The 279,301-nt window shown below is 42.3% G+C and overlaps 2 protein-coding genes, 2 long non-coding RNA genes and 1 other non-coding gene across 9 annotated transcripts; 4 read left to right on the top strand and 1 right to left on the bottom strand.

Annotated features, from left to right (window-relative positions):
• Window positions 1–4,419: 4,419 nt before the first annotated feature.
• On the top strand, window positions 4,420–18,543 carry LOC125332023. The gene is made up of 3 exons (XR_007206350.1): window positions 4,420–4,726; window positions 7,881–7,887; window positions 18,534–18,543. It is a non-coding gene; the product is annotated as an uncharacterized LOC125332023 (long non-coding RNA).
• Window positions 18,544–24,229: 5,686 nt separating this feature from the next.
• TRNAT-AGU lies at window positions 24,230–24,303 on the top strand. The gene has a single exon. It is a non-coding gene; the product is annotated as a tRNA-Thr (tRNA).
• A 37,148-nt stretch (window positions 24,304–61,451) lies between these two features.
• LRP3 (LDL receptor related protein 3) lies at window positions 61,452–97,295 on the top strand. Of its 3 annotated transcripts, XM_048316512.1 has the most exons (8): window positions 61,452–61,820; window positions 63,427–63,489; window positions 66,874–66,921; window positions 80,004–80,142; window positions 89,111–89,319; window positions 89,603–90,689; window positions 91,876–92,008; window positions 92,925–97,295. In XM_048316512.1, the coding sequence occupies exons 2-8, from the start codon at window positions 63,483–63,485 to the stop codon at window positions 93,729–93,731; spliced, it is 2,430 nt and encodes an 809-aa protein (XP_048172469.1). In that variant the 5' UTR covers window positions 61,452–61,820; window positions 63,427–63,482; the 3' UTR covers window positions 93,732–97,295. The 3 variants fall into 3 exon arrangements, with proteins under 3 accessions (XP_048172469.1, XP_048172468.1, XP_048172470.1); XM_048316511.1 differs by lacking the exon at window positions 63,427–63,489; XM_048316513.1 differs by lacking the exons at window positions 61,452–61,820; window positions 63,427–63,489; window positions 66,874–66,921 and adding an exon at window positions 80,966–81,099 and having other exon boundaries at window positions 80,054–80,142.
• A 958-nt stretch (window positions 97,296–98,253) lies between these two features.
• On the bottom strand, window positions 98,254–143,220 carry SLC7A10 (solute carrier family 7 member 10). 3 transcript variants are annotated; one of them, XM_048316522.1, is made up of 11 exons: window positions 143,109–143,220; window positions 119,162–119,366; window positions 112,836–112,987; window positions 111,986–112,111; window positions 110,871–111,024; window positions 109,091–109,214; window positions 108,892–108,995; window positions 107,774–107,870; window positions 103,990–104,139; window positions 103,528–103,705; window positions 98,254–102,569 (listed from the first exon to the last, which is right to left on the bottom strand). In XM_048316522.1, exons 1-11 carry the CDS (start codon window positions 143,200–143,202, stop codon window positions 102,445–102,447), a joined length of 1,509 nt encoding a protein of 502 aa, XP_048172479.1. In that variant the 5' UTR covers window positions 143,203–143,220; the 3' UTR covers window positions 98,254–102,444. The 3 variants fall into 3 exon arrangements, with proteins under 3 accessions (XP_048172479.1, XP_048172480.1, XP_048172481.1); XM_048316523.1 differs by lacking the exon at window positions 111,986–112,111; XM_048316524.1 differs by lacking the exons at window positions 108,892–108,995; window positions 109,091–109,214.
• Window positions 143,221–143,317: 97 nt separating this feature from the next.
• LOC125332355 lies at window positions 143,318–215,189 on the top strand. Its single transcript, XR_007206456.1, has 3 exons — window positions 143,318–143,415; window positions 144,338–144,411; window positions 214,076–215,189. It is a non-coding gene; the product is annotated as an uncharacterized LOC125332355 (long non-coding RNA).
• Window positions 215,190–279,301: the final 64,112 nt, after the last annotated feature.

The raw sequence follows: 279,301 nt of genomic DNA, 5'->3' as shown, positions 1-279,301 counted from the left end.
AGCGAAATGCTATTCAGCTCTCTTACATATAAGGAAACTGAAATCAAGACCAGAAAATAAGAAGATAATCCATTAATTTTTTTCAAGTACAGTAAATCCATGAATGTTCTTTTTGCTGGAATGATAATGTGCCACTTGCCCGGAGCATCTAATTTCTGTTTAAGAAATTTTATCTTTGTAATTTTTATCTAAGGAAGTTTTCTTTAACACTTGTTGAGCAATAGTTATTTTTCAGAATCTATCTCAAAGTATTTGCCTGAATATTGGGAACTTTCTGACAGCAATGTATAGGCAAGATTATGTAAAATTTATTAAGACAAGCCTAATTTCCTCCCCTACAGGAACAGATGACGCAATTAGAATTCAGGAGAGTATGGTGGATTTGGATCATGGGGGGTTAGGCCAGCCCTGACAATTTTCACTCTGGCGTTCTCCTTTTTTCCCTTTGAAAGAGTAGATACCAAATGACTGGCTGTAGTGAGAAAGCATTTGAAGTTCTTCTTGACAACAAACAGTGTCTCTGTGAACTGACAGTCCACATACCTTTTTGAAAACAAAGATTAATAGTGCATGCAGCAGACAAAGACTGGGTAAGTCTAGAAGGGTAGTTTTGACTGCAAGATTTTTTTGGCTTGATAGAACAAGAACACGCAGTAGCTTTGATCTATTTTTTTTCTTTGATCTTAGAGACATTCCTAATCATTCTGGTGTCAGTTAGTACATTGACACACACTGAAAAAATAAGTGAAAAAGTTAAAAATAAATTTACTTTCAAGTTTTGTCTGTTATCAAGAGCTGCCAAGTTAGCAGGATAGCTCCTTGTAGTGAAAGTCCTTGTGAGGGAGCAGCTCTGGATCTGAGGCTTGATGGCAAAAAGGGCAGTTGTAGTCAGAGGTACAAGACTTTATTCTCATATTGAAGACAAATGTAAGAACACATCATGAAGGGAGTTTACATTGCCTACTTTCTAACTGATTCTAAAATATCTTTGTACTTAGGCAAACAAAAATCTGATTGAAATAATTGGGTTAATCATGGAAATGGAAGATGGTTTACCTAGGTGAAGGTATGATGACTGATCCTGTGATACTCTGAAATGTGAGTTACTCTGTGTGTCAGCAGTCCTCATGGGTTTTTGTGTTAGATGCTTACAGTCAGGTGGGCACCATGATCCATTTGTAAATCTTGATTCATGTTTTTATTTGTTTTACTATAGAACTTAATAGAAACATAGAATTGTTTGGGTTGGAAGGAGATTTAAAGATCATCCAGTTCCACCCCCCCACCATGGGCAGGACACCTTCCACTATCCCAGGTTGCTCCGAGCCCTGTCCAACTTTGCCTTGGACACTTCCAGGGATGGGGCGGCTACAGCTTCTCTGGGTAACCTGAGGGCCAAGGTCCTCAGGGCCAGGGCCTCACCACCCTCACAGCAGAGAACTTCCTCCTAATATCCAGTTGAAACCCACCATCTTTTAGTTTGAAGCCATTTTCCCTTTTCCTGTCACTTCAGGCCCTTGTAAATCTCTTTACATCTTTCTTGCAAGCTCGCTTCAGGTACTGGAAAGGCATAATTAGGTCACCCCAAAGCATCTCTTCTCCAGGCTGAACAATCCCAATTATTTCAGTCTTTCTGTGTAACAGAGCTGCTCCAGCCCTCTGAGCATCTTGGTGACCTCCCCTGGACCTGATCCAGTAGCTCTATGCCTTTTCTGTGCTGAGGACCCCAGAGCTGGAAGCAGTACTCCAGATGGGATCTCACCAGAGCAGAGTAGAGGGGCAGGATCACCTTCCTTGAGCTGCTGGCCATGCTGCTTTTGATGCGTTACTTCAAAGCTTTATTTATGGGTTAGGATTGCATTATGTTTTGAATGTCATACAGATACAACAAGAAGATAGCCGTTTTCCTGAAATCACTTAAAACTCTGTGTGTAACAGGGTAAATAGATAGGCGATGATGGGGAAGTACAATGGCCTCAGGTTTCCCCATGGGAGGCCTAATTTGCATATTTGAAAAAAATTCTTCATGGAAAGACTTGTCAAGCATTATAACAGGCTACCCAGGGCAGTGGTGGTGTAATCATACCCAGAGGGACTGGTATTGTAGATGTGGCACTAAGGGATGTGGTTCACTGGTGGACCTGGCAGCAGTAGGTAATTGGTTGAACTTCATCACCTTAGAGGTCTTTTCCAACCCAAATGATTCTATGATAAATGAGCCAGTAATTCAGTATAGGTCATTATCTCAGCACTTCAGCAATCTGTTGATTGCTCCTGTATCAAAACAAAACAGATGTTCAAGTGGGATTTTCTATTATGAGAGAGATTTCCAGATATTTATAGGTGAATCCTTCAAATCATGAAGGACAGCAAAGGGAACCCCATAAATTTTGAAAATGTAACAACTAAATGACAAAGGATGGCATCAGAGGTAAGGCAGAAGGGAGATGAATATCTGAGACTAAATCACAGAGCTTTGTATTTGAAGACAAGAGCTTGTATTTGTGACTGAGAATGAGGAATCAATGAAAAAACAGGGAAGGACATAAAATAGACATTGGAGGGGAATCTGTGTGTTGGCGGTTAAGATTTTTCCATTTTTTCCCTTTCTCTTAGGGAATTTTGTGCCATTTGTTGCTAAGAGATGATAATGACTGCTACTTAGGAGACAAAAGAAGTGGCCTAGTTGGGGGGAAGGATGCAGCTGCACTCTAGTAGCTGAGGAGTTTTCTCTTGGAAGGGCAGAGATACTTCGAGATTTTGGCTGGGGTCGAGGAGCTGGGCTTGGCTCCTCTTGCTCTCGGATCAGAGGAAACGCTTAAGCTGCTGCTACTGTGGAAGAATTCACCGCCATCGCGGAGTCCAGCCCATTACTGTTTTCTCCTACCATGAGTGAGGCTTTTGCTTGGAAAAGCAGCTGTTGAACTGGGACCTTATTAACACCGGATCTGACTGGAAAGGACCATTGAAAGGAATAAGATGAATGTGTCTTTACAAACAGACCATGCGAATCTGCTTGTAGATAGGGCTAGGAGCTTAGAGATAGGGAAGTAAGAGAAGAAAACTCTCAGTTCTAGAAGATGTTACTAATCAACCCAGACTGTTGCTCAGCCAAGGCATTCCTGAACCTAGAGAAAAAGAACAAAGACTTAATAGAATTATTAATAGGTTTTATTCTTTTATATAACAAAAAGGGGGGTGCATATCAGAGGGGGGCATAGAATAGGCGATTTGAGAAGTCTGTACCTTCTGAGTACCTCAGCCAGTGGGGAAGAGGGTGCTGCAGCCAGGAATTAGGATAAAAAGGGGGTTGCATCCCCCAACAATTCGAGAAACCCCATGGGAAATGCCCATGGCCTCTCCCTTTATTCAAATAAAGTTACAGGACTTCTCTGTCTCCTTTTTGGACATAAACCTCTGGCGTTTGTGAATTAATTTTCCTGACACCATCTACTTGGGTGCCTCAGGAGAAAAACCTGGGACCCTGAACCCCTTCCCCTTCCCGGAGGGTGCGTCTCCCTGATACAGGGGGCTTAGAATTTTAAGAGTTAACTACTGACCGTGGTATTGCTCGTATTGCTAAATTTTGCAGCTGCTTGCTCAACAATGTATATTGCTTGCTTAACACTCATTGCGTGTGCCAGGCAAAGGGAAGGGAAGGATATAAGAGAGGATAAGGGGAGGATGCAGGACCATTGGCAAGGGGAAGAAACCGTGACCGAAGATCCTGCTCGGACCCTGAAACCAGCCCAAACCAGCTCTGAAGTTTGGACTTGGGCCAGGAACTCAGAGAGCATGCTTAAGAAGGCGAGGTAAAAAAGTTCAGCCCGAGTACTTACTTCATCTGAGGAAGACCTTTATTTCATCCCAGAGACCCCAGCCTGCGACCACCAGGTGGCACTGCGCAAGCACACGATATGTTAATAACTTTAGAGCTAATTATAATATGAAGCAGGGACAGGCAATGAATATGTATAGACATATTTTGTAATTTGATGCATATGTAGTTTGTAACTGGATAAATACTAAGCCAAGAGCCACTGAACGTGCGCATGTCTTTGGAGGAGAGATTCCCCCGTGCACCTTAGCTGATTAAAACATACGTACTTTGCAACTTTTGAGTTGTGGAGTCTTTTCTGTCTATCATCCCCTACTGCGTGCAGCAGCTGCTGCAGAGAAGCCCAGCTGCCACTGCCCTGCCCTGCTGTTTTCTGCCCCTGCCTCCGGCATTTTCGTTACACTTTAACCCAACACCCCGTGTCTGCCCAACTCCCCACAGCTCCTGCTAGGGCTGCTGGGTCCCTGCTACATTTGGTTTGTCACCCTGGGTGTGCCTGCCTCTACCATTACAGCTGCCATTAACCGCGTGGTCTCCAGCCTCGCGCCACGGTGCCCCTGCAGTTGCGGGGGAGTCATCGCACAGCACCCCTGCCAGCTGTGACCGGGACTGTGCCAAAGGGGAACGTGCTTAAAGAGGGGGAAGAGAATGGTTATTGGGTTTTCTGGGGATTTTTGTTTGTTGTTGCTACCATTGTTGTTGTTTGTTTGCCTTGTCATACATATTAGTAAAGCACCGTTATTTCTTTTCCCGTATCTTTGCCTGAAAACCCCTCAATTTCAAAGTTAAAATAATTTGGAGGGAAGGGGGTCATATTTTCCACTCCAAGGGAGGTTCCCACCTTCCTTGGCAGAGACCTGTCTTTCAAACCAAGATACTGGTGGAGGAGTGTTGCACATGAATACAAGAATGGGAGGCTGCACTCATGAAGAAAATGATGTTGCAATAACTGATATAGGAATGGCAGGCCTTGAGAGCCTGAGTTTTAATTATGTGAAGGAAAATGGAAAGCCACATAATTTATGAATAAAGACTTGCTAGGATTTAGGTATGGACATGGATGTGAGAGTCTAAGGAGAACTCTTTTCAAGAAATTTCTGGTGAAAACTGCTGTGATAGGAAGGAGATAAATAGAAGTCTGTGTGTGATAGGGGAAGAACTCTATTTCAGCTGGTATTAAAAAGAAGGAATAGGGCACTACAGCCCTGTCAGTCTCACTTCAGTGACTGGTAATATCATGGAAAAGATTACTGGAAAGTATTGAAAAATACCTTGAGGACAACACAGTCATCAGTCACAGCCAGCATGGCTCCATGAGAGGAAAGTTCTGCTTGTCAAACCTGATTTCCTTCTGTGACAGGGTAACCCACCTGGGTAGATGTAATCTAGTAGATGTAATCATTTTGGATTTCAGTAAAGCTTTCAATACTGTCTCTCCCAGGATCCTTCTGGACAAAATGCCCAGTGTTCAGCTGGATGAACACACCATGGGATGGGTGAGCAGCTGGCTCACGGGTTGGGCACAAAGGGTGACACTGACTGGGGTGACATCAGACTGGGGGCCTGGGGGGTTCTGCAGGGCTCCATCCTCGGCCCTGTGCTCTTCAACATCTTCATTACAACCTGGACCCAGGGCTCAAAGAACACTAAGGAAGTTTGCTGGTCACACTAAATTGGGATGAGCTGTTGACTCCCTTGAGGGCAGAAAACCCCTACAGAGAGACCCAGACAAATGAGAGAGATGGAGAATCCCCAACCATGGGAAGTTTAACACAGGCAAGTGCTGGATTCTGCACCTGGGAGGGGGCACCCCTGGCTGCGTGGATGGACTGGGAATGAGAGGCTGGAGAGCAGCTGTGGGGAGGGACCTGGGGGTCCTGGTCGATGGCCAGTTGGATCTGAGTCAGCAGTGCCCTGGCAGCCAGGAGGGACATCCCTGTCCTGGGGGCATCAGGCCCAGCATCACCAGCCACAGCATAAGAGAGACATTAAGCCATTGGAGAGTGTGCAAAGGAGGCCATGAGGATGGGGAAGGGTCTGGAGCAGAGGCCTTATGAGGGGCAGCTGAGGGCGCTTGATGTGTTCAGCCTGGAGAAAAGGACATTGAGGGGAGACCTCACTGAGCTCTTCAACATCCTCCCCAGGGGCAGCACAGGGGCAAGTACCAATCTCTGTTCTCTGTGACCAGGGACAGGACTCTGAGCAAACAGCATGAAGCTGAATCAGGAGAGGTTTAGGTTGGCTGTCAGGAAAAGATTTCTCCCCCAATGAGTGGTCAGGCACTCGAACAGCCTTCCCAGGGTAGAGGTCACAGCTCCAAGCGTGTTCCAGTGTTGTCTTGTAACTCCCTTCCTCCATGCTCCTACTTTTCTCCATCCTTGCACAATCATTTATCCTATGCATGCTCTGCTAGCAGACTGTTTACCACCAGCTTCCTTCATCCACATGAACTACCATAAATCTCACCTTGTTCTCATCTAAAATTTATAGAGGATCTCTTAAATCATTTCTGTTTTGCATATTATGTCTGCTGAATCAAACAGGAATCTTTTTGTTGTTTTAAATGCATGTTGGAATAGTTTGATAGTTTGTAGCCTCTTTCAGGGCAAAGGACTTGTCTAAATCTGCTTCCGAGTTCCACAGGGCTGGAAGTCTCATTGCCCTATGTTCTGAAAGTTATATATAAATATATATCACTTATATAAAAGAACAACATTGAATTAGCCAACGTTCAGGGAATTGTTTGTCAGTGAGATTTATACCTTCAGAAAAGTTCTCTTTCTCTATTCCATAGCCTTTCCATTAAACCTGTCTTGTCAATTAAAGAAGAAATGTATCCTGATCCAGTGTCAATCTGTGGACATAATAATAATTAAAATAACTGCAGCATATATTAACATTTGGTTAAGTAGCCATGTAGTGCCTCCACTGATACTATTTCTGGCATATTTTATTCCTAAATCATACTTTAAATCAATTTTTATCAGATTGCAATGTTAACTGATATGTTTTTTGATCACTAAATAGTACACATGCTATGCTGTGTATTGCAATTGTGTATATTTTTTAAAATTGCTGAGCAGAAAGTAAAATACCATTGTGTACAGCTCTGTGAAACAATTTTCCAATCAAAAATGCTGCCAGTTCATAAACTTCATGTGGTCTTGTGCTTTATGTATTTCTATTTAGGAGCAGAGATTGTGTTGGTTGCAGGAATTATGCACACATGGAAAAAATAAAAAAATTTTAGTAATATAGTTGTATTTTTAGTTGTTTGTTAACAAGTCAAATTTCTCAGATGAAATATGTAAAAGTGATAGGTTATGCACTTCATAAAATAAAAAGAGAAAATGTTACTAAAATGTTTTTCACATCTAGTGACCTTCAATATAAATATTACTTTGGATATCTGGGAATATTTGAATAAAAATGCATGAGGGGAAAAATTTTGCCCCATTTAATGGAAACCTGCCACTTTTAGTAAACTTTATTGAATAGCTTTGATGTTTAATGCAGCATTTGTGGAAAAGGGTTACCCAGCAACATAACTACTGAAAATCAAAAAAACCCTACTGATGTGAACAGTTCACATTCATTAAAGAAATATTCATAATGGCTTCATATGGCTATTATTCAGTGGTTATTTATTCTTCATATTTATTCTAATGTTAGAAGTAATGAAATATATTGTGATGATGAAATGAAATTGAATTGACTGCTTGCACTGAAAGTTACATACATGACATTTTTATTCTTAGTTTATATCTGAAATATAAATAATCCCTTTTTCAACTAAGCTGTGCAATAATTTTTGCTGTAGCCATTAAGAATCTACTTTCAGTTAGTGGATGTGAGAAGGTTAAACCATTGTCAGAATTAAATGTTGAAGAATACTTGTATATATCCTTTTAAATGCATCTTGCAGAAGGTACAACTGCAAAATTTCTATTTATTGCTTTGTTATTGAGAAATAAGAAAACAAACATTCTTTGTTAGCACAATAAAATATAATTAGGGTAAGTAGGCTTGATTTCAATTCTAGTTTTGGTGTTGCTGATTGCTTGCTCTCAGGTAAGTCTGAATATGAGCATGTCTCGCTTTTTTCATATACAAATGGGTATGATAATAATAATCCATCTCAGAAGATTTATTTAAGATTGATTAAATTAACATTTTAATATTTCAACAGGGTGTCCTTGTCTAATTCTAAGTTTATTACTAATGAAAAAATAGAAGAATTTGATTTAAAGACAGCAATCAGCTTTTACCAAAACAAGGTACTAAGGATTTCTTTCCTAATCTGCTTATAGGTTATAGAAAGTCTGCCATAAAACTCTCTCAAACCCTCAAGCATTGTTATTTTCTCTTTAGTGGACAGTAGAACATGAAGATGTAATTTCATGTAATATTTCCTGTGACAAGAAGTATGGGGTATCTGGTTCAGACAAAGAAAATACCATGGATGTTTTTGATGCAATACATCCAACAATAACAGCACATATCCAAGGCAAGATTTATGACTTTTACATCTTGTTAATGCAGCTCTTGATTTTGTAAAAATGTGTTATAAAAAAAAATTGAGAAAATTAATTAATTTCATTCTGTTTGAAGATTCTTACTTAAGAAAGGCAAAAAGACTCATCTGTAAGACATTAAACCTAGGGTTCTTTAGCATATGCTTATAAAAAGGAGATAACGGGCCAAAATTACACTGAACAGTGATTGTTTTTTGAACAATAATTTTCCTTTGAAGGTAATTTTGCTACTGAGACCTCAGTTCTGTGAGGCTTTGTCTTGGAGATGGTTTATTATCTCATAATTTGGGGGGGGTTTGATCTGTTTTTGTTTTGTTTGTGCTTCGGGTGGCTTCTCTCTCCGCCTCACCCCCCCTCCTCCCTGGCTCCAGGACTATCGTGATGAATGGGAGCCAGCCCGGGGCTTCCGGAGGGAGTTTGGGGCAGGCTGAGGGGCAGGCCCTTTCTTTTTGGCACGGGCTATTCAACTGGACACACGTGGCTGGTACCGCTGACTGGGGATATTGCTGCTTTCTGTGGATTTTGCCTGCTTCTTTTTTTTTTGTTTTCCTGCGGTACTGTGACTGGGGTTGCTGCCTTGGCTTCTTTTGCTGCTCTGCTGTCAGGAAGCCCAGAGCCAGTGCGTGCTGCGCCAGTACCGGAGACCACCCTGCTTTCCCACCAGGGGCTGCCCTCCCACCCTCCACACAGCCTGGACCCTAAGGACCAGCCAGCGCTGGTGAGAAATCCCGGGGGACCCTTCCCCCGCCGTGTTCGAGAGCCAGGCTGCTGCTGCCCAATGCCTGCCGTACCCCTGCCATTGCTCCAGGTTTGTGCTCCACTGTAGCTTTTCACACCTGCCAGGAGGACCCGTGGGTCCAGCTACAGCTGCGGAGCTTCTGCTGCCTCTTGCTTGCTACCTCCGAGTAAGTCCGCCCTGTAGTTCCACCTTGCTTCTCCGGAGGTTCCTGCTACAGCTCCTTTTGCTATCCAGAGGGGGCACCAGGATCGGCTCCCGCTGTGAGTCTGTAAAGGAAGCGCCTTCTCCATCTCTATTGCCGGCTGCCTCAGCCATTGCAGATGTGGAGAAACATGGCCGGACCCCCTGCCACAGCGCCCCCTGCAGGCGCGGGGGAACCATCGCACCCGCCCTGCCCGGCCGGGAGCCACCAGCGCCCCTGGCGGCCGCGAGCGGAGCTGCACCCAGGGGAAAGGGCTGCGGCCGGGAGAGGCGGCGCTGGGCTCCTGGGCGTAAAGTTCCATCCACACTTTCAATATCTAGCATTTATTCAGGTTTTTTTCTTTCTTTTTCTGTGCCTTTATTTTTTTGTTAATAAACAGGTTTTTTTCACTTTCACCCTCTGGTATCCATTTCTCTCATTGGCAGAAGAAAAAGGAGTTACTGAAGCCCTTTTTTGGTAGAGCAAATGCTCATTCCAGGGTATTTTCTCCTGAAATTTGTCTCAAAACTGAGACAGGCTTCCACTCAGGTCAGTGAGTTTGACATTCCTTAAGAATTGTCTTCAGAATATATAAGCAGCCATACAAATGTAAAGTTAGCTCCAGTGAATCAGAGCCTGATGGTAATTCATTTAGATTTAAAAACAAAAAGTGCACCAAATGGATTGTTACAGTTAGAATTCTAGGTGACACTATCAGGAGATGTTTTTTCCATATCATTTTTCCTCATATGCTTTTGAAGAAGGTCATTCCCAGTGCCAGAAGCCTTGCTCAGCATGATCTCCTGAGTCTTCACCCAGTAAGCTCGCTTTGAAGTCAGCCACACAGGAAAACCATTATGTCAATTTAGGGCATTGTTACAATTCTAAGAAGGAAGGATGCAACAACAGAGATGTCAAATCAACTCTTAAGAATATCGACAGCATTAAATAAACTCAACCAATTTACCTTTGCATTCTTAAAGCAATAATCACAGAGAGTCTGCCTCTAGACACTATAATAAAATTGTCTTTGAAGAATTAGGAATTACTTTGGATAGGATGGGACATTCAATCTAAAACACTGCGAGGTTTCTTTTAAATTGCAGTGACTACAGCATTGTTTCCTGCAAGAGATGCTCATAATCTTTTTCCCCTCTGTAGATTTCAGGAAGCACTAGCGTTCTGGAACATCCAGATTTCTTTTCGGACTGCTTTGAAAACTGGACTTTAATCTAGATTTTTAAAATATCTTTCCTCTGAATATTTGAGTTGAAATTTATGCATAGAGGTAGATGGATGCTTTTTATTTAATGAAAAATGGGTAGCTTTTTTTTGGTTTTTGTAATGTATGTTATAAATGCATGTAATAAAATGCAGGTGTGTTGTAGCTGCTAAACAATTTGTCGTTAAACTGCTTTTAACACAGAAACTACCTGGTCATTTGTTCCTTAATAACTTGGGTTCAGTCCTGCAAAATGACCTTTCAATAAGGCTTCAAGCCTTTGCTGGATGTGAGATCGTAAGGAGCTCCAGAGAGTTCACAGAACTATTCGTGTGATTAAAATTCAGAATATGCTTCTGATGCTTTGCTGGATGGAGACAGGGATCACAAATTTGCAGGATGCTCTTTGACAGATTGCAGTGGCTACAAAAGCTCACTCTTCCTGTATTCTTCATTGTTCTTCATCTGTGTGTCAGGGGGCAGCAATGCTCTGTGAGATTGCTGTTTTGCTGCTGATAGTCATTACTTGTGCACAGCATCCTGGGACAAAAGCTTAAAAATATGGGATATAAAGACAGGAGAATTTTAATGTCATTAACCTGTTTCCTTAAACCAAGGACTTGAGGATTCTGTTAGTTCCTCTCTTTTTAGCCAAGACAGAGAGGTATATAGTGGGTGATGTATCTCAACGCCTATCTGCAGGACATCTCAGATACACCATGAGTGACCACTCTAATCATGTAGGTAATTAATTCATCATTTGCAGAAAAACACGTTTAATAATGAGAAAGTGATGGTTTGGGTTCTGTCTAAATGAGACAACTTGAACACTTGCTTAATTGATATATCCATCAAGAAGTATAGTAAGAACATAATGGAGTAAAAGCACAGCACCATGTTAGAAGATTAATGTAGCACTCACAGATATTCTCCTAACATTAGCTGGTTAGAAAAAAACTCCTTCAGTAAATATTGTACTGATCTGTAATAATTAGGAAAATGTGTATGTATTTTTTAGTACCCACAGCCCAAACCACACATGGCAGTAATACACATCTGAAAAATTTAATGGATATTCTCAGCTGCTTTGATGGAGCACATGAACTGCCATATTTGAAGCAGATGGTACTTATGATTCTATAGCAAGACAATTTGGTATCCGTAACTTGATGTCTCTGATGCTTGGATTAATAAAGAGAAATAATCAGATTGCTTCCTTTACCTGTGTCTGAGTGGAAGCAGTGGGGAGCTATTTCTTACCGCCCTAGTTTCATTACTGGATCAGAGACAACTCTTGCTCCCTCCACAATATGAAAAAAGTGTTACTGCAAACCACTGCTGTTCTGGAACAGCTCCTCTTCTCTTCACTGCAAGGGGCTCATATGAATTTCTACACTGTGATATAGCTGGCTGTTTTCTTTTGCAACTTCTGATCTGAATGCTGTACTGCAGATGACTCCTATACTGCTGCCAGCAGGTTAATCTTGGGTCACACCCTAACGGTGCCTGTTGAGTTAGGCAACTCAAGTAACTGGATAGCAGTCCTGTAGGGAAAAATGTACCTGTGGCTTGGAGACATACAACAGATAGCCTTGTGAATATTGAACCTGAAAGCATTCTTTCTGCACTGAACTCTCCTTCTTTGTTTTTATTCACAGTTGAACTAACAATTCTGAAAGTATTACCTGTATTTTAATTTTTTAAAAAGATATCTCCCTAATTTTCTAAGCCAATAAAATTATTATGTATTTTTTTCCATTTAGTTGTGTGTTGGAGGTTAGGATTTTTCCTTTTTTTTTTTTTTTTTTTTTCTTTCAGGGAATTTTCTCCCATTTGTTGCCTAAGAGATGGTAACAATGATACTTGGGAGACAAAAGATGTGGCTGGGAAGAGGAGGAGGGGGAAGGGTGCAGCTGACTGCAGTCTCTTAGCTGAGGGGCTTTCCCTTGGAAGTGCAGATACCGCAAGATTTTGGCTGGGGGGTCAGGGGGCTGGGCTCAGCTCCTCGCTCTCTTGGTCTCGGGATCAGAGTGGACAGGTGCGGTTTTGGAGCCAGACTGTTGGTGCCCAGAGAATTCGCTGCCACTGTGGAGTTTTTGTCCTTCACTGTTTCTCCTACCGTGGGTGAGCTTCTGCTCACAAGAGCAGCTGTTGAACTGGGACCTTTTCCAACACCCGAGCTCACTGGGAAGGGGACCCTGACCCACTCTCCCCTTCCCAGAGGGAGCATCTCCTGGCTGTGTGCAGCAGCTGCTTGCAGAAACCGGGCTGCCACTGCCCAGCCCCGCTGCTTTCCGCCGCTGCTTCGGGTTTTGCGCTACATTTTAACCTGACATCCGGTGCCTGCCCGGACATCCCGCGGCTCCTGGCACGGCTCTGGAGTTTTTGCTACACCTTGTTTGCCACCCTGGGTGTGCCCACCCTGCCGTTCCAGGCTGCCACTCTGAGGTTCCTGCTACAGCCCATTTCGCTCTCCGGAGGGGCACCGGGACCGGCTGCCCGCCGTGAATTTGTAGAGGAAGCCCCTTTTCCGTCTCTCCTGCCAGCTGAGCCAGCCATTAACCAGCTGCAGTGAGGCGGCCGAGCTGGCGCCACAGCGCCCCCTGCAGGCGCGGGGGAACCATCGCACCCGCCCTGCCCGGCCGGGAGCCACCAGCGCCCCTGGCGGCCGCGAGCGGAGCTGCACCCAGGGGAAAGGGCTGCGGCCGGGAGAGGCGGCGCTGGGTTCCTGGTTTTTTTCTGTTCATTGTTAGTGATGTTGTTGTTTGTTTGCCTTTTTATTTATATATATATATATATATATATATAAGTAAAGAACTGTTATTCCTTTTCCCATATCTTTACCTGAAAGCCCCTCAATTTCAAGTTATAATAATTTGGGGAGAAGGGGGTCATGTTCTCCATTCCAAGGGAATTCCCACTTCCCTGGCAGACACCTGTCTTTCAAACCAACACACTGAGTGTTTGCGAAATGTATGTGCTAATACTTACAAAATTACAAATATTATGAAGTAGCCTAAAGGAACAACTACTGTCTTGATAGGGCATGACTAATAGCTCATTATTTAGTTTTCTTTTTTTTTAATAAGTTCTTAACTTTCTGTTAGAAGGAACCTTTTTTATTAGTCTGTATGACAAAGCAAAGCTAAAATATGGTTTTCAGAGTTTACATGTCAGCATCACTTGTATCCGGCATATATGACAGAACCGTAGCTATATGGGATACAGATGCAAGTTGTAAAAAGTTAACCTTAAAGGTACTGAGCTCTTATTTGGTCATTAGTTTGATGAAGAGATGCAAAATGTATTGCTAGTTTTAAGAGCATTTCATTATCTGACAAATACCCTTGCCCATCCATTTTAGATATGGGCAGGAATATATCCTGGATTTATGTGATTTAATTTCCTAGAATAGTATGTTCTTATACAATTAGCTATAAAGATATTATCATTGTCAAGCCAGTCGTTAATAAGTTTTTACATCTCTCTTTTGATGAACAAACTCATTTAAGGATTACATTGGATGTAGTTGTACCTATGTTTTAGGAGTTTCTTCCAGCAAGTAACAAGAGCCTGGATAGCACATATATTCATTTTGAAATGCCAGACTCTTGCATATCTGTATGTTTACATGCTTACTTCTGTCCACAGAAACAGACCATTAAAAAGGAAGCATACAAAGAAAAAGTAAATACTGGTGTTGAGGTTGTCAAGCTTAGCTCAGTTCCCTAGGTTACACTAGTGCTTAAATTGGCAGGGACATGTTACAGCACTTTTTCAGGTGGACAGTTCTGTAAACGAATGTACTAGTTTGAAAACAAACCAGTGGGAGGCACCAAGTCAGAATAAAAATTTAATGGGGAAATTTAAAAAAAAAAGACAGAAAACACTGGTCCAAACTGACAGAGTCAAGATATGACCTGACACCCTGTTAGTCAGGGTGGCGGTAGCAGTCCGATAAGATGGTGGCTGCAGTCCTCCTGAAGTGGTGGATGTGGTTCTCTTGAGGCAGTGATCCTGTAGAAGGGGCTGCTCTTCCTTGGAAGGTGGCTATGTAGATCCTGTCCTCTGGAAATCCAGTGGAAAGGGTTGTCTCTGGTGTTCAGAATCTCAGACTATATCCAGGATGGAATGCTTGGTTCCTCCCTCTGGGTGGAGCATCTCACAATGGGGTAATGAGTCATGAGGCCAGGCATTGATGTGCTCATTAACAGAAGATGGTCCAGAGGGAGTTATCTGTGAGTCATGCAGCATGGCATTGATGGGCTATTAATCAGAAGATAGCCTGGAGGGAGGAGGCAAGGAAACACTTCCCCACCTGGTTTCAACAGCTCATGAGGATGGTGATAGAATGCACTGCAACCCAGGACAATGAAGTAGCTATGTTTAGTTATTCCTCCTTAGAACTGGGCCTCCTCTTTTCTTCTATAGCCATAGTAATACTACCCAGAATGTGAGGTAGTAAGTAATACTTGCATTAAAAAAAGTCAAATTCTCATTAGGGTTTTTTGTGCCATCATGACTTTATTTTTTACAAATAATTCATATTGTATTATGATACTTATAATTAATTTTTTATTTTAGTAGAAGCGATCTGCAAGACTTGAGGTAATGATCAGACTACCACAGGTAATGTGGGTCTAAGAAATGGATTAAGAGTATTTATAAAGTTACATACATGTGTTTTGCACATATTCATTTCACAGAATTCATGACCTCTTGTCTTGGCTTCCCACCCAGAGCTCAACCTGTGACAAGAGCATGTGGTGACAGGACAAGGGGAAATGCCTTCAATCTGAAAGAAAGTAGGTTTAGACTAGGTATTAGGAAAAAAAATTTTTCTATGAGGTTGGTGAGGCCCTGGCACAGGGTGACCAGAGAAGCCGTGGCTGCCCCATCTCTGGAAGTGTCCAAGGCCACGTTAGACAGGATTTGGAGCACCATGGGATAGTGGGAGGTATCCCTGTCCATGGCAGGGTCGTGGAATGGGATGAGCTTTAAGGTCCCTTCCAATCCAGGCCATTCCACGGTTTTATGAAGGGAATTACGAATTCCTGATGTGGTTTCAGGAGCTAATCTCTAAATAGATGTGAAAATTTCATCCCTAGCTTTAAGCACTTTTTTAAAATGAAATGTAGCAATGGTCAAGTGGTTCATAAAAGTACTAAGTTGTAATCAGTATTTACCCCAGGTAATTACAGAAATTTAAAAAAAGAATTTGTTAAATATGTTTATTTTTTTATTTGAATACATCTGGGCAGTTTCAGATTGCTGGTGCTTCCAAAGACATGATATGTAAATGTGAGAGTTTATCTCTCATACTGGGAGTACTCATCTAAGATTTGATCCTTATGGAAATAATGTAAACCCCTCTTTTGGTAATATGTCAATTGTACTAATGCAAACACATCAAAATAATGGCATCTTTTTCTCAGAATTCTACTTTGAAATTGTGGTATATTGAAAAGATGTATCATATTCTTTTAGCAATAGTAATGCCTTAAAGAACCTGGTAATAAAACAACACACTTTCGAGATAATATTGGTATAGGAGGTAATATAAAGGCTGGTCTTTATTGGAGGCCTCCAGGGGCAGATATGGAAAATGTCCACAAAATGCCCACCCCCCCCCCCAGGGTGAATACAGTTTTATAAGTTTAGCAAATAAGTGTAATTGACAAAAATCACCAGTTAGAGGCATAAGTGGTAAGGCAATTTCCCCCAGTTCAAGCCTCTCTGAATCCTGGCCCCCCCACTCCCCCAGCCTTTTTAGGGACTAAACACTGTTGATGCAAATGTGTCTCAAAGAGCTGGTTTGGACCTTGGTTCCCAGGGAGAACCAAGATAGCACAGGGGCCTTGTACCCCCACAGGGCTTGGAGCTCTGGAATATGTTTTGTCTTTCTGCCTAGGAAAAAGGCAGGGAAAAGTACTGGGACTACAAATACAATAATAGGCTACAAATACATGTGTAAAGAATACGGAGAATACATAAAAAAAAAAAAAGGCAAAAATCAATTTGGCATCAATAGAAATCAGAAAAGGAAGAGGCTCAATAATTTCCCTGGTCATATCACTTTGTTGTTTAACCACACATTATACGTTATTCAGTATAGAGGGATTCCTTATGGAACAGGGGCATATGATACCCCTGGAAAGACTGGGTAACCCAGGGTTGCTGAGGAAAACTGGCCCCTGGCTGCAGGCAGGCCTGCAAAGCACCTGGCTGCAGGCAGCCCTGAGAGTCCTTGGCAAAGTTATCCACTGGTCATCTCCCCCACTGATTAGAGGCTGTCTAGAGGGATTGGGCGTGAATCTTTGCAAAAGTAGATATAAGTTGGCATAGTTGAACAATAACGGGAGAATGATGCTTATTCATATTGGTGTACGTGTCATTTATCTGGCCAGCTCTCCGGACACGGTCCCTAACGCCTGGCACCCAAGCAGGGAGTCGAATGATTGTTTCGCTTAAATGTGGTTTGTTTTTGCTTAAATGCGTTTCGCTTAAACGTGGTTTGTTTCACCTAAATGTGGTTCGCCAAAACACGGCAAGACTCTGAATCATCGCACCGGAGGTGAGGAGCCTGGAGAGCTGGAGCGGGAGTGTCCCAGCAAAAAAGCTGAGTGGTGCTGGAGACCAGAGCTTGCGCGGCCGAGCGGGCCCCCACAGGTAAGACAGCTATGGAATACAAGGCTGCAACTCGTCTCCTAGCCAGTATTCTCTCTAAGAGAGGTGAGACTGTAAAAGATCGAGATCTCTATGCCCTAATTATGTGGGCCCGGGAACAAGGGTTTTTGAAATGCACTTCGCTTTTGTTTTCGACCGAAGAGTGGCGGGAAATTGGAAACAGACTGTGGCAGTCCACAATTGAGGGTGGAAAGGAAGGTAAAGAAGCTAAAGCTCTCGGATTAACATGGAGAGCTGTGACTAATACCCTTGCAGAAATGAAAGCAGAGAGGAAGGTGGCTGCGGCAGCCATGGAGGCGCTGGGGGATGGTGGCCCCAGAAAAGAAAGAGAGGGGGGTCTCATGGAGCAGCGGCCGGAGGCCAGGGCAGAGTCCAGTGTTGCGTGATTCTTTGGGCTGACCGTGGGTCGACCGATGAAGGGGACATCAGCGCCTGTACGCTCGCTGCGGGAGCTGCTGGACATGACAGGGAAGGAAGTTACCCTGCAGAAGCCTAAGGGAGAACTGTGGTAGCAAAAGTGGAAGCAGAGTCTCCTGACTCTGGGGGCAGGGCACAGGTGAGCAGAGGAGAAGCAAGCAGTCCTATCTGCCGGCCGAAAACGGCAGCGTGCCACCCCCCTCTGCCAGACAGTGGATCATCGTCCAACTGCAAAGCAGCCTCTACGACTTTGTCACCCGCAGAGCCAGAGCCAGACGGGGCTGCCAGTGGTCAGCCCCAAGAGGAGGAGAAGCACCGAGAGATGATGCATGAATTAATGAAGAAGCTTGCTGAATTGTCTACGCATCAGGACACGCTGGAGTCTAAGGCTTGTGAAACCACACCATCAGCACCGTGGCATCCTGTGGACCCACCGGTCAAGATGGCCACCAGAATTCCTCCGTTCCCATTGGGAGAACCGGGCACAGGGCTTACGGCCCTTCCCTCCCAGCAAGAGGACGTGCAGCCATTGCCTCCGTCAGCCCCAATGGCGAGGACTGATCCATTGTGAAGGAGATGGAACAGAGTTGTCCGTAACTCAATCATTGAAGGAGATTGGCAAGCCACAGATGCCCTAGCCTGCCCTGTACTGATACAGGGGGACACTGCAAGGTGGGAGCCCCATGACTGGAAGATCTTGCAACAAGCCAAGCAAATGGTCACCATGCACGGCCTCTGGTCCGAAGCTACACGGAGCATCCTGCAGTTTATCTTTACAGCAGATGTCCTGTGTCCTAATGATTGCATCAGCATCGCACAATTGTTGTTAACCCCCTCACAGTTCCTGCTCTGGGAGCGAACGTGGAAGCAGCTAGCACAAGAAGAAGCTAGCAAACACCAAGGTGACACACAAGACCCACTGTATGCACTCCAAGCTGACATGCTAACTGGGAGCAGGGCTTATGGAGCGACGGTGACACAGCTGACCATGCCCACAATCATTCATCAGTTGTCACAGACTCTTGCCCACAAAGCCTTGTTGTCAGTACCCGAAAAGAAGAAGTCTCCCCCGTATGCAGGAGTCCGACAGGGGCTGTCAGAGCCATATGGTCAGTTCATTGACCATTTGTCAGCAGCCTTAAAGGATGCAACTGAGCTCTCTGAAGAGTTCCAGGAGCAAATGTTCCGGACCCTTGCCTTTGAAAATGCTAATAGGCAAACTAAAACGATTCTTGCCACACTGCCCCAGGGAGCAGGAGTAGACGAGATGCTTGTGCGTGCTACCCGTGCGGAACAGTCGTCTCAAACAGCTGCATTTACTGCAATGCTGCAGAATGTCCTGCAACAACAGGGACAAGTCATCGCCACAGCGCTGACGGGAGGGGCGCAAAGTAAAAAGGGGGCGAGGGCTGCTGGCCCAGCTCCTGGTCCCCGGACGGGCGGAGTAGCGTGTTTCCGATGCGGTGAAGAGAAGCCTGCGTAACCTTTGGGAGACAGGCGACCCTACTGGAGATTGGCTTAAGGGTCTGGGTATCACCGGATGGCTGCGTACCTTGGTAGTAGAAGGCTGCTGTTTGCTATTTGTAGTTATATTAGGCTTAATAGTATTTGGGTGCATTTTTTCTTGCATTAAAGCGGGGCTGTGAAAGATCATCGACCAGGCCTGGGTTGCCCAAAAAGAAAATGGGGGATGTGTAGAGGGATTCCTTATGGAACAGGGGCATATGATACCCCTGGAAAGACTGGGTAACCCAGGGTTGCTGAGGAAAAGCCCCTGAACTGGCCCCTGGCTGCAGGCAGGCCTGGAAAGCACCTGGCTGCAGGCAGCCCTGAGAGTCCTTGGCAAAGTTATACACTGGCCGGCTCCCCCGCTGATTAGATGCTGTCTAGAGGGACTGGGCGTGAATTTTTGCAAAAGTAGATATAAGTTGGCATAGTTGAACAATAACGGGAGAACGATGCTTAATCGAATCGGTGTACGTGTCATTTATCCGGCCAGCTCTCCAGACTCAGTCCCTATCAATTCAGAAAAAGAATTTCGGTGTTAAAGGAAAGCTGTCACATTTCTAGGCTGAAAACACAGATTGATCATGGTTTTGTCTCTGGGAAAATTGTCAAATCCTTTTTTAGAACTGGAATGTAGTAATAATAGTACTTTGTAAATAGTGATTTTGGTAAGGACATTGATTTTCATATACAGGTGCATTTTGGTTTTTAAAAGCACAGCCATGTAAGTGTACATCTGAAAATAAACATATTTTGGTTTTCTATACCTGATGCTCCTGCAGAGTACTAGCCCATATATTGGAGCACTACTAAATCAATGTAGGTATTAGTTATATGCTCCTGGACATAAATCAACTTATAAGAATTTTGAGGAGTGTCTTTTCAAAACTGAGACTGTATGTATCCTGACTTCTAAAACTTGAATTATAAAGAGGTGTTAGGAATGAAGAACATTAAGCTTAATAGTATTGAAATATGCTTTCTATTACAGACCCTCAATTGTTTTGGATAGTGAATTCGCAAGATCTTGTGTATATTTTCCTTCTTGTCAATAATCATTAAATGAAACTGCATGAAAAAGAACTCTTTTTCTTATATTTCTATCAGATTTTTTGTTGAATAGCAGGTATTCAGAAATAATGAGCAGCTTTTTAAGCTTTTATACAAGTTTGATAAATGTGTCAGCAGTGAAAATGTGTAGATTTCAAAAAGTATACATAAACAGAAATTTGAGAATATGTTTAAAATTGGTACAGGAAATTATTTTTTGTGTGCATTTAAGTAATACTTAAAGCATAACAATTAGAAAATGTCTACTTTTTAAATAAATAGTTTCACAAGTAGTTAATTAGGAATCAATGTTATATTGACTCTGATAGAAGTGGATGGAATTTCATGAGTATTTGTCTAATCAGCAGAAAACCTTCTCTGTACTGAGTACAGTGGGTTAATATTTAATCTAATATTATTGTTGTGTATCAATTTTCCTTTTTTTTTTTTTAATTTTTCTACGTGTCTCCTTTAGTAAGATAACAGTCAGACTAAAAAAAGAAAAGTAAATATGAAAAAGCCCCAAATGACCTCGTGTTAATCACTGAGACAGAAAAGCTAAGAAATGGATACCCACCAAGCCACCGAAAAAATAAAGTATGATACTGTACTGGAAAAGATAAAATCAGAGTTCACATGGAACACAGTTTTATTCAGGAAAAAATCTGAACCATTCACCATAGGAATTAATTTAGGGCAGCACTATCTGTGTGAAGTTTACTACAGCTATATGGACTTGGGGTTTTCAAAAATCAGGCCTAGATTTGTGTGTGTATATACAGAGCTGTACCTGCATGAGTGAAATAATGCACACTTGTTACAAATGATTAACTGAAATGCCCTTTTTTTGTTACATTTACACCAGTATGAAGAATGCAAGAAACCCTTCTTATGCCTGCAACATAGCAACTCTGAATAATATACAAGTGTGCATCCTGTCATCTGGCTTCTCCAGTGAGAAAAATTTCGCCATTGGTACCTTTTGTTTCTCCTGATCTTTGAATTAATCTAGCAGTCTTGAGACTGTACATCTGTATGTAATACACAAGCTAAGACTTTCCCTTAACTACAGTATTCTGTATGAAGAATAATAAAATAATTGCACTAGCCCATTTAATACCTGTGATGTATCAGTTAAAGAATAAAATCCCCAGGAATATAAATACTACTTATTCTGCATGGCACCAGAGAATAAAATTGCTTACTTGTCCTTTGGGAAACATTAAACAATTTTAAATAAACACACTAGTCCAATCTTACTAAAGAAGTAACATTTAGATGCAAATTATTGACAGGTTTCCTTCAGTTCCCTAGAGGGCACGTTCTTCACTATGACAAACAACAATCTTTGCTGTCAGTGGCTCTCAGGAAGACTTCTGTGAGTAAAACCATGAATAAAACCATGAGCTTTTGTCTAACTTGTTGTCATACCCCTTAAAAATTTTTTGTGAAGGAGTTTTCAGGTACTGAAAGTAAGCTTATCTGGCATGATGCAGCACAAATTAATTTTGTGTAGTAAAGCCTTCCTTCAACAAGGAGTGTAGTGTTTTATCTGCCCTTTCTTAGGAGTAACTCTGAAAGGATTGTATCTATTCAGTATATGTGAGAATGTCAATTAATAAAAGAGTAACTGTTTCAAAAATTTTGGAAGCATTATTCCTAAAAATAGTGATTTCAACCTTTTCAACTGTTCCTTCTAAAAGGAACTTAAAGTGGGGAAAATATTTGGAATTGGGCATGTGACAGCCTGGAATGCAGTTAAGCTGTGGAATACAAAGAAATCTTAGTAGGTAGATTTTTTTCCCCTTGTGCAAATTATGTGAGGGTTAAATGAAAAATATTTCTATTTTTGTACAGATTTATGGCTTTGGATAAGTACTAGGTGATGAATTGTGTTATTTTCCAGCATTCTTCCCCCTCTTTACTCCTTTATTAACTATTACTGGTTTGTTACAGAGGTTAAAAGAAAATGCTATGTCTATGCTCCTCATGCTGTTTTTTTTTAAAATCAGATCACATAAAATATGCATGTTTTATAGATTAACTAATTTGGCTTTAATGTAGTTAGCAATGCAGAAGTAATTTCTGTATGTTAGAAATGATTATTCTAGAATAATTAATCTTATATCGGAATTGGAAGTGTTCTTTCTTCCCTTTCTTTCTTTTCTTTCTTTCTTTTCTTTCTTTCTTTTCTTTCTTTCTTTCTTTCTTTCTTTCTTTCTTTCTTTCTTTCTTTCTTTCTTTCTCTCTTTCTTTCTTTCTTTCTCTTTCTTTCTTTCTTTCTCTCTTTCTTTCTTTCTCTTTCTTTCTTTCTTTCTCTCTCTCTTTCTCTCCCTCTTTTTCTTTCTTTCTCTCTTTCTTCTTTCTTTCTTTCTTTCTTTCTTTCTCTCTTTCTTTCTTTTTTCTTTCTTTCTTTCTCTCTTTCTTTCTTTCTTCTTTTCAGCTAGAAAAATCAAAGCTCCATTTTTCCCATTGAAACAGGAAAAAAAGCAGTAGCTTTTTAGAGGTTTGGTTCGTTTTGAATCAGTGGTGGGACTATATTGGGAGATTTCTTTTGAATGAATTCTCTATTTTCCAAATTGAGAAAAAACAAAGAAATGTTAATTCTTACATTCTGGTTTTAATAAAAGCAGGGAGTTTTATTTATTTTTGTTTTCTGTCCACTACCATCACTGGTTTAATGCCTGGGTCCCAGCTGAGTTTCTTTCAGCCCTGCACTGGTCTCACCTGCAGCAGTGGGCTCACAACTGTGTGCAGTGTCGGTTTGCTGCAGAATGTGGTAATTATGGACAATTCATAAGATGGAGATTTATCTGCATTTTTTCTGGCTTTCGTACCACTGTAGTTTGAATAATTATCCCAGTCCCCGTTCTTAGGTACCTGATGAGAAAGCTGTAAGGCTGTTTTGGACTAAGCCAGGATGGCTGCTTTCCCTCTAGGAGTTATTTGGAGAATAACACCTATAATTTGGCTGTAGATATGCCTTGGATCCCTGTTAGATTGCCACAGCAATCTCTGTGCTTCGCAGGTTCTGATTCCACTCCAAGTGAGAAATCACAGAATTATAGAATGGCATGGGTGGGAAGGCACCTCAAAGCTCATCCCATTCCACAAGCCTGCCATGGGCGGGGACACCTCCCACTATCCCATGGTGCTCCAAACCCCGTCCAACGTGGCCTTGGACACTTCCAGAGATGGGGCAGCCACAGCTCCTCTGGGCAACCTGTGCCAGGGCCTCCCCACCCTCACAGGGAACAAGTTCTTCCTAGTATCTAACCTAAACCTACTCTCTTTCAGATTGAAGGCATTTCCCACTTATCCTGTCACTACGTGCTGTTGTAAATAGTCTTTCTCTATCGTAGGCTCCCTTCAGGTACTGGAAAGCCACAGGTCTATTTCCAACGGGATCCTTTCCCAATGCTCCTGGGTTAGGGGCTGACCTGGTACTGCTGGACACTGCTCGGAGCAGGGTTTATTTGCTCTGCACAGGTACCGCCTGTGGGCTTGGCCCCACGGAAGGGGTAACTGGGAGCAGCACCACTTCTGTGTCTACCGTTCTTACCAGCTCTCTAAGAACTACCCAAACCACTTTTTCTGGTTATTTAGCTTGTATGAACACACGTTTGGTTCGACACTGTGCCGGTGTGTGTGCACAGGTCATGAAGCACATGGCAGAGTGTGCATGTGTATATCGTGGTTTAATTTTTCATCATTATAGATGATTGCAGAGTCTAACTGAGACCCGATCTTCCCTTTGTATCCTGTGCCATGAACCTCGGCCAATCGAGGCACTGCAGGATAAGGCAGGGCTGGAGCCTGGCCGTCGGCAGTTTCGCCTAAGTGTCTGAAAGGCCGACATTCATGCATTTTATTCCGCTCCCTACGTGCGTTGTGCCAAAACCAGCTGCAGTTGGCGGTCCCGCACGGGACAGAGCCGCAGCCGCAGCTCCGGAGCCGCAGCGGCGGGGCCGGCAGGGCAGAGGAAGGCGCAGAGCACGGCCTGGGCCGCGCTTGGAGCTCTATTAATGCTGCATTGCGAAACCGCTCAACGCGCGGCGCCGTGGCTTAGTTGGTTAAAGCGCCTGTCTAGTAAACAGGAGATCCTGGGTTCGAATCCCAGCGGTGCCTGCGCCAGTGGCGTGGCTTTTTTTCTATCCCGAGCGCTGTTTTACCGCCGCCGCGCGGGGACCGGCCCGGGATGTGGCTGAGGCTCCGCTGCGGCGGGGGGGAAACAAATCCGGTGGGTGCGCGTGTGGGTGTGTACATAAATACATAAATACGTACGTACGAAAATATCTGGCAGTCGCAAATTCAGGCTGTCTCCTATGTGCTTTACGGGGGAGCTTTTCTCCAAACTTAAGAGTATTTACACAAAGTCAGGAAATGCTGACTTTGTGTAAATTTTTTTCTTCTTATTGCCACAATTTTTTCTTCTTATTGCCACATCTTCAATAGCCCCTAGGGTAAACAAAACTATTACTGCCTTTTTTTCTTCCTGCTATAGCTGGAGTGCCTGCTGACTCAGTGTTTGCTGCTGAGGTTTTTTATTGCCCATCAGCACTGAGACCTGCCTTTTACCTCTTACCTGCTACTGTCACATTAAGCCTGGCTTTTCCAAGTGAAAGTTGCAATAAGCACTCTGTGCTACCATGTCATTAGTGACACAGCAGAGGGACAAAGGGTTTTCCTAGAAATCTTGAAAAATCAAAGGCCAGACCTTGCTCTGTTAGGCTTGGGAATTAGGTTCAGTGAAAATATTCCAAATTTGTGTTACTTTAAAGAAAGGCAGAATTCATCCCCAAACCTAAAGATAAAAGGCTTAGAATCCATTAATATGACTTCCAGCCTAGCAACCATATCCTCAGGTGCTTTTTTTGCACTCACACAGCAGTGATGGGAGTAAGTGGATTGTCAGCCACATTTGGGGGTCAGGTTTTCAGGATTCAGATCAGCACCCAAATCACAGTTGTCAGTAGCCTCAAATGTAATGTATAAGGCTTAATGTCTAGGATGAACACTTTGGTTATAATGTTTACCTGCAGGAATATTTCTTTGAGTAGCACTTACTGTAAAAATGCAGGCTAGATACTATTTTATATGTCATACATATAAGTAAACCATAATTACAAACTGTGATATATTTTAAAAAAATCAGAAGTATCTTGGGATTAACCTCCCATAGATTGACATTATCTAAATGAAAACAAGAAGAACTAGACAACTGGAAAATGCAAGTTAAGGAAGATTTGGGAGATGAAGCTGCAGTGTATGCAGCCAGTGAAACAAACTTGTTCTCAGCTCTTGCACAGGAGAGCGATTAACTTAGGCATCCTTTACTTTGAATATTTGTACCTGCTGTTACTCTGCTAGTTTCCAGCTAGGTTCTGTTCTTTGGCTTGTAGATGAGAACTACCAATGTTAAGGAGTTCTAGGCATTTGTATCAAAATTGTTAATGCTCTTTTTTGATGCATCAGCAGGAATGGCATGATGACCCAGCCAAGATGGTACCGGAAGGGGCTTGTCACTTTCTGCTTTAACACAAGCACCCTAAAAAAAAGACTGAAAACTTGAACTTGACTCCCTTGAGGGAGATCTTGACAAATTACGGTAATGAGAGAGATGGAGAATCCCCAACCATGGGAAGTTTAACACAGGCAAGTGCTGGATTCTGCACCTGGGAGGGGGCACCCCTGGCTGTGTGGATGGACTGGGAATGAGAGGCTGGAGAGCAGCTGTGGGAAGGGACCTGGGGGTCCTGGTCGATGGCCAGTTGGATCTGAGTCAGCAGTGCCCTGGCAGCCAGGAGGGACATCCCTGTCCTGGGGGCATCAGGCCCAGCATCACCAGCCACAGCATAAGAGAGACATTAAGCCATTGGAGAGTGTGCAAAGGAGATTTCTCCCCCAATGGGTGGTCAGGCACTCGAACAGCCTTCCCAGGAAAATGGTCTGTCATAGATCAAGAAGTGTTTCGACAATCCCCTCAGGCACAGGGTGGGATTCTTGGGGTGTCTGTGCAGTGCCAAGAGTTGGAGTCAATGATCTTGATGGGTTCCTTCCAACTCCGCATATTCTATGATTCTATGAAAACGTTTGAGGAAGAAGGGCATGATCAGAATCTGAATTGGTTCATGAACACAGACCTGATTTGTCTGGATTTTGCAAAACTCTGTTTTTATACATTAGTCAAAAATATGGAGCCCCAGCTTCTGTAAAGCCCCACATCCTAAAATCCCCAGATTTCAAGGATGATCTGTATACTTACACAGAAAGTAATCCTATAAGACAATATTGATGCATATTGAGTGAGCTGAGGCATATTTTTTTTGCCTAGATTGAAGGATATCTAAAAACATCATACAGTTGCTTGTTTTGGCTCAACCTTGGACATTTTAAATATATATTTATGAAATCCCTTCATCTGAGCACTGAGCTTTTTCTTACTGCCCAGAGTGTGTGGTTGAAGGGCCTGCTGGGCTGGGCAATTTGCTGTATTTCTTATTTAGCTATCAACACTAATAAGAAATGTGACACTCACTTCAGTGTGCCTGTTCTGCTGACAGTAACATCTAAGTGTGTAGTTATTTCCAAGATTTGTTACCAGTCTTTTCCTTGGAGGGGAAAAGTCAACCTAAAAAGGTGTAAGTCCATCTGCTTTCTTCATTCACTTTTTCCGATGTTTTACATTACCTTTGTGCAAATTGTGAGTTGGAAGGGTAAGTGCTGCCTAACGAATGGCAAAATTCAATTGTCTCCAAAAAGGTTGGTTTGAGTATCCTGAAATGGAAAATATGGGCAGATTTCAATTTGCAAATGGAAATGGTGTTTATGGTTGTTGAACTCGGTCTTGATTTTGGCTGAGCACTACATCACTCACTTGTTTTCCTTGCCAAAGCAGGCAACTGGACTATTCAGTGAGCCCAGCCAACTTCAGTGAAACTATTCCCTGACAACTTTATTTTCCTCCCCCAGGATTAAGGCTTCTGGTGTCCTCCTTCTGTTACAGGTAATATTTAGTTCCTAAGATAAGCGTAGAGGGAAAAATCCAAGGAATATACTCACCAATGGGATTGTGTAAAGTGCTTTAATGCATATGATCAAAAAACCCTCTGTTAAAGCATCAAAATACTACTTATGCCAAAAAGATTCTGTATTATTTATCATTTGAGTTTCTACAAAGTTTTTAAAGGTAGTTTAAAACTGCTAAACAAATCACTAACTCTTAAGCTAAATGTGTATGTTGAGTGTATATGGGGATTTTTTTTCTTTTGCATTTATATGTGGGAACAGACCAGATGAAGGCTGCTTAAATCTAAAGTAGGATTGTTGTAACAAATTTGTGAATATTGTTTAAATTGCATTAAAGCTTATATGTGGTGTGCCAGCTAGCAGTCAGTAACAGCTGTCTTTGCACAAATATTTGGTTTTTTATTTTTAATGGGAGCTGAATAAGCTTCCTTCTCTCACTCCTCACCCAAATGCTATGTCATCACATCAATACCCAGTGAGGTAATTGCACTCTCTATATAATTATATTATCAACTGCTCTAAAATACAATATGTTGTGCTTATAGGCCCCCTGGCCCTTATGCTACTGGTATTTGCAAGATTATATTTGAAAATCCATATATACTCAACTGTGATCTATTTAATTTCCAATGAGCAAGAGCACCTGGTCAGAGTAGCCCTGTGCATCAAGAAACCTGTCCTTGCCCCTCAGCTGCCCTTTGGCTCTGCACACACTGCTCTTAACTTTTCATCTCTTCTGCAATCTGCAAAATTATAATAATACCTACTGCTCTCATAGAGTTGTTGGGAGAGTTAATGAATGTAGTATGAAGCACTCTGAGCTTTCAGATAAAATCAATGTTATTAAAATCATGTTTTTGTTTTTCTCCTCAGTGAGTTCAGGTCATGCTGGGACTAAGCCTTTTCAATAATGCTGGCAGTGTTCACAGATGCATTTAGACTGTTTCTGGGAAAAGGGGCCTGACTAACTTCGTCTCATTGATGAGACAGAAAATCAATTTGCAAATAAAACTTTGAGATTATTAAATAGGGGAGATCATTGGAAATTTAGCATGTAGGACTGTTTTAGCCTTCTTGTTGAAGGTGCTTATTAACCACTAAGATTATTTTATGTTTATCCACAAAAATATATGTAATACATGTTTTTACAGGCCAGTATTTTTCTGACAACATACTTGTCCTATTTTAATCTCTCAAAATATTGCAACATTTTTGGTGCAGGTGTGTGATTATGATATCAATATATGACTGGTATTACCGGAGAAGGGTTAAGTGTTATATGTAGCTTATGATGAGTATTTAAGAAACACTTTAGAATCTTTCTAATTGTAATGTTTGTTGATGCCAAATGTAAACCAAATGGCCGCAGTCTGTAAGAAAGTAGGGTGAATGCCTTAATTCTTATGACTGTTCCCATAATGACTGCCTCCTTCAAACGGAAGCTTAAAATGCTCTCCATTATCTATTGTTGGTTCTGGCTCACCAGGGAGGGCCCAGATGACTAAGCTGGCCAATGTGATGCCCATCCACAAGAAGGGATGGAAGGACGGTCTGGGTAACTCCAGGCCTGTCAGCCTGACCCCAGTGCCCAGCAAGATTATGGAACAGATCATCCTGAGTGCCATCACACAGCACCTACAGGATGGCCAGGGAATCAGAGCCAGCCAGCATGGGTTTAGGAAAGGCAAGTCCTGTCTGACTAATCTGATCTTCTTTTATGACCTAACCTACCAAATAGATGAGAGTAAGGCTGTGGATGTGTCTACTGAGACTTCAGCAAAGCCTTTGATACTGGCTCTCACCGCATTCTCCTGGAGAACCTGGCAGCTCATGGCTTGGACAGGTGCATCTTCACTTGGTTAAGAACTGGCTGATGGCCTGGCCAATGGAATGGTGCTGAATGGATTTAATCCAGTTGGCAGCTGGTCACTAGTGGAGTCCTACAGGGCTCAGTATTGGGGGCAGTGCTGTTTAATATCTTTATTGATGATCTGGATGAGGGAATCGAGTGTACCAATGGATGGCACCAAGCTGGGTCAGAGTTCAGATCTGCTGGAGGGCAGGAAGGTTGCAGAGGGACCTGGACAGGCTGGATTAATGGACTGAGACCACTGGCATGAGGTTAAACAGGACCAAGTGCCGGGTCATACACTTTGGCCACAGTAACCTTCTGCAGCTCCCAGGTGTGGAAAGAGTGGCTGGGATGCTCACTGGCAGCGGCTGAACCTGAGCCCAGGTGTGCCCAGGTGGGCAAGAAGGCCAATGGCACCTGGCCTGTATCAGCAGTACTGTAGCCATCAGGACCAGGGCAGTGATTGTCCGTCTGTGCTGGGCAGTGGTGAGGCCACACCTCGAGTGCTGTGTCCATTTCTGGGCCCCTCAATTCCAGAATGACATTGAGGTGCTGGAGTGTGTCCAGAGAAGAGAAAGGAAGTTAATTAAGGGTCCAGAGAATGTCTGATGAGAAGTGGCTGAGAGAACTCAGAGCTGGGGAGCTGGGGAAGGCTCAGTCTTGAGCAAAGGAGGCCCAGGGGGTATTGAACGAGAGCTTCAGTAGATCGATGCCGCGTTTATTCCTCTGGGTCCCTCGTGGACACGCTTAGGCGGCACTCTCCCAGCACCCACGTGTGCACTCGATCTCACCTTCGCAGCTGGTCGCGAACAGCCGCTCACACTCACAGTCTGTGCACGAACCGGAGATAAAGAGGCAAGAGGGGTTCTCTGCATGCAATTCTGAGGCGTTTAATGGTAATGCACCTGAAGGGTGGCAGAGGCAAAAAGAACACAAAACTGAAAGCCCGTGCTGGTTTTATCCTGAAAACTCCCAAAGGTGGGCAGAACATCCAAAACCAATAGTCTGAGGGCTAGGGGGCAGAGGCAAAGTTGAGTGACATAACAGGGGCCAATGGAATAAGGGATGGGAGGGAGGAGAGGGCCAGAATCTAGACAAAGGGAGAACTTTCTAGCAGTGTTGTAAGGAGAGATCACTCTTAGGGCAACTTGGAGGGGTGTAAAGTGGACTTAGCCATCGCAACAAGGGGGGACCTTGTCACTCTCTACAACTCACTGGAGGTTGTAGTAAGGTGAGGGTTGGTCTCTTCTCACAGACAGCCAGTGACAGGACAAGAGGACACAGTATTAAGCTGTGCCAGGGAGGCGTAGGTTGGACAACAGGAGGAATTTCTTCACAGAAGGGATTCTTAAACATGGGAAGGCATTGCCCAGGGAGGTGGTGGCTCTCTGAAGGTGTTCAAGGACCAACTGGACATGGCACTCAGTGCCCTGGTCTGGTTGACAAGGTGATGTTTGGTCCAAAGTTTGATGCAATGATCTCAGAGGTCTCTTACAACCTAATTGATTCTGTGATTCTTTGGATTTAACACCTGGCAAAGACAGGGAATCCTTTCAAGTTAAGTATGATAAACTATAACCTTTTGTAAAAGGATTTTATGGGAGCTCACATATTACCCTGATCAATCTATACGATAGACACAAATCCCTAGAATTGTTAATCATTCTCTGGTTTAGTGGTGGGGGGTTCCAAGCGCAGGGGAGACCGGCCAGAGTCACGATACGAACACCGATACGATTTGAGCATCGTGCTCCCTTTATTGTTTACTTACACTCACTTATATTTACTTTACAAAGCTTCACACCCTATTCCCACTGGACAGCCTCTAAGCAGCGGGGCAGCCGACCAGCGTGTAGCTTTTCCCAAGGCTGTTCAAGGCTGCCTGCTGCCAGGTGTCTTTCTGGCCTATCTGCAGCCTGAGGCCCCTTCAGGGGCTCTTCTGCAGCAGCCCTGGGGTGCCCAGACTGCCCAGACTGTCCTGGGGTATCATATGCCCCTGTTCCACGAGGAATCCCTCTACACTCTTTTTATCTACAGAGCACACAGTATTCTACAGTTTTAGAGCTATAATGAATCTTTGAAATCATATTAAGGTGGAACCAAATAATAATTTAATTGCCAGTAGCAAGAATCCTGTTAAATTATTTGAGCAGGAAGAGCATATCCACCTGAAAGTTTGTGATAAAGTTAATGGTATAAGTTCTTCAGCAGTAATTGTTTGGGTAATCTCCGGATATAACACATAGGTAATTTAACCATTATTTTCTTGAATGGTTCCTAAATCGCACTGTGTTTTCTTAATAATTGTGCATGTTTTCCTTCATTTTCTAGCTTGTGTGGGCAAGGACAAAATACACAAGATACAAATTCATGAAGAAGTCAGGAGGTTCTGGATTCTTCACACATAATCTGTGACCAAAGCCTCATGTCATACAGTGCAGTCTCAAGCTCAGCAAAAAGATTTTCAGCTTAGAAAAGCAGAGTTTTTATAATCATATATGTTACCTTCATGTATTCAGTAGTTATTTATATAATACCTACCTCTGACTTGCTCTTGCATGGTTTAAATGCAAGACACTCAAAATACATGCCAAAAGAACTTGGTCAGGTGACTCCAGCCTGAACCAGGTATACCAGTGCTCGGGCCAGAATCTGCTTATTGGTTTTCATGTGACATTCTCATGTGCTACGAGTTGGAAGTGAAGTCTTGTCTTGAATAAGTCTAATAAAACATTTTCCATCTGGAATAGAAAAGACCATAGTTCCAAGTTTTTATGAAAGCCTTACAAATTAACTTGGGATGTGTGGAGGGCTGGGAGCCCTTTGCACAAGAGCCCTCTGCACTCCCTTGGAGGAGAGAGGCCTGAAGCCAAAAAGACTTTCCCCAGAGATAAGCAACCTTCCTTTGGGTCACCTCTGGGTCTGGTGACAAAACGAACCACCCCCAGCGTGCCTTGTTTCTATATGGTAATAGCCTCTACCCAGTTGGCTAATTGGTTTCTATCCCCGCCCCCCCCCGCCTTTCCCATAAAAAGCCCCTGTTTCTGCCCCTGAGGAGTGTGGTTTTGTCCCTGGCCTTCCTTTCACAGGGGGTGCTGGACAATAAAAGCTACCTCTGTGGAACAGGCAAACGAGGCTCCTGTTTCTCTGTCCCTGAGTTTGCCTTGGGTGATTTCACAAAGCTGAATCACAAGAGCTGGAATCACTTGTAGCAGGGAAGTTCCTACACTTGCTGAAATCATGTGCTGCCCAGGGAGGCCTGCCATCACCCCTGGAAGAGTTGTTCTATGCGGGACAGTCTCTCTAGGAAGGTTGCAGCATACCGGTGCTGACCAGCGTCGGACCCCTTGCAACAGGGATGAATAAATAAAAGATCTTTTAATGTATGTAATTGGAAGAGAAATTTGTGTTCTAGCAGCTTCTCATGATTTATCCTAATGGTGGCAAATCAATTGAGATGAGAGAGAAGCAAGGAATCTGCCTGCTTGTGTATTCAAAAATAAGATATGTTTCCTCTTGTTGTCTAACAGCAGCTGCATCACTGGAAAATGTGTTCTAATGAGAATATTTATTTTTTCAATAGAAGACTAAACTGCTTCATAGAGCCCTGGATTGAGCCAAATTACTTTTTGTTGGGGTTTTAGGAGTTCTCCTAGTTTTTTTTCTCTTAAAGGAATTTTCCCCCATACTGTTGCTAGGGGAACAAATGGCCAGGTGATTAAGAAGAACAAAAGACCTGGCTGCTCTTTTTGTTTCACCTGGGGGTGTGGTCAGTCAGTCTCGGAGTTCAGAGAGAGAGAGAAGCTGCTTGTTCTTTGGCCATTTTTTTCTTTCTGCCAGAGCAGCCCCGGGATCCCAAGCCCACCTTCCCTGCCCCGCTGGAGGCCAGGCTGTGGCCGCCCTGCCCCCGCCGCTGCTTCGAGCCTTCACTGTGCTGTAGCCGTGCTCGCCCTGCCTGCCCAGACCTCCAGGGGGTTCCCCGTTTGGATACACCTCATCTGCCATCCGGGATTTGTGCTCATCCCTGCCACTCCAGCCTGCCGTTCCCAAGGGTCCGGCCAGGGGTTTGTGAAGCCTTTGTCCCATCCCTTCCCGGGATCCCAGGGCACCGGTGCCGCGTGCTCCCCGAGCTCGCTCCGGAGCGCCCCCTGCAGCCGCGGGGGAACCATCGCACCTGCCCTGCTCACCGGGAGCCGCCAGCGCCCCTGCCGGCTGCGAGCGGAACTGCACCCGAGGGGAAAGGGCCTGACAGCCGAGAAGGCTGGCACTGGGTTTGTGATTGTTTGCTGTTACTGCCATAGGTATTGCTGTTTGTTTGACTGGTTATACACATATAGATATATAATAGTAAAGAACTGTTATTCCTATTTCCCACATCTTTGCCTAAAAGCCCCCTTGATTTCAAAATTATAATAACTCGGAGGGAAGGGGGTTGCATCTGCCATTCCAAGGGAGGCTTCTGCCTTCCTTAGCAGACACCTGTCTTTCAAACCAAGACACTTTTAAAAGCCCAGAAATTAAATTTTGAAAGGTGTCAACTTAGATTCTAGCTTTGTTTTCACCTGCTGCTGCTGCAGGTTTTCTCTTTTGGTGTTTAACTGACATACTGTGTGAACACTTAATAAATAAGTTGCACATAAGGTGGTGGAAAAAAATGATATATTGCTATACGTTCTTTGACTTAATCACAGCCTATGCAGTACTTCTAAGGATCTGAAGAGTAATAAATTTACGTTATCCTGGTAGGTATATTTTTTATAAGCTTTTACCCTAGACAGTTGCCAGAATGTGATCTGTATCTGTTACTGATTAATAGCTGAATTAGGAGCACAAAACTAACCTGTTCTTGAGAATCAGCTGCTGGGATTCTATCAAGATGCTACGGAAGAATAGCATGTGAAATAATATATTAGCAGCTTAGTATTTATATAAAAATATGAAGTGGTGAAATAGAAAGTCAATCTCTTGCAATTTAAAGAATTCTGAAAGTGCCAGAATTGCTCCAGAAGATCTTTAACTCCTGTGCTGTTGTGATTAATAATTTTCTTAGGCGTTTCAGAGCCAGCTTGCTCTGTGAAATTGTATCCAGAACTTACCACAGTAACAGTTAAGTATTACTTAACATAAGAAAATATCTAGATTCAAATTGAATCAGATTGACAGTGTATCTGGCCCAGCATTCTCTCTAATAAACATGGCCAACAGCACATATCTTGGGCACAACATAAGCACAGGGCAAACAGGCAGCAGTATTTTGCCAGAATACCGTACCAGCCTCTGGTGATTTCCAGCTTAGGGTCTTGAACTTTCGAATACAGACCTGATCAAATCTAATTTTTCATTCCTCCATGTTTGTGAATAGGAAAAAGTGAAGTGACTCATGCAGGCAGATTTGCTTATTGGAGATATCTTTTATCAAAGTGGCAGTTGCCTAAAAAAGGGAAATATTAGAGGCTGCCAAATGTTTAGTGGCTATTTATTGCAGCACTGACTATAGGCTTAGGGGAAGATATCTCCAGTTTGCCTGGGAGCTGGCATTACTGCCTGCACATTATTCACAAAGATTTGGGTGAAAACATTTGATAAAAACATCAAGTGAAGCCGCATTGCCTGTTAACCCCAGTTTGTAGGACTGCTTTTTTGTCTTTCCTGACATGGTCTGCTGTGATGTGTCATTCTTCAACAGGCATGTTCAGCTACATGGTGTCATGGCTGCATAATGTGATGTATGTATCGTGAAAGGATTTGCCACAGTGTCAGCTCTGAATTTTGGGGGAGAGGGAGGGGGAGAACTGTTTGGGATACTGCAGTCTGCATATTGGAAAACAAAGACATTTCCCAGTTATTCCTTTGCTGCTTGTAGAAAATATTGATATGGATGGTTTAATTTGTAAGTAATTTGCAGAACTTACACCTATTGCTTGTAGGCTTGTTTTAAGGTTTTCATTGTCTGTTCTTACAAAGTAAGCAATGACATCAGAGTGTCTTATTGTGAAGAAAGTGACTTGCCTCCATCACCCAGCAGAGAAGTCCCTGATGCATGTCGCTATTGATATTTACAGCCTAGATGTTTACAGAGATAAAACTGGCCTGTGAACTTGGAGATAGATATGGTAGATATCCCATACTGTCACTTAAAAGACAGAAAATGCAACAGAGATCAGGAGGAGAGAGCAAGAGGACACTGAGGAATTTAGATTCTTCCTGTTTACGGCCTGTGCCGCTCCATTCTCCAGGAAGCCCAGCTCATAAGTACACCAGATCAAAAGAAAGAGTTTTTGAAAGTTTGACTGTATTTTGGTTCATAATGAAACACAAGTTTGTTCAAGCAGGGAGCGTAGCTGGCTAGTAAATTGCAAGTTGTGTGCCTTCTGGCAGCAAAATAGAATATTTTTCATCCAAAAGGCTGAAATCCATAGCCACAAAACATGGGGTTCTGTAGGACTGATGGGAGAAGTGAGGCAGTTTTGGAGGTGTTCTTTGAAAAATGTTTTTTCATTAGCTGTGCTTGGCTCATATACAGAATTTTGCCTTTGTGCAGGTGTTTTCACTTCTTATATTTTAAGTGTCTAATTGCCTGTCTTGGCAATTTGTGTTTGTATTTTTTTAGATGGTGAAGCCATCACAATTCAGTTTATTTTCAGTTTACCCTTCTTTTTCCAGTTTACTTTTTTTTCCAACAGGGAAGTACTCTGTAAAGATTCGAATAACAAGCAGGCTCCTATACATCCAGATGAAGTCCAGTGTACACAACTCATATGGCGTAAGTTTCTACGGAGTGCACCACTGTCATATGCCAAGTCATTGGCAATGATGGCACAGACAGAAAGAGAACAAACAGTGGATAATTTGGTTGCCCACCTCCAGCAAGATGAAGAAAGTTTCTCTTCTCCTATGGGCCTGCATCTCAGCTGTGAAAAGACTGTCCAAGTATGTCCAGCAGTTTAGAGAAGTGTCCCATGCCCTGCCAGTGCAGACCAGTCCCTGGTAAATGCTCCCCTGTGCCAGAGAGAGGGGACACACCATGATGTAACCTGTAGTTTTACCTGCATGATCACAGAGAGGATGTGGGGAAGTGGGATGGAAACCCTGCCTCTGCCCTGGGAGCACAGGTGAGTGGAGAGGAGGAACAACCACCACAGGAAATTCTTCAAGGATAAAAGCAGCTCCAGTTTCCAGTGGGCAAGTCCTCAGACAGAAGGGCTGATGTTACTTCTGATTAATTGGCACTGAAGCACAGCTCCTTCTGGCACCCCAACTGCCAGTGCTGGGCTGGATGTTCAGAGAAGTCCCTTCCACACATCCTGGCCTTGATGCCATGTGGAGTAATCTCACACAGCGAGCTTGAATAGGAAACCCCAATTGCCCAGGGATCTTGAAAGTTACCACGAACTGGCCTGAAGCTGAAAATTTCAGATTATCATCATAAGAGGAGGAGAGGGGACGTGCTGAGGAGGCCCCACCACATAATCAGCTACCAGAAAAGGAAAAGCGATGCCCTCTCTGAGGGGAAATGGAAACTGAAAATGGAAAGCTGCTGTATGGAGTCCTACGTGATGAGTCGCAAAAGCTCTTGAGGGACAAGGTGGATCAAATCCGGTTGCAGAGCTGAAAGTCTCCAGATGGCCCTGGATACCACTGAAACAGAGAAATTGCCAACACTACCTCTACACTGACTCGTGGGTGGTGGCAAATGCCCTGTGGGGGTGGCTGGACTGATGGGAAAAGATCAATTGGCAGCACAGAGGGAAACCCATCAGGGCTGCTGAATTGTGCCAAGACATCACTGCCTGGGTAGAGAATGTGGCTGTCAAAGTCCTTCATGGAGGGCTGCCAAAGGACATCAGCAACAGACAGGTGGATTGGGCTGCCCAGATTAAAGTGTTTCAGGTGGATCTGGACTGGCAACACAAGGCTGAGTTATTTCTGGCTTGATGAGCCCATGACACCTCGGGTCATCAGGGAAGAGATGCAACCTCCAGATGGGTTTGTGATTGAGGGCTGGATTTAACCATGGACACCATCTCCCAGGTTATCCATGACTGTGAAACGTGCACTGCCATCAAGCAGGGCCAAAGGGGTAAAGCCTCTGTGGTGTGGGGGACAATGGTGGAAATATAAATAAGGGGAGGCCTGGCAAATCGATGACACCATGCTCCTACCAAGCCTGCCAAGGCAAGCACTGTGTGCTGACAGTGGTGGAAACAACCACAGGATGGCTGGAGATTAATCCTTTGCCTCATGCTGCTGCTTGCGGCACAATCCTGGGCCTTGAAAAACAAGTCCTGCAGTGACATGGCACCCCAGGAAGAATTGAGTCAGACAGTAGGACTCACTTCTGAAATAGACTCATGGACACCTTGGCCACAGAGCACGGGACTGAGGGGGTGTTTCATATTCCCTGTCACGGACCAAGCTCTGGGAAAGTTGAACGGTGCAATGGACTGTTAAAAACCACACTGAAAGCAAGAGGTGGTGGGACCTTTAGACATCAGGATCTACATTTACTGAAGGCCACCTGGTTAGTTTTCACTAGAGGCTCTGCCAGTGGAGCTGGCTCTGGTCAGCCAAAAGCTCCACGCACCGTAGCAGGGGATAAAGTCCCTGTGGTGCATATGAGAAATGTGTTAGGGAAGGCAGTGTGGATTTATCCTGCCTCAGGCAAAGGCAAACCCATGTGTGGGATTGCTTTTGCTCAAGGACCTGGGCGCTCTTGGTGGGTGATGCAGAGGGATGGGGAAATATGATGTGCACCTCAAGGGGATTTGATTTTGGGGTGAGAACAGTTTGTAATGTTGAATTGTATAATATTGGTTGCTGAATGACACTGTCACTGTGTGCCATTACTACCATGGACAGTGAGTATGGATTGCACCACATACCAGTCATTTGTTGCAGTGCAGGGCTGGATGATAAAGTGCCACGATGTTCCCAAAAGCATCTCCAGGAGGAAGCCACTCGGCAAGGCCACCACACTTGCACAGACGTACACACACACACACAGATAGCTCCAGGAATGGATCAACGGTAAAGAGCCAAGGAAGGGTCTTCCTATGGGGTTCCATGGGAGAGGTTTAATGCAGCCACACACATGAAGGGGTCAAGAGACGAAGAGAAAGAACACGAGGGTCCAGGTTTATATGTGGGAGCAGAGGGAGCATCAGAGACCAATGATCTGAGGGCAAGGGGCAGTACACAGGCGGGAGTAGAGAATGGGAGCCAATGGGGGGAGCTCTGAAGGAGTGGCGATGGGGCAAGGGCCCATGGGGGAACAGGGAGTGGAGAACTTTCTAGGGCAGGGACATAAAAGGTAACAAGGGGGTGGGAAGGCCAACAGGCCAACCAGGGAAGCAGAACTGGGGTACATTAACATAACTGAACAATGCATCTTGGGGGAAGTCTTTTCAGTCATCCTAACCTGGAGAGGATCTCTGGATTTAGGGACGGTCCCACCAATGGACTCCTTTTGGTCTGTAAGCCCATCAGACCCCACAGTCATGAGCTCCTGCTGCAGCTTGCAACCACCAGACAGCACATATTCTCCACCTCTTTCTCCCTCTCTCTCCCACTCTCTCTCTCTCTCCTCCTCTCCCTCTCCCCCCCCCCCCCCATATATATGCATAAACGTGTACACCTACACAGACACACAGACATGTATATAGTTGGAAGGTATAGCATCTGGGCATGATGTAGATGCTGTAGAGAATGTCCTGGTTCCTGCCAGGAGGGTGTAACTTTTGCAGCAGCCAGGAGAGGCATGGCCAGGACCCTGGAGTTATCCAGTAACACCTCACACCATGTGCAGTGGTGGTGTGTCTTTCTGGTTTTCTGGAGTGTGTGGTTGGGTGGCACAAGGTTCTGTGTGGTAAGTGCGTGTGAATAGTTCATGGTTTGTACATGCTCTTGTTCTTACTGTTCATTTTCTTATTTCATTGCTCTTTCTAGTAAATAGTTCTTATTTCAACTCTTGATCTTTACATTTCTGTGCCTCCAGTTCTCCTCTCTGTCCCACTGCAGGGGGAGGGAGAAGTGAGCAAGCGGCATGTGGTCTGGGGTGTTTCATTGGGAACACTAAATTAGGGAATATCATTCCTAAACAATGACATAGGGCCTCCTCCTTGTAGCATTCCTTTTTCGCCAAAGAACCTTTCAATCCTCAAATGAGTTTAAATTTAGTATATTTTAAAGGCATTTATTAATGGCTATGGTCTCTTGGCAGTCTCTGTACATCTCTTTGATTATGATAAAGGTAGAGAGGTGCAGATGGACTTCTGGAACCTGGAGCACAATTCTTGTCAATTTAGGGCTTTTTTCTAATCCCGGAGATGTGAGATTGCACAGATTGCATGGGTGTACATGTGCTGCTAGAGTGGTTGTGGGAAACTGTTTCACATACTGTAAGGGCCAGCATGCATGTTACCATGCATTCAGCAACCATCGGAAAGCCAGCAGCTTCTCTCTGTTTTACATCATTTGAAAGATGACAACAGAGGGAGGCATCTGTCTTTTTTTTGCAACAGGACTTTACTTGCTTTCAAAAAACTGTAGTTAAGCTATAATTAAGGTTTAAATATACAAGGTTATTTTTAATATTATTTGGAGAGGTAATCAAGCAGTGACCTCACTTGACGTTGACAGCAAAGCTCCCACTGACTGTGCTGTAGTGAGGTTTTCATTCAATAAAAAGGCAATAAAGAATCTAATTCATAATGAAGGGAGGAAAAGATGAATCAATTCAAACTGTGTGGGTAGATTCTTTCCTGTGCTGTTAACTGTGCAGTGCCATTAAAACAACAAGGTCTGTCCTTATCTCCTGTAGTATTTATGGTTGTTCTTTACTTACAAATGACTAAACACAATTAGCCCTTAAATTAGCTGTTTGTTGTCTATGGAAACTATTGAGTGATGACTTTTTCTGAAAAAACCCTTGTTAATATTTTAACACAAGAAATACTTTGAAATTGTCTAATTACAACTTTTTAAAAATGATGTAAGAGTTGACTGGGTATTGTTTGTAGATGTTTTTTAAACAAATGTGGTTTTTAGTATGTATACTATATACATCAGAAATATTTCTCTCTTTTTGTCCAGCAATAAAATAATAGTTTAAAATATTATAATAGTTATAACTATCATAAGAGTAAATAATATGACCATTGATCCATATTATTTCATTCGACTTATCTTGCTGAATGAACATACTAGAAGGTCATGGCTCAAAAATAATTTATTACAGTGTCCCCAATTACTACGAGTATTGGCTTAGTATTTGAAATAAATTACTGATATAAACTATTCAATTAACTCTGCGTGTTTATTTCTGATTAATTATACTATATATAGTGCTTCTCTATTAAAATAAATAACTACTGTCAGTAACAAAAATTGTCAAATAATATGCTAACTCAGTTCTGTTTGTCCAGCTCCGAGTGGCTATTTTTCTCAGTACTAGACTTAAATTTTTTTTTAGTTAACATTTTAATTTGCATGTCATTTTCAGGCAGAACAGAATCGCTCTTTTTTTTTTCCTTCTTACGGATTACGCTCTTTAATTATGTGCTTCTCAAGGTAATTCAGGTTATCTTTATACAATAAATATGTATTGATGCACTATCTTAATTGATCAGGGTACCAATATCCTGTTATTTCCCTACTTTGAAAGAAAACCAAACCCAATCCTTATACTGTATTATCTATACTGGCTAAGTTCTTGCTCTTTTGTATTCTGTAAAAGAATGTCCTTTAAAGTGCAAGAGCTTGGTGTTCTTAACCACCATGATTGCACACGTGATGAAGATTGGGATTATGCAGACTGCCCAGGTATGATTATCTCATGACATCTTTTTCTTTTGCCTCAGAAAATGTATCCAAGCTATTTCTAGAAAATTCCTTAAATGAAACTTCAGTATGTAAGGTTTGCATATTGAATAAAAAAACCCCTCAAGACTTTTACTTCTCAACTCTAACCAGCTGAAAAGATATGCAGGTCTCTGGTGTACAGTTCTTTGACTACCCAGAAAACTTAAGTGTTGGGTGAATAGCTAACTTGGGACACCTGGTCAAAATGAGTAAACTGCCTTGGTTGCCATGGCCAGACCCTGCCGCCCTTCTAAGAACAGGGTGAACTTCATGTGCTCCTTAATATTGTTTCCCATGAGGTCAATTGTGATTTCTTCTGGTATTCTCTCTGGCTGTGGTCTGTGGAAACAAAACCTGGAAGATTAAGGGAGAATTAATGAATTAGTAGTTGCAAACACAAATTTGGAATTATTAGAGCCCAAGGTTGTTATGAGATAGCACATCTCTCAAAAAAGGTGGTAGTAAGATCCCTAACACTATTTGTTGCAGTGGGGATCCTGCAACACGCATATATCAAACCAGGAGTCCCGTGGAAAGGAAATATATACGGACAGACAGATTCTTGCTAGCTGTTTCAGAGAGATGTTTATTTCTCCAGCCGCATGGCCGGAGCTCTGCCCAGGAACTGTTCCAGTCACGGGACCAAGGGTCCTTCTCCCCGCGCAGGGAACACAAACCAACCAACGGGAACGAGGCTGAGCAGGGGCAGGAAACCCCGTGCCTGTGCCCTCAGGGCCCCTCTCCCAAGGCTACACGGCAGGGGAGAGACCCCAACACCTTACCCGTTTTATTTTAATAAAAGGAGAATGAAAACAACTGGATAAACATAACAAGAACAGTTTCAAAACAAAACAAGCCACCCTCCTGAGTCTTTAAATGTCCAAACAGATTCTCTGGAACATCTTAGGGCTGACAGAAGGGAGACAGAATTCTCTGAGCATGCTTTGTGGGGAAACTGAGGCAGGAGAGGGTTTAACTTCTTCCCTCCCCCTTTTCATCCCCCACTCGGCATTGGAAAGGGATTTTTGGGGAAACAATTGGCAAAAGCATGGTTTTGTGAGGGAAACCATGGATGAAAAAACGGATTGGGAATACACTGGGGGTAATAGGACATAGGGTAAAAGGGAAAGGTGGGATTAGGAAAGGGAAACTGTAGGGGGGGCTTACAATAGAGATACTGTCTAACATGACTACGATTTTTTGCATATATACTGCCTTTTACAGGAACACCATCAGGCCCAGTGACCTGCGATGCTTGTAACCCTTTTCTCCCTAGTACAATATTAAATTCCACCACCTCTCCATCTCCCAAGCTTGGGATGCATTTTTCAGGGTTATTCTTTTTAATAGCAGTTCTATGCACGAATATGTCTTGCTGGTTGTCACACCTTGTTATAAAACCATAATTTTGCTTAACATTATACCATTTTACTATCCCTAAGGTCTTAGTTGCTATGTTCTTTTCCTTTTTCCGAGTGGCTGCTGTTTTCTGTCTCGCTGCGTCTTTGCTCTCTCCTTCGGTCGCTCCCGTGTTGGAATTCTCGGGGCTGCTGGTGCCCACGCGCTCTTCCCGGGGTCGCGTTCGGGGCTGCGCGGGCTGGGCCGGGCCGTGCCGCTCAGTTCTCCGTGCGTCGCCTCCTCTGGTCGCAGCTTCGCTGCCGATGCCGGGCGCTGCACCCACATCTCGGCCGGGCCCCCGAGCGATGACTCCCCCGCGCCCCGCTCCAGCGCGCGTCTCGGCTGGGCGCGGCTCCGTTCCACCGCCATTGCCGCCAGCCACCGCCCGCGCGCCGCCCCTCTCGGCCGGGCGTTCACGGGGCTCGCTCCACCACGCGCTGCACGGGACCATTCGGGCACTGCCGGGTCCCGCTGCTCCTCGCTCTGCTGCGGACACTGCGGCTCGCGTGGCTCCGCCCGCGCGCGGGAACTGCCTCGCTGCTGCTCGCAGGGCGCTCGGTGCACGTGGCCTGGGCCGCACGGTCCCTGCGCCACGCTTCCCTTCACCAGGACACAGCTGACATTGCTCAACAGTCTCAGTAACTAAATAATATTCACGAAAATATTCTTCCATCGGCATATATTTTGACTCCAATATTAACTGTGTCCAAACGGTTTTCCAAAAGCCCTTGGTAAGAATTAAATCCCAAGAAACATAGAAAAAGTTCTTAAACAACCATGCCAGGAAGTGTTTCAGTTCTTTTTGAGCTTGAATCAAGCTAAAATTTACAAATCGTTGTTCAAGAATCATTTTAAGTTTAAGATAAATGTCCATATGCGGCTCTGAGAGCCAAGAGTCTTCCCACGGTTCCTCCATAGTTTAGATATGGAATAGCAAAGCAAAACCAAGAAGAGGAATCCAAAGTTTCCAGGGTTTACTCACACAAATCAGTCGCTTAGGGATCGGGGATCGTTCTGCTCACAAATCTCCACCATTTGTTGCAGTGGGGATCCTGCAACACGCATATATCAAACCAGGAGTCCCGTGGAAAGGAAATATATACGGACAGACAGATTCTTGATAGCTGTTTCAGAGATGTTTATTTCTCCAGCCGCATGGCCGGAGCTCTGCCCAGGAACTGTTCCAGTCACGGGACCAAGGGTCCTTCTCCCCGCGCAGGGAACACAAACCAACCAACGGGAACGAGGCTGAGCAGGGGCAGGAAACCCCGTGTCTGTGCCCTCAGGGCCCCTCTCCCAGGGCTACACGGCAGGGGAGGGACCCCAACAACTATTGTTTAGCTGTTGTGGTCCAAATTCAGTGTCACATGACTAGAAATAAGAGAAGGATTTAGTCACTTCTTTTGATACTGTCTTGTTGAATCTCTGACTTAATAGTTTCCAAATGTTTTTACATAAATTGATTATGCAGCTGCTGCTGGTTTCTGTATTTCAGGAGCTCTAAATGTGGGACCCTCAGGAGAGCACAAAAATAGATTTGGGGCTGCCTTGGCACTATTGGTTTTAGGCCTGCCTGACAGTGATCATGGCTAATGCGGCTGCAGAGCTCTTGGTTGGTACTGTACTGTACTGAAATTGATCCACATATTTGCTCTGCATCTGCTCTTCCCTGTGAAGAACTTCAGGAAGAATATTAGTAATAACCTTGGGAGTGAAAATTGCCCGTAAGGAGGAAGAGCATACTTTATGCAGTAAATACAAATATTTCTGAAACAAAGTTACAGTGTGGGAATATTAAGATGGTGAATGCTTGCACATCAAGATTTACATATCACTGATGGGTTTTGTGTTAACTTCTTGTGCTCTTGACTCTGGATAGAGCTTTGCAGAAATCTTACTGAGCCCTTCTGTGCTGGGATGCGTCAAGTAAATTACCAGCAAAAACAGTGAGACTAGTACCAAACTAAATGAGGACACTGCAATGAATATTTGTAATTGTTTCCAACTGGAATTAATGTACTTTCAGTAGATGTATAGACACCGAATGAAATATTTAAAATTGTGTGACAGTTAAATATTTGCTAGTGTGGCTTGCTTTTGAGAAATAGGAAGCCTTTGTGATTCTTCCTTCTGTGTCACTGTAATCAATGGACACTGCTTTGCCATTAAGTTCAGCAAATGTAGGATTGACAACAAATTAACTCATCACTATACACCAGTTCTTCGCAGTAGGGGAGGCAAGAGGAGTTGAATTTGAGATTGCTGCACCTGTGGCCGTGGAAATGGATCAATGCCATATTGTCTAATGAAACAATGGTATTACATATTATCTCTTTGAATCACTACCTTTGTTCAAGCTAGTACAACGCCATTTTTATGGATATAACTACTACTATTTTTTCGTAGTTAGAGCAGAAGAGCATGGAATAAGTAAGATAAAAAAAAAAGAATTCTTGTAATTACTGTCATTTATGAAAGCTGGCAAATTACTATAGTAAAGGAATATTTTAAAAGGAGTAGGTTTTCCTAAGTTACGTGACAATTATATGTGAGCTGCCATATTTCTGGCACTCAACAACACAAATGCATACACATATTTTTGTTCATTTGTTCCAAGAGTGTCTGTGAATAATGATAGATTCATAAAAGCTAATTACAATTAACTTCCAGAACAACTGGTTGGGTGAGATAGTAACTGAAAAATATATAAACATCTGAAAAGTTTATAAGTGAGTCTGACAACTTGAATGAATACAAATTAATAAATGAATACTTGGGTATTTTATTCAAATATGGTTTAAAACTGGTTTAATCTTCACAGCACCTCCCCTGATATGGACAAAACAAATATTATGCTACCATGGGAAAAAAATGCTCTGATGAAGGGTATTTGAACCATGATCGCTGTAGATGTATACACAAATCTGGGATCATGGGATTTTCTGTGCCATGTATACTGTGTTACCCTGGAGTCCTCAAATCTGTACAAGATCAAAGAACTTTTCTGTTTTCTTAGCTACTTTTAATTTAGAATATGTGACCCCACTAGTTCTATCAGTTTGATTGCTTTCTGTTTAAAAGAAAACATGCAAAATATAAATATAAAGCAACATATGGAGCAATATATGTATAAATTGTTTTTTATTATTGTTGCCTGCTGCAGGATTCTCCCCTATGCCCTCTGGAGTATGATTGGTTCTGAGATTTCCCAGAGCAAGAACTCTGTACAGAAATTATTTATTTAGAAAAGTTATAGTTACCTTCTTGTAATTCTGATTTTAAGTAGATACTATTTTGCAACATTCCTGTTCATTTGCCACTACAGGTACTGGTGGATACTATCCTAAGTGGTTTTACTGCAGTTTTCTTCGATTTTATTTCCTAATTTTTATTAAAATATTATTTTTCATTAATTTAGTTGGCTTCTTTATCTGGCACCTTTATCTTCAACTGAGGAAACAACTGGAATGTTTTGACAGCCACATGGATATTCTGGGAGGGGTTGCCCTCTTGGCAAGTAATGCATGCAGCCATGCTACTGCTGCCCTCAAGGATAAATAAATGAATGTCAGCTCAGAGGAGCACCATTGATCCTGTGTGAGAGGCTGATGCATATGAAAGAGGATCTCAGATGACTCAACCTTCAAAAACATGGAAGCGCAAGGGCAGAAATCTTCTCAATTTTGTCTTTCAGTTTTTGACACATATCTTACTGCTCAGGCATCAGGTTTACATATCACATTGTATCCTAACAATATGTATGGTTAAAGCCTTGCGAAAACAATTACCAGTGTTCTCTTGAAACAGTTGTGATCCTCTAAATCACTGATTATCCTTATAGTCACTGCCTATTCTTTTTTTTTCTTTCTTATTCCTAGGCATACTTCCAGCCTCTGTGTGTATGAATCCCCAGGGCTGCCAGTCTTGTTCACTCACTGTTCAGTTGTTGAAATGATTTTCCCTTCTCATTCTTCAACCCATTTACCACAGGCTCTCCTTTTTTTTTCATGCTTTGGTTAGAACATAGAACTAGGATCCACAGCTCTGCTGCACAGACTGTGTCTTAGTTAAAGGGTGTATTGGATTACAGGGTTTTCTTCATGCAAAGGAAAATCTGACTTTTCATGGTTTTAAGCTCCATTGAAGATTGAAGCAGCTTTGATTATTCTACAAATCTCTGACAGTAGTTTTGTTCCATCATTTATGTTTATCCTTTTATTTTTTTTCTCTTCTCTGTAATGTGGTCTGAATTAGCATGTTTATTTGTGAAAACATTACTGGGTTTTATATTAATCAGATTTCACTTGCACAGATTTTACTTTTTAGAAATTTTGTACAATGTGCAATAATAAAACCAGCCTGAGCAGCATGGAACAGAGATGAAAACATTACACCTTCGGGGCAGGTATAATTTCCTATCCCTAGCTGTAAGCCCACCATCCTTGATGACATGCTACCAGTTTTTTACCATTCTGTTACTGTCAATAGTTGGCAGAATCAATGAGGATCCAGAAAGACAGTGTTTGTTTATCCAGTGTGACAAACCAAAGAGAGCAGAGCATTTTGTGTCATGGAAATCCACCTCATGACTTAGTAGCGATGGACTTGACATGTTCTGTGTCCTTTTCCTGGTAGGTGTTGACTCACAGCCTGTGTAAAGATCTGACATCCACAATTGAGCACAGGTTGGCATTTTTCCTTTCCTAGTGCTTTAAACTTGTTTTGTGTTTTAGTAAAATTAGCTGAACAGATTATTGTCCTGATGCACCAATACATTGTCATTGCTATGTCCTTTTTAATACAATACTAAGAGTCTGGCTGTGAAAAGTAGGTAGATTTTTACGTGAGCTCATGTGTTCATTTATATCCTTTTTCACTCTTTCTGTGGAACAGCTTCACTGAGGCACAGTTCCAAATTCTTGCTGTGTTATCAGTCTACTCATGTTAAGAAGAGCTTTGGGAAATAAGCTGTAATTTGCTCTTTTATGAACCCAAAAATCACTGTACTATGAATATGTATTGAAAACATCAAGAAGAAAATTTAGAAGAATTGTCAGTAATAATGATTTTAGTTGATTCCAAGGATACTCTCATACTGTAAAATCATTAGGACTTTTAAAACTATGTGGGGTATTGGAGTGAATAAGAAGTGCAACGTTTCACACAGAATGGGTTTAAGAAAAAATTATACTCAAAAGCATACTACTGGAACTTTAAAAACATAACTACAGTAGCCAAATAAAGAAAACAAAGCCATACATCAGTCTTAGTGACACCCCCTAAGACAGGTGAAACACAAATTGCATTTTCTAGGACCAAATAAAACCTTTAAGGAAGTATTTGGGGCAAATTTTAATGAAGAGTAGCCAGAGGCACTAAGTTTTAGTTATTGGTAACATGAGCAGTAGGGAAAAAAAAAAATTAATTGTCAATGAAACAGGAGAAGCCTGGTTATCCTTACCCTCTATTGTGCTTTTCCTGCTGAACTGGTAATTGGATGCAAGTAAAATGGCAGTCTATAATAAGTATACTGTGTACTATAGACTTTAACTATTATTCAGTTTACAGTGGAATTGCTGCAGTGCAGGGAGTCTGGTTCAGAACTGTACTGTCAGAATTGCTGTGATTTTTAACCCAGTGCTTGTTTAACCCAGCACCAGCTCTGAGTTACTCGCTGCACCATTCCTCAGACATCGGCTTGCTGAATGGCATGCTCTGGCTAACTTATAAGTCTTTGTACAAGTTTCCCAGTCATAAGAACAGATGGAAGACAGCTCTAAAAATTATTAGTGTTCACAACTAAGGGGTAACATTACACCAGAGAACATTTTCTGGGCTGGTAGTGGGAACATTACAGGGTGGTGTGACAGGGGAGTTACTCTGCAGCCTCTGCATCTGCACTGCAGTGGTTTACAGCCCTTCTCCACAGTACAAAAACCAGTCACTGAACTCATTTGAAGATGTCTGTTCAGTCCTAATGATACGGTTTGCTTTTCAGTGCATGCTCCATTTTAGATAAGTCTGATTGTATGTAATGCTTTAATTAATTTCTATTTTTTTTTCTTTCTTTATAACAGAATTGGAGGCTGGAAGCACATTGCTGAGCAACCTCAGGTGGCTATTTTCATCTGCTCTGATAACAATACACATTCTGAGCAAAGATATTTGTTCTCTCCCTAGGAGATAGCTTTAATGCGCATTCACTGTGTTCATTCTGTGACTTAGAGGAGCTTTCATGCTTCTGATTCCAATCTCTTTGATCTCCTACTTAAATTCTAAAATAAGTTTAGTAATTTATGCAGCTAGTATATCTTGACTAAGAACATATTGATAGTTTGTTCCATTTCCTTCTGTAGAAAAGAAGTAAAGTAATAAAGTAATAAAGACAACCTCAGGCCCCACTGAGCCTGCTACTCCTCTGAAATTCTGTAGGTGAAGGGGAATCTGAAAACACATTAATTCACCTGAAATGCAATTCAGCCTTATTTTGGTACTGCCCTTCCATCATTTACAAAAAAAAAAGATGTCTTGAGTTACTTTAGCCCTCATTTACCAAACATTTTGTATGTCAAGGGGAATAGTAAATTCTTTGAGACTCCAGCTACCAGAGAGAGTAAGCCCCTAATATAAGCACAAAGTGATTTATCATAAACTAAATTAAATCATCCAAACTCATCAATGGATATGAAGGAACAAGCAGAAGAGAGAAATCAGTTTAGCATCTTAGTAGATATGGGGTCTCACTGTTGTCTTGCAATGCTTTTTTATTATGTAGATAATAAGACCCAGCATCACTGCAGTTTAAATCAATCCAGATACAGTTATTAAAAGATAAAGTCACCGGGGAGGTAGGAGATGTGGTGTAATGTTGAAATAGCCTTTCACTGTGGCATCAAAAAGTGAAATAAATGTGTAGGAACTCACTGTCCTTGTGTAAACTGCAGAATCTCTGTGCTGTGCAGTGGGACTGGGAAGGTGCTCAGAAGATTCCAGTGTGCTGCAGGGAACGAGTGTGTGTGTTGGCCTGCCTCCTGAAACAGTTAACGTAACTGCTGATAAAGCAGCAACGTGGGGTTATACTTTAAAAACTGAATCACACTGAAAATACTTAAAGCCAAAAAGAAGAGAGAAATAAAACAGTGCTGGTTGTGGCCTGGCTTTTTCTTTCAGGTGTCTGGAATGACTTGCTGTCCAGTGAAGCTTTTTGATAAAGTGCAGCTTAAAAACTTTTTTAAGAAACCCTGATAAACTTCCTCCAATTATTTCTGTAAGAATTTGAAATGCAGACAATTCTATCCCTCTTCTGTCACTATGCTGCATGTTTCAAGAATCTGATCTCAATAACACAATTAAACAAAAACGAGATATAATTTACTTAATGGAGCAGGTCGCGTGGACCTTCAGTTTTGTTAAGAGAGCTACGTTACAAGTATAAAAAAATCTAATATGCAATTAATGATGCTTTGATAGTAGTTACAAAGACAACTGAACCCTTTCAAGAGAGAATAATTTTATTTTGCTTTTCAAGCAATTACCCTAATGTAATTGCTGCTCATAATCTGGTCTGCTTGATACAAACTCAGGATTTCATTGAACGTTCAGAGTGCCATAGAGGAATATCACAGCTTTGCACTCTCTTTGGAAAAGTGCCTATACATTGGTGACATTCTTATAGTATTTCTCCATCAAACAGTTTGGATTTGCCTTCCTGTGATACCAAATTGCTCCTATTTATTCCCATCACATTTCATAAAATGAATGTGAATTACAACAGGGTTTTTTCAGATCTACACAGAATTCATGAATAACAAATTCCTAAAGAAGAGGAAGGAAAATAGATCACTGTGAAGTTTAGTAATGATTTATAATGGATCAAGGCAAGAATAGTGTTAAAGTTGGTGCAGCAAAGTACCCTTGAGAATTTTCTTCTCTTTCAAGGAGGGTATAGTTACCACTAAATGTAAACCTTATTAAATGCAGCCAGATAGTGCTGTGCAGTGATGCAATAAAACTAGAGATGAACAGTGTGAGGCTGAGTCAAATAATGTATGTTACCACACCTAATGTTCTCTAACCAATTTTTCTTTAATGCCAGCTGTCAAAAGAGAACAATGGTGATTATATGGGACCGCAGTCTTGCTGATCTGCACAAATCTGTACATGCATTGAAACTGATGTATGCTAAAAAAGAGATAAATGCATATAAATTACTTGTGGAACTGGTAAAATTATGGTCTTAGTTTAAAGAAATCTCAACCAAATTAATCCATAGATAGAGATGCTTGTAAAAGAAGCATAAGCCTTTACTAGTTACAAAAACTAGATGCAAGGAGAACTGATGTGAATAATGTAATGAAATTACATGTAATCAGAGTAAATCAGGTATTACAAACATGGATAAGGTTCCAAGTTATTTTAACAATTTTAGTACTAATACTGATGGAACCCATAATCTTTTTCAATATTGCTGTATCATTCTATGTCTTCATCTTTCTACTGCATATTTTAAAAAATTGTACTATCTTTTGATTACACTCAGTAAAACTTTATCAAAACTTTATTTTGGTGGTGTTACATGACTTTTTTGTGATCGAGTTCTGTCAAAAGCATTAAAATTAATGAACATACATATAGCTCCAGGATACATAATGGATAACGTCTACAAATGAGATTTCTAGAGCCATCATATGTTTTGAAATGGGATATGAAGGCTTGACATTAGGCCTGAGCAATGATTTAGTTTGCTGCAACTCTTTTAAAGTGATTTTAAAATAATCTGCAGATCACCCTGAAGTAGAACACCTAGGATGGGTTCTGCTGGTTATGTTTTCAGGGTGGATGTTGTGATGTGATAATTAATTCCCCTAGGCCAGCAGATGCTGGAGCATACACGTATGTACCTTCACATATAGTTTTCTAATATATACATATATTTATGTGAACACCAAAGTGTGTCACTGAAAATCAAGTCTCAAAATTTTAAATTAGTCCTACGTGAACGTCAAAGTGTAAAATAGCCAGAGATCTGCCGGGATGAACCACACTTCTCACAGAGATATGATGGAACTCCGTTTATTCTATTGTCAGTCCCGTAGTTATACCCTAATTCCCCAAGCATGCGTAAGCAAGCTCCATGCTATTGGATCACAGCTGCTATTCACACGACCCTTAATAGCAAGTGATTGGTTACAAACAAATATGCACGTGACTATTGCTAACACAACTTTTCCTCTTTCTGCAGTCAGCACCTCCTTCTTAACATCCTGTCGACTTGCCACATCAGCATTGTTCTTCTCCTTTTTCCTTACTCAAGGACAGTTCACGAACATAGCTTGGGTTGTGCACGTATACATGTCCCTGTTCACCCAGTCATTCCTCTACAATTCCCTCTTTTTCTCTTTGCACAAGCCAAGCCCGATTAACAACTTTCTCTAAAGCCTTCCGTATGCACCCAAAACCACAACAAAATATCCTGAGCATGATGGACACACACTGCCTTAAACTTCTTGTCTCAGGCACCCGATAACATTCTCGGCATAAACTACCTCGCTCGTCTATGTTCCAACTACCCCTTGTAAGCTCCTCCCCACAGCCCCCACAGCACAAGCGCAAGCACAAGCTATTATAACAGCATAAACAATTTCTGCGGCGATTAGCATGCACACTTGGCGACTGCGCCCAGACTCCGAGTGGTTGTCCAGATGTGAGGTTGTCAGTCACCAAGCAAAGATTCACTTCCCAAAGGTTGGAACATCTGCTTTACGTGTCACATCCTGGCTCAATGGCTCACGCACTCGCTGGAGCCTTTCGTGTTGACAGCAGGACTGGGAGTGGGCTTGGTCCATCTGCTAGGAACCCATATTGGTCCGGTATCTGAAGAGACACAACTATAACCTCGACCGTTAAATAACAATGGAGCTGGCCCCCCCCATTGTCCCGTCCGTGGGTCTTTATAACAAATTTGTACCCCTGGGGTAGCTTATAGCTTAACATGGCTGTTATGTGTGACTATGGGGGGCTGTACAGCATCTCCTGCCAAACTCAAAAAATTTAGAGTGAACAGTACTTGCTGCAGCCTAATTACAGGATCTGTTTGCTCAATATCCTTCTGTTTAGCTAAATACTCCTTGATTGTCTGATGGGCCCGTTCTACAATAGCCTGTCCTGTAGACACATGGGGAATGCCGGTATTATGCTTAACACCTCATAGTTGTAAAAACTTCTGCACTTGACCCCCCACGTAAGCTGGCCCATTATCAGTCTTTAAGGAGTCTGGTACACCCATAATGGCAAAACACACAGTTAGGTGGCGAATCACATGGATTGCCTTCTCTCCTGACTGTGCGGTAGCCCATTATCATTTTAGAAAAGGTGTCTACAGTGACATGCACGTATTTTAAATGCCCAAATTCAGGCACATGTGTAACATCCATTTGCCACAGTTCGCATGCCTGCAGCCCTCTTGGGTTCACTCTGAGGCCTAAACTTGAGCCGTGCTGGCTGCACTGTGGGCAGGCCCTCACAGTCCCGTGTGCATCAGTGTTGGTAATGCGGAACTGTCTTTGCAAGGCCTTTGCAGATTGGTGGAACATAGCATGACTGTTATGGGCTGCTGCAAAAGAGTCCTGAGGTGCCTTCAATAGCGAGCTAACCAAGGCATCGGCTTGGGCATTGCCTTCGCCTAATCCTCGGTTGGAGAGGTGACTTCTGATGTGCAGTATGCTGCATGGCTCAGTCTGATCATGGATCGCTTGCAGCACTTTAAAGAACAACTGTCCAAGCCGTGGGTTGCTGGGTGGTTTAATCAAAGCGTCCTCGATTCTCATCACTACACTCACCATGTATAGTGAATCGGATACTACATTCAATAGTTCTGTTCTCCACTGTATTAGTGCCCACACTACTGCGGCTAATTCAAGTGTCTGTAACGAGTCCTGATCAGTTCCATACAGCAGGTGATGCTTCCATGTGGTCCCCTCTAGCCACGTGCAGGCAGCTTTTCTACTTTGTTTGCCTGCATCAGTAAATACCGTACGTCCCTCTACAGGACGCTTGGACACTTTTGCAGTCTCAAGCCACAGTTGTTTCCCTAACATTTGGAGTCGTGCATCCTTTGGGTACCGATCAATAACATCTCTGGGGTAGGCCAGGAACGCCACTTGTAGCGGTTCAGAGTGTTGTAACATCCCTTCTTTCGACTCTGCTTTCAGAGGTAAAGCTATGAATGCAGGCAGGTTCCATAGCACCAATTTCAAGAGTCCTAGTCCTGGCTTTTTGAATCAAGTGGGCAATTGCCGCTGTTCTGGCCCAAATGCTCATTGGAGGCGTGTGCCTCCAATAGGGCAAATTTGTCGTCTGGAGTTTTCAGTCGCTTTGTTGTCGCTTTGTCGGGTGCTTGTGTTTGTTGTTGTTGTCACTGCAGCCTGGGACTACAGATTGTGTTATCAACAGGGTCGTTTCCCCCCTTTTCTTTTTGCCAGGCTGGCCATTGACAGAGCATTGCAAAAGGGGAAACCTCTTGGTTAAATACAAGCACCCCTATGGGTTCGTCTGGGAAGCAGTGATCAGCAAAGGCACCTGTTATCTTGTTCCCAAGATGCTGCAAACAGCGACGCTGGTCGTCGCTAAGCTGGACAGGGCATTGAGGAGAGGTACCGTGTAATAGGGGCATTAGTGGAGCTATTTCATCATTCCGGAGCCCTGTTATGTTGCGTACCCATTGTAAGTCACCAATTAAAGTGAGCATCGTGTAGGCTGGTGACATTAGTGGCAAGACTCACTTTTTGAGGGTGTACGGAGCTAGAGGTAAGCACCCATCCCAAATACTTCCAGGGGCTTGATTGTTTCACTTTTTCTAGTGCCACTACAAGATCTCTGTTCTGTAGCAATCGAGTGATGTAAGAAACGTCTTCATCAGTAAATGTTGCCGACAAAACAGAATATCGTCCATGTAATGGTAGATGATGGTGGCAGAAAAGTGCTCTCGAACTGGTTCCAACGCCCAATGCACGTATAACTGACACATAGTGGGAGAGTTTTTCATGCCTTGAGGCAGGATGATCCATTCATATCTTTCTGTTGGGGCGCTTTTATTGACAGAGGGCACTGTGAAAGCAAAGCGCACAGTATCTTCGGATTGCAAGGTAACAGTGAAAAAACAGTCCTTAAGATCAATAACCAAAATTTCCCAATCTCGAGGCAACATAGTAGGAGATGGCATGCCAGGCTGGAGGGCGCCCATAGGCCACATTTGTTCATTTACCACTCGTAGATCATGCAAAAGGCGCCACCTTCCGGATTTTTTGGGAATTACAAAGATCGGTGTATTCCATGGACTGATAGAGGGCTTTATGTGGCCTGCTTGCAATTGTTCATGTATCAGGTGCTTAGCAATCTGGAGCTGCTCTTTGTTTAGAGGCCACTGCTCTACCCACACAGGTTCATCAGTTTTCCATGGATTCTTGGGGTAGGCAGCTGTTCTGCAGTGACTGCACCTAAAAAGGTGTTGGCACATTTAATGTGGCCCCTATCTGGCTGAGGATGTCTCGTCCGATGAGACCTCCCAAGTTCCCTGGAAGGGTCATGACATATGGGCAAAGAGTAACTTCTTGCCCTTCTGGCAACTTTATTTTTCTCGTTTGCAAACCGCGCATGGGGGTGGTTCCTCCCCCTATGCCTTGTACCACGCCAATTGCAGGGCACAGAGGCCACCTCGTAACATCAGCGCCTGTATCCATGATTGCAGTAATTTGATGCGCCTCGGTGTCATTTAACATGGTAATAGTGACCATGGGCCGAAGTTTCATTTGCTGTATGAGATTGACCACTGTTTCCCCAGTGGACCCAAAGCCACGGTCTTTGCGATAAGGACGAGTATGAATTTCTTCTCCTGCGGGCTTGTCTATAAACATGAGCTGAGCAATTCGTTGTCCCGCTTTAATGGTAAGAGGGGGAAACAAAGTATAAGCACAAATCATAATTTCTCTGGTGTAATCAGCATCAATGACCCCTGGTAAGACTATTAGTACAGCAAGTCCTGTTGATGATCTCCCTAATAGCAATGCTCTAAATGAACTGTCCACGTCTACCACGGGGCCAAAAACACCCGGGGGAATTTTGTGGACAGTGCTGTCCTTTAAGGTGATATTCACTGCTGCTGCCAAATCGACTCCCAGGCTTCCCCTGGTGGTGGGGGGGGAAAGGTCTTGGACACTGATGCCTGGCCGACTACTTGTGTCTGGGCGTGGTGAGGCCTCGCGCTGGATTTCCCGTTTTTTGACCTCTTGTATACAGTTGTAGAATGGGTATCCTTTTGGCATTGGTCACACCATGCAGCCACCTTGCAAATGTGATGAAAATGTCCTTTTTGGCCACAGCAAAAGCAAATTCCTGGCTCTTCTCCTTGTGATTTAACCCCCATCCTTGTAACTGTGGTGGCCAGGAGCTTCGTAGCAGGTTTTACAGCCTCTGCTACCATACTGGCCATAACTTGTCCTTGTTGTTGTTGTACTGCTCAACTGGCTAGCTCGCGCATATCACTTACTTCCACGCCCCTTGGAAGGGTGGTGAGGACACGTTTTGTGTTTGGATTGGCTCCTTCAAACGCCAACAACTTAAACATACTCTGCTTCGCGTCTTCTGTCACATCTGATTGGCTGGCCAGAGCTTCCCAAAGCCTCTCGATGAAATGCGAGTATCCTTCAGAATGGCCTTGTTGCATGGTGGCAAAGCTGGGTTGAGGCCGGGAATCCGGTACCGCGTTGAAGGCTTGGCGGGCAAGCTGCGCTGACAGATGATGCACGGGCAGCGGGTATTGAAGCTGCACTTGTAAATGTCCATATACTCCAGACCCGGTCAACCTGTCTGGGTTAATATTGTATAGAGGTTCATTCTGCTGTCGTGGACGATTGGCCTCCATCTGTGCTAGTCTTTTCCACTCTCGTTCCCAGTGAAGAAGCTGGGAGGGTGTCAACAGGAGCCTTGCCAGGTTAATGCTGTCTATAGGAGAGTTGGTATCTGCTGTAAAAATCCAATCTAAGGCCATGCAGGCAGCCTCAGATTTTATTCCATGATCTGTTACAGACTTCTTGGCTTGTTGTAAAATGCTGCTCATATCGTCGTTCACCATTCTGGAATATGATGGGACATGCAATTTGCCCTGCCGCTTGCCAGTCTCCCTCCAGGATAGCATCTTTTATAATTCCAGACTACCTCTGCCCCAATCGAGAGGTAGTGGGAACGCCCGTGGCGTAGGGTGGAGGTGGTACGTTATCAAAGTCAGGAGGTGGAGGGGAGGGGAGGGCTCGACTTGAGCCCATTCTTGTAGTTGCAGGGCCGTCTGGGCCATGCCCTTTGGGGGCCCATAGGGCCTGGTTCAGGTTCTTGTTTCCAATTAAGCTTTTCCTCCATAAAGGACAGAGCGCGATCAAGACGATGTTCCATCCAGTGCATGGCCTCTTCAATCTGATGGGCCCATTTCCCCAAGGCCTGCTGATCCCCTCCAGGCCCTGGGGACGGGGGAAGTTCATTGACCACCTCCGGCATTGGGACATCATTGTCTGGCAGCGGAATGGTCTGTGGTTCAGGGCGAGGTCCGGCCAGCAGAGGAGGTGGAGGGGGTGGGCAAGCAGGGTAGAGGCGCAGTTGACAAGAAGGACCGCCCGTTGCTCCGCCCATTGCTTGGTCAACTGTAACTTCTGCCTTTGCCTCCAGTTTGCTTTGAGGTGCTGTGGCGGTAACTTCCTCTTTTGGCTCTGATTGCAAGAGCTCTTTCTCCTGCTCCTGTAGGAGCTCACTGACAGTCTCAAAGTGTTTCTCTGCTTTCTGCCCTTTTATTGCGCTCAGGCCTTTAAACAGTCCACTCAGCCCTCCGCATTGCGTAGTTCAGGCAGGAGCGACAATCCCAGCTGGTGTTGCTATCGCCTCTACCACAGCCACGGCTACTTTTGATTCGGCTTGCATATTTTTCAAGGCATTTATAGCAGTTCTCCAGGTGGGCCCTAAGTTTGTCATTTCTTTCCCTTTTCCCTGGATAGTACAGTCCCACAGGTGATCCCCTACTTCCCTCCACTCAGCTGCATTGAAGGGGAGAGGGGGTACCTGCAAATGTCCATGCTCCCACGCCCATAAAACAAGCTTGTTCAGATCCTTTTCCCTGACTTCCTCCCCTCACTTAGCGAGGATACTGAGGAGCAATTTTTGCGCTGCTGCAAACTCTAAATCCATGCTAGCAGGGTATCACAGAGGGAAGGTAGTGACCCTTCTTACCGGCCGGACCGACATCCTTTGACTCGCGGTCGACACTCTCCGCCCGCAGTATCTCCGTCACTCGTCATCATCAGCCTTCTTTCAGTGATCAGCGAGCGTATCTTCCTCTGAGGAACTGTCCCTATTTGGGCGCCAGAAATAGCCAGAGATCTGCCGGGATGAACCACACTTCTCACAGAGATATGATGGAACTCCGTTTATTCTATTGTCAGTCCCGTAGTTATACCCTAATTCCCCAAGCATGCGTAAGCAAGCTCCATGCTATTGGATCACAGCTGCTATTCACACGACCCTTAATAGCAAGTGATTGGTTACAAACAAATATGCACGTGACTATTGCTAACACAACTTTTCCTCTTTCTGCGGCCAGCGCCTCCTTCTTAACATCCTGTCGACTTGCCACATCAGCATTGTTCTTCTCCTTTTTCCTTACTCAAGGACAGTTCACGAACATAGCTTGGGTTGTGCACGTATACATGTCCCTGTTCACCCAGTCATTCCTCTACAGTGTAACTCTAAACTGAGTGGAATTTATCTTAACAACAAGTTAGTGGCATGGACAGAATCTATTAAAAAAGAGTTTGCATTCATAATTTTGCTTTCAATCCTATACAGTCTACTGTTTTGGTGAGATGCAAGGGTATTATTTAATGAAAATGAGAGATGCCCTTTACTCATAATTATAATAAAAAGCGTTAATGCAGAATGTAGAGATGACTGGATAAATTTTTGAAATTACAATAATACACTCACTGAGGAAAAATTCTTTTATGAAACATTCCATTATTGCTCTTACAGACCCATAATTTGAGGATTACTGCTCAAAAATTCAGATGAAATGATTTTACAATCCTGGGTCCATTAAAGGTTTAAGAATTGTCTGGTTAGATTAGGAAGAACATAGTTGTGAAAAAATGTTGTGTGATTTATTATGCTATTTAAAATTGCAAGACACGTGAAATAGGCTCTATCTGCAGAACAGGCAGGTCACTGCTGTGCTGAATGTGGGACCTTCTCACCTACAGGTAAACTTTGTTTGTACTGACCCACTTATTATTTCTGCATCTTTAGCCCAGTAGAAGTATTTATTATGACATCCATTTCTCTCATCTTAGGTACATCTGACATGATACTATTGATTCTCAGGCCAATCATCCATTAGGAGCCAGAGTGATACGCAAATGTGAATTATAATTATAATAATTCCAACAAAGGAATTGATAAGGAAATGACAAGGCTCAGGTCTGTAGCTCAGCGAGGGTAAGGATCTCCTCAACCCCTGATACTACTAGAGCCACACTGTATTGTTGAAATAAAAAGGCCTAAAGCAGTATCTCTGTGTGCTGCGAGGTGTCCTTTGGTGAACTGTGGTGTTTCCAAGCATTCAGTAAAGCATTCTGTTTCACCACTCTGCCAGACTTTCTCACTATCAAGTGAAAATCAGCAAAAGGGAACCTGGACCTTTCCTTTCTACATCCAGTGTGATCTGCTTCCTGTAGATGCTCCAGAAAGCAACTGTCATCACCATTGCCCTTAAGTAGCTTCAGCCTGGCCTGCTATTTTCTTAAACATTTCTGCCTTTTCTTTCTTATTTGGTGTTTCCTTTCCCATATTATAATTTGGTCTCTTTTTCCATTTTCCTGGCTAAATCTGACTCTGAAACTTTCTGCTAATTTAAAACAAGATATGGTTCCATAAGCGTAACAGTGTGCAATGGTTTTATTGTAGACATGTTTGAAAGTATTTGTTTAACTGAGCTGTGTGTTTAATATTACATGCATGAACTTATGGGCAAATGACAATCACAGTTTAATTAATATTTTTAAATTGCATATCACCCCATGCAAATTAGGTATGCTTTCCTCATTATTTTTAACCAAACTGACATTTAGAATTGCACAGCTCTTTTCTTTGATGGGGCACACATAACTAATAAATATCTGAAATATCTGTCTGAATATGCACCTGGATGTGCATTAAATGGGCCTTTGGTATGGGAGGCCTCACACTGTAAACAGTTATATGTCATGGGCTCAAGAAACCTAGCTCCCCCCCCAGCCACTCATTTCCCTTCCTGCATCCACTTTTGTTATTACAACAGCTTATGAGCATTCTTGGATGTACTATTTAACCTGGCTTTGGGCAGTACCTGATCTAAACCTGACTCTTAGATGACAACCCAAACCAGCATACCTTCAATGTGGTATAGAAACTGTAATTTATATTGTTGCATCTTTTTAGTGAGAATCCTAACTCATGCTGCTAAAAGGTCAGCAAATGCCTCACCTTTACCTCAGCATTCCAGTTCCTCTCACTGCTGTCTTTTGCTTTTCTTATTCTTTCTCCAATATGATCACTCCACCAGGTCCAGTCAGAGTGAAGAGCTGAACCTGGGCCTGTTGATGACAGAATACTCTTAACTGGATCACACCTCACCCTGGAGGCCATGCCAGCAAGTGTTTGTGAGTATGCATGCATGTCATTAGCACAGTTAGACCTTAATGTTGGATGGAAACCCCTTAAGTATGAATTCTACTTGGGGATTACATCCCTTTCATGGGAAACTGAGTACAATAATGTGATTGTTTCATGATGTTGATTTTACCAATCAGTGTTTAATTTGGTGATCGAAGAGTTTCTGACTGCATGTCTCTGTGATATGGCTACAGAATGCGAAGATACAAATTTTTTAAAGCATGTAGGGAAAAATTTCTGTGTTTATAGTGAAATGTAGCAAAACCTCATCTTTGCCCTGAAGGATTAAACTATGCCCTGTAGCACAGGCCTCATTCGTGTAGTTTAAGCACTGGTGCTGTTACTGAGTTTTCTATCATTGTTGGTATTTGTAGCTGAATTAAAGTGCTGCTCAGTGGGTTGCAGCAATCGCGTTAAAGATCTGTGGCAGTGCCGTCGAGGCTCTCTCTGTTCCTTGAAAGAGAGAAGCTGTGCTAATGACAGTGGAGCTGGTACTGGTTCTCAGGGGCAGTATGTGAGCATTTGCAAATGAGAAAACAAGGAAAAGTTCAGCAAACGTCAGGTAGAGCTGGTTCATTGTAGCTGTTTAGGGCAATCTGAGCAGGGGTACCTGTCACCTCGCACTGTTTTGCAATTCTTTTCATGAAGTTCCCAGTTAACTTTTGTCGTCTTGCTGCTTGTAAACACATTAAGCTTTGTCCATTTACAGTGGGACAGGATAGGTTTAAGTCATTTATACTAATCCAAATTGGCTGCCTTGCTGTGGATACGGTACCTGTTTGATGACCAGACGACTTGTTTCACGTTCGGCAGGGCCTGGAAGGGTCCGGGCCTGGGTCCCAGCCCTTGGTACGGGTGAAGGGACTTTGACAGCCGGGTTCCTGGGGAGGCTCTTCTCCCTGCGCCCGTCACGGACCACAGCGTTCACTCCCGGGAGCTGCAGCGGAGCCAACTCCAGTAGCCGCTTCCCGCGCCTCCGCTGCCGCCCGGGGTCCGCAGCGTGGCTCCGGAGGGAACCCTACTGGGAAAAGGCATCCGGGTGACCCGCTGGGCCGAGACAGCTCCCGGCAGGGGGGGCCAGCGGCGGCGGCACTGGGCGCGGCCTCCCGGCATGGGACCGCAGCTCCCCGCACCCGTCCGGCACAGACGCGGCCCCCGCGGGGCGCTGCGCTGGCGCTGGGCCTGGCCTGGCCCGCCCGGCGCGAGGGCTGGCTGCGCCATGGCTACGGGGGCCGGGGCGCCGCGAGAGCGGGGCGATCTGTGCCTGACAGGAAGCCCGGCGGCCGGCGCTGCGCGGGCGCGCTCGGCCCTCGCCTTCCCTTCCGCCCCGGGCCGCACTCCGCCCGTGCCGCCCGCTCGCTGGCGGCGGCCCCTCAGGTGTGCGCGGAGCAGAGCGGGGCGGCGCTGCGCTCCCCTCGCTCTCTGGCCCGGCCGCCGCAGCCGCTCGGCGGGCCTGTCACGTGGGGCAGCGGCGGCGGCGCTGCCGTCTGTCTTCTGCCACCTGCCCCGGAGTGGGAGCGTGGGCCGGACATGGGGACGCCGCTGCGGCGGGCGCCCGCGCCACTCCCGGCCCCCCGGCGGGCGGGGGCACCGTGGGCCGGAGGCGCCGCCAGCTCCTGCGGCTCGGCGTAGCGGCTTGGTGGGTGCGGAGCCGCCGCGGTTCCCCCCGCGCTGAAGGGCAGGCGACAGCGACCCGCCATGGAGAAGGCAGCAGCCGCGGAGCTTCGTCAGGGCGCGCTGGGGCCGCTCACTGCCTTCTGCCTGGGTGAGTGCAGCCCGGCCGCTCCCTGGCGGCGGGGCATGTCCGGGCACGGCGGGCATCGGCTGTGGGGACTGCTGGGCCCCCTCCTTCCCACTTCCCTACCGTGGGTGGGGGGCTCAGGATGGGACGAGGCTGCAACACACCGAATCGTGCCGGCGGAGCCCCCTCCCGTCACCCCGCTTCCGAACGGGGCGAGGGGCGGCGCGGCCGCGGGTCCCTCAGGCACCCACTCGGGCTGCCATGTCCGGCCGCTGCCCGGCGGTGGGGGGCCGCGCAGAGCGCTGCCTGATCCAGCGGAGCCCATCGCCTTGCCCTTGGCTCTGGAACCGCTGCCATAACCTCGCATAGCCCTGAGAAAAAAGTTCAGGAGGCATCGCCGGTTCTTCCCCGGGCTGTGAGCTCGTGCAGGGCGGGCAGCGGCGCCGGGGCTCGGTTAGGGAACTGCCCGGCGCTCGGCCCCGCTGCGTGCCTGCCCGGCCCTTCTCTTGAGTGCCAGCGGGAAAAAACATTTTCTCTCCCTCCGTGTCTCTGCCATATTCTGCTCTCCTCCCTCCCTTTTGCTTGAAGCCGTTGCTCTCCGCTCTGCTTCTCAGCAGGTGTTAAGTTATGGCTGCGTGATGAAGCGTATTACTGGTTTCCAGTCTGTCAGCCCGTTCTGTCAGCGGAGATGTTTTTTGTTAGGCAGAAACGTTGGCGCCTGTGACTAGAACGAGCGAACGATAGGCCCCGCGTATTTAACAGGGACACGTGAAATTAGGAGTTACTAGAGCTGACTGCTCCGTTCCTGCGCCCTGCCAGAGGGTTCTGGTGGGGCAGCGTAGTCAGGCGCACTGGATGCAGCTGGGCAGTGCTGGGGCTGCACTGAGCCCACCAGACACTTGGTAAACTGTCACAGCTCCTTGATCCAGAATGTGTTAACCTCACATCTCTTTGCTAATGCAGTGGATTAGAGTTAATTTTTAATAATCCTAAGTGACAGTTACTATTTGTTATGTAAACGATCAGAAAGGGATATCTGTGGCCAGAGTGCTTGTTCTGTTTTTGTAAAAGTGCTTCCTTAACATCAGTGCTTGTAGGAAGTTGAAGTTTAAAGCTTACTCTGGCTATTTCAAATGTATCTATTTTAATTAACATAAGTACAATGTCAAAAGCTAACTAAACTACAAAACAGTTTGAACATCCAGGTAGTACAACTCTTGTTTTTTCAGAGTCTTAATGGGTTTTCAGAGATGTGCACAGCATGAGGATAATGTCTGCTCCATTGTTTATTTAAAGTTAGAGAAAGATACAAATTTTCAATGTGTCTCTCTCTGAATTTGTTATTGTTTTGGGAGGGGATGTTTTTGGGTTTTTTTTTTTCATTTTGTTTAGAGGTGTTTTGGGGGTTTTTTTGTGGCCCAGTCAGGCCTTTGTTAAACCTTTTGTTATATGACAGAAATAGCATGATTATTGTTGAAATGACTAATGAGATAATAACAGATTATGTAAACTCCAGAGCTGAAGTGAGAACACTTCTTGTATTTAGGTGTGGGTGAGGTCAGGTTGAAAGTTTAGTAGATTTCTGCTTTCTATGACTTCTAGAATTTCACTGTCTGGCTCTTCTTTTCAGCTGGAATGTTTTATTCCTATTCCTTGCACAACTGACAGTAGTGGAAGTTGAGAAACATGAGAGGTGGGAAGCTTGTAAGGTATTTTGCTTCAGTGAACCCATAAGAATACAATGCTGCTACTTTAACTATTTTTGTATTTTATTTCCTGCTTGTCCATCCTTTCCTTTCATCCTTGTTTTTGATTCTTGTTTCTTGCCATTGTTTTCTTGTTTTCCCATGGCCTGTGTGTGGGTGTTTGGTGTCTGTATCAATGCACTGCCAGTGACCATTGCTGTGTGACCTCATCTGTAAACTACTGCTCCAAAGACTGGAACTGGGTTTGTTTCAACTGTTCTTCTGTGAAGCCATTTTGTTTATCATTCTTGAGAAGTTCTGGAGGACATAGAAAGTTATCAAATAAGAAGGAATCAGTGAAGCTGATGTCTCTCCTGGGTGTGGAAAAAGCCTGGTAGCTGTCAGTTGGTTTGGAGGTGCCAAGATGTAAATTTCCCTTTTGATCCAAATAGCTGCTTTCCCAGATGAAAACCTCACCCTGAGAATTATTTAGCAATCCAGATGAATGGCACAGTAAGTTTCCTGCATGGAGTTCAAGCCAACTGAACCACTTCTGGGGTTTTTTTCTGGCTTTCCCATAATTGCTCAATAGTTAAGAAAAAGAGCATCTAGAAAACTTTCGAATACTCTAGTCTCTCACCTGTTTTTATTTTGACAAGGTTTTGTTTTGACAAGAGACAAGAAAATCAGCAGGGAATAGCTGTTCTTTCTTACGGGCCTCTGACAGTTTTGAGAGCTGAGTACTGGTTTACAGTGCTCTTGTGGTTTGATTTGATGGTCTTGAGTGAGCAAAATGGATATTGGACACTGTAAGCTTGTTCAGTTGATTGGGAAAGTATCTGATGTGAGACTTAGATTTTATTTTGAAGAACTGTTTTTGCTTATTTCTTGGTATAAAAGGGTTTGAAAATGAGAGCAAAGAACTCGCAACTGCAGCCAATAAAAGTTTTTTGCAGAGATAAATGAGTATTTTTCAGGGTTCTCTTTCTTAGGTATCTTCCAGGTGTGATGCGTAAGGCTGCCTATAACTGTATTTCTGGTAGTAAACTAGGGCTCTCTGTTTAACAGTCTTCAGTAATGTAGCTCTGAGTTGGCTAGTTCCACTCTATTATGCCCCATGTCTTTATCCTACTTATAAGGGGCCCCTATGCCCACTTAAAGGGCATAGGGGCCCCTTTTAAGCCATGTGAGGAAACCTCTGCTTCAGAGCTTGTGTTCTCTTATGGCTGTTGGGAGTATTCAGGTAGGAAACATGAAGAAAGATTATAGAATGGTAGACCCAGACTTTTCCATACAATGTATCTTCAAACACTGCTTTCAGTTGTACTGATAATAGTTACGCAGAGTATATTCATGTACTTTCTTTGGAGCAAAACCAAGTCTTTTAATTCTCATGAATATAAATTTGTGACATAATCATGGATTAATTTCATCTCAGTCTTTATGACTATATTACTATGGTTACAGAAATAGTGGCACTTTAATATTGTGTGAGGAAATGTTGTGTTGCTGTTACTGCTGTGATCCAGAGTTTGTCACAAATGGATGTGCTGCTTTGCCAGAGTTAACAGAGCTGTGTTGTTTCCTGGTACAGGATGATATTGTTGCTCCTAGGTAGGCTTACTCACCTAACGGAGCAAGCTAGCATAGTGAAAGAAGAAATAATTATATGGCACATTGTTATTATCATATAACAAATGTTACTGTACACTAATTATGTAATAAAATGCTGTTAAAGTCCTTTGAACATTATATTAATGCTTATTAACACAAATCTGTGGTTCAGGTGTGTTTCTCCTCAAACTGTAGCATTACATACACTGCCATTTAGTTCCCCTCCTTCTTTTGTGTGTTCCTAAAAGCTCAGTCCCAAGACCACTTACGAGGGAGAAGTCACTGCCCTTGTCCCTGTGGTAGTGCCCTGAAGTCTGTGATGAGTGATGCCAGGAGCAGTCTTTGTCTCTGTTTTGCAGGGCCTGGCCTCGGCCTGAGGTCTGTAGCAGTCCTTCCAAAATCACTGTCTGCAAAAAGTTCTGGCTTCAGGAAGGAGAAAATCCAAATTGTGGATAGCCAGACATAAGTTGGGAGGGACAGCTGTAGGTGCCTGGGCTGCTGCACTGTCGTGACTGAAAAACGTGACTGGGCCTGAACTGGAAAGCTAAGGGATTGTTTTTTATTTCCACCCCTTTAGTGTCTGGTACTTTTTGTACCTCTTGTGCTGGTTTGAGTTATACCAGAAGGTAGTCAGGGCAAGGGTCATTGTTTTGTGATGTGTTTAGACAGTGTAGAAGACAATGGGGGCCCACACTGAGACATAAATAGTGTTGTCAGCTGCTTCCTAAGTGACTGTTGGGAACGGGGACGGTTTCTCTTCCTCTCTTCTCCTATTGTTGATTGTTTAATGATGTTTTTAACTAAATTCTTGCCAAGAGATTACCTATTAAAAGATTTAGGACTTACCACATGCAAAACAAAGCCAGAGTGAGTGCTTGGGCTGGGATGTTGTAAGTTAAGTTTTTGATAACGTTTTAAACCTTTCTAATTCTTTTAAGCATTTGTCATTTTACTAATAGTCTATTTTTGTAGATTACAGATTACAGTTGAAATGAGAGCAGTCAGTGAAACATGCTGTAATTTTTAGAGAAGTGGCTTAAAGAATGTATGGGGAAACTAATATGGAATTACACGTTAATGCTGACTTCTGGAGCAACAATGACACATGACAAATTTTTTTTGGCAATAACTACTCTTTCCAGATCACTTTAGTGGTATACACTGTGAGAGGAGATTTTTCAGAAAGTGAAGAGTCTTCGGAACTTAATTTGCAAGTCTGATATGTACTGCAAGTATTGCCTCATCCTGTTTTGATTGTATTAGTGGACCTTGTTGAAAACTTCATTGCTTTTGCTTAGTCAAGGCAATCATGTTAGCTTTAGCAGTTGATTTTCAAGGTGACATTTACCTGAGGAGTAAATGTCACCTTGCTTTATTCAGAAGAGATGTATTTAAGTAATAATTGCATTAGTTATCCAGCATTTAAGCAGGTGAAGTCACTAGCTGTGATGATAAATGTTTTAGTGTGATTGTTCTTCTGTGTTCCTCAATTAAAATAAATCCTGTGGAAGATAATTTAGAATAGATTGTCAGTTGTTTCTTTTGGTAGCATGTTTCACAGATACTAAACTTGGATTGCTGGTGACTTGTTTTAGTTCACTGTAGTGAAGGATAATAATTGATTACATGACTTGCCTGTGCCGATAAGCAAAGTTCTTGTTGGAAAACTGCAATACATTTATGCTAACACCCCAGCAAACACCTAGGAATGGTTAACTGCTGACTGCCACCCAGTACCAGTAGAACTTCTGTGAACATTATTTTCTGTCTTTACACAGTGAATCTCTTCCTGACTGGGAAAATAGAAAGCGCTGTTACGTCATTAGGTAAGACATACTTTTCTTATTTGTATTTACTGTTCATTTGAGCTGTTACTGTTTCTTCCCCATACAAAGAGATATTCTAATGAAAGAGAGACTTTTTAAATGATGTTTGTTTAAGACAGACTACCAATGACATCTTTAGAAGTTTGGGACTTTTAAGTCTTCCTGGGCTTTTTCCTGGTGCCAGCCAAGGCCAGGGATCCTTGTCCCAGTGTCAGCCAAGGCCAGGGATCCTTGTCCCACTGTCAGCCAAGGCCAGGGGTCACTGTCCCGGTGTCAGCCAAGGCCAGGGGTCACTGTCCCGGTGTCAGCCAAGGCCAGGGATCCTTGTCCCAGTGTCAGCCAAGGCCAGGGATCGCTGTTGTGGTGTCACCAAGGCCAGGGATCCTTGTCCCAGTGTCAGCCAAGGCCAGGGATCGCTGTCCCGGTGTCAGCCAAGGCCAGGGGTCACTGTCCCAGTGTCACCAAGGCCAGGGATTGCTGTTGCGGTGTCAGCCAAGGCCAGGGATCCTTGTCCCAGTGTCAGCCAAGGCCAGGGATCCTTGTCCCAGTGTCAGCCAAGGCCAGGGATCGCTGTCCCGGTGTCAGCCAAGGCCAGGGATCGCTGTCCCGGTGTCAGCCAAGGCCAGGGATTGCTGTCCCGGTGTCAGCCAAGGCCAGGGATCGCTGTCCCCGTGCCGGGAGGGGGGGCGGCTGGAGCCGTGCGGGCGCGGCTGCGGGTACAAGACAAAGGTGCTGTGTGGAGGCTGCGCCGCCATTTCTGTCGTTTCTGTTCCTGTCCCGGGGCAGGAGCGGCGAAAGGAGCGAGGGCCGCTCGCGTTGGGCTTGGTGAGCGCTTTGCGCGGCATCGCCCTCTCTTACACGCTGTTGTCATTAGTGTTGTTGCCATCACTGTTTGTTTTCTTATCTGGTTGCTGTTTCCAGTAAATTGTTATCTCAACCCGTAATCTGCAGTTTGTCTCTCACCTGAGGGGGTGGGGAGACGAGAGTGGCTGCGTGGGGCTCATTCTCCACTTGGGCTTAAACCACAGCGGGGTTATAGACTGCATCATTGTCACTGTGGTAGATAAAAATTATAAGCTTGAGGCTAAGGTCGTAGTGCATGCTGATATGTTTAGGGGAAAACTGTGTGTTTAGGAAATGTGCCTGGGAGTATCAAGTCAGGGAGAGTGGCTCATTCTTGAAGAAGTTAAAACAAGAATATTAAAAATGTCTCATGAATGTCTGCGTGGAAATTCAACCAGAATCACAGCACCTTGTGTAATTTCCTTCTCTCTAGCAGTGCTGTGACTTACTGACATTATGGGAATATTGTAGTCAGGGTCCTCTTAGTGATTAAGGGCCCTCTTGTGATTGTCAATCCACTGTCATATGTGTAGATGTACTTTATGTCCAAAGAAGCTGCAACTTACATTAAAACATAAAATCGCAAACAAGGGAGATGGGAGGAAAGGATATGGGAAAACAGAAAAGTAATTCTAGGACAGTAGGTCGATTAATATGGGAGCTTGAGTGTTCAAGTCAAAACTAGGGGTTGAGACAAGGTTTAAATCAGGAGAAGGTAGTAATTTTATGATTAGGTAACCTGCTTAAATTAAGCTTGGAGGAAGTGTGGATAAGACATGCAAGACGTGATGTTTGCAACACAGTGTCAGGAAAATTAATCCACAAACACCAGAGGTTTATGTCTGAAAAGGAGACAGAGGGGTTCTGTTACTTTATTCGAATAAAGGGAGAGGCCATGGGGCATTTCCCCTGGGGTCTCTCAAATTTTTGGAGGGCACAGCCTCCTATTTATCCTAATTTCCCGGCTGCATTTCCCTCTCTCTTTCCTCATTGGCTGAGGTACTTGAGAGGTGCAGACTTCCCGAAACGTCTAATACCTAAGACTCCCTTCTAATGTATAAACCCCCCTTTATTTTAATTCTTATGGAATTTATGGTTCTTCTCATTGTTTCTTTCATCTCTCAATATCCAATTTCATTTATCAGCAGAGCTATAGTTTATTTGTAAAGACAAATCTCTTTCTTTCCATTCATCAATCAGTGGAATCCTTCCCATTGTTTCTTTTATCTCTCAGTACTAGTTTTATCTTCCAGCAGGTCCACAGCTTGTTTGTAAAGGCAAGTCCTTCATTCCTTTCAACAGTATTTTCCATTCTTTCATTGGAAAAAGTACAGAGTGTCATTTATGTCCTAGTATGTTCTGCCTGGATGGTTGTTTAGCTTTTGATGGAGTTTGGCATCTGTTGAGTGTATGATACATGAGTTTACAAAGTGTAAACTAAGTAATTACACAGTGGCTTACTTAGACTGGTGATACTGCCTCAGCCTAAAATATGTAGAGCTTCTTCCAGTTGGCTCTGCTGGTTTCTAACACTTTTTTTTTTTTGCTAGAAAGAGAGTTCTAACATCTGGCTTTTTTTCTTCCAAGTATGCTGAAAACTTCAGGGTATTTGTAGTCTTCAGGTTTTCTTGTCTTCATACAGTTTTGAGTTACCTTGTTTCCTGATGGTGTAACTGGAGCTGGGGATAAAAATGATCATCGAAGACTGATCCATGTGTAGCTTCTCTTACCTGTGCTCGCAGAAAGCTAGGTCAGCCTGTTGATAGAGCAGTGTGAGCTCAGATTTTGTCACATCTGTGAGGTGAACCCTCACAGCTGAAGGACTGTGCCTTCGCCATTTCTGGTCAGGGGCAGAAGCAGCCAGCTGGAGACTGGATAAAGTGAAGGGGAGCCTTCAGTCTTCATTTTCCACAGGCGTAAGGGATCTGCATTAAACCATGTGTGCAAGCCCTCCTTGAGGGAGCATTGTGAGAACGTGGGGAGAGTTTCCTGCTGACTCTGAGACAGCTACTTGAGGAAATGTATATTTCAAAGCATTTGGTTTTGAGAGGAGGTTGCAATTTTTCAAGTGCAAAACATCTTTTATCCTGGAGCAGATGGCTGGGATGTGTTCTTTGTGACTGGGGCAGGCCCTAGTGCAGGAGAGTGTAAAGCTGCAGGATTTATTTTCATCTGGGGTTGTCTGAAAATTTATTCCGGCAGAGCGTAGTACCCTCAGTGCTGTCCTTTGGTGAAGCTCAATGTCTGTTTTATTGCAGTTGCTCTCGCAAAAATAGGAGTAATATTATTAATGTAAACTTTTTGGAAACTTCATTGTCATTATTTGTGGCATATTTAACTGGCAGAGGGAATCTACTGCTGTTTACAGTAGAAGAAATCCATTTGATTATTACAGAGAGAACCTCATTAAGATTTATGCCCTCTTGATAGAAACTCTGAACTCCAGTATCTTCTGGCATTTGTTTGAAGTTTGGGGTTTTCTTTTTCTTTGTTTGTTTTTTTGTTGTTGTTTGGGGTTTTTTTTAACTGTGGAAGATGTATTATTTTCTGTCTTTAGAATTTATTTTTTCTTCATCTCAGTAAGATTTTTGGTGGGTTGGTTTGCCAATCCAGGAACTGGTAGTTTTATATTTCTTCAGTAACGCTAAATGTGGGAAGTTTAAGCAGTTTGGAGTTTTTAGTTAATTGGAATTACACTTTTCTTCTAGGTTTGTGCAGAAAGGCTGTGGAAAGACAGAAGAATTGTTGTAAAAGTGTTATCACTGCTATTCTTCTGTGTTGTCACTGATAAGGCCTTCAGAATCCAGGACTGCACCTTTCTATTTAGGAACTTCTCTTTCCTTTAGATATTTTGGCAATTTGAACAGGCCCTTGTTTATTTTCCTTAAGGAATCACAATGTCAAGCTGAAGCCCAGCTTAATAACACAGGACTTAGGTATGTGTGTGATTTTGCAGACTTCATGGCCAGGAGCTGAGGAGGGAAGTGGGACCCTTTTATTGATACTGAAGCCACAACAGTATAAAATTCTGCCTTTGTGTGTGTCTTGGTTTTGAAAGACAGGTGTCTGCTAAGGAAGGCAGAAGCCTCCCTTGAAGTGGCAGATGTAACCCCCTTCCCTCCGAATTATTATAATTTTGAAATCAAGGGCTTTTAGGCAAAGATGTGGGAAATAGGAATAACAGTTCTTTACTGTTATATATCTATATGTGTATAACCAGTCAAACAAACAGCAATAACCATGGCAGTAACAGCAAACAATCACAAACCCAGTGCCAGCCTTCTCGGCTGTCAGGCCCTTTCCCCTCGGGTGCAGTTCCGCTCGCAGCCGGCAGGGGCGCTGGCGGCTCCCGGTGAGCAGGGCAGGTGCGATGGTTCCCCCGCGGCTGCAGGGGGCGCTCCGGAGCGAGCTGGGGGAGCACGCGGCACCGGTGCCCTGGGATCCCGGGAAGGGATGGGACAAAGGCTTCACAAACCCCTGGCCGGACCCTTGGGAACGGCAGGCTGGAGCGGCAGGCTGGAGGGGCAGGCTGGAGTGGCAGGCTTGAACAGCAGGGACGAGCACAAATCCCGGGTGGCAGAAGTGATATATCCAAGTGGGGAACCCCCCGGAGATCTGGGCAGGCAGGGTGAGCAGGGCTACAACGTAGCGAAGGCTTGAAGCAAGGGCAGGGCAGGGCGGCCACGGCCCAGCCTCCAGCGGAGCAGGGAAGGCGGCTTTGGGATCCTGGTGTTGTTTCCAGCAGAAAAAAAAGTGGCTGAAAAAAGAAGCAGCAGCCTCTCTCTCCTCGAGAGTGAACTGACCACACACCCAGGTGAAACAAAAGGAGTAGCCAGGTCTTTTGTTTTCTCTTAAGCACGCAGCGATTTATCGTCTTAGTAACAGAATGGAGGAAAATTCCTTTAACAGAAAAAAAACTAGACCTCTTAAAACCCCAACATTATCCACCCCGAATTTTTTCCCATACTAACATGTTACATGAAACTTAACCCTTTTAACCATATAAATACATGCATCACCCGAATTATATACATATATACATGCTGATACTGATACAAGTACAGAGCCATGGGTAGTTCACCCTAAAACAAGGTCCCCTTGAGGTAAGCATCGGGTCTCTCCATCCCTTTGCATCACCCACCAGGTGCAACCTGGTCCCTGAGCAAAAACAACCCCACGGATGGGTTTGTCTTTGCTCAAGGCAGACTAACCCAAACAGTTTTTCCAAGCATACCTCTCATATGCACCACTGGAACCTTATCCCCGTCTGTTGTTTGTAGGGGTTTGGATTGGGCAGGGCCTGCTCGGCTGGTGGAGCCTCGGGTGTTAACTAACCAGGTGGCTCTTGCTAAATGCATCTCCCAGTTTTTGAAAGTCCCCCCACCCAGTGCCTTCAAGGTGGTTTTAAGCAGTCCATTACACCGTTCAACTTTCCCAGCTGCTGGTGCATGGTAAGGGATGTGGTACACCCACTCGATGCCATGTTCTCTAGCCCAGGTGTTTATAAGGCCGTTCTTGAAATGAGTCCCATTGTCAGACTCGATTCTCTCAGGGGTACCATGCCTCCAAAGGACTTGCTTTTCCAGGCCCAGGATGGTGTTCCGGGCAGTAGCATGAGGCACAGGATAGGTCTCCAGCCATCCAGTGGTGGCTTCTACCATTGTGAGCACATAGCGCTTGCCTTGGCGTGTTTGAGGCAGTGTGATGTAATCAATCTGCCAGGCCTCCCCATACTTGTATTTGGACCATCGCCCACCATACCACAGAGGCTTCACCCGCTTGGCCTGCTTGATCGCAGCGCATGTCTCACAATCATGGATAACCTGGGAGATACTGTCCATGGTTAGATCCACCCCTCAATCTCATGCCCACTTATAGGTGGCATCTCTGCCCTGATGGCCTGAGGCATCATGGGCCCATCGAGCTAGGAACAACTCTCCTTTATGTTGCCAATCCAAGTCTATCTGGGACACCTCTATTTTCGCAGCCTGATCTACCTGTTTGTTGTTACGATGTTCTTCGTTAGCCCGGCTCTTGGGAATGTGAGCATCTACATGACGGACTTTCACGGATAGCTTCTCTACCCGAGTGGCAATGCCTTTCCACTCCTCAGCAGCCCAGATTGGTTTTCCTCTGCGCTGCCAGTTTGCCTTATTCCACCTTTCCAGCCAACCCCACAGAGCATTGGCTACCACCCATGAATCATTGTAGAGGTAGAGCTTTGGCCACTTCTCTCTTTCAGCTATGTCCAGAGCTAATTGGACAGCTTTGAGCTCAGGAAATTGGCTCGATCCACCTTCTCCTTCAGTAGCCTGTGCAACTTGTCGTATGGGGCTCCATACAGCGGCTTTCCATTTCCGGCTAGCGCCTACAATTCAGCAGGAAGCATCAGTGAAGAGGGCGTATTGTCTTTCACTCTCTGGTAGCTCGTTATATGGTGGGGCTTCTTCGGCACGTGTCACCTGCTCCTCTTCTTCTTCAGAAGATAACCCAAAAGTCCCACCTTCCAGCCAGTTCGTAATTATTTCCAAGATCCCAGGGCGACTTGGGTTTCCAATTCGGGCGCGCTGCGTGATGAGGGCAATCCATTTGCTCCAAGTAGCGTCGGTGGCGTGATGCATGGAGGGAACCTTTCCTTTGAACATCCACCCCAGCACCGGTAGTCAGGGTGCCAGGAGGAGTTGTGCCTCTGTGCCGATTACTTCTGAGGCAGCTTGGACTCCTTCATGAGCTGCCAAGATTTCCTTCTCTGTTGGAGTGTAGTTGGCTTCGGACCCTCTGTAGCTTCAGCTCCAGAATCCCAGTGGTCGGCCCCGAGTCTCACCAGGCACCTTCTGCCAGAGGCTCCAGGACAGACCATTGTTCCCGGCTGCAGAGTAGAGCACGTTCTTCACCTCTGGTCCTGTCCTGACTGGGCCAAGGGCTACGGCGTGAGCGATTTCCTGCTTGATCTGGGCGAAGGCTTGTTGCTGTTCAGGGCCCCAGTGGAAATCATTCTTCTTGCGGGTAACCAGGTAGAGAGGGCTCACGATCTGGCTGTACTCGGGAATGTGCATCCTCCAGAAACCTATAGCGCCTAGGAAAGCTTGTGTTTCCTTCTTGTTGGTCGGTGGAGACATTGCTGTGATCTTATTGATGACCTCAGTGGGAATCTGACGTCGTCCATCTTGCCACTTTACTCCCAGGAATTGGTTCTCCCAGGCAGATCCCTTGACTTTACTCTTCTTGATGGCAAAGCCAGCTTCCAGGAGAATTTGGATAATTTTCTCTCCCTTCTCAAATACCTCTGTTGCCGTGTTCCCCCACACAATGATGTCATCAATGTACTGCAGACGTTCTGGGGCCTCACCCTTTTCCAGTGCAGCCTGGATCAGTCCATGGCAGATGGTGGGACTGTGCTTCCACCCCCAGGGCAGTCGGTTCCAGGTGTATTGCACAAGCCTCCAGGCAAACTGGGGCCTGCGCTCTGGTGCCAGAGGAATGGAGAAGAATGCATTAGCAATGTCAATAGTGGCGTACCACTTTGCTGCCTTGGACTCCAGCTCGTACTGGAGCTCCAGCATGTCTGGCACGGCAGCACTCAGCGGTGGAGTCACTTCATTTAAGCCATGATAGTCCACAGTCAATCTCCATTCCCCATCAGACTTGCGTACAGGCTAAATGGGGCTGTTGAAGGGTGAGTGGGTCTTGCTGACCACCCCTTGGCTCTCTAGCTCACGGATCATCTTGTGGATGGGGATCACAGCATCTCGATTTGTCTGATACTGCTGATGGTGCACTGTCAAGGTAGCAATTGGGACACATTGCTCTTCCACCTTCAGAAGCCCAACTGCAGAAGGATTTTCTGATAGTCCAGGCAAGGTGCTCAATTGCCTAATGCCTTCTGCCTCCACAACAGCTATTCCAAACACCCACTTGAGTCCTTTTGGGTCTTTGTAATAGCCGTTCCAGAGGAAGTCTATGCCCAGAATACATGGGGCCTCTGGGCCAGTCACAGTCAGATGCTTTTGCCAGTCAGGCTCACCTCAGCTTCCTACAGGGTCAACTGCTGTGATCCCTCTGTCACCCCAGCCATGCATGTCCCGATGGCATTAAAGTACACTGTGCCCCAGTATCAACCAACGCATCATATTTTTGTGGCTCTGATGTGCCAGGCCATCGAATCCACACTGTCCAGAAAACCCAGTTCTCCCGTGCCTCTTCCTGGCTAGAGGCAGGGCCCCTCTAGCCCTGGTTATCATTCTTTCCCTGGGCGTACATCCTCGAGGTACCTTCAAGGGGATCCGACATATCATCCTCCCATCTGTAACACCTGGCAGCTCGGTCACGGGAGGCTGAGGCTACCTTCACCTTAGCGGAACCCCCTCGGTTAGTGCAGCCCTCCTTGAGTTCACGCACCCGCGCTGCCAGGACAGAGGTGGGTTTCCCATCCCACCTTCTCATGTCTTCCCCATGCTCACACAGGAAAAACCACAGCTCAGCTCGTGGGGTGTACCCTCTCTCTCTCTAGCTGGGGGACAGCGGGCTCTGACTTGGGGGCCTGTGACTTGCACTGGTGCCGCACTGACCTTCCTCATCTCCTCCCTCATCCCCCGATCTCTTCTTTAAATTACTCTTTGAGGTCCTTAACCACGGCAGAGACATGAGCTTTCAGTGGGCCACTGACCATACTGTCATAATTTCTGAGCTTGTTGGCGACGTAACCCACTGTTTCTCGGTTGTCCTTGGCATTAATTGTTGCAGTGAAGGTGGTGTATTGCGGTGGCCCTAGCTTTGCCAAGTTCCACATCATCTGTCCTGTACACCTGACCTTATCGGGGTCATTATCATGCTGTCCATCTTTCCCAAAGAGTACCTCTAATACTGCCACCTCTCTTAGCTGTTGGATCCATTCCTCGAGTGTCTTCCACTGCATTCTATGATGGTACTCCTGCATTCTTTCTTTTTGAATGAACCTTTCTCTCACACTCATTAAGAGCTGCTCCCAGAGAGAAAGGGGCCCTGGCTCCCTCACAAATATCTGGTCCACACCTGGGTCCTGGGTCAGCAATCCCAGATACCTTGCCTCACCACTATCCAGTTGCACACCTGTGCCCATAAGGTCCCAAACCCGAAGCAGCCAGGTTGTATAGGGCTCACACCCCCTTCGCAGAATGTCTTTTCGCATACCACGGAGACTGTCGTACAACAGGGCCTCAGTGATGTTTTTTGGCTCTGGCTCTCCTGCTGGTTGTGAGGGCCCTGGTTCCCCACCATCATTAACTGGTCATACTGATTTGGTCTTATACTTCCTCCTTTGCACAGGGGCGACTGCTGCTGGATGGTTGTAGCATCCATGGGTTCCACTGCTGCACCATCGGACTCTCCCCCTTTGGCGCAGGGAGAGGGTTTCCCACTAGCTGAGGAGGTGTATTCCCTTAGCACCTGGCGCATCTTGTGCACCTCCTTCACCAGTGCCCCCACTAAATCTGGGTGGTTCATTTCTGGGGTGGGCTGTTGGGCAGTATCAGGCTGTGGGGCAGGGTCTCTAGTGTCTGGGGCTGTGTTAAGCTCTGGGGCCGTATCTCTAGTCTCTGGGGCCGTGTCAGGTTCTGGGGCAGGATCAGGCTCTGGGGCTGGATCTCTAGTCTCTGGGACTGGTGTCTGTGTCCAAGTCAATCTCAACTTATCAATGAGTGCTAAATAGAGTAGGCCTATCAGCACCAGTTGGTTAGTATCCAGAGGAAATCTAAACCCTTCAAAAGTTGGTGGGGTGGGCCCAAAGAACTGGTTGAGGAGTTGGGAGAAAACTTCCCCTGGTGTCATTTCCTCACAGAAGGTACCATTTTTAACATAACCCCAAAAACATGCACTTAGTGTGTGACAGCTCTTTATCCATGTGCCCTTTATCCATTCTGGAGGAAGTTAAAAGCCCATGAATTCCTCATCTTCTCAACCCGTAGTGCAAACTGGATAACAGCAATGGTAGCCTTAGTCAGAGGACCCATGTTTAGGTAAGGAGCTGCAAAGGGGAAGAATATAGCCACAACCACCTGCCACCCGAACCAGGGTAAACTAGACCACATAGTGCTGCCTAGCAAGATTCCTATATCCAGCACACAAAATTAAGTTATCCAGGAACTGTTATTCCTTTTTCACCTCTCTCTCTTAATGCCCTCAGGCCCCACGGTTGAGTGCCAAGATCTGTCTTGGTTTGAAAGACAGGTGTCTGCCAAGGAAGGCAGGAGTCTCCCTTGAAACAGAAGAAAAAAATATTGCAACCCCCTTCCCTCCGAATTATTATAATTTTGAAATTAAGGGGCTTTCAGGCAAAGATATGAGGAATAGGAATAACAGTTCTTTACTGTTATATATAAAACAAGGCAAACAAACAGCAATAACTATGGCAGTAACAGCAAACAATCACAAACCCAGTCCCAGCCTTCTTGGCTGTCAGGCCCTTTCCCCTCGGGTGCAGTTCGGGGCACTCCGGAGCGAGCTCGGGGAGCACGCGGCCCTGGTGCCCTGGGATCCCGGGAAGGGATGGGACAAAGGCTTCACAAACCCCTGGGCAGCTGATCCCGGACTCTCAGGAACAGCAGGCTGGAACGGCAGGGATGAGCACAAATCCCAGGTGTCAGACGAGATGTATCCAAACTCCGGAGCTGCAGTGGAACCCCCCGGAGGTCTCGGCAGGCAGGACGTGCGGGGCTACAGAGTAGTGAGGGCTCAAAGCAACGGTGGGGGCAGGGCGGCTGCAGCCCGGTTCCCAGCGGGGCAGGGAAGGCGAGCTTGGGATCCCGGGGTTTCTCTGGTAGAAGGAAGGAAGGCAGCCAAAAAAGCAGAGGTCTCCAGAGCTGACGAATTCCTTCCAGCCTCTCTCTACGTCCAAATGCCAGGAACTCACAGCCCACAAGCCCAGGTAAAAGAGAGTAGCCAGATGCACCCCTGCTCCTGTGGCCAGGTCTTTTGTTTTTCTTAAGCACCCAGTAATTTGTCCCCCTGGCAACATGTATGGGGAAAATTCTTTAAGAGAAAAAGAAAACAGAAGGAGAACTCCTAAAACCCCAACAGATGTTACAGCTGATCGTGTACATTAGGAAACTGTACATTATTCCAGAAGAAAAAATGCAGTGATATTACTTCAAAAAAGCTGGGATACTTAAGTAACTATTGCTCAAAGTCTTTGTAATTACTTCCTAAAACTGAGAAACAAGTACTTGGGAGAAAAATAGCTCCACTAACTACACTGGTGAATGTGTGAATGGAAGTCATCATGCAGAGCCATCAGCCTGTCAATGGGACTTCCTCAGAATGGAACTAAATAAGTTTTGCGTAATTTTGATTCTGTTCTATTGCAAGCACTATGAATAAGGGATATTAATCCAGAACATTATTTGCTACAAGGGCAGCAGAAATATTTGCACAGGTGTTACTGGAAGCCTCTGGATAGTGCTGTCTGGTGTATTTGTTCTTTCACTTTGTGCATTCTGTTTCCTTCCCATTTTGAAGTGTTACTAACCTGGCAGTTAAGAAATGCAGCCTTTCCAGCTCCTTTTTGTGTTTGCTAGCTCTTGGTCCTCTTTTGCTGCTGTGATACGTTGATGCAGTAACAAGTATATGAAGGATCACATTTATAGACCTAAAGAAACTGAGAACTAGAGTTGGAATGTCTTGTGGATCTTAAATTTGCTTTTATAATTCTGTAATTGCAACTGGATCTCAGTATTTTCCAGCATCTAGCATGGAGCCGCTCTGGTTTTAGAAATGTGATAACGAAAGTGTTCCTGTTTTTGTAACTGCATTACTGCAAAATATTTGTTTGGAAACAGATGTTTTCATGTATTTAAGTATTCTGTATGTTTTTGTGGCCTTTGAAACTAGTAGGAGTTATATGCATGTATTTCAGTGGAATGCTGTACCTGGAGAGTAAAAATAATAGCATTTTTATGTTTTGCCTCAGGTAAGTTACTCGCCTCATGCTTTTTGTATTCCTGTGGCTCTCACTTCAAAAGTGCTTACTGTGAACAAACAGAATAGTGCCAGGCCTAGGTTTCCTGGAGGGGACGTGCTGCAGCCCAGCCCCAACCAGGAGCTCTGCAGGCAGCCATGCCACCTGACTTGACTGCAGCCAAGTAGCTTTGCTGGTGCTCCTTCCTTCCATCCCTCCAGTGCAGCTAAATCTGATCTTGACTGGGAATTGAAAATGATGTATTTATGTGGCTTGTTTTCAAGCAATATCATAAATATCTCATTTATGTATTTGGATGCATATGTGTATGAGGCGACAAGGTACAGGCAACTTTTTCTTTCCCTTGCTGCGTTTTTCAGCTACAAGAATGTAAGCTTCTGTCAGAAACTGGGATAATCAGCTGCAGTCCACAAGTCATGCTCTAGATAGTAATTTGTTTTGAAAATAGTTTAAATAATATTTTTGGAGAATGTTTAGAATAGCTATTGCATTACAGAGAATCTTCCCTCTTGTAGTCTGCTAAGAGTACATTTTCCTATCAGAACAGCTTTTCAACTTGTCCTTGGAACATTTAATTTTCATTTTTGAATTGTTTAATTACGAATTAGTAGTATTTGGTTTAGCCCGCTGTTTTCCATAGGAAGAACTAAATGTGCTTTGAAAATGCTGAGCTTTATTTGGCCTTGTTTGCTCCTTTCTCTCTCTTGAAAATTTTTCCCATCTATGTGAGTTCAGAAGGAATTTACTAATGTTCAATGAAAATATTTAACATTGGACTCCAGTTTACATTTTTGTGGGAGGGGCGGGAGTGTGGTGGGTGGTGGTATTTTTTTAAGCCTTAAAAACTCTTCAGGTCTGTCATATGGTTAAGAGAATAAACAACGTGTCCAGGAACATGTTACAACAATATGAACTACTAGCTACTTTACAGTTAATATGGATCTTCTTTACTTGCTGGGTGACCTACCTAGGCTTTGGGAAGCTGGTAAGAAGGATTTCTGTCTTACATTCTCTTGGCAGATCCATGCAGTAATATTGATTGTGGCCTGTGGTAGATTCATACAAGATTATCGATTGGTCCTGCATTGAAATGCAGGTTATGCTTACCTACACTTGGTGTGGGTGTCCTGATTAAAAAAACAGGGCAGGGAAGAAACCGGTAAGAGGATAAAACTGTTGACTCTCATATGTCTGCAGTCTCCAGAAACTGATGAAATCTCTTGAAGCTAATATGAATTGTTGATTAGGCAAAGCATTAACAATATTATTTTTCTCCCCTTATTAACAGCTGCTTGCAGTGGAGAACTGGAACAGCACACAGAGAGACGGGGAGTCATCTATAGTCCTTCTTGGCCATCGAACTATCCTCCAGCTGTAAACTGCAGCTGGTACATTCAAGGAGATCATGGAGACATGATAACAATTAGGTATGGTTTGATATTTGTGGAGCTAAAGGATTGCTGTGCTGAAATAAAACAAAACATGAGTTCTTACATGATACACCAATGTGAGGCTCTCTTCAGAGCTACTGGATGATTGAAGAAAACTGAAATTGGTTGCACTGGAACATGGCTGCAGGTTGGGCACCTCTCTCTTTTTAAAAATGCTTCACTGTGTCTTGTTTCTGTAGGCTACTTCTGACATCCATTATTATACAAGTCACTTGCAGTCTTTTAATGTATTTATCTTCACAGTGCCTGTGTGAGATGTCATATACCTCTGACAGATGAGAGAGTGGGAAACAGCAATATATTTACTCACATTAAATAGTCCCATTTTCCTTCATTGCTTATAAATAGGATTAGGTGAAGGTTATAAAACCTGCAACAGCCTCAGTGGTATGTAAAATTCTTAGAGAAAAAATGGTATTTTCACTAACATCTTGAAATGGTGCTATGTTTAATAGACAGTTGAAGATAATTATTGCTTATTGTTACTTGTTTGCCAAAAGACACATGCTTTTCTGCTTAATAATTTTTTCCAACAAATCAAACAATAGTTAGCATTTGTGGTACAATTTCAGCTCGATTCTAGAAAAATGCTGTTCAATAAAGACTAAAATATATTGCAAATGGTTTGTTAAGAATGTTTAGGGTTTAATATGAGCATACTTTGAACGTGCTTAATTTCTCTGGGCTAATGGTAGAATCCTTCATGAACCAAGAATTTCTTACTTAAAAATAAAACCTAAGAGAAGTTTTTTGGGAGGGTTTAGTACTATTTGACACCATCTGTTCATTCTTTGCTCAGCTGCTTAAAAGGACTGCAAAACCTCTTCAACTGCAGATGCTCAGAAATTGAAAACAAATCTGCCACAGATAGAACAAGAGGAAGGCTTCACCATCTGTAGTTCAAAACAGGAACTACTCACCAAAAGTAATGAAGTAAATACCTGCCAGCATTTGAAATTCATAAATAGAAACACGCTTTTAAACCCCATTACATTACATGAGACTTGGGGAATTTGTTTCAAAGCAGAGATTGTTGGAAACTGAGAAGGCATGCAAATGAGACACAGGACTTGACTCTAGAGAATAATGCTGCTATGAAATAATTATGCTATGAAAATGTCTCAGAGCTCCAGTTAGAATTAGGACTCTCCTCTGCAAGTATGAGTGTAACAGAGGCTAAAGAAGTAAAGGAATGTGAGGTGTGGAAACTGGTAATAATGTGTGTACAGTTTAGATGTATGCACAGCAATATGACTTGAAAAATTTCTTCTTAATGGGTTTGTTTTCTATCACTGAATACACAGCCATATCCTGCCCTCCTCTGCACATGCAAACAATAGAAACTATGTGTTTACATCCCAGGGACTAGTGTTGTGGTGTTATGTTTCTGACTATAAATGTACTTGGAATGACTCACTCCAGTGTATGAAATCCAAAATGTTACAGCATCTGGGGATTTCTTTACAAGGCTGTTGCCCTTGTAATGCAAAGGATGTAAAAGAAGGAGCTGACTTGCCTAGGCTAAGAGGTTTCAAATGCAAACCCGTTTTCTGCTTACCAGTTGGATATGCTTCTTATTCTAACAGTGTGTTGGTAAGGGTATAAGAGTACCTTTTAAAATTTTCCTAGGAAATTCTAACAGTTCTTGTGCTAACATCTGGATTTTTAAAGGTTTCAAAAAAGCCCATCTCCTTTGTGTTGTTTTACACAGTGTGCGCTTCCTTTGATCTTGAATTCTCATTGACAATAAGACAGCAGCGTTATGTGAGAGATATATATAATGAGATACAGCAGGAGTCATTAAGGGATAAAATTGCAATTGAAAGTATTTTTTATTTCTAAACTGTTTGCACTTGGTCGTTATTTTTTATAAACCTGTTTTTCATCAGCTTTCAGTAGAACAGTGACCCGATCTACATGTGGATGTAAGATGCTGGCTTCTATGGCCGTGTCCTTTAGAAGCTATGTCTTAATGTCTGTCTTTCATGTGTATATTGATTTTCTTCATATCCTCACATTTCCATGCTTATTGTTTTGCTTTATAGTTTACTTTTTAGAAATCCTTGCGGGAGCTTTCCCGTGAACAGGAAGTGTATGTTCTTTGTGCTTATACCACTCTATATGCGCACTTCAATACTTTCTTTCAAGTTAGCGTGTCTGATGGAATGTTCTGGGAGCAAGTCTGTAGCCACTGTTTTCCAGGAGTATGTTATGTCTCTTTAAATTCAGGTAATTCAGGAAATTCAGTTGCTAGTTATTGTTTTGGAAACTACCTGATTTTTCCACCCATTTTCTCCATTTTTATGCTTTTTTTCCACGGAGGATTACATAAAATCATGTAAGATCAGATAAAGATGTCATATGCAGTAACTGCCTTTGTACCATCGTTTACAGGCTTTATAGGTTTATGTTTCCTCATATCTGAGAAAAAGACGAAAAAATTTTTGTTTAGCAGTTGCTAAAAAAACTGCATCAGCAACTGCTGATGGTTGTAATTAACCCTGGTGTAGTGTAGGTTACGGGGGTTCTGGGGTCCAGTCGGGACGGCCGGACGTAGACGGTGACGGATGGAGACGAGAGATCTCTATAGGCAGGTCTTGGGACACAGTCGGTTTATTGTAAAGGGCGTGGGTATTGGGGCACTGCTCAGAGCTGGTAGACTCAGCTCTGAGCAGGCCCAAGAGAGCAAGAGAGTGAACGGGTGAGAGAGAGAGTGTAAGAGCAAGAGTGGAAGAGAGAGCAGGAGAATAGAATGGAAGAGAGAATGAGAATGTCTGAAGTCCTGGTTACAATACAATAAATCATCTTCTGCACTGAATATTCTAATTGTCACTAACCAATCTAATACAAGATACAAATCCTATAGCATTTACATACAGCCTATAAGAGTTCTTATATTACCATAGTGTGTTACATCTTAACTTCTAAAAACTACTCTTTGGACCCCTTCTGCTGAGCTAGTAGGGTCTGCTCTGACCCTTGGACCTGTTTGCAAGCAGAGGGTATTGTTCCATCAAGAGGGGATTACTTCAGTCGGCCATACCATTGTTTTCTAGTTGTTCAGTAACTAAGACCTGGTATTTCAAAAGTGGCTTTCATTTCGATGTTGCCTGTAGTTTTCATATTCCCAAAATCTTTTGTCAGGCAATCATATTGCCAAGGCTTTCCTGTTTCATCTTCCCCAACAGTGTAGGTAGAGTATAAATTTATTATTTTATTATTGGAATTTAGGGGATTGAGAGTAAGATGTTCTCCATATTCAGAATTCAAGATAGGAGTATTGAAAAGCAATCTACTTAGTGACCCACTCAAGCTGTCTCTTACTAATTGAGGTGAGGGGATCACCTTCATTGGCTTTTACTTCAGTGATTCATGACACTGGCTTTGGAAAAAGAAGTTGTCAGGTACCATTTGAGTTTCAATTTCTGCATAAAATTGAGGTCTGTTCATGTATGCTTGCTGGTCTGTAATTGTGTGAAGAGTTAAAGGGACTGCTTCATAGTCTATTTACCAAACTCGTAGTGTTTCAGAATTTGACATTAATTGGAAAAAGCCTCATAATAGCCATTTACTTGCTCAGCTTTTGAAGAAACAGTCTCAGTGTCTCTTGCCTAAGTTTATGCAGTTAGCTGGTGCTTGGGAGCTGGGAGGAGAATAGGGCTTTCCTGACTTAGATCCTTTTGCTTCAATGGTTAAGCAGAAGTTTTTAATGAGCCAGTTAAGTCACCAGTTGTTCAGTCTACACTTCCTGTGAAGCTGGCAAATAGAAGTAACTTTTCTTACTTAATTGGCTGGTTGATTTTATTTTGGGACTGTGCTCTACTGACCTATCCATAATATTTATTTCCAATTTTTAAAATGAGTTTAGAGGGCCAAATTGGACATTTACTTTTTTATTTATTTACTAATTGCTTTCATTCAGATTTTGCATCCCATGCGTGTCCTTTTCCAGTTACTAAGAAAGCTTTCTTTTTCTTTAATCTGTAGTCCCTCGTGCCTAAATTACTGAAAGGGTTGTAGAGAATTCCCTACATTATTTATAGAAGTACTTTTTTTCCTAGCTGCTGCTGTTCCTTTCAGTGCAGATGGAAAAAACCTAAGCTCTGCTAAGCATTAGTTTTGCAGGAAGCACATTTTTCTCATACATATAGACTGTTAATGTGTGTTTATGATAATCTGGCTTAATGAAGTACTTTCCAGCAACATAAAAATACTTGTCAGTTAACAGGAAGATACCATTGTAGGCTGTTATTTCATGTGAGTACATAGGCGAGAACTGATATATATGACCAACCCTGTAATTTTCTGTAAACTCCTGGAGTTCTGCTCACTGTTGGAGGTAACCTCTTTTTCAGTATCATGCCACTGAAAAAATAATCAGATTCATTTACTGATTTCTGCAGAATTCAGTAAAAACAAGATTTAGTGCTGCATTTCTCAGTTCACACTGAGTTGTTCTGATCCTCAGATTCTGAATACTTTCAATGTTTAATAGGCTATTGTTGTACTTTTCTATAAAAATATGGAAGAGGCATTCCAAGAACAAGACAATAGCATCTTTCAGGAGAGACAAAACCTGCAAAATTTGGTCCAATAATTTTGATACTGTACACCAGTCTCCTTCTATACTCCTGTATTGTTTTGGAGATCCACAGGTAGCAGTGAGAACAGCCTAAGGGCCAGACCATTTTAAAGGATGTTCTGTGGTGGGTGTTGTATTTTGTTAACACTGTAGTTCTAGTACTTGAAATACCAATGTTTGACTGCTTTTCCTTTCCTTGCCCTGTGAACTAGGCTGTGTGCTCTGGTTCTGGAGAGGAAAAAAAACCTGGAGGAAAGCCAGGTTCTCCTTCCCTTTATCACCAAGTGCCAAGATACCAAAGCAGGGGAGCATTGCCCTAGAAGTGAAGCTCTTGGGTGGAGGGAGATGTGTGGAGCAGGTGGGGTACAGGGGGGAAGGCTGTAGTTGAGGAGTGCCAGGGCTGGAGTTTAGCGCCACTGTGCACTACAGCTTGCATGGTAGGATGGACCTTTGGGTCCATGTTCCTGTGCTTCAGAACTGTTGGAGGGCTTTTCTGGAGAAGATCAGTGACTGAGCAGACCTGTCTTCTGGTTTTCCTCTCAAATCCTGTGCTTCCCTGCCCAAGATGTTTAAAAATACTGCAGTACTGACTGGTGCTGCATGAGATATGGGTGATGTTATACATAAGTACTCTCTGTTTCTGTATGGCTCCTGTTTTTTTGTTTAAGTCACAAAAAATGATGTAGCTTTTTGATACAAAGGGTCTGAGACTTCCCTCAAGAACAGTAACTACAGACTTCAGTACTTCTCCAAAGACCATACAATGTCTGTATAGTCCTACAAGCAGTACAAGCACAAGTCTTTGTCCTGTATTTCCACTGTATACCAATACACATTCAACCACTGGACTAATCCTTTTGATAGAAAAATTTGCATTCCAGTTTGAGAAAGCTCAGCTGAATAAATAAATGTTTTGTGGGTAGCAGGATTAAATTATTCTTCAGAGGACTGTAACAGAGCAGCTCTAGATCTAATTACAGATGAAGAAAGAAGTGAAGTAGTAGAGGCTGAGTGCAGTATTCGGGACTCTTGGCTAAAATAAATCAGTTGGCTACTTGTTGTCAGAGTAGTGTGGCAGAAACTTCTGACACAAAACCTTGTTGTCATAAATGCCTTATAAAGTGAAGCCAAATTTTATATACTTTAAAGTGCAAACATATGTATTCCATATTGTTTTCATATTTCTTTGCAAGGTACTGTTTTTTATGGTGAGGGCTTGTTCAAGTATATAATGGTTTTGGTCTTGTGTAAAATCACCATCAACGTAAATGAGGAAAAATTTGCTTCTAGTAGAGGCAATATAACTTAAAAGGGTTCTGAAATAGACTGGCAATGCCTTAATCAAAGGAAAATTTGTTGAAAATACATCTGTTGATTAATTTGCATAAGGTGGAACATAATTGCTTTGACTTTGCTTTGGCCCTTAGCAGAAGAAACTTTGTAACTGCTGTGGTATATCTATTACATATAAAATTTCATGTTGGAACTAGAACATATTTGAGAGAAATTGTGTTTGAAACTCCTAGGCACTTGGGATTAAGATGTTTGTTTTTGTAAAAGAGTTTGCTCTTGTGAATGTTCTGTATTGCCCTTTTTGAATACCAAGGCATTTTTTTCAGTAGCTTGTGTATCTCCGAGAGGCACGGTGCTCTCAGGGAGTCTGTTGAATGAGGTGCTTCCTTGCAAGTCTGTTCTGCCTCATGACCCTTGTACTCTGTGGCCAAAGTTTGGATTTGTTAGTGGGGAAGTGTGGGATTCTGCTCTGAATCTGAGATCCACAACTGACACTCAGGAAAATCAGTTATCTTCTGTATGCCTGGTCTTCTGCATTGGAAGCTGAAACTAAAGGTTATTCCTCTTCCACAACCAAAAAAAGCTGTTTATTAGCAATGTACAATACCAGATCTTCAAGGTTCAAGTAAAAGATATTAATTATACATGAATGCAGGCTCTTGAGATGTATTGCTGTCATCTGCAAAGGAGTTTGTAAACAAGGTATGTGCATGTAGCTGACTTTTCTGTACTCTTCCTTTGTGTGAATCTTTAAAAGTGTTAAATATTTTTCTTTTCTTTCTAGAAAGAAATGCATTTTAAAGTAGGTTATAGGCAGCTTATTGCATAGGCAAATTCTCTCCTGGATTTGTGCAGTCTGTCTTGTGTAACCACACTATGGCTGAATCATTTACTTGATAGACAAAAGTAGCTCTTTTCACCAGAGGGGGGAAAACGAGCGGCTGTGGGACCCAGTTGGCGTGGTGGGAACTGGGTGAGATAGGAGAACAATTTGTTTTCCTCTTTAAGGTTGATCCTGGTACATCTAAAATAATTACGTAAGTAAACGATCAAAAGATTTAGTAAATGAACTTGTTTGTATCACACAAACAGAAGTTTTTCTAGTAATTTCTACCCCCCCATCCTTCCCAGTTTTGTGTTTCCATTTCTTGATTTAGTGACTTAGATTTTCTTAAAAACTTTTGTTGTTGGGAAGATAGGTATTTCTAACACTTAGTCCAAAAGGTTTCATTAAAAAAATCCTATTAACAATCCTCCAAGTAGATGATAGAAACTCTACATGATGTGTGGTGCCAAAATGAGTTAAAGAGAACAATGATGTGGTAGCCATATGTGATGCTCACATCTCATGTAACAAACAAACTTTATGTGAGTACCTATAGCTTCCCTGATGCTTTGGATAATTCCTCTTCACGATGCAGTGGCTGTTCGCTTTCTTGGTCATTAAAACATTTTATGCGTAACACCTGTAACAGAAATACTCTAGTTTATCTTTGAATGACTGAGTACTTAAATATTTTTATTTTGGCTGCACAGTTACCTAAAACTTCCTTGCAAAATATGCTGGTTTCAGAAGCTTGGTGAGATTGCTTATAGTGAAGAATTAAGTGCTGTGGGAATATTTCTTCACAACTGGGAAGACACACAGAGGTTGGTGGGAGAGGAAGAGTTAGAAGAGGAAGGAGATATTTCTGGGTGGATTGTCCTTGCACATATGTTGTTTGTCATCTCTAAATTTCTATTTTAACTTAGCACTTTCAGTGCTCTCTTACTTCTCATGCTCTTGCTGATAAATTTTTTTTTTCAGAGTTATTAAGCCAATGTGTTTGGCAGAACCTACAGCTGTGGCTAGGCTAAGTCTCCTGCTTAAATGAATTAGCAAGTTTACATAGTTACTGTTCTTTCCCTTTCAGCTTCAAAGGTCAAGATCTGGCAGGCATTGACAGCCTTTTGTAAATTCACATTGATATCAGAAAATTATCTTTCCATTTATCTTTTTCAAAGAATTTGTTTATGAAAAAGCCTTTATGGAAGGAGATCTGTATCTCACAGCAGCTTTTCTGCCTTTCTGAAAATTCTGTCTAGATATCTGCATGGAGCATGCACAAACTTCTACCACATCAATTTGGTGTAGCTGAGTTACATAAAAGAGGACGAAAATTCATTTCTAAGTGTGCTTTTTTCCTAATGAGTATGCTTTTCTGTGCAGTCTGCAATCTGCTATTGTCATTGCAGATTGCTGAATACAAATGCTATCTGTTTCATCAGAGAACAAATACCACATATGGTTTCTGAGCCACAGGTTAGGGAGTATAATCTGGTTGTGTTCAGTGTTCTGCAAACAGTCAGGGCACCTCTTTGTACCAGATAAGCTACTATTGAATCATCACTGGGCTTGTGTCAGCAGAAGGGCTAGAAATTTGACTGTAAAAGGTTATAGTCTTATTTGCTCTGCATTTGCACTCCCAGAAGGGGAATATTTTAATCTTTGAATTAAAAGATAATGGTGTTAGATTTTAGGTTCCATTTCCACCCTTATTCTCTTGTTCTCTCCTTGCCCATCCATGGCTCGAAGAGTGGATTTCTGTCTCTCATACTTAGTCCTTTAGGGTACTTTGTACTGCTTCCTATTGTTCTTTTGCCAAGACACTAGTCACCCCTGACATCCCTAGTTTCATAGCTTTTACGGTTGGAACTGACTGCTGAAATTAATCTACCTTCTGTAAAATGTATTCTGGAATTTTGCTTTTCCTCATATATGTATTTTAGGAAGCAGTTTTATTTAAGGAGTGAGTAAAAGAGGAATCATTCTTTCGCTTTTGGAGCTATTTTGATGTGATGTTTGTGCTTGTGAGATGGGTGCTTTTCCAAATTGGGGGATGTGCTTTGTTTCTGTATACTCAAAGTAGTATATAGAAGGTAGATGTTTCATTATCTTTGAATGTGATATCTTTATGTCAGCACTGCTTGGTGCAGAAAGTCAGCTGTTAGAGTCTGTTCTTTCTCTGTTAGGCTTTGTTCCAGATACATGTCCTCTTTGTAACTTGTGCTTTCTTTTGTTCTTAACAGTTTTAAGAACTTTGATTTGGAAGACTCTCAGAAGTGTGCAGTAGACTGGTTGATGATTGGCCCATCTTCCAAGAGGGAGGAGTACAAAGTGTGTGGATCTTCCATACCTCCATCTTTCATCTCTGCAAGGGACCATGTGTGGATATTTTTTCACTCAGATGCATCAAGCTCAGGACAGGCTCAGGGATTTCGCCTTTCTTATATTAGAGGTAAAATCTTACGGTTTTGTTGGCTTCACTTTATACTCACTCTGGCAAAACTTGGAAGACAGTAGTACTTTTTTTTTGACAGGTGTCTTGGGCCATTGATGACTATAAAGTATTGGTGTGGTAACACTGATATTATTTGCATGTGGGTTTTTAACAGTCTTCCTGAAGTGTACTGACCTGACTGATTGACTTATGACATGCAGGCTAGTAGATGTGGAAAAGTTATATCAGATAGTTCTGAAAATTTTGATACTGATTTTTTTCTCCTTGTTCTCTTTCGCAGGAAAGATAGGTCAGTCTGTGTGCCAGTCAGATGAATTCCATTGTGCAAATGGGAAGTGTATTCCCAGTACTTGGAAGTGTAATTCCATGGATGAGTGTGGGGATAACTCAGATGAGAAAAATTGCACTGTCCCTCCAACAGACCCTCCATCCAGCATCTGTCCCTCAGGAATGTTTCAGTGCAGCGCAGCCCACTCCACCAAATGTTTGATGAACGAGCTGAGATGTAATTCAGTTAAAGACTGTGGTGATGGTTCAGATGAAGATAATTGTCCTGACCTTTCCTGTGGCAAAAGGCTGGGTAATTTTTACGGATCTTTTGCTTCCCCAGACTTATTCCGTGCTGATCACAGCAGATCAGACCTTCGTTGCACATGGTATGTGGACACACAAGATAATCGGCATGTTCTGTTGCAGCTCGATTTGCAGTTAGGCTACAATGACTATGTAAAGGTGTATGATGGCATTGGAGAGAGAGGTGATAAATTAATGCAGACGTTTTCGCACCACAACAATAGGCATTCAGTGAGCGTGGAGTCATCAAAGGGCCAACTCACTGTCTCGTATCATGCCCGCTCCAAGAGCACTGGCCATGGATTCAATGCAACGTATCAGGTGAAAGGCTATTGCCTTCCTTGGGAACACCCTTGTGGAAGTGATGAGGAGTGTTTCACGGATAAGCAGCATTGTGATGGCTGGTGGCATTGTCCAAATGGCAAGGATGAGGAGAATTGTCCCGCTTGCCAGAAGAACGAATACCCATGTGAAGGAAACAGTGGGCTTTGTTACTCAATACTTGACCGCTGTAATAACCAGAAGAACTGTCCAGATGGCTCAGATGAAAAAAACTGCTTTACTTGCCAGCCAGGAAACTTCCATTGTGGGACAAATCTGTGCATCTTTGAGACTTGGCGCTGTGATGGCCAAGAAGACTGCCAGGATGGAAGTGATGAACATAACTGCCTGGTGATCGTTCCCAGGAAGGTCATCACAGCTGCTCTGATTGGGAGTCTCGTGTGTGGCTTGCTGCTAGTGATAGCACTGGGTTGTGCGTTTAAATTATATTCTCTGAGGACCAGGGAATACAGGTTAAGTGTCTTGCTTTGTTGATGTTTTCATAGCTGTGGTGATTTTTTCTTTTTTGTTTAAAGGAAGAAAAAGTTGATTCTTAACCAGAGAATTTGCAAAATACTGTGAAATCGAATCCAAGGACTTGATGACAGCTAAATAGTAGTCACTGCATTAGGCTTAGAGAAGATTTCTGGGAGTAGTGAGGGGAATATCTGTGATGTGTGAGAAATACATGTTTATTGTGCGGCATGGCAGAATCTGTATCTAACCTAATCTGTCTTGAGCAGTTTCCTTTTCCTTCTCCTCCCCTTGCTACAAACCCCTTGCCCCTGCCAAAAACTGAATGCTGAACTGCTACAGTGAAGTCTTCACTGAATCTGAATTGAATAACCTTTCACCCCTCCCCAAATATGCTAGTTCTTAGTTCTGCTAAAAGCGATGTCCTGCTATGGTGGGGCCTCTTCTGAGTGGGAGCTGTCCATGGTATAGCCTGTGCTCCTTTACCCTGGTCCTATAAGCCTCATTTTAGGTGTAGCGTGTGTGTTTCTTTGCCTGTGTGTTACATGTATGTGCAAGTGGGGTTCTGCTTTGTAGGAGACAGTCATAAGGGACTTTCTGGTTCCCATCTCTTGTCATGTGCACCAGCTCTGTGCTATGCTGCTGACACTGTTTTAAACAGTGTGCTTTACATTCTCTCCTGATCAAATCTGCATGATTAAGAACCTGCAAAAGAACTGCTGTTGCTAAGGTGTGAATCTCAGTGCCTCTGTTCTGTCAGGACTGCCAAACCTCTCTGCAACTGCAAGCTGCCCCTGTTGTGTGATTGTTTCCAATTCTTAATGGAGTCTTAAAAGTCTTTTCAAAAAAAAAAACCTTTGGGCCCTTGCTGAAGAAGTTACTGCTGTTACTGGCACAACAGCTACTGGCTGGTTGAAAAAACTTCGGTTGCCACAGTGTCCAGCCTGAGACTGCACTAGAGAGTTTGCTGGTTTGATTCATTCATATTTATACCCTGTACTCTTAGTCCTTTTGTTTGTTTTAGCATCCTGGTAAGATTTTCATGGAGCTTAGTGGAAGGTTTGTGGTTTTACTCCTAGTGCGAGCTCATTGGCAGTGCTCATTAATGGCAGTGCTCATTAATGTCAGGGAGGCAGGATAAACTGTTCCTTCTCTTCCATGTTTTCTCTCTGGTTCTGTTTCCAGAGCATTTGAGACTCAGATGACGCGACTGGAAGCAGAGTTTGTGCGGCGGGAAGCTCCACCTTCCTATGGACAGCTGATTGCACAAGGACTTATTCCCCCAGTTGAAGACTTCCCCGTATACAATGCATCACAAGTATGCAGACACAAGTGCTAATGAATATTTCAGCTGCCAAACTACTATAAATTAGATAAAATCTATCTGGAACTGTATTTCCGTGGCTGTGCTAATTATATTGAAGTAATGTAAAAATGTGTATACCCACAGTTCCTCAGGTGCTGTGGGTAGTTTTGAATGCATTAAATGTATTTGTTGGGGAACAGCAGTGAGATAAGCACTTTTGCTGTATGTCAAGACAGAATGAATAAAGTCAGAGAGAAAGGTCAGAAAGTAAATAGAAAAAGAAAGGCTTTTCAAGCTGAAACTGTAAATGCACCTGAAATGATAAGAAAGTCTCTAGCAGTATTTTTGGAAAATTCTTGATTTTCCAAAATGATTGTTTTTCATTTACAGATAAATTACAGTGGCAAGCCATTATGTCATTCTATTTCATTGCTGAGTACTCAAAAGCTCTTGTACCCTGTCAGAAGTATTCAGCTGAGGTATAGTTCCTAGTGTGATAATGCACTTGTAGTTTGCTACTCCAGTGGAAAATTAACTTCCTGGGTAGACAAGTAGAGTTTAAACTCATAAAGGAAACACTGTAAGGGACAGAAGTTGTGGCTGCCCTTCCCTGGCAGTGTTCAAGGCCAGGTTGAATGGGGCATTGACCAACCTGATCTAGTGGGAGGTGTTCACAGCAGGGAATTTGGAATTAGATGATCTTTAAGATCCCTTGCAAGCCAAACCATTCTATGAATCTGTGAGAGTCTTCTGGTACAGGCAGAGCTGTCTTTGGTGTTCTCAAATATTTTGTTAGAAAATACGCATTTAACAAGGAAGCACAGGGATCAAGTCTGAGTATTGTGGTAAAGTGGAGATATTCTTGGGGAGAACGGGGTTTAGAAGTCTTTTGAGTATGTGTGAAATGCTAGTAACCTCTGTGTTACAGGCTTCTGTGCTGCAGAACATTCGAACAGCCATGAGGAGGCAGATGAGACGACACTCGTCAAGACGGAGCTCATCTCGGCGGCGCTTGGGCAGGCTCTGGAACAGACTCTTTCACAGACCTCGGGTGAGAGGACAGATCCCACTCCTGACTCCTGCCCGCACCTCACAGACTACACTGGGTGATGGAATCATCAGCAGTGCTGATGGGACTGTTCGGAGTCCTGCACCTTCCCCAGAAGGACCTAGTTTAGAGGCAAATGGCCAAGCCAGGGGCCCACAGGAAGCTGGATGTAGCAGCGTGCAGCCAGAGACTGAAATTACAGAGCCATCGCCTTCCAACATCTTACACCCAAATACTTGCACAGCAGCACATGCAGAGCCTGAGGCTGGATACACTGATAAATCCTTAAATGCTGACTCTGACAGAGAGCTTAAGCAGTCCAGTAAAGTAGATACAGGAAAGGCTTTCAGAGATCCTTTATCTGAAAGTGTTACAGAAACGATCCATGGTGGGTCAGTATCCAGGAGGACCGTCCCAGAGGACAATAGTTTAAGTGGAAGTCATCCACTGAGTGAAGATCCATGTAGATTACCCTTAAAAAAGTGGGAGTCTGGTTATCCAGACAGCCCTATGAATGTTCATATCCAAGTGGATGGACAAAACCACTGTTGCCCTAACTCATACCAGGAGGAGCCTTTGGATGTTCATGCGGCTTGTTGCCATTCTGTGGAAGTGCCAATGTTACAGTCATCTACTTCCCTCTCCGAAAACAATACCAGTGATGATGAATCTTTACTTGTTTGCTAATAAAAATTTCTGGTTTGTCCATGTAAATTTTATAACTTCATTGTTACTTCAATGCACTTTGATGATAGGTGGTATGTTTGTGCTCCCAACTTTCTCTCTTCAAACAAGTGTGCTTTAATTCCACAGTGAGTGCAGTACAAGACTAAATAGGACAAGTTTATGTCACCGTTGCTATTCCTGAAACTCCAGTGGGGCAGAAGTAGGCCACTATGTGATGTCAGGGGCTAGGAGAACAGGAATGTGTCACTGCAGTTTGGAGGCATCTCCATCCTCTGGTAGTTTTTCTGTACTTTTTACTCACTCTGCATTCAGTGTTTCTTTGCCTTTCATTGGTCTTCCTGAACTAGAGAACTAACTCTGTTGGAACCTGGGGCAGACACCGGTCATTGTAATTCTGAGTACTAACTGACAACAAGTAACACTGTTGTCTTTTTAGGCATAATAATTTAAATAAAATTTAATAATTTTAATTACAAATATGTAGGAGGAATTAAAATCCCCTGTAGCTTCCCCTTTATAGAAACTGCTCACTTCTTTTGATCCCTTCAGAAATGTTTTGATGGCCACGTGTACCTTGAAGCATCCACTAAATCCGAAGTTTCTGTATTGTATACTCAGAATGAAACCAGGTGTCTTAGCTACTAAAGCTTTGTAATGAGAGTATAGCAGTGTTCAGTGTAAGTGGAGTGCATTGAATTCTAGTTGCAGCAATATTTCTTTTTTACATTGTCATGTGTTGCATTTTCTTCATAGTGATGTTGTGAGTGTTGCAGAATTATTTCCTCCTTCTCTACCCTCTTTTTCCTCTCCTCGTGTTTCCAGGGACTCTATGCTGATACCACTTTGAGGGTGCCTGAAGGACACTGAGGCTTTACAGCTCCTGGGGGCTGCACTGGGAAGCACTGAGCACTTGGTCAGGATCAGACTTCGGTTTTATTTTGAAATAAAATCTGTCTCACAAGTTTGCTTGTAAATCTGCTACGTAAGTGCAGATGTATAAGCCAGGAATTTTATTTATCTTTTATTTTTAGAGGATGTTATTTTGATTTTTTTATTTTTATTTGCTTTTTTTTCTTTGAAGAGCTGAAATAGATCAGTGCCGTTTTCAAAGCTGACACTGTGTGGATTGTACACACTTAAATGTAAACTGGTGCCTTTTTGGTTTTTTAGAGTGTAAGTAAAAGTAGGCAAGTTATTTACCTTTAAGAAGGTGGCATTGCAGAAGAGGAGTTCCTGCAGAATGACAGAACTCTGCTGTGTGATAGCTTGGTCCTGTTGTGATGGCTGGGGTGGTGGCCAGACTCTTGCTACTCTAACAAGAGCTCTGCTTCAATTCCCCCATGACACAGTGACAAATAAAAATGCTTTATAAAGGAGTTAACAAGGAAATTGATGCTGCTGCTCTGTAAACATTCGAGTGCTCCAAAACCTGTTTGTTGTTGTAGGAATTCAAGTTGTCCAGAGTTATTAACTGAACTTGTGAAATTGGAGTCTTTGACATCTGCAGGCCTGAGCTCTGCTGCCCACAGGACTTTCCTGGCTGTAAAGGCAAACAGGCTTCTGCAGTGAACAGTTAAGTTTACATCAAAGTGTCAAAGATTTTTTCCTTTAAATGGGTTATATTTAGCCCTGGATCTTTCACTAGGACTCCCTTTGGGGGAGTGCCTTGAAAAGAACAAGGAACTTTGGCCTACTAAAATGTAATATGGAAGAATTAAATAGAAGTGATTTTTTTTTCCTTTTCTGTTGCAAATTGGTTTCATACTGTGCATTCCAGGGTTAGAAGATTCAAATTCTTTAAGGGCATTAATACCAGGAAGGGCTTGTTGCAAAATGCATAACAAGAGTTGTAGTTGCGTTAAATAAATACTGCTCAGTCATTTTTTCCAAGTTCTTCTGTGATCAGAACTCATTTCATCAAAGAAAATGTAGTTTTGAAAGAGATCTTCCTTTCATAGCATTTGTAAACATTTTGGGTACATTCCACCTTTGCAAGGCCATGTACTGTAGTCATTGCACTCCAGAGTAGTTGTTTGCATCAAAGGCTACAGGTTTTAGTGTCTTTTTTTTTTTTTTTTTTTTTTTTTTGTCTAAAGGTAATTTAAAATACATAGACTTGTATGTGTAAGATAGTTACGTATAGTTAGGAGAAAGATTAAAGGTTTGTATTGTGTGGATATGGAAGGACCTTAGAAATACATGTGTATTTATTTCTGTTACAGAAAAATATTTCTGTAATAAAATAATGCTAATCATGCCATGCCTTAAACCATCACCATTATAAGGCTCATAAAGTTGAAATATGTACTCTGGAGTACTGCTATATTTTGGGAACAACCCTGAACAGCTAACACTACTTTAAGATGTGTAACTTCACATAATTTCTTACATGTATCATACATATTTTGTATACTGATGCATTTGGTAACTCAGTGAAAATTTCACTGGGAAAGTTTTACTTTGAGAAACTTTAAAACAAGTCCAGGTTAATGAAAATTTGATGTTGAAGCATACAGAAGTGTTCACAACCCTCATGACTGGACTATACAGCACTGCATCAATGAGAAATACAAGCCTGGTGCTCTTTGTAAGCACTAACTTCTGTATTCTGCAGGGCAGTTTTCTCTCCTAGCTCACCCCCTGCAAGGGAAGAGCCGTAAGTTCACTGTTAGTTTTACAAAAGAAATCTCTATGTTTGCACTCTGAGCACAAAGAGGTGCAGTGCAGTGCCCTGGAATGTCAATACCTGGATAAATCATAAAGTCTGCTTTAGTGTAATGTCTGCCCTTCCTCCATCTCTTGTAAGCATTAAACAGGGAATCAATCATCCTTGAAGGTACCTTGGTTCTGATTCATATAAACTGCCTCCTTGTATTCAGAACTTCTTAAAATTAGAAAAAAGGAAGAAAGTGGAAATGCAACACTTTAAAGACTATACAACCTTAAGTTAATCAGCTAGTAAATTTGTTAAATATTTTGTTACTTTAATAATGCTTTTCTGCACTCTAAAGATTTTTGTAGACCGGAAGCAAATTGTTTGTTTGTTTGGCTTTGGTTTTTTAAGATACACAGCTCCTCTGTCCAAACAAGCAAAAAAAAAAACTCCTTCCAAAAAACCTCCCTTCCAAAAATCTCTCTGAATAGAGAAGAATACTTACTGGTTTAAAAAGAATGCAAGCTCATAGGCAGCATAAAGGGGAAAAGTGATTCCCTTAATATTTTTCTCTGCTGCTATTAAAGCAGGGAATATTTCTGTTAGGAATTCTGGTACCTTCCAACTTGTCTATTACTCTGCAACATCCCCTAAACGTACTTGTTCTCTATTTCTGTTCTCTGCTTTGTGACTTTTTTGTTTGTTTTTAATTTGTTGTATATATTAATTTAGTTACAACATTTTACCATAGTGTGTGTACAGGCATATGGTTCAGGTATGGTGTTGTGTTTACCAGTATCTACTACTGCTTCCTGGACTGAGCAAGACACTAAGCAAGAAAGATGCTGGCATCATCGTACCTTGCCTTGCTTTGGATCTCTTAATTTTTAATAAAATTTCATGTGCCCAGAGCCTGTGGGTTTCTGACCATCACTCTTAACACCAAAGCTCGAGGATTCCTAAATTGTACTCCCACAGTCTTTGTTTGACTCTGACTCTTACGTGCCAACCCGTGACTCCATGTGTTGACATGAATGTGAAGGGGAGGGGGTGTGTTTTGGTTTGGTTTTGTACCTTTGGGGGTTTTTTATCATCTGCTATCTTTTCTGGCTGAAGCTAGTGGAAAGGATATCACTTTGTAAATAGTACATGTGAAATCTTGGCACTAGCAATTCACTGTTGTATACAGCTGCCTTTAAAATGTATGTATGCGTATATCCCAACGGAAAAAAAAGAAGCCCTGAAGTGTATGACTATTAGGGTAGTTAAAAACACAGTTTCTGAAGTACTGCCTCTGCCATTCCTGAGGCCAGTGCTTGTTTTGCTGATGCTGATGGTGATGCTTCTCCTTCCCTGTCTCTTTGAGGTACTGCTGGCTCTGTCTTGCTCTTTTTCAGAAGAAGGTGAAGGCTGAGTTACTTTGTGTTGACAGTGTTCTGCAGACTTGGAAGTCTTTATTTGTATTGAAGAGAACTGGACAGACTTCATGGTGATCCCAGATTTATCTGTAGCCATGAAGGATGGAAGGACACAGCTGGATGCAGAGGGATAATACCTTCTAGCCTAGCAGGAAATGTTTGCTTTGGTTTGCTTTGCTTCGCTTTGCTTTGTCATGAAATGCTCATTCAGCTACAGTGGCAGTGGCAGGAGCACTAATGTTTCAAACCATACCCTGAGGTGAGGCTGAAATGAGAATAACCCATGAAATGGAAATAGAGTAATAAATGATACCTGAGTGTTTGCAAGTCTTTTGACAGCCTATGCAGTACAATAGATATGTCTTACAACAAACCAAGGGGCAAGCCTGGAGGGAATTTGGTACTTTTTAATCAGACCCTTTCTTTGAGAGGAAAAACTGCTTTTGCTTATTTAAGATTTTTGGACTTGGCCAAAAATTGAGTTTTAATCTCCCAGGCAGGTGCTAGGATTTAAAATCCAGTACAAATATCTGTCTGAACCTGAACCTTGCAGGCAGCACACCTCGTGTCCTGTCCTTTGTCAGTTTGTCACCCTAGCAAACAGTTCAGTGAGCCATTTTTCCCTTTTCAGATTCTGTTTCTTGTGATCTTGGCTACAGGGATTAAATGGTTACCAAGACTGAGGTGAGTGGTGGTGATTTACATTTTATCCTATGTGTTTTTTTATTTCATTCTATGTGTTCCCTGCTTTATGATGCCTTCTGGATCTTCCTTCTATCGCTATGTCTTACTGTAAGACTCTAAGACAAATTTGGTTTTGGCCTCTCAGCATCTTCTCACTTTCTAATCCTTTTTCTTGGATTTTCCTTTTCCATTTGTCCAAGCGCAGAAGTTTCTATTTGAAGATAGAGCACTGTTGAGAGGTGTCAAGGACCAAGGAGAGGAGGTTTAAAAACCAGAGTTTGGTTTGCAACTGTCTGAACTCTAAAGCTTTAGGAAAAGACAAATTCTAAGCAAAGTTTACCCTTTATTTTTCTTTCAATATCTCTCATAGAACTCCTCAGCAGCTGAGTAACTGCTAACAATTTCTGATTTGGTTCTTGGTACAAAGGGGCTGGAAACCAAATTTTTTTTCCCAAGGTTTAACAAATTAACAATAAGTGAAACGTGAGAAGTACCTTGACAAAGGCTTCTGAATATGAAGTGTGGGACAGCATGTCTGCTGGGGGCTGGTTGGTTGGTTGGTTGGTGTCTTTCCTTTGAAGATGAATTATTTTGTTTAACTTCAGCTCTCCAGCACGTTTCTCTCACAGCATTAGCTTGTTTGGAGGTGGGCTGTGGCAGAGGCTCTGTCCTGGGCTCCCAACCCACCACAGCACCTCGCCAGACAAATGTGCTGCTCCCCTGGGGCCTCCAGCCCCTGTCTCAAGGTCGATGGCTGCATCAGGGCTTGTGCTTTCAGAAGTGATGGAGCATGGCTAATGAAATCTTTTCTGCGTATTTTTGGATACATGTTTTGTAAAGATGCTTCCAAGTCAAATGTATTATTAAATACACAGGGACTCATCTGTCCTTCTTGAGTTGGAGGAAAGCTTTGAACTGAAACAGCATGGTGCTGAACCCAAGGTTCAGTCCCCATATGGGTCAATTTCTTAAGAGCTGGATTCGATGTTCCTTGTGGGTCCCTTCCAACTCAAAATATTCTGTGATTCTGTGAGTCTCTTCCCTTGACCCTTCTGAGATCAAACTTTTCTGGTTTATGTACTAATGTGAATGGAAAAAATTGATTCCTTTATCAAGTTTTTGAAAATGCTTGAGGGTAGCCAAGCCAGCAGAAGTACCTCTGCCTCATTCTCCTGCTTCCCAACAGTGCCCACTCGACTCCTGGAATTTTATCTTCTCTGCTTCTGTCTTGCAAAGCATTTAGCAGTGATGACATAACTGTTGCTGCTTTTTCAATACTGTGAAAATCAGATAAGAATAATCCAATCCTTTTTTTATTGACTTTTCTGTAGGCTGACTTACAGGTGATACTCCCCGGAGTATTTTTCTGCATTACAGCCTCTAATATTTTATGCTACATAAATATAATAGCACATAATTTATAGGCTTATATGGTACTGTGCTGCTATTCAAGTTTTATTTAAACTCCTTTCTGTTGGAAACAACTTGCTTCTCTGTATCAAGTATCACAATATTCTCAACATGCTGATATTGTCAGCTGTTTCAAGGTTTTTCTTTTGTTCAGTGGGCTTTAAAATACTAGTAATTATGTCTCCTTTGAAGCTAGTTGCTTTGTCTTTAGGAAAAATCTCTCTTATATGGATTGTGTGCTGCTAAATTTCATTTAGCATATGAATTTATCTTTCTAATTTTGTACATTGATTTCTATGGGTAGAAATTTTACACGTTAGGCACTAACATTTGCAAAGCCTTTATTGTATGTGACACTGTGAGCAGAGATGAAGCTGTTCCTAAAAATGAAACATTGTGGAACACTTTTTGGGGATTGGTATCTAATTCAAAGATGAAGTCTAGTAAATAATGCTGTTCTAAATTGAGCCTTCTGATTTAAGGCCAAATGTTATTAATTTTAAAGCGTGTGAGTATAATCAGGGAAAATTTGAGCCAAACTCAATTGACAATTAAGAGGAATTTGTTCTTTAATTTTGCTTTTGATTTCCTTATACAACAGCCAGGAAAAGCCTTGGTAGCTGTTGCAGCATTACTACTATTACTATTATTACTACCTTTCTCATTACCATACAGACTTGTCTCAAGAGCTGCAAATTTTCCATGCTAGCTCATTTCCTTACCTTAATTTTTTAAACAAACAAAAATAAATCCACGCCAAAACTTAGCAGTTCTGAAAGCAATCAGTATTGCTGATGCTGTAATACATTTAGTTTTCCCACTAGCTAATAAAGGTATTGAAGGAGTTAATCTGTTGGAATTATACCACAGAAAGTGGATTTTGAGCTATGGAAAAGGAGACTTAGCCATGAGAGCCTCTGACATTATTTAAAGTTCAGGTGCTGCTTAGCCACAGAGATTTTTGCTCTGATTTTTTTTTTTGTTAAAGCAAGCTGAATATTTATGATTTCCATTAGCAGACTGTATGTTCATACTGTTATTTCAAATGTGGTATCTTTCTTTACATGTGTGCATATATACACATAAAACCACACCTTTTTTTCTAGCTAAATATATATTTTGATCTCTTATAGTTAACAGCTTTATACAAAGAGAAGAATGTAAGCTGTGTTCCTTTTTAGTGTCTACCATCTGAAATTTTGGAGAGAGATGAATAGAATTTTAATATATAGATATTACTATTATTATTATTATTATTTAAAAACAAAAGTATTTCTGAATAATTAACTAAGAGATAATGAATCCGTAATTTTTGTGCCAGGACCATAGAAAGATATTTTTAAATTACACTCAGATGGCTGTTACCAAGGCTACTGAATGTCATAGTTTTTGTTTTCAAAAACCGTGAAAGAATAGTAGCTCAGAGCTGTTCTCAGATTTTGCATTTTCAGAAGATTCCCTGTTGTAAAAGTGGCCATATTGCTACAGCAGCAAATCTCCATATATTAATTAAGTGCACAAATGAGATTTTTTTCCTAGTGCATGGCACAAATAAAATATGCAAAACACTTTCTAAGGAGCATCTGATGTGTGAGTAATTTAGGCTCGTTACTTGGTTGAGCACAGCTGAAATGGGGAATTGGTCTCTGAAGCAACGTGGCACCACCTGACACCTCAATAGACAGGAGGAACATCAGGCTCCTTTCCCATGTTTCCTTTGAGTTCCCACTGCTGATCCCACTGCAAACCTCTCCATGTCTCCATCCTCCCCAGCTGGCACCTGGATCCTGCTGAGCTTCACGCAGGAGTTCCTGGGTGCTGCAGTGAGCCCTGTCCCATCTGGGATGCAGGAACCCCCCTCCACCTTTACAACAATGCTTCAAAACTGAGATACTTGAGATTTAGATCACTACTTCTGTATCTTTTTTCTGTGTCACAAAATGATGCTGGAACTGTCCAGATGATTGTTGGTGCTGTAGGTTTTACTCTGCGGTCCGTGCTCAGTGCAGTCACCCTGCCCCAGCTGCGCTGGTCTTTGGAGCTGGGATGGAGATGCTGTGCTCCTCCAGCTCTGTGAAGGGGTGATCCCTTGGATTGTAACTTTGATGCCTCATGTTATGTGGGCATTCACCCCACCCAGGGGCAGCAAGAAGTCTCCTTGCTTTCTCTTGATTTCTGTACTTTGATTTTGTGTTGGGAACTGCCCTAGTTTTGAAATGCCTAAATTTGTATGTCTCTGGTGGACCCTCGTGGTGACTAAAATCAATATTCCAGAGCTGTGTCTGTGCTGCTTTCCCCTGCTGAGCAAGAATGCTGCCAGAAAAAAACCCCAACCAGCACCTTATTTTACACTTTATTTCTTTTCTTTTTTTTCTTTTTTTTTTTTTTTTCTTAGGGAATAACTAAAAGCTACAGAGGCCATAAAGGGTGTAGCTCATTTTATGGGCTTCACTATTGGAGCTCTAAAACCATTTTTTTTTTCCAGAAAAACTTTTTTCAAAAATCAGCATGTAAACAAGAAGCCACTTCAGCCTCAAAGGCCACGCTGTTATTTCCTCACTGCTGTCCCGCTCACCGGCTGCCAAGAGTGGGCCGAGGAGGCCTCCTCCTCGGCACTTCCACACTGAGGGTACACCACAAAACACAGCTTCTGCCCCCAGCACGTCATGGACTCTGCAAGGAGCAAATGGCCAGTGGTTAATGGGTGGTTAATGGGGATGCTTGAGCTCTTCTAAACAAATATGTGATGCTGGAGCGGTGCCACATGGGAAGGAGGCTGCACAGCCCTGCTGCCCCACTGACTGCCCCTTCCAACCCTTCTCAGCTCCAGCTCAGTGATCAAAGAGTGTTTGTGAAGCAGGGGCAGGTTAAGATTGAACAGCTTTAGGAATACCTTTCCCCAGCCCCTCACAGAGCTGCCAGTGCTGCCCATGGCAGGCTGTCAGGATTGGGATGGGATGGGATGGGATGGGATGGGATGACTGCCAGCCCTCCTGGCACTGTGTCAGCCCAGCTGCAGTGACCACTGGCCTTAGGGAGCTGCTGGCAGCAGAGCCCACTGCAGCTGATGGAAACCCTCCAGTCAGAGCAGAGGGCTGCAGTGTGCTTGTTTGAAAGTCCTCACTTTGGAGCAAAGTGATTAAAAATCAAACACAACCAAAACATAAAAGACGTATTTGCAGTTTTAATTTTATATGAGGGATAATGTAAGGCTTTGTAAGAAACTTTTGAGTATGAGATAGTTCATCATGTCACACAGGGCTTGTGTGACATGACGTGCTGGTGGAACAGAGGGAGAAGGCAGGGCAAGGGTGAGAAACTCCTCGGTCCCTTTGTGATTGCTCATTTGGTCTCCATGTGCATCAAGTGACACCCTGGTGTATTTGCCACAGGACAGGCTGCTGTGAGCAAGCTGAGTGGATGGGCACAGAGGCATGAGAGGAGGCAAACATACCCAGCAGTGAACAAAACATTTGCCCAAAGGAAAGCACTGCCTGGCAACTTCATGCCCAGGCGCTGCCAGTGGCTGAGAGTGGTGGCTGGTCTCATACAGGCAGTTTCCTGGCTGTTTTGGTGCCAGTGTGTCAGAGTTTAAGCAGGGAGGGCAGCAAGGCACATAGTGCTGGCTTACCTATCAGCCTATTTACACACTTTGGTTTATTTCTCCAGTAGACTCCAAGGAAAAACACTGGCACTCCGGTTAAAATGATAATTAGTCCAACCCCACAGACGATCGGCTCAGAGTATAAGCTGAAGATCAGCAGAAATGCCCAAAACGCCAGATAAGTGATGGGGATGAGGAGGTTCACCTACCAGGAGAAAGCAGAGCAGAGCACGGCTGTGCAGAGCAAGAGCAGTGGCTGACTGGTTGTGGTGGGCTGCAGGCAGTGCAGGCTTCAGGCCCCCCATAAGTTGTGTCCCCCTTCCCTCTACTGCTGTTGTCCTCTCTGCCCATCCCAACAAGTTCACAAGGGATCTGCCTGTGTATCCCTCTTTTGCACTAATGGCACTTTGGGACATGGTTTGGGAGGTGTTCCCATCCCACCCTTTGCATCACTATTGCAACCAAGAAATTTAGCTTTAACAGTGTCACCTTGATAGGTCTGAAGATTTTGGGTTTCTTCCAGCGTAAAACAATCAGGCCTATAATTGTCACTCCATAGCAGAGGTAGTTAATAAATGACACGTAGTTGATTAGCGTGTATGTGTCTCCAACAAGCATGATGATAAGTGTGGCCAAACACTGCAAAGAGAGGAGCATAGCCTTCTTGAGCCATTACTAGAAAAGATAGCTTAAAAAAAACAAAACCAAGCAAAATTCCCATTAAAGCATTAAAAACCCTTTTGTTTATGGCACCTGCTGGGATTGTGCTGCCTCCTGTGGCTCTGTGCCTTATCCCCAAGCTGTGCCACCAGGGCTGGGGCTAAATGGGTATTTTGGGTGATTTGGGGCATGCTGAAGTCAGAGACTAGAGGGTCTGTTTATAAATACCCTGGGGTGCTGGCATAGGTATCTCTGCTGCCCGTGGCTAGGCAGGCAGGGCTGGGAAGGTTGGCAAAGTTCCCACTCCACCTATTTCTGTTAAGTGTTTTAAAAGCTATTGAATGTTATGGTGAGGACTCCAGGTGAAAGGATTTCTTAGACATAACATGTTGTGTTTCAGGCACTATGTTGTTGCAGGTGCTCTGTATATTATAAAGAATTAGAGGTTTGTCCTTTCTGCTGCTGGCTCATGTCACAGCTGATCAGTATCATCAATCTTTTGAGCATTACTAATGTTTGGAAACTGGCAGATGGATGGTGGAAATTCCCAAGCTTTTGCTTGCTTTTTTGAACTCTACATCTGCCTAATACTGATACCGAATTGATTTTCACCTTTTTTGCTTTTATATATTCTCTATATTCTTTACACATACATTTGTAGCGCTGCAGCCTATTACAGTATTTGTAGCTAGCTTTTTACCTACTCTATTAGACAGAAAGACAAAATAAATTCCCAGTGGCTCCAAGGTGGGGTCCAAGGTTAGATTATCTGGAAGCCACGGTTGAAACTAGCTCTCCAAGACACATTTTAATTAAAAAGTTTAGTTCCTATCTAAGTGGGGGGGGGGAGGAGGAGGGGGGGCAGAGGTGGGAGATTCAGAATGGGTTGAACTGAGGGGGAATTACCTCATTGTTTATGTCTCTAATTGGGGATTCTTGTCAATTATGCTAATTTGCTAAACATATAAAAATTGTATGCATTTTATATTATGTGTGCATCTTCAGCGCTTTCCACCTAGCCAGTTGTGCACCTAAGGATCCTTATAAAGGTAACCCTTTTTATCACCTAAGTGTGTCTATCTTGTGATTTTACGACCAGCAAAAAGCCATCAATACTGTAGAGCCAGGAGAGCTGACTTGGGGGCCAGGGTGCTGCTCCTCAAGCCCCCCACCCTGCTCTTTGGTACCACAGGAGCTCAGCACTCACCTGCACCAAATAGCAGTCCAGTGAACACTCTGTTGGGGCCCAGAGCCGGAGGGAAACTAAATATCCAAATTCCTCCAGAGAGTGCTTAAGATTTTGGTCTGTGTTTATCTGGGCTCCCTTTTTGCTTTTGTCCCTTTTTTCTTAATCAGCCATTTCGATAGTAAATTCCTTCCAGGAGGGAAGGTTTCTGCACCTCCAGCACCAGGAATTAAGCACCACCACAACCGAATGCCCCATTAGTCCCTCTGTTCCCCTATTCAAAGCCTTGCAGGCTTGGCAGGGGGATTTCAACACCTTGAACAGTTTCACCACAAAATGGGTTTAAAATTGGACACCATCTCATATCGCTGATATATAACATGGTTGCTGCTCTCCCCTGAAGTGTGCACTGTGTCATATGTGTGTACACCTCTCTACTGCCACTGGTGGGCTTTGCAGTGATGTCGCTCAGAGTGGCAAGATTCCATGTGTAGGTGACACTGATGTGTCAGATCTGCTCACAGTGCGGGTGTCATCCCCAGTGGCTCATGGCTGAAGAGGGGGTGCTGCCCTCCCGATGGCCTGGCCATAGCCACATGGCTGGCAGGAGGGCCAGCTACTCCCCACCGTCTTGCAAAAAAACCCAAGTCTGTTTATTTTACATTTAGCTTGGCCTTTTGATTTTTGGAAGTAAAATAGTAAATCAGTAAAAATAAAGGTCTCACTGGTAGTGTTGAAATAGCTGTTCTCCATGAACAAACAAACCTCTCCATGCAGAGATCTAGGTGTGATTCAATGGAAGAGAAAAAGAATCTGATGTATCAATTAGGTTTGCCTAACGTGTAGCCCTGTTTGCTGTTGTAGCTGCCTACACTATACTATTATTATCTTTCTTAAGAGATAAATATTTCCGAGCTGCATTTGATGTGCACTGAGCTGGATTAAAACACCTTCAAATGATGAATTGATATGCCATGCTTGTTCTGTGATTTGCACTGTGATTCAAGGGGGATGGCGTGGCGTGGATCAGTCAGCTCGACAGGCAGCTTGCTCTTGTTGGTGCTGTTCCACAGAGAAACAGCCTCTGAGACTCAGTGTGTTGTTTCAGCTGATGTGTTTTTAAGGACCAAGGAGTTCTGCCTCATGGGCCCCAGCGGAACACAAGATTCCATGATGGGTGCCCAGGGCAGTTTACCCCAAACCTTCAGTGGGCAGTAGGCAAGATGTTTGTGATGGGGCACTAAGCCCCAGGAATGCTGTAAAACCTAAGCAAGATGCGTATTTTGTCATAAAAGGGGAATGAGGAGGAGGCTTATTCAGTGAAGTTTGTATGGGTATATTGTGCCAGGGTTGCTGTTAGAGCTGGGAGACATGTAAACATGCATCTTTCTAGTGCATCTGGGGTCAACCCCTCGTGGTTTTGATATCAATGGCAAATCTGCAGTTGGCAGCCATTGATACAGCCAAGATTTCAAGCAAATGCCCTTTGGGGAATTCCTTTGCTTGGGCCCTACAGCCTTGTACAGCAGCAGTGCGAATCATTTTCTTCTTAATCATCCTCTATGCTGCTGTAAAACCCATCACACATTCTAGTTTCACTGTCGATAAAAGCATATGAAGCTCTTTGTTTCAAATAATAACTTCCCTAAGTCATTACTACTGTGGAAATTTGTCTAAAAAGTGAGGGGAATCTTTTTCCCATGGGAGCACATCAGCAACTGGACCAGCCCCTGACACTCCTAACAGCTGGCCCGTTGGTGTCTGATCTTTGCAGGTGACCTGTTGTCTGCCTGATGTACCATTCAGCAGACACATTACTCAGGGCCATTGTAATCATTGTCCCTACTTAATTTTTTGGCCTGTGAAAGAAATACCTGTGGCCCTCAGAGAACTGCGTGATCACCCCTCACAAGATGTCTTGGTTGTTGAAAGTAATTATAGGAGCATTTTGTCCTTTCCCTGGGACCCACCATAACTCTGGCTTTGGTGGCAGGACCTAAAGCAGCCTTGCCTGAGTGGGATTAGCAGTGACCATGGAGATTTCCAAATGCTTGTGGGAAGCAGGCAAAATTGGTCTAAGGAGCTCGTCTTTTCTTAAATGAAGTATCTCTGTTTCAAAAGCCAGTCCCTACCTCTTGCTGCAGGACAAGAGTTAATGAGCTTACACTGCAACGCAGGTTATGAGGGAAACCCTTCAGGTGTCAGGGGATTGGGAGAAGGAGGAATTATTTCTGAGGCTGAAGGCTGCTTCTCTCTGGGGCACTAGGAGCTGCTCAGCTGGCACCTACCAGCTGCAATTCAGGCTGACCCACTGCTCCTCTTCTGGGGTAAAACCACCACTCAAGTGTTTTCCCAGCTCTTTTCTCTGTGATTTAGTGTTTCTAAAAGCAGGTTACATGGTGACAGAGGAGGGATAGTAGCACTTACGCAGACAAGAAGGGCAGGAATGGGTGTGCAGTGCTTGACGTGGATCATGGCAAGCAAACTTGGCAAATGGCCTTCTCGAGCACCAGAGAAACATAACCTGGAAATAAGAAGAGTAATGATGAATCCACTGGGTATACAACAGCCTCTCCAGTCCCTAGTCATATAACACCTCTTATCTCAACCACCTGCTTTGGTCTTCTCATGGAAGGGAGCTGTGGCTGCCACTACAGAGACAACTAGAGACTGTGAACCCTGGGGAAAGGTATTTAAACTAAACCCTTCAGTATACAAGGCCTTCAACAGCTAAAGTCACCTGGGAAAAACCTGCTCTGAGATGCCGAAATACCTCTGACGACTCTCTGCTGGCCAGCGTTGTCTCTTTACCCAGTGAGGGATGAATACTCTGCAGGTTGTGTGGGTATTTACAGTGTCAAAAGGTTTTGGATAAGGTTTAACATGCCTTAGCATTTCACTTTTAAGTGTATACCCTGTTACATATGCTCTTCGATTTGTTGCATATCATACCCATGAAAGTGCTGTGATAAATAACTTTCCCAAGGTACTTGAGCAGTTTCCTCAAAAAAACTTTATAACTTTTAAATTAAATTCAGACAGGTCAATTATTATAAACAGGCTTTATTGATTGCAATCTTACAGACTTTACAGATGCTGGCCCAACTATCAGCAGTTTCCATGCAACGTATCTTGCTTGAAAGGTGATTTTCCAGCATGGGCATGAAAATGCCTGTGACTGAGTACAGCACCAGGCCCCAAAACTGAGCAAAGCACAGTTTAGCTGGGAGCTACTGGAACTTTATTGATAAAAAATTACTTTGGTTTTATGCGAAAGCTGTGTTTGGATCTTACTGCGAGTTATTCCACATCTGCAAACACTTTCAATAACTCATGAGGATTAATTTGCAAGAAATTTCATGATTTAATATTACTTTTGCTAATTTGAAACAGAATAATTCATAACTGATTGTATCCAACAAACCCAACAACAACCTCATGCTCTACAACATCCAAAATGTCTAGCTAGCATTTCTTTAGCAAATGCAATTAAAACAGCCCCTCCCCAAATTAGATAATGTTCATAAAATTGTACTCCATCTAACCTTGATGAGGTAAAAAGGTATCCATTTATTCCTCCAAATGTAGATAGAGCCACTGAGACTGGCATAACCCAGGAAAAATAGCCCAGTAACTTTTCACCAAATGTCTAAAGCAACAGAAGGCAGAGAAACTGAAATACACTGCAAAGCACAGTACTGAAATCAAAGTGTATTTTAGACATGCAGGGAATGGTTTACTTACTACCGCCACAGCGTTGGAGGACAAGAGCTCTTGGGGTGACATGGCAGTGAAATATGCAATGTTGGTGAACGTATACACAAATGTCACCAATGGGATGGATATGAATATGGCACGAGGTAGGTTCCTAATAAAAGAATTAGGAGGGTAGACAAGAAATTACAATCATGCACAGTGAGGTCACAACAGCTGTGTACGGCCTGGGGATGGTCACCCAGCTGGGTGGGTTCATTGGCTGTTTCTTTGGAGGGAAGCAGTGCTTCCATCAGCTCTCTGACTCACTGCACATTGGAGAAGGCTAAAAGTGCTATGAAATGCTGTGTCTGCAGGGAGTTTCCCGGTACAAAGGTACCACGAGCTCCGTTTGGGCTCTTTACTGGGATTGGGACAGACTGTTACTGAAAAATGAAACATCCGTTTCCCAAAAGCCCTATGTGGAGGCACCGTGGTGGGATAAAATGTCTTGCTTTGCTTTACCTTCGCCTGCTCTGAAAAGGAAGGGGATCCTGTTGTTCAGCTGCTGCCTTGGGCCATTGTGTACCATAAACCTGGTCTGGTCATACAATACCGTGGCAACTTACAGTAGTACAGATGTACTTGATCTCGAATCCAGAGACCTTCTTAGAGGTGGATATCTGAACTGTTCTGTATCTAACATAATGCATTTTTCTCTGTGTGTCAGATTTGGAAAAAAGATTTTAGAAAGCATGTTTAACCTTGTGAATTTGAACAGATTTAGGAAAAGTAGGAAGTGGTTTTGGTTATCCAATTCTTTTTATACTTTAATTTCTCCTCTAAGGCTGCAACAATATGTAAAAATAAAAAAGCACCATTCACTCCATTCTCTCTTTATTTCTCAACTAAGGCCATATTTACCTTATTTAAATAATAAATTTTTTATTATTATCGTTGAAATTGTGGTCATCCATTAAAATATTGTTGTTTATTAAGGAAACACATTACCACACTTTCTTTATTCCTGACAAGATTTCTGGACATACACTTTGCCACTCACTGGTGTGCAGAGATGCTCACAAGGCTTTAGCTTTAAGTCATTCCCATCCAAGCTGTAATAGCTTAAATTTCTTCTTGCTTAATTGCTGTGTGCATTGGGTGCCCAGAAATAACTCATGCTCCAAGAGCTGCTCTTGACATTTGTCATTCCACTTTATTAACTCAGAAATGTTGAAACATTTGAACTTTGCTAAACTAAAATTACCTTTCCCTCCAGCCTTCTCAGGCTGCTTGTGATAAATCATTTCCAAGCCCCTTTGTGTACCCTGGATCTGCAGTGACCCAATGTAAGTTGCCTTGGCAGGCTGGTGCCCACAGCTGTGCTGGGGCAGAGAGTGCCACTTTCACTGCACAACTAATCTTCTCCTTCAGGTGTTTGTGGGAGACCTTTGGGTGAAAAAGCAAAGCAACTTCCAGGATAATTCATCTTTTTATGACAAAGAAGATTCTCCCTGTAGATACTTGTGTGGTATCTCATTTATGGTCAATCTTCTGCTATGGAAAATTGACTATGATTGAATAGTAACATAAAGATACTGCCTTGTCTGTAGGCTGCTTTGATTCAGTTAATACCTTGTGCAATATTTTTTTAATTTCAGTGTTTCTGTAACTTGCCTGCTGTCTGTTCTAAAGAAAAATCTTTCTCCTTTAGAAAGACCAGTCCCACAGACATGGAATGACATTGCAGCATCTTATGAAATGAGTAGTACTATCAGACAGCTCCACTGTCTTAGCCTCTTCAAGAAGTGTCATGGAAATGGATACTTGCCTGCGGGGATCAACCAGCTCTTCTGTTACATAGTTCAAGAAGTTCCAGCCACTGAATGCAAAGGACCCTTGAAGAAAAGCTAATGCTAAATGCCCCACAGATGGAGTCATCCAAAAATTGAATGCGTTGCTTGGTGTCAACTCTTTGTAGTTTCCTGCATAGAGAGCGCAAGCAAGATGTTAAGCCACGCCTACCTTCCTCACACACTTTAAAATAGGTAAGCTTTCACTTTTTAGTCTTTATTCTTTATTGGAACTGAGACTTCATGCTCTTCATGTCACCATGGGCTGACATAGCAATTGCAGTGCTTTCTGCAGGACCGTGTCCTGGTGGGGCAGCTCGTGCTGTACAGGCACCCTTCACCACCATCTGTGCCACAGCAACTCATGAGACCCTTTGTCAACCTGCACTGTCTGAGGGTGGATCCTTGGCAGTATAAATTCCTACCTGTTCTTAATGCAATTTTCTTTTAAACAGTTTGGTGTTGTTTAGTAGAAATCCTTGAAAATAAAATGCCTATGGGACTGAAAGATTTGTCAAGACTATAGGACTATTACCACTGAGAAAAGGTTTTCTGCTCCCTGTAAATGTGATATTTCTTCATCCTTTATAAGACTCATCATATGCATGATAAAAATATCAGTCTTTTGTGCTTTCTGCTTTCCAATAACTGGTGAATCAGTGAGACATTTTTTGCCTGTGTTTAATCTTGTAAGTCACTTTTTGTAGGAAATTGGACTAGTGCCTGAAATGAAGCAAATATCTTCCTGCCCTAGGCAAAGTATTGCTTATTCGTTTTACACCCAGAGCATTTCAAATTCAAGGAATGCACAGTGGATTAAAAATTTTAAGTAACTATTCTGAAACACTGTGAGCTGCTCTCCTTTATTCTATCAAATCCTACAAGGTAAGCTCGAAAGAGACTTTTTTAAGGGGATACAGCTGATTTCTCCCTTGTGTTATACTTTCCACAGCTGTGTCAGTATGCAACTCCACAGCTCAGCAAAACCCAGCACACCTTCAGGTCAGTTTGTAAGGAGGAAACAGTGCAGTAAGTGGGAAAAATAAGTGTATCAACAGTACCATACCAATGTTAGAGCTGTCTCACAGAGTACCTTTAAAGATCTGTATGAAGCCCACAATAATGATAAGGGTCAGGGCTAAGAGTTTTCCTGCTGTAAATATATCCTGAATGCGCGTTGCCCATCGCACACTGGAGCTGTTCACCCAGGTCAGGAGGACTGGAGAGCAAAAGACTGAATTCAGTGAAATGAAATTATGTTTATTTAAGAAAATACAGTCAAAATACTGAAAAACACACACATGTTCCTGCAGGGAGCTCTAGCGTGGCCAGGAACGAGGGTGAAGAGGACAATCGCCTTTCCCAAGGATGCTCCCAGCTGCAGGGGCATCCCTGGCAGCCATCAGCCTTCACCCCTTGGCTGCTGCCTTGGGGCTCTCCCCAGCTCCAATAACTGTGCCTGAGTAGTGCTCAGCGTGCAGGGATCATTGCCTCCTCACAGAAACAGTGAATGTCTTCAGTCCTGGAGCTTGGGTTGGCTTTCGCTGGCTCCAGAAGTAATTAATGCAGAGCTGGCTGCACGCTGCCTTCTGCACACTCAAGTTTGTAAATGTGAAAGAAGACTAGGAAGGGGAAAGGCTCAAATGGTGGTGGGTCACAGGCGCCTATGCCTCTGTGTCCCCTCCCACATGCTCACCTGCCTCTACTTTCCCTGGACCCACAGGGATTCAGGTGCCTTTCTGCCTCACTCCAGGCCACTAGATTTGCTGCAGGCAAGTGGAAAGGGACAGAATATCCCACACTGGTCACAGTGCCTCTCCTGGGGCCTCCCCACCAGCCTTTGGAGTTGTGGCCCTGACTCCAGCCTGGCTGGAGCGGCCCCTCAAGTAGTCCCTTGTAAAACCAGGGCAAGATCTGTGTGTGTGCAAGAAGCAAATACTCACGTAAACACACCATGGAGAGGATCCTAGAGGCATTATAGGGGGGAATACAGTTAGGGAAGACAGGTTGCAGGACATAGTTTGAGAAGGTCAGTGCAATGACAGCCAGACTAGTTGGGTACATGATAAGCACTGCGCTCCACAGCAGCAGAAACCTGGAAAGACAAGGAAAAGCACAAGAAAGCAGTGCTGGTGCTGTGCTGGAGGAGATAACACACGCTCAGCTGTGCATGACGCATCAGAGCTGAGCAACTTCGTCCTGGTCACAGGACAAGTGACATAACAGTCACTTACTTGTGACTCTCCTTATCCCTTTTCCCATGTTCTTAGCACAATCTAGATTTTAAATGAAACAAGCATGGTTTAGGAATGTGTGGAAGAGCAAGGATTATGAGCAGCAGGCATGTTTTGATTTAACTGTGTGTCCAGATGAAAGGATCTCTGTTGCTCCTGGACTGACACATTACCACAGCAGACAGGAACTGTGGTACCGTGGACAGGACTGACATGTACCACAGAGGAGCAGTCCCTCCACTGAAGGCACCTCTAAAGGCTTTTGGCAGGGCTACAGGCAGTGGCTGCACTCTTAGGGCTGCTACCAGTTCCCTGCTGGTCAGCAGGGGGGTTTCTTGTCACTGCTAGTGTTGGCTCTCTGACCCGGGCCAGGGCAGATAAGTGCTGCAGTATTTTGTGATGGATCACACAGCTGGGGTCCACTGGGCTGGCTGGTTGCCTCCAGCTGTGGCTTAAGGTGATTGCACCCAACAAGGTATCTGTGCAAATAGGAAGTGTGAGATATTTTGGTTTCTCATTCTGTGCAAAGAAAAAAAAAGTTAAAAAGGCAGCAGTTGATCTGGTTAGTCTTTAAAAATATTTGAAGTATTATTATTTCTATAGTGAGAAGTAGTCATTGCAAGAATGTGAAATTTTTCTTGCCATCTGTATGCACACACAGATACACACACAGTCATTTGTTCACATACATGCACAAATGTAATGCGCAGGGATGCCCGACACAAATGAGGATTGGAAAAGATATTTCCAAATAAGACAGTATAATTTCCATATTACGTGGGTTGCTCTTTAAGGGGCTGCACCCACCCACTGTGTTCCCTGCTTGCAGGCCTGTAGATCTGGCACAGCTGAGGGAGCCCCTCTCTGTGCCATTAACCTGGAGGGAGTACTGCTTGCTGGGTGCTCCTCAGCTGAGGTGGTAAATGTCTCTCAGTCTCATCCTTCACTTTGCCTTCTTATTTCTGAGAAGCATGGGGCAATTATTAGCTATCAGAGTTAATTTGGCAAACCAAACTGATGCAAGAACTGGGTGCCTTCCTAACTGGCACTGTAGATTTTTACAATAAACTCAGCAGGTTTTTTTTCTTTCTCTTTATTTTGTTGTGTGACTCCGCCCCCTCCGCCCCCCCCCCAACTTCTAATGTTTTTCATTGTGGTTCAGAGCAGTTTTCTCCAGCGATTGCTTTGTGATATTTGGTGGTGTTGATGATGCACCCAGCTTGGGACAGCTCTGCAGATCCTGCTTGCTGAGTTAACTCAGCTGGTCCACACTGAAGAATAAATAGGACCTAAAGGCTGCAATAACAATTTGCTGAATATGATTAGGATACTGATGGTTCTGACTGAGGTCAAGTTGGTTTGTACGGCTGTCAACTGGCAGGGTCTTTGCAGAGGCTACAGGTTTTTCCCTGTTATGTTCACCTTCACCCATACAAATTATGTAGGCCAAGAACTGTGTAAAACATTCAGTGGGGAGAATGACTCTGAAAACATTATTTCAGGCAAAATTGGCCCTTGTTTCTGTGTTGTAATATGGAGTGTGGTATAGCTGGTATTGGGTAGAATATGATTTAATGGGAATGGATTATTTATGACAGTCATGGAATTGAAATGCAGGATTGATAGTGCAAATTAAAGCAAGTGCATAATTTTAGCACTGTCAAATGTGAAGCTCAAGAGAGATGGCAGTAAAACAAGAAGGAAGATTGCCTAAGGTGTAAGCCCACTTTTATCTTGTTTCTACAGGTAAGTTTTAATCAAAACCCACTTCTGAGAAAAAGATCTTCACACTGGTCACTCAGATCACATTCATATCCCCAGACAACCAGCTGTGGGGGCCAGGGTGCATCGCTGGCATGCACCTTGTTCTCATAGTGCCAGCGGCTGCCAGGGCAGGATGAGGACCTGAAGGCCCAGCTGGCTGGGAATGGCTGTTCCTGAGTAAAATGGCTTGTGGAGAGGGGGTGTTTGCTCGAGGCAGGGAGACCACAGCAAGGCATACCTGGAATTACTTTGTTCCTCAGATGGAAAGTGGTGGAATTATTGTCCTGAGGGCTGAGCTATGGCACTGAGAATGTTAGGAGGTGGAACTCCACCCTACAGCCTTGCAAAGTTTCTCTGTAACTGTGATTACAAGAATACCAGAAGTTAAATCTTCTTTTGTTGCTGTCTGAGAAGTGATGAGATCTTTATAACAGGCTTGAGACAGCTGAATGTAAAGAAAAAGGATGTTTGGTTGGTTTTGGGGTTTTGGTTGTTTGGTTGGGTTTTTTTTTCTGAACATCGGAGTTTGCATGAGAAATCTGAGCTCCTACACGTGCTGGTGGTGAAAGAGCTGGTAAAATAACCTCCCTGCCTGTATTCCTGCCTGTATTCTAGCTACTGGCTGGATGGCCTCCCCTGTGTTTGGTTTTGAGTCTGATCCAAAGTTCATTGAAGTTAATGGCACACACTCCCATCAGTGTGTACATGAATGAGACAATGTCTAATTAGAGCCCATCCCCCCATTTTAGAAACAGGCTGGAGTATGTGGTGCCATGTGCTACTCTTGGGAAGGTATGGCATTTGTGTGAAGTACCAGTCATCGCTGGACTAAAACTGAATTTTTTTGCAGATATCTCTGCATACAAATTTCCTCACCTTTGGAAAGAAATAAACAACATGGTTTGATCTGGGACTTAAAGAGTCTAGTGGACTTGGTGAAATCAGTTCTCAAACATCTATTTGGGATGTGCATGTACTCCCACAAGGATCTCACATAGATATTAAATGTTATGGATTCAAAGCAGCCTGTGAAAATACAAAATTCCATTGTACCCTACTTGTGCATCATTAGCAAAAGAAAACAGTTTGAAGCAGCTGCTATAGTACAACTCACCTTAGTACAGTTCAGGAAAAACTGAACTGGTTGAAGTAAGTTGGAGCCTGTTTGAATACTAGTAATGCTATCCTACATTGCTGAAACACTGCCTTTGGAAGATTCAGATTTTTGCAATAACAAAAAAGAAACATAGAAGTATATTTGAAGCATATTATACTTGCAGTTTAGAGTGACACTTATCAAAGCTTTGGCCGAAAACTCTCTGCTGACTGATTTTAATAAGGACATATGTCCAGTCACTGGTCTCTGCTGGTGAAGCAGCTGTGTTAGCTGCAGCATTATTGCTGAGCATTCAGAAGAAGTTGTACTGATCAGAAATGCACTGGAGGGTTTTTCATGAAGCTGAATTTATTCATTATCTTCTGCAAGAATACATATTAAGCCTTTTATTTACTATTTGGGGTAATGTTCTTTTTATGACCCGTACAGATTTGCAAGCCCATATGCATGTAAGAATAGCTGTGCTCAGATGGCTCCTACAGCACAGGCTGTGACACATTCCCTGCAGTTTGTGTGCTTGCACACAGATGCTATTTAAGACCAAAATGATTTCTAAATGGAGATGAAATCAGGAGTCTTTCTCTGGTACCAGACCAGAGCCTAGTAATACTGGAACCCTTCCTCACCTCGTCCTTCTCCCCTGGCCAGAGGAACTGGGGAGTGTCTCTGCTCAGGGTTGTCTCCAACCAAGGTTTGCCATCACCACCACTGTTCAGCAGTGTTTCATGCTGTCCTTGACCTGGACTCAGAGCAGGGCTCCTGCCAGCTCAGGAGATGGCCCTGCCCTGCCTCCGTTATTCCATTCACCTACTTGAATCACACCAGCAATGTGGCTTTTTAAATTAAAAGTTATGCAACCAGCTATCGATACTGTCAGACACAGAAGCTGGGGCATGTAGTACTCCAACGGCTGTTATAATCAAATAGTATTTCTTTGTGCCTTATATCCATGGAGTAAAACATAATAAATGGGAGGATTTTGGGAGACAGGGACAAGACTACAGAAGTGGAGCTGTTGTGGTCTGGGTAGGTACAGCATGTGCTCTTATAACAAACATCTTTGTGTGAATAGACCAAACCATCCAATTGGTCACTGGGAAAATGAGATGCACTTGAAAGGCAGACGCACTAAAGCTTTGTGTGCTGAGTTTGATGTACTTTGCTGTAGAAGGATTAAATCAAAAGAGAGAAACAGTGGTTTTTATCTCAGGGAGGCACAGTGCAGACCCCTTTAAGCTCGGACCCTGTGTGCAACTGCCAGTGGTGAATGGGCACTTCCCAAGCAGGGAGCTGAAGGTGCTTTTAAGAGTTCCCCAAAGCTGCAGGCTTTAGGTGGTGGCTCAGCAAAGTGCAGCAGGGCATAATCCAAGTTTGGCTTTACTGGAAAATATGACCGAATCCCCCCTTTTTACACCAAAACCTACCTGAAGGCTTTTGCCTAATGCAACACTTTGTCATCCTAGTGGGACTACTTCTTTTCTTGAGAGAAGAGCTAAAGTCTATACACAGCAAGAACGGGAGCACTGCTTCCCTTCAGGGGACAGGTTGTGCTTTTTTGATACTGCTTGTGCATTAGAAGCCTGGACACCAAGTAAGTGCTGCCCAAGCAGAACTTCCCACCTTGGAAGGTGAGACTGTCCCCAGGTACATGCTGGGCAGTGATCAATCAACTGGTGTGTGGTTTGTTACAGCAGTAGCATAGCTTGGTGTTTGCAGGAACCAGGCAAGTTCTCTGAATGTGGAATAGTGAGCTGAGGAACAATTTAAAGCTGGGTTTAGTTGTACTTGATTTCTAAGTAGTTTCATTTTCTGCCCTAGAAAGCACAATTCTTTTGGTTTTGTGGAACTCTGATGTTTCTGGCCTCCTTCAAAGTGATGTTCCAGGGATGGGACTTGTGACTGTTTGTGGGGCTCTATACTCTCATTTCCCTGGTCCCTGCTTGCAGACACTGTTCCCGTGAGTAGGCAGTGGGGAAGCTGCTGCCTGCCTGCTGCAGTGCCCTGGGGAAGCAGGAACTTTGCTGTGCAGCTCCTGCCCTCATGAAAGAAAAAACCTCAGTGGAGTTGAGATTTGGTTAACCAAGCCAATGTTGTTTTTATCTCAATCTGTTCTGTGGTGTCAATGTAATTTTCTGTGCAAAGCAGGACAGCAGTCAGAGAAGAGATTCCATCAGCTGAAGAAACACAGACTTCATGAACCAGCATAAGGCAATGGCTTAAGTCTAAAAAGCATCAGAAATGTACCTTGTGACCAAGGATGTCTGTAATGCTGTGCCCAGTGCCTGTGTGGCACTGAGCTGAGGCAGGCATGAGAGGACAGCCTTTGGGATAGGGTGACAGACTGCCTGTGTTATGCCTGTTCTGATTTGTCCTTGCTCAGCAGCCAGCTCAACTGTTATGAGCTAATTTTCCATCTCACATGAGAAGGAATACTCTGGTTTGGTGGTTTTTTTATTTTCCTTACTCTTTCTCTAGTTTTCTCTACTGATGCTAATTTCTTAACTAAACCACCAGTACATGGTATGGCCTCTCTACTTCCAATAAGAGAGCTGGTCAGAACATTCTGCTGCTTCTCTAGTAGCCTGTAGGCTGACAGCTTAATTTATTGTGTTGAATACATGAAAAAGTGTACACTCAAATAAAAAAGATAACCTCCTCTCACTTGTCCCTTCCTCCCTTAGCCACACTACCCCATTAGTAGTCTTTTCAAAGAGAAATCACTTCCTGAGTTAGCATTCCTCCCCCCTCTGTATTTACAGCACTTGGTTATTCTGTACAGCTGCAGTAAGTGAAGCAGCTCTGCTTTGTTTCTGGTAAGTAGCTCCAGCCTGGCCTCCCTGATGGGTAAAGCTCTTCAACACAAGGCACTGATCATTCATGATTGGCACACAGGAATTATCACCCGGACACAGCATCACTCTTTTCTGTCATGGACTTGACTGAGTCAGTGAGGGAAGTGAAAGCATCTGTCACCTTTCCTTGCAAAGCAGCACCGAGAGGTCTGTGTAGGGGCAATTTGTTATTTCTAACAGAGAACAGAAAGATTGATTTTGCTAAAGTATTTTTATTGATAAATGTTGTCAGATGGCTTTCCCACACCAAATACATAATATAAATGTGTTTTCAAATTAGTTTATAGAGATAGGGTACTTACCCGGCTAACCCACCAAAAATCTCTGTGACATAGGAATAATCCCCTCCTGACTTGGGGATGGTGACTCCCAGTTCAGCGTAACACAGCGAGCCAAGGGCAGCCACACCGCCGCCAAGCACCCAAATAATGAGAGCAAGTCCCACCGAGCCGGCGTGCTCCAAAACTCCTTTCGGTGAAATAAAGATCCCAGAACCAATTATATTACCTGGAAAGAAAAATAGGTTAGCAGTGAGGTAAAAGAAAGTAAATATTTTTCTTCTATTTATTCAAAAAAAGGCAAACAAGCCCAAAGCCCCCACTCAACCAAAAAAGACAGCTGTGCCACCCCCTTTTCAGATTTTCCATGACTGCACTTTTTCTGATTACAGCCTGGCAAAAGTGTTGCCATTTATCAGCAATCAAGGACGGTAAGTGTGTGCTCAGCTCTGCTGAAGCACGGTAAGTCTCAGCTGAGGATCCGTGAGTTTTCTGGCATGAACTTGCTCAGCTTGCACAACTGTCTGCTCTCACCTGCCATGCATAAGTGTATTATTGAAAGGAGTTAGAAATGACTTTGTAATGAAAATTTTTTATCCACTCCTAAGAGGAATTTGAACAAGGCCCATTTCCAGGGAGGTTAGGAGGTCAAGAAACAAGAGAGTAGCACTGTCTATAATGATGGGCCCAAAAGGTGTGCTTGTCCACCAAGGATGGATTTAAGATTATGCTTGAAAAGCCAATCTCAAAGTCTGAAATACTAGAAATCCATTAACATTTTGTACTTGCAATACCTGTGCTACTTAGTCATCAGCCATACATTTTAAAGTTGTAATGTGGTATGACTAAAATATTAGACAATATAAGACAATTGAGATGATGTGAGTTGAGGCAGTGCTGGGTATAGAAAAGGAGTGCTGGATACCACAGGTGCTCTTTTTTCATGTGGGGCCAGGGTGTGTTACATGATGGGTGAGCAACGAGCTCACAGGTTGGGCACAAAGAGTTGTAGTGAATGGGGTGACATCAGGATTGTGACCTGTCACTAGTGGGGTTCCACAGGGCTCCATCCTCAGCCCTGTGCTCTTCAGTATCTTCATTAATGACTTGGACCCAGGTCAAAACGAACACTAAGGAGCTTTGCTGATGACACTAAATTAGGAGCAGTTGTTGACTCCCTTGAGGGCAGAGAGGCCCTGCAGAGAGACCCAGACAAATGAGAGAGATGGACAATCCCCAACCATGGGAAGTTTGAACACAGGCAAATGCTGGACTCTGCACCTGGGAGGGGGCACCCCTGGCTGCATGGATGGACTGGGAATGAGAGGCTGGAGAGCAGCTGTGGGAAGGGACCTGGGGGTCCTGGTCGATGGCCAGTTGGATCTGAATCAGCAGTGCCCTGGCAGCCAGGAGGGACATCCCTGTCCTGGGGGCATCAGGCCCAGCACTGCCAGCCAGGCCAGGAAAGGGGATTGTCCTGCTCCACTCTGGGCTGGGGTGGCCTCACCTCGAGTGCTGGGGGCAGTTTTGGGCACCACAGGATAAAAAAGACATGATGCTATTAGAAAGAATCCAAAGGAGACCACGAGGATGGAGAAGAGTCTGGAGGAAAAGCCTTATGAGTCTTTGGTACTGCTGTGTTCTAAGGGTTGTACTCGCACATATGGAGAAAGGCCTTAAGTTAAAAAAGCCCCTTAAAAATGATCTGCTACCTGCCAGCATACATAGCTGTGTATCTCCATTTTTCACAGGTCAATGTACCTGAAAACACTACACTTTTGGGAGGAGCTGGTGGTACTTTGGGGAGCACGCTAAAGTTTAGACACAGTGTTTTTTACCAAGATAGATCTGTAGGTTTCCACTGCCTCTTTGGGATGGAACCATACTCCTTTCTGGCCATTCCAGTACTGAACAAATGCCCAAAGACAGAATAACTGCTAAGGGGTCCTCTGACTCCTTTCATGCCACCTCCTCCTGCTCACTACCCTTGTTCACGTTAGCTCAGGCTTGCTGGTATTTTTGGCAGCAAAGACCAGATGAAAATGCCCATCCTTCAGCAGGCTGCCAGTTTCCATCCCTATCCCTTGGGTCACCTTTCCATTTTGTCAGTACATGAAGAAAGGATACAATCCAAACACAGCATGGCATCCCTCAGACTGATAATGGACAGGAAATCCAATGTTACAGCGTGTCTCTGCAGACCTGTGCTGCGTGGTGCTGGCAGGGTGCTTCCCTGATCTCCACTGTGGCTTTGTGCTGGCGAGGGGGTGAGCTGATGGCACACCTGGTTTTCTGTACCCACTCAACTGCTGAGGTGTGACGGACAGACCTGCCGTGGAGTGGGAAGGGTGAGGAAGTGGAGAGAGAAGCTTCAGCAGCACCATGGGAAGCAGCATGATCTGGCCATTTTGTGAGGAACCCAGGGAAGAGAGAGCTAAGTCCTGGTGAGGTGTAACTGCAGAGAGAAGGTGGCAGCAGTGATCTGGCACAGCAGTGCCCTAGTGCAGTCTAAATAAACAGTCGCTGATGTGTTTTTTAAATGCTTGCACTTGGCATTGTCAAAGCTCTGAAGCTCTCTGTGCTTCATCTTTCTGCCTCCAGGAAGGGGCATGGCTCATCTCTGGCAGCCTGGATGATGGGCAGTGAGGGGCATTGGCAGTGGGGCTCTTTCTTAAATCCAAATGGCTGCAGGGAGAAGGTGTCCGTGGCTTAGAATGATGGCCTCCTGTTATGGTAAGACTGCCAAAGCAGTCCTCCTCGTCCACAACTCTGTCTGAGCTGGAAAAAGCCAGAACTTTCTTTGTCTAAGGAGAATACTTTCTGGGTGCAACTATCTTGAAGGAGCAGGACAAGGACCAGACAGCCTTCTGGATGATACTTTCATACAAACAGTCACAGGATTTTTTTTGTAAATTAAGTAGCTAATCATATTTTTAAAAATGTAATTAATTTTAAATTAATGAATGAATTAAAAAAAAGGACAAAATTATCTTCCAAGTTCATTACGGATTTCCTATTATTTTGCACTCACAACAGGTGCAAAAGCCATATCCGTAGGAATGGAAGTGCTACACCCCTTCTGACAATAGAATGTTTTTAGGGAAACCTGCCTATGTGCCTATGAATATGGTAAATGTGCCCCAAAAAGTACCTTCACTTCACTTGGCATAGGATATGTTTAAAAATAGATATGGTGGAGATACTGAAATGCTCCAGAAAATGAGCTGTCAGAAACTGCCTGATGAGAAGCAGTTTTCAGGAGGTCTTGGTCAGCAGGAACTGGAGGGAATTTGGTGAGCAGCTCTGGGGTGAGAAAATGCAATATGCACTATTTCATAGCATGATGCACATTTTCATAGCATGATATTTTGTCATCTCTTGTTTCTTGGTGTTTGTTGCCTTTTTTTCTCCTTTTCACAATAATATGGAATAGCTGGTATGACAATCCCATGACAATCTCAGCTTTTGTTTAAAAATTGTTACTAACCCCTATGAGTCATTTTAGAAAATTACAAAACACAGAAGGCAAGTAAAATATCCTGAAATATATATATATCACTTCTGAGATCTTATCCAGTGTCATGATTATTTTTTTTTTTTTTGGACAATGTTGAGAGCAGTTTCCACATCCTAGAAAAATAGGAAACAGGGCAGGAGAATAAAAAAACCAAAGGAAGAAATGTCTGTGTCTTTTTATTTCTCCAGTCAAGTAACACATCCGGCAGTGCTGCTAGTAAAAGCAGTAGAATGTTTGTATGAAAGAACCATCCAGAAGGCTGTCGGGTCCTTGTCCTTCAGATAGTTGCACCCAGAAAGTATTCTCCTTAAACAAACAGCTCAGAGCTGCAGACGAGGAGCCCAGCCTGTCCTCTGTGAGCACATGCTCAACCCAAGCGGCCACACTTGCCGGGCCCCGGGTTGGGTGAACCCAAACCAGCTGTTGCAACATGAGTGTGAAGTGGGTCCAGCCTCTCCTTTCAGCCATGCTCCATCTCTGACTTAGTGGAAGTGGGTCCCAAACATGGTTTTCTGTGAAGAGAATGCCAACCCCCTCATCCTTTCAAATCTCCGGTTGTTTTTCTAATTATATTTAGGATCTTTTGTGACCTAGCCCTGGAATGGGTTTCCCAGGCACACACACGCATGTAGTTTTGCTCTGAGGTCAGCACCTCATGTAGGGCTAAACCATTTGGGAACTGTGGTAAGGATGTGAAAATTAGGACATGGGGCTTATTGAAAAATCCAATATTTTCACTTTGCCTCAGGCTTTTGAACTATGGGAGTTCATTTGGGGTCAGATATGGGGTTTTGATGTTTTTTAATATAACTATGAGAACTGAAACTCACCTCTTAAATGAAAGCTGAATTCTCACCAAAACACTTCAAGAACTGCACTTTGAAGGAAAACAGTATCACTGTGCTTGTGAGAAAATAAAGGAACTTGGTAATACTTGGTGTATCCACTTAGTATGCAAAATCCTGTTGGGGTTTTAAGAGTTCTAGTTTTTTTCTGTTAAAGGAATTTTCCCCCATACTGTTGCTAATCGCTGAGTACTTAAGGAAGACAAAGAGCTACCCACTGGGGGTGGGGTGCGCCTGGCTACTCTTTTGTTTCACCTGGGTGTGGGGGCATCCAGAGAAAGAGGAAGCTGTTTTTTCCTATGGCCACTTTTCTTTCTGCTGGAGAAAACACTGGGATCCCAAGCCCACCTTCCCTGCCCTGCTCGGAGCCGCGCTGTGGCCGCCCTGCCCCGCCGCTGCTTCGAGCCTTCACTGTGCTGTAGCCGTGCTCGCCCTGCCTGCCCAGACCTCCGGGGGATTCCCCGTTTGGATACATCCCATCTGCCATCTGGGATTTGTGCTCATCCCTGCCGTTCCAGCCTGCTGTTCCCGAGAGTCCGGGATCGGCTGCCCAGGGGTTTGTGAAGCCTTTGTCCCATCCTTCCCCGGGATCCCAGGGCACCAGAGCCGCGTGCTCCCCCAGCTCGCTCCGGAGCGCCCCCTGCAGCCGCGGGGGAACCATCGCACCTGCCCTGCTCACCGGGAGCCGCCAGCGCCCCTGCCGGCTGCGAGCGGAACTGCACCCGAGGGGAAAGGGCCTGACAGCCGAGAAGGCTGGCACTGGGTTTGTGATTGTTTGCTGTTACTGCCATAGGTATTGCTGTTTGTTTGACTGGTTATACACATATAGATATATAACAGTAAAGAACTGTTATTCCTATTTCCCACATCTTTGCCTAAAAGCCCCCCTTGATTTCAAAATTATAATAACTCGGAGGGAAGGGGGTTGCATCTGCCATTCCAAGGGAGGCTTCTGCCTTCCTTAGCAGACACCTGTCTTTCAAACCAAGACAAATCCCTAGGGCATCTTTTATTTATCTGCAGCACACAATCCACATAGATTATAAAAAGAATGGATCTTGCAGCCTGTTGAAAGTATCCATCAGTTCTGTAAGAATGGACTTACTTATTATATGTAGAGACCATATTTGGTCTTGCTTGGAGAAAACCAAGCAATTTCCTGTGTAGTTAGCAAAGAAAAATATAACTCATGCCTTTTTATTGCATGCACATTTCTTTAAAGATCTGTTGTACATCTGAAATTCAGAACGGGTCAGTAATTTGTCTAAACAGCCCTTTCCCCTACAAAATAAAGTATTAACAACAAAAATTCGGTGCTCCTTTGGTGTTTTTTGGCCACAGTCAGGTAATTCAGTTTGTGACTAGTTGTTTAGTGAAGTATTATAGCAGGCAATAATGCTAAAAAAACTGTGCATGGTTCACGAATATGAATCCTGCCAGACTCCTGCTTTCACGGAATGCCATTTGCTGTCCTCAGAAGATGGCACTCCACACTCAAGGTGGGTCATGCAGCACTCAGCGCACATTGCAGGTAATGAGGTGGGGAGGTGTGATGTTCAAAGGCAGGCAGAGCAAATGCCTGTGTTAACTGGGTGTCCTGCTTCCTTCAGCATTGTTGTGGAGGTGCATCCCATGTTTATTGAATCAGAATAGGAATTAGTAAAACAGTAGTCAATCACAGTAGTAAGCATCACCAAAGATTATAATCCCAACTGTATAGTGGGTGTTTCATCACTACAGTTGTGACAGATGGTCTGTGTCTGGGTATATTGACAATGAAGGGCAAGTCTGGAACCCTCTTCTCAGTGTGCGGAAGCTGTAGAAAATAGGATTTTTTTTTCTTTTAAATTAAATGTTTGAGACCAACCTGATTTCAGGTACAGCTCTCTCTTGATATATTGGTATCAACAGCAGATATAGGCAGTTTTCACTTAGAATAGAATAATAATCAAAAAGTTCTCCCATCCTCTCAGGACTTCCACATCTATGTTGACATTGCTCTGGCCAACAGGATGACAGTCTGTGTCACTGCTTAAAACAGTTCTCTTATAAACAAATGCTGAAGCTTTGCATCCTGCCTAGGAATTATAAACAAATATATCTTTTTTCCGTAGAAAATATTGTAAAGAATTGAGAATCCTGTTTGGCAACAACAGCAAAAAAGCTTAATCAAAAGGAATTGTGCTTTGCAAACTGTTTAAATCCAAATTAAATATGAAGTGGATTATGACAATAATGGTGATGACATAACTCATCATGGATATTTATTTATAAATGAAGCAGCCTGGTGCAGCTAATTGTCAGTTAATTGGCTCCCAGGAGTTAAACACTCTCAACTGAGGATGTTAGTGACTGTCACTGCCTGTTTGTGAACTCAGGGCATGACACAGCTACAAAACCAGTCAAGAAGTAAAATATACAGCTCATAATTTTGATGTAAACTGGAAATTTTGTGGCAGCACAGAAGTCCCGATGACTCTATTCACAGTAAATAAACTGGCTGCTCTCTGCCCTGGCTGAACTCAAGCTCCAGCTTAGCCACGTGCTGGCAGTGCTGGGAGAGGTGGCTGCCATGCATCACAGCTGTGCTGTGGCTCCCAACGACACGGCCAGGCACAGGGTGCTGCTCAGGCTTTGCCCTGCTCCTCTCCAGCTTATTAACACAAGTGTAGCATCTAATGCAAAAGATTGTAAGTGTCCCCTCCTTCCCCCATTAAAATACAAAGACTGAATGAAATTCTGAATCAAGAAAACAGGTCAAAAAAATTACTAGGCTGTAGGGACTCAACAGAATTAAAACTAGCAAAAAAATGCACTTCAAGTGCATTTTCTTAACCTCTAGACAAACACGAATTTAGGCTATGTGGCAGTTAAGGTATTTAATGCAATTTCCTGGAGTTTTTTGCTTTTAAATAGCATTCAGAAAACTCTTAATGAAGAACGGATGAAGAATAAAAGGATCTATAAAGCCTGGCATTAAAATAATAGCCATTTAACTTCATATGCAAGTAAAAAAATGGAACTTCTGTATAGTAGAAAATGAATTATGGCTGCTCTGCTAATATGCTTGCAAAAAAACCCCCCTCAAAAATGGCTATAAAAATAACATAGATAATTTAATGTCTACAGGGATTAGTATTTAACAAAATTAAACAATCTTAAAACCTGACTTGAGTTCAAATATTTATGTTAAAATTCCTAGCAAGCAAGAACATGACCGGCCATTATAAACTGCTATTCCAGCATTCCAACTGGATTTTACTGGGTTAAGAATTTATAATCTGATTAAACTACACCCAACTTTAAAGATTTTAAAAATAGGGCTGCTTCAAATACTGACAGAAGTGTTTTCCTTGACTTCCGATAGATGTATAAAGAAGATTATTTGCCTTCTGAGCACTAATATGCAGGTGTAGTCCCTGAGGACTTAAAGAACCAAAGTTTTCTAACTATGAAGGTGTGGATAGAACAGAAAAATAAGTTAAGGAAAGTAAATATTTCAGGCATAGCTTCACTAATAATACCTGATGCAGCCTTACAGGGTGTGCAACAGTCAGTTTCAGTGATAAGGGTTAGATTTTGGTACTGCACGAGGTACTGTGGAGATCCGTAAATAATTTTAATTGATATATATTAAAAATCAATACCTGCTCAGCAGGGCACAGCTGTGCCCTGCCCAGCTGCATAAAGGGCAGGGAAAAGGCTGACCTGCCCATCTGGTGGAAAACAGGCTGGAAGTGGTGTCTGTTATCTGGTGAACTTGAAGAGCTGCGGCAAGGATTGAATATCATTCCTATCCTGAATTTTAGGGAATGTTACTGTGGGTGCCAAATTTTTGGGTTGCTGTTCTCCCCAGTAACCAACCAGTCTGCAGGATGATGGCATGTATCCTTCCCCAGAGAGAGAATAACCTCTGCCTTCTTAGCTGTTATTTTAAGAAAATGTAAGACTGATTAAATTGCAAAGACCACTGATGAACAGAACTTGCAAGTGGGTAAAACTTGTATGTGCCAGCTGCATTGTGGTGATTTTGGGAGTGTGTTAGGCAGCTGTGTTTCAATTAGATGAAAAAATCACAATCTAGAGAAGAGCAATCAAGGCAAATTTGTGCTAACCTCAGTCTTCACAGGACCTTTAATAAATCTGGGGCCATTTGAATAGTTCTTTAAAAGTAGTAAGCTGTACATTTGGCTCTGGCTTAAGGTATATAAACTGCTTAATGATGATGGTTTGTTTGGAATCCCTTTCCACCAGTTGTGGAAGGCAGCCTTAAAGGAAAGCAGTACTCAAATCCTGCAAGACGCATTTATGGGACTGCAGTGCTTTGCTATACATCTGAAACCTGCTGCTTGCCACAGGAGACTGGCCATGTGCAGGCTATTAGTACTACAACCTCTGCCAAAGTACCCAACAGCTTAAACCCACAAAAACATGGTGGTTTAAAATTTCTACCTTTTTGTAAAATAAGTGATAATTTGTCAATACTTTTCTTCTGCAGGAGCAGGTTAACCAAGAGAAACTTCATCAAGAAAGCTTTTAAGCCTCTGTTTCAGTAACACAGTGGTCACAAAATAATCTGCTGCTTCAAAAGCATTTAAAGGAGGGTCCATTGGCATGTGCTGACTACTTATAAGAAGGGCACATCTGTACCGTAAAGACCTCACTACAAGAGATACAATGTGGGAATATTCTCATTATAGTACTTGAGTCAATGCAAATGTTCCATTAACCAAAAACAGCACTGGAACCTCGGACCCAGTTCTCTGGCTTGCAAGCATCATGCTCTCTTGAGTATGTATGTGGGTATACAATAGGTATGATAGATGAATTTACAAATCATTTTGTCCAAAATTGCAGGGCCTAATTGAGAAGGTGTGCCAGTTTGAGACAAATTTGGAGGAAAATATCCTCTGACAGAAGGCAGGTTACGACCATCCCTCCCCCACCCAGGTTCACGAAAAAAGAAATTTTCCTCAGAGGAAAGTGAAAGAGATAAAAAACCTATTTATTTAACAAACACACAGGAAGAGAATAATAATGCTGAATAATAAAACCTCTTGCTGTGGAGAGAAACCTGGGAAGATTTCAGAGTCCTTCTGTAGGTGTGGTCTCTCTCCTCCTCCGAGCTGGGTCAGTGTGGGCAACCTGGTTGTCCCTATCACATCAGCCCTGACCTGCTGGAGACCAAACATTTGGATGATGCATGCAGAGGACAGATCTGCACTAAGGCAGATAAATGGCCAGGAGGTGCTGGGGATCAGGCCTCTTAGGAGCATGTGAAATAATAAAGAAGATGGCAGATGTCTGCAAGTACCTGGTTTGATTCAGTTTTATTTGAGTAACAGTGTTACAGTGCGTTTATTTCAAAGGAGAAGTTAAAGCCTGTGTGATAGGATTTTGTTGTTCTAAATTGAAACTCCTTTTATTCTGTTAATCTTTTCACAGGCTGCAGGCTCTGTCTGCTCTTTTCAGGCACACAGTCCACTGCTTTATTTCCTGCTCCTCTGTTCTGACTCTTGTACTTGGTCTGACTTCTCTACTTCCTTAACTTCTGACTTGCTCTCCTCTTCTCTTGCCAGCGTTGGGATATGTGGGCTGCATTTCATTACCATGAAGAGGAAACCTCAGCCTCCCATGCCCTTCTCTGTACGCTGCAACGATAAGGCAGAAATATCAGGAAAAGCCTTCTCCTAGGGACTAGGTGACATTTTCAGTGGGATACTCTCAAAGTGAGCTCCCACGCACTGCCACACTCAAAGCAGCCTATGCAGCAGTACAGCTGTGTCCAGGAGGGGATTACAACCAGCCACTTTTGCTGAGCTTCATATTTGCACCTTCCTCTTCTGCCTTATTCCCTGACATCAGGGACCTTGAACAGGGTTTATTGCAGGGCAGTGCTGCCAGGTGAGGATGAGGGAAGCCCACAGAGAGCTGTAGAGCAGATTTTTGGTGGTCCCCACTGCATCCCCACTGGCAGCAATGCATGGGTCTATGGGGAACAGAGGCTCGAACTTCCCCCTTGACTATGGGACTTCAGCACATAAAAGAGCTACTATGACCCTTGAGGCAAAGGAGAGAGTGCTTCAACCCTCCTACTAATTTCCAAAGAGAAACTGAATGCCAAACCTACCCTGATGCTGTGAGAGGGATGTGGAGGAAAGCCCTGTGATGTTCCTAAAATGCCTGGATTGCCCTGGTACGAAAGTGCAGCACTGCACACTGACTGCTCTCTATAAATAGTGCAGCTTTATGTCGTATTGGCCCCTGTTATCTGTCCAACATCTGGTTTCTGCTCTCTGGATCTCAATATCCTAACTTGGAATTTTACCTGCAAATGGCAGAAACCTGTCATTAAATCCCCTGATGTAGAAATGGGCAGTGTGTAAAGCTCTGCCCTGCAAGCATGCTGGAAGACATGGGGGTCTTCTCTAGGACATTGTGTGACTGATTACTAACAGATAAATTCTGATTTTAAGGAAAGCAACTGATAGTGGAGATTGGTCCATCTGTAGCAGCTCAAGGGGCAGATGCCAGCCCATTCAGCTGATCTAATGTTTGTCCCTCAGCTGAGAAACCCCTCAAGTGATAGCTGCACTTCTGGGAGCACTCTCACAGGGCCCTCTATACCTGCAATGATTTTCAGTCTTTACCAAGAAGAAAAGCAGTTACAAAATGCTGCTGTAAAGCTCACCAACTCAGCTATAAAAACAGCCAGAGAGTTCAGCTATGCTGGGGAGTGCTGTGGGTCAGACAAGGACAGTATGACAGATACAGCTTTTTGGCAGCCCACTCTTCAGCCCTACTCATGCCAATGGTAAAGACCCCTGCACCAGCCTTGAAGTATAATTTGTTTAATGGAAAATGCTGGAGTTTTTCCCTTTTTTCTTCCCCTAACTCTATTCTTTTTGCTCATTGTGATTGATCATGGTGAACAGATTATTCAGTCTGGAAAATTCATCAGCAACTGCTGCCCAGTGGGAAAGCCTCCTGCCGTCCATTCCTTAAAGCTGTCAGTCCTCATGGATGTGTCATTGCCCAAATCGAAATAAAACATCAGTATGCAATTTCTAGAGTTACACAGAAGGATTTTTTTGTTACACAACTCTGGGCTCTAGCAGAAGAAACCAGCCTGGAAGTTGGCACCATCTCTCTGACTCCCGCACTGCTCCACACTCCCTGCTTACCTCGCACAGCATCTCTGCAGCTTTTTGCTGTGAAAAATGTTCCTCCTTGCAAATTAAAAACTTTGTTTACACGTATTGGTGTCCTTGCAACCCTTAGCTGTGGCTACCAAAAACCCATGTGTGCTCTGCACTAGCCAAGGGACAGTGTGGGGACTTATGGGGCAGCACTACAGGAATGAGCAGGTCTGGAGAAAAGGCACAGCTTGAACTTGATTGCTCAATTACAAAATAAAGCAAAACCTAAATCCCACTCTTGCCTCCAATCTTCTTTCAAATTACTGGGTTTTATGCCTTCCGCTCTGGTCCCACAAAGATGAGCCCTGCAAAAGTGTCCTCAGACTCAGGTCAGTTGGTGAATTTTGGACTGTGCTTACACACCTTCTGCAAACTTGGGAACCATTAAGAGCATCTCTAAACTAGGCATCACTTAATCCTTGACTTCTGAAGGGGTATAATGGGAACTTCAGTATACTAAACTTTTAAGGTAAGGTTTATTCTTCAATATTACCCTGAATAGTAAAAGGCTAAAGTGTTCAAAGGGCCTTCCTGAATTGAAGTTCCAGGCAATACATATTTAAAACAAAGTTATATGAAAATGGCAGTAACAAATCATCCAAATACATCAGCTGTTGTGTTATAGCTCAGGTCATGTTATTGAGAAGAAAGATTGATTTAGAATCTCCTATAAGGTCTACAGCCATTGCCTAGGATTTTACACAACCTTATTCTGGATGTAAACAAGACATGAACTTCTTAGTTTGTGGTTATTGCTGGTTTCACACCTCCTTGATCAGAAATCATTCAATCTCTCAAATTTACATTCTTCTGGCTGTAAATCTGTGTTAGCATATTCTGTGTAGTTAGTTTTACCTCTCAGCATGGTAATCTCAGCATTTACATCTCTCATTCACATCTCTAAGTGGCTTTATCTCTGTTTTATCAAAGAATACAAAGATAGGCTATGGTCAATGAACTGAGGTGGAATTTAAAAGAAAAAAAATTGTATTTATGCTTCCTGGGGTATGTACCACTATTGCACAATGATATTTGACTTAAAGCTTGCACTTAACTCAAAGTGCAGTTTGGTTACTAGCTCAACGTGAGTTTAAATGAGATTTACAAACACCTGTCAGCTCAGTATACACTTTGACAGACACCACTTATGATGCTGTGTTGCTGTCCTCATGTATTTAGAAACCAGTGCTGACTTGTATCTTGACCTTATTTTTAAATACGTAATTTATTTTTAAAGAACATGTTTACACAATTTTACTGAGGAGAACTAGAAACTCCTGCATTTCCAAAAGAAATGGCAGCTTTTCTTGCAGTTCTTAAATATCCATGATCTGGGAATTTAAGTACCTGTTGTAATATGATCTCAAGAGTTAGCAATATTACTCTATAACATTCTTATGCATGTATGTATCTTGTATTTGCAAATATCACAACTGTCTTTTGAAATTAAGTATCTTCAGAATTATGAGACTTCATGTTCTCACTGATGTCTCTATATATCAAGTTTATCTAAGCAGTTGACCAGCTGTATAAAAAAATTCATCAAAAGAATGTTGCTCCTGCCCCTGAATAGAAAAACTTGTTCATGGAATGGTTGGAGTACACAGAAATATAGAATTAAATTAGCTAATCCTGCAAAATACATGTTAACACAGACTTGAACACCCCTGCCATAGCAGGGTATAGGACCCTGGTTATAATACATACTTTCTGTTCCACTGGGTAGCAGTTTTGCAAGAGATCAGAGATCTGTCTTGTTCTTCTTTCCTAGTTTCCTAAAGTAAGAGACTTATGTTTGAAGCATGTTCTTAATAAATGTCACTTTACAGAAGTTTTCTCCTTGGTTTGGGGTTTTTTCAGTTCTGGTGCTTCTGAGCAGCTAATCTCAGCCAAAAATTCCTCAGACTATTTCGGAAGGCCTCAAAGGGAAACAAATGGATTTCAATATGGTATATTCATAGACCTGTCTTCAGGGAGGTTCTGTGAGTTGATGGCTAGACGCGAATTTGCTCCTTTCGGCCTTTGTGTGCCACTTTCCCTGTCTGAAATACAGAGGATGATCCCTACCTGCTGCAAAGGGCAGCCAGGATGCTGCTCACATTCCCTGACTGTGTTTGGTCAATGACAAGTGTGTTCATTTTCAGATCTGTGGTAAAATGAGTGAATGGGACTGGCCCCCAGTAACTTCAATTAATGAGAACAGATTACATTTGTTGGCATTACTCTCTGCTGTGCAACCTGAACACAGTAAGGTTCATTCTCACCTGTTTCACTGCCAACTGCCAATGTCGCTCAGGTATGTGGGCAATAAAGAATTAAAGTGTTTTGTACCTAGCTGCTTTAATTTAATTTAAAGCCTGATCCTATGAGGCAATGAAGTCCTCTGCTCTTGTTGCCTTCAGGAGGATTTGAGGGACTTGGGACTAGTTAAGGAAAGGGTCTTTCATTTTCTGTCAGGAGCACGAGCATGTGAAGGAGAGCTATTTCTTCTGTATGCACTCGTAATATGTACAGGATTGGGCACCTTTTGTATTAGTCTGCTTAAATCTTACTGTGTTGCTAGGGAACTGGCCGTGTCCACAACCAAAAAACATGGAGACATTGTGTCCTACTGGTTTCTGGCAGAGTTACCATAAGAAATGCCTTTATTGCAACAAGATCTACTAGCAGGAGTACAAAAAAGGTAATTTGTCAGCATTTTTTTTTTTTAATTACAAATATTTTAATTCTATCACACACATGGAAATTCCTTTCAAGCTGAAGGCTAGGCATGTGAGGACACCACCAGAATCAAACACTTCTTTCCTTTATTCTTTAAAATACTGATTCAGCTATTTTTAAATTTACTTGAGTCTAAGTACAGTGTTTGGAAGCTTAACAAGCTTGCATATTCTCTGCTCTTTTGTACTAACTAAGGCTATTACTGTTTTCAAGACACTTATAAAAAGAATTGATTATGTATGTTTCCAAAATGTATGGCTTTTCAAGTTTTCAGACTGCATTTTAAAGTACCAGAAAAAAGAAACTTGTATTTATGGAGATTTAGAATGACATTTCTGATACAGTTTCTTATCCCTTTCAGGACATCAGAACTGTCTGCGTTGTTTTAAATTAGAGATAAAACAAGGCTTGACACCCCAGATACCAAAGAATAAGTCTGCTATCAAAACAGGACAAAATCTGGGCAGAGAAAAAAATAAGCCATGGGGAAATAAGCCAAAGGAAATATAGTCTGAGGTGACCTCCCTTAAAACAAGCAAGTAAATCCTGTCTTACTAAGCTGTCAGGAGAGATGCTAAAGAATTTTGAAAAAATCCAGACAAGGAACTCAACCCGACAATTTCATTCTTGTCAGTCCTTTTCTAGCAACTCCCTAAGAAAAAATGATCCCTTGGGTGTTTTGTACAAAAGGATGAATTTTTATGATATAAAAGCACACACTTAAAAGCTGTAAGTCCTCATTCCTTGGCAGTCATTACCTTCAGGTTTATGGAGAAGAACATATTGATCCTTTCCAAGGCACAGGTGGGCAGGGAGGCAAGAAACATTCTTCTGGATTCATCAGCCTTCTTTGTGGGGCCTGACCAGGAGCAACCTCACAGCTATTAAACCTCAATACTATTAAACCTCAATACTATTAAAAACCTATCATATATGGCACCTGTTCATAGTTTTTTCTCCTTCTCTCAGGATGGTTGCACAATTTTAACAGCAAAAAGATGGAAGACACTAAGGAACTGGGAGACTAGCCAAGTAAGGATGTTTTTTCTTGTCAGACCTGTACTGTCTAATGTCATGCACATGTACACAAGTGCAACGGCCTTTTCACAGAACTCCTTGTGTTACAGAGAAGGCATTTCAATATTAAGACCTCAACTTTTGTACTCCACTGTCTGAAATGCACCTCTATAAGAGAGCAACTTTTTATACTGACTGCTGCTCATCCCTGTGTGATTTTCTAACCCAGAGTTAATGTACAATAATTAACGTGCCTATGCGCTGACCAGTGATTTAGAAATTTTGTGATGGGCAGCCTTGTGACATTCACTGCCATAGATTACATTAATATTGTGGATTTTAGCTCTCTGACCCAGTGTATTCAAAAGAATGAGATTCTTCCTTAATTTGATTTCTCCTGGTATTTGTGGATGTAAATAAGGTCCTTATATTGTTCAAACATAATTTTTTGTAGTATACTATATTAAGATGTTCGGCCTGATCTAGATTAAGTGGCTTCATGTAACTGATGAAAGAGCTATTGTTTTTCACAGCAGAAAAACTGCCACGCATCCAGATCACTGACCTATTTCTTGGAGTTAGAAGTAACCTTTCTAAAGTTTTACTGATTTTAAATGGTATGTTTTACACTATTGATATTCTAGTCCCACATTTGAAGTGTTATTACAGCATTATTTAAGGATCAGATAAAAAAAAATTCAACTTAATTTTTAGATGAAAAAAATTTTAGTTTTCTGTAAGTTGGTACTATTCTAAAGAAAGTGTTAAATGAATCAGAGCAATTCAGCTCTGGGGGTTATTCCATTACCCAATGATACAGAAATTCCTCAGGCTTAACCATCACTTTTCTTGCTCTGAAATCCAATGGAATTTGTCTCTATTGCCTGAAAGAGATGATGAACCATGCCTAGGAGCAAGAATTTAAACAGCTCACCCTATGATTGGTTCATATATTACTCTGCAATCAGAAAAACAGAATCTGCAAGTTCCTGAAGATGGGAACAATTTGTAGACAATCACTCTTCCAATCTTGCTTTTCAACCCTGACTTGCAAAGGCCAGTGCTGGAAGAAAACATGAGGAGAATAAACTAATACTGCATAAAGAGATTTTGCGGAGGCTGACGTGAATAAATGTATTTACCACTATACATGTTCTTCCTCTGCAGGACAACAGGGCTTGCATATTCTCTATGCTTTCTCACTATACAGAGGGGGATACAAGCATTTAAAAAGGAATTAGGGTGTTGAGATGCTCAGTCAATGTTGGATTGCTAGCTCCCTTCTCTTTGCCAAGGAACATCTGCTGAAGAACTCTTTGGAAGACTTCTGGGTTTTTCAGGACCAGCAGAAAAAACCAACACCGTTAGGATGTTTTATATTTGGGACACTTCAGTACTGACAAATGCCTTCTCATTTTATCATGTTGCAATCAAGATGACAAAAAAGTGTGGCAGCTAGTAGAAAGCCCCCCACAGTACAACAAAAAACAAGGTCTCAAAAGGAAAAGTTTGGCACATGAAAAGCTGCAAACAAAAAAAGCTAAACCTCCACCAAACCACTTCTGCTTGTTGTAAGCCTGCCAAAGCAGAACAGACTTTCTCAACAGAAAAGGCTACATTATGCTAGAAGGAAATGAGCTGCAAGGCACAGGAAAAGGGAACACGAGTGGAGATTTATGGCACTGCTGAAAGCAGGCACTGTACTGCCAGATGAGGAGTGAGACACTTACCAAAGGATGCTACCTTTGTTAGCTCATCTATCAAGGAAGCAGTTTCTGTTGTAGGGTATCTAAACTATTGGCATTCATGGTAGAGAGCTCATACAAGCCTTGTGATCACTGTGTCCCAATCAGAATTTTCTACTTTTTTAGATGGTAGGAGGGTAAAAACCCCCCAAAAACGACCAAAACTCACCCAAAGTAAACCCACTCAAACCAAAACCATCAGTCAATGAATACTTGATAGCTAATGACTTGGAAACAGAATTGTGTGGCAATTGTTGCAGAAAAGTACAAATTTAGCTTTTTTTTTTTTCCTCTTCATGTTGTACATGTGGGACTTCACATGCTGAATTCTCCTTGATATAGGCTGCAGCAGAAAGGCACATCTGTGGACATATAAAACCCTTTTCTTTGTCCAGAAGTATTCAGTAGAGAAAAATATAAAGTTAAGGCTTTTAAGACCCTTTTTTTCCCCCCCCTTCTCCACCAGGAATTTCTAATTACAGCTCCTTTTTAGACTTCCTCTGTAAGTAAGTTTAGTCTCAGAAGTAAGCTGCTACCCTGGAGAAGCTGCAGAATCTCCCTGAATTTTTACCAAGCTTAATTTGAATTTAGCCATGGTTTTTACTATCAAGTGAAACTGCAGCTTGTTTTCAGCTCCCTAAACTCAAGTGAAAGGCTACCCCAAACAATTCTCATGGAGAACTGTATATTGGAACAGTCTTGAAGAATGTGGGAACATGGTATCACCCCTAAAATATCATGCCATAAATATAACTTGCATTTTGGATGGGCATCTCTAGCTTCCATTTTTTTCCAAATGCAGGATCGGATCTTTCTCAGTAGTATGAATCTTTTTTCCTATTGAGTACCATACCAAATTATGGATACCTATCAGCTTAAATGCACATATGGAACCTGGACATGTAATTTTCAATAGTTTTGAATCTGAGCCTAAGCCTCTGGGCTATATGGAAAAAACATTCACAAGTTCCTCAAAAGTGTCTTTGTGGTTTCTCACTAATAAGGAATATGTGCCACTTATCTTGAACAAAAATTGACTGCTGACTTTACTAAACCATAATTTGCATTTATGAGAGGACAAGATACTGAATTACACTTCTCTGCAGTCCAGAGCTTGATCATGAAAAAAAAACCAGTTATGCATTTCTAAGTACTTTGTGTGTTACGTCAGTAAGTGCCATGTGGAACTAAATGCTCAAAATATTAGTTAGCAAGGTGTGTGACAGATAAGGAAGGCTGACTTCTTTCTAAAGTGTTTAGAAACACGTTTTTTTTTTTGAGAGAGAGAGAACCATTGAATTGTAATCTGTATTACTCTCACAAGTCAGTGAACAAAAGCGTGTCCTGAAACTTCAGTTAGCTATAAAAGTGAAATGCTCTCACACAGATTCAGAGGGAGAAAATTCTTGTTGCAACACCACTGTTTTCTATGAGCCCAGGTAGGATCACAGAAATTAGGAAAAATCATCCAGTGATGTGTGTGGGGATTTTTTCTGTTCTTTTCATACATCTTTCTTTCTGCTGCAGTCCTGTAACTTGGGTACTACTCCAGTGAAGTCCATTGGGTCTGACTAGGAATGATCTCCTAATGATTTGATATGTTACTTGATAAACAGATGGATCGGATTCAATGACCAAAACCCAGTCCACTTAAGCAATGGCAGCACATGAAACATGCTCAGAGAGGATACGCAAGCACTGGGCATTAATACCTAGCCATTTCCACTTACAAAAGGTGAATATGAAGGCTATTCCCTGTTCCATGTGTTCCCTTTCCCCAGTGTTAAGCCAGCAGCTTGCTGAATCCTGTGCTAGGTTTCTGCCGATAAAGACTACCTGTGGGATTTTAAGGGATGTTAGAATGGCAAAAGGCACAGCAGTAAGGAGACAGCTAATTGACACACAGAAAGGCTGGCAAATAGTCCTCTGTTAATGATAAGGAGGAAAAATCACATTGGAGTCCTGCACTTGGAAGTGATATTTACGCAAATAAAAACTTCCCAGTCTACACACATGCAATTATTTGTATGTAAATACGATGCCAGGCAGATATAATGACAACCAAGGCAACTCAGTTGTTCCCTTGACAGATTATCATGGTGTGGGCAGTATCTTGCACTACATACTGGGACAACCCTGACATAAGGAAGCATCTCTGATGTAAGGAGGCTTTTCAGCTTGTAGGCATTCTGCTGAGACCATCCACTGGGTGGCTGACTGATGTCAGCTATGGGTGAAAGTAAGCGTGTGCTGTTGTCTGGGCAATGCAGACAGATAAATTCCAGAAAGTTACTTTCAGAACTAGCAATAACTGAACATACTGCTCAGCTGAACATAGTTTTGTTATTATCATTGGACCTTAATCAGGAACCAGTTTATAAGGGATCTTACATCAAATTTGTGTGTGAGTAGAATAAGTACTGCAAGCATTTTTCAATCAATGCCAAGTCAGCTGATGCAGATAACTTGACTACCTGTGCTCAGCAAAACAAGATGTATTTAGTTTTAGCTGGCATATTTTACTGTAGCTGAATTTATAAGTCTTCTAGCAGGTTTTATATAGCCTGATATTAAATCATTCATGAGTATACAACAGATTTCATGATAATGCAAGTATTACCCTATGGCTACTTTCATGCAGTTTTGCAACCACATAAATAAAGGTTTTAAGAGATATTTAAGTGTTTGTATTATATAACATTACTTGATCTGTATTAAACAGTCGAACAACCCTTTTTGCATGTGTTACATATGCAATTTGTGTATACAGTTAAATATACATTTCTAATGTAAGAATGGTGTATTTTGTTTTTCCAACCCAAAGAACCAGGCTGGTATTGGACATTAATCAGTCTGCACTTTCTAGTTCTTGTACTTTTCTACAGAACAGCGGAATGTGGTAGAAATTACACAGAGACAAGTCATGGAGCTTCTTACTTAGCTTCTCATCTACACAGGCAAAACTCCAAGGAAGGCACTGTATAGCTAATATTCCTGTGCTCAAAGAAAACACACATGCAATAATCTTAATTACATACACAGTTCTACAAACGAGACGTAAAGCTAGCTATGTGTATGTGCATGAAAGAACTGTTCAATTAAATACAGCATTGATTTCTGTGTCTGCTAAATAAAATCTAGTGTGGATTTCAAACAATTATACAGTATCTACGAGTTATTATCTAGGAGATAGTAATGCATGTATGTCACTACTTTTTAAGCTGTATCACTCCATCTAAGTATTGGCAAGCTTGATTTGTGGTGTATTAGAGTGCATTAGAAGATTATTAATGTCTGGAGCCCATGAGAGATTTGTTTTCACTGTATGTAACCATGTTCGAGACAGAGCAGTTTGGGTGCTTCTACAGCAAGTCTCAAGCACTTTGCAAAAGCGCTCTTTCTGTGGCAGAGGTGAATTGCCAGAAAGATTTGTTACTACTACTAAACACTGTTCAGTTTTACAGTCATTAACTACCAGTCTCTTTTTAGAGTTAAAAGGTTTTGTATTCAGTACCTGCATTTGCATTAAGATGCTCAGAAGAGGTGTCTTATGCCTCAGCATGAAATAAAATTTGGAAACAGCCTTCTCTGTAATCAGGCTTGTTTGTAAGCAAGTTAAAAACTATAAATTAATTACTGAAGGATAGACTTAAGTTGTACGAAAGCTAGGCTGCTGGAAGAGATCAGGAGACTGTTCTATGGGATGGATATAGAACAGACATATTCCTAATTTGATGTAGTTTATTACGCTGTTTTTTGTGAATATTTTTTGTTAGATGAACTGGTATTTCTTATGGCAAAATCTTTCAAATCTCTATAAAAGGAGGGTAAAAATTTCAAAGGATGAGTTTTGGGAGTGCATTAAGACAGCATAGCAATTTACTGTGTTGACAAATACCTTGGTTGTAAAAGTAGTAAGAAAATTGCCCTATAATTCAAAACATGTCAAGAAGATTAAAAAGGAAGACCAGTTTTCCAGGGAATTAGCACAGAGTATGGGAGCTTCAGGACAACTATCAAGATAACAGGCTGGCTGTGCCCTCCTTGCTCCCTGAACCAGTAGGTGCCCCGTATTCACAGGGGAGGCTGAGCCCCTCCTCAGCTCTAACAGGTAGAGGCATGGCATGTTTAACCTGGATGACGTGATGTACTTGTAAAGGTTGTTTTTATTCTCTTGGTTGCAACTGTGATGGGCTACTAACAGACTACAAAGTATCGAGAGATCCTGCCATTACTGGAATACTCTCAAATACAGTTATAATGGTGATAAAGGTGCTCCCACCCCCAAGCCTTCTCTTTCACTTCATGTTGTGTCTTTCTGAGTGCTCCCTGGCACAATCTGACTCCCCAGCTATGCAGCTCACATAATGCCTTATTTTAAACAAGCAGAATTAGTGTATAGAAGGCAACCACATATTTATAAGATCATATTTGCAGTATTTTTCAAATACTCCCTCGTGTTTCCTCTTCTTAATTACTAGAAGATTATAATTCTCTATATCCATGCTGCAGCTGATCAGAATTGTAGAACAGTCAGCTAAACCAGAACATTTGGTGTAATGTTGGCAGATCACAGCATCAAACTTCTATTTGATAATATAAAAATATGCTCATATGTTTTCTGTATCTGCAGCATTTTCATATGCTGTTTGAATAAAGATAACCTGCAAGAACATTTAAAGAAAAATAAGAAAGCATAATCTTTATGTCTGTACAGAGCAAGAAGAGGTTTTTTCAAAAGCAATTTCTGTTTTTCTTGGTGTTGTCAAGCAGTATGACTTTGCTGTGGGATGCATCAGAATCTGATGTCTAAACCCTTGAAATGGGTTTCCCTCCTCCACTCAAAAGCAGGAAATCCAATATGATGACTGACATTAAAGTCCTGGTCTGTCCTTTGGTCTGTTCCAAAGGCTCTGACACACTGACTGCATCCATTTTTTCCCTGCCATTCAGTCACTTGGAAATAAGTCTTCCGCCTATGTTAAATTCTATCAAACAGAAAATTTGTGAGTTAACTGTTTGCCTATCAATTCGGATCAACTAGTAATTTTTTTTTCCTGAAGGAGTCTTAAATAAGATTTCACTCAGTTAATTCCAGTAATGGCTTGCAAGCTGATCTGATGTAATTATTGTCCTCTGATTTGAGACTGTCATGTTTTATGCAGTGACACCTACAAAGCTAGACTAAACCCTTACTACATACCACTTTGTCACAGAAGACTTTGATGCGTGATGTAATTTCATGCATCTGCACACAAACAAATCAAACAAAAAACCAGGATCCTATGGTTGTTTTTCAAATGCCTTCTATGAAAATATGGGGGAATTTGCAGAAGAATTTTTAGGCTTTATGTGGCAAAGCAGATTACCTTCTCTAATACTTAAACCACTTGAGAATATACAGTTTATAATAAATGTCAGTGCTTTTCCCTGCTCAAATGTCCTTGATTAGATGAGAGGCTACTTCACAAGATTTATTTTGGACAAGCATGACATGTATGAATTCTGCTTGCAAGATATTGCATATAAGGTTGATGAAAGGTTGACTGGGAGAGAAGGGTAGCAGTCTCAAGATATCATTCTCTAATACCTAACAAATGATAGAGATGCCATAAATCTTCCCTATGGCCAATAGCAACTCAGGGAACATCTAACCCTGGAAGTGCCTTACCTACAGCTCTGTACAGCACTCAATACTTCACTCTAACACAAGGTCATCTGTGCTCCACTGAGATCCAGAACCTAGATTTTCCCCCTTAAGTGTGCTGAGGGATTCAAAATAAATGTATGTTCGTATATGTAGAACACATCTTCCCACAAACTGCAGATACAGATTTTAGTGTTTCACTATGGGAATGGAATTAAGTATTTTCCTTTCATATAACAGCCTTGGTCACAATATCCACCTACATCGGACATAAAGGCATACATGACTAAGAGCATAACATTGCACTAGGGCATTATAATCACCTACAGGAAGCATGCAGTGATTCTTCCTCAAGCTTGGTGACATCAATCACAGAGACACATCGGGGTGTCCCAGCCAATTCTGCTACTGAAGAGTGTATTCCCATGGACGCAGCAGATCCTGCTGTGCCTGCTGTTACCGCTCCGTGCTGCCATGGACCTTGACTCAACTGTAACTGCGAGTCTTTTCCACAGGTCTTGGTGAAGGTAATGGCTGGGTCTTCCTACGGGGTTTTGAGGCTCACTGGCTTAGTACAGGCTGCTTGTATTCACCTGGGCAAATTTTCCTTCCCCACGCTTGCCCCCACATGTCCAGCCCAAACGCCACAGTGATGGAGCACACCGAGGGACGGTGCTGAGCACACCCTGCCCCAATTTCCCAGTTTTGACTCTATTATGGGAGCAGCAAAGTCAGCCCCGCTGTCTGACTGCTCTGCAGCGATGGCTGCTGCGGGGCGCGGAGAGCATCGCTGCCCGCTGCCGCAGCACACACTGCGGGTCCCGGGACACTCGGGAAGCGCCTTCTGAAAGCCCACGCTGCCACTTTGAAGAACCCCGATCTCAGATAAACGAATCAATCTGGTTTAGCCTTAGAAGTAAGCGCCGCAGAAGCCTCAACAGCTCATCCGTCATCAGGAAAAAGACTTTACGAAACCTCACGATTTTGCGTTCAGCTGAACAACTGGGCAGAGGGGGCTTACTCCAGACGTACAGACCGTGTGTTACAGCGACAGCGACTCGCCGCCCAGCTCGCCACCGGACGAGCCGCGCCGCACCATGCAAGAGCACGCTGTCACCTCCCCGGTACCGCGCACCTGCCCGCGGAGCCGTGCATCGCCACACCGCCGCCTCTCCCCGCGCCGGCCGGTCCCGAGCCCCCGCCCCAGCAGCACTACAGTCGAGTGAAACAGGCTGTCAGCACTGCCGCGGGCGCGCAGAGGCGGGACGCGATGCCCTTACCGATGATGATGGCACAGGCGCTCACCAGCCCGATCTCCTTCTTCAGCGCCACCCGCTCGGGGCCGCCGGGCACGCGCCGCTCGCCGCCGGCCATCGCTGCCCGCGCTGCTCTGCCCCGCGGCCCCGCGCGCATGCGCCGCCCCGCAGGCCGGTGGACGGGGGGCCGCGCCGGGGGGGCGGGAGGTGTCCCGGAGCCCTCACGGGTGGCGGTGCCCGAGGGTCGCGCGTCACTCGGGGCGCGGCCGCCCCCAGACACCTGCAGGTGTGGCCGCAGGAGCCGCAGGGACAGCGGAGCCAGCGCTGTGCGGTGAGGGCTAAACGCCGAGCGGTGGGCTCGGACATTTGGTGTGTCGGGCAGCGGGTCCTGCCCTGCGCCACGACTCCTGACAGAGCCGGCCCCGCACGGGCTCCGCGGCGGCCGCCTCCTGTTGGGCCCTATTAATTGAGCTAGTGCGATAACGTAAAGAACAAACGTTTTATTGCTTGTCATCAGTGCTGCCAGTTTAGCGCAGTTAAAACCAGCCCAAGGTTGGCTGGTTTCTGTACTCTTCCCACGGTGTTTCACGCTTCCGAAGGGATCCAGCCGCAGCCCGTGGCTGCACCGGCTCCTTCGCACCCGCCGGGGCTGAGGGGGCTGCCGGGGCTGCCTCCTGTGTCCCCCACAGCCCCCCGGGGCTCGCTGGGCAGGCAGCGGCTGCTGACGAGCTACAGCTGGGGTTATCTGCCGGGGAGCTTAAGGAAATAAATGTTTCCTTTCCTCGCACGGGATGGAGCTTAAATGTTGGGATCTGCGTTCGCAAATCTTTTGCTCTGTGAACAAGCTGCCTTCACAAGAATGTCAGTGAGTGAGGTCTCCTCTGCTCTCATATGACATCAAAAAGCTAAATCGTAGTTTGGGAACCTGGGCTCTTCCATCAGGTTGTAACAGCCAAGGGTTTAGTGATGGAAATCCCCAGTTTGTTACTTGTTTATGAGATGAACACCTTTCTGAGAGCATTTCTATGTTCAGAGAAGACCCCTGTGTGAATGACTATTCTGAAAATGCATAGGTTAGAAAATTTTCATAAGAAGATTGTGTGGTAACTGACAACGTGCATCAGTGGGGCAAACAGCGAGACAGTGGAAATTGGTTGTGGTGGGGTGAAACAAGGAATGTCTGGTTCTTCACCTCAGTGAAGGAAGTTAGGAAGTTTCTGTGGTGACATCACCCTGATTTTCTTTGACTTTAGAATGAAAAGTGTGACCTGACAGCTGGTGGGTCTTTTGAGAAAATCTGTGGACTGTTCTTAGAAAGATGAAAATTGTAAGTGATTTTACTTTATAAAGCTGCTTTATACTGCTGCTGTTATAGAAAGGCTTACTGATTTTCAGAGGCCGAGGCTTGTTTCCTAAGCTGATCTACTGCTATGTTTCAGTACGAACTGCCTCACTAACCACTTCTAAAATGTCCTTTTATTGAATTACTATGTGATTTTTATAAGAAACTTTACAGGAAGAGTTACTTTTTGAACTATGTAAACCGTACTACTGTTCTCCTTTTAAAGACTAGGAAATATGTGCAAAGACTGGAAACAAAGTTTCAGGTGTTCAAAAGTAACTTGATGTATTAGGTGTTTCTTCTAGGTGGCTTAATTGTCTGCTTCATAGCTATGTTTTTTACTGGTAGCAACTCACGTATATTCTAGTAGATACCTCTGAAAGTCTCTACATGTTAGCCTTATACAGACATTATAATTTATTTTGGGGAAGTTTTCTATGATGGTCTATTTCTTTAGTAAAAACTCAAAAAATTATTTTGAATGTCATTTAAAAAGTAGAAAAGTCAAGAAATATGTGAATGAATGGTGTTTCTAACTCTACTGAGTTTCAAGAACCTAATGAAATTTAGGCTCAATTAACCTTTGCAGAACAACCACACAATCTGTTAAAGGAATGACACTTAGAAGGGTAACACTGAACTTGTTTTCTTTGGCTGTGGTAAAAATGATTGTTTTCTCTGAAATATGTGTATAATTTTTGTGGTACTGTGAGGAAGAGAGAAATCCCAGTCAGCCCTCTTCTGCAGATTAGTGAGAAACAGAGCATGCTGGCTATGGGATGATGAAAATGAACAGTAGAATTCAATTAACTCTAATAATCTTCTTCAACTCAGCTGATCAGTAGCTGCAGGATTTTTTTTGTAAACATTCTGGCCAGTTTAGAGGGCTTTGCCAGGGAAAATGGTAGTTATTCATACCTGCCTGCTGATACAAATATTTTGTTCTGTAATTGTTCCTCCTTACTGAAAGCCAAGAGGAACTACTAAGTGACTATACCGATTTCACTGGTAATAAGAAAGGAAAAACCTAACAGAAAAGCACCAGAAATATCTCCTTAGGAGAGGCAGTCAACAAACCGGTAAAGCTGTGAAAAGCAGAGGAACCTTAAAGCATTTTGTCTTGGTATCCAGTTTCACATTGGGTGCATGTTGAACAAGGCTTTTAAAAGAGCTGGCACTGGAGAACCATGGGGTGAAATCTCAGCTGCGCCACAGTAAAACCTTTTGCAGCAAAAACATGAATGTACTGCCACATCTCATTGTAGCTTAGAATGGCAGGATATTATCTATTACACCTTACAGTTTCAGCACCAGATGCTGGTTTGTGAGTTTGATCCTTGAGGGCAGCATTGTGCCCTTGTCTTTGTGTGGGGCTGTTCCCAGAAGGAATAGGCAGCCTTTGTGGCTGGGCAGGGTGTGTCCAGTTATATATTTAGACAGCAGAAGTTATGTTTAGATGGCTGTGCTTCCATGGGCTTCTGACACAGCAGACCCCAACGCTCAGCTGCCTGCAGGGATCTTAAAATGTCCTTTTGATGGGACCTGTACCCCTGCTCTGAGAGGTGGAATTAAAGGTATACACTTACCTTTTTCTCAAGATGCTTAGCATTACTTTCATAGGTGCTTCTTTGTGGTATCTCTGCTAGAGTGTTCTTTCTAATGCAAGTCATAAGCTTGGGAGCAGTTTTGCCTGGTTACTTGGTGGGCAAATGGAGTTTTGGCTGCAGCTGTGTTGGTGATGGAGGATGGTGGCTGTGCAGCAGCAGCACAGTCCCTTCCTGCCACATGAGATTGACTTCATACCATATGGATTAAAGGTTATGGGCAAGGCTGTGCAGCCAAGAAGTCTGTACTACTAACTTAATTTAGGATTGTAGTCCTGGACCCCTGTAGAGAACTTAATTTTTCTTGTTTGTCCCAGGACAAATTCTTTCCCTAAATCCATATAAAGAACACTGATTTACTGATTATTTTCCCAATGTGTGCATAACAATTTACTTTCCTTTTCAAAGTTTTAAGTGTTTTACTATTGCTGAAGGATTAAGCAGGTGACTGTTTACAACACAAGCTTTCAATATGCCCACATCCATAGCAGAACACTGGAGTGTAAAACAGCAGTGAGCCAGAAACCTGTTGGAAAAGACAGCAGTGACAAAGGTTGTCCACATTAACTGCCAAAAAACGCTCTTGCTTTATTTTCTTTTTTTTTTTTTTTTTTTTTTTTTTCAGGCTGAGTGCCTGCCTGCTTCACTGTGGTTTTTGCATGAGGGTGAAGAGAGGACTTTTCTCTGTTTGTGGTAGTGTTGGCTTATTTAGGTTGTGTATTTTGTCCTATTGTTAATATAATTTCAAAATGAGCAAATCAGAGGGCATGTACGTTCTAATTAATAGTTATCTGAGGCAACACTCAGAGCAAAAATCTCCTTTAAATTGTTTTGGATCTGAACATACTGTATCTACTTGAGTGACGAAACGTTAGAAAGCAAAAAAGCCAAAGTTCTTTGTCGGAAGGCAATTGCTGCATAGCAACTGCATAGAGAGGATGCAGTGAAGCTTGCATGTGTTCTCTTTTGTTGCTATTTTTGTCCTTATTTTCTTCATGTTCTGAAATGTACAGAAATTGTTGAAGTTGTTGGAATGAGTTATTTCATTCATTGCTACTTATGCTTTAAAAAAAAAAGAAGCAAATAATACAGTTTGAGTTTTGCATTTTGGGAAGAAAAAAGGAAATTTAATATGCTATTTGTGAAGGGATGCTGTGACTGAGTTTTCAAATGAATGTGTTCTTTGATATATGGAAAGGGAGCAAGGTTAAAGAAATATAAAGATTCTCCATGATAACAGATATGCGTCCCAGTCTCACTCCATTTTTGTAGCCATCTAAACAAATTTCTGCTGGCTAAATATATAGCCAACCCTACAAAACCAAAATATACAATAGTTATTAAAACATAATTCAACTTTGAATTTAATGGGATCCATGAACAGCAGCTGGGAAATAGTTACTTGGAAGAATAACTTATCTTGTTGTGTATTGTTAAATAAAGCAGTGGGCTGGCTGGTTTAGCAAAAGGAAATTTGGAGAGTAATGGGATTGTGAAGTGTTTCTTAATTGCTAATAAACTTGTGAATAAGGTTTTCCATATCGTGTAATGTCTGCGGAAAGCTCATACAAAATACGGGAGACTGATCTTAACTGTCCTTTGGATGTGCGCCGCACAAGTACATGTTAGAGGGGTTTGGCCACCCACCCCTACAGCTGATGACTGATTTGGGCCACCCATTAGTGGGAAGTGACATCAGTGGGAGGGACTCATAGGAAGCCTTTCCATTTTAATATGGATGAGTCCCAACAGGTAACTCTAAATCAAGCCCAGGTGCAGGTGGATCAGTTACTTGTTGAAAGCATCCTACTCTCCATCACCTTTCTCTATTGTGTTCAGTCTATAAGACAAACGTGGAAAATGCTGTCCTTTGAATTTCTAATACTATTTTCTCTTGTACATCTGTTTTCAGAAAGCTGTAGTAGAGGAAGACGCATAAGTATGTGACTCCTGTGTGACTCCCCTGTACCTACACAAGAAAATGGGGGATGTACATTTGAAAAGGAAAGGCAGAATCTTTTTCTCTAATTCAATAAAGTAGGAAAATGTCCAGAGTAGCTTTTTTTGTGGGTAGCTACTCTTCTCTTGTAATACGGGCAACAAGAGAGATGTTCCCTGAAGTGTAGAACTGTTCTGCAGTTGTTTTAAAGGGGCTCATGGAATCATAGACTATCCTGAGTTGGAAGGGACTCAAAAGGATCATTGGAGTCCAACTCCTGGCCTTGCACAGAACACCTCCAAGAATCACACCATGTGCCTGAGAGCATTGTCCAATTGCTTCTTGGGCTCTGGAAGGCAATGGTGTGTATCTTCTGAATTCTATTATGTATTGCATTTGTTGGGCATTGGGAAGAGCCATAGGAAAGGTTGACTGTTTGGGCTGACTGATGCCACAATTCCATGACCTTCTGCAGGATCTGGGAACTTTAATTCCAGAGTTTAGGAATCTCAGGAGATTCTTTAGGCAGTGTCACTCTGTTTTCTGCTCCTCTAGCAGAAATGTGGGTCTTATACACAGCAGAGGCTTGCCTAGTGTTGATAACTCCATAGCTTCTATAAAGGACAGTATCTTGACAGTGTACAGAAAATTCAGGGCCAGCTGCTTCACTGCCTTTGAACAGCACGCTTTTATCTGTATATTCTGGTGACTGAAGTGTTTGCTGTCTTTTAGGTAGGTAATTCATCAGGTATGAACTGCTAGACTCTTAGATACCATTAGACACATAGATATCTGTGCTCTAAATTTCCATCTACATGAAATGGGTCATATAATGTTCAAATTCTATCATTCCTTCAAAGACTTTTCATGACAACTCATAAGTAGATGAGTGTAAATAAATTACGTAAAAAGCTATTTGTAGGTTGTTGATCAATGAGGTTTCTGGAGGCAGACTTACTGAAATAACCTAGTTTGAGTTGAGCATTGGTACATTTGGTGTGTTATCAGAGTACCTTGAAGTGCAGGGCAAAAGGGAATGAAAGGATGATCAATTTCAGAATAAGCACTTGTTTTATGCATCTTTTTAAAGCTCTCTGACAACACTGTAGTATTTCAACGTTTCACCATTATAAAAAGCAAAAAGATTTTCTTATATCACCAATCTAAATTGTGCCTGTTGACTCAGGCATTGAGCTTGAGCTTCACTGAAATTTTTCATATCCTTTACAGAAGGAGGAGAACCACCAGGTCCTTTTCCTTTTTATTGCTACCTACCCTGTCCTTCCCTATTCTGCATATGTATGCTAGATCCTTTCTTTCTTGCACTACTTTTTCAGCTGAACATCAGCATCCTAACTTTACACCATTTCACCAGTCAGCTGAGATTGTCCTAAATTGTATCCTTCACTTCTTCATTTGGTGAACCCATGCATTTTTAGTCTCTGTTTGGTCACTGAAAGTGAATTATATTGGTCCCTGGATAGATTCCAGGGGAATAATTTAGAAATTTCTTTCTGGCTTGCCAGTGCATTTTGAATAATTACATCAAGAGGGACAGGATTTTTTATTACTATTTTTTAAAACTAGTTACACTGGTAACATTGCAATTAAAACTTGGCTCTTATTTCATATCTTCTTGCTTATGAACATAACACATTTGGCAGAGTTAAAAGCTCTAGTTTAAAGGAAGCTAGTTCATCTCTACCACTTCCTGTTTATCTACTGCAAGAGGTTCCCTATCAGACATGAAAACCACAACTCGCATCATGCCCTCTTTCTGCGAACTCTTGTCAGAGAAGCGCACTAGATGGCACTCTGGATCTGTAACTCAGTATTTTACAGTAAATGCAATCTCAATTGCCTGCTCTCATGATTATTGTAAGTACTTACTTTATGAAGTTTGGCATCTAAGTTTAAGATTAAAATTACTGTAGCGGTAAAAGTCTTGTGTAAGTGGGTTTGGGTTCATGTTGTCATTAACTCCCTCCCCTCCGCCCAATAATCCTTCAGCATGCATTTGTAAAGCACAATTTTAGGTATGCCATTGAGGGAGTAATCCAGCTCTGTGAGGGCAGCTGGGACGTGTTCCAGTGTTGGCAGTGTGATGCACTTGTGTATCCATGTTTGATGCATGAAGAAGCAAAACAGGAGGAGCAGAGGATGGCGATCATTCTGCCATGTGTTCGCCCACTCTGAGTGTGGCTCAGATGTAATTTGAATGAAGGCGCAAAGGTTGACGAGACCAGCCATTATTACCATGATCCATAGGTCCATAGAAGAGGTATAGTCTGTGCTAAAGACTTCAAGTAACATTAGTTTTGCTAATGGCATTAGCTCTGGAATTCTGTTTCTGATGGTATTTAAGTTGCCTGAAACCATACCTACTAATTCATTTTGATAGCATCATGTGACCACAGCTTGGATCTACTGACTCTGCTCGTGCTGGGTGCTCTGTAGGCTCCTGCAGTAGTTTGGGAAGTGGAGTCTGGATGCTGCTTTCTGTGGGGCCCAAGGCATGTCTGTGTGGCTGTGTTGTGGGCCTGTACTCAAGGTGCTGGGCAGGGCAGCTTTCTGCATGTAGGGGGCAAGTCAGCTGCCAGAGGAAATCTCCAGACTGCTGGTTCAATGATTTACCACTGAGACATGATGGGGGGTGCACTGCTGCCTCCTGCCTTTTTGGATACTGTCTTCCTGATAGTTGATTGTGTTAAGGCCAAGTCAGTGGTGCTTAACTTACCCTGTCTTGGCTTTGCCTTCAAAGGGCAATGCTTAGGATGCCAGTTACCTTCATTCATCTAAGATTTTAGAGCTCCCTCTCAACTCTTCCTGACCTGTGAACACTCCTGTGTCTTCCAGGACAAAATAAAACAAGTTAGCTGAGCCACCTGGCAGTGGTTTGAACCAACTTGTTTGATTTTGCCCTAGAACTGACTAGAAGTGCTTACGCAGCCAGTTACTGGGACTGAGCTGTAAGGTGTTAACAGCAGAGAAACAGAAAGGAACAACTTTTTAAAAGGCCTGTGAACTGTGTGCCCTGGGTGAGAGGCTTTATATTAGGCTGTTTGCTTTCCCTGGAAGAGATAAGATACGCTTCTATGGCCTGTTCCACCAGAGGAATTCAATAACAAGCTGTCATGTCTCAGCTATACTTTTCCTGCAAAGGTGTGCTCCTTACCTGTGCAGCACAGATGAGATTCCTGTGCCTAAGGTGTCCAGTGGAACCACACAATGTGCTTTACAGGGCTGCTTGGGGTGGGGGCTCCATTGTAGAGCCTTATTTTGTTGTGTACTTCAGAGAACGGGGAAGGCAGTTTGGCACACTAGCTTTTCTAACAGCCTCTGAAATACGAAAGTGCTTTTTGTTCTCACATCTGTTAATAAGCTGGTGCATCTATTGGCTCATGGAATAGTAAGGAAATTATAACACTTTTTATCTGTACAACATTTTAATTTTTGAGAAGAATAACAAAGTTAGAACATGTATCATGCTCTTCACCTAATGTATTGATGAATATTTGCACAAAGAACCAAAAGTAAAGCAGATTCCCCTGTTGTCCAGAACCAAATCTGTCTGCAAGATGAAGAGTTGTCTTACAGACAGAAATCTGTATTTGGTTTAAGTGCATTGTGCTTAGAGTTCACACATATCCCCTCCAGTACTTACTTATTAAATGAGTTCACAGAAACTACACTGCAAACCTGCTGGAATAATTTTTATGAAATAATTTTCTCTGGTAAACAGGGAAAACAGAGCTGCAAGGAAGTTAAAACCTGGGCTTGGCTTCCCCACTAATGACAAACTCAGGCCCCAAAATTTGCTGAGACAGAGATGACAGGCTCTCGCAAGTACATTGGATCATCCACCTACCCCTCCTTTCTGGTTGCTGCAGGGTATGGGTGCACTCAGACAAAAAAGACTGGGTTGCTTTTGAGCTTTTTTTTCCTTTTTTTGCTCACACATAAAGCAGAGCAGGAGTGAGATGTAGATAATGGTATACACCTGTCCCATTCAAGTGCACTAGACCAGCACCACCAGACCTTTCTTTCCTCACACTGCTTGAAGAGTATGGACTGCAAGAATACTGCAGCACTCTTGGTTTTCTGTCACTTCTGGGTGGCCATTTTTAAGCTGTCAGTCTTGAGTGCGAGTGCTTCCCAGTAAGAATGATCTGTGTTTAAGGGAAATCTGCATGGGAGCAGGGATGCTATGGGTAGGTAGGATTGCCAGTGAGCTGATTCACTCACATCTGCTATGTACACCAGCCCAGAAAATAGTGAATGAACCTCAGATACTGGTACATAATGTGATCTAGGACAAATGTCTTACCTCTCTGGACTTGGTTGCCTACCTCTAAACCAGATGTTTCCTTCTTGTTGCAATCTGGCTGGAGACTTGTATGTATTACATTATCCTTTGGTATTATCAGTGGTGGACGTTTTCAAGAAGAGGAATCACAGGACACCTTTTCTTTGTGTTAGGCTTTGACAGTATCATCACAGGGGTACAGGATTTGCTGTGGAGTGCATTGTAACAAACATTTTTGATGATAGCATCAGATTTTTCTCCTGCTTGCCCTTTTCCCTTGAAAGGAGTTAGGCTCTTTGGGTGTTGCCTGAAGAAACTCAGGAGGTGGGTGGGTGCAATGAGATTTTCTGGCTGCACCTCTCTGTAGGATTACTGAGAGTGCAGAGGGCCCTCAATCCAGATAGGGAGCAGTCTGCACAAATGCAAGTAGAAGCAGAAGATTCTCCAAGGCAGCACATTTCTTCTTTCTGGAGCAACTCACCAATAGAGAAGATGATTATGTTGGAAGCAGCTGGGCTATTCTGTGTGTGTGCATTTGGCTAATGATCCTTCATGTGATCACTTCAACTTCATAGAAATATGCAGTTTCGGCTGGGTGTTGGTATTCACATGCTGTCTGCATATCACCCTAAGGAAATGGAAGGGGAGTTTGTAAACTATGAAAGGTTATGTCCCTAACAGAAAGGACGACCAGAATCTAGAGATCATCCTTTGCTGGTAATCTCACTGATCTGTCTTCCAGTAGTATTCTGTATGTTAACAGAGCAAAGGCTGCTGCTTTTTCACCCTAATTCCAGCAGCTTCTTTCTGCCTCTCTTCAGTATTCTGCCTTTAGTACTCCTTTCTTCATACCCTGCATATATGCTTCCATGCCTCCTGACCATCTTCATACTCCTTTCAAACTTAGAAGATGTAGACAGACAGGCATACACATAGCACGACTGCAAATTCTCATTTTCTTGGGAAATCTTGCTCAAAAGTGTTCAAGAGCAGCTAGTCCTAAAGTACTGACGTGCAGAAATCTGGCACTACATGGTGCATAGTGTTGGAAATATTGGTGATTTAGACCTTGTATCACCTGTGGAACTATAGAATAACAGGCTGTTCAGTAAGCGCTGTTAATGAAATGTGCTTAAGTGCTTTGTTGAACTGGAACCATGGTCCATACTGTGGCATATGGAACCTTTTCAGCTGGAAAGTCTCAAATTGTTGAGTCAAGTCCTGTAGTGTTTTAGGAATATCTCAGGAAGCTTCTGACAACTCAGACAAAATGGTGTTTTTCTACCTGAGTTGTTGGCCATTCAAGCCGAGCTCAAAGCAAACCTTTGGGGCTTTGGGGAAGCCAGTGACAAATCAAAGAATCTTGTTTAAATTGGTAGTGGCTGAATGCTGCTTGAGGCTTGCTTCTGAGGCTTGATATATTCCTTTTAATGCACAAACAACATCTGCTTCTTTTCACTGACAGTTCCTAAGATGACCTCTTGAAGGAAAGGGAGCAAGCATAATTTTCTGCTATGCTGGTGATTCTTGGTGGAGCAATCACAGGTGTGTGCAGAAGGCCAGAGCCAATATGAACACCTGCATGCTGCCATGGCTGCATGCTTTACCTACTTCTCTTTGGTCACCCAGCAGTGATGGCATCGTGTGGTGGAGGATTTCAGGGTGCTCAGCTCCTAAAATCTAAAGGGCATGGTTAAATACTTCGCAAGGTCTAAGAACCAACATGTATCTAGGTGTTTTTTCTAGTACCTGATGTTAAGTGCTACTAACACTTAACAGCATCTAAAGACTAGTGCTTTCATTTCTGCTAGTCTCTAGTCACTCTATTTTCTATCTTCATATACATATCTTCTGTCTGTTCCTCCCAGTATACCCACCATGCCTTATGTGCATTTTATCTTACATGGACAAAGTGTAAGTGGACCTGGGATGTAGTTTTGTTTGACTAGAGGCTTCCTGTAAATGACAACCAGAGGGCCTAGCCCACCCCTGTGGCACTAGCTTTTAAAGTCCCATTATTGCTCTGAATCACACCTTCATCTCCACACCCTGAGTCATATATTAAAATAAAACTGTGGGAAATAATAAAACCCAGTTATATGAATGCATTTTTTATTATAAGAGCACTTTTTTTTTTTATTACTGCTTTGAGGCCAACTCATCGTCTTTTGTTATGTTCATTACAAAAGGGTTTGCTCCAGTCCCTATTAACTTGAAGGGAAAGGAATAGAGTACACAGACAGAAGAACAGTTCCTTGCTGGCATCCATTCCCTTGCCCTCAGTATTCCTCAGTCTTTACCACAGCTGCTGTACAAGAGCCTTCTGGAGCAAGCTGGGTTACAAGGAGAATTGACAAGTTTGCAGAAGAGGAGGGCAGATCAAGTCCTCTTTAAGTCCCATATCTAGCTTCTGGCCTGTTTTTCCAGGTACTCCTGATACAGCTACTGTCCTTGTCAAGCAAAGAAGTTTTCAGCTTTGCCCCAGCAAAGTGAGACGTTTTCCTCAGTCACAAAGAGGTAGAAGATGAGATTGGATGGGGGAAAGAAAAAGAAAGTAAAAGGCAGAAGGCTTGTTTATATTTACTAATTAGAAAAGTAGATTGTTTCCATTTAAAAAGGAATACAAGACCATGTTTTTGTTAAGTATTTAGGCTCTGTAGATTGGGGAAAGGGGAGGAGCCCTTTTCTTTCTCAGGCTTTGTAAATTAAAGTGTTTGTATCTTGACTGAAGCTTGAGAAATTCCTTTTAATCTTCAATTTTAGATCATACTTGTGGATTACACCAGTACCAGGACTCCTTGCTCAAAATACAGCACATAATCCGTGCCATTTTATCTCACCCTAAAAAGTAGCTGAATGTACAGAAACTGAGTCCTGAACCAATACAGCCCTGGAGCTTGGCATCATACCAAAAGAATTCCTTTGTGCACCTCTGGCTACAGTTTCCAACTTCCCCCCCCCCCCCAACCCCCATCGCCTTTTGTTTCTTTCCATGTGTCTCTGCTTTCTCAGATAATAGCGCAAGCCTTTGCCTGTGCTCTAGGAATAGTCTGATATTCAAGATCTGCCTCTGTTGCAGGACTTTCTGCTATTCCTGTCACACATTTATCTAGGTCATCTTAATTTCTTTTGGCTTTTCAAAGAGCAGGTGCTTCAGAGACTACAGCCTGAAGATCTGATGGAGCAGGTGAGTCAGAACGTGGCTTCCTATTTGCTCAATGGGGAGAGGATGCTAAAATCTTTATTTGCTGTAGCTTTTTTTCTGAATTTTCTCATAGAAGCACTACTCAAAAAGATATTTTTATCGTGGGCTTCTGTTACTCTAAAATTCTACTGCCAGAAAACTTTCTATTCACAGGGCACCCAACAACTCCGTGGTGGTGGATGACTTCCCAGTAGATTTTTTATATATCTACTTCTGCTGTTTCTGAACATGGATTAAATAATGCTCCATCATCAGAAATGCGTTAAATGTTCCCTGACGGACCATCCACAAATCATTTAAATAGCATTCTTCTGGTTTATTGAATGTCTTTTGAGACATGTATTATTCTCTGCTTAATAAACCACGCAGGATCTTAAACCGTGGCAAGTCTACTTGATCTCCAAGGATGGCAAATATTTATAAATTATTTTACCCATAGACTCATTAAATCATGAGATATTTTCTGCTTCACTGCTAGGAAATAAATAGAAGTTCCTGTCAGGTAATAAAAAACCCAACAGACCAAAGAACTGGCTCTTGAAAGACACAATAGATCAACAGGATACCCCCATGTGGACCAAATGCTTGGAAAATGAGAGTCATCTGAAAATAATGTACACGATAGTTTAAATCCCTGGACACAGCTGTGAAATCCCTGTGGGTATTTTATTCCCTGTTTTTCAGTAATTCAGGTGAATTTTCTAAGGCTAATGTCTGGAGAGCTCCTTTGGAAACAAAACCTAATCATAGGTAGAAATAGAGCTGAGGGAAGCACATTACAAAGACTTCATAAAAACTCCTAATCCATGAGATCTAGCATATTCTGTTCAGGATATTGAATAATGGATTTGCTCACTGTACAAACATAAGGCTTGTTACAGGCCCCTTCTACTTACTGGCATTCTGAAAATGTTCATTCAAGCTCCAATGCCCACCCTTTTTTGGTACTGAGTTATTGTAAGATATATTATGAAACTGAAATACTGGCTGCTTCATTCTTTCTGTTTCTGTGGTTTGTCAGAGCTTCTGCCTTTCTGAAAAGAAGTGTATTAAGGGAAGTGTTTTAAGGGAAGAAAATGATAGCTTTGAATCTGGGAACAGGGAAGCTGTTCCTGGTCCTTTTCTTTATGTGAGTAATTGGTCCTGGTCCTGGGCACTCAGTAGCTAACATTTTGCATACAGTGAATGGGTGAATGACTTATATCTATGACAGTGGGGCCTGTGGGAAGATAGAACTACTGGGAAATTCAGTTCTTATAAATCTATAAAAATAGCTGAAAGGTGTAATGTACTGTAAAACTGCCACATTAACACACACTGGGCTGTCTTTTCATTGTTTTGATATGTAGCAACAGCTTTAAAGCTGTTTCAAAAGCTTTGTTTCAACATGGAGGATATTCCAAATCCAAATTTTGTTTCATTTTTATGTGGTTTCAGAAAACTAAAATTAACTAGAATACATTTGCATTTACCCTGCTTGTCACAATTACAAGGCAGGTGCAGAAATAATGAAAGTTAGTTTCATTTAATAGCAAAGATTCAGCAATGTTTGTGCTATCCAACTGTCTATTTTTTCCCTTGTAAGTGAATTGAGAACCGGAGCTTGTGATGCACAATCACTGTCTTCAGTTGCCTGGTCTTTCTTTGCTTCTCTTTCCCCATGTCTCCACAGGGTATCTCAGCAGAGCCTAGTGTGTAAGTCAAGTAACACTGAGAATCACACATGCAAAAGAGTGTCAGTGCCCGAAGCAAATGGAAGCAAGGTAGCCAAGTGTGTATTGTAAGGTGACAAACACCAGTGCTGTTTTATTCCTGAGACAGCACCTCAAAGAGGCATTTGATTGTCAGTGGTATCTGTGCGCTGACTCTCCCCGTTTAGTTCACCCTTCTTCCTCTGCAAACAAGCTCTGGACTGCTCCTTGCACCCCCAGGGTGCTCTTCCTCCTCCTCCTTCCCTTTCAATGGAAAAGGCTCTCTTGCTGTCTTTGTGACTTACATTCATTATTCTCTTCTTCATAATTTCCATCCTCTTCCTGACTAGGAAGGGAGGAGGAGGTGGTAAAACCCTGAGGGGACTAGCACCATGATAAATCAGGTTGCATGTGAAGAGATGCCCAGTGTTTCTCCTCCTGAAGTCCACACAGTAGGACAACTGTCAGGGCCTTTCTTGTGTTACTCCACTATCCTCCTGTACAGCAACAAGCATTTTTTTGCAACAGTTCCCGGGGAAGAGGTAGCACAGAACCAAGCAGAGAAGCTCTGTGGTGTGACAGATTCTTATCTGGACCTGTTGCTCATCTGCGTGATGCCTAGACTAGGGGGAAAAGCAGTCCTAAAAGGGGACCAAGAGCAGAACAGTGTCCACCCTAATAATGACTTATTTTACTGTTTGCTCTCTGAAAAGCGAAGGAAGCTTCGAGTGGTAAACTTACCTCACTGTGTTCCCCTGAGAAAGCACCCTGACCTTTCCTCCTGTGTGTTTTTTGGTGGCCTATGTATTCTGCTGTGTTCATAAGAGTGCATTTCTGTTCTGTGACCAGAAAGCCTGACTAGAGCAGTGTCCGATGCCTACCTGGCAGTTTTTGTGCTTTTGTGCTACTTATGTGTGAAGTTGCTCGGCTTAGGCTGACTTCTTGCCTATCTCCATGCTAGCACCTGTATGCCATCCTCAGCATATCACAAGTGATATCACTTAAAGGGGTGGGGCTTCAATCCTTTCCTGAATTTTTAGTTGCTTGAAACTGAAATCAACGAAGAGGGAGTTTGGTTTATTTTAGTGTGTGTAACTGAGAACTGATGACAAGATGCAGCTCATGCTCTTTATGAAGCTGTCAAGGGAGGACAGCTAGAACAAATGTTTCCACTTAGAATTACTGCTATACATTCTGAAAATACCAAATACATATCATTCCTTAGTGGTTTAGGCTTGTGTCTGTCCAGCTGATTCTGGCTGATCCTGTCCTGGGGCTCAGACCCGCAAAGCAGTGAACAGTCAGGTTATTGTGGAGAACTCAAACTCCGTAACGCAGAGGTTAAGGAAATAAAGGTTTCAACAGACAGTTGACTTACCGTTATGCATGTATTTCCTGTCTTCATGTACTCTGTTTAGTGTCAAATGTACTTCTGGTGTTTAAAATAATAGTAAGTTTACCTTTCAGGTAAGAAATGCCTTCTGAGGGTAAAGTTTTCTTATTACTGAGGTTGTATGAGAAACAAATAAATTCAATGTCCAAAGCAAATCATGCTTAATGTTTTAGTTCCAAAGATGGCAAACATGTACATGCATTTAGCCTGTACTTCACCTTGTTAGAGAAATAAAACTGAGGAGGTTTGGATCTACATTTGGCTGTTAAAGGGAATTGTTTTAATGGTAGTAATGTAGTCTAGGAACTTCGCCCAATTTCTCTTTGTTCTCTTTCTGGTCACTGGAAATATTCTCAGATCTCTTTCTCAGCATTAAAATAGGGATCATATGTCATTATTTTTTGTGTAAAATTTGACATCTGTGTCAAGGTGATCCTAGAAAGATTGCTAAAAATGAGCAAACCACCTTGGAAATGATGACATGCAGGTGATGCAGGCTGCTGTGATGTCAGTAATGGCTATTTTTGCAACTCTTCTGTGAGAGCTTGTTACACTAGAAATATCAAAATACTTCTGAGATTGGCCAAGAAAACAATATAATCTCATATCTTTTAACTGACTGTGCTTTATGTTGGTACAGTGTATATATAGCTGATAATTTTTCTTTTACATTATGCCAGTTACAGACAGTAACTCTAGCTGAAAAGTATCATCAAAACAGTGTTGATGAGGAGAAGAAGGATGAGTAATGAACAGAGATTCTAAGTGGTGGGTGTTAGAAATTAGTCCTAAGTTCTTTTACAGTATAGGTAGTCCTAGTTAATACCCACATTTTAATTTTAGTGGTAGTAACAATTAGATCACCCTGATTATCTTGTGTGATAATGCACAAAGAGGCATGTTTTGCCAGAACTCTGCAATTGTGATGACAGGAACCATAAAAAATGGGCCGAATTTAAGTCTGTATGTTGGGTTCTGCTCCTTACTATGTCTCTCTGCATCTCTTCCTGTGCTGGTAAGAGAAGGGCTGGCCTATTCCTCTCTTCTGACAAGAGAGACACTGCACACATTCTTTTCCCTCTGCTCAGAAGTGAGCTGGAGTCAGTACTTTGCTATGTGAGACAGCTTGCATTTTTTTCCTGCACTCTTCCATGCTTGTCTTTCAAACAAACAAACCAACCAACCTGAAACAAAAAACCAACCCTTTCCCCTACAAAACCCCACATTTTCCTAAAGCAAGCCTATTTCTGGTTTTGTGGTGTATAAAACAGTGATTTCACTGTTGATAAGGCAGCTGAATAATGTCTACCTGCTTTCCATTAGGGTAATACAGTATTTATTCCTTCCTGGTAAGCCAGAGTCATAGTGGGATTTCATCTGCTTTTGCACCACTCTTTGCCAGAATCAGCCTCTCTCCTGTATTTTCCTTGGATAGGGGATAATATGGGGAAAGCATATTTGACATTAGTATTTTCTATCTTTTTTTTCTTCAAACTTTGTTTTTACTCTGATTCCCATACAGGAGCCCACAGTAGTCAGAAAATCTGTTTTACTTAATGGCAAATGCAGATAAAGCTTGCTTACAGGAGAGCCATTTTAACTTTCTTAGTATTGGCCCTATTGTAAGATTTGCAGAGGAGAGTATAGACCTCCAGTGCCTTAATTTTTCAAAGTTCTAGTGTTGTAAGGGTTGCAGAAGTTTTCATCACAGCTTGCTTGGATTTACTTTCACTTTTGGGATTCCTCAGTTACTGTGGATCACATGTACTAAATGAAGGGGTTTGGGTTTGTTCTTTCCTTGTCAGCAGCACCTCGGAGGGACAGTTCAGCACTTAAAAAGTTTTAAATGCTAGAAGTAATTCCAGGGAAGAATTGAAAGATGAATGTAAACATTAATGTCTAGAATTTTGAAGTATAACACTCCTGATGTGATTTCTGATATGAAACTGTTTTGAGACCAATGAATGCCACTGGAGGATCTGAGTTGGTAAGTGGAGAGTAATGCCATGAGATGCTGGCAAACCAAGTGTTAAACTCAGTAAGATATATTTGGAGGATTTGGGCCCCAAATGTGATTCTCTGGTTTCATCTTGAGCTGTGGGTGAGTAGGTGTGTGCTGTATGACAGCAGGGTTGCTGTAGTAATTATTCATTAGCTTTAAATAACAGGGTAATTATGAAGTTAAAATTCATATACCCCAACACACCCTTTTTTCCTAGCTCTTCAATTTCTGAAGAATGCCTACAGCCGTCTGCTTTGTGTTGTAAAACAGGGCACTAGCCCTAGTTGTACATGGTTGTTTCTTTGATTTTTGCATGCTCCTTGCAATAAGAATGTTAACTGGGGTGAAAAGGTAACATGAATCAGGGAGGCCAGCACTAGAAGAAAATAAAAACTCATTTTCTTCTATGCCTCCAAGGATAAAGAAGATCACTCTGGTACTCATAAACACATGTATACTCCACACAGGACTGGTTTCTCTCTGAAATTCTCAAGTTACCTGGTTTTGTTTAAATTTCTGTTCACTTCTATTCTGGGGCAAAAAAGCAGAACTAGCAGAACAGAGATGAGGAAGGCAAGTGGCAATGTTTGGGAATGACAGGATCCATTCTGGTATTCTATATCCTAGATATTTAACCAACAGCTGCTTTTGGGTGATGAGGCATGACCAATGAACTTTTATTATATAGACAGAACAGACAAAGTTGGAATGCTTCTGAATAAAAGTTCAGATCCAGGAGTTTTATCTCACATGGGTTGAACCTAATTCAATGTTTTCAGAGTCCAGAAAAATTACTCTGTCTTTATATGTGTAACTGAGGACCATTGCCCATGATGTGCTGTGGTTATGCTCCACAGGTTCTGCATGGCAGCTCTGATTTACTGCACTCATGAAGGGCTGCTGCAGTGCGTGGGGCAGGGTGCCTGGCCTGTGATGTGATGTACAACCTGTATGGACAGCAGGTGGAAGGCCCTCTGCACACCTGTGCTCCTGTGCATAGCCATAAACTAAGACAGCCTCCTCCTGCACTGCCTGTGCTGGAAACCCCATAACCCTGCCTTACACATCAAGGCCTTCACCCTATGAAAAGGGCGGATGATTCAGCAAGGACAATGTGCTCAGCAGTGCTCTCCTGGCTGGCTTGGCAAGGACACACTGTTACTGCCAGTTTCTTTTATTGAACTTGTTCAGTTTGCTGTTCTTGAAAATTTAATGCTGCAACCACTGGCTAAGGGTTCATTCTTTATTTCTTGAGCATCATATTGTGAGCATGATATTTTGAATGTCCAGTGGAATGTAATGGTGCTTATGCCTTTAAAGGTATATCTAGCTCAGGCCCTCACACAGGCTAGGATACATGTGCCGGATGTCTTACATTGCAGATAAATTTTTGGTGCACTGGACTCATGGGATAGAAGGGTCAGCAACAGTACCATATTTGTTTGTTTTAAGATGTGGCTTCTTCAAGGTCCAGTCTGGTAAGTCTCCTCTAGCATCTGAGAATGAGCTTTCTGAATGAGATCTACAAGATGGTTCTGAGTTTGTAATCCCAGATGTATCTTAAATGTGAAACTAAGCTTAATGCTTAGTGCTCTTGCAATTCTTTTCTTGCCCCTTGATAATATTTGCAACTTGGTATCAGTAAAATGCTAATAAATTCTAAGTGAGTCACCTGATGAGTTAGGCAAGAACTTATGATCTCGTGTAGAAATTGTGTATAACATTTTTTCTGTTCTGGTGGAGAGGATGTGGGTGAAGATGGGAGTCTAAGAAGACCCGCATAGACCATGGATTCTGGTGTGTTCTGAACTCCAGAGCTGAAATAGTTCTAGCGGGGTAAGAGTCTGGTGCATTTTCTAAGGTGAAACGCTGACAAGACTGGAGAGTTGGACAGACTTGTGGTAAGGGAAGAAATAAATTGTCAGAAACTTGAACTTTCTGAAGACAACTGTTGCTATGCTGGGAAGTACAGAAAGCAGATCTCTGAGACCAACCATTTGAAAACAAAATGGTAATATTAGTTAGCTAATTCTTGTAATCTAATAGAGGCTTTTCAACAGTGAGTGCTTTGTTGCTGCAGTGTCTGGGTGCTCTAACCCTGCACTAGGGTTCGTGTTATTTATTCTGAGATATCCTATTATGTTGCAAAATCTGGTTTTAAGAAAAGCTGAAAAAGAAACAAGCTGTTGGATATCTTCATGGGCAACAAATGGTTTTCATGTTAAAAAAGCTCAAAAACAAATCTATTTCCACTAATTCAACTCCTGCAAAAAGTCTTTTTGAATCTTCACTGAATTTTAAAAAATGACAGTAAGAGTCTGGGCCTGCAAACAAGAAGAGCTTCTATCCAAGCAGACTGGGCAGGGTGATTCTTTTTTTCAAATCTTGAGCATTTTGTTAGTGGAGGTTTATCTTTGCCTAATTCTGTTCATCCCCTTGCTTTTTGTCCTCAAAGCAGTGCTGTTATTTTTAAACACCTTGGTGGCTTGGACAAAAAGTCTTGTTAGGATCTTTCAGTAACTATCTCTTTCTATTCACCTGCTCCACTGCGCCCTCCAGCAGAAATGGGACACACTTGGCCATGCTGCATATAGGTGTGTGGAGGGCTGGGCAACAGCTCAGTGTTTGATACTACAAGAGTATTTGAGACCTTATTGAACTAAGGTTAGTATATCTGTTAGAAATACACTAAACAGTGTTTTACACAATAGAAAAGTGGAAACTGGTACAAAAGCAAATTGGTAACAAATGATCTGTGGTTGTTTGCAAAATGCTAAGAGTTAAAATAGAAGGTTGTTGTGGTTTAACCCCAGCCAGCAACCAAGCCCCATGCAGCCAGTTGCTCATTCTCCTACCAGTGGGATCTGAGAGAGTATTGGAGCTGTGGAAACTAGAAAACTTATGGGTTAAGACAGTTTAATAGGGAAAGCGAAAACTGCACAAAAAAGCAAAGCGAAACAAGGGATTGACTGTTTCCCATGGGCAGGCAGGTGTTCAGCCATCTCCAGAAGAGCAGGGCCCCATCCTGCATAATGGTGACTTGGGAAGAAAAACGCCATCTTCCAAACATCCCCCTTTCCTCCTCCTTTCCCCCACTTTATACACTGAGCACGGTGTCTCATGGTCTGGAATATCCCTTTGGTCAGTTTGGGTCACCTGTCCCAGCTGTGTCTCCCCCCAGCCGCAATGTCCCTGCTAGTGTGGCAGTACAAAAATCAGAAAAGGCCTTGGCTCTGTGTAAGCCCTGCTCAGCAATAACAAAAACATCTCTATATTGTCAACTGTGTGTTCAGCACAAAACTAAAACACAGACCCACACTATCCGTTGGGAAGAAAATTAACTCTACCCCAGCCCAAACCAGCACAAAGATCAAAACCTCCTGGATAGTTTTCTTGCACAATATTGTAAGCTGCACATGTGTGATATATATATATAAATATATATAAATATATACCTGTAGAATCTGTAAATGCCTATTGTAGTGAGCCTTTGGTTATTTTTATTTCATAACACTATCATGTTGTTTTGTTGGGGTTTTTTTTTTTTTATTTGAAAGAATCTGAGAGCCAAGTAGGTCTTTATAGGAAACATGTTTACCCTTATTGCTGGATTACTTAGCCAATGGCCTCTGATCCTATCACACATTTTGCATCCTAGCATCACAGTGACATCAACTTGAGAGTCATGTAAACATTTCAAACACAACTTTTGAGTCCTAAAGACTGAGGCCTTTATATTTGCAAAGTAATTTCAAATTCTTGAAAATTTGAATGCCTAGCTTTGGATGATAATGATGACCATGGTGGACAATCAGGAACACTGTATTCTTCAAAGGAGCTATTGGTGCTCAGCATCTCTCCGAGTTTAGATGTCTTGGGCAGGATGCCATGAACTAACACTTCTGTGGATCTTAGCCTCACACTGATGACATTTACCTGTGATTCTTACAGACTGTTGATGTATCAGGCATGAACAGGAACTTTTCTCTTTGCCTTTCAGTGCTCTGTGCTAACCATAGAGTCATTCTTCTCGTGTTGCTCCAGTTAAATGATTGACATGCCAATCCATTACTTCAGAGGTTAATGGCTACATGGAAAGTAATAGAGCAGGCCCTTGTGGCAAAACAGAAGTCTATCACATGGTTTCCTTTCTGATCCCCTCAGTTTTTGACATTGAAAAGAAAAAAAAAAGCTTTTTGTATCTTGATTTCTCTCAGAAACATTGGTCAGTAAAACTAGGATTTTTCAAGTGGAATGAATTGAGTTTTGTGCTTCTTTTTCCTTGTCTCTCTATCAAAAAAACTCAAACTAAACCAAACCAAAAACCAGTGTGTGGAAGTTTCAATTATTTTGTAGGTTGAAGTGAATAAAAATTGGATTATAGACTCTGAGAAACTGAGGATTGTAAAAGCAGAACTCTCATAAAATGAGTGTCTGCTTATTAAATAGGATTAGCTCTGTCATGCAAGTGTTCAGGTGTAGCAAGCACAAGCGGCAAACAAGCAATTTTGTTGCCTTTGTAGAATTGTATCCTATCCTACTCCTTATGTACCATCATAACACTACCATTTCAGTTAAAAACTCTACACTTAAAAAAATAAATTTATCCCCACCCCTTTCCCCCTTGATGTAAAGACTCAGCAAAATTGCAAAATATATTTTAAATGGGAGATGTTGCTGGTAGAGTAAAAGAAAGAGGAAGGTTTTATTGCTAAATTAGGAAGTAGAAATTCATCTGAAAGATGTTTTCCTCAGGAAAAGATTGGTAGATGTGATCTGCTACTGCAGTATAGCAGCTTTCATCTCTCACCTCCCCCCCATCCCAACACAGAGTTCTTTCAGGATCACAGTTTTTCCGTGTACCTTATGTACCTAGAACCCAAACAATAACAGCAAAGAATGACGTTCTATATGATGGTCTGGGTAGTAACTGAGGATTCTGTAGCCACAGGGTATTTGATATTAGTGACCTCTTATTGGTGCAGTACTTTGCCATCTGGTTGTTTTGTGCATTAGTTTACTTGTTCATTCTGGAATGCATGCTAGGGTTTTTCTGTTGGTGATTCCAGCTATTCAGTTTAATTGATTACAGTTTCCTCATAAGCCACATGAAATACCTAGTCTTCAGCTCAAAAAAACTTAGGAAGAAAGAAAAAACCAAACGGCCTTACTTTTGTGGGTTATATGGGCAAGATCCAGGAGTTCAGAAACCAAACACTAGTCATGTCATTGTGCAAAAGGAGGCTCGGTAAGGAATTGTTTAATACTTCTCCATTCTTTCTACTCAGAGGCATGCAACAAAACAGAAGGTCAGTGGTCACATGTTGTAACGAGGTGTTTCAACCAGATATGAGAATTTTTTTTTTTTCACTAGGGTGGTGGTCCAACGCTAGAACAGGCCACCCAAAGAGATGGCAGTCACTACTCTTGGCGTGTTCAAAAACTGAGCCTTGACCAATCTGCTGCAGCTAGCTTTGTGCTGAGCAAGGGGGTTGGACTAGGGGTCTCCAGAAGTCCCTTCCAGCCTCAGCTATTCTGTGATCTGAATCTCATTCTGCATATCTTAGTTCCAGTAATGACTTATGGACCAGATTTTTAAATACTGTGATACAAAAGCAATAGATGGGTTTCTCCGCACCAGAATATGTAATTTTTCTATGAAAAAAATGGGTAAATTCAGCACACTTTTAAATAGACTTAATCCTGTGTTATGTATTTTAATAATTTTAAGCATAATGGTTTGTCCTGTCTATTGTAATTTCCTTGATCTCATACTTTTATGGGTGGTTACAATCAGATTTGTAATTTTCTATCCTGCTTTCCTTCATGTAGAAAGGACCAATAGTGTTAAAGTGCATGTAAACGCTGTCAGCTTCAGTTGTTTGGCAAGTGGGAATTATGGAGGATATAGGACCATGAAAATTGAATTTTCTTTGGGAGTTAGTAATAGTTTTCTCTCCATTTCCCAAGTGTCCACATTAGGTATCATATTTTTAATGAAAATCAATGACATTTTGAATTACATTGATGAAACCCAGCATCCAGAATAGTTGGTTCTTGTAGATGAAATCTCTTCCTTGATGACCTGCCAATAATTGCTATGATTATTAAGTTTGCTGATATTTTTCAAATAATAGATTTGAGGGATATTTGACAAGATTCACCAGTTGAAAAAGGCACTTTTTTCCTACGTTATAGTTTAAATAACTATAAGCTAAGAAAAAAGACAAAAAAATCTTCTCTTTCACAGATGTTAAATTTCTTGTAATGTGAAATGTTATTCTAATGCTTTAGAAAGTGTTTATCTTTAGTCTAAGCAATTATCTGATCAGCACCTTCTTTCTTTTTCATCTCCCACTATCTTTTCTCTTGTCTGTATTCTACAGTTTCCCTCTTCCTTTCCTGAAACTGAATAATAATTAAAAGAAAAAGTCTCACTAAAATACAGTTAGTTAAATATGTATGTTTTAACAAGTATTTCTAATGGAAAGCACTGCTTGTGATGGCTGCTGCTATGATATGTATTTTGAAAATTTTCTAGATTTGGAAAATGCATCTTGTGTGGACAGACAAAACCTTTCCCTTCCGGAGGTAATTTCTGTCCTCACAGTGCTTGATTCAACATGCTTAGACTACGTATGAGATGAGAAACTGGGGAATGGAGGAGCATATATAGAGCCTGAAGAAAATAGTCAGTTATTAAAACAATTTAGCTCGTCATTAAATCTCACAATTTTGGAATATGAATAGTTTGCTCTTCCCTTTGCCTCATCTGCCATTTTACTATAGCAGAAAATCTGGTGCTGGACAACAGAGGAAGGGTAGCCTAGCAGTTAAAATACAACTTGAAGCCCCGATCTTGATTTTTGTTCTGACTGCATCAGTGAAAAACTGTATCATCCTGTGCAACTTACCAAACCTCTGAGTCTCACCTCCCACTCTGTAAATGTCATACAACTACATAGGATGCTGTGAGGTTTAATTAGAATTAATTTTACTCCTTCAAGCACCTTGTGTTTCTCAGATGAAACAAGCTATTCAAATGCAAAGGATAATTATTATGTTGCATCTGTGTTTTTCTGATACATTATTACTATTTTATTAACCATGTTTTGGGGGGAAAAAAAACTAAACCCAAACTGTGGTACTTGCTGCTTTTCAGTTTTGTTTGTATGGTATAAAGTTAGTCCCTATGAGCACAGTAAATAATTAAACTAGTATTGGCATTGAGATGTGAGGTGGTTTTATTTGAGAATGTTAATGACTGTTAGCAGATTGTCACAAAATATCTGGCTGTTTGGATACTTTGAGCACCTTAAATCATTCACTTAGGTGTAAGATGGTCATATTGCTTCTAAATGTAGTTAATTAGCCCAGTGATAACAGCCTGCAAAGTCTCTGTTGATAGCTTCCTTGTAGCTGGTCAGGCTTGACCCAGACAACATTGTGGAGAAATTGTTCAGAAAATTGTTCTAGCAATCAGTGCCTGGTGCCACTTTAACGTTTGCCAGTCTTGTGGGGAGCTGAGCATACCTTATGCAACAGGCCACTACTGTTTCTCCTTTTTTTTTTTTTCAGCTGTAGCACTGAAGTCCAGGGAAAGCCAAGGTACCAGAGGATGACACCTAACGCATGGAAGCTCGCTGTCTTGGTGGATACGAAGTAACTTGTGTTGTTTCCAGATGAAATCATGGCTACATGAGAAATAAAAATAACTGACTGTAGCAGTAACTCCATATCCCAAGGACATAATAATTCAGAAAGTGTTGAGTTATAAACTGTTCTTGTACTTTAACATGGATTTAAGCATGTGATTGGGCTTTTCTTGTAGCTGAGCTTTCAGAAGCCTGAAATAGAAAGGCAGTATTAACAAATAAGATCAGATCATTTGGGGATAATGAACTTCTTTCAATAAGGTTATTGTTTTATCAGCAGGTCACGTTCTTTTTGTCCTCACTTGCCATGAGCTATAAAGTATGACTGTGTAACACACAGGACTTCTGTGTTAATTGAGATTAGATGCATGTGTCTGGAGAGACAGCCTCTGCCAGTCAAGGCCACTGATGTAACTAACTTACCTTGCTCTTACACACTCTTACTGGAAAACTGCTTGAGCTGCTTTGGTGCCATCCTATTCTAAAGTAAGTTAAAGCATAAAAATGAAATTAATAGGTTTATGCTGTTTGACACTTTCTAGGTACAGCATGCAAATGCATACCACAATACTACCTAAGCCAAATGTAGATCCAACTCATCCACTGAGGCTGCATATTTGTTCTGCTTTAATAAAGCCACTTTGGAGCAAAGTCCTTCAGAGTGGCAGTCTTACTTGTGTCATTGTCTCCACTGTCCTAAGTATAAAGTAGCTTTTGATAATCCTGACAGATGTAGAGTAGTATTGGCCAATGTGAGCTTGGTCAACTTTATGCAGGAGTTCTTTGCCAGCATAGACCAGGTAGTAACTTCAAGATTCCAAGGTTCCACAAAAAGTGTATCTTAAATGCTAATCCAGCCCTGATTAAGGTACATTAACATGGGAATTCCAGGCTATTCTTTTGCAAGTAGGCATCTTGTCTTTGGTTTACCTGGCAACTTGTATATGTAGGATAGGATGCTAAGTGGAAAGGCATATGGATTTTGTAGGACTTGTTAGATAAAAAATGTCATTTGACATACTTTGCTATTATCAGGAGTGATACGGTACTGAAATGTTCTCAGAGCGGGGATTAGGCACAGGTACATCTGATGACTCCAGCAGTTCCTTGTTTCTCCCTTCCTGTATGTATCAGCCTGTGATGCCTATATTAACACATGGGATTTGAGACTTGAAGTCATGTAACCAACTAAATGCTGATTGTGCTGTAATGCCTGGTGACCACTTGGATGCCTGGGGTCTGATGGGTCTGGCACCATATTGGGCAGACAGCAGTTTGCTGTCTGGCACATCTCTGTTGCCCTTTGAGGAGTAACTGGTCAAGGACATGAACTTAGCTGAGGCATTAACAAAGAGACTACCAGGTCTGTGAAGACACTGAGAGAATGAAAGGAAATGCAGATGGGTACTATGCATTTGCAAGTGCTTATTGTTTAAAATCGGTTACTGGGAAATATATAAATGAAAGGGTCAGAGTAAGACATTGTGCCTTGTTGACTTTGCCTTTTAGATTGTAGGAGATCAAAAAGAAAAAAGGAGGAATATGTCATATTGCAGGTAATTAAGGATTCATCAGGAAATAAGGAACACTTGGTCCTTCTCATAGCTTTGAGGACAAAAGGTGAAGGGTAGCTGGTATAATATCTTCCATATGTGGCATGCTAATTGGAAGAATAGAAATGAGGTATTTGGAAAGCTGAATCTGAGCTCTTATAAATGGAAATTGCTTTTGTGTAATGAGTTTGCCGGTAGGCTCAATGCTTTACACTTGGAAAATAAGAAAAGATTTTTGATTATATGTTTGTAAATTAGGGTTATCCTACTAATTGAGTTAGTTCTAAGGATTTAATAACCTATAAGTGAAGAATTGTATTTTTTTTTTCCCTATAAGTACTTGGGATTTGATGATGATTTGCAAGCACTGCAGTATCTTCTTACCAGTGCCTTAGTGTAGGCTTTGGGTATTTTAGTTTAAGTCCTTCCAGAGTTTTGAAAACCTCACATTGGGAGTGACATACAGGAATAGCTTGTTTTCTCAGACCTCAGGGAAGTGTGAGGCTTATTCTGATTAGGTATAGCTTTGTCTTTGAGGACAAAAGGGCATCACCACCACTTTGTTTTGATAGACATCCCCTGGCCCAGAAAAAATGGTTCTCTGTCCAGGTGAGTCGAGCCAGTGAAAACACCTTCTGGGTAGTTATGTCCCGCAAATATACAAGTTCTTCTGGGATGGAGAGGGCAGGACTTCTCTGTGAAAGGCTGTAACAAGAGAAAAGTCGAGAGACGGAGTTGCACATTATTCCCGCTAGATGGCAATTAAACCCCATTGGATAAAACGGCTGGTAACGCCAGCGCTTTCGAGTCTTGTAGCTTACTTCAAAGTGCTAAAAGCTGGACTTTGGAGTAAGACTTTGGGATATCTCTATTTTCCTTGGACTAGAACATGCAATAATTTCCATATGACAAAGGAAATAGTTAAAGCTGAACCGAATTTTGGATTGCACATTTGGATTCATACATGTTTTGGCAGTTTAGTAAAGGATGTATTTGGTTTCTGTGCTGTAGAACCCCCACCTCCTTGGGGAGAGGGAGTAGTAGAGTCAGCAGCAAGTAGGAGAGCTCTTGGCAGGGTGGCCAGTTGGAAATTCACTGCCAGGAAGCCAGAAGAGCCCCAATTAGGCAGACAAGTAGAGCCTGATCCAAAGCCTGCTGAAATTAATGGGAGTATCTTTGGTTAGTGCATTTTTTCCTATTTCCAGGTAAACTAACCAAATGAGTCTCTACTCTTAGCATTCTGCTTTATATATATTACATCATCTACTGCAATTGCTAGTATATTAGGAATAAATGCATGTCTGTACTATTTTTAATGAAGATACAGCATTCATGTGCTCTGTATGAGTAACTTACAGGAGTACTTTTGAGGTAATTGAATTGTTTTTCTATTTTTTCCTAATTAGAATTTGCAACAATATAATTTTCTCACATGTGTGTTGGAGAGTATAATGCCTTTTGAATGAAGTGGAGGGAGACCTTTTATCCTGACTATTGTATCAATATATTTCAGCTAAAGTTCAAATTAAATGTAAAATATCAAAAGTTGTGCTGCCCTAGCATGCACCCAGGGACCTTAATAACAGCTGGTTCTGGACTTCTAAAATGTTACAGTTAGCAGAATTCAGGCAAAAGCTGCTATAGTCTTGCTTCTCTGTTTAAAGTTGCTCCAGTACTGGCAATACTCATCTCAGAGATAACTAATATAAAATACTGGAAATTACTCTGTGCTCTATAATCAGGAAAAAAATCCCCATAGATTCAGTGGGAATACTGCCTGGGTAAACCCACAGGTATTGTGTGCATTGTGAGATTGCATGCAAAGAAAGATCATCCCTATAAACTAACTTTATGGCCTATTTTTAAAAAAATCTAAATAAAGATTAATGGAAATAGCTTCTCTGATTACAACACTGCTTTATGCTTATTTGAGCAACTTTAAATAGATAAGGAAATATGAGTTTATATCTGTGCCTGGTGCCCCAGAGTAATTGAAACTCCCCTTTGTTGCAGAAGTGCTGGCTATAACCACTGTAAAACTGTAAAATGTCTGCCAGTTTTACTTGCAGAATTCTGGCTTTGTCTAAGTGTTTTCACCCTATTCACACAATGTTAGTGTAAATTTTATGCTTATTTTAAAAGATACACCTAATCTTTTCATTACAGAAGCACAGCATATGAAAAAAATGAAAGCACTGTCAGGTTTTCCTATTGGTCAGTCACAGCTGGATTCAGGTAGCTTTGCACTAGATTTTGTACAGAATTGATTTGTGATTGCAAAAGGCCACTAGTTTCCTAATAGCTGACAATGACTGCTACACATCACACACACAGAAAGGTTTTCATGTTTTTCAGTCTAGTTGAGTTGATGTTGCATCCCTGAAAGGCTCAGTTTTCTTCTACAAGATGCTGCACTCCAGCTCTGAGGAAGTAAAGAAGTTCCCCGTTTGTATGGATGGGTGATGTAGCTGTCTTTGACCTTAAAGACAGATGAGTTTGTCCCCATCTCCTCTCAGCCAACTCAAGATACAGGTCTACTTCAGGTAGACACTTTCATATTCTAGGCTTGGATTCCCTCCTTATCCTTTCAGTTCTTACATGTTCTAATTGAAATTCTGCCATGCCATCTTTTTCAGCATAGAGGACAGAATCAAGGAATTGATCAGTTTACAAAGGATCATGGCTAGATCAGTTTGGAAGGGAAATGCAAGATTTGGTGTTCATGTGGGTACTTAGTAACTGTTGATTCGTGTCCTTTGTCTAGAGCTTTTAGACTTGGAGGGTAGATCCAGGTAGGAGTGTAGTTCCTAAGCAGTGATGACTTCTTAAACCCTGTGTGGAGCAGCGCAGGGCTGTACACTAACACCAAGGCAACTGCTGCACAAGCTAGGTTGGATATGGAAAATAGTGTAATAACCTTCAGGAAGAGTGCAGGGTACTGAATCTTTAGCTGGGGATATGTAGGCAAGTGGTTCAGTGCGCTCATATAAGGCAGGAGCTGTGGATTCATAGCTTAGACAACCTTTCCAAGCCAGATAGATGCTGGCTTCATTCTTTCTAAAAATTAAATAGAAATAATATGGTTTAAAAGTGATTTTAGCTACTTTCATATATAATAGTCCAACAGTTTAATGAGGAAGACAATATTCAGTGCCTCCTCAGGCAGGAGAGTCTTCAGTCATCTTTCTTCTCCCAGGAGAGCTGTGTCAACTGCTTCTAAGGAATACAACGCAGTATGAGAGAGTGAGTGCAAGGAAGGGAATGAATCCGTCAGTTAGTGACTAAGGAATACACCAGAAGTCAGGGTTTAGTCCCAATTCAAAACAGTTCCCAGGTGAGCTCTTTGGCCACCTGGCTAGGGACGTAGGTTCCTGTTGGCTTCTCTCTCTTTCTTTTCTGGTCCAGTGAATTCTGAATTCCTTCTTGCACACCAGCACTTTAACAGAGTGTTCTCTGTGACTGCATTTTAAAAGAATGGGGTCTTCTGATTGCTGTCGGGCATGAGACCATCTGTCAGGTCAAGACACTTTGATGGGCAGGCACTGAATTCTTGCATCCTGATTCATGTTAGCAGTTGTATACATGCAGAGCAGAACTCAAGGAACAAGACAATATTGTTGTAAAATTAAGGGTTCCTCTGGAATTAGGGCGTATCACAGAATTACAGAATATGCTGAGTTGTAAGGGGTCCACAAGGATCATCAAGTCCAAATCCTGTCCCTGCAGAGGACCATCCCCAAGAGGCACACCAGGTGCCCAAGAGTATTGTCCAAATGCTCCTTGAGCTCTGTCAGGCTTGGTGCTGTGACCATTGACCTGGGGAGCCTGTTCCAGTGCCCAACCACCCACTGGGGGCAGAATGTTTATCTAATATCCAACCTAACACTCCCCTGACACAACTTCAGGCTGTTCCTTCAGGTCCTGTCACTGGTCACCAGAGAGAAGAGATCAGTGTCTACACCTCCTCTCCCCGTCATGAGCAAGTTGTATATTGCAATGAGGTGTCCCCTCAGTCTCCTCCAGGCTGAACACATCAAGTGACCTCAGCCGCTCCTCATATCGCTTCCCCTCAAGGCCCTTCACCATCTTCGTTGCCCTCTTTTGATGCTCTCTAATTGTTTAATATCTCTTTTATATTGCACTGACCTAAACTACACACAGTGTTCAAGGTGAGGCTGCCCAAGCCCAGAGCAGAGCTGGACAAACCCCACCCTTGTCTGGCTGGCAATGCTGGGCCTGATGCCCCCAGGACAGGGATGTCCCTCCTGGCTGCCAGGGCACTGCTGACTCAGATCCAACTGGCCACTGACCAGGACCCCCAGGTCCCTTTCTGTGGCACTTCTTTCCAGTATCTCATTCCCCAGTCTGTCTGTATGTCCCTGGCTTCCCTGTCCCAGGTGCAGAATCGGGCACTTCCCTTGTTGTACTTCATATGGTTGGTGATTGCCCAGTCCTCTAATTTGTTGAGGTCTCTCTGCAGCGCTTTCCTGCCTTTGAGTGAGTTGACAGCTCCCCTCAGTTTTGTATGTCTGCACACTTGCTTAGTATCTAGTTGAGGTATCAGGTTTTTGTATCACAATTTTGTATTAAGGCACCTTCCTCCTAAATGATACTGTGAAATGCCTGCCTGCATCTTTCATGTGAGTTAATCCTTAGATCCCTACATATTTTTGTAAACTAAAGTGGCATCTTCTTTGGAATGCTTGTATCTACTGCTTTAATTTACTTCCGTTCCATTAGAATATAGACAGGTCACAAAATACCTTTAACTTAGTTATTGCAAAGCCTTGAGTGAAAGGTTCTTGGTAGAGTTGTACCATGACAAAAAGGAAGTGTGAAAAAATACAAGATGATGATGGTACAGTCCCTGAACACTGACTGTCAGAAACTGAGAAAAGCATGTGTTCAATTACAGTACCTGACAGCATTTTAACATTGTTCCACTGGTGCTTAAGGATAAATTTTGTAGGATTTCTTTAGTGTCTGAACTAATTTGAGCCTTTACAGGACTGAAACATGCAGAGTAAGTTAATGCGAGACTTCTTTACCCTGAATGAGGTGTTATGACAGATCCTACAAATAAAACATGGAAGCTTTCATTTTGTTGGCAATGGAAAATCTGAGCAGAGCAAAGGCCTTACAAAATAGTGTGATAACCATTGGAAGATCCTTGGTCAGAGAGGACCGATGTGCTGATTCATGCTCTGGCACTCGGAATGATTGTGCTGCTTGTTGGAAATCACTTCATTGTATCAGTAGAACTGAGGTGGGAAAAGGCTAGGAATTCATTCTGGCTCTTCATTAGACTTCATGACTCCTGGCTGTATTCTGCATTTCAGTATCTTCCTGCTGCCAGAGAAGGTTTGAAAGAACCACGTGGCAATGCTCCCTGCCAGCAGTGAGCCTGATATTAGATTGCCTGTGGGCCTCTAGCCCATCTCCTCAAAAACACAGGTGACCTTCAGTTCCCCTTTCTTTAGTAATTCCAGGCAAGTTAATGGTTGCTACTGAGGTTATTGAAAAGGTGGAAAGATGCCCAGAGAATGGAAGGAATATAGTCCCAGTGAGTAAGTCATGGAACAGGAAATGTGAGAAGACCAGGGTTTCAGTACCAGTACTTCTGCAGAGTTGGTACTTGTTTGCTCTCTTTTCCCTTGTCTGGGAAATAAAGCTAGACATTTTTCCCCTGCTTTGAGGCAAAAAATTTGTGGATGAAAAGGTCTACATAACTGCTAAGGAAATCTTATAAATTGCTGTTCATACTGTGGGACCATCTCACTTCAGATATAAGCTCTGAAAATACACCCAAAAAATCTTCACTGTTCAGGTGAATTTATTTCAGATGCAGTGAAGTTATAACAATATTATAGTGCTGTAGTGTTTCAGTTTCTCCATCATTGTATGAAGAGAGGACTTAGTTTTGAAAATTGCCAGAGGTTGCCAGACAGCAGAAACAAATGAAAACATTATTACATGTAATGGAAGTAACATTATTAAAAGTAATGGGCAATATGATTGTACAACTAGTACTTATGTATTTATCGTAAGCTGTGTTGCTTTTTTGCTGAGGGATGGTGAGGGAAGGTGTAATGGCTCACCTGCTTGTTAGAAAGGTGCTTTTCTGAGAGTTTTGTCTGATAGTGGAAGCAGAAGTCACCTACAACACTCAGTGCGTTAGAGGATGAGTTCCAAGCTTATCTGCTGTATTGTTGTGTTCCAGCAGCAGTTTTAATGGCTATCTGCTATAGTTCTGCTAGGAAAGGCTTCCAACTGTTCAAATTATATATATAGCATGAAGATATGTTTTACCAAGTACATCTTCTGTATATTATCCTCAGTGATATGGGTTACTTGTTCTTGACAGTCAGCTGTTAGCTATCTTTGCTGACATGGGTTATCCCATTTGAGATGTTTGGGTTTTTTCATGGTTTAGTTTGTTAGCTTTAAAGTCTTTTATTCTCAAGTTACCTTAAGGAAAGCCTTAAGGCAGCAAGTAAATACATCCCACATTATATGTATTCTGTGACGTATGCTCCAAATCCCTGTTGGGAATGTGTCAGGAGGAAAGAGATCAGCCGTGAGTGTTTGTATATGAGCATTCAAACATACAAACTTGCGTCTCCTTACTGTCAACTTTGTTGTCTTGCAGTTACAAGTTTTCTGGTTGGTATCCTGGAGCAGATAAGGGGCTAAGTATGACAAAGAGAGCAGTTCTTTCTCAGCAGCCTGTGTCACATCAGTCCTGTGACTGCTGGTGCCAAGGAGGTTCTTGAGCTTTGATGTTAGCATGTACCATACCAGCTGAGTGCTGTTTATCTTCCTCTGTCCATGATGATTTTCTATCACTTCCAACAGGGCATGGACCTGTTGAAGTTCCAGTTGAGGACTGATCTTAGACAAAGATCCTTTGAGAACTACACTACTGGACCCCTGTTGATCTCAATCTGCACTGCTGATTTTCCTTTGTCGCAGTGAAAAGAATCCATGCCAGCTCAGTCTGACTCGTCTTGAACTAAGTTTCCTAGGGCAGTTGCAATTGAGTATTACTTTTTGGCATTTTTCACATTCAACTTGAAAAGAGTGTCTCCCGTGTTTAGATTTTTTTTTAAATTTAATTTTTTTTTTTTAATTTTTAAGCTTTTAATTCTTGCCTAGATTAAAAGATTATAGTAACTAAGTGTCATTGAGGCAATTTTCATGGTTTTAAATAGTCAATTTCCTTTCATGGCAAACCTCTGGAAGTTCAGTTTAACAATAGAGTGAAGAAACACATTAAAAATCAGTAGTTTAATAGTAGATGCAATAAATAATTCAGACATACCTCTGAATTTCTTGTGCAAACATTGTGTGACAGAATCAGGTACAGTATGTATGTTTGTATACTTGTCTATGCAAGTACCTTTATGGTACCTGTCCCTGCAGGTAATCTTATCCATATGCGGTATTTGCATATGCCAATTTGTTCTTTGCACAGACAGCATTCTTCACTGCCTGAAAAAATTGCATTATGCTCTTATTTTTAATGTTTTCATTGAAGGTTGTAGAAGAGTAAAAGGTAAAGAATTGCTTCAGGAATTAATATTCAGAAAATGCATTAAGATATGGACAAAACTTGAATTTCTGTGATGTGTTAGGAGAAAAGAAAAATCTCAGCAGAGAAATTCTGAAGTCAAGAAGTACGTGTATTCAGGAGGATAATGCTGGTCTGTTGTGGAAGACATACATGTAGCCAGCTGGAGAATGAAACTGTAGCCAGTGCCAGTAGTGTGAGGACAGGGGACATACCTCAGCTAGCAGAGCTGTACTGTTCCAACATGTTCAGTGTGTCTGCACCTCCTCCAGTAACACAGCACTTGCCTTTGCTGGCTTCCTTCTCAGTTTGTACGATACCCTCCAGGCCAGTCCCTGACAGATGTACAGCCAGACTGGACGGGACTGTCAGCTGCAGAAATGGTCAACAACAAGGATTTGATCCTGCAGAGCAGACAACAGCAGTTGTTATGTTGCAGAAGGTGACCCAAATCTGTTTCATGACTTCTCCGTTCGTGAGATTTATCTGCCTTAGTGATAAAATCCCAAAAGGGAGGATGACAAAAATCTGATGACTGGTGTTCTTGCAGAGGTGATGTATAGATCTACTTGTATAGAACATGTATTGCTTATGCCAGCATGATGACTGAGTTCAGTGGTACAGGCAATGGTTAATGTCACCCTTTGGCAATGGTGTGATTCGTAAATCCCACATAAGATCCATTTAGAGTTTCAGTGAGACTTTAGCAGTGTGAGATCTGCCAAGAGTTTTTGCGCTGGAGGAGTGCGGGTTGACAAGATCAGCCCTAACACGTTAAGTGCTGTTTATGGTATTATTATTGCTTTGTGAATTCATTTCCCATAGAGACAGACTGGAGATGAAATGTTCAGATTCAAACTTCCCCTCTGCTCTGGGGTGTCAGCTCCATGGCTTAGATTTGCACCCATGTCATTCTAGTTATTAACAGCAATAGTCAGTATTGTGATTATAGACTATAAACTGTATGAGGAATGCAAACAATCAATTTTCATTAAAAGGCTAGGAAGACAGTATTTTCAAGAATAAAAGGAACATAATCACCATTCATAGGTAAGATCTGTTATTTACACTATGGGGATTCATGTCACTACATTTTAAGTAAGTTGCTTGGCTGAACTTGTTATCTAGCTGCCAAGAACGGAAGTGAGAGAGAAGAGCCAGAGAGAATTATTGGACTCTACACTCCAAACTTACATCATGTAAACATTTATAACATGACTTTTATTTTCAGCACTGACCATTCTGGAGGGGGCCTCTTCGTTACTTTATTTCTGGCAGACTGCTTTTGAGGGCACCTTTTGGCTTGTGATGATGCAGCAAGCCAACAGACCTGGACCTACATGGTACTTGCAACATGTACAATGAAAATTCTCGTCATCCTTTTCTCTCTCCAGGTTCCCAGCCACAGCCAGCTGCTTGGAATTAAGCACTTCCTTATGCCCCTGCTGTTAATGGTCACTTCCAGTGATCAATGGTCCCACCCTGCTTTCTCAGCATATTGTGGTGAAATCAATAATCATGCATGAGAAAAAGAGGATGACGTTTCCATTTCTCCTTATTCTCACAGTTACAAAAAAGAGTCTAAATTTGAAATATGTTATTTTTCCATTGAAGAATAGTAACAGATTTGCAGTATACCTGGCAACATTTACCTTGGCACAGAAAACAATCTTCTACTGCAGTCCAGTGTTCCTGCTGGTATCAATAGTGCTTTTCTCTTTCATAGTTCCAAGTTATGTTCTTCCCAAATCAGTTCACATTAAGAATGAAATGCATAATTCAACAAGGTGCCTGTTTCTTTGGGATGAGTCTTGTCTGTAAAAGAGCAGAACAGCAGGGAAGAGGAGAATAATTCAGTTTTTTTCCTGCACACAGATTTCAGATTTCTGATGATGCTACAAGTATCTGACCGAGTGCAATTATGTGGGTAAACTCCATAAGTTTTTCTTAGCATTTTATTGCAGTTCATCAGTTTGTACTATTTAGGCTGTAACCACAGCTGAGTTTATACAGGAGTTTTGTTTGTTGTTGTTGTTTTCAGAGCCCCTTAATGCTCCTTACTGACCCTTTTATGAGCTATAACTTTTGCTCACACTCCATAAGTCAAGGAGTCTTTAGTAAAAGAGCCTATCAAGAAAAAAATCTGGGATGCTTTCCAGGGAAATGCATGTATAATAGAGAATTCTGGCAGTTTTTTATCTGGCACTAATTTATTACTTCAAGCTGGCTTGCTCTTTAGACTATAATAAACAGTATTTTACATCTAACAAATCACTTTTAATATGCCTGACCTTGACAATGGGTATCTAGTATGGGTTTAGAAGAAAAAATTGTAACCAGAAATGCAATGTGTCACGAACAGATGCAGTCATGGTTCTTTGTGAAGTTTCAGAATTTCTGGTGAAATGAAAGATGTATGGAAGAATAGTTTGTTTTAATAGAGACATCTACTATCTCCAGCTATGCCATGTATGCTGAGTTTTGGAGTCTTTATGTTTAGTCTAAATGAATTTAAATTATGTAGTTGTGGAAGGAGACATTGAATTCAATGACGTAAAGGCAGCATTTTGCTGAAGTCAGGAGGCTGCTGTTTGTGTACCCTTAAGAATTCAAAGAAATACTGTATCAACACACTCAAATGTGTTTAGATGGAAGTTTCATTCGTTCACAAGTTCCTTACTATCTCAAAGTGAAGAAGATTGCTCTTACTTTTGTTAAGAATCACGTGTGAACTCCCAAAAGTGTCAAAAAGTTCTCTATACCCCTGGGACATGCTGTCTTTCTCTTTTAAGACAACTGATAGCTAGGGAGTTGCTTCTCAGGTCCCTGGACGGGAGAAATAATGAGAAGTTGAAATATATCATGATTAAAGAGCAGCAGAAGGTTGCTTGCTTCATGATCCCAACAACAATTTGATTCTTCAACTCCTTCCTCTTTCTTAATAATGAGTGTACCCCTTGAATGCCTCATATATGTATTGAAACATGATACTGGTCATTAGGCAAAGGTTTTTCATCTTTTTCCAGTTTACGTCATCTTCCTTTTATAGTTGTAGACCAATTAGGGTAACACAGGTAGATGTTTTGCATAATTCATAAGCAGTTGCTACACACGCATAGACACACGTACGGGAGACACTGTACAGAGTCGTACACAAAGTGTGTCAGTTTACGTTGCTGTTGGGATTGTCTTAATCACTTTATTGATAAAAGAAAGCTGTAAACCCTAGCTTGTTATGACCACTCAAGATGTAAAGAAATTACTTCTTACTTGTGTAATACTATTAGTAAGCCTGCTCACAGAAATGCTAACATGCTGTTTTTCTTAATAGCCTGCAACTGACTTCAAGGCTCGCTGAAATTAAGTTTATTCGTTCTACTCATGTTGTTATTATGCAGACACCTGTGCAATGATAGCTCTTGTACTTTTCTCTCTCACACCCTTTTTTTCCCCTTTTCTTTCTTCCTTCCCTGCCTCAGCCTTTAAGATGAAACTTGGTGCTGGTGTGTACACTTTTCATTTCAAAAGTAAGGATGGCTAGTTCTCTTTCTGTCCTCCGCTGCTAGTATTTTTCTAGGGCATGAAGATGGGCAGTGGTTCCCAAAACAAATGATAAGTGTTTAAAGACGGAATAGTAGGCAGCCCTTTCTATGATGTTAATGTGTTAGTGATTAGATTAGTTTGGTATTGCTTCTCCTTAGCGTTTCCCTCCACCAAGCTAAATGTGTGCATGTGTATTTAAAATATCTTTGCAAAGATGTTTTTGATTCAAAACCTGAATAAGGTATCCTTCCTTTATTATTCTAGAAGTTAAATAGAGCTTTCTAGCAGTGTAAATTTAAGGTTTTCTGGATATGCTATTATGAGATTTTAAGAAGACTGGAAGAAAGAAGTTGTGACAGTTGGTAAGAGCTTTCCAGCTATTAGCTGTTTTCTGCTTAACCTGTGTAACAGAGGGAAACTAGCTGGCTTTTTCAAACTCTGATCATAGGGGCCCAAAACTTTTGCTTCAGCATCTCTGTGGTCAGGATGTGTGCACAGTATGAGCACACTCAAAGAATTTAAAGAGCAATCTATTATGGTTTTTAAAAGGGGATGTTGGATAAATCCTGTGTGTCTTGTTCAAGCACACACCCTTCTGAAGCCAGGAGATTGATTGTATGAGCAGAAAATGGTTAAATGTATATAAATGTCAGGTAAGGTTACAATGCTAAATAGAGGAATTAGAATAACTCTAAAATATGCTGACCTCCAGTCATTTTTGGGCAGCCCAAGTCTAGTCATTGCAGCAGAGATATTAGCTTTCGTCTCAGCTGTTGAGCTAAAGTTAGTCAAATGCTTGTAGTATGTGAATGCACTGAAAAAAAAAAAAGGCAGTTTTTTTAAGAAACAATTTAGCTAGAAATGTGCCAGATGTTCAGACTAAAATACCAGTTATCCAATTTTCTTGTCAAAAGCTAATCTCCTCTTACATTTAAACCATGCTGTGTTATGTGAGGTTGTACTGGAGTAAAACATGAAGGGGTGGAGAATGCCATATTGTCAGCAATACAATGGGATAGCTTATATTTGAATGGAGAAACACATATTCAGATTTGTGCCAGGAGGATTTGCACATTTTATGTTTCATTGGGAAAGTCGACCAGATTTCAAAAGCTGTGCTCTTGAAGAATGAATTAACATTGACTGGGGCCAGTGCCGTAATATCTTTCCTCAAAGTACAGCCTACATATTAATTAACATTTGTGAAGCACTTTGAGGTGCTGGATGAAAGGCAGCATAGAATACAAAGTTGTTGCTGTGATTAATTAGTTATCACATTGGACATGTGAAGGGTTATGTTAAAGTGTTGCAAACTATTATTTATTAATTGTTGCTTTTGCCAGTGGCCACCTTTGTTCTGTCCTTTACAAACTGTGTTACTGCCCTCATTAATCACATTCTTTGGGCTGGAAGGGAATGCTTTGACCTGTATGGCAAAGGCCAAGACTTTCATCAAACAATACCTGCAGGAAACCAGTATCCTATTAAAAATGCATGGCATGTATTTTGCCTGTCTAAAACATATGCTGTCTTTGCATCCTATTATTTGTCTGTAGTGCTTACTGTAATATCCAGTGGAAATACACGAATCAAATTTTCCAGTTTTTCAAGTGGATCCTCATGTGAATGCAACTGGTCATCAAGAAACATAATAATCTGCTTTGTGCATAGAAATTGGATCTCATTGCTAACAGGGCGCATATTCAATAAAATACAGCACATGCCTGTGACCTTTGATTTCCACACAAGAAAACATCTCAGTAACTCAGTTCAGCATGTTTTCTTAGCTTTTCAGGACGCTAGATTATGGTGAGAAAAGCCTAGTCCATGGTCCCCCTACCTTTTCTGTAAAGAACTCTGGGAGAAGCCAAATCCAGAGTGTGGCTTGGTGTTTTCAGGGCTATGAAGCAAATACTGCTACTTGTTTTGTTCAGTGTCATTGGAAGCTGAAAGTGGGCCTTTGCTTCTCTTTCTCTCTTTTTCTGTGCTTTCAATAATGAGAGTAGAAAACCTGTACACACTAAGATCGTTATTACATGGGGGAAGAAACAAAGGAAAGGCAAGGACCTTTTTTTTTTTTATTTCTCCTCCTTTCAGACAGAGAGCTCTGTAAATTGTCCCAAAGGAGCTCCAGTGCCTGCAGGTCACTCCATTCCACTCCTATTCTGCATTAGAGAGCACTATCTAATAGTGAGCTGCAAAATTTCTTGATACTTTTCCAAGCAGGAATCTTTTATGGACCTGAAAATTCCTTACCTAGTACTTGATTTTCTGTTATTTGGAGACAGCTCTAGTTCTTTCATTTTGTCTGCACAAATCACAGTTTCTAGCTCCCTGAATGTTACAGTTGTTGAATTCCTGCCTTGCTCCCCATCTGAGCAGAGAGCCGTAGCACAGAGTACCAGTAGCCCTGGCGGGGGTCGGTGGAGGGGAAAGTAAATTTCTTTTCTTTGCATAATGTTTCTTCTGGCTTCTCAACCTGATGATTGCTCACTTTACAACAGCAGACCACTGTTCAGATTCCCTTTCATCCTGTCACTTGCCAGGCTTTCTTTTCTGTGTCTAACAGTCATTGTCACATGTCAACCATCTTCTCCTTCTGGAGTTCATGGCAATAGCAAAATAATAAAGATGCTGTGTAACAGTAAGTCTCTCTTTGGAATAACAGCTTCATTTTCTCGTGTTTTCATCCAACAGAAACCCAGATAGAAAAAATTTCCTTGTGGTATTGAGTACCTAGCAGACTGTGGCAGCAACGGGTATAAAAAAAATTACATAGCATTGTTTTTGTATTAAGCAATTTATTATTACTGTATTGGGTCATTTGACTTCTACATTTATTTAGACTTAAAGCAACTTTAGCAGTATTATTTTTATTAAAAGGGGATCCATAAACTAGATTTCTATAAGAATGGCAATCTCGTTGCCTTTGCCTGTGCCAGTTGCTGACAGTTGACAGAAAAGGTAGGATTTTCATTTTCTTCCATTGATAAATTAGACTGGAGCATTTTATGTGGCATTAATATTTCCTAATGGCTGAAAGAACCTTTTCTGATCCATTTTGGAAATACAGTTGTCTCTTTAATTTTGGCATTGTGTTATTGCTCCATAATAATTCCATGGGCCAGGTCCTAATCTTTTGAAAATTATGAACTCCTAGTTCATCATTAGGATGAGCTCCTGATTTTTGCAGTTCTTGGTTATTAACCTGGTACCACATGGCTCAGCGTCTTAGGACTTCTAGACATAGGATTTTTAGTGTACCTATTCTGTGACTTGAGAAAGTAAAATGGAAAAAGATATCAGCTCTCAAAGAAGAGTTGTCTGAGACATGAATACCATATCACTTATTATGCTCCATGTTTCTAGAAAGGACTAGAATACATTTCGTTGTCTCACATGTGCCAGGCAATAAATACACTACACTGAATTTAAAAAAATGTTTCTTTAAAAGTAATTTGTCTTGTTTGCAAATTATCGTGGCCTCTTTTGAACACATTGATCTTCATAGTTGAAAGCTACTTACCTAACCTGTAATTCTTGGACAAGCTATGTCTTGTATGTATAGATCAATAAGGAAGCTCGAGATAGAATACAGAATAATGATAGAGAGTATAATCAGGGAGACTATGAGAGGGAGGGGAGTAGTACAAAGATTTTTTACTGGTATGATCCCATAATATCTGGTAATTACCATGTCTACACCAGATACTATAAATACAGGCAGAGAAGAGAGAAGAGAGAAGAGAGAAAAGAGAAAGGAAGGGGAGAGAAGAGAAGAGAAGAGAAGAGAATGCAGTGCTAAAAGATTAAGCAATGGTATAATTCATTAATTGCAATTGATGAATTTGATCATGCTTACAAACACCTTTAATTCCTTAAAGGTTATTACACAGACAGATGGAAAAGCTCAACCTGTGGAAATGGAGAAAATTCTTGTATTGCCTCACCCTTGCATATATCTTCAAAAGCTATTTCTAATCTTGTACAGGCTGTTAATGTGGAGATAGTAGCAGTTATGAAACCTGGGCTAGATTCCAGATATGTGGTATCCAAGTGTAGAATGAAAAGGAAATCAATAGTCGCTCTTTAAGGAAAGTTATGCCAGAAGTGTCCAGTATGGTCTATATTAATCAAAGCCATAACAGCTTTTTTTCATTAGTAGAGCATTAACAAGTAAACAACATTCCTGTTTTGTTATTTAGTTATGCTAACCTTTTTCAACAGCTAGGCCTAGTGATAAGTTTGGATTTTCTCTGTTTATAGAAAACTGGTACATCAGCAGATTGAGTACAACTCAATATTTATGGAGTGCTGGCTTTTTGGAAATGGAGGAAACTGTTATTACTAGAAGAGTTCTTTAAAATGTAAACAAGAGTGAAGAGACAGCAATGACAATATTTATTTATATATTTATGTATATATTTATTTTTGCTCCTGTCTGATTATGCTACAGTGTCATGGCTATGACTTGAAAGTGGGAGTTGTTTTGGGCAGTTTTCTGCTGACTGCCTGGAAGGAGGTGAATGCTAGCAGTGTAACATCTCTGATTCACTGATACATCACTATACAGATCGGCTTGAGCAGGACCTGTCTTCTGATTATATGTCGTGTATTAAAATTAGAACCATTCTATTCTAGTGGTATCTATTGTGGTATTTTAAAGTTATTACAATGGTGAGGCTGAACAAAAGGTTTTGTAAATGGCTGGGTGAGTTCCTATCAAGTTGAGCACTTATAAGTTACTTTGATTTAATTGACTAATAGTTGGTGTTTTCTGAATACCAAATAGATATGTATACTTTAGCTGTTACACAGGCCTAAAAATACATTTATTACAAGATGACAAACTACTTGGCCCATTGCAGTAAAAACAAAAAGGAACAAAACTTGTTCTACAATTTATCATCTGGGGAAGTGAGAGAGATCTTATTCATAAGTAGATAGTGAGCCACATAAATTTTACCTGTTGTTTTTAGTGTTGCTCAAGCCTTTGTGAGGAAGGATCTGAATGAACAAAAGATGGCAGAACAGCATGGATAAGAGAGACAGGGAAAATAAAACTACTCTTAGCATAAAGGAGGCAGTATGGAAGTGGCATGGCAAAAACTGGGAAAGGTGTGCAACTAATTTAGTTAAGAAGTTTGTGTGTTCTTAAACCAAATTTAGGCATGAAATGAGATGTCTGTCATTCTGTATGAAAAATGTTTGTAGGATATCTCAATATTAGATTCTTCCAAGTAAGACAAATGCAAAAGTTTCAGTTTTCTCAATGTTAAAGTAGAGCTTCTGTCTGCTTCTCTAAGAATTTCAAACAGCCTGTGGTACTTTCCCTCTGTGGCAGGGCTTGTCTTGATGCAAGTGGCTGAGGGCTTTTATTCCAATCTGCGGAATGTTTCCTGTGACAGGGAGCTGTTGCCTCAGGATTCTAGAGCTTTCATTGATTTTCTTTGTATACAGCTTTCAAAGTGCTCATGGATGAAAAGTACTATGGAAGTGCAAAAGATTAATAATTAAGATTATGTTTATGTGCAGTGATTGTGCATAATGCTGTGTACCACAGGAATCCCTCTTTTCAGCTGACTCATCCATCTATCCATCCATCTATCTATCTATCTATCCATCTATCTATCTATCTATCTATCCATCTATCTATCCATCCATCTATCTATCTATCTATCTATCCATCTATCTATCCATCCATCTATCTATCTATCTATCTATCCATCTATCTATCTTTTCAAGTTACAGGTTAATTATGCAATTCATGAGCATAACTATAACTGCGCAATTATCACAGGATAAGCAATCCTATTGACATGCAAAATGAACTTAATTTTATTTTAATTTAAATTTAAGGAATCACAATGACTTTTGGCTTATTTAAGCTATCCTGAAAACTCAACACAAATGCCGTGTTTCCTAAGTGGTTACCATGGAAGGAACATGAATATAGGGTACTGCAAAGGGCTCAAAGCAATCCTCAGCTGTGTGGTTGTTACTGATCACACCAACAGTACGCTGTTAAACCACTCTGGGATGTGTTTCAAGGGAGGACATTAAAATGTATTAAGGATAAATAACTAGAAAAATACCTATTTTCTGCTGGTGGTGTAAAAGAAGCAAGAGATGATTTAGAGCAATACATAATATCATCTGTATTTGCTATATTCAGGAGGAGAGGTGTCTTTAAGTCCTGAAGACATTTTACATTGCACACAGAAGCTTCACAGTATTAAAGATGTAAAGATCCACACTCTCACCCAGCTAGCCCTCTTGAACTACCTGGGCTGCTCATGTGCATAAGGCTGAATGGAGTTGGGTCCTCAGCATGTTCATCTGTCCCTTAGTTGAAGTGTTCTTGATTATTGGATGGAGAACCTTACTTTCACACTGAGAGTCATGACTAGCTCAATAGAACATTTGAGTACATTTCAGATAAACTCAACAGAACTTCTGTAAGTCAGTGTGGCTCAAGACTGAATTGTGTTTAGAAATATTGATGTTGTCTTAACCACATTAGAAACTAAAAAATATGAAGAAGATCCTAAAGTTAGCAACTGAAGTATTTTCTGAATGATACTTCACTGCAGTCTCTGAATGGTTTTACTGTTACAGTTACTTAGACTGAATGATATTGAGCTTATGTATGGATGAAGACTGAGATGAATGAATGAAATCATGCTTGCATCTACCTAGTTCGTTTGGTTTTATTTTGTAAGAGAAATACATATTTTTATACACAGTTGTGAGGGAGTAACTGAGCAATGCTGAAGAACCTGCTTAGCCTAAGGGCATGCTCACAGCTTGAACAGTCCTTGTGCAGATATCTTCAGATCTGGTTAGGGATCAAAGCAAACCCTGGTAAACCCAGCACATTCAGAGTGAAATGAGGGAGGGACAAGAGAATGTTGCCAAAAGAGAAAATCGGAATTCTGGCAATTCTGAATCTTAAATGTAGGTGGAAGATGGTAGATAAGAAGCAGGTGTGGTAGAAATCAAGTGAATCCTCCTACTCCCATAACAGAGTGGAAGAAATCATGTGTCATGGACTCTGGATGCCTGTGGTGCCAGAAGGAAGAAGGTGGGGTTAGGTCCTCCTCTTTGTATCTCATTCTTCCTTATTTTCAGCTTTCTTGCCTTTGATTTTGACTGCTCTTTTCTGATGCCCAAATTTTTCATGGACTTCCAGTATCTCACAGCTGAAAGACCACTGTTTGTGTTCCTGTCTCTTTTTTTGCATCTGTACAAGAAATCAATTTTTGGTTTATTCACCAACTAGACAATAAAAATTATAATGATGGTTATAATAACAAAAATTCCTGAAAATTATTACAGTTTTTCTTTATCAACGTGAATTGTTGCCATTTGTCAGGTGATACTCTCCTTTTGTTCCAAACATTTCAAACAGTTTTTATGTAAGCATTTTTTTATCCGGTGACCCCGTAGTTAGGTAAATTGCTCTGGATTACAGAAGTTTGTTTCCCACTCTGCCTAATGGAAAACAGCATCTTCTAAGAGAGCATGCAGCTGCCCTCACTGGGATGCAGTCTGGGCTCCCTTGATTGTCCTTAGTCTATCCTTTTGTTGCTCTGTCACTTTGCAGAAGTTCTTAAATACCTACTCTTCAGCAACTTCAATATCTGCCTTGTCAACAACCCGGTAATGGAGTAATTTTCTCCTTACTCCCTCATCTTTCACACATGCTGAATGAATGTATATCTTACAGAGTGAAATAGCATTAACGTGAGAGGCTGCTGCATCCCTCCCTCCCTCCCTCCCTGCTCAGTACACCCCCCTGAATGCTTTAGGGCAAGGCACTTCCAGAAATGTTGGTTCAGATGTCATCAGCCAGAAAAGGCAACTGATCCCACACAACCAGAGTCAGTATGCTGACAGCCAAGTTTTTGGCAATAGGGGATTGACACTACCACTTCCTCAGGCCGTTTTGTGAATCTGCTCACCCTGTGCCCCTGCTAATTCTCTCTGGATGAAACCAGTGGACCACTTAACAGTTTCAGGATGACTAAAGCAGCATTTCCCAGTCACCTTCGTCCACTCTACTGCTGAGCTAACTCCTTTGTGCATCTTGTTTCTTTATCATGTCTCTCCATTCTTTCTTCCTCCTCTGTATATTCCATTTTCCTGGCTACATTCTTCCACATTGATGTGCTCTTTTGAGTTGCCTGTACACCCCTTCTTTCCAATGTGACTCTACTCTTTTCTTTGAAGTTCCATTTCTATGGTCCAAGTCACTAGGACACACAGCTCTTCGTGGTTGTGTCATTGTACCTGAGAGGTCACCAAATGAATGACTTCAGTGATAGGAAACATGCTGTGTAGGCCACTTAGTTAAATTCAGCTTGGAAGAGCATTTTCCTGTCAAGACTGCACTGTTTTGCATTTAGCTAGCATCATATCTGCCTGGCTCTGTGATGATAGCGTAGTAATTGTGCACTCAGTGGCTCTCTAGTGTTCTACTTAGACATGGAATCTGTGGGGAAGATGCAGCATGGCATATAATTCCTTCGCTTGTCTTTTCCAGAGTGGTCCTTGGGGAATGCGGTCACACAATTTCAGTGTACTAGTAAGAACAAGTCAAAGATACCACAAGGTTATCCCATTCAACTCTAGGTGTTCAGGTTGCCCAAACCTATCTCTGCTTCAGGTGTTTTGTAGTATTGTCTGAACTTACACAGTGTATGCAGAGCATCTTGTGACATTGCAGTGAATGAAGGATGTACACATAGTACCTAAATAGCTTTAAAAGTTACGTTCTCTATTCTGCCTGCTCATTCCCTACACACACGCTGAGAAACACGCAACTCAGCAGTCACTCTGCATGTGTTCAGGTGCTGCACTCACGAACAATGAGATACTTACCACCAGTTGGCAATACAAAGTTGGCATCAAAATTATATGAGACTTTCCAATAATTTTCTGAATTGTCTTTAAAATGTTGTGTTAAAATTGGTTCTAAATTTGGGCTTGGGAGATCACAGGTAAAACATCTATTTGAGCTCACAGTTACTATGTGGTTTTGGAAAACAAAACAAAGGATCTATTTGAAAATATTCTCCTTTAATCTGTGTCAGCAGTAAGGGATCAATACCAAGTTGTACAAGCAGAACCATTATCTTGCTGTGGATGTATAAACCAATCTTGCAGTGACACTCTCCCTTCTAGAGCATATATTAAGGATGTTAAAGGTGAGCAAGCAGAGCTCAAGTCTGCTAGACTTTCTCTATTCATTTCGTTAATTAGCTCCTCTAAGCTGAGATTATTTTTCTTTTTTATTTGAACAGAACCAAAACTATAGGGTATATTTTATAGTATGTGCTATAAGAATGAATGAATCGAATTAAAAATTTGTTTCACTTTCTTAGCTTTCTAGGTACCCTAACCACCAATCTATTTTAAAGGAGATTACCAAGCTCGAGGTGAGAATTTTACTGAATAATGCAGATTTCCTTTATTCCCTTGGTGTTAAGTGTCCAGGGCTTCTTAGTCTTTTGGATTTGAAAGCTTTAGTTTTACTGGCTGGAGGAATACAGTTTGATTTAACAGGTTTTACACAGCCTCACTTCTATATGGCATTGAGAGGATTGGAGTCTTAAATTTATAAATGTGCACCATTTCTGTGGGAAGCAGATTTGGGATGCACTTTTTTTCTGGCAAAAGTATGCCTGTCCGCTTTTCACATACCTCATGTATAAACTGTGGATATGCCTTAAATGGGGTAAAAAAAAAAGGACAGATTTTTAAATACAAGAACAAAACACATAGAAGGAGCTTTAGACTTCATTTGGTATTTCCCTTATTTGTTGTACAACTCAAATAATGACATGAAATCATTTAGCAGTCTGCGATTACTGCAAACAATGGAAAGAAATTGTTTATCTGCTTTTTTTTCACAATGAAATGTGAATTCTGTGCAGTTGACTACTCTGATGTTAACAGCCATGAAATCACTTCTCCCTTAGTTTGTTCAAGGGAAAATTTTCTGGTTTAAAATTTCAGCTTTTTTCCCCCAGTTTAAAAATAATATATATTTGATAAATTTATAACCAGTTAACAGTTTTTAATTCAACAGGAACAAAACCAACAGAAATAATTTGCGTGATATTTAATGATTGCTGCTGTGCCTGAAGATTCTGCCTCAGTCTCTTTCCTCATCTCCCTCTTTCCTGTGCCCTGTCTCTGTTAAAGGCCAGAAGCAGATGCTGAGGGAAGAGAGAAAATGCAGGCAAGCACAGGTGTTATTTACCCCCACAGATTCCCTCCTGCCTCTGCTGCTTGCTGTTTTCACCATTCTCCCCTTTGGGAGCTCCCTTGCAGAATTAATGCTGCACACTGCAATCTCTCTCCCTCTCCTTCAAAATGCAGTCACCTATGAATTCTCTTCCATAATTAGACAATTTTAGTGGCCCCAAATGAGACAAGTGTAGTTTTACGAGGTTGATCTGGTTAGCACTCATGAATTTACTCCTGGGATGTTTCTAGTATCTTGATAGGATCTGATGACCATTAGGAGGAGTATTTGTTGCTTGGACAGATTTGCCAGGCATGGTAGTGACGCAGATCCTAGCTAGATGCTCTGAATGCTCATCTCTCTTTTGTTTAAAGTATTTAGCCAACTCGATTCTACTACTGAAGAAAATTGAAAATGCACCAATTCCCTGTTATCAAATGAAGATGAATGCATTTGCTTGTCATGAGGCAAAAAACTGCAAGCAGGGTGTTACTGTAAGCCAGTGCTGGTAGCGGACCACAGGAAAGCCTTCTTCCTCTATCATTTTTATCTCTTTCTCTATGTTAGTTCCACTTATGAAAGAGACAGTGAAAGAAAATGGGGTTGGGGAAGGTGGTGGTGGTGGTGGTGAGCATTTCAGTGGATGCACCATAGGCCTTGCTGCAGTAACCAATATGTGTGATCCTTCAGAGTGGGAGTTGCACTCTGGCCAAAGGTACGTCAGGGTGAACAGAGCTCCTTGTTAGACTCTTTTTGTTACATTCAGACTTAGAGCTCCCGCTCTATGTCTGAATGTCAGTGTATGTAGATCTGAGGCACACCTGAGGCCCAGAATCTGCACGGAGACTTGGAACTAGCAGATACGATCTCCAGTTCACTGCAATGGAATTTGCAAGGGAAGTAGCAAAGGGTGGCTTAGACTCATCTTGTACTAAGTATGTACTGCCAAGGGAGGAATGGAGGGCAAGCATTTCTGTCTTTAAGCCAAGAGATTATGTCCTGGCTAACTGCATTTAATCTAAGTTCAGCATTGCTTAAAATGGCAAAAGTCCCTTTGTACCAGGGAGATGGTATTGTATCTCCTGGTACATATCTAATCATACTGCTAGGTCCCTTGTTTTTTGTTTCAAATTGCTAATGAAATCAAAGCATATGCTGGGCCTATCCAGGGAGTGGCTTAGTTTGTGTAGCTGAAGAACAATCACAAGACAATTTTCTAAAAACAATAGGAGATGAAAAAGGAAGTTTAAACCACTTCCCAGTTGAGAAAACACAATTGTGCTGATTCACATCTGTACAGAATGATAGGGTTTTTTTCTTTTGCCCAGTTGTTCTCAGATTGCCAAGACTGTATTAATATGAGAGTGCAATAGGACACTCCCAGATGTAAACCAGTAATAAAACACAAATTCTTTAACTATAATTATCTCTTCAAGTTTCGTCTTAGGTTTCAGTTTTTAGCTTCCCTTCCTGCCATTATACAAATACACTGGTGTTATTCAATGATGCCTGGGCAGAAATACCACATTTACTGGTGCACCACAAATTCTGAAAGGGTATATCAACAATAGCGTAGATACCATTCATAGTTCAGAAATTCACCCTGTGCAGGATGTGAATGTTTTACTGAGATCACCTGTTAGCTAGGTAAATTGAAAACTGCAACTGTGAACAAAGAGTTCATTATGGTCATTATGGTCTTCGTAAGTTAGCTCTTGAGTCCTTCGTAAAAGCAACTGCTGGACAGCCCTTGCCCTTTTAACCTACGGAGATATGTCACAAAAAGAGAGTTCAAGATATAATAAAAGTAGCACTTTCTGTATGAGATATACCCTCCATAAAAGAGGAACTTCAGACATTTTTCCCATGCAATTTCATAATGTTGAATAAGATGAAAAAAATATTCAAATACATCTGACTATATAAAGTAACTGAGATGATATATGAGCTTTTAAGAAGAATTAATTGACTGCTTAGGATTCAATGTGTTAGGAAGGAAATGCAGTGACCTACATTGTGATTTGCCTTTGTTGAAATAAAAAGTAAATCTCCTGTTCACTCTACAGGGCACTATTATTTAGTTTGATTGAAGCACTTGCTGAGCTCCTGGTATTCCTGGCGCAGTACTGAGAAACAGTAAAGAACAAGAATGCAAAGTGTGTCCTGTTTGCCAGAAATGGCAAGACTCTGACAGGAGTCCTGAGGAACAGCTGAGTTACTTCAGCAATGGTGATTGTCTCCATGGAGGACAAAGTATCTCTTGAATATCCTCCGAGTAAGAGAGTCTCTTCTTCTATAGACACTCTCTTGATCAGCTCCCATGTTTTGCACACTCATTTAAGTAGGAATTAAGCCACTCTTCCCTAGCTAACAGAACATAATCTCATAATAATGGCTGTTACTCTGCACAGGTCTCAGAGAGTCTAGGATTAATACTGTAGTGCAGTTTACTGAGTCACTGCATAGTCCTTTGACTTTTGAGCAACCATTTTGGGATGTAAGAATGGACGCCGACCAGTGTGATCCTGTCCCTAAACGAGTCCTCTCTGTCTGCTATGTGCTTTCACGGTAGGACAGGTGCATTTGGCTTTCTCTCAGTACAGTGGGAATGTGGGAAGAAGAGTGGCAGAACATACTGAAGTGTGCAGGACAACATTAAGGGAATCTGCTTCCAGTCAAAAAGACCAGAAAAAATAGACTGTCATGTAAACAGGCTCAGTGTGTAAAGCTTTAAAGTGGTTACTGGCTGTCATTAATATTCTAACTTTAGCTTAATGGTTCCTTATTTTTCACTGAAAGTCAGGATTATTTTCACAGATGGATCATGGAAGTAATTATTTGTAAAAAAACAGCTCTTGGACTTCTCATTCCTTACTGGGAATTCAAGTTCTTAAAGATGTAATTTTGGGATGGGAGTTTCTGATTTTATTCAAATTACCAAGAAAATTAGAAAAAATCTGAATTATTTGTTCATCTCTTTCTGAAAAAATCAGGTTTTATAGCTTACTACTCTACTATTTCTACAGCTGTGAGTTTTTAAATAGCCTTACATGCTTTGTGCTTGACTTGCACCTCATTGCATGTGCTAGCAATCTGCATGGATGCTAATTAAAAGAAATACAAACTGTGACCTCTCCATTTAGATCTTTGTTTGCATGTGTGTATATGCCTCTGATTTTTTTTTTAAAGATAGATGTTAATTATTTTAAATTGGTTAAAAATTAAAATTTCTTCATGTGAAGAAAATTTCTTCATCAGGCTTTTAAAATGAGTTTTCTCACCTCTTATTGTTTACTTTTTCCATTATACCATGACTGCAGAGATGTGGAAGCAAAAGGGAGTAGGAGAGCTCAGAAATTAAGCAACAAAAAGTCAAGAGTACCAAAATGATTGAGTTTAAGTATTTAAATTGTAAATAATTCTATTGTAACTTTAAGTAAAATATTCAATTTAAATTTTAAATTAAATAATAATTTCTTGACACTTTTTGACAAGTTCTTAATAATGTGCATATAGTATTTAAAAGGATTATTTTAAAATAGCACTGTTTTGACACTTATTTGAATTGTATCACTGAGCATCAGAACATCTGAGCAATTAGTGAAAATCTACAGAGACTGGAAGATGTCTGGAATAGTCCTTCCTAAGAAACAGATTTGAAAGCCATTGTGTTGGTTTCCATGGGGAATAGCAACAAAAATACTGGCAGTGAACCTATTGGGGGAGTTTATGGCAAACATAACTCCCCTGTCTTTTTTTTCAGGTTTTAAAAAATCTATTTTAGAGTAATTTCAAAAGCCAAGCATAAAAATACACATTTCGTGTGTGCATAAATAAAAGAAACACTTTGCATTTAATTTAAGCTACCTAAAAAGAGTTCAACAGTCACTGCAGGAAATTCAGAGTTTGTAAAGCTGCTACTTTTTTTTGTAGGTGTTTGAGGGTGAACATGAATCAGATTATGCAGCAGAAAATAAAAGTCTTCAGTAACTTGCAGTATTTCATTCAGAAAATGAGGTTTTTTGTTCATGTCAATAGGAATTACAGTAAATCTACAAGATGTGTAACATTAAAACCCTGCAATATTATACAAACTTGTATATTATTATACCAAATACTCAGAATAAAAGATCAGGTGTATTGTTAGTTATGGCTCTTCACTCAGCACACGCTATTTGTGTTTAAATGCTGCCAGACTGTACAATCCTGAGGCATAAATAGGGCCAAATTTAAGATACAGCTATTGCAAAATGAAGATTTGGGAATATTTTATTTTTCCAGGAGTTCTGTAGAATTTGGAGGAGCCAGAATATCCTCTGGCAACTTAGGTTCCTCCTGACATGGAAATGACGTCATTGGCTTGGGTCCTCAGAGAGATTCAGTACTCCAAGCTCTACTACTCCTGAGATTCCTTTACAGATACCAGCTGTGCAGAGAGCCGGGAAAACAGTCTAGGACAACTTGAGTCCTTCTTTTGCTTGGAAATACATGTCTGTCTGGGAAGATACATACATATTACAGATGTTAATCAAGGTTTTAAGTGCAAAAGGCTATTTGCTGGACCCTTTGAAGGTTTGCAATATGTGTGTTTTTTATGTATCTCTGTGCTTCATCGTGTGGGCAATCTTCTTCCTTTCTGGACCGAATTCCTTCAAAATGAACAGAGCTGTCACTAGCCTTACTTCCCCTTTTCTTCCCCAGTGTTTATTCAACCTAACAAGTCCGGTACAATTTGAGTTGAAAGTTGGGGAGTGTTCTTGTGAGTCACTTGGTCTCTGGTCACAGACAAACTTCATCTAGACCCCAGGAGTGAAAATCAACAGTTGTTGATCTTTTCAGGAGTCAGAAAGTTCTGCACCTTTTCCTGGGTAAAATGGGTGTTCTGTATGTGATGTTGTGCTATTTCAAAGAGAACATGTTTTTGTAATCTCATATAATTGTAGTATTGGCCAGCTAGCCCATATCTAGCTGTTAATTTGTGTGGTATTAGGGTAGAATGTTTTTTGAGGGTCTTTCAATATGGTAGCCTGAAAAAAATTGCTGAAATGTATAGTTAATAAAATTATATGGTTTTGTGTGTTGTGTGCTTATTGTAGAAGAAGCTTTTTTTTTACTAAATAGGAAGATATAATTTTGCCAGTGAAATTCTCTGGTTTAAAATAGGATTTTTAATTACCATTATTAAAACTGCTGGCATACATTTGGCTCTTATGAAGGTCGTCCAAACAAACAGTTCTGTAGAGCAGGGCAGTGCAGGTATTGTCCATGGCACTACCCATCCTATTTGTACCTCACCCTTGCTGGGAAAAGCTGTCAGTCAGTAAGGGACTCTCGCAAACATTGAAACCTCAGAGTAATGGAGCTTATTCAAACAGCCCCCAAAATTTGCAACTGAATAGTAGCTTTGAGGGAGATGCTAAGGAGGCTCCAGCTCAGCAACAGAGAGGTTCACAATTTTTTAGGGAGTTCATCCTATCTAAGCAACAGAACTAGAGTAACGTAAGCTCACTCATTGTTTACGCAGGACCAACATCCCTGGAGACAACTGTGTGTGTATGTATGAACACGCACTTATAATGGTAGTATCAAGTCCAAACCTTTTGAGTTTGGATAACAAGATTGTTTTTCTTACCCAGCTAGTGTGATACACTAGTGAATAACCTCTCCTATTATAGCATAGATTCCCATGCTTGCTCTAAAACTCCTTGACAATATTGCTCTTAAAAGCCTCCAACTACCCAGTTGGAGTGTCTGAGCGGGAAGGCAGTTGACTCCTCAGTAGAAAGAGCAAGCCTCTTTCAGGAGGTGATTCCAACTTCAAGGAGGTTGAATTGCCCATAGATAAGTCTCTCTCTTGTCACTGCTTTTTAAAAGTTTCCCTTTTCGAATGACTCTTTTTGTAGTAAAAACAGAAATAGAGCAATTGAACAGTCTGAGCTTTAATCATAATGGTTTTCTGTTTGGACAAATGTTGGGCTGTAGGTACAAAAATGCTGTTAGCGAGGATTTTCTTGCTATTTTCTAAGTCCGTGAGAGACTTTTCTCTCTCGCAGAAGAGGTAGCAGCGAATGTAAACAACCAAGCCACCTGCAACCTTGAAAAGTTTTGTTTATGGTATAGTAGAAAAATATTTTGACAATGGATGTCTTGGGATTTTGGCCAGTCACCCCCAAGGGGTGGCTGGTCCTTTGTCCAATTAGACTATGAAGAAAAAAGTCTATAAAAGAGTTTGTAAAATAATTAAATAAATCAATCTTGCTGCACAATTCCTGCCTGCTGAATCTTCTCCTCCTCCTCCCTATGGCTGCGGGACACGGTGATATACCCTAGGGCCCAGGCCTGCGGTAATATTGGGGTTTTAGGAACTCTCCTGGGTTTTTTTTCCTGTTAAAGCAGTTTTCCCCATACATGTTGCTAGGGGAACAAATGGCTGGGTATTTAAGAAAAACAAAAGAGCTGGCTACTCTTTTGTTTCACCTGGGTGTGTGGGCAGTTGGTCTCCGGCGTTTGGACAGAGAGGGAGGCTGCTTTCTTTGGCTGCTTCTCCTTCTGCTGGAGAAGCCCCGGGATCCCAAGCCCGCTTTCCCTGCCCCGCTCGAAGCCGCGCTGTGGCCGCCCTGCCCCGCCGCTGCTTCAAGCCTTCACTGCGTTGTAGCCATGCTCGCCCTGCCTGCCCAGACCTCCGGGGGGTTCCCTGTTTGGATACATCTCGTCTGCCACCCGAGATTTGTGCTTGTCCCTGCCGTTCCAGCCTGCCATTCCCGAGGGTCCGGCCGGACACCAGGATCGGCTGCCCAGGGGTTTGTGAAGCCTTTGTCCCATCCCTTCCCGGGATCCCGGGGCACCGGTGCCGCGTGCTCCCCGAGCTCGCTCCGGAGCGCCCCCTGCAGCCGCGGGGGAACCATCGCACCTGCCCTGCTCACCGGGAGCCGCCAGCGCCCCTGCCGGCTGCGAGCGGAACTGCACCCGAGGGGAAAGGGCCTGACAGCCGAGAAGGCTGGCACTGGGTTTGTGATTGTTTGCTGTTACTGCCATGGTTATTGCTGTTTGTTTGACTGGTTATACACATATAGATATATAACAGTAAAGAACTGTTATTCCTATTTCCCACATCTTTGCCTAAAAGCCCCCTTGATTTCAAAATTATAATAACTCGGAGGGAAGGGGGTTGCATCTGCCATTCCAAGGGAGGCTTCTGCCTTTCTTAGCAGACACCTGTCTTTCAAACCAAGACAACAAATCACTTGTCATGTGTGCATTTCATTTTACTTTTTGTTTTTCTGCCGTGTTTTCTTATTTATAAGTAATGCGTGATGTTCTCAAAAGGGTAATGTTCAAAGTGTGAAGAAATTTCAGTTTCTTGGATGAAAGATCTTATATAATAGTAAAGGATTGTATTTAGCAGTTAATAAAATCTACAGTTAGACAGGAAAACAACTTTATTTAACCTTTTGTTTGTGCAGTTTCATATAGCTATTTTAAAGGGAGCTTCTTCGCCATTGATTATATCTGAATCTGATCAAATCCCAAGTGGTGACCAAGCTATGAACACCTATGTTTTCATTCTTTTCCTAGTTGCATCTTAGCTTTCCAAACTTCTGTGATCTGAAAACTGAAGGTGTAATTCTCTAAGTAAAAGAACTTTGAGTTCCCATGTGGTCTGGAAACTGTGCAGTATTTCAGCCTATTCGCAAGACACTTAGAAAAATATTCAAAACCCCAGTAAAATTTATTTTTATGATCTGCTCACTGTCTTCACATCAGCCTTAGTTCTCAAATTCTCAGCTCATGCAGTAAGTCCTGCTGTCCTTACATTCACTCTGTCCAAATTGGCCAAATTGCTACTCACAGCAATGATCCTTCTGCTTGCGGAAAGGCTGAGGGACAGTGTCAAAGCCATGAGAGAGGTCTGGTTTGCAATGACGTTTTTATGGACTGTGTCACTTTATGACAGTAAGTCACATTGCTTGGGCTCTCCAGGTGTGTGCAGATGTGTATTCTGCATTCTTGCATATATTTGTATGGCAATTTAACTGGGTTGCAGTAAGTTTGTAGTGAGATTGTTGTCATTGTTGCTTAGGTGATATACTGTATCTCTCTGCAAACCCCAGTACTTCAGGAAGCCTAGATTTCCCTTGACTGAGGTTCTAGGACTAGGGAAAAAAAGAATAATAGTACCGAGGAATGCCTGAGTACTGGTTTAGATCAGTGCAATGTACTTTAATTTTCTGGTCTAATCCAGGAGAGGGAGCTAACTTTCTAGCCATTACATCTGGCACACTGCACTGGAGTAGTTTTTTTCATAGCTGATATCCCATGTCCGAATGATTATTCACATATGCTGTCCCTGAAGGAGAGTCATCTTGGGAGTGCAAAACCACCCTCTCAAAACATTGGTTAGCTCTGTTCAGTGCAGTAAATATAATTACATGACATATTCTTGACAGGGGAGTATTTATTGTTAATGTATTTTACTATAATTTAAACACTGTTGCACATTGTTTGCTCTCTTCGCCCACTCTTCTGCCTTTCGCCTATTAAGGAATATTAAGAGGATCTGAATTTCATAGTTTCTCCACTGCAGCAAATGTTGCTTTCTATGGCACTGTGGGAAAGCAGGGCAGCAAACACTTCTCAGCACTGCAAGCACGTGTGTTTGCAATCTCCTGTGCTTGTAGCCTGCTGCCAGCCTTGGTTGGTGTCCCAGGCACAGAGTGAATTGTGCATGAAACAAGGAGCAATCACACCGGTTCCTTCCAGTGAAGGAAGCTGGGAAGCAGCTTATGGAGCCCAGCTAAAGGAGCACGTCCGTTCCACTGGGCACCCGTGCCCTGCGCCTCTTCACAAACTCCTGCCTGCAAAGCTGCTGTCTTGGTCGGCTGTAACTGCAGCACTAAGACTGGGCTGACACAGGACAAAAACAATTCCTATTTGTTGAAATAAGTTAATGAGTTAGAGAGGAGCACAAAAGAAAGAAGGGAGATAGGCCTGGGTATTTTATGGGTCCACAGAGGGGAAATACCCAGGCAGTTGTGGAGAACATCTGCCTGTGGGCTGTCCTGGGGAGTCCTTGGCCCCAGGCATGTGCCTGTGCTCATGAACCTCCCACAGCCACATGTCCCAAAAAAATGGGAATGCAGGAGGCTGACCTTGCTGTTTGGGTGCGTCGGGGCACTCTGCCGGGTGCTGGCCCAGGCACTTATCTCTGGCCTTGGTACCACAGTTCCCTCCTGGGCCAGGAATACCCGCTGAGTCAGCAATCCCGTGGTTGTCTTTCTCTCTCTTCTCTTTCTCCCTCTTCTCTTTCTCCCTTACTGCTCTCCTTGTTCTTCCCCCGATTCCTGTCTCTCACACACAAGTTTTAAGCTTTAATTGTTAAACAGAAGACTTTGAAAATCCACTATGTATTTAATAGAAAAGTTCAGAGAGTAGAAAGAAAATGAAAAGAAAGCTAAAGCACTGGGGGTTTTTTTGGTGTGTTTCTGGGTCACTTGGTGAGTTTTATAACTTTGTGATTTTGGGTGCTTGAGGTTGGAGAAAATTTGAACTGAGAGGAGCAGCTCTGAAACACTCTCTTTTCTCTCTGCACAGAGCCCAGCATCTCTGAAGGCATAAGCAACTGAGTGCAGAGCAGATGGAATCATTTTTCTCTGTTAGTTATTTTAATACAAAGGAACATGGGGAAATTAATATGGAAAATTAAAAAAAAAATCATCAATTTACCACATATTTAAATTGAACAGATCATAACAGTTCCAGTGAAAGGGAAAGAACTTACTAAGCCTTTGAACATTTTTCATGTTTGTTTCACAATAGGCTGATGTTAGTGAACAAGTAAAACCAAAGACAAGAGAAATTCTCCATGTCATGTTATCTAGCAATAAATTTTGATCCAGTTAATGAGGAATAAGATAACACTTAAATAAGTAGGTAAAAGCAAGCCAGTTTCTCAACTGGGGGCTTGAATATGGCAGTGTAGTATATTGGCACAGATGTGTGCATAAATTACATTGATAGTGTAAGCTTGAGATATCTATGGTGAGAAAATAAAAAGGAGAGATATCAGTGATGTCCATATCTTGAAATGATCCACCTTGTGACAGTAGCCAGGTCAAAAACACATCCCGTGTCACTGGAAAATACTCAGTAATGCTGTAATAGTCCTCTTGAAAAGTGTAGCCATGAAGATTGGCCTTTTAAAACTTAGTGGACATAATTGCAGCAAACAGTTTATTGAGCTATGTAGACCACTTTTTCTATTATCCATGAAGATTGAGCATTTTTTGGAATTATTTATTTGGAATTAATGAATAGGGTGTGCAAGTGTATTTCCACCTTGGGAACTATCTGCCATGGTTATTACTTTAGAATTCACCTTTCACACTCTGTAATTAGCTAAATAACTCCAGTGGGTTTTTTTAGCTGCAAGTGGATGTCTCCCATATTTATGGTTTTCAAGAAGGCTGGACATATACTGAAGTGAACACATTTTGCCTGAGTGATCATGCAAATTTCAGAGTAACATATATTTAAATTAGAAGAGCAGACTAAAGAAACCAGCCTCTTGTGTTTACTGCTGTGACTTTTCATGTACAACTATAGATAGGGGATGTTTGCTGATCGTCAGTGCAGGTGTTCTTTATGATACAAACCAGAACAATTCCTCCTCCAGTTAGAATTTCACAATTTGCAAATACTTTATCATCTGTTACTGCATCTGTTTTGTGAAGCCAACATTATTACCCAGTTAATTGTTGGTCATGTTATGTTGAAGTTTGCGATAGACATTCTTTGCTGTGGAGCTTTTTTTCCAAGTGATTAAGAGTAACAAAAATTGTTTATTAATAGAGCATAACTGTCTGAACTGTCGAATACTGGAAATGCATGACCACCAGTGCCATTGCATGGCATACTGACTGGTTTGAGCAAGGTAGCAGAGCCTGGCCCAGGTTTGTGAGTGTCATTGCCTCAGTATTCTGCCCACTACAGCACAGCCATAAGGCTAAATGGATATTTTCTCGACTATTCGCAGTCACATAACTGGCCCTTTAAATTAGGCAATAGGATTCCAGACACCAGTTATGGCAAAAACGCACAATATTCATCTCCATTATCTCTGTTATTTAAGGCTTTCAGAAAACCACTAACCTTCACTCCTACACTCAAACAAGCACACACTAGCACACAGAGTTAAGCCAACTTTTTAACTCCCAGTCATTAAGGATGTCAAAACATTCTGATATACGATATAAACTTATTATGACTGGATTTTATTTTTATTAATGTAAGGGCTAGGTTGTGAAGAAGAGAAGATTTTTTAAGCCTCTTACTCCTTGGAGACAATGTGATTTGGTGGTTTAACATTGTAACATTTTAAAGGGCTTGTTAAGCCCTAATCGGAGCACATTAAGCACTAACATTTTTAAAGTGCATAATAAGACAGAAACATTTTAATAGCATATTAACCTGTAACATAAACCCAAAACAGTCACAGTGTTGTCTTTTTCCTTGTGTTTTTCCTATAACAAGTTCTAACGTGTAACTGATACTTTTAACAGCTATTAGAAAGTTGAGGGTTTCTTGGTGTTCTTCCTGTTTAAAAAAGAAAAAAAAAAGTCAGGACATTTCTGTATAAGAAATTTCATTTAGAGTGAAATTTTAAAATTAATGCAGAAAAATTTGCTTTAAGAGTTGCCATAGCTAAATGCTAACAAATAAAGTATACTGCTAGGGAAAAGGTTTGGTTTCAGTAAAACAATGTTTTGTACTGGTAAAATGTTTTTGCTTGAGAAGTTTTACTCAGATCTGATAATTTTGGAGTTTTTTGTCAACAAGAATTGTGGAATGGGCTCTTGCCAGTGGAAAAAGTTCACTGAACATCTGTGGGGGGATTTTTTTATTTATTTAGTTCGTTTTCTGTATAATTTTGTGCATGTGATTCCAGAAAAGAGGTAGGAGTTCATTGATACTGGGGCCCAGCAATTTCCTTTAAGAAAAATTTTCTTAAAAGGAAAATACAGTGTAGCCTGTGAGCATCTCTTCTTAATTGGTTTGGAACCTCTTGATGAGTGATTCCAGGCTCACCTTCCCTCCAGGGAGTTGAGTGCACCACTTCTGCACTTCCCAGCCCCTCCCAGGTTATGGTAAGGCATCTGAGCCACCTTTTGGACACCTGTCTTTGCTGTGGTATTTGGGGGAAGTTGTGGCTCAGTCATTTCATCTTAGGTTTGATTGCAGCTGCTCCTGCTTTCCTATAGTGGCTGTGACCCCGACACCTTCCACAGTGGTGGCAGGAAGAATGCCTGTGGAAAAGGGTTTATAAAATTACTTTGGAGACAGCTGAGTGAAGCTGAGTCAGAGCTATCCATGTAGTACTTGACTGAGAGGGAGCTATAGGTTCCCTTGATGTGGACAGTCACAATAATGTTGAAATACACTTGGAGTTTTGGTCCATAAGCTGTTGTATCTGTGCAATTGCCTCTGCATTGCACACCTGTTACCATGAGAGGCCAAGGCACCTCAATTCAGTGGCCTGAAGCTGAACACCTCTTCGAAGTTGTCGATTACTGTGCTGTTGCTGCAGTGCAGTACTGCCTCTCCATGGCTGCCTGGATGGCGGGCAGTGAGCAGGCTTTGGACATCGGCTCCAGGCTGGCTCTGGACAGGTAAAGAGTCCTACAGTAGCTCTATCTGGAGAACTGGCAAATGTTTGCTCTTCATAGAAAATGCTCCCACTCTGACAGGGCAGCTTCTGGAGTAAAATGTTTTTTGGTGTGAGGAGGGCTGCCTCAGGGACCTTCAAAGCGAGCACAGGGCCCCACAGTATGTGCACAGCAGGGCCTTGACTTCCATGTGGATTTTTCTCCAGCAGCTGGGGAAAAGCTGTGCAATGCAAGAGCAGCAAGGGCCTTGTCTGCAAGTGGACCATGTTCAGATCGAATTAATTGTAAAAAAAACCCTAAGGGACAAGTATGGATTTTGCCTTGTGTCTGGGCACTGTTACTCTGATACAAAAATGACTTTTTGTTTGTTTCCTTGTCTGTTTGTTTATTTATCCCATGCAGTAGTTGGAAGTAGTTAAAATAAAACATAAAACCCCATGCTTGTTCTGGAATAAGAGTGATTACAGAGAGAAAGAAATAATTCTAATGTAACTACAGAGGTTTAACTACACCAGTGTAATTGTACCATGTAGCTAGGAGAGCATTTCTGTGGAGGCAAGCTCCAGTCACAGAGACAAAATCTTAAAACATTGTAGACCTCATCCATAGAAATAACTCTGTGTAGTCTCAGGCCAATGATTCTTTACTTTCAGTAAATAACTTGAGTCAATAAAAGGACAAGGTTTCATATTTGCATGAACTGTATTCTGGCATCAACATGACTTATGGCCTGCAAAACATGGGATATCTGAGGTGGATGAAGCAGGGCTGAGGATGGGTTGCTATACTGATGCTGTTGTAGCCATGATTTGGGGAATGATGCACAGGATGTTCTTCAGGTCTTTACTTCTATGACAAGCAGAGGAACAGAGGGGGAAACAGTACAAAACACCTGCCCAGAGAGTTACACCTGAGACTATGTCTAGGAAGGTCAGGCTCTCCATTCTGTTTCTCCCCAAAACCTTTCCTCAAACCTGTCAGTTTTGTCTATATTTAAAAAACAAACCAAAACAGAAAAAAACAAGCAAACAAACAAACACCCAACACATCTTTGTCTTACTTTGTCTATGGCTTCCTTGTGAGATTCAAATATTGAAGTTTAGAATAATCTGGCTGGGAACTACCAGCCTCATGTTCCCTGGTGCAAGGTAGGTCTTTGGTTGCACAGATTAATCTATGTATCTATGTTCTGCTGCTCATGCTATCCTGCCAGGGGAGAAGGAAGATTGGTGTGTCATAAGAGACTCTCTTCTCCACTGAGTCTTGTTTGGCACAGGTTCACCTATGTTAGTGGCATCTCAAGAAAATGCCAAATAGGCAACTTGTCTCAGCAAGGATCAGCACTGACAGATGGCTAAAGGGAACTGATGAGGGAGTGGCATGCTGACTTCCTAAGTGGCACTTCTAAAATGTGAAAAAAATCTGCACTACAGATTCTCCCTCTGTCCTTATAATTTGTTCGTTTTTGCTTTGAAGTAGTGTCAGTGTTCAGCAGTGGATATTATCTTCATGTCTCTGGAAAGGAGCCATGTCATTCCAGAATCACAGAATGGTTGCAGTAGGAAGGGAACTGTGAAGGTCATCTTGTACAAGCACTCTACTCAAGCAGGGTCACCTAGAAGAGGTTTCCCCGGTATATGTCTAGACATCTGTTGAATATCTCCGAGGATGGAGATTCCACAACCTCACTGGGTAGCCTGTTACATTTTATGAATATCTGATCCTATCCTGTCTTCTGACAGCAGCTTAGTGCACAATTTGTTTTCACACCAGCAGCCACAGTTCATCTAATTGCTGTGACCTGGTGGCCAGAAGGATGGCGTTCTTCATATTGGCATTAACCAATGGCAGCATTACACTGCTGCTACTCACCTTTCCTCATGTGAGCATGCTTTTTAAAGCACATGTGTTTTTCCCCATTACCTTCTATTTTTAGGGAAAATATCTCACCTATTCTAGGATGGCATTAGTAGACTAATTCTGGAGGTCACCAAATACTTGTAGACCATATTTGTCTGGTGGTAGGACTGCTTTAGTGGCTTACTCTGTAGCCAAAACCTCAAAGGATGAAGCATACAGATTCTAGATTCTCTGGCATCTTAATTTAGCATGTTATATGTGTGAATACCAAGCAATTTACCTTACTTCATGGTTCCTGAGAAATTGCATTTTTGGTGTAGAAGAAGACTTGGGATAGTCTAGGCAAAGATGATAATCTATAGACTATGTGAAGTGTACTTATTTTAAAGGTGGAAGATTTGGTTGCCTGACACAGGGGAGAATCAGTTGTGAAAAAGTAATTGGGAGTTCCTGGGGAAAAAAAGCTAAAATAGGCAGAATATGAAATATTAGGAGAACCTGTTGGAAACCCCAGCTGCTTTCTATATGGTGTATACCACACTGAGATCATAAAATTTCTGAGCTGCTAAGTTGAGTGGAGTACCTGGAGCTCTTTCAAAGGCCATAAAACCCCTGTAAGAAAATGCTGCAAGTGAACTCTGTAGGGACTGTGAAATAGCATTGCACATGGTGTGTGTTACCTGGATTAACTGTACTCTTGAAGATAAGCTAATCTTATTTTCTCATAGCACTTCTTATTTCAATAGGAGTATTTGTGGATGCTAAATGTTCAGTCTGTTTTGACAGGTATTGCTTCTATGTCACTACATAGTTACCTGCAGGTTACAGGTGCTGTTTTTATAGAATGCAATGGATATGTCTACCAGAGAAAAAAGCTCACACGTTTCTCTGCTTATGCACTGAACTGACTGGATATGAGTATAAACACAGTAGCACAGTACTAAGCCCATGCTTATATACCTGCCTCATCAGCAAGATTTATCATCTCAGATTCATGACTGGTGAAATGGCTTCTAAAGTTCAGGTAATGTCTGACTAGCAAGGATAACCAGCAGAAAATTCTCATGCATGTTGATCTATGAAGACATCTCCTGTGGATACAACACATTAGGAGGTTGGAGTAGTGTTACAGAGACAATATTTAGAGGCTTTTTTGTTTAAACACCAATTATTTTATTTAAAATATGAGAATGTGTTTTAGGGTATTTAATCAACTTGACTGCAAGAACTGATGAAAAAGGAAGACGTAATTAGAGAAGTTTTGCCAGATGTTTGTAAATTCTAAATTTTGAAAGTATACGTAAAATTGCCTTACAGAAATTTCTTCTGGAACCCAGTAGTTTTACTTAGCTTGGCACAGGCTTGAAAACTTTAAGTGGTGGAAATAAAATGAGATATGATTACTTTTTAACAACATGTATATTTGCAACTTATTAGTATAAATAAAAAACACCCTTGGATAGTTCTTAAATTTGGCAAATGAATCAAACTTTTACAGGCATCATTTACAGAGATGAAAGCATGTGGTCCAGGATAAAAAGCAAGGAGAGTGTGGCATGATGTTAAATGGTGAAACTTACACACTAACTTACAAGCATATTTCACCAGGTTAAAGGGCAGGTTTGAATCTCTTCCTGTAGGCTAAAATATATTAAGGCCTTTGACAAAAAGAGCTGATGGGTAGAAATGGAAGCTCCTGATTTGTGTCAATACACATTTTATAAAATGCGAGGAGTTTAGGTGAAGTATGCTCCTTTTCAAGCAGCATATACAATTGTAACAGCTTTTAAATAGAGTGCAAGTTCTCTTTTTTCTTGGAAAAAAAAGTTGATGTGAAATTGAAACCTACTTTCAGAGGCCTGCTGGGCTGGCAGGATGTCAAATTGTTTGGCTTGACTGTCTCTCTTTCACTCCCTTCACATTGTTTACAGACAACACCCTCAGCTCCAACTGACTTTATTTAAACACCAGCTAATTATGGGCCAGAGGATTTGGAAAAGGGCACCTTACTAAAGAATCTCCATGTCCTAGACTGGTCAGGAATATACCTTGCTGCAGGAAAATCACAAAGTGCTGTCCTGAGCAAAGGGTGTGGGATGAGACAGAGAGAAAGGAGGTAGAAAGAGACCAAAAATGTTTTCAGACAAGTGCTTTCTGGCATCTGATTATGACTGGGAAAGTGGGTGATTCCCAGCGTTTCCTCAGGTTGTATACGCTGGTGTGAAAGGTCTTCTGGATAGAGGATATTTGCCAAACTCAAGGAGGAGGGAGTACTTCCCACAAGGCACTTCATAGTCAGAGTACATCAAAGCTGCACTGCCAACATGGATCTTAGTTGGATTCATAACTCTGGTATCCCTCTAAGAGTTTCTTGATTTAGGTATCAGAGTGGTTTAGACCAAATTTTGCTAAAGTGTGTTCCTGTGTTAGACCAGATTTGCCTGTAATGTGTACTGGAACTTGTGTACCTTACAGTGAGACTAAATCGCTCAAGGGCCATTAGTCCTGCAATGACTTTGCCATGGTGTTCTTGGAAGACAGGCAAGTTCTCCTGCAGCTGGACCAGCTGTCTGGAAAGGAGTCCTAGAGCCTCCCAGCCCAGAATTCTATAAGATAGGACACAGGTAACTATGAAATCCAAAGGATATTTGTATGGTTTTGGAGGGGAGGGGCTCCCATCGATGCTAAAGAGTGTGATGGAGCGTGGAAGCTTGTGGGAGATTCTTGCGATTTACAGATTAAGAGTTATTGGGTCATATTTGGGGTTTGGACAAGACAATCTCCAGAGGTCCCTTCCAACCCTACCATTCTGTGATTCTGTGAAATTTGACAATGCAGCCACCACGGAGGAGGCTAACCCAGGTGGAGGCTTTGTTTTGGTGTTAGCCAAAGAATTCTTGATATTCCTGAATTTCTAAAAAATATAATGCTTTCTCTAATTTTATAGCCTTCTCTTTGTTTTGGTTACATACCCTTTCTTGTCAAATGTAGTTGAAATAAATAATGTGATACAAAAGGTAACTGGGAGTCTGTCAGGCTTTTATCCTCTATTATCTATGTGATGTGGAGTTTTGCATATACAAAGATGATTAGTGACCAAGTGACCTGGATTTTGTACTTTATCCAGTACATTCACTCATCTTTGCACAGATTCATATGAGATTCTCTAATTTTGGGGGGAAAAAACCCCCACAAGACATTAAAAATTTATGCCAGGTAGTTCATCTGCTTAAAAAAATTACATGGAGGGAAAATAGAAGAGTTGGATCCTGTTCTGACTAAGCGAGTTTTCTTTGGGAACCTTATCTACCAAATGTACTTATCTGTTCTCAGGAATTACAATGTGGTTAGTTTACAGCCTATTATGCAAAGTTGCATGCAATGTGTTAATGATATTGGTAATTTAGTAACTATGTTCTGCACTAATTAGTAAAACTGAATATCATATTGCTCATCCTGGATCCCTTCCAATGCTGCTGCATATTTTTAAAGTGTGTTTTAGCTCTTCTCATTAAAGCATGTATGTACAAGCCAACATACCTTGTGAACTTTGGAAAGAAACTCAAAGCCCCCAGTGTTTTATTGTATCTGTCATATTAAGCAAGAAAATAATCTGGTGGTTTGATAAAGAGATTACTGTGGCAGGACATCTTCTGTGAGTTAGGGAATAGAACTGACTAGAATCCTTTTCCATCACCTGTCTTAAATGTAGGGTAAAGGACAATGCTCTGTATTGGGAATACAGCTGAGAGAGAAGGTTTTGGCACAGTGAATCTAATTATACCCTCACATTTAAATGTTTTGGTTAGAGGTAGGCAAAATTGAAGGTTACACGCTGTAAAATCCCTGTCATGTTTATTCTCAGTGTTGTAATTTGCAACAAATTTTTTAAAATTAAGCATGCTTGTCTTCTGTGAAGTGATTGAATGGGAAAGATTTAATACTACAGTAAGAAAAAGCAGCTATTTGGAAATGGTCTTACCTCAGTATTAGATATACAAATGTGTGTCAAATATGTATTGTGGTGAGTTCTCTCAAGGCCACTGTGAAATGCAGATGTGTTAGCACTTGAACATCTTTTGGGAAATGGATGGATGCTTCACTTAAAGAGCTAAGAAGAGACCTGTTGCTTTTCCCACAGCTTGAATATTAATTTAGACTCCCCACACTTCTATAAAGTACATAGTACAATCTAATGTAAGGATTGAACAGCCCTCTGGGAGGAGCCCTAGAAGCTGAGAGAAGACTTGAATTGATGTTTGAGATTAACAAACCCAACTGGATCACACAGAGACCTTGAAATACTTACAAGTATCTGATGCCAGATCTTCATGTGATACATTCTGTACTCCAGTATACTAGCAGAGCCTTTGTGACCTCAGTGTGTAGTGATAGGCATAGGAAACCTACATCAGCTTCATTGGTTCTGAGCTAGTGACTAGCACTCAGGTAGAGATTTGGAGGTGATATTAATTAATTCTGTAACAGTTTTGACTTCAGAGTTCAGGAGCACTTAAAAAATGAAATGTAATGCTCAAATTAGGTGGAGAGAAATAGAGAAAAAAAATCTGTGGAACAGCTAAGAGACCCATCAGGAAAAGGAAATAATGAAGAGAATAAGGCCACAGAGTAGTCTGTCACTGAGCCCTAAGCAAGGCCATTCAGTGGGAACTTCACTGGGATGTTTCCTAGTGAAATCTGTGGCAGTTTTTCAGACAGTTTAGTAAATCCTTCCCCACCAATACTGGTATAACTCAGTCATGATTTGCTCTTGAAGAGAAAAGCAAGCAGCTTTGTTGGAACTGATGCTGTTTTCACAGCAATCTTCTCATTGAGCTTTCATGGTACAAAAAATAGGAGTGGGACCATACTCAGCAGGCTCAACCACTACCCTGAAAATAATAGGATCTAGCTGTTGTGTGAGGCATGAAGGTTCTGGGTTAATTCACCAGCTGAAATGCTTGGCATCCTCATCTGAAAAGCTCTCAGCCCACCCTCCAGTGCCCAGTTAGTACTACCCTCAGAGGGCTGGCCTGAAAGGAAGAGATACAGTTTACCCTTTGTCCTGCTCTCCACGACTCAGGGATGATCAACGCAGCCTCCATACATATCTTCTTGGTCCTACAGTGTCTTTTCCATGACTGGAGCAGTGCTGAGATGATCTATATTCTGTTGAAACCTTTGGCATCATCTCTTTGTACTCCTGCACTGGCTGCTACACAGTGAATCCTGCAGAGCACTTTGAAATTTGCAGTGGATATTTTTCCCTCTTTCACTTGACAAATACTTCTCCCCTGTTGCAGAATAGGTCTGTCTTGTATTTGCTAATGGGGTCCTTCAAAGAGGATAAGTATCATGCTTTTACCCATTTTTAAAATGAGTGAATAAACCCAGATTCTGGCAGATTCTAAATATCCAGAAGTGATTTTTCTGTATCAGAGTTGTTCCTGAATTTTGGGATTTTTTTTTTTTTTTTTCTCTTCATACAGATATATCTGTTCCTGTAAAACGTGTCATCAGATCCAGGGTGGGGTAAAGAAAGAGGAAGAGCTCCACCCAAGCTTAGTGGTTAGGACACTCATCTGAGATGTGGGAGATCCATATTCAAGTCAGTGTTTTCCTGGTTCAAAGTAGGGACTTGAACCTGCTGACTATTGAGTTGAGGATGCAGGGCTTGGTCTCCCAGCATATTTGAGAGGTTTTGGTTTTCTTTTGTATTATGTTGAAGACAAATTTCTAACACTGAAATTATTTTGCTTGAAATGGAATATCTCTTTTCAAGCCAGCCCTAATTCCCTACATGGCAAACTCAGCCAGGGTCTGAGAAGCAGACTTTGCCATGGCTTTGGACATGAACATTTGGAGGCAGAGCCATAACTGAGTGTCCCTTGGGCTCTGTGGATGGGTGTGCAGCAGTTAGCTGCTTGTCTGCTGCACATGGACATCAACCACACACCAGAGCACTTCACATGTGGATAAATATAGAAGAACTAGGGCAGTTTTTCTACACTGTAAATAATCTTAAGGTACTATTTTCTTGTGTCTTCCTGCTTGTCATCTTTCACTGCATTGGCTTCATTCATAGGGATTTAGACTATCTGCAGCATGTTGGGACACACTTAAAGAGCCATTTAAGTAGCTTTGCTTGAAGCTTTCAGTCCAGCCAACAAATAAAGGAAGGAGCTGATAGTGAGGTTAGCTGTACACAGAAAGTAAAAGTGAGCTCATTGAACAAATACTACCGCTTCTGTGAAAATCTGATTGTGTTTAATGTTTGACAATATGGTTTGTTCTTTAAAAAAAAAAATTGTCATTCATCCTGATGTATCCATGCATTTTGGTATATTTAGCTGACCTATCATCACTTCAGACAAGCTTTCTCACAACAAGTGACTACTGAATTTTTCTCAATGAAGGAAAATTCTACATTGCCTTTACTGAAAAAAAAAAAAACTTGCATGAGTGTGTAATTACACCTAGAGTATTTTCTGATGAAAAACTTTCTGGTTTGGAATTAAGTTAATTTTGTTGCACTAACACTCCACAGTTTAATGCATGTATTTTCATTACTTGGCTAGTATTTAGTAAGAAACTGTTTTGGTTTCTGAAAAACTACAAGGGATTCCAGGTAAAGAGAAATTATAATGTGATGAGAGACATTGAGAAAGAACATACAGTTTATGTTTATAAAGCTGAACTATAGAAGCTGGGTGACTACTTACGTAATAGATCAGACTCAGCTGGGGAATGGTGATTCATGCCTATTTATCTTAAAGATCTATCACTTTTAATGGAGGATAATAACACTCAAAACAGCCACATACATGCCTGGAAAAAGCCCATGTGTGTAGGTGCAAAAATTTGCCTTGCCTCAGGCACATACACTTGAAAAATTGAATGCTGTGATTATAGGTTGGTTTTGGCAGAATCATGAAGAAAAAACCCACACCACACAATACTAATATCTCGTCAATTGTAATGCTGTATCTCTTTAACCCTTCAATTTGTTTTTTCATAAATTTTTATTGTGCACATCACAGTAATTTTGGAGTTACATGTTGGAATTACCACAAATTTTAGCAACTAAGACCATCTCCTGGTACTAGTTTGGTTTTTGGCTGCTAAAATTGAGTCTATGCTTGTGCCAGAAACTGTTTGTCATTTACATTATTGGAGGTAGCACCTGAAACCACACTGTGCTGGGGGCTGGACAGAGGATGTGCAAAACGTTTGTGTAGGATGTGAGTGTGGCTGGAGAGCTGTGCTGTCCTTCCTTGCTGAGAGTGCTGGCACTAAGCCTCATGGTGGCTGGAGCTAACAGCCTTGAGAAAAGAAAAGGAGAGACAGACACGTGTCAGCAGCAACCAACCTAAGGAGTCTCTGGTGCGGGATACCTCCTCCCATTGCAGTTCCACCTTTGAGCACATGTGTGGCTGTTCAGCCCCTCCCTCAGAAGCAGAGTGCATAGGAGTGTACTTTCCTGATGAGATGCTAAGATATTAATAGAGACACGAGACTTATGATGAGCATGAGGTTATGACTTTCCTGCAAATGTCTAGCATACTGATTGTTGAAGCCTCCAACACTGAGGTTTTACAAGGGGATGCAGCTAGGTCATTTTCTTCATCACACCTTTTTGTGGAATGGAGACAGGGAGAGCTGACTGCTCTGTGCACTAAAACTCTCTAGCCCTGATCTTGCAAAGAGATTGTTTCTTTTACTGGCTTCAGTGGCAGTCAAGTCATTGCAGATCTCCTTGTAGGACTGGGGTCCTCATTGATCCTGATGAGCAGCTATTCAAAATAACTGTTGTTACTGACTGCAGGTTTAGCAAGATGGTGTTCTAGCATTGCATCACTAGGGATCACACTCGTAAGTTGCAGCCAGTTTTGCTGCTGATTTTAACTGAAATATCTCTCGTCTCAGTTTTCTACATTGACTATCTGTTACTGGTTAATTCTTAATTCAGACCAGAGAGGCCTCTCGTGTGGTGTACAAGGTGCTGTGAATGTCTGTCCTGCACTAGACCTGTCTCTCACTCACTGCAGTGTCCTTGATCCAGTAGCTCATGTGCAGGATGCAGCATGTGGCTCTGCAAATCACTGACTAGCTGCACCTGACCTCCAAGGTGACAGCAGCAAGCATGGCCACTGCACTGTACTGCGGCTGCTGGTGACACCCCAGAGGGTGGGCACTTGTAGGATTCTGTCTTGTCCTACTTCAGCCTCCACAGTCACGTCACACAGCAGACAAGTCCTGCTGCTGTGGGCCAGAAGGTGTTTAGGTGCTTAAGGTTTGTTTGCCTTGTATGTGTCAGTTTTCTTCCACAGAGATTTCCTCTGGCTGTAGCTACATTGCACTAATATCCAGAAAAACTTTTTCTTCTTTCACAAAAGCTTTTTCTTTTTCCACAGCTATCTTCTATACCCATCTGAAAAGCAAGTGGTTTTTGTGCTTCCTAAACCCAAAAGTCTTCTAAAGCCCCAGATCAAGACTGTTTTAACAGCAGGAATTGAAGAAGAGGCTCTTGCGAGCACATCTGTGGCAAGAGGACAATGTCCCCAGCCAGGCTATTTCACGTCTGACATCCTGCAGCAAGGGTTTCCCGTGACCAAATTTTCATCCATGCAGAGAGGAGAGACATAGGTACTTGATGGGAGATGTAACCTATCCGGGACATTTGCCTATGTTTGAGACATGTTTAACCAGATTTCCAGATTGAGTTTCTCATTTTCAGTTGAACATATTTTGCTTTTCAACCTTCTTGGTTTTGTCCCAGTTACTGTACTTTTCTATGGACAGACCAAATAGAGAGATCATACTTGTTCTTAATATACCCTTTTCAGGACAAAAACCCCAGGCATTTTATGGGGGTTGCTTCTTATTTCTTCCATTAGAGGCATCTCTGAAAACATCTATATTTTTCCATTTAGTAAGGACAGCTCATCTGATAATCAGTCCAAAATACTGCCTCTGACAGTGAGAGGTAAAGGATTGCTGTATTCTTGCTTTTCTCTCTCTTTTTTTTTTCTTTTTTTTTCCTTTTTGGTTTTTGTTTGCTTGTTTGTTTTTGTAGTTTTTTTGTTGTTGTTGGTTTGGAGGTTTTTTTGCATATCTCTATTTAGAACAGCTACTAATATTTACAGAGCAATGTGTGAAGAAAAGGCATTTGTTAGTATGTGGCTTTAGAGGGAAGAATTTCTTTTGTGTATGCTGCTTCCACAAGCCAGAGCAGTAGAAAGCTTTTCTACTCAAGACCTCTGTAAGTTCATTGTATTTAAGAAGGTGTTGGTTTGGTAAGATGGTTAATTATTTTTGTTTAAAAATACATAAGCAGTTTAGCTGAGTTATTTAAAATCCATTTGGTTTCATTATAGTAGATATTTAGTCCCTTGCCATTTACAGTGTATTTCTCAAAATAGTTTTCTCCCTTCTGTCATTGCTAGCTGCCTTTGTTTCTATCAAAATATGAAACATTTTAAAATTACATTAAAATGATTTAAAATTAGGCTGTTGTAGTGGGTTGAACCTGAGTTGATGGACAGTCTTTTAGACTAATGACGCTTCTCACAATTTACATATTTAAACCGCACGGAAAGGCGGGATTGCCCTTTTGTCCGAGCTCGCCTGCTGGAAGGTGGGGGGGGCGGCTCCGAGCCTCCCGTCCCCGCCGGGCCGGGGCCACTGCCCCTTCCCCCCTTTCCCATCGCTGCGGCACGGACCCTGGGTCACTGCGGGGGACTGTCCCAGAGCCGCAGGCAGCTAAAGCCAGCCATGGACTGCTCACAGCTAAACCAGCCATGGACTGCTCACAGCTAAACCAGCCATGGACTGTCACACAGCTAAACCCAGCCATGGATTGCTCACAGCTAAACCCAGCCATGGACTGTCACACAGCTAAACCCAGCCATGGACTGCTCACAGCTAAACCCAGCCATGGACTGTCACACAGCTAAACCCAGCCATGGACTGCTCACAGCTAAACCAGCCATGGACTGCTCACAGCTAAACCAGCCATGGACTGTCACACAGCTAAACCCAGCCATGGATTGCTCACAGCTAAACCCAGCCATGGACTGTCACACAGCTAAACCCAGCCATGGATTGCTCACAGCTAAACCCAGCCATGGACTGCTCACAGCTAAACCCAGCCATGGACTGTCACACAGCTAAACCCAGCCATGGACTGTCACACAGCTAAACCCAGCCATGGATTGCTCACAGCTAAAGCCAGCCATGGACTGCTCACAGCTAAACCCAGCCATGGACTGCTCACAGCTAAACCAGCCATGGATTGCTCACAGCTAAACCCAGCCATGGACTGCTCACAGCTAAACCAGCCATGGACTGCTCACAGCTAAACCAGCCGTGGACTGTCACAGCTAAACCCAGCCATGGACTGCTCACAGCTAAACCCAGCCATGGATTGCTCACAGCTAAACCAGCCATGGACTGCTCACAGCTAAACCAGCCATGGACTGTCACAGCTAAACCAGCCATGGACTGCTCACAGCTAAACCCAGCCATGGACTGCTCACAGCTAAACCCAGCCATGGACTGTCACACAGCTAAACCCAGCCATGGACTGTCACACGGCTAAACCCAGCCATGGACTGTCACACAGCTAAACCCAGCCACGGACTGCTCACAGCTAAACCAGCCATGGACTGCTCACAGCTAAACCAGCCATGGACTGCTCACAGCTAAACCCAGCCATGGACTGTCACACAGCTAAACCCAGCCATGGACTGCTCACAGCTAAACCCAGCCACGGACTGTCACAGAGCTAAACCCAGCCATGGACTGTCACACAGCTAAACCCAGCCATGGACTGTCACACAGCTAAACCCAGCCATGGACTGCCACACAGCTAAACCCAGCCATGGACTGTCACACAGCTAAACCAGCCATGGACTGTCACACAGCTAAACCCAGCCATGGACTGTCACACGGCTAAACCCAGCCATGGACTGCTCACAGCTAAACCCAGCCATGGACTGTCACACAGCTAAACCCATCCAGCGCGGCTCCCTGGGACCGGCGGGTCCTTCTCCTCTCCATGCGGAGCCGGCGGAGCCAGCGGGAGCCGGCAGAGCCTCCTGTCTGCAGCCAGCACACTCCGTGCTGAACTGAAGAGGACACCACGCAGCCAGCAGCACAAAGGGAGCGAGGCTTTCTCCACCGTAAAGCCCGAACAAGAACACCCTTCAACACGGCGGCTTCAGAGTCAGAGAGAAAGTGAGTCCTGTGGGACAGAGCTGGAAATGGCGCCGGGAGAAAAGAGGGCGGTGCCGCGATTCTCGCGCGTAGCTTAAAAAACCTTCTTGCATGCCGTGGTAAGAAACTGTAGTACCACAAACTGTTTGTCTCTTTGATCCATTGGAAGAACATGGGGGGATGGAGAATCAACGTGTGGCCTGTGAACATTGTGAAGAGTGCCTATGCCAGCCTATATAGAAGCAGCGAGAGGTTTTTAGAGACTTGTGGCAAAGAAAAGCCTTTGTGTGCAGGCCAAAATAACTTATCCTTAAAAAGATTAATAACCCCATGTGATGGCCCATGTTTTGCAGTGTGAAGGAACTGTGAGATTTTTTCATGGAAGAGATGCTTTATACCACAGCAGATTGATTGTTTCCGGGCGGGTCTGCTGTTGGTGGCAGTTTGGGAACCACGTGCAACTGAAGAAAACCCTTTTCTTCCTTAAGCATAAGAGAGAGACTTTTCAAGAACTGGAACACTGACTAACATCCCATGTTCTGTCATCCTTTGTGCGAGTTGGGTAAAAGGAGAGAAGTGCTGGAAAGGGGGGGGGGGGGGATTTGCTTTAATTTCTTGTTATTTTCTCTTTACTTTTAATTCTATTAGTAATAAACTTTTTCATTGTACTGCAACTGTTTAAGGTTTTTGCCTGCTTTGCTTTCTCCTAATTCTTATCTCACAGAAGGAAAATAAGTAAGTAATGAATATTTTGAACCCAAACCACTACACTTAATTGGTGTTTCTGCCCGGTTTTCGAACTCAACCCGCTACAACTATATGAGTAAAATTTGGAAAATATGTTAGATTGACTCAGTCTAATGAGTCAGGCCTACTTTCTAGATACATTTGATATATTTTAATATTTTATCTGAATGTCAATAACTCAATGAAGTAAATAAAAGGAGAATGAAAACAAACAAAAAAATGCTCTAGTGAAGTAAGAAAAAATAACATTGTAAATATAGGAACAATTAGGAGCTGATTCTGCATTAATTTTGCCCCTAAATTCCCTTTTATTTTGCAAAGATTTTTCTAGATAAAACTTCACCTAGGTAACATTCCCACTTCAAATTAAAGAAACATAAGTTTATTCAATAGGACTTCAACTCGGAGTGGAGATTTCCATTACTTAACACACATCAAGGAGCTATGCTCGTGCATTCAGTACTGTTTACAAAAATGGACTAATAAGAGAAAATAGCTTCATCATTGTGGTTTTCCTTGTGGTCGGCATCAACACAGGAGAAGGAAGGGTATGGAGGAAGGGTAGTCACATTTCAACAAAAAGACAGCAGAGCAAATCTTGCTGTTAGGTGGGTGTAAGGCCATAGCTAACTGCCAGCTTTAAACAAGGGGATGCAGAATCACTCTGCTGCATCCAGAAAAGAAGATCTGCTGGTGTATCAATAGAATTATTCCAGGGAAGTAGGAAAAAAGCCCAATGTACTGTTTCTGCTTGCATGTTTAATCTGCTCTTGCAAGGCATATCTTGCAAGAGACAATCTTGGGGGTAAATTTTCCCAAGCGAGTCTCTTTAAGCCCACTGAAGTAAGATTTACACCTCTGTAGTTGATCCAAGGTTTGTGTTCCAGCTGCCAAGCCCTGAGCAACCTCCTCATTATTTTCCACCATGGATTTATGCAGCAGTTTGCCATTACTTGAGCTAATGTTACCAGATGTATATTGCTCTGATAACCTAAATCACAATATATATATGGATAGCAATGACCTAGAATCATGCAACTGCTTCTCTGGTCCCTCCTCACAGAAGTAGGTAAAAAAAAATGAGGAGCTAAATATAAGAGTTGGGAACGAGACAATTCTGTGGCCCTTGACATGTGAACTGTACAGGGTCCCACCTATTTCTAGCAAAGGGCACCACAGAAACTCTGTCTGAAGCGCAGTCCTGCACAGAGCTGAAGTCACCCCTGCCAGCCAAAAAGTCTGGCGGTTCCAGTGATGCTTACATGACAGGTACTGGGGGGAACTGAGGCCCTTTGCAGGCTTTTGTTTGGATGAGTTTGTGCATGAGTGATGGGCTTGCACGATCAGTATAGGAGTATTGATGCATGTGAAATGCCTGCCATTGCAAAACATTAAATTGCATTAAATTACATTATACTAGATCTTTTGGATGAATAATTTGCAATATTCTTTTACCCAAAGGGCCCTGTCTTGAGTTCTTTTACCTAGCTTAGATTCCCAGTGACACTGAAATAAGAGTTGAGGCAACTGTGTTTGGAAACTTTACAAAGAAAACATATGTATCCACTTTGCTCAACATGGGTGTCTGAAGAAATGTTAAAAGGTGTTCAAGATGCAAATGTGTGTTTGTGAAACATTCAGGAGAATTTCACAATGGCATATAAGAGCAACCTAATTTTCCATTTGAACCCTTGTACACCAGATATGTGCCATGTGGATATCCACTCAGCACTTGTCCTGTCATTCCCCCTGACTGCTGTTTCATGAGGTTAGCGTGACAGCAGAGTTTCTTAGCCTGCAGCATCATGACTGCCTTGTGCTAATCCAGGTGTGGGTTCCTCCTGAGAAAGGTGTCTAACTGGCTGTACTGCCCCTGCTGTGCTGATAGAGTGGTGTGGAGAGCACAGGGTAGGTGATACATTGGGTTGATTTGACGGGTTCCCAGATCTAGCTCCCTGTGCAGTCACACAGGGATTAGTTCTTGCACAAGGTAAGAGATAACATGATTAGACCTACCCCTTGCAGCAGCAGCACTCACTTAGTGCACCTTGAAGCTCCATGATGTTGTTTTAGGTTTTTTCACTGAATCACAGAACTTTCTGAGTTGGAAGGGACCCACAAAGGTCATCAAGTCCAACTCTTTAGTGAATGAATCATGCAGGGATTGGACCCACAAACTGGCATTTTTAGCACCATGCCCTAACCAACTGAACTAATCTCAGGGTCAATGTTGGCTCAGTGTTAATGCAGGTAACCCTTCAGTACATTGTGTGAAACTAGATCCTTGCACTGTGAATGCATGCAGGCTTCCCAAGGTACCAAGAGGTGGATTTCACACTTATGGTAAGATCTTCACCAGTGTGACTTCCTACAAAGTGTCCAGAGATGGTTTTCTTGCTGCACCCTCTTTCCCCTGTTGCTAAAGCCCAGGGTAATAACCAAAGGCTGGGAAGCAGCTGTCTGCGAACTTCATATAAATTCTCCTAGTTCTTTGACATATTGTAGGAGAACTACTTCTTAGTTTATGTCAGTTCTTTTTTAGAATGTGAATTACATTGCAAAACTGTGATACAGCACTTCAGCATGTATTGCAGAGTTTCCGGGATCATGTGTAGCTGTAAACTTTCACTTCATGCTAATGTGCTGCATGCTAATGGGTGAACTTTCTAAACTCAATGTTCTGAAAGCATGGAGGTATTTTGAAATAAACCCCAAGTGGATAAAAATAATCCTCTAGTATTTTACTCCCAGTTAACATTTTGATGAGAAAACGTATGGAGTCGGGCAGTATAACTGAAAGTCCAGTTAGTCTCAGTGGTACTATTCATGGAATAGCTCCTCTTCTGTGTTAATGCATCAGAATCTGCCGCTGATTAAATAATCTCTAAGTTCAACATCACTGAACAGGGAATATCCAGAAAGGAGCCATAATTACTACACAGTCATAGATCAGGGTAAGTGGACATTTTTTGGCAGTGAATTTCATAATTACTGAACCTTAGCTAAAGTCCTAAAGTTGTGGATGCAGCTGAAGACAGGAGTTGATATATTGTGTAGGTCACCTCACTTTTGTAGCTTTTTCCACTTTAGGCTGAGAAATAGTCTCTTTCCCTGAACCATCCCCTCTTTCTGGCTCAGTCACTGTAATGATTCAATGCAAAGTTGAACAGCGGCTCCCAAAAAAGCTGAGAAAGCCCTTCTTCCAGTATCAGTGGGATAACAGGTATGTCCCTCAATTACAGAAGGGAATTAAACCCATTTCCCTTCCACACTGTCCTTTTGGGTGAATTTTTGCCTCTGAGCTGTTGGTGAAGGGTGGGCTGAAGCCAATGGTCTTAGAAGATGACCTCACGTTCTGTGAGGAGACCACTCTGCAAGAAGCATTGAGGTTCCTTACTTGCTTGAATAGTATAAGGAAGATGGAGACAGTTCCTATGAGCCTGCTGCACGGATTTGGGGCTTACCTGTGCCCAGATCAGGCACACTAGCATGGGCAATTCAGACAAAAGCAGCTGGGACTTTAAAGATTAGGGTCTTTTTTGTCTCCAGGCAGTGAGTTCTTTCTGTCAAACATATTGTTAGAGTAAGTTTTGTTGAATCAAACAGAGGATTTCCTGATTGTAATAAAATTAACAGAATAAAAACATTAAATTCAGTCCTGATGTGACTCCTAATTGAGTAGATTCATCACCAACTTACTGTGCTATTGTATATCTCAGTGGCAAAACTGTGTGGACATCTGAGAAATTGGTACAAATAGTGAAATTTGAGTTCTAGACCTCATTGTAGGCAGAAGGCTAAGCTGCCTTATTTTTGACCTGATCAATGTTTGCAAATGAAAGTTTAGAGGCTTGGTGGTGTTTCAGGATAATTAGAAAATTAATTTATATTTTTAAAACTCTTACACGAAATGTCAAAGATTCTCTTCTTGGGACATTGTGCTGTGTTGCTGACTTGAGCAGGAGTTTAAACATGGATACGCTTTTGAAGGAGTGGATCCTGAACTGGCATGGTAAGTGCAGGTGGATGTTGGATCCTGCTTATTACTTTTAGAATCCAGGGTTCCAACACTGCTGTTTCATTAAGCTTACCAATGCTTATCTTTGGTGTCATCCAGTGAATTGGGAACTGGCGTGGGAACCCCCTAAGAATGGGTTTTCTCGGGAGGACTTTGGTTCTTTTGGATTCCAGAGTAGTCTGAAAATCTTAGAAGCTGAGTTGATCCTCTTATTCTGAGACAACTCAAGGTTTTGTTGGTTTTTTTTTTTATAAACTGGTAGTAAGAGGTGAAGATGAAAACAGAATTACAAGGAACATGGTGAGAAATTAGTTCTGCAAAGGTGGCTGAGTCTTATTTTTCTCCATCAGTTTGTTGCCCTTGATATTTGTATAATTCATTGCAAAATCTTCCTGACAAGTCTTTTGTTTGGTGGGGAGGACAGAATTATGAAAGTGCTTTTTTGAGCTCCTAATTCCCCTAGCTGTCCTGGTGTTGACACCTGATGTACCAGAGCAGCATGACAGTTTAGATCAGCATTAACTAGCAGATAATATCAGTAAAGATTTTATTTCCTATGCTAATCAAATGTGGTATCACTGATATCTGATGACAATTTCTGTCTTTTTAATAATTTTCCGTCTTTGGAAAGTCTTGAATACTCAATTATAGTTGCATTCCTGGAATCATCTGTTCTCTGCACAGAGATGCAATAAGATGTTTGCTCCAGTTAAGCCAAGACTGAATTGTGCCTCAAGGACTCAGCCAGCCAGCTTCTGAATCTTTATCAAACTGACACAGACAACCCTCATCCCTGGTAGGGAGATCAAATACCCCTCACAGGAACATGATCTTCTTTCAGCCTTTTAAACATCACAGTGTAAACTGGAGCACACATTGACTTGCTGGCTGGGCACAGAGGGAGAGACGCCTGCAGCCCCTTACCTCTGCCCTCACCAGCTGTGGCAGAGAGACTGTGCTGCAGGTTCCAGGGAGTGTGAGGATGTATTTGGACAGCTGCAGAACATGAACAAGGGGAAGAAAAAGGGCTGTCTCCGGGCAAACTTATCCTGATTTATAATAAAACTATATTTATGTTAGTCGTAACCACATTATTCAATATAATTGGGGTCAAGAATTGAATGAGTCTAAAAGAATGCAAAAAATAGTTTCAAAATTCCCATTATAAATAAAGACCTGGTTTAGAGGTTTTGTGAGAACTCCAGAAGCTGCAAGGGTAGTAAACCCCCAGTGTTTTCCAAAAGACAATGCCAGAAAAACCACATGAAAATTCCTCTTAGTGGAGACTGACTGCTTTAAATTTATTTTTTTATTTTTTGATGCTTGCTGGTCGCTCATGCTGCCCTCACTGTCATTTTATTTTCGTGCTATTTCTGTGCAAGCTGACTGGTTCATCACTGGTGCATCCTAATACCAGTTAATGCCAGGGACTTGCTGTTTGTAGCTGCTAGGAGGCAGTTTCCATCCCCTCAGCATGCCCCAAGTTATCAGCAGTTGTCAGTCAAACAAAGCCATGGCAGTTCCCTCCAGACTTGTGTTTGTTAGATTTCCAGCTGGGAAATGTATGTATTTTCCCCCGGGTGCATTTTAGAAGGGTGGCCACTGGGCTGAGGCCAGTTCTGCTCTCCTTTACATTTTTGTGCTACCCTAGAGCAACATTTGTTTGAAGAGTTCCTACTATTTGACCAATTTTTTTGCATCTTGCTTCTTTGCTTATGCTCTGCCTGGTACGATGATACCAAGCCCATACTGGAAGCTGTGCCTTGGCACACCTTTTAAACCATGAATTTTACCATGTTTAGCTCTGTCTAAAAGGATGCTACTCCCATCAACAAGAACTCTCCTGACTATTGCTTCTCTTCACAGTTTTCAAGCAAATGTGAATATTTACCCCCTTTCTCAAAGCTTCTCTTTCTACCTACTCCTGCCTTCTTCTTCCATGGTACTCTGGAGAAACACTGACAAATAGTTCTCTGCAATCAACTTTTTGTGGCTGTGTTGCCATAACTAAAGAAGGTGTCTTCATTTTGACCAAAAAAAAAAAAAATAAAAATGTGGCTTGTAAACTCTAGTAATGCACACATTTTCTGTTACAGTTAACCTTTGTTCTTCAGTTAAGACTTATCTCAGACCTAAGCCAAGGGTCATAGATAAAACCTCCCTGTTTTGTTCTGCCTCTTAAGCTGAGTTGCATCAGTGAACCATTAACTTAGTAGATTATTTACTGTTACCTTTATGGAAGAAATGCATACTGTACTTTTTCTGCACTGCTTGGGTTTCATTTATATATGGCCCCAGTTCTATATGTTCCTCACTGAGGCAGGGCCTTCATACCATAGAAAAGTAAACAGGCAACTAAAATTTCCCTGAACAGTAGTCAAAACAGAGAAATTCACATATTTTTGTCCTCATATCTTTTCTATTTAACATGCACCACTAATAGTCCTGATATAGCAACGTTAGAGTCAGATAAGCGTTAGCCTCAAGTTAAACTGCAAAGGCTGTGATCTGAGTTGTGCCTGGATCCTACAGGGAGCTGCAGCCAATCAATTATAGCTCCCTGATCTGAGGACAGGTTACAAACTGGCCCTAGCACTGATCAGAGTAATACTAGAGACAATATTACAGCATCTTGAGGGCTGCTCTAATCATGACCAGGTGCCAGTGGCCACTGTGGCCTGTCAGAACATGGCTTGTGTTGGGCTACACCCCTCTGTGCCCTTGCTGTTGCCTTGCAGGGGGCTGCAGGAGTCACTTGCACGAACTCTGTGACAGGGTAAACTATCCAGGCTGAAAACGAGTGAGTTCTTCCAAGGGGGCAGCATATGAAAAGGGAGAGGCCGTGGGCTGACTAAATCATCCTCCCATTGGGCAACTCAACAGGAAGAGATAACACAACAGGAGACATCTGCCAGCAGTAACCAGCTTTTTTGCTCCTTGACTAGCAAATGGAGCCTTCCTGGCATGACGATTTTCCACTTCCTCCCAGTTTCACCAGCCTATCTTTGAGAGTCAGATTTTACAGCAATTTTTGGGGAGTGGACTTCCCTATTTCTTCTCCTGCACACTCCTCTTTGCTGTTGCCAAATGTCATCTCCCCTCCCAACATGCTGGAGCTCCCCAAAGCAAAGGGATTGGAGTGTGAGGAAACAAAGGGATTTGTCTGATTCAAGTTTCATTTGGTCTTTCAATAAATTGAGAAATAAATGAGATGTCCCCCTCCACTCCCTATTGACTGGGCCTGTGCATGTAGGTCAGGCATCTGGAACTGGATTTTCCAATGGTTGGGAAAGAACTTAATCCTTAAGAGGAGATTTGCAAGGAGGTGTGGAATAAAAGGGATAGGTTTCCAAAGCCGTTACAATGGGAGCCAGAGAGAGGTGATTCACTCAGCTCTGCTAGTTGCCTTTTACAGATGCCTTTTAGAGAAGGCCAGAGCTCCTAGAGAAGGGTGGTGCAAGCCAGCTATGGCTGCTTTTATGATGTTTACATTGACTTCAGCTTATTTCTTGACAAAGCAGGGCTTACTACTGCTTTCTTTCTGTACTGTGGGGAGGGATAATTTTAATCTCTTTTGACAAGCAAGTTTAGTTCTGCATAGCATTGCTACTTTGCTAATGGGGATAGCTGGGTCTGACAGTGGTGTGAGGGGAGCAGAGCAGGAGCTTGACCCACCTGCTCTGTACCAGGTTTGATGATGCTGCAGAGACTCTGCATGCTCTGAGCAACCCCCAAAAGTCTTTGGACTGCTTTTAGAAGCAAATTCCCTGTGGCAGCAGACAAGACTGGGGACAACACTGCTGGCTGCTATCTTGATAAATCTAATGTGCCAAAAGTGGCTCCATCTCTGGGGGCAAAGGGGAAAGAGGACAAACAGAGAAAAAGTTGGGATCTCACCGTTTTCCACACACACACAGCTGCCTCAAGCACATGGCTGCTGTGCCTTGTGCAGCGCTGTTCAGCTTGAGCCTAGGTTGTCCAGCTGTGTAAGTGAGAGACACTGCTCTGTCTTTAAGCACCCAATTTAACCACAGAGCCAGAAGCTGGTGGCAAACTAAACTTGGGCTACTTTCCTTCCAAGGCCCAAGAGTACACCACCCTCTTGGATACAGGTCCAAGATTTCACCTCTCTCAAATGTCTTCTTGCCCTCTGGTCTGATGCTGCTCAGACCACTCAGCAGGTGAGTAGTTCATGCCCTTATACCCTCCACTGAGGGCTCAGGACTCACAGTACCCACATGCAGAGCCCATCTCCCTTATCCTTCACTTTCAGGACATAGGCAAGTATTGAGGCCGGGTTGGGGTCTGTGGCTCAGACCCAGGAAGCCGTGACCAACCAGAGAGAGCGTCCCGCAAGGGACAGCACCCCAGAGCTCTGCGGCGATCCCTCGGCTGCCGGGGTGCCTCTGCAGAGGGGTGCCTGTCTCAGCAGGCTGCCAGCTCTCTGGGGATTCAGTGAGAGGGATTTCAGCTCTTGTTCTGCGAGGCAAACCCCAGGCTGGACCAAGAGGACAGAGACGAGAGGCTCCTTTAGCAGTTCCGCATGAGGCAGCTTTATCAGTCCACACCCCGCAAAAGGGGACGAGCTCTCTGAACTCGAAGGGGGAGAAGGGTAGATCTTATAGGGATACAAGGGTGGGTGTGAGAGGGTAGAAGCCAATGGGTTACAAGGAGTCTACATAGGGTCTCCCAGAGGATCATGGTTCTTGTTTTCTCTCACCCTCACCAAGGGGATTCTGCTGGGAGGTTATGCAATCTCTTTATCTCAGCAGGCCCCCTTCCAGGGCAGGGGCTGGGCATACCCCACAGGCAAGCACAGATAGGACACACCTTTCCATGTCCTTCAACTTGTGTCAGCATTTCCAGGCCCCCTGCCAGCAGCCCCCATCATCCCCACATACTCCACCACTTCCCATGTGCTGCTTTTGGCACTGTCCAAATGCAGCACAGCCCTCAATGCTCTTTCCAGGCAGCTTAAGAAAGTTGAGTAAAAGCTTATAATCTGAGGCTAACTCAGAATACTGTGTAAATTTCCTTTGCCCACCTCCTCTAAAGGAGTATATTGTATCTGCACCTGGCTATATGGGACAAGATCTTGTGCTCCCAAATCAGAGTCGCCCTTTGCCCACCCTGAGTTGTGCACAGAGATGTTGTAGTAGGTGAGTCACAGGGAGCAGGCTTAGATGGGAAACAAACCTCTTTGAGTGCATGAGACCCGCATTCAAGTCAAACTCAAAAGTCCTATTTGCTGCATGGATCTAACACCCTTCTCTTTTCTCTTTCCCAGCCTAGATGTCCTTCACGCAAAACAGCCCATATCAGTGAATCTGAATCTAGTTGGTTGCCACAGTACATGATGTTGGGTGAATTTTAAGTAGCTTTAAATGCACTCACTGAATCAGCTTTGAACTCATTTTAATTAGACCAGTGTGTCTTTGTGAATGGTTGATGCTTTTTGTTTCCAGCTATAACATGGTTCTGTGCTTCAGCCCTGACCTTGCTCTAGCCATGCTTATTTGCCCCTTTTTAAAGACTCCTTTGGATGCAGGACTGTGTAGATTATGACTGTGTGGCTTACAGTAAGGTTGTAGAAGAAACAGTTCCATCCTATCCTTAGTGTTCATGATGCTGTTCATAATCAGTGTCAAGATAAAAATCTGCTAGTGTTTTTCCAAAGGAATGAAGCTATAATTTTCCTCTGCATGATTTTAGTTCTGAAGAGGAGTTTGTTTTGCCCCTTATTACAATAGAAGATTTCAGAGTTGAGCAAGAAATTGAAAAAGTTGAGGTTAAGTAAGGTCAGGAAGAGAAAGCCCATGTGGCCTTAAGTGTCCTTAACAGGTGGATTTTAAGTACCTTTTTCCTTCTCGGGAAGACACAAATAATTCAATTCTGATTTTCCCATGACTTGGAACTTCTATTATTGTTGTTTTATATTTTCTTCTATTCTGTGCTTCAGTGCATGTGTTATTTTTAGCTGCCTGTTGCTCTCTCCTATAAATGTAAAATGTGAAGAAAAAACCTTCAGCTGCACGATAGGACTGAGAGATGTAGTAAAAGTAACACCTGTGTTGCTAGCTCTGTTCATGGTGGTACTGTCTGATAGTTCTCTGGGGTTCATGTGTAAGAACTCCTACTCCAGGGTATGTCTTGGGAAGAAGGCAAACTTACCTTTGGGTCATTCTTCCTCTGCAGGATTTGTAGCACGGCCTAAATTTTTTTCCCAGACCTTTTCTTCCAGAATTTTAGAAAGGGAAAACATTGTTTTTCAGGAAATTAGATATTTCATGTTGACCCTTACCTCCCACAGAGGCTTTGGCTGGTGATATTAATTGCTCAAATTCTGCAGGAAGGAAACTTTGGCTATGTGGAATGAAAAAGCAAACTCATGCTCTTTCAAGCTCCTCCTTATTATATTCATTGGCATTCAAAAGAGTGAGAACATAAATCTGTATTGAAAATGCAGGCACTAAAATTCTGAGCACAGTATTTTTCTTTTCCGTGCTTAGGTCTACTCTCATTCATCATGTAACAGTTCCAATGAAGTCAGTAGATTTTACCCTACATGAAAAAATGCACAAGGATTCAGGGTTTGCACAGAATTCAGTCCTCTGTAGTTTTTGCTTTAGGGACCACAATGATCTCCTTGTTAAAGCTGTGACCAGTGCACATCACCCTTCAAATTCCTACTCCCCTAAATGTTCTACCTCTTGAAGACAGGGGGTACCAGTGCATTCCTCTTCCACTGCAGTTTCTGCAGGATTTCCTCTGTGAAAACTTCATCATTTCTAAGTTCACTATTTGTCTCAGTCACTCATAGTCTGTCTTTAAAAACAGTTTCATTTATGTATTGCTTAATCAGTGCTGTTCTTATGTTCTTTTATTTTTGGATCTAGAACTTTAGACCTGTAAGATGGCTCTGAGCAAGCCATTGCTAAGAACCAGTGAGCTCCCAGGTCCTTGGAAGTGGAAAAAGACTGGGGTGACTCCTCTTCTGCTTGCTCTCCCTGCCAGACCTTGCAACAAGCAAGCTCACTTGTGCCCAAAAAACAGGCTTAGGTCACGTGTTAAAAGCTGAGCACCAACACTGGTGCATGCTAAATCACCTGAAAAGGTTGGCCTGGGTTTTTCACTGTGTAGGTATGTTTTGCTATTAGCTTCCATTTTAACTGGGCTTGGAAGTGGAAATATGGCAGAGATAGTAATTGAATGATGATGTAAACAGGATGATGGGAAGCCTCAGACTGGCTGTGTACAGAACAGCCACTTGCCTGTGCCTGCTGAAGGAGGCCATGCAGGCAGGGTGAAGGCTTGGATGAATGCAGCAGTCCTTTTGCACGCGTGTGATGTCTGGTTAGTGCACAAGCTGGGCATGAATGAAGTGCATGCACTTGTATGCATATCTACTGGTGCTCTCAGTTCCAGGGGCTGCACCATTTAAATTCTAAAATGGCTAATGATGTTTTCTATTTTATTTTGGTATGAATAAGGAAGTGCAGTACACAGCCATCTTTACAGTCAGCCATTTTCAGTTCCCCTTTTTTTCTTGTCCACCCTTGGACACGAGAACTCCCGTGAGCGCATGTAGCTCAGAGGCAATCCATGATCACTTCAGAAATCATTTGAGTCCTTTAGTTGACCAGATTTTACTGGAAGACTTTGTTCTGATTTCAGTAACAGAACTATGCAAATAATGAAAATAATTAAGAGCAGGATCCACTTTTTCACACAACACTTTCAAGGAACTTTTCAGTTCCTTAATTTTCACATTTTACTACAAATTTGTTGCTATAGTTCTGATACTGTATTTGAAATCAGCATATTAGACAATGGTAGGATTACATCAACTATAGTAGAGAAAAATCATGACTCTAGATGCAGCGATGAAGGGTAGAGTAGGAAATAGTGCTGAAAGATAAGCTGGCACCACAGCTGGTGCAGCAAGAAAACTGCTCAATTACAGAACAGTTGGAAATAATGCTTAGGAAAGATGTCTTCAGTGACTGAAGCCCCCTCACTTATGTGATTTTAGAGCTAGAGTAATAGGGCCCCATATGGGGAATGTTTTTCCACAGGACAGGTTGTGCCCTGTTTTAGTGAGATCCACATAACAGGTGCTTATCCTAGACTGCTGATATTGAAGAGCAACCTGCCTTTAGGAAATGGGTCAAAGATCCATTGACCAAAGGTCTCCAGGTAGGACAAGAGGGTGGGTGGTGATGAAAAATGACTGATGTTTGACTTGAGTTCCAGTGAATTTAGCTGAATTAGCATAATGGGTCCTTTGAGGGAAAGTACATAACATCTTTGCAGTCCATTGGACTTCCCAGCATCATTCAGTTGCAGAAGATGAGGTTGTTCTACTGCTTACCTCCTTGTAGCATTACTGTATTGCTAATAGCATGGATCCTCTGGTTCATTTACTAGCGGGCCAGATTTTTTAAGCTAAAAACTGGGATCCAAACCATGTGAATAAACCATCTAGCCTTTCTTTAGGAGACCGCATGCATAATCAATGATGTTAGTAATGCTGAAGAATTGGATTGATTTGCTTCAGCAGTATAAAGATTCCTTATTATCATGGCAAAGTGGTTTTATAATGTGTTTATCAGCTCTCAGAATTATACGAATCATTCTTCCTATGCACAGGGAGTGTACATGCCTACAGAGGCTGTCTCAGTATTGTGACTACTGAACATCCCATTGACTCTGCTGGTTAAAATATGTGCATAGTAGTGTTGTGGTGGTTCTCAGCGTCTGGTATTTCTGGGCTAACTACACGAGAGTGACCTAAATTGAGTCCTGGCCATTTTCCTCTCTGTATATGTTGTAATAATCTCTTCCTCCCCTGCCTGTCATCTCTCCTCGCAGTCAGTGACCAGTGGCCTCAGCTGCTCTGGAGCCCGTTTCTCACTGTTTTGCAGCTCACTGACTGGCTGGGTGCAGCAGTAGGCTGAGGAAACACAGCAAAACTGAGAAGAGAGAAACCAGGTTTATTTGATGAGTTTGTAACTTTAATGTAATTTAGATCAAATATTGTTAAGAAAACCCAAGCTATTGGGAGGAAATCATGCAGAAGATAATTTTGTCACCAAAATAATTTGCCAGGTTCTAGTCATTTTTGGTAACAAAACCAGACCTGCCAGCTTCTAACTAAACTGGCAATAATGAAAAAATAACGCAAGGTCTAAGCATGGCTATATGTTGTCTTTCACAAGGATGGAAAGTACAGCTTTTCTTAAAAGTGTTTTATTTTGGTTTTGGCATTTTACATGCATATTCTTCATCAATCCAGATTTAGAATTCTCTCTTAAGAGGTCTAAATGAATGGTGCACCTGAAAAAGGCACTTGTTAACTTTTATACATTCTTAATAATATTCTCAAAGGAGTAGCCACTATAAACAGGACCTGCACAAATAAGTTATAGACCAGTGTTTAAAGCTACACTGATTGTTTCCCTGATTATGCAACCCATTCAAATCTACAGAAGATCTACATTCATTAGCAATTTCTGACTCAAGTCAAACAACCACAGTACACCAAATTTCAGATGCCAAAAGTCAAACCACAGTCAGACTTGCGAACAGTAAGTACAATACATAGAGAGGGATTTTGAAATGCTGTTTTAGTCAACTTTTCATAGTAGTGAAAATGATGTTACCATTTAAGGAATTCGAGGTACAGTATGTCAGTTGCTGAAATGCTTGAATATAAACCACAGCACACTCATTTTCACAGACTGGGAAGTCAAAGTGCAGAAAAGTGGCCAGGGAGGTACAGTAACCACTAGCAGGTCAGACCGTATCCCAGATATCCAAGGCCTAGTGTTGGTGTTAATCAGTCAGGCCTGCTGCTTTCTGTGCAGCATTACATCTCGTATAATAATTGCAATCTGAAGTAATCTGCTTTTTCTCAGCTGGGAGGGCTCTAAGAACTAGCTCTTTTGCTCACTAATTTTTCCTTCTCACTAGGAGAGATGAGTTACCAGAAGTGCCCTACAGAGAGAACAGTACTTGTTGCTGGGAAGTTCAGCATCTTAGACAACAGTAAGTGTCCAAGGCCAAAACCACAATGCACATTTGCTTTAGACAGTCATGCGATAACATGTTTTTTCTGTTGTAAGCTGTTAAAAATAAAGCAAGGATGCAGGAAATAAATGTTAGAACAGAAGTAGTGCCCTAACTTTCCATGTAATTAAAACAGCAGGGTGGCAGCCCTTGGAGCTGAACAGATGTATAATTCAAGGATGGATTTATTTTTGCCCAGATTTAAAGAAATCATTGCACAATTTCCCTACCTTTATAAAATTAATTTTTTTAATTTTAAAAATCAATTTTTAAATTGTTCTGGGGTACCATGCTGGGTGTTGACAGTGACTAGGCAGCAGCAGTACAAATACTACAATACAAAACTATATCTACTTGGTTCATGTCTCTTGTTTACCACCTAACTTTTGGTTGAAAGCTGTTCTTACAGTAGGTCTCATACCATTGGGCTTGACCTGCTAGTTCTTCAAGGCAGGGAGTACTGAGTTCATTGTAGTTCAAGTGAAGTAGGGTGGTCAAAGGCAACTGATGGTGAACAATGCCTTCATCTCTATTATGGCACATTTTATGTGGCAGTTGCCATCCTGGACAATGATATACTAAAAAACCTGATTTCTTCAGCTAAAATTTGGTGACGAGGCAGCTGCTGAGAGAGACATATGCCATCTGTGTACTAGAAATAGGGAAGGAGAGATGAGCATAAAAGATACATTTCTCCCAGGACTGCAACAGTTCCTCTTTGGGTATTGTAAATAAATCATGCCTGGTGCTGGCTCCCAATAAGAACATAATACAGTAAAAGGTTGTCCATAATTTGAATTAGGAGTGATTATCACTAATTAGCTCCTGGTCCCAACCTAAAACATTTGTCCTCAGAACAACAGCTATAAGCTAGGTATTTATTGTTTTGCACGTTAGAAATACACTTCCAGAAACAGACAGGTTACCTTCTCTTTGCAAGGTTTATATGATTTGACTGAAAAGCATGTAGCTCCAAAGCAGGCCCTTAAAGGGTTTCAGGCTGTTTGAGCAGATGGAAACCACCACAGCTAGCTACCACTGCTGCTCTGTGGAATGAGCGTGTTGATCTGCATAGGGACAGAAATTACTATCTCCTATCACCATAACTTACACAGGACCACGAGGGCAGACAGTACAGCCCAGCAGGTGCAGAAGATTCCATGATGTGTTATCTCTAACCACAGACTGTCCTGTTTCCAGGAACGCTCTTCTGATGGAGGTGATAAGAGCTTCCCAGTAACTTCTCTTTATATAAAGGAGTTATCAATAGTGTGTCCTCAAAACAGCTTTGTAATTGCATTAGTTAGGAGGAGATATAAATATAGCTTAATGTAATATCCTAGTCTTTTACATGTTCTTGTTAGGTGATTGTATTATATTTGCTGCGTAGATGATAAATTAAATGTGCTATAAAATGGTACCCAAATAAATCAGTCTTGCAAATGCAAATGAGGAAATCTGCTGAATCCAGTAACACACTAGCAGGTGTGAAGATGATCACTTTTTCTCAGGGCTGAAAGGATCATCTTCCAGCATTTCAATTTGTGCATCTTTTGAATCTTTTTCTTAGATGGATGGGTGAAGGTACCTTGCAGAATATAGCATGCATTAGGAGTTCCCCATAATCCAATCCAAATCAGCACAAATTCACAGAAATATCAATTTATGCACTATTCTTTAAAATAATTGGAAACAAAGTTTTTCAAAATTTCTGTCCTGAATTTCAAACCCCTGTTTTGTTATTAACTCTAGATCTCTGACATCTTTCTAGGCTTGGGCTGAATGAGCATTGGGGTTTTGCAAGAAGGCAGGTGTGGAAACTAAGGAATAAAGGCCTGATCCAAAAGCCATTCTTTCCAGTTGGTCTTGAACATTTCCATCAGGCAAAAGTAATTAAGACCATTGTACCACCCTGCAATGTCCAGGCAACACTGATATCTCACAGCATGTAACTAAGTGCATTGAGCTTTTCATAACAGCAACTTCTGTCCTGTGTCAGCCCCCTGGCAAGCACTTTCACTCCTTTTGACATTATCTATAGACTTCTTCTGGGAACTTTTGGTGCAGGCAGGCATAAAAGGAGAAAAAAGAAGAAACATGATTTGTAAGTGAAATGGCATTCAAAAGTGAAGGGAAGGTCGTTGTTTCTAGACTACTCTCCTTGTAGCAGACTGTGTTTGGGGTTTCTGGGATTCTGTGGTGAAGAAAATAGGTAATGTGCTGGTGTGTGAGGACAGGTAGGCTTTCAGAAAAATTCTAACAGGGGATTAGCATTGTAAATTGGTGTTTAAACTGCCTCAACCCTATTCTTCATTATCACTCCTTATCACTCTATTCCTCTTTCAGATTTAACTGCTGATATTCCCTCTGGAGCACATCTCCTGGAGTCAGTCTATCCATCACTTTGGCCCCTGGTTGGAGTGGGAATTTGTTATCCACCTCTGTGTTCAACTCTAACACCATGAGTTGGACTGTGTAGTGCTTATGCTTGAAGTTCGTCTTGAGTCTGGAAATATTGCACTCTTGGGCCAGCTCTTGCAGAGGATTCTTGTTGTCATGTGGAGTCATAGGAAGGGTTGGAGAAATAGCCAAGGGCCTGAAATACACAGCTGTTGGACTTGCCAAAATGCTTGACTGCTGTGGAGGGGCAGGCTGGTCCAGGCTTCCAATGGTTGACAGATCTCCAGTGCCCAGACATTCACCCCATCCCAGAGCTGCTGGAGGAGACCCCACAGTTACAGCCTGACAATCAGCTGGTTCTGTGGAGGACAGCCACAACCCCCAGATCCTGCGCAGGCCACATACAAAAGCCCTGTGTGTTGCAAGAGGACTACAGACCACCCTTGGGAAGCCGTGATGGACAGCTTCCCAGCCTCCTGGCCCCACAGCATCACCCTGAACTCATCATTGTTGCTGGCCCAGAGGCCTTCCATGAATTAGCCTGAAACACGAATGCTTGTTTTCCTCTTGCACTGAATAAGAAACTGACAATATCTAATTGTCAATACCCCTCCCCTGAGAGACATGCAACAGCATTGCTCCTCAGGGCATATTCCCCATTCCCCACTGCTGTATTTAGAACAGTTTGAGAAGACCAAATTTTAAAAATAATAATCTTTCCAAAAGCTCCCCACCCACCAGTACTCCTCTGCCAAAATGCAGTTTGAAAAAAATGAAAAAAGACAAATTTATACACTCTGATGAATGGGAGTTCAAGATGGAACCTGAACATCATCATTCTTCCAAATGTTCAATGATAATGGAAAGCCATGGTGATGATGGCATCATGCCCAGAGAGGTCCTTTGTTGTAGATGCTTGTGGTGTTGCCTCTTTTTGTAGTTTATATTAAAGGTGAAAATGTCCGTTTTCTTTAGTGTTAAAGAGTATTTTTCTCCCTCTCAGCTTATCGGTGGAAATTTTGAATAAAGCTACACATCAGTAAGTCTGCAATACTAGCGGCAAATCCCTTGCACAGTGAGTTAGCTATGTTTCTGTTCATGAAACTCCCACTTTCTGCAGATGTTATTTCTTAGTTATTTGTGAACATTTACCACAAAAGATCAAATTGACACTTTTGCTACTTCCATTTAGTATTTGTAAAGGGTGGGTCACTTAAATAGATGGCATCAGCTCTGATCCCAGATTTCATAGACAGTGTTTGCCCTGTGTATCCATACCATAACTAAAGCAAATTATAATATCAGGTAATTGTATCAATTTATAAACGCTTGCTTTAGAAAATCAAAATAGGCTGAAATTTTATTGTTGAACGTTTCCTTAAAATTTACATGAAGAGAATTCTTTTATGCAAGTTGTGTCAAATGCCCTATAAGGGTCTTGAAACTCAGTGGAATAAGAGTGATGTTGAATTTGTTAGTACAGGGGTGGATGCTGGGTTGCAGAGTGCCTGCACTGATCAAATTCAGTGATTTGAATTTTGCAGCTTGGAATCAGCTATATTTGTGTGAACTCTGCTGTGCTACTGTAGTACTTGTTCAACTCAGGCCCAGACAGTAATTTCTAAAGTTGTAGAGTATATTTGTGTCACTATGATTTGACATTAAGTATTTTGCCTAATCTCATAGCTAAACTATAATTGTAATTAATTCTAACATCACTGAATCCTCTGCATCACCAGTGATATCTATGTAATAAAAGGCAGAATTTAATCTTGAGATTACCTTTTACCCATGCACATGAAGTACTGCATCAAGCAAATCTATAATTAGTCAAAACTAAAACAAAGTGCATTTCTATTATTAACAAGATTGCATAAAACTCTCTGTGCCATAGCTAAAAAATCAAAGCCAAGTAATAGTTCAGAGACAGTTGCTGCTATAAAACTTTTGACCTTAGTTACCAAATGTACATGCAAACAAATAAACTAACCAGACAGAGACAGTCCCCTAGGAGCAATCATTTGCAAAATTTTGGGGGCTTTAAGCCAACCTGTAAAGTTAATGGAATAAAAAGTTTGCTTGTTTATGCCAGCTTATTAATCAGTGCCCTTTTTCCCTATCTGAAAGGTTGTTTCACAAATTCACTTCTACTCAAGGTATCTGGTTTTGCATCCTTTACAGTAGGTATTGCTGACTTAAAGGCTGCAGGAATCAGGAAGTGTTTTGCTGAACCATCACGGACAGCACTGTGTATTTTGCAGTGAGTCCATAAGTCCCATCTTGCCAGATGCATTCTTTAGATATAGCTGTCCTCTTGGTTAGCTACTGCTTCATGTTGGCTTAAAATATTGCTGTGCTATATTGTCTAATCTGGGATCCCTTGTATAACTGGTTCATGGTAATTTTCTTCAGTAATGTTAGAGGCATTGTAAGCATTGCTTGTTCAGTGGGCTTCAGGTATGCCAAGTTAGTTCTCAATATTCCTATATTGATTCTTCTGCTTATTGTTAACCTCTGACTTTTGCTCATCTCTGTCAGAGTACTGAGGATTACCTTGATGAGGGTTTGTATTAGTGTTCACCATTCAAGTCTTGCAGTCATCTGGAGTCATGCTCCACTGATCAGTGGAAGTCGTCATTATGGATCCTTACGTGTGTTTTTTATCTTCAGCATGAATTTTGCTTTGACAACACACTCATCTGTCTTGGTTTGAAAGGCAGGTGTCTGCCAAGGAAGGCAGGAACCTCCCTTGTAATGGAAAATATGGCCCCCTTCCCTCCAAATTATTATAACTTTAAAACTGAGGGGCTTTCAGGCAAAGATATGTGAAAAGGAATAACAGTTCTTTACTAACATATATATATATATATATACATATATATATATATATATATATATATATATATAAAACAAGGCAAAAAAGCAACAACAGTGGCAGCAGCAACAAACAAACCCAGGAACCCAGCGCCGCCTCTCCCGGCCGCAGCCCTTTCCCCTGGGTGCAGCTCCGCTCGCGGCCGCCAGGGGCGCTGGTGGCTCCCGGCCGGGCAGGGCGGGTGCGATGGTTCCCCCGCGCCTGCAGGGGGCGCTGTGGCGCCAGCTCGGCCGCCTCACTGCAGCTGGTTAATGGCTGGCTCAGCTGGCAGGAGAGACGGAAAAGGGGCTTCCTCTACAAATTCACGGCGGGCAGCCGGTCCCGGTGCCCCTCCGGAGAGCGAAATGGGCTGTAGCAGGAACCTCAGAGTGGCAGCCTGGAACGGCAGGGGCAAGCAGACCCCTGAATGGTAAACAAAATATAACAGAAACTCTGCAGCTGTAGCAGGAGCCACAGGGTGTCCTGGCGGGCAGGAAGTGCTGGGTTAAAGGGTAGCGAAAAACCTTCGAGCAGCAGCGGCAGAAGAAGAAAACAGTGGAGACGGGAAGTGGCAGCCCAGCTCCCAAACACAGCCAGGAGAGGCTCCCTCGGAGGGGCTTGGGGCTCGGGGTTCCAAGTTTTCCCCTGAGGCACCTGAGTAGATGGTGAGGGTCCTTTCCAGTGAGGTTGGGTGTTAATAAGATCCCAGTGCAACAGCTACTCTTATGAGCAAAGGCTCACCTACGGTAGGAGAAGCAGCAACGGGCTGGACTCCACAGCAGCAGCAAACCCTCCCACAATAGCAAAAGCTCGACTGTCCTCCGATCCCGAGAGTGAGGGAGAGCGAGAGGAGCTGAGCCCAGCCCCTCACCGTCTGGCCAAAATCTCGCAGTATCTCTGCCCTTCCAAGAGAAAACCCCTCAGCTACGAGAGTGCAGCCAACTGCACTCCTCCCCCTCCTTCTTGGCTACGTCTTGTCGTGTAGCAACAAATGGGACAAAATTCCATGCCAGAAAGAAAGGAAAAAAAAGTCCTAACCACCACCATCATCCCCAAATCTCATAAAGTACTCTTTGAAACACGTATTAGAGGCTGAAATTTATTATCCTTCTTCAGCATACTGGAATATGTACTGGTACATACTGGGGACACTTCAAGGTAGAGCTTTATAAAGTGACAATTCCTTCCTACTGTCTGTGACGACAGATAGGAAGTGTAAGCTTGTTTTCCAGAGCTTTGTTCCCTGCTGGCATTGCCTACCAACTCTGAAAACAGGGCTCTGTATCTCTAAGCCTGAGCCCCAAAGCTGAGGGAGAATCATAAATCTGAGCCTCAGCCATGCAACACCTATGTAGTGCAGCTGAAACCAGAACTGTGGTCCTTCAGATGTCCCTCCTCAGGACATCTGTCAGAGCATGTGTTTGAACAGCTGTGTAACATGCTGATCTTTTCCATTTCAATACACACCTATTCAGGGAATACTGTAATTGGCTTACTTAAGAAGTAGATAAAACATTGCCATTTAAAACTCATTCACATTGTTAAAGCATGAAGAGAATGATTCCTTTATGCAGGTTTTGGTTCAGATGCTGTGTCATGGTAAGGCACAGCCAATAAAATAGATAAGTGAATGTTAGAAAACCAGCTCAGCAAAAACATATTTTAAAGTTTACAGAAGGTTTTTCCATGTTAAGGTGCATGGAGAATGGTGTGAGGATGAACAGTGTGAGGCTGCCTCTGGATCTAGCCTTTAATCACTGAGAGTGAAAGCAAAGAAAAATGCAATGACTGTGGGTATCTGCTGTGAGGCACAGAAGGGCTTTGGATGTAGCTGTAACCCTAAATGAGGTGCCAGCAGCAGAGAGATAACAACAGAAGAAAGCATACTACAATATTTTGTTTCCTTTTTTCGTTGTTGTTTGTTTGTTTGTTTGTTTTTGTGTTTGTTTTTGGGGGGGTTTTTTTGGGGTTTTTTTTCTGTTTTAAGTACAAGGGCACTATTTCTCAGTGTTTTGGGGCAAATCCTGTTGTTCCCCTTGCCCAACCTTTGGGACTACTCCTGGGAGAGTAAAGGGATGAGAAAGCTTGGGAAAGTAGTCCCACATGCTTGCAGATAGCTACAGCTTTTCCTGTAGGCAAAGCTGGGTAAACAGTCCTTGTTCTGAAGCAAAAGCAAAGGGCCATCTTCTGCTTTTAACCCAACAATGTTCATTTCCTGAGTGGTAATCAGAAGTAAACCTTTCACAAGCTGTTTTTCAAGCCAATCACCCCACCAAACTTGGATACAAGCCTGGAGTCCTATGAACTAGGCTCTGAAACAGCGGATTGCTATAACAAAAGGCTGAAGTGTTACTCATAAAAATGACACTTAAGAAAAAAGCCCCACAAAGCATCCTACATTTTGTCCACCTGGTAAGATACACATGGAGCTTATCACTATATGCCTTTAATCATGTGTCTTCCCTAGCTGTGCTGCAACTTGTTTGGGCTGTATAAACTCTTCAGAGCCCTGTCCCTGTATATTTGTGTTAAATGTCTTGCACACCTACAGAGATGTATATAAAATATAAATCCTAATCCTTATCAATAATCAAAGAGGAGCAGCTGCAGGCTGCACTTTGGCTGACCCTGGCCCAAGTCAGCTAAAGAGGAAGAAATAAAACCCCTGTATATGACACTGTGAAGCAGTAGACAAATAGCTCCTGTCTTAAATGCTCTGTGTACCCACAATGCTACAAGGACATGCAGGATTTTTCAGCCCATCAGTAACAGACCTGCACATTGTTCTGCAGATCCTTGTGGCTCCCACAAAGAAGGGCTGCAGCAAAGCGTGTGTACAGCCAGCCCAAGGCCAAGAGGACAGGCACTGGGACTGCCTTTGGCCCTGGAAGGGAAGAAATAGAATGAGTCTGAAGTGCACCTGCCACCTGCCACAGCTACAAGGATCTGAGTGTCACTTCTTTCATACAGGCATTACTTTGTTGAAGCCAAACATCCCATACAGCTGTTTCCATAGGCAGCTCTGTGTGATGCTGAAGTTCTCAGGATGACACAAAGTGTGAATTTGCTCTACTTTGTCTTCACTGCCTGCCAATCTTCGTTTGTTTTCAGTCTCTGCAGGGACAGTGGATATGCACAACTTCACATGTTCCACCACAGCTGAATTTTCCATACAAATCCCCACTTTACAGCTCTCCTGTGCTCTCTAAAATGAGAAATTATGTTCTTGCTAGTTTAACCCATGTAAAGACTTCATCGTAATCTGAGTTTGGGAGAGAACTAATAAATCCCAGTGCATATTTCCTGGGAAGGAATTCTGGTCTGTTTTCAAGGCAAGGATGCAATCTCACTGATGGAGTGAGAATATCTTTTCCTTTAGTCCACACCTTGGATTGCACATTAGTTATAGAACAAGTGAAGTATTTCCAAGAACCAACAGAAGGGCAGTAATTTTCTTCCTCTCCTTTTTCCCACCGTTCTTAAATTTCCCTGTTCTCCCTTTCAGCTTTTAAAACAGCATGTACTGCTTAATTTTAAAAGTTAAACCCTTCCATCAGATCTCTTCTTCTGGCTACATGCCTGTCTTCTTTCTGCCTGGTGCACTAAAAATAATGCTGCGTGATCATGGAAGCAACAGTTGACAGGGAACAGCTTACAGGAGTGGCTGAATTAGCAGTATGAGGAGCACCAAATCAGCACTGTTACGTTGCTACCTGAGAGGTGATGCAAGCATCTAGCTCTTTTATTTTAAAAATTTGCTTTGTCTCCAAACAAGTGTGCAGTCAACATCTTTCCTGCTGCATAGCTTTTCTAGCAAAGAGTAGTTACACTTGTAGAGTATTTCAAAGTTTACCAAGTTTTCCCCTCTCTTTGCCATATTCTTCCCAGTGCCCTTGTTTTCTTTTTTTTCCCTGGATAGGGGGCATTTTGACAATGGTCTCCTAAGGTTACATGCAAAAGGTCACAAAGCTTTCAGGGTATATGGACAATCCATTTCCAGACAAACTGACTTTATTTTTTTTAAATGTAAATACTTAATTGTGGAGCTGCTTCTCAAAGACTCGTGGCAGTGATTATATGAGAAAGTAGGTAACTTGTAGTCACATTGATTAGAGAAGTTCACCAGTAGTGTTTTACACTATTTGTGGGGTTTCCTTGTTGTTTGAACATGCTTGTTAAACTGATTCACTATTAAAGCTAGAAAACTATTTTGTAAGTGTATAAGCACTACATGACATCTCTTCCTGTATGCTGTGGGTTGTTATTAGTACCTTTGTTGAATGACTTTGTTCTTTTTACTGTTTCTGAATCTGATCTGTGCGCTGGCTCTGACTTTAGGAAAAGAAGTCGCAGTTGAAACCGATTTGGAAATTAAATGTAGTTTTTTGTGGATTTTGTATAAATCTGCCTGCGGGATCTTTTGAAGCAGTCTTCTGGGACTAGCCAGCTTTTAAAGAGCCTAGTCGGATGGCACCTTAGCTAAAGCACAAATTCCACTTTTAAATGGACTTTAAATTTTCACTGCTTTAATTGACCTGGTCCAGGTTTGTGTGCTGATTACTACGAAGTAAAAGTGCAAGACAGGACGTCTGCTACTACTATATGCATGCCATCATTGGTAGTTTGAATTGCATGAGGATAGATTTTAAAAAGCATGTCTGATTTTTACTTTCAATCCTCATATATATTACTTTTTCCCTTTACATGCTAATGTAATCCAAGCTAATAACCTTAAGAGAAAAGAAAGGACTTTGAATGAAGTAACAAAGCTGGACAGTCAGCATGCCTTGAAGATGTCACTGAGTTGCACCCCACAGCTCATTAGAGTTCAAATAATAAGAAATTAATTGAAATGGGAAATACACTCCAAAATGCTGAGTTGGAAGTAGTTCTTTAGACTGAATTATGGGGACAACTTCATCCGTTGGGTGAATGCTACCAAGAAAAATGCTCACGGCATATAGTTAAACTGAGATGAAATTCATGTTTGTTGTTTGTGCCCTTTCTGTCATCGCATTGTATGTTTAGGCTAATGAATAAGTGTATTTTCATGGCATTAGAGCTCATGAAAACCGTAAGTCAGTGTTTGGTGATTTGCTAGAAGTAGGTTTCAAACTGAATAAAATGAAAATTAGGGTGACAGTGGGACTTTGAATTCACATTGTGTGTCTCATTTTGCATAGGTCCTTGGGAATGTTTAATGCAAAATGCATCAGTGACTGATGAGCACTAAATAATTAAATTAATTTGCCCAACCTCTAAAAGCTGAAACCTGCAAATCTGATTTCATGCTGAAGTTTTCACTATTGTTTACAGTTGTATTGTACAGCACATATGGATGTACAACAAGAGAGTCATCTGGCTTTAAATGCAGTTGATTGTTTGGCTCAGGAGTGTAATAAAACTGTCAGCCACACTCTGCCATTGGACACCAAGTTAGATGGAAAAGTGCCGTGACAGGAGTTTGTCAGTGATTTCCAGTAAAAATTCCTGGAGGGCTAATAATGATAAAAATACTGAAAGAGAATTTTCACTCTCATTAGCAGTCAGAAATGGGTTGTATATTAGTGGACTATAGTCAAACTACACATGCTTGAACTGCTCAGAACTGTCCCTCTGCTGTGCAGACTGCTTGCCTTGCTTTGCCATCCCATCCCATCCCACTGTAGTGCATGATCCATCCTTGGCACCACCATCTCACTGCTGTTTTGGCCAGGAGGGTGTGTTGGGAGCTTTAAGTATCCTTATTTTAGCTAGCAGAGGGGAGAGCTGTAGTGAGTTCCCCAGTATTTCTGTGTTACCTGGCACAGGCACGCTGCTGTTTCTTATGAAGCCTGCAGCTGAAAGGACACCCTGGAGGAGAGGGGGAGGAGAGGGCTAGATGTGCTGACTCTGGCAGCATCTCTTCTGGATCATGTGCAACACCCTGCACTCAAGACAGTCACCTTTGCACTTGAGCTCACAGCAGGCCCTTCCAGGCTCCCTTAGTCACCTGAGAAGTGGGTGATGGGTGCCCCCACAAAGACAACTCCCTTCAGGCAGAGGAAAGAAAAAGACTCCAGCCTCCCACATCTCAGACTACATGCTGTAACCATTGAGCTCCTGAAGAGAAAAACAGATACTGCGCCTACTAAGTTTGGGAGAAAAGGCTGGTGTGTGGGGATCGAGAGACCTGCTCAACAAGGAACAAAAGGAATCCTATGGTGGGACAAGTCCTAGGTTCCTTTCTAGCTTATGGTGACTGTAAAAGCGTCCCCCAGATGCTCTGTTCTGTTATGTTAATGTACCCCAGTTCTGCTCCCCTGGTTGGCTCCATTGGCCACCACAACCCTTGTTGCCTGATACGCCCTCAGGGTTTCTCTACTGGTTCTCTTACCCTGGAACCGCCTATGTACCACCCCTTGCCCTCAGATCATTGGTCCCTCATGCTCTCTCTGCTCCCCTATATAACCCTGGAGCCCTTAGGGTCGAGTTTCTGTGGAACCTTGCACCAATGTGGCTGCAATAAATCTCTCCTGTAGAACCCCATGCAAAGACCCTTCCTCCTCCTTCATTGTTGGACTGTTTTGCCAGCTATCCGGGGTGTGTGTGTACGTGTGTGTGCAAGTGTGGCGGCTGCACCGAGTGGCTTCCTCCTGGGGACGCTTTTGGGAAGGTCATGGTACTTTACCATCTAACACAGACATTACACTGGTGCTGCTAGAATATCAGCCTACAGGCAAGGATGTGGGTAGTGGGTACGGTGTCTTTGCAGTCCAGAGGAAAACATGCACATAGTTAGGGGCATAGATATATCTCTCTTCTTGGCATTTACTAAAGGCTATTTTCCATCATTGATTTTTCTACACTTATCCTTTCTTGGAGTCTTTTACAATAAGCTGTATTCAGGGTTACAGGTTCTCCTGGATGGCTGAGCTCTTAAAAGTCAGCATTATAATGGTCTTTGGTGGATCTAATCCTTGGAAGTGTGAGTCTTTTTTCCAAAATTGGTTAAATGATCAAGTGCCTAAGAGTACCCCAAACCACCAGAAGAAATACTTGCCCTAAGCTCTTATGAGTACCTGTAGCAAATTTTCATCAGGAGACGTAAAAGCTTAGCCCCAGCAAAGGAGTTAATAGACACTCAAGATATCAGAAAAGGGAATCTGAATTAATTTTATTTATTTGTATTTATTATCATTTTGTCTACATCTGACTGCCTCTCAAAAATTTAAAGGCATAGTTTAAAAAGGTATCAGTGGTAGAAGTACCAATACATAAACAGTCATTGCTGTTTTCACTTGTTTCTCAATGAATCCTCAAAATCTCTTCATACTGTTCACCCAGCCTCTGAAAATAAGTTTTTAAACTTGACCAAAGAGCTTACGAAGGAAGCAAATACCTTCAAAAGAGGCTGAGTCCCGGAAGTGTCAGCTGTGATTCATTAGTGTTGTAAAGACACATAATCGAGCTGATGAGGACAGAGAAAGTTTCCATAACAGCAACAGTACTAAAATGAGACTGGAAGAGTTGTCATCATTGTTTGAAATGATGAGTGTTTGAAACAGACACAATCTCTAAAGCAGATCACTATTATTTTCTGCTCTCATTGCAGCACTCGAGGCATTGTGCGACTCACAAAGCCGCTCAGCCATCTCTTTCCCTTCAATTTTTCCATCACTGTGGAATTTAAATAGCTTGTTCTTCTCAGACAATAGATTTGTCTTTCTTCCACCAGTACTGTATTTATTATAAATGCCATTTCTGCCTAAACAGAAGGGTCTTGTTTCAAAAACGGCATCAGTCAAATTTTCTTTACCAGATGTTGTTGTTCAGGAATGGCACTCCCCAGTTTAGTGCTCCCACTGAGACTCCAAACCACACTGCTGCTTGCTTGCTCCTCCCCTTTCCCCCTCTCCCCTGTGGTAGGATGGAGAAGAGACTTGGAGGCACAAAAAGTAAAGATCACAGGTTGAGATAAGAACAATTTACTGGAAACAACAATGAGATAAGAAAACAAGCAGTAACAGAAACAACATTACTGACAGAGGGTACAAGAAAAGAAACATTATTGCTCACTACGGAAAGCCCCAACAACACACAATAACTGAACACAGCCACCTCCCCCCAACTGCTCCGTCTCCCTTGGGTCCAGCATCATCCAACTCACTCTCTCTGGCTCACGACAAGTGTTACCCTCCTGCTCCATCTGCCTTGACTTGCTTGCTTGACTGCAAGGAATCCCTTCTTCCTGGAAGAGACTCCCTCTTCCACCCCTTGCAGTGATGTGAGGTAGTGTAGAATAACCTCTGAGTCCTGGACATGCCCCCTTCCAGCTACTGCAAAAATTAACACAAAAGTTAACCCTGTCCAGGACACCAGACAAAGTAGAATTTCTGTTAAAGAATCTAAATTTTGTATATTTGCATAACAGCCAGATTTTCACTGCTTGCATTCAGAGAAAATTCAGTAATTTCAGTAACAATGGCATTTAAATTTATTTGCTGATCATCTATCTATCTATCTATCTATCTGAATTACAAAGGATTTTCTAAGCACAGCAAGATGGCCACAGCCTTTAAGGCTAGTTTTGGCTGCAGGAATAAAGCACAAAGTTTAGTGGCAGGCTCATAAAGACCATACTTCTCAATCTGGAAGTGTTAATCTTACTTGAGATACACTGGTGAGGTGGCTGGGAGCTACTCAAAGTTTTTTTAAGTGCTAATTGCATATATTCTCTTGATGTTGTTTCCAGCAAGGAAAGAACTGGAAACTTTTTGTTGAGTTGGGCATTGTTTTGAATTAAAGTCAAGACAGTGTTTCAATATCTCTGCGGTGTTTAATGCACAGGCATGGAGAAGTGGCAGTGTGTTCTTTACAGCCAGCAGCCTGTGGTTTACGCTCCATAAACTGTAGATCACCCACGTTTCATTTTGAGGCAAGCCTCAGCAAATTCAGGCTTGCAGGATTTCTTTGTATGGTTTTCAGTTCCAACATGCTGAGTCCTGTTTGTGTGTTCAGGCTCATGTGAACTAGGAAGTGTCCGACTGATGTCAAAACAAAACAAAACCAATTAATAAGGAATCTGATCCAAAGTTTACTGAAGCCAGTGCTAGAGCCTCATGACTTCAACCTTTTGATCAGATGTGTCTTCTGTAGTGTGACCAATGATGTTCACCTCCTCTGAATGCTTGTCTGAATGCATTTCCGTCAACTGAGTAGGAAAGATCTTCCCAAGGCAGTCTCCTGAGTTGCAAAGGACTGCAGTTGGTTTTTCTTTTTTCATTAATTTTGTGGTGACCAGCATACTTGAGGAACATGCCAGAAGCAACCTGTTAAAACAGGCTGAGGGCACCTGAATATAGTGTGAACACAGTGCTAGGTGAAAAAGCAAGTTGAGACCATGACCCTGAAATCTCCAGGACTGGTAGCAAAATGCTACCTAGACATAGGACAAACATAACAGGCACAGACACTTTCACTGATGAGTGTGGAGTGAAGGTGCTTACTCCAGGTTTTCCTCATGAACTGGAGCAATTGATGTGTGTGACGATGTGGAGTAGTGTTTGAAGAGGGACTCAATGCTACTCCTCCAAGGTGCCTGGTGTAAAATGTTTAGGTACTTGTGACTAATCCCTCATTTCTTAAGTCTTTTACCTGTAAGCATGCTTGTTGCTGACTGCTCTGAATTAGCTTTGGAGAGGTTGGCATCTGTCCTACCTCCCCCTCCAAAAGCGCAGTTCTGCACCAGCACATTGCAGCCCTGTGGTTAAGTTCTGCAATCTGGTCCTGTATGAAATACACTCTGCACTTTAGGTTTGTGGTACAGTAGCTTGAGCAATCCCAGCTATGTGCAACTTGTCATATGGCACTGTAAAGTAGGAACACAACTTTCCTACAGTTAGTAATTTTCTGCTGCAGCATACAAAATATGCTAGCTCTGCCATTAGATATCAGTGTTTTCAGGCTCACTGATGATGAGGGGCAATTCTTGAGGGGCAAATGTATTAGATGAGGAAAAGTTTTTTGTCTCCAACAGTAGGTCATTTTTCATGGTTTTTATATACTGCCAAGATACATGGGAACACCTGTTACAGATATCAAATGGAGGAGTATTCTCCAGAAATGGGATATTTCTCTACTGCCTTCCTTAGTTTGTCTCTAAATAAAATCATTCTTTTTGTACTAGCATATCTACTTTTGAAAGACTGATCATACTGCATTGGAGAAGAGATTTGAGTGAAACTGTTTATTGATTTGCTCCCTGCTGTTTAAAATTACAGATGAATTCAACCAAATAGGATTAGAAGAGAGGAATTAATATTTCTGTATAATCTTTGTCAGTTGATTATGAAGCATTCATGTTTGTTGCCTTGCTTCTCTCTGATCTGCAAAGAGAAGGTTAGGAAATATCTTTGGTCTCGAAATATCTTTGGTCTCATCTTTCCTGTTATGATAAATAACTGATCTGTGGTCAGAGCTGTAAAGTTCATAACCTACCCAGAAAAAACTTAGGAACAAACCACTGCTGGTGCAACATTATGTAAAGTGGAAAACCTATTTTCCTGGGGAGAGGTGCTGCTTAAAGATGATTTCACAAAAGAGGAAGTCCTTGCTGTTTATCCTGCTTGATCCAAATGTGCAACATTTCCTGTGGCCAGATCTGCAGTAAAATCAAAGGGGGTAGCCATTTTCTGTGGTCTATTGCTTCCTATAGCATACCCTTATGAGAAAGGAAGCAAACTACCATTTGGTATAAAACCATCCCTAACCTTCCTTTTCTGATTAATCAATTTTAAAAAATGATGCATTGATAATAACCCCACAATGTCCAACTGGTAATCTGTTTTTCACATCTCTCTGGCAGAACCACTGTCTATTTTAAGGTGACAGAAAGCAGTTTATATATTTGCAAGATTGAATTTATTCCTGAGACTTTTCAAACACAGAAGGTAGACAGCTGATGAAATCTGTGCTTGAAAGAGGTCATCTAGTGTTTGATTGTGCAAAATAGCTAAATCAACATAAAAATTTAGAACAACCTGGAAGTTGAGACCCTTGTTAATAATCAACATGTAAGACCAAATCTTACCATTTTGACACAGGCATAATCACAATTGAACTTGGGAATTTTGCATTTTCAGGTACTATGTTATCTTAATTTCTGCATATTTCAATTATCATGGAGGGAGCTTAGGGATTCTGTGGTGGGCGGCTTATAAAAACAGCATGAAAGAAAGACAGCCAGCCAGACTTCAGGCCTTCCATCACATGCAGGCAGACACAAATGCCAGCAAGCCACTGGCAGAGGTTGTGTCATCCATGGTCAAAGGTTACTGCATTGACTAACACCAAGAACATTCTCAGGCCTGAGTGCACATATGTTCCTCATCCAGACTGCTGGAGAGACTTCATTTAGCTGAATATTTGCCAGTTACTTACCAAAAGTCTGTGGCGGATGAAGAAGGCTATACAGTCTTTCAGAAGTGCATACCACACCCTCCCAGAATTATATTAAGAGAAAATTATTTAGGTTACGAGGTCAAACACAAAGCAGATAGCACATGCCATAATTAAGATTACCTGCACAGCTTTAAGTCCCCAGTGTATCTGAATAGAATTACAGTCTTTAATTGCACCCTGTGCAGTTTTTCTGTGATGGCTCCTACCTGGGCAGTATTTGGCAAGTCTGGAAAAATGCAGATTTAATGAAAACGTCTAAATGGATTTTTATTGATATATCTCTACAGAGTTTTCTAAGGAAACAAGCCATGCTCAGTGCATCAGAGAGCTGCCCTTCTCCTTTGTTTAGGACTGGGGCTGTCATCTGATGAGAAGTTTATTGAAAAAGTCTATGTGTGTGCACCCACAGCCATGCACAGGGAATGCAGTTCTTCCTGTTTTCATAAGCACTGAGGTAACTATTCCTCCTGGACCCTGCAGTCTGCTGACTGGCACCCCCTAAACACTGAAATGATTGATGAAATCAGTTGCCAGCTGGAGTTCTGGGTGGGTAATGCAGGAGACAGAAGCAGGATTCCTGGATTCCACTTGTGTCTGACTCAGTGTGTGATCTTCAGCAGCAAATGTAAGTCAAATCAAGGCATGCTCTGATCTGTCACGGAAGGCAGTTATGGGATTAATGAGTGTTTGTCAAAGCTAGTTTAGTCAATACTGAAAAACGTAGGCACAAGTTACTATTGGGTGTTGGGTCCCATTTTACCAGGAGCAGGCTGACAGAATAAATGAGGATGCTGCAGTGCAAGGCAATGCTGTTATTAGTCTACTGAGAACATTTGTTCCTTCTCAGTACAGGGCTTATGATAATGTTTTTTGCCCTCCCTTTCACTTAATTGGCCACCGCCATCCATAATTGCCAGAAGTTATTCACTGAACTCACATACCATTTCAACTGCATCCTTCAAAGTTCAACTGTCCTTGCACTGGGTCCGTGTCCCTGCTCCACATCTCACACAGCAGAGGATGGACCCAAATAATCTTAGGACAGAAATATATGCATATGCACCAGCTTCTTTCAGATTCTTTTGGGACAGGTCAGATTTACTTTTCGTGCTCTGAAGAGCTTACAGGACTTGAACCACATCTCTAACATGTCCTGGGGCATCAGACTGGCTGCCGCTGTGAGGAACAATGGGCTAATCAACACGGGCACAGTGGGGCTGTCTAATTTGCCTGGGAGAGTTTCTACTACATGCAGTTGATCCGATTCCCTTGGAGAGCAGCAGCCATGCAGAGCAGCCCGGCACAGCGAGCTGCCTCGACGCTCCTCCATCAATGGTCCTGCAGCAGCCAGGGGAAGGTAGCAGTGCTGTTTTCATTCTTGGACACTCAACAATTCCAAGGAGGAAAAAGAGAAGAACATGCTCTTTATTGGGTGCTGGTACTGGAAAGAGTCTGAAAGGCAGAATTTAGTAATGAAATGAGCATGAAGACCACCCCATAGTTGGCTTGTGTGCATCATTGGTTCCTAAAATTCAGGTGCCAACTTCCTGCCCAGAAATCAATATTCTCTTTCTGAAAATATCAAAATGCTGAGAGCAAGCATCCCAAATCCGAGACAACCTAAAAGTGGCTATGTTTTGTAGCTTATTAAAGAAAAAAGCATTTGAGTATCATTTAGATATTGACTCTTCATATTTTTAAACATTCTTTTCCCCCTTGGTAAAATGTTTTCAAATGAAAGCAAGAACATTTAATTCCCAAAATATTAGCATAGGAGTTTTGAAACATTAAGACATTGAAATATGTTAGAAGTTATCAAAAATTATGAAGAGTATTCTCATAGTAAAAACTAGTCCATAACGTAGCCTGGTATTCCTATGAATCACAGTAAAACTGAGTTGTTTCTATATATTCTGTTTCTCTGCCTTTCTCCCTCACTGTTTTTGTTGAAAAGTTGTCCATCATGATATTTTGTAACCTATTTTACAGCAGCTAACTCATAAGTTGGAAGTTAGCCAGAGATGAGGAAACATGAAGTTATCAAAAAACTAGCATGTTAGAATGAAATCAGTTAATCTTTAGCCTCACAGGATAGAAAGAGGAAATGTAATTGCAAAACTGAACTGTGTTTTACAGTCATTTTCACTTTAGAAAGTCTTTCAGATAATTCTATAATTAGCATGGGACATGTAACGGAGGGAAAAGTACCTGACACAGGAGGAACTTGGTGAATGTTTTCATTCATAAGTGGGATTTAGCTGCCATGGCAGAGCAATCTCCTGATACAAAAACTCCTTTGAATAACAAGCCATAGTTTACAATATCTTAAGGCAGCAGACACCTGGACCTTGGCTGAGTGGCGTGACTCAAACAGCTGCTTGTGCACATCGCTCTATAGCGTGTGTGGTCAGTCAGGAGCAGACTGTAATCACCAGAGGGTGAGCAAGACTCACTCCAGTCAGGCAATTCACTGTATTTGCCCAATTCTCAAAATACCTTTCAGCACAATAACTTCTTCAGTCAGATCAGTGAATTAAAATCAACTCGGTTTATCACACATGTTGATGTTTATATAGTACCTGTTATCACTCACTTAAATGGATAAGAATATGGATAGAGATTAATTATTGCTCTGTATTTTGTCTGGAGATATAAAACAGTATTTTTAACTACAAAATCCTGAAGTGTGACACTTTGTAAAAGATCTACCTAAATCTTAATGATAGTTACTGGTACTTGGTTCAGGATTGATTTTCTCCAGCATTATTTATACAATGAACAGTGTTTCAGTGATTTCATCTCTGCTGAGAAGGTTCAATTAAGATTTCAAGTGTTCAAAATCCAGGTTCTAATACTGAATTGTGTAAAGAAAGGATCATAAAAGAAAAGATTAGTTCATGTTCTTTAGCAAGGTAAGAAAACCACGTTGGATTTCTTCTGTCAGTTAAGAACAGTTCTTCAAAAATTGCCTGCCTATGGTTTTTCAGTAGAAATCTGCTGTTCAGTTGAAGTGTTGGGGGAAAATGTCTGTCTTTGTAGAAAATGTATTTTTTACTGGGGGAAAGAGAAGAAGACAAAATCCATAAATGGAAAGTAATGATTTTGTTCTGAAGGATGATAAAAATAATTTTCAGTATTACAATTCATAATATGAACGTGAACTAAAGGATGTGCCTTTATGAGTTGGATTATGAGTTGGACTGAGCAGCTCTGGGAAGGGGGCATTTAGTAGCACCACCATGAGCAATAGATGATACACAAAGTTGTATCATACCAATGCAGGGGCCCATATTTTCACATCCTGATGCCTTAATAAGGGCTTGTTATCCGTAGGCTGCGAAGAATGTGTATAAATGCCCAGTTCAGGCTCCAGATTGTCACCCTAAAGTCACAGATCTGGGATTCAGAGCTGCAGTTGTAATCAGGCAGCCAGAGAACTAGAGCCATTCTTTTGAGCCATGTCTGGAAAATGCCTCTGTTTTCCATCTCCTGGAGGAGACAGAAAAATGTTGGTGGGAAAACTTTTCAAGTCTAGTTCCAGCTTCTGCAGTCAGCTGTGTGCTCTAATCCTACCCACAAATGAGATTAATTCTTTCTTTCCTCTTTTCTTATTAGAATCTAGTTCTTTCTCTCATCCTCTCATGACCAGAAGTTTCCTTTGATTTCTAACCCAAATACATTAATGGATATTTTATACCTGTTTTTCTTTAGCTCTCTTTTAGTTTCAACCGCTCTTGCAGTGTCTCCCCTTCAGAGTACCCACAGGGAGCTGTAGCTTTGATTTAGCTAGGGAAGGGGAAAAAAAGTACCAAACTATGCTGGGAAAAGAGAACACAATACAAAATCAGGCCATTTTCTCCTCCTTACTGCCAAGTTTCAGCCATTTTGCAAAGTGCCATCAGCTCTGCCAGCTGCACCATCCCCTGTTCTCCAGCAGTAGTGGGGATCCAGGCTGGCTGAGGATGTGATATTTCCTGGTTGTGAAACATTCCAGTGTAAGGAGGGGGCACTCTCAAATAGACTCCTCTGTAACAAGTTGTATCAATAAATTCCAATCAGCAAATGCCAGCCACATACCATCGTGACCACATTGGCTGCTGCGAGAATGCCAGAGCTATCGGTGGAAAGGCAGTGTTGTCCGCTGCTGCATCAGCCTTCCAGAGCTGTTCACCAGCATATCCTCTCATTCAAACACTGATGAGGCGTGTTTCAAACATAACAGAAAACAGATGTTGTGCATTCATTGTATAATTGCACAGCTGAAAAGAGGTTACAAAGGGGCCAGATAGCAACAAGCTGTAACCGCGGGAAAGTATTCTGTCAAACCTCGGCAGATCAGGTTGGATGCAGCCATTCAGTGCCATGGATTTAGACGTTTGGGAGAGGTTAACCCTCATTTTGACTCACCTGTAAATCTTGAGTGATCTGTAGGGTTTGCCCCTCCGAGACAAGACCTGTCTCTCCAGGCTGGCTGCAGAGCCCCACGCCTATTCACCCCTCTGACCACGGCTGGTGTGACAGCACACGAGCATCTGTGCTGCGCTGAACACACACTGCACAGCACGTAAACATACCACACAAATACCTTTAAGTGTTCTGGTCACATCTAACCTCTATACTTATGTTTTCAATTCATACGTTCATGTGTGTGTGTTCAGTGGGCCGAATTTCATAAACAAATGGTTGCAGAGCTTATATCAGGTCTTCATTTGGATGTGTATGACTGTGCAGCCAAAATAATACTTTTTCACCATTAGCCACTGCTGGCAGTATAATTACTAATCTAATGTTATGGGGTAAATTGGATTTTTGATTGCAAGATTTTCATTCTCCCAAAGATTAGGATTTCAAGAGCAGAAATAGTTATTCAGCATTTGATATTCAGCCAGATCAGTTGAATTTCCACTAAAAAAACCCCAACCAGCTAACACTAAGCAGGGGGACTTTGCAAACATAGCCAGATAACTCAAAACCTTTACCAGTCCCAAAGTGCAGATAATTTATGATTTGAAACCTCCTTCTATCACCACAGGACCTAGGGAAGAAGGTCAGGGGATACAATGTATTTCTTGTTTGAAGCAGCATAAAATGATTCTACTAATGACATTCTGATGTTTGTTACCCATCCAGATAATTGCATTAAATCTTTGCTCGAACTTGTTGACAAAGTTGCTTCAATATCTTCCTGTAATCCTGATTGGACAGAGTCAGGGCTTTTGCCAGTGAACGGTCTTTGTTCACTGCTAGTAGTTAACTGTTTAATTCTTAACTGGAAGCCTTAGGGTTTCACACCCTCAAGGTATACACTCAGTGCAACTGCTAAATTTAAAGGTTAGAATTGCCAGAATTATCAGGGAAGTGTCATCAGATTGATTTCCTTTAAATTTATCTTGGTAAGGGAGACTAACAACTAATAAGATTATGATTGTTCCAAAAAACAATGACATCTTGAACATGCTGCCAGTTCAGCTATAAATCCTGGAAGTTTTCAAGAGATGGCTCCATTACTAGCAGTGTTTTTGTGGAAAAATGAGAACTACAACATTGGCATTAGGAAAATCCTGGAAACTGATAAAAGTGAGATTTTGTTTGGAGGCAGAGTATCATTTTGGTTCTCACCTCCTGAAACTGAAAGGGACCCTGTGTGGTTTTACCCAGAGGAAGCTCAAACCCAGCCTTGTTTATTAAATATTTGAGCTACAATGTTATCTCTCCTGAAGAATCAGGTTCCACGCTGGCATGATTCACCACAGATGGAGCCAAAGGGCTTGCTGCTGGCCTGACTGGGCGTAACTCTGCTTTTGATGACATAGGTAGGGAGTGAATCTGCCCATCTTCTAGAGTTTCACATCCATAAGGCTAGAACGTGTATAAATATGTCCTGATTGCAGTGCAGTCTCAGCTGCCAGCAGCAGCTCTGGAAGCAGACCTCAATCTCCAAGGTGCCCCATGGGCACAAAAAGGAGGGGATGAGCAAAGGGCAGAGACCAGCTTTGGGTCTTGCATGTCACTCCCTGCCTCACTTCTCTGCTGTCAAGAAGCCCCTCTTCCTGCCTGTGATAGTTGCAGAAGTGCTTTCTAGAAAGCTATTTAGAGGGACATTCAGTAATAGTAATTAGAGAAAAATCAGTTCGCTCCAAGACCACTTGAACTGCATTTCCAATCCCTTAACATGCCTGTAATGTAACTGTCTTGGAAGCTGATAAGCTATGAGAAGTCTCTGCATTTTCCCATTGCATCACATATGTACAGTATCGATTTGGAGCATGTCCTCCCACAGGCAAAAATGGTCATTTACTTTCATGTCTGTAACAATGCTCAAAATATAGGAAAATTAAAACCAATAAATATTCTAACCAGCCTCTCAAAAAATGTCAGAAAAAACCTAAAATAGCAGAATAATTATTTTATAAAATTCCTGGCATCTCTGGGATGACCTTATGCTTTTGTGAGCTGGAAGGGCCTACATCACCCGCTTTTGGTTGTGCCTCTCAGGGTAACCTGGTTTTCTCATGAACCAGATCCAGATTAGAGAAAAATCCTGGCTTCATTGAAGTGGATGGGAATTTTGGTACACACAGAATCTTATCCCAAGATTTTCAAACATGAGGAGAAGAAAACTTGGCTCTTAACTCTCCCTTGGGATTCTTGAATTAGTGCTTCAACTTCCAAGAGCTTTGATACCCACTGATTTCAATAGGAGCTGCTGGAACTCTGTGAAAAAAGGTTGTTGATTTCCGACACTAAATATGGATGGCGGAATCTTAAAATTACGCTCTTATTTTTGAAAATCTTGGCCCAAACCTTTATTAATACCACACTACCATGTGTCCTCTATCTACTAGAAAAGATAACATCACTCCGATCCATATCTGCTGTATTCTATAAATATGGGAAACAAAAATGGTCTTTTAATCAGATTTAGATGAAAAACTGTCTCTGATATAATAATAGACAGTTAGGTATAGTCCATAACTGTGTATCACCTAACTGACCAAATAATTTGCCATTGGTTAATATATTCCCAAACAGCACATAGGACAAGTGGTACGTGTATAGGTGTTCCCAAACAGCTCTGGTAATTTGAGTAATTTCAGCAATTTCCAATTTTAGAGGAAGTAACTAGTCCCAGGTTACCTATAGTCATTCTTACTGTCAGTATTGTAGGTTTGAAGCATTTTCTGCCATGCCAATATCACAGATGAGCTGTGCAATTATAAATGTACCTGTCACTTCTGTATTTATGTTATTAATACTGGTACTTCTTAAGAGTATACTACTTAGGGCAGTCTCTGCCTCCATCCAAAAAAAAAAAAAAAAAAAAAAGAAAGAAAAAAATTAAAGAGGGTTATTAAAATCAGCATTAAGTCAGATCTCCTGATATAATTTCATCAGAGCTAACCAGCAAAACACAGCTGGCTTTGATGTGAATTTGAATGGGAAACCTCTTGGAGTAATGAAAACGCTGAGGGAAGTGGTATTACTAGTTCTGTAGGTGGCTTGAGTCAATAGACTCACATTGCTTTTATAATGCATTGGGCTGTCAAGGGCACTGCCTGTGTTTTTAATAAAAATTCTATGGCACATTTTGCAGAAGAATTAGTCCAGATGTTTTAGCTGGATTTCAATTTGGCTATCCTCTCCTTATCTCTCTAGAAACAGCTAGAGTTAGGGTTGAAAAATATTTTCCATTACAATCCTTGCTTTTAGCAGGCTTCTAATTTCCTGAACTGTGTAATTTTGTTTGCTGAAACTTCTTGAGTTCGGCTTCTTTTGTGCAGTAGGGTACAGCACTCTGTACTATGGTTGAGCAAGATCTCTTCAGTCACTTCTGCGTATGGGAGAAGAACTTTTTACACATTCCCCTGCATAAATTGAACCATAAATTTGAATTGTTGTGAACAGAGCTCTGGTAAAATTCTTCCTCCCCACAAAACAGCTGAAGTGTGAAGTTTAAAACCTGGCACAAACAAGGCAATTGTGGATAAATGATGATTAGTGCCAGACCTTTATACCTCTCATTTTATATTTGTGTGAGCAGCAGCCCTGTGAACATCCCATCACCTTGGTAATACAAGGTGTCTCTGAATGCAGCAGTACTATTAGAACCTGTCTCTGGCCAAAGGAGGCAGAAGCTGCTTGCAGTTTCTGCTGCCTTGAAAGTATGTCTTCCTAACAGTAATACTGCAAAGTAGTACAGGACTCTGTCTCCTACATCCCTAGGAACCAAGAGACAGTGTAGTGAGAAGGAAACCACACAAAAGCCTTTTTGCATTGCTACATCAGCTTTCTGCATTTTATTACTGTAGGCAGGGTCTTCCTCCTCATCTGCTTCTCGTCAAGGCTGAACCCTGTGGTACCTTGGTATGTTTGGGCCGTTTAAGGCTACCATAATAAAAACAATAATAAATAACAAATAAGCAGCTGGAGTCCAAAGCTGTAGGATGGATTCCTTCCAGATCCTAATGGAGTGAGTGATAAAGTCCCAGTGGAGCAGCAGAGCTCTGTTTGCTAGTCCAAAAGGCCAGACGTGTCTGCAGAACTCTGGCGTGAGGTGCACTGAAGCACATTGCAGTTCTGTGCTGGTTGTGCTCAGCAGCAGTGGCTCAAAGCAGGATCAGACCACTGCTCAGAGCCACCCGCCCAACCCCATTGTGTGCCCCCACTTCCTAACCTTAGCTTTGGCCTGCACATTTAAAGAGAATGTATCTCCTTCTGCTTTCTTTCATAAGACTTGGACTTCTTTCATTTTTCTACCTTGTCCCTGGCTTGCAGGAAACTCCCAGCGTTGCTGAGGGCATTCCTTTCTATATGCCTCAGTGGCTCCTACATATTTATGGCATTTAATTGTGGTATGATGCAGAGAGGAAGCATTTACAGGGCACTGAATTTCCCTGCTGTTAAGCAGTGAATTGCATTTCAGAGTAGTGCGGCACTGTTTGAAGATGACTGTGACAACAGTCTTTACATTGAGATGGTGGATTTGTTTGCCTTTTGGAAATGGAGATCGCTTCAGCTCAAAGGCTGTTTTCACCAGCATTGTAGCAGAAAGCACCCAAGCACAGTCCAGTCCTCGCCCTAATTCTGTGTTAGTCTGTCCAACTGTGCTAGCCAGAGCTACAAGTGACCCAAAAGAAGAGAGACCTGAAGGGTTACTTGACAGACTTTTCCCTTGCTACTCAGCAGTGGTCCACAGTGTGTAGTCTCTTAAATTTGGAAGATATTTGACAGGCTGAAAAACTGAAAACCAGAGGCCACACCTTTAATGCCAATTTAGGAATGTGTCTGGTTACCCCTGCTGAGAAGCTAATTCACAGAGAGCTGAAAGTATCTGGCAAAGAAACACATTTTGCCTTGGGCATCATTTGGGAAGGAAAAAAGTAATATTTCCAGTTTTTAAATCAATTTTTGGCAGCCATGGAGCACTGCCTTATAGGATTACTATGATTATAGACTACAGTGTGCACAGCAAATGAAGACTTTTGAATACCTGCTCAGTGCCTGGTTGATATGTGGCTGGTGAGGATGAGCACTGTGCTGAACTCAGGAAGAAGTGACTTTGCCTCCCAGATTTTTCAGCTATAAAAGACAGATATGTTCACAAGCAGTATAAACATTACTAATGTGCTATCCATTACGAGACATTGTCTTATAGATCCTGTTACCAAATTTCTCCTTGGTTATAGCAAGAGTGAATAAAGCAGATGAGGGATTTTTAGTATACCTAGATAAAAATAGCATGGCCTACAGCTTTTCAATTTCTTCCTACTTTAGCAAGGCTGACTCTTTTCCTCAGCTTTTTCCATTTTGTAAGTATGTTACTACTGGCTTTCTGCTGATAAGAGTATTAATGTATTCGAAGATTATTCTGTTAGGATTTAATTGCTTATGAACAGTTTCACACACACTTTTGAAATTTATTATTTAGTACTGTACATAGGTTATCTTATTTTATGATTCCTGAGAAGCCAAAAGCAGGACCTTTGCACTCAACCATTAGCTTTCAAAAGGATTCTACTCTTGACACAACCCAATATGGTTTGTATGTTCTGGCTGTACAATGCCTATAAAGAAATCTGGGAGGTTGGGCAGGCATTCTCACAGGGTTTTGAACTGATTCCCTGTTGAAAAGGAGTTGGGCACCCAGGCCCTATCAGTGTCCTGACCAATGTCCTCTTAACATGCCTTCAAGGAACAGTACGCATCAATGAAGGGCCCATTTTTCTGCTGCCCCCATCAGAATCTCCCAGAGAATTCCAAGGAGGACTTGTGTAGGGGAAGAGGCCAGTGAGTAAGATGCATCTGACATGTAAAACCAGAAAAAGTTATGAAACATAGTTAGGGCCTCTGAAAGGCTTCCTCGCCAAGAAATGCAAAAGTAGTTCTGTGCGATAGCGTAATCGTAACAGTTGATTGGCCGTAAGCCACAGCTCTGTGCTGTTGCAATGTGCATTTTCTGCTGTTGAGACATGCCGTGATAGGAAACTCTGACATAGCCACCAAGTAACAGCAGCAGACCCATATCAGGGTCCTTCCTATTTTAGAATGTGGGGTAAAAATGGATGGGAACAGAACTGGGAAACAGAATTGCCATAAAATGCAGAACAGGGACCCAGGGTGAGGAGGACCATGCTTAGCAGAAGAGATATTCCTTGCTGAAAACAATAATAATGGAATATGAGTAAGACTTGCTTCAGAGACACAGTGTCCACAAGGCACTTGCAGGCAAAGCACACATTCGTGTGCCACATGCCCAATTCATCATTATTTCAAAGCCATTTCACCATTGTTTCCCATTGAAATAGGCTTAGGAGAGAATTATGCATGGCATATTCATTCTTAAAATGACCTGGGGAAAGAAGAGCATTGACGCATTAAAGAGAAAATATAGGGAGTGTTATGAACTCTAGGTGCGTATGGATTCTTCTTGCAGTTCCTAAGCCAAAAACCTGTAGAATCAGTGTCAAATCTCATTTTTTATTATTTTTTTTCTGGGAGGATGATTGCTAAAGTTAGTATACCACTGAGATAGGCAACATTTCATCTCTTGAGCTGCCCATTCTTCTTGCATGTATTAGCACTCAGAAATTATGTCCTACTATTTGTGGCCTGTAGAACCATGTGTTGATGGCTGTACCCAGCCTTTGACAAAAATGTCAGAAGGTTTCAGAAAATATCAGTAATTTCTAGCTTGGCACATTTTTATTACATGAAGGAGATCAATTAAATACCATTATCCCATATCAGAAAAGATGTGAGAGCTCAAATTTGCAGCCTAGACTTAGCCTGACTTCCATTTTGCGGTCATCCCAAATCTGGGTCCAAAAGCTTTGCAGCTAAAATGGAGATTAGTGTCAGTAAAGTTGCTGTAAAGATGCAGAAGTAAATAATCTCATCTCTAGAAATAAGGACCAAAACATGTTTAGGAACAATGCCTCTGAATGCCTTCTACATATTTGGTGAACACTGGGCTACCAGACAGTTCCTCAGGGCTGGTTCTGGAGCAGTTGATTTACTTAAAGCCTTATGACACTTATTTGTGCAATGCAGATCTCTTTTAAGGCATGTGATGTTTTCGAAAGATGTTGAACTGTGTAATTCCTCGATTAAATAAGAGAGATGCCAGACCTAACTTTATTTTCCACCACTATATAGATGTATCTTGAGTTTAATTAATGCTGAAATTAGCCACCAAGTGCTTTGTGTTTTCTTTAACCTGTGTCTGGAGTTTAAAAACTCAATGGGGAAATTAAAGCCGCTCAAGCTGTCCCCTTTTCTATAATGGAGAAATAAATACTATGGGAGACTGAAGTCAGTCACAATTTACTCAAGAGACTCGCAAGAAACATAATAGTAATAAATGATTGTACAAAAAGAAAATGGTTTAACTGACAAAGGCAAGATATCGACTGGTCCCCACCGAGGGCAAAACCCAAATGGTGGCTGTCCCCAGGCTGTCTGCCACGTGGAGCTGGGGAGAACAAAGGCAGCACGCCAGAGAGGCTTTTGCCGCTCAACCTCCTCCTCCTCACAGCCTGGCAACAATGGAAAACAGGGCCAAAACAAAACCTGGGGAGCTAGTTCGACCCAGGAACTCTTCTGCAAAGCTGCTGTGGCGAGCAGCAGTGGATGCTTTTCTTTCTTTTTCTCTCTGTCTCTGTCTCTCGGCACCAACACGCGGCTGGGCCCCAGCAAGCTTTGGCTGCTCGCGGCTCGGCTGTGGCTCGGCCGGACTGCCACTGTCCTGGTGCTCTGTTTCCCGTGGCAACCTCCCGCACAGGAGCTGTCTTTTCAAGGCTTGGACTCCATGGGGCTGGAAAAAATGACCAGCAGGGGACCTGCGGTGACGGCGGTGGGCTCCGGGCAGCCCATACCTCTTCCCTTCACCGAGCCGGAGAAGACTGGCCACCCTTCCTCTTGCCCCTGCTGCCTTAAAAAGACAATCCACTAGAGATGACGTAGAGGAGTGTAGAATACACAGTTTAGGTCTCCGTCACATAATGGTAAACTCTGCCTCCTATCCCTGTAACTAGGACAACCTGTATGTACTACATTTTGATAATCAGATGGGAAGTGTTCTACTTTGTTTCTCAGCAAGACTTTGTATTCAGTTTTTATTGTCTGTGATAAAAGCTCAACCTCATTATTATCCCATAATTTGGGTGACAGTGGAGAATGCATCACAGCAAAGCTAAAGGCTAGCCGAGAGCAATTTTACCATTAGAGGCACAATTACTGTCCATTACAAATTCCAGAAATGAGCACAAACATAACTTTAATAGGTGACTGTGTTGCAGCAGCATGCAGAGAAAAATGGCATCCCTCCCTCAGCACAGAAGAACAAAGAAATAAATAAGAGACTTTTGGTTGCATGCTCTGTATTAAACTCAGGCAGTCCTGAAGGCATTTGGCTCTTCAGTGCAAAGCAGCCCTGGCTCCTCTGTCTGTTGCAGTTTCACCTGATTTAGTAGACTGTTTGAGGCTCTTGTCCTGCCTAGTTAGGCACCTGTACAGAATGCAGTAAGTTCCAGTCAGGCTGCCTGGGATCTCTGGTTCCTGTTCTCCACAGAAGTTCCAGTGTACCAGGGTCGTGTCTGACTCTTTGCATCCACTCTTCTTGTCCCAGAGAAAGGATGGGTGCTTGTGTGAACACTTGGACACTCCTAGGCCCGGAGTATAACTGGAGCTGAGAGGGATTTTTTCTTGTTGTTCTGTTTAAATAGCAGCAACTGAAGCTTAACTGAAATTGTTTGCATTTACTTTCTTTGCACTGTTCAATTATTACTGCTTTAAAGAAAGCTTTTTTTTTTTTTCAATAGAAATGAAACTTGGACCAAGGGGCCATTTCAGGAAAGCACTTCCTTATCCTGATAGCTCTAAAGTAAATTCCTAATTTTAAACAACTGCCCAAATGCCATTTTTTCTCCTAAGAGCTGTTTAGGCAAGTGAATGAAGCAGGTCAGAAACAAATCTGAAGCTGAAAAAAAAAATCAATTTACATTGCCTGTAACCAGAGAGCAGCACAAATGCTAAGGAAGAGGTAAGTGCTGAAACTCAAACTGATCTTTTTTTTTTCTTCCAGAAAAACTATTTAATTTAAATAATTTCAAAGTTACATTTACTATAAAAATTAGACACACTGATCCTGTTCCTTTATGAATATCTCTATATCACACTCGTGTGCACGAAGAATACTAAGCAGGAAGGCTCTCGAAGAGTGGAGACATCAGTGAAGGCTCTGGAAGTCTCTAATACTTTACTTGGCGTGGGTTCTCATTTTCTTGCAACTTCAGTAATTCATCCAGCTATTGCAAGAAATGGGAAGCTGTGTATACAGGTTCTAGACAACGTAATACCCATGCCTACATTTTGTAACTTTTAAATTAATTTGTGTTCTTGAAGTAACAATATTAACATAATTTGTTCCAGAGATTTAATCATATATGACACTTTAGCTACCCGGACATTGTATTTGAATAACTGTGTAAGGTTACTCATTAGAGCAGGACCTCCAAATATAACTGACTGGTTTTTCTTTCCCAGATGTCTGTCCTCCTGTCCTTGAGTTCCCTTTTGTTTGGCAGTGTGTTGAGTTTATGGCATTATGACCATATGAAATAGAAAAGCTTTTCTGAAGGAATAATGGAGAAATTGTCTTCTGTGCCTTATTTTCCAACAGAGGATCAGCAGCTCAAATATTTTTTGCCCTCAGGCATTGTGGCTGTGAGTGACCCTGGACAGGGGTTGAGTGTGCACCCTGGAGGAGCTGAGAGGAGTGGTGTGCTGGGGCGTGGCATGGACACCAGCACTTGATGCTTCATACAGTTCTGCCCCGTCCAGGTGTTTCCGCAGACCTCTGGCCTTAGAAGTCCATGGCCACTAAACACAATTCAGGAGCAGTACAAGAGCAGGGAGTTGATGGTTGAGACTCCTTATCACTGCCGCTGACTTAAGCACAGTTCCGGCCAAATTACCTGTAACTCCATTTGTAAAAAAGGAGTAACTGGAGCCCAACGTGTTACAGTGAGCTCAGCTGAACTATGGTGATGTGCTAACATTAAAAAACATGGTGGTGTATAATGCAGTGAAGAAAACAGTGCAAGTGCCTGGGGTCATTACGATAGATTTCTCTGGGTAAATGCCATAAAGACGTAAGTGGTGAGCTTTGATTTGTTTTTAATTTAAAGTACACCTATTCAATTAATTTTGCACGAATGCATTGCAGGCACTCTGCCTGTTGTCAGCATTTACATCTGTAAATGTGAATGTCCAAGGTGTAATTCAGTGACGTTAATTCTTATTTCACTTCATGGGGAAAAGAAACAGAACAAGGAGTTAAGTGCCTTTTTTTTTTTTTTTAATCTGTGTCAATAATCCAACTAGCTTAAATATATATTTATACTATGTTTGAAATGCAAACTATTCAGAATGCTATGACAGCTATGAAAAACACAGGGCTTGGAAAACTGGCAGTTTTTGTGGTTTTGGGGTTTTGAGTAAAGTTTCACAACCAATCAGCCCAGAATAATGTCCGGTAAAGGCATTTCTGCTTGTTAGTCTATTTATTTATTTACTTTGGCATTGTGAGGCAAGGCAAGACACATTTGGAGGAAGGTCAGTGAAAATACTCCAGATCTGTCTGAGGGGCTGATGCTGGAAAGTGCTGAGGTCCTGCTGCTGTTGAGGAGGTGGTCAGCACCTCTCTGAGTCGGTGGTCAGTCAGGAGCAGGCTGGAACACAACCTGCCTGCTCAGGCAGTGTGGGCACTCACAGCCTTCCCAAGGAATTTGCACATAAAGCAAAAACAGTATTGGGTCCATTTGACTTTGGTTTGGTGGCCACTGGTTTCTGTGTGTCTCCTTCTCTGCTGGTGGCCCTGATCTCATCTGCATCGCTGGAGACCTACCCTTTGCTTGATGCTGTGTGTTTTCCAGCAGCCTTGACATCCAGGCACCCAGCCTGCCCAAGTGGCCAAGCCTGAACTATTTAACTGGGCACTGGCAGAGACTTTGAAGACAGTGGATGCAGTCTGTGGTTCCTGTCCCTGCTCCCCAAAATGTGCTAACATGTCATACAGTATTTTGCTCGTGGGTTTATGTCCTCAGGATGTTAGGATGACTTGAGTGCAGGAGGGGAGATCTCCCAGGGGGAATGTGTTTGCTCAGTGGTTTGGTCAACACATTCTGGGGATTTCCAGTGGGAAAGGCTCCCCCTGCTCAGCTGTCACTGGGTGTACTGCCCAAGGGGGGATGGAGGATGGCTCCAAAAGGACTTAGGTGTTTCCTAGGGAACACAGGCAGTCCTGGGGCTCATGGTTACTTGTCCCACTAGTTGTCACCCTGTCTTGTGTACAGTGGTGCCGAAGCCCCGGTGCCACTGGGAGCCGAGCTCTCCTGCCAGCAGAGCCCACGTGAGCCTCATGGCACAGGCTGTGCTTGGCACTGGGACCGGGAGCCTTGTGTGCAAGGTCCAAATCAAGGGTGCTTTCCTCTACAGCTTCTGTTTGTGTCCTTGAGTGTGACAGATGGGGCAAATATTCACCACCAGGAGGCCTCTGGAGAGGGATGAACAGTTCAGAGAAGCAAAGGCTGCTTTCCCACCCTGCAGCAGTCCCCCAGCCCCTGCCCCACAGGCAAGGTCTCCACAGGCCTCTCTGCAGCCATAGACCCAGAGAACATCACATCCCAAGGAAGATCTGGCGTTTTGTTGTGACAGCCACCAGCCTTGCCAGCAGGCTTTGTGGCACACCAGTGCACCAAAGGGACTCATGGTCAGAGGGGCCTGGCCATGCCGAAGTACCAAGCACCAGCAGCACCCCGGCTCTGGCAGATCTCAGAGGAGACTCTGGCGATTTCCTGAGAGCACTGCCACCTTGTGTCTGTCCATCCTGCGCTGTGGCAGTGTCACGTCCTGGCAGAGACCAGCACATATGCTACCTATGAGAGACCAAGAGGTCACCACATGGCCTAAGGTAGCTGTGGAACACTGCTGGCTGCCCCCTCCACTGGCATCTCTCTCATGACAGCTGCAGAAGTAGAGCTTGCCTGTGCAGCACTGTCCGCAACACTCCCTTGTGAGACAAGGGTGACAGAGCATAGCACAGGCTATGTCCAGACAGCAAGAGGAGCCTGGAATACCATCAGCAGTCCTATCTAATAGCTGATGGCTCTGTGCAATATGTGAAGAGAGGCTAGAGTGTTTGGTTTTCTTCTTTAACCTGAAAGGTCAATTCTAGTTCTCCCCATCCTTTCCTGGGTGCCCAAACAGATTGTTCAGAGTGGTATGCTTCCATCAGGCACATTCTGCACTACATTAGTTTAATGGCACTGTCACTATGAATTGCAGACTTTCTCAGCTCCCCCCTGTGCTGGTGAAACATGGCAGCATAAGGAACATCTGTTCTCTTACCCTTTGCTGGAAGTGGGAAACATCATATTGCGTTTTTGTTATTAGCCTTATTTGGATGCCAGTGGTTTTGTTTCTAAACACATCAAGGCAGCTGAATAACCTTAATTGAGTACTACAGAAAAAGCATGGTTTCATGCAAATGCAGCTGCCAGCATAATTATTAGGACAATACTGAACTTCTATTCCTGAGATCAGTTCCAGTTCCTTGGTTTTTATATTGCTCCCTTGCTGCTGAATTTCATTATAAACATCTCCACAAAACCTGATCTATAGTTAGGCAGTAAACAAGTTAAGTCCTTAATTTTTGACATTAAAAGCCAAACAAACCTGATTATTACAATGTGAATTTGAGCCTTTATTTATATACAAAATAATTACCCAGTTTTCACTAGGAATAACTACCACAGGTAAAACTCTGCCTTACATGACTTCAAATGGGCCCCAAGAATTTTAATGCAATTTCATTAAAGACAACAGATTTTTGCAGCTCCTATGGAAGATGACAGTATGTATAAATAGAATCAATTTAATAATTTTCAGATTTAATTATGATGGATTAATTGTTATTGCATGATCAACCACAGCACACAATGGGCAATTAAGCAGAGTGCACATATACAACTCTCTAGTCCGCCCATTATGTAGAATCACTTCATTATTAAGCCTGAGGGCAAGTCAGAGAACAAGATTACAGCAAGGGTACAAAAAGTGGCAGAATCTGCTCCAATAACTTTGCTGGTGTCTTTCTGTGCTGCAAGGTACACACATCCTTCGTTATGTACACAACTTCAATGGATCTTCATGAAAATATTTCACTTTTATCCTATCTCCTTTACCAGCTTACTAGGGCATTCCAGGAAATGGCTAGCCAAGTTGGCTTGCTCGACTTTTGGTAGATTTACCTAGGTTTGGAGAGGTCTTTGGTGAAACCTGAGCATCAAGCTTCTGGTGTAACTGATGGGGAGGCTTTTTACCCTGATGATTTAATTAGGTTTTATTTTCTTTTAGACCCACAGCAGAATTCAAGGCTGCTTTGGGTCACCCATGAAGTATGTTTGGTCTAATTCCTAGGAAAGATGTGCTCATTGTCACAGAACAATTGTATTTAGTGTCACATTGGTAACAGTTTCTCTTTAAGAAAGGCAGACTGTGAAACCAGTAATCCTGGCCAGGTCAGGATTGTGTTGTATCAGCAGAACTTTTGTGGGGAAGCTTGCACAGCACGTGCCTGCCCTGTCTGGCTCAGTCCATTGTCTTCACAACTAATAACATTTACTCCAAATTTAAATAGGCACAAAGTTCAGCAAGCCAGATTTAGTCTGGGTGTATCTTTACTGAAGTCAGTGAAGCTTATAAACTTGGCCTGATATTTGGTGTTGGAGGAGTGAATATAAGAACAATTCTTCAAGTGTTTGTTTTCTTTTTTATGATCACAGAACAACGCAATTTGAAGCAAAGTGTTGCATGCTACTGTTCTCAAAGCATAAGTCACAAAGGATGCTGGACTCAGGTTTTGGTTTAATTAATACTAGAAGTTTCCACTAGGTTTGTGCTCATTTCTGTATTCCCCAATACCTCCTCTCTGAGAAACAGACTCCCTGGATACTCTAACTGATCTGGTCATTTGAAGTTGGAAATCTGTACTGATGGTACCCCATGATAGTGGGGGTATGTACTTATTTGCTTCATAAAACTCTTATTTCCCTAAAGCTTTATCCACTGGTATTGTTGCACATAGTGCAATAGTGCAGTGTAATTATCAGCTAATCAATTAAACCCATGCCTGAACCCCAATGCAGTCTTGCCTATGCTTCTAGCAATTAAAAAAAAGGCAAAACTGCCTGTGAATTTTTGTATGAGTTGATATTAGCCAGTTGCATATGCTACAGCCAAAGACTGAAAATTAAGAACAAGCACCATCCTGACAGGGGAAGATTGGTGTGGCAGAATTTGTTCAGTGCTTTGCTTGGCCTGTTTTATTCTATTTTAACAAATCTGCATTAGTAAGTTTACAGTGGTTTGTAGTTTGAGTACAGTGTGTGCTATGATATATTTGTGAATTGCTATTAGTAAACAGTCCTGACTACACTATTTGCAGAGCCTAAGTAGACCTTGTATGCAGTTCAGCATGGTATGTTTCCCATCATCACCTTTGGAGCTCTGATGTTGAAAACACAGAACCAAGTCCTCTTGGAGCTAAAGTCTGTAGTCACCTCTCTTAGGAATCAAGGAGGGAAAATTCAGTGCAAGCAAGGCACTCCAGTGTCCTGAGATGCCAAACTGTTGAATAATCCCATTTTTTAAATCTTTCCAAGGAGATTTCTGTCTTGGGCAATGAATGCGAGACCCTTCCTCTCCTCTGACAAAGCCAGTTCCTTGGAGTTTGCCTGGGCTGTGACTTGTGCTTCCAGGCCAGTGTCACCACTTGCTGTACATGACACCTGAGGTACCCTTGACTTCCCCAAGCCAAGCAGGGGTGATGGGAGTCTCACAGAGTATGCTGGTGCCACATGCTCCCTTCTCCTTTGCAGCCCAGAGCAGGGGTGCCATGCTGGATGCCCCAGCAAGGGTAGCTGGCACTGCCAGCACAAGTTGCTGCATTGCAGAGGCAGGAAAGAACAGGAAACAAGTGGTGACTAACAGTTCACATTCTTTCTTTTGAGGCAGCAGAGCCACACACAGCCCCTCACTCAGGACAAGCTGCTCAGGCACAGGCTAGTCCTTGGTAAAATTCATTGCATCTGGTGCTGCTCATTTCCTTTCAGTTTTTATCTAGTCTTTCTGTGTTTCCTGTTAGCACCTAATGCCATTTGGGACAGCACAGGGACTGCTGCTCGCTGTGTGTTTGCTGTGCAGAGACCAGCAGGAGCTAGTGGTTGCAGCACTGTGATCAAGCTAGCGTGTGTTTTGGTGCATCCTGCCTGTACCTTTCCATGTTCTTGCTCTTGCAGTAGGTGAAGTGCCAAGGATGAGGAGCTGGGGCACTGAGGGACCTCAGTGAAGTCTATTAAATGGATCCTGGGTTTCTGCTGGAAAGGACTAAGGGAAACAAACAGCAAAGACCAGAAAGCTATGTGTAAAATGTGGATTCTGCTTTTTTTTCTCATGCGTCTCACTCTCTGACTATCTTTTATTTGTACTGATATAACCATCCACTTGAATGTTTTCAGCATTTCTCAGGTCTGTGAACTTCGGTTTTTATAGGGTGAGCTTGTTTGCCAGGCAGGTTTTCCTCAAACTCTCCTGGTGCCAGTAATTAAGGGATTATTGTAATTACCTCACTGGTGCAGATACTGAGTATTAGCGCTTAGGCTGAATGTGCCCACTTTGATTTCTCTACAGTGACGCTAGGTAGGCTGTGCCTGGGCTCTGCTCTAAATGAGCACGGTGTCATTAATGACAGCGCTTTTACAATGGGCACTTTTGTGCTTAAGAAACTTTTTATACCTTAATCCAACCTGATGCAAGCTACCTATGCAAATGCATTACAGGTACAATTTACTTCATGGCATTAACAAAACTTAAAAACTGATTTGGACTGCACTGTGAAGTGTTTAATGAGCTGTGTGTGTCAGATCCTTGGAGCTGGCTGAAGTCCTCTGGCTGTAAGTCAGCATGTAATGCTTTCCTTTCCCTGTCCTGTGCCTGGCACTAGCCTTAGTGCTTTGGTCCTTACAGGCATGAGAGTTCTTCTCATTTACACTGGCCTTCAGGGATCATAAGGAATTGAAAAATATTGTAGGCTCTTTGTGGGTCCCCTTCCTCCACGCAGCTGCAGCAGGGACGGTGTGGCATGCTGCTGACAGCCCCTTTGCCACGGTCCAGGTGCAAGGGAAGCCACAGCCAAAGCACACACATCTGCCACCCCAAGTGGATACAGCACACCAGCAAATGTGCTCCTGCGAGTCCTGAGCAGAGGCCTCACCTTGGACTGAGCACTGCCAGGGAGCAGAGCAGCGCTGCTGCAACTTCTGCTCTTGTGGTTCAGCATATCCAGCACGCCCACTTTTCCAGGCCTGTTCTCAGTGACTGCTGTGCCTTACCACATCTGGCTCTTTCATGTTTGGCCTGAAATGCCCTTTCTCCTAATGGCAACTTTTCCATTGCACACAGGCTCCTGAGTTGATGATAACATTATGTTTCCCTGTAGCTGTGTATGTGAAGCTGTGTCTTGTTTCTTGTCTTATTTCATCTGCTGTAATTAAACTGGTGATGAAACCATTCAGGTCCTGAATATCCTTGCACTGCGGTCAATACAAAGTTCTAGCACTCATGAGAACGAAGTGTGATCCTCAAATTCCCTTGCAGATCATTATTTTTTATTCCATGCTTTGCCCTTCTCCCTTTCTAAACCAGCTAAAAAAGCATTTGTGCTGTAGGACAAACTGTCCCTCATCTGCACCATGAGAGAGCCCATGCTCTAAGTGCCTGCTCCTCATTCACAAATGACCTGAAGCAATAACAATGCCCATAGAGAAATAATCTCTACCATTTCTACAGCCTTTAGTTTTTGTTTGTCCTTGTGCCATAGAGGTTGTATATTATGTATGCCATCCTTGCTTCCTGTTCCTGGCCAGCTGTGGATTGATGATAGCATCTTCAAGTTGTTGGACTTCCTCTTCTTGTCTTTAATCTTTTGGTTTCAAAATGGCCCCCCACATTTACAGTTACCAACCACAGCGGGCAGATAGCAGCAGCTGGTAGCCAACCAGACAACACTGAGTACATTTTAAAAACAAAAAGAGATCTGTTCTTTAGGTTATATAAGAGGATTTAGCTAAGATTTAGTGAAACAGAGTAATTTCTGAAATGTTTGTCAGCTCATATATTAAATGTTCTAATTCTTGACATTTTCAGATTCATGTTGGTCCAATTTGACTCAGCTGTGCTTGTAGAAACAGTGAAAGCCAGTAACACACTTATGCTACATAGTATATAAATTCAAAATGTAGCAACTGAAAGAGAATTTTATACTCCATTAACTTCCTTGACTTGCAACAGACTCCTTCCTATCACACTATGCATTACTATTACTAAAGACTGCAGTTCAGGAAAGCAACACATTTTCTTTAGTTAACACCTGTGCTCAAAGCCAGGCTAAAGCAAGCCTAATGTAACCATCCAGTCCTTCAGAAGAAAAGCCACAGGTTATTTTGCTTCCTCTTCCTTTCCTTCTTCATTAAAATCTAGTTTCACAGGGCACAGAGCCTGACTGAGCTGAAGAGCAGATGTTTTGAAAAAAGTCCTGGCTATAAGCCACTTTTTTGTCTTTTTCTGGTTGGTTTTGTTTAAAGATTGAGAGGGAAATGTACCTTATTGTATATTATTCCAAGATGTATGAAAAGTAAGAGCAAGTCAGGAAATGCAGATTTTCTTCAGTCAAGTGCCTTAGACCCCCCCGTTGGGAATGCAGCCAATATACAACTTCCACAACTGAAGCATCCAAATGCATTAAGATTAGGAAGATGAGGCAAATTCATTAGTTTGCTGCTAGCATGCACTAATTTCTAACTGCTTTTAAAACTTATTTTTATGCTACAATCATGCAATTCTGCTAATGAAGTTATAATTCTATGTTGTTAGCATCAGAGTCTAAACCTGGGCTGGTAGTAGCAAGTCTTGCTTCTGATGTTTCTTCAACCATGACCTATTGGTGTACCTTCAAGACACTGCAAGTTCTTGCTTCCCTCATTCCAATCACAATCCCAGATGTCTACATTTCAATATAAAACTTAAGTGGTTTATTGTAAAAGTTTTATCTAAGGCTGTTATTATCTACCCAGTGTTTCATTGTGAGGGAAATTGTGTTTATCATTTGGGAATCATGGCCACAACCAGGAGATCTACATTCAGTTCATGATGTTTTAACTTAGGCCTCAACCATGCAGTGTCTCAGGTCCTTTGGCTAAAGCCAGTTGGGCATGATCAGTTTCATGAACTGGTAGAGGAAGGTAGAAGGTTTATGTCCTCTAATCTGTTAGCTCCTCTTATCTCCTGCTTCATTTATAAAATGGGGACTATGTAATAAAAGTTCCTTTATCAGATTTTTTTTAGGGTTCTTTGAATAGCTTTGGTCCTAACCATCTTCTGTTGAAACACTCATACCTTCTGGGCTTGATCCAAAATCAAGGACATCAGAACAAATCAGGCCAAACTCTCTCAGGCTCTGGGAAGAGGCTGGGAAAGGTTATGCTGTGCAAGTCTGAAGGGCCAAAATATCCTCAGATTGCCCCAGAATTAACTGGCTCTGTAGCTGGACCTCCTGTCCCAGTGTGTTTGCAGCATAGCCAGGATCCCAGGCTGATACGAGATTGATCCTGTCCTCCTCTCACCTCTCTCCTATTTTTTGACTCCAAGAGCCAGGATGTAGATTTTACACCCTACATCATATTTTGCATCAGTAGGCGCTTCTTGTCTAATGCTGCCTTCTGACAAAATAGGTCCTGCATCCATTTCAGCTGCTTTTGCAGAGAAGCCCACCCAGCAGGGAAGACTTTCAACAAGGCCAGTGAGTGTGGCGAGTCCACACTACTCACCTGAAGCAAGGTTGGCCACTCCAGTGTGATGTCACCCATCTCCCCATCAGGCTGCTGTGTCTCCTCCCTTTGCCACTGTGGCTTCTATTCTGAGGCCTCATGTAGAGTCTGACATGCGGACTTGGAGAGTTCTGTGCATGAGGACAATAACTCGGGAGGCAAGAGGCCTGAGCTGCTGGCCCCACAGTGGCTGTAAGAAGATCAGTGTGGTATTGTTAGCATGGGTATCACAACCACTACCTCATCTGTCTAGCCTTTAGAAGTAAACACCCTGCATGTTACACAGTCATTTCATCACTTGGCTTTACAGAATCCCCTGACTGTCCAGGAAGCACCACAGCTGCCTGCCAGGGGTGGCCAGCAGCTGCCTTTGAGAACAGCTGGGTTATGTTTTTTAAAGGGCTACTTCCACCCCACACCCCCAGTCTCAGGCCAGGGAGACACCAACTGTAGGAGAAGAAGACAGTGGACAAGGAGCCCAGGCTTGTCTCATTAGGCTGATAAATGCACTCCCTCTGCCCCCACTGGTCTCTGTGACCTGCTGATGCAGAAATCAAGTAGTCATTGGCAACAACCCGTGTGGGCCTGAAAGCCACAGATTAGCTTCTGAGAAAACCTGACGTAACTTTTTATTCTCATTCCCAAGTCTAGAGGGAAGACACCCCCATAGGCCTCCTCCCTCCCCTTGGTTAAAGGATTTCCATTTCCACTTAGTAGCTGGTGGTGGTGGTGGTGGATGTGATACACGTGCTTGAATGGATATGTTTAATGTGAGCCAGGGAAGAGCTGTTCTCCTCTCCGGGGTGCTTCATCCTTATTTTCTCACTGAGACTGTGCATATGCACAGCACTGACTTTTCAGAGATGCTGAACCAATGGGAGCTGTAAAACTTCAGCTTGTGTTTCAGTCCATATGTACTTTGATTTCATGATGGAGAAGGAAAGAATATCCCTTCTCTGATATAAGCAATATATTCTCAAGTGCTGGTTATGTTATGCTATGTTATATGTTCTCAAAAGCCAAATACTGATACTTGCCAAAGTGGTTTAAGTCCAGCCTTTTTCTACTGGCAGTCTGGATTTATCCCATTGATTTAGTTTCAAAGCAATCATGCCTTCACACTTCCAAAGTCATTACATTTAATCTCATCAATATGAACAAAGTATTTGAGCAACGTAGAAACTAAGAAATGGGGAAAGTCTACCTTGAAAGCATAGCAAGACCTGCCCTTAGCAGCCCAGGGCATATAAATCAGTTTCTTTTCCAACTCATTTATCCTTGGCCAGTGACTTTATGCCTCAGTTTGCTTCACTTCCAAAAATGTATCCAGTTCCTCTCTTGATGCATGACTAAGGCTCTCTTCTATTGCTGACTCTATCAACTGGGTAATATCCCAGCCCCTCCTCATTGTGTAATTCTGCCTCAGTTTAAATATATTATTCCCCTTTTCCTTTCAAATGAGTTATCTCAGAAACAGCACTGGCACCATGATGTCCCTTTAGCTTTCTGCTTTCTGTTTGCCTTTCCTAGCCAAGCTCTAACTTTTTACTAATTTAAATCTCCCTTACACGCCTTAGTATCCCATGTACAGCTGCTGCTAGAATCCATGAGATACACAGGCAAGAGGGAAGGAGAGACCCAGCTGCTCTTTAACATGAGAAGCTCAGAGCTCTGTATAGTGGTGCCAACACTGAGAGAAGCTGCAGAGATGCCTACAGCTCAGCCTCAGGGACGGTTCATGCTGTGGATGTGAGGCACCCATGAGCTCTTGCAGCTGATCCACCTACTGTGGTTGACATTTGGAACCAAACATGCCACTGCTGTTACGTTTGTCCTTTGGTGGCAGCTGGAGCTCAGAAGTGTCCGAAGTACATTTGATGGAACAGCAGGAGGATGAGCAAAAGGGTCTGTGACCAAAGGGGCTTCTGAGACAGGCTGCTGGCATTGGCCCTATAACAACAGCTTGCCTGAGCTAGTCTGGTCTAGGGGTGTCCATGTTTCAGTATAAAGCTCTAAAAGAGGCTAATTACCATTAAACCAGACAGATTGTTGAAAATTAAATCTGTGGGCTGTGTATAGTGATGTTCCCTCCATAAGGAGATAAACTATATCATGCTGAGTCTCAGGTCTGCTGTGAGTGGGACACAATGAGCTGTATAAGTCCCTGCATGTGCATGAGGGGCAGAGCAATTCATTCCTTCTGCTGTTTATTCTTGCATAGGAAGTGTGAGAAGATGCTATGATTAGTGCTAATCTGTTTTAGATGGAGCCTGGTGGACCTTGGGGGATCAGTGCACATACTCCAGCACAGTGGGCCGTACAAATTAGAAAGCATTGTGTAGAGTGCAATTATGCAGATGTGTAGTGTTGCCATTATGTATTTCTGCTTTAGAACACATTGTATAAATCTCTGGGTTTCCTGCAAAAATGTCCATCTTTGCTATCACTGCCAGCTTACCAGACTGTTTTGTCATCTGCTCAAAGCTTGTTAGGGCTTTGGCATGCTATGCAGAAAAAATCTCTCAATGAGATGTGTGTTGTGAATTACAGTCCTGACAACTATCAAAGGCTGCATGCTGAGGTGTAGCATTAATATTTATTTGGGAACAGATGTCCTGGCTATTAGCCAGGGGACAACCTTGGTGTGTTAGATGTTGGGGAAAAAAGTCCTGCCCCTAAGAACTCAGTCCCTATATAGCAAGTATTAAAAATATTTAATATTTTAAATACTGGTAAAAGAACAGGTAGAATAAAAGTGAGGGTGGAGGTAATGCTGTAATAACTTCTTTTCCCTGAACTGAAGAAAACATTTCCAATCAAAGGCTGGTTTATATATTTACTTTAACTGGGGTTTAAGTATCCTTTTTTATCCTAGCATTTTTAAACTGATAAAGCCTAGCTATAAAATAATCTTATTTTGTGTGTACATTGATAAAGATGTTAAGAATTCTTAAACCATTTTCCTGCTCTGTAGAGTCATGGAAATGTAGCAACACCATATTTAAAAATCTGCTTTCTTCTTCCTGGTAAGATTTTTAATTCCAGTGGAGAATGACAACATCTCCTTCTGCTTTGTTAGTGTCATGCATGCATGTGCCTGCTGTTAGTTGTAGGACAATGACTTCACACCAGACACAACTGGGCAACAACAGGCAAAGCCAAAATAACACTCTGTTTATGTTGATAATAGCTTTCCTCTGGGCTTTGTGTTCTCCTTCTAGGGCAGAAGCTAGTTCCAGTTTTGCAGCTGGTCATCTGCTCAGATGGCTTTAGATGTCATGGTGTGCTGCAGGGTTAAAATATGTACAGATTTTCCCAATGCCATTTGCAGAGGTGAACAATAGCTGACTTGGCAGAAGTTGGACGCTCCAAAAGTCCTGCAGTGGCTCCTGTGCCAAGTCTTTGTGATGAGCATCCAGGAGTTAAGCTACACACTTTTGTACATCCTCTCCTTTCTTTGTGTGTGCAGCAAGATGAAGCTTGCCTCACTATTTGCTTTTCTAAATTAAGATGTCTCCTGGCAGGGCACCACTCAGGCGCTCACAAGAACACTGCTTGAAATGATGCACACTTACTGGCTGGGAGAAGCCCGAGGCTGATGGACATTCCAACACGCTCCCTGCAGATATGTAGGCATGGTCTCTGCACCTTGGTGTCAGCACAGGGGAATGTGGAGAACTCTGCCCAGAGTGTACCATTTCTATGAGCAATGGACTTTAACCTTCAAAATTAGAGGCCAGACAAGAAATTAACTCTATATAATGAATATCTGTGGATGGGAAAAAAATTATCCAGGGCCCATGATCCTCAATCCTTCACTCTGATTACTGATGAGGAAAGAGTAAGAACAATCATGACTTTCCCTGACCTCTTCTATAAGAAAGGTGTGGTGAGAGGAATAACAGCCTTTCTTTGATTGACCAGATTAGTTCATCTTCCCCAGAAGGAAGAAAGACAGAAAGTGTCATTTCAAAGCTTGTAGCCCTACTGAGGAAGCTCCTGGGTTTTTTTCCCCACGCAGAGGAACAGTGGGCTCTGCATGTCAACATTGATGACAATCCAACAGAAAGCACAGAGACCAGAGGCTTGACTCATCACCATGGATGCAAGGGCAGTTTTTTGAACCCACTGCATTCATGGAAGCAGCTTTCTTGGAGAGGTGATTCATCATTGAGGAAGTCCAGGACAGAAGGGACAGCTGTGATCTCTTACATAAACTCCTTCCCTGACTGTAGTAGCACTGAAAATGACTTGCTGCTTCTGCGAATGAGCCACATGGTGCAGATCTCAGGGACTCGTCTCCTCACTGTCAGTTCTGAATCACTAAGGCTGAGCCACTACATGTAACATCCCCTCATAATGGGGTCTTTGTCAATAAGGACTTGCAGACAGTTTAATAGGTTTTTCTCAGGACCCCAAAAAGATTGCATGGCCATTTCTGGAAAGACCTAAGGCTTTTGTCTTTTCCACACTGCAGAAATTTGATGTATGTTTCATCCACCTAGTCCAGGAGTGTCACACACTGTGGCCAAAGCTTGATTACACAAGGTGACAGCACCAAAAAATTGGCCCACTTCTAATCAACAGTTCTGCTACAAATAAGCCAAACAGTTTTGGGAAATTCTGATAATGCACAGAGATTTGGGGGGGACCACAGGTAAACCTCAAAAAGGGGCACCAGCCCTAGACAAAGAACTGCAAAAAGTGAAGGGTCAGAAAGAAACTGTGTGGGTGAGGAAAAATGGGACTACATGTGTGTCATGGAACCAAAAACTTTTGAGGATTTGTAGCAACTTACGAGTGATGGACAGTCGCAGTGGGTGACTTTGAGCTTTAGGCATCTTCTTCATGAGTTGTGGTGAAGTTTGAAGGATGGAGAAGAAAGGAGGAGCATGTATGACTAAACTCCGTGAAAACACAGATGAATTATATAGAGGGGCATACATCCAGAATGAAGACAATGAAGAGCATCTGAAGGGCAAATAAATAAGACATCATAAAGAGTAAGTCTTGAGAAAGCATAAGGATTAGAGAAAGAACAAGGACTGTTGAAGGATGCAACCAAGGGCTCTAAGTACATCTAAACATCCTTGGCTCCAAAATTTTCTAATCTGAAGATGGTGGCTGGGAGAGCACTCAGGGGAAATATTGTATGTGCTTACCCTGTGTTCATACTTCTCCCCAGGCATTTGGCTTTTGCCCACTGTTGGAGACAGGAGCTAGATGGACCTTTGGCCTGGCCCAGTGTGGCTGCTCTTCTGTTCTTGTGTTCTGGTATTGTGAAAGAGTTGGAGTCCTTGTGGTAAGTCTTGCGCTCTTTAGCACAAGCTGCAGGACAAACCATGGTTATCATGGTGCCATTGCTGAGTCAGACACAAAGGGATCTTGCTGACATTCTGCATTGCTTTGCACACAACATGCTGAACAGACTGTGAAGAAAAGACTGTATTTCCCAAAAACAACCAGTCTCTTCACCAAGATGACTCTTATGTAGGTACAGCAAATTGCTGTCTCCTGCAGACAGGCTGCTCCAGCTTAAGGCTATGGAAGGGTGGCAGCAGCAGCTTTCTGTCTAACAGAATATGTTTGAGTTTAGCATCCAGGGTGTGCTGCTGGACTGCCTGGAGAGTCTCTCTGGGGCATTCCCCTCACCTCTGTCCCACTGCAGCCCTGTAGCCTCTGTTCTTCAGGCTGTTGCCTACAATGTGCTTGTGAAGCTGCTTTTGTTCTCTGGGGGAGATGAAGGTGCTGGCAGTTCTTTCCATTTCTCTCTTTGCTTGCATCTCAGCAATGAGGAGACAGGAGAACTTCTGAGCCTCTCTACTGGATGTTTTGGCTGCCTTGCTCCTCCCCCACTTCTTTGGCTCTGTAGTCCCTCCACGGTAGTTGTACTCTTTTGGTTGTAATTATGTCCATGAATAGTGCTATCCTGTCTTGCCTATCAGGGCTAGCATTACCAGGAGGGGTCTCCATTTTTCCGGGAACACTGTGGCACTTTTGAAAAATAAGTATCTCCCAAGGACATGAATCTCCTGAGAGCTGCACTCACCTTTTTCCTTTTTGCTTTTCCTTGTTTATACATTCCCATGGTGAGAATGACAGTATCTTTTTTTTTTGCAAGATGTTTTTTTTTCCCACAATATTTTATCACTTATCATATTTATCAGGTAGGAAGAGGGGAGGAATCTGTAGGTAGAAAGAAGGGGAATTTGGTTCCAGAGTGAATGAGAGGACGGTCAGAGGGCCAGAGCAATGTTTATACACACATACAGTAATTTCTTGCTCAGTGTATGCATATGTATGCATGTGAACTACATATGTTAACAATACATTTTTTCTAAGGTCAGTGCTCTTCTCTGCAAAGCCCAGACTCCACTTAGGGGAGAAACAAGACTTGTCAATAAATGGATCCAATTTAAAAGAAACTAGGTGGAAATAATGATGAGGAAATGAGAAAAATAAGCTTTTGATGAAATAATTAATGACTAGTTGTGACACAATCTCGCAACAGCCATCCAAGGCTCAGAGAGATCAGAGGAGACAATTTGCTGCCAGACAATGCTTACTATGCAAAGCCAAGTAGCCTCCTGTTTGCAATTTAAAATCATACCCATATACATGAACTGCAGTTGGTGGTGGCTTGTTTGTTTTAAACTCTCTCTAACAAAGTAACAGCACTCCCTTCGCGTTGCATCCGAAAGGGGAGCAGACCAGCGGGTTCTGAGCAGCTATGTAGCGTGTAAAACAGGTCCAGCTCTAAGGCAGCTAAAGCCAGGAAATGAGTGTTTCAACATGTGTGAATTATTTTACTGCCATCAAACTGAACAGATCTCTGCTGCTCAAAGATCTGGTCCAAAAGACTGAAACTAGTGATTCTTAGCTGGGGGTGTCTGGGCTAGTAAGGTCTTCTGAAGAGTCTGCAAAAGGTGGAAAGAAAAAGCAAGCCTTCTGTCAGCAGGCTTGCATTTACTGTCACCAAGTCCTCACCCCCTATTGGCAATATTTTTATGAACCCATAAGTGGACAAAGAAGAAAAACACTTCGCACAAAATATTTTTTGCAGAAGGCTCAATTCTGCCCTTGGAGATTATGTTCCTTACACCAGCCATGCTGAGCTGCGGGTGGCAGTGGGTTGACTCGGCGGCGAAGTAGCTTTTGAAGGAAATCTTGCTGTTGTCTCCATTCACCCAAATCTGCTTCCATGGCAGCATGGTCTTAGCAGTGCAAACTGGATTGCTCTGCCCAAAAGCACTTCAGGAGTGCACCAGATGGGCTGTGACTGGGGGCGTGTTCAGTCTGCATAGCCACACTACAGATAGTCTGAAACCACCAAAATCACTGCAATAGAGACACAAGATGGCCACATGATGTATTTCACAGCAGAATCTGCTTCTTTGCAAGACATTACCTGTCATTCCAGAAGAGCCACTGCCACCATGCTTCACTCAGC

Source organism: Corvus hawaiiensis, chromosome 12 (assembly GCF_020740725.1).
Source record: "Corvus hawaiiensis isolate bCorHaw1 chromosome 12, bCorHaw1.pri.cur, whole genome shotgun sequence".
Lineage (NCBI taxonomy): Eukaryota > Metazoa > Chordata > Aves > Passeriformes > Corvidae > Corvus > Corvus hawaiiensis.
This window is presented reverse-complemented; position numbering and strand designations above follow the sequence as displayed.

Bases quoted from the DNA above. Each gene is read 5' to 3' on its own strand.
- LRP3 (XM_048316511.1), top strand. From the start codon at position 61,754: ATGGAGAAGGCAGCAGCCGCGGAGCTTCGTCAGGGCGCGCTGGGGCCG. The intron at 80,143-89,110 runs GTATGGTTTGAT...TGTTCTTAACAG, and splicing joins GGAGACATGATAACAATTAG to TTTTAAGAACTTTGATTTGG. The intron at 89,320-89,602 runs GTAAAATCTTAC...TCTCTTTCGCAG, and splicing joins TCGCCTTTCTTATATTAGAG to GAAAGATAGGTCAGTCTGTG.
- SLC7A10 (XM_048316522.1), bottom strand. From the start codon at position 143,202: ATGGCCGGCGGCGAGCGGCGCGTGCCCGGCGGCCCCGAGCGGGTGGCG. The intron at 108,996-109,090 runs GTAAGTAAACCA...CTGTTGCTTTAG, and splicing joins CCTCCAACGCTGTGGCGGTA to ACATTTGGTGAAAAGTTACT. The intron at 102,570-103,527 runs GTAAGCCAGCAC...TGCTCCTTGCAG, and splicing joins GTGTGTAAATAGGCTGATAG to AGTCCATGACGTGCTGGGGG.